At 40.3% G+C, this 288,358-nt stretch overlaps 4 protein-coding genes and 3 long non-coding RNA genes across 24 annotated transcripts; 4 read left to right on the top strand and 3 right to left on the bottom strand.

Annotated features, from left to right (window-relative positions):
* The first annotated feature begins 9,007 nt into the window (after positions 1–9,007).
* UBE2N (ubiquitin conjugating enzyme E2 N) lies at positions 9,008–24,554 on the top strand. The gene is made up of 4 exons (XM_052668577.1): positions 9,008–9,354; positions 22,702–22,948; positions 23,124–23,264; positions 23,877–24,554. The coding sequence occupies exons 1-4, from the start codon at positions 9,325–9,327 to the stop codon at positions 23,915–23,917; spliced, it is 459 nt and encodes a 152-aa protein (XP_052524537.1). The 5' UTR covers positions 9,008–9,324; the 3' UTR covers positions 23,918–24,554.
* A 4,070-nt stretch (positions 24,555–28,624) lies between these two features.
* NUDT4 (nudix hydrolase 4) lies at positions 28,625–51,224 on the bottom strand. 3 transcript variants are annotated; one of them, XM_052668016.1, is made up of 5 exons: positions 50,991–51,224; positions 39,518–39,628; positions 33,377–33,421; positions 32,753–32,840; positions 28,625–32,082 (listed from the first exon to the last, which is right to left on the bottom strand). In XM_052668016.1, exons 1-5 carry the CDS (start codon positions 51,087–51,089, stop codon positions 31,880–31,882), a joined length of 546 nt encoding a protein of 181 aa, XP_052523976.1. In that variant the 5' UTR covers positions 51,090–51,224; the 3' UTR covers positions 28,625–31,879. The 3 variants fall into 3 exon arrangements, with proteins under 3 accessions (XP_052523976.1, XP_052523977.1, XP_052523979.1); XM_052668017.1 differs by having other exon boundaries at positions 32,753–32,837; positions 50,991–51,219; XM_052668019.1 differs by lacking the exon at positions 50,991–51,224 and adding an exon at positions 40,465–41,947.
* A 333-nt stretch (positions 51,225–51,557) lies between these two features.
* Positions 51,558–160,219, top strand: LOC128073569 (uncharacterized). 12 transcript variants are annotated; one of them, XR_008202763.1, is made up of 7 exons: positions 51,559–52,567; positions 77,991–78,065; positions 91,210–91,406; positions 105,496–105,767; positions 118,227–118,349; positions 155,164–155,265; positions 156,133–160,219. It is a non-coding gene; the product is annotated as an uncharacterized LOC128073569 (long non-coding RNA). The 12 variants fall into 12 exon arrangements; XR_008202765.1 differs by lacking the exon at positions 105,496–105,767 and having other exon boundaries at positions 51,563–52,567; positions 156,133–159,386; positions 159,667–160,219; XR_008202766.1 differs by lacking the exon at positions 105,496–105,767 and having other exon boundaries at positions 51,563–52,567; positions 156,133–159,020; positions 159,233–160,219.
* On the bottom strand, positions 117,278–121,383 carry LOC128073571 (uncharacterized). Its single transcript, XR_008202774.1, has 3 exons — positions 121,076–121,383; positions 120,048–120,274; positions 117,278–119,944 (listed from the first exon to the last, which is right to left on the bottom strand). It is a non-coding gene; the product is annotated as an uncharacterized LOC128073571 (long non-coding RNA).
* Positions 128,229–144,049, top strand: LOC128073572 (uncharacterized). The gene is made up of 5 exons (XR_008202775.1): positions 128,229–130,046; positions 138,378–138,596; positions 139,109–140,277; positions 140,842–141,016; positions 141,178–144,049. It is a non-coding gene; the product is annotated as an uncharacterized LOC128073572 (long non-coding RNA).
* Positions 160,220–173,397: 13,178 nt separating the features above from the next.
* Positions 173,398–239,502, top strand: EEA1 (early endosome antigen 1). Of its 5 annotated transcripts, none has more exons than XM_052667887.1 (30): positions 173,398–173,521; positions 179,425–179,517; positions 182,378–182,500; positions 193,070–193,197; positions 197,170–197,224; positions 197,342–197,407; positions 198,241–198,280; positions 199,082–199,228; positions 199,316–199,437; positions 200,749–200,904; positions 205,093–205,209; positions 209,195–209,533; positions 213,996–214,145; positions 215,178–215,297; positions 215,528–215,731; positions 216,243–216,443; positions 217,821–217,934; positions 219,138–219,293; positions 220,969–221,108; positions 221,716–222,046; positions 223,166–223,267; positions 224,674–224,868; positions 225,674–225,856; positions 230,739–230,924; positions 231,388–231,519; positions 233,378–233,563; positions 233,850–234,088; positions 235,567–235,687; positions 235,994–236,092; positions 237,163–239,502. In XM_052667887.1, the coding sequence occupies exons 1-30, from the start codon at positions 173,498–173,500 to the stop codon at positions 237,283–237,285; spliced, it is 4,392 nt and encodes a 1,463-aa protein (XP_052523847.1). In that variant the 5' UTR covers positions 173,398–173,497; the 3' UTR covers positions 237,286–239,502. The 5 variants fall into 5 exon arrangements, with proteins under 5 accessions (XP_052523847.1, XP_052523848.1, XP_052523851.1 ...); XM_052667888.1 differs by having other exon boundaries at positions 199,121–199,228; XM_052667891.1 differs by lacking the exon at positions 182,378–182,500.
* A 6,988-nt stretch (positions 239,503–246,490) lies between these two features.
* PLEKHG7 (pleckstrin homology and RhoGEF domain containing G7) lies at positions 246,491–270,726 on the bottom strand. Its single transcript, XM_052667997.1, is given in 14 exon segments — positions 246,491–246,598; positions 249,409–249,506; positions 251,627–251,786; positions 252,697–252,776; positions 256,141–256,232; positions 257,012–257,126; positions 258,681–258,855; positions 260,127–260,240; positions 261,478–261,572; positions 264,480–264,582; positions 266,316–266,436; positions 267,295–267,398; positions 268,722–268,762; positions 270,570–270,726. Coding segments are annotated over 14 exon segments (1,563 nt in total).
* Positions 270,727–288,358: the final 17,632 nt, after the last annotated feature.

Raw genomic sequence — 288,358 nt, forward strand, 5'->3', positions numbered from 1 at the left:
GCACTCAAGCACTGAACAGAAGCAATGCAGCTCAGTGTATCTCCTGTGCCAACTCATTGTTCCCACAAGGAAGTTGTTGTGCTGGGATGAGGTCAGCTTTCAGATGAAGAACAATCTTTTGGGCTTAGTACAAGCAAGAGAGTGGTTGCACTGACAGACAAACAAAACATGTTGAGAATTTTAAGCTCAAGGATGGTGCTGACAAAAATAAGTGATTATAAACTGCCTGAAACAAATGTGATCTAGAAATGAAAAGAAAGAATTTAAACTGTTTTAAGAAATAACTTACGGAAAATCTTGTCTGTAGGTGGAGTGGAGACAAACTGGTCTACTTCAAACTGCATCTTGCCAAGTTTATGAGCAGGTTGTGACCAGGGGTGACAACTCAGGATTCTTACTAGGATTTTGCAGGTGGTGCAGCCTGCCCCCACAGTTGGCTAATTCCATCCATCATTTAGAAGTACATCACTTTTTACAGCAACAAAGCTGTCACTTTCTTGCCACCTTCATCTGACTGGCAGACTGTCCCATTTCAGCAAACATCAACTCAGATTTAGCTGGCCAAGTTACCCTTGCCTTTATCCTGAACTGCATCACTGTGATCCAGCACCAAGAAAATGCATCCTATGAGGCCCCTCAATGCAGAATATGATTAGGTGTGTGGTTCTGTGTGAAATTTTGACATAAGCACAGGAGGCCTTGTTCTAGTTTCCTGGAGAATATTCAGTAAAATTAAGTTATCTCTGACTTATCTTGAAGATGTTCATGACTTATTTGTCATAACTTCTTTAAAAATTTGCTGAATTCAATAATGATAACACCTGAAGTGCCTGACACCTCAGACGTTCAGATTCCTTCTCAAAGGATACTGTTCATTCATGCTGCAGATAAAATCCTTCTGTAGGCCAGTCTGAGACTGAAATAAACTCCCTTCACAGTTGGACACCACTGCAAATCTCACTGTTTTTTTTTCCCCCACTGTTAGACTTTTAATAATTATCTCCTCTTTATTGAGTAGTATCTGACTAATAAAAATTGTTAAGACATTCTCAGTAGCTCCTTAGAAATTTACCTTATCCATAAAAAATACTAGGTCTTAGTATACTCAATATACTTATTTATATTAGTAATCATCATATGTGCTGTCTGCTATCTAACAGATAGCATCATTGCTATCAGTTACATAGTACTAGCACATCTGCAGTGCTGTCACATCACTACAATGGCATATCACTTACAGGGTTAATTAGAAACTGGCAGCAATCTTCTGTGCTTTGTATAAACTTACTGGGAAGCAATCCTGTTGAATTTTGATTCACAAAATAGCCTCCAATAGGTTGGAGATTCTCTTATTTTATAACCTCATAGCATAATTAGTTTTAAATAAGAGGCAATCAGTAAGTATTTCTTATTCTGGAAACGTGTCCCTTTAAAAGATCAGTTCTAAAAGGTTGCAGTGGAAGACACAGCAAAATGTTATTTTTATTGTTACAAACTAAACCACGTTCCCTGATAAGTTTCCAGACTATTTTTAGACGGCTTCTGTTAAAAGATTTTAGGAGACAGTATATGAGGTCTGCCCCCTCTCTGACACTTAATGTTCTGAGAGTTTATTCTTGGAAGCATGTTCTGACAGATTACAGCTTTCTGGTAGCAAGACAGGAATTGCTTAAGGACACTCAGAAGCATGACTACACACTTCTCAAGTATGTCTGGAGATGGGGCTATTAATAACTGCCAACTGCCTTGCTTGCTTCAGCATATTGTGAATAACAAAATTGCTCACTCCATATTGGCTAAACAGAAAGTAGGGTTTTTTGTCCATTAACTACAGAGATACTGAGAAGGCACTAATGGTAATTCCATGAGCCACGGATCTCTGGGCCTCTGTGTTTCTGAAAACCTGGAAAGTGTGGTTTCTAAGTTGCTCTCCTGCTGAAGATAAAGCATCACCTGATCTCACCCAAGCAGTCACTTATGAATTTCTGATTGAACAACTGACTTACAGTTATGCAACAAATGGGATGTAGTAATGAGGACAGGAACGTGCCTGTTGGCTTTGCCAACAAATTCATAAATCAGAGCTGGTATCTGGATTTTTGTGGGGTTGTTGTTGAAGCTGTATTTTCCCTCTCTCCCCCGTCATCTTATGAGAAACAGAAAATTAGGCATTGGCTATTCTAGCTCTCTTGCATACTTATTCCTAAACATGCATATGACACATTTAGGAAATTGTTTCTTAGTAAATTAATTCAGGCACCTTATTAGCAAAAATGAATACAGTAAGTATTTTTCTTTTTCTTTTTTTTCTTTTTTTTTTCTCTCCATAGAAATCAATGCTTCAGAGTCCTCCAGGAATGAGCATTTGGTTTGCATGGGCTTGCTGTATTGCAAGGTGGCAGACAAGCCTTACTCCTGAAAGAAAGCGCCTTAGTCTTTGTGAGGTTATTCTCCAAATTTAGAGCACAGCAGTTGAGTGGAGGTGTTAATTCTCAAATCTTCTCAAGCTGCACTGTAGCCATGGGTGTTTCTATATTTTAAGTCATTCTGTAAACACACAGAATAAACTCCAACACTCATGTCAATAGACCATTTCATTCGTTAGTAAATTCCATGCCATCCTATCACCTGTTCATTGGGTTACCATTAAAGATTCAAGCTGCATCTTAATTGCCTGTAAGGTCCTATAAAACCTAAATAATTTGTGCTGATGTTGATTGTTGATTTTCAAGTAGGTAACATTATGCCTATATTCAAGCAGTTACTTAAATAAATAATAACAATCAAAAACATTTCCTACAGTTTTGGCTTCTACTTACAGCATCCCATTCTGATGTCTTATGCAGGTAAAGCATCCAAGTGGTGGCTCTTCTTGGTACTGTTTCAGCCAGTGGTGCCTGTTAGAATCATTCTGAATTTGCTCCATGACTGCTTTGACTACTGCTAAGTGCAAAACTGTACTTCTATACCTCAGTTTCCCCATTTGTGTGTAAGAACAACAATAGTTCTTTTAAAGTACCCTGGGCTTTATGGATAAATATTTCCAATGTAAAATCTAGATGTTACTGTGGGAATCCAATCAGTGTATATATATCTTTTTCCAGTATCCAGTTGAACAGACTCTGCAAGATGTTATAAAAATATAAAAATATCAAAATGTTCTTATGTAAAATAAAGAATCCAGGTTTTGAAAGTTTTGTAATTGCAGTAAGACTTATTATAAGATTGCAAAGAGGGTAGGAGGAGGAAGTAAGATTAATCAGCCACAGGCTCGGATGGTCTAGATCCACCCAGTGAGTAACTAGATGACAGCAAAAGCTGTCACAGGAAGATGGTAAGCAGCTGTGCTGCCTTGTGCTGGGACTATTAATTGTATGTATGACTGCAATTCTTTGCTAACATTTTCTATCTGCAGTAACACCACAGTTACACTTATTTAACCTTATTGTTAAATAAGGCGGTTGCTTAATTTTGTTCTCAGAACTGCTATAGGCCTAGAGGTGGTGTGACATGACTGTTATGGATCTGTGCACGAAAAATATGCTTCCCATCCTGGTTTTCATATAGGTGCAGTGGGACATGAGAGGCTAAGTCAACAGAATGGGTCACTGCTGCTGGAAGGTTTAATCTTACATTCACCACATCTTACTCTGTTTACTATTGTTTCTCTTGTGCCAGCTTAGATTTCCCAGTGAGCTGGTCAGAAGGGTAAACAAACCAAGAAAAACCCCTTGCTCCTCCCATTTCCTAAGCAGATAAGCAGCTATGGAAAGGGAGGGAGGTTCAAAAATAGATGGCAGAATGCAGGCAAAGGAAGTAGGAGTTTGGTGTTGCCTGCAGCTTCTCAAAAATGGTAAGAGACCAACGGTGGAATTGTTTTTTCTAACGAACACTAACAGTGAAAACTTCACTCTTATTCCTGTCGTGTACCTTTGGTTGTCTCTGGTGTGTGCTAGATCCTACTGTAAGCCAAATCAATTCACCCTTCCAAAAGAAAGCTGGAATACATGGCTGTGTTTCTGCCAAATTAGTGAACAGAATCTGTAAAAAGACAGTAGAATCTGGCAGGCCATAGAAGTGAACTGCAGGGGAGAAGCTGTGGATGAAAAAAGGGTAGGAGGAGTGAGGTGGGAAGAGGAAATAAGATCTCCTTTTGACAAGCTGACTCAGCTCTGTGATGTCATTTGACCCCAAAGCACAGTTTCACCCAATTCAGCCAACTACAGGCTGTTACCTTCTCATACCCTGAGGTGTTCCTGCCCCCTTTCTTGTGCCAGATCTACACAGATGCATGACTGCAAGTCATGTAAGCCCACTGATCACCCAGGAACTATTCATGAGCCCTCTGCGAGATCAGTGAGTTGAAGGAGCAGCAGCTTGTGGCAGAGGAAGGAGGGCAAGATTCTTCTCATCAGCAATGCAAATGCAAAGTAGTGTAACTCTGACAGGAAACAACACCCTAAATAACCACTGTTAAGGCAGGCCTTGGTAGAGTTGTGATGTAGGAATGAACTCTGATTTGAATGGGGACCAGAGATGACAACAGTCTTAACAAACACTGCACTTGAATTTGCTTTGAAATGCCTGCATTTGTAGCCCTTGATAAAAGCTGATCAACAGCAACAGTAGCTAGATTGCAAGCAAGCAAGATTGCTTTTCAAGAGTGAACCTTCAGCTTCAAGCAGCCTGAGTTCAGCAGCAAGGTAGCAGAAGCAGCACTGTTTCCTGCAGGCAGGTGAACAGGGAACTGAGGGCACTCCAGTGTGACCCCTCCAGTGGGAGGCAGTCCTACTGCTCCCAAAGCAGGTGAGCAGGGCAGTCTGATCACCACAGCAGACCCTATCAGTCATCCTGGGTTGATCTGTCCTGGCCTGAGGTCACTCCAGGAAATCCACCATCAGCTCAGCAGCAGGGGACAGGTCGGCAAGCTAGGGTGTAGCTCAGGAAGGGACTCGGTGTCCTGGTCCCTAGAGGATGAGGGTGGAGGCCCCAGATGAAACCCCAACACAGCAATTAAGGCTTATTTGTGCACCCGGGGCCTTGACAGTAAGCTGTGGAGTGAAAATACCATTTACCCAGTCTTTACTGATCTAAGGGCAGTACAATCATCACATTCTACCTATGTGGGGTTTATTTCAAGGATATTAGGAAAGCAAACAGTTAGCAATTGCTAAGAGATTATCAGACAGAACTCCAGGCAATGGTTCTAATGAAAAGTTTCAATCTAATTTAAACAAAAGTGTAAATCTAAATGTCTGCCTAACACATAACTTCTTTATCTTTCAATCTACCAAAAGAAAAATGCCAGGCTGAGACAGGGAAGGCAACTGTCTAAATGAAGATGCATGACTTCATTAACTATACTATTTGGGGTGAAAACAGAACTTTTGTTTTCCCTTGAACAAACTTTGATTTAAAAAAAAGAAAAAAACAAAAACAAAAAAAGGATTACTGAAACACTCTGCAGGCTTTTGACAAATTACATGTGTAGCGTTATGGAAACCTAGTTTTCCAGATCTACTTTTCCTTCTCTGTTTCTTCTCCCTGCTCCCCCTCGCATGCCCTTTAGAAACTTGTACATTTCTCCAGGTTGTTTTAATGATATTGCTATATGGTACTTTGAAAAAGGAATCTCTGAGCCATATTGCTCAAAATAAGAAGAGAATAAGAAAAATAAACACATTTTAGTGGCAACCTTGAACTGGGAGTAAGAGTCCTAAAGAGCTATTTGACCAATGGAAATGGAAAGCAGGACCATACTGGGCTGGTTCACCAGTGGCTCTTCTCAAAAAAGCCTTACAAGAGATACGCCAAAGGGAGGGTGAGCACACACTGCTGTGTAGGCTGTAGTCTAGAACTCAGCTGCAGTGGCAATAATTTCAGAATGCAAAATTCTAAAGTATTTTCCTTCCACAGTGGATACTGGAAGGTCATTGGGGGTGGGACAGCACCCAGAAATTGCCAGAACACCCAAAGGGTGGGGCTGGCTGAGATGACAAAGCTCCCTTGGCACTTAATTGTCTTGTTCCAGGTCTGATTCAGAGGATTAAGTTGCATTCTTTCGGAATTTTAGAATGCATAAAAGAACATTTTTCTCTATAGCTTCTACTGGAAGACGTCCCTTGTACAGATGCAGTTCAGAGAAGCAAACTATAAAGCTAAGATCCTTGAGTAGCCAGCATGAATGGCTTTCCCAGCACTCATATGGATGCTTAGGGATCTCAGCAGTAGTCCTTCGAAGAGGTAGTACGATTTAGAGGAACGACCTACATCTTTGTAGGTTGAGAACAGAAAACAATGTTTTTGTTCACTGCCCTTTGTGGAGCAAGTGGACTACAAAAGCCTCTTCCCAGAAGAAGCCAGAAAGGGAGGCATTGTGAAAAATGCAGTTTTCACAGGGTGTAGCAAGCCACTTGCTGAGCAATAAAAACAATTAAGATACAACAGCTTGCCATATGGACTTGCTGCAACCCTAGACAGAAGCGGGATTCTGTCTCTCGAACACTTGTAAGAACACTAAACACAGCATTAGCACTGAGTCAATCACACACTGCTGTTGTGCATCTAGCACATATGGGGCAAGGTTCACAGAGCAGAAGTTCCAGTGCTTTCAAGAAATTGTGGCCTCTTAATCACACTGAGCCTACAACATTCTTGGCTCATAGTTCCCTTCACTTAGATCAGTCCTTCAGTGGTCAGGATTTCAGAAGAAGGGTAAAAGAAAACAAATAAACAAACAAAGGAGAAGGCAGAAACAAGGAAAAAGAAGTAAGCAGTGCGTAAAAGAAGAATTTTGTTATAATTACTTAGAAGATAGGGCCCACTGAAGATGATTCTTTGATACTAGTTAATGCAGAAGTCATGGAGTCTTCCTCTCACTACCAACACTTCTCTATCTTTTGTCTGGTTTTTTTTTGTTTGTTTGTTTGTTTGTTTTTTGGTTAAAATTCATAAGGAATTGATGTCTTTAACCCCTCCTGCTACATCTTGACATTTGTTTGTTGCTGGCAAATGCTTACAGGGGTTACTGGCAGAGGACAGAAGAGTGATATGGGACCATTTGCTCCCTTAGCTATCTATCATATTATGTGAAATTTACACAACATGGAAAGAAGGTTACAAACAACAGAAACCTATGCATTCTGCATACTTGCTAATTCAAAATGAAGACTCCTAGTTATTACTGGGTGTCATAGCAACATGATTACAAATATGTGCAGTTATTCATGAAGCTGCAAGATTATATGAATGCTAATGCTCTCTTTTCACTAACCTGTCCTTGATTTTCTCTCCTGACTCCCTAAGCAAAGTTTGCTAAATCCCATTCATCAAAAGCAATTAAATGCTCTAACCCATTTTCTGGAGGTTTTCAAGAAAAGGGTAGATGTCATACTGAGTGACGTGGGTTAGAGGGCATGATGGAGACGGATTGATGGTTGGACTAGATGATCTTAGTTGTCTTTTGCAATCTTAGTGATTCTATGATTCTATGCTGCTCAGTGGTAAGCATTTAGTTATATACAGATCAGCCATACATAGTATCCACCACCTAATTGTGTTAATTCATTTACACCAAAACCATTCTTCCCCCAAGTGACAAAACAAACAAACGAGCAAACAAACAAAAATCAAAACCAACATCAGTAAGGTACTGTGTATACAAAAGCATATAGTTGGTCCTGTTTAGCATTAACAAGTTGTAATAATGAAGTAAAAAGGAAAATCCATTATTACAGAATAGGTGTAGGTCTAACTAGTATGACTAGGTTTTGCTGAAGGACCAGCTAAGCACAGTGATTTCACAAGCTCAATAATGAATGCAAATGAACTCATCCTTCACCGAGGCAAGATGAGAGAATGTTATTGATGAACCCTTTATGATCCAATTCTGCAAATGTTGTTTGATGCATTTTTCTTGCCACATGTCAATACATTGACTTAATCGACTTCCACATTATGAATGTTACATCCATAATGTTAGGAGAACAATTTAGTGCTTAAAGGGCCAAACGTATACAAGAATGCACAGAGATGGTGCTTTTCATGAATTTATATGAAAAGTTTGGAATTGCTGGTGTATTCAATAGCTAAGGAGATCAAGTAGTGTAGAACAATTATATGCCTTTCAGTAGCCTTCTCAAGAGACGGAGAAGGAAAATTTAATAAGTTTTTGGGAAGTACTGTGTGGAGGCTGAGGGGAGGCCTGATGGAGCTGCAGCTCCTCACAAGGAGCAGAGGGGCAGCACTAAGCTCTGCTCTATGGGTACCCGAGTGACAGGGCCCGAGGAACGGCGTGGAGCCATGTCAGGGGAGGGTCCAGTTGGGGGTTAGGAAGTTCTTCAACAGTGCGGTGGGCACTGGCACAAGAACATTTGGACTATATTTTCAGACACAGGGCTTGAATTTTGGGTGGTCTTGTGTGGAGCCAGCAGTTGATAATCCTTGTGTGTCCCTTCTGACTCAGAATATTCTGTTTCCTTGATGATAAGGAGGGAGACACACCACTTCTGACATGCCTCATGTTATCGTAGCCACCATCTGTTGACATGAATTTTTATATTTTAGGACACAAAACAAGCTTGTAGTATTTATGACAGGAGTGTGTCAGCAATTACACAGTCCAGATTTACCAGTTTCAGAACTTTCCATTCTACCAGTGTACAAAAATGGTGTAGCTGACCTAAAAGTCTTGTTTCTGAATCGGGAGGAAGCACTTGATGGGGAATTGCTCATGCAGGGTCTTGCTCCTGGCAGTGCTCTGGCAAACTGCTTCATCTTTCTGTGCTTTCATTTCCAATCTGTGCAGCAACAGTGCCGACGCAGAGGGCTGGATGCTACTCTCGCTACGTAGCTGCAGCAGGGAGCCATAGGATGCTGCAGAGATAACGATATCTATGTAAACGAGCTCATCATCTACAACATTTCCTGCCAAGAAGGCAGAGAACCGACCGATGAGACTTTAGCAGCACAAAGGTGAGATGTGCCGAGACGTCTCACTGACCGTTCGCCGACACACGTGTCGTACCATCGCCGTGCGTCAGACACGTTGATGAAACCAGAGCTCTGACAGCGCGGAGCGCTGCCCTCACGCCGATATTCGGGCAGGCCTCGCCCCCGCACGCAGCGGGCGCGCACGGCGGCAACTCGGCGTGCTGCCGCCCAGCAGCGGGAGGAGCGCGGAGGCCGGAGGGGCGGGCGCGGCCTACATTGCCCGACGTGCCGCGCCGAGGGCGGCACCACCGGAAGCGCGGAGCGGGCGACTTCCGGTTGTGCGCGAGCCCCGAGCGGAGGCGAGCCCGCGATCCTGCACCCCGACGAGACAAGATGGCCGGGCTGCCCCGCAGGATCATCAAGGTACCGACGCGCCGCGGCCCGCGGGGACGGGGGTGCGCCGGCCCGCTCCCGGTTCTCACGGCGGGCAGGGCCGGGCCGGCGCCGCTTCCGGTGCGCGGGACGCGGGGCCGCGCGGGGCAGGGCCGCTCCCGGGCCTCCCTCATCCCTCGGCTGGCGCGGAGCCGCCGCCGTGCACGGCCGCCGGGGGTTGAATGAGAGTGGGGCGCTGGGCCGGGCCCGGCCTTTCCCGCCGCTCCCTCCTTGGGCGGGCGGCCCGTGCGGGCGAAGGGGAAGCGACCGGGGCCTCCCGGTGGGCCGTGGGCGGCCGACGAGAGCGAGGCCGCTCCCGTCGCGGTCCCCGCCCGGGCGGCGTCCCGCGGCCATTCCCGCTTCGGGGCTCGGGCCGCGCCGAGCGCAGCCCCCTTCCACCGTACTGCCGGCTCCTCGCAGGAGCGGCCCGCGGAGCCCGCTGGAAAGACACGCGGTGTCCTGCCTGTGCGGGCTGCGCCAGTCCGAGACTGCTACGTGCGCCCCGAGCTGCCGGCTCGCGTAGCCTTGGTGTGCCGATGCTGGCTGCTCGGCGATGCGCTTCGAGTTCTGTCTGCCAAGCTCTGCTTTTGGCTTCGAGTGCTTCCAGCTACACCTCGGAGGGAATTGAAGCCAGGCTCGAACGCGTGGAGTCACTCGGCACAGGCGCAGGGAGCTGCGTTGCAATGCAGTTCGTCTTGCTGATGGTTTGGTCCTGTAGCCGGTGTGGATGCTTCCTGGGCTGGCATCCTCTCTTCTGCTCAGTTTGCAGTGATGTGGCTTGCAATCTCACAATCTCAAATCCATGGTCACTGACTGCTTTTGTGAAAGTTACTAAACGATTTTGGTAAGCTTCATTGCTAAGTTATGTGGTAGCACTTGTTTCGTTTCCACCTGAGTGCGTGTCACTATTTCTGATAACGCTGCAAAGCTCCTCTTGGTTGAGCATGCAAAGTTGGCAACCATTGTAAAACACAAAACCACATAATGTTAAATAGTTGATGCAAAAAATAAATCTGGATTTTTTTTTTTTTTGTAAGTCAGTACGTATCTATAACAGATGATAGAGGAGATGGGGTGAAAATTCAGGATTAGCGTTTTTTTTTGTGTATGAAAACAGCTGAACTATGATTGATGCTCTGAAATACAGGCAGTCAAAATAACGTGTAAATCTTACAGAAGTGAGTTTGCTCACCCTGTTGCCTTGGTGCAAAACATACAGTAGTGAATATATTTCAGGTCTGAGGAAATCTCATGATGTAGCAGAACTGGTATTTGTTGCAGAGATGTGGTGAGAGCTCAGTTGTGAAACTGATGTCCGTGTTAGATTTTGCTGTAGATTTTCTCAGTTCTCCTGAGGGCAGCCAAGAAGTGCACCCACTTATAAGCTAGTACATAAATTTCCTTCTTAGCACCCTTGTTCTTCTTTCTTAGCTTCTTTTAGGGAAAACATATAGCAGTGCACACAGCTTATTTCCAAGGTAGGGGATGGTATGAGAATGTTTTTTCTTGTCTCTGGGGATAGATAGATGGATACCCCAGCTAGAGTCCTAGAAGCTCTAGATTTTCTCCAGAGGAGTTTTGCTTGGAATATTTCAGAGTGCTGTATGTTACAGGGTGGTTTATATTGTGGGTTTTCTACTTTCAGGTATGCACTGTGGGCTGTCTACAGACAGTTTGGAGCATTTAAGTCTTGAACTGGTTGCACTGAATGACCGTTTCTGTAGCTCCTGTGCTGTGCATGCATCAGGTCATCAGCAGTATGTATGGTCTAAGACTTGAATTTGACTAGTATTACAATCTTTAATGTGGAAGGTAATACTTGAAAGTATCCCAGCTGCAGAGTTGCAGATGTAGGAGTGAGTGCTTCAGTCTTCAGGAGCCTTGAATGAGGGTTGTTTTGAGCTTGCTATTCAACTGATATTAATGTTGGAGTTAAGTATCCTACTGCTACTTGCCTTAGTTGGAGGGGAGAAAGTGAACTCTCTTGCTAGTGAGAATTTGAAAGATGAGGAAATAGAAGAGAGAAAGATACATCGGATGACAGAAAAGAGCTGTAGAAGGATGAAATAATTCTAGTAACAAGGCTCAAATTTGATAAAAAAGTGTTTTAGGCTGCTGCCTGGAGAAGACCTTTTCCCTTTGATCCGCGTGTGGCCTTCGTGTGGTCATCTGAGGGAAGCACAGCAGTAGTTGTTCGGGTATAGCAGCATACGGCGTATGCACCGTAATGAAATACAGAGTCTAGCTAAGGGCTCAAAATGCAGTTGGCGTTCCTCATCTTGATGGACTGCTGGCAGATGGCCTGGCTCTCAGGTTGACTAGCGGTCTGTGCTCTCCAGCTTGCTTCTTAGCTCTGTGCAAACTGTCATCCAGCCCAGCAGGAGAGCTCTGACTTTCCTTGTCTCAGCAGAGAGCTCTATTTATATTTTCAGTGCTTCTCCACACTCATTTAAAAGGTGTCAGTATAGATGTTGCAAAGCATTTTTTACAGGAGATAAAGGATTACTCCTGGCTCACCGTCCTCAGATTACTTCGAAGGACAGGCTTTAAGCAAGTGGGGTGAATGATCTGTAAGCTCAGGAGATGACTCGCTTTAGAAGTATGGCTTATGGTGTTAGCACATCACAGATGTTGAGTAGGAAATGTTATGGCTGTGAATCCTTAAATCAAATGTGTAATTGGAATTGGAGATATTTTTATCTCTGAATAGGGAGGAGCTGTTTTCATTCAGTAGCCTAACACCAGTGGTCCTCTGAGAGGCACTTTGTCAAGAAAATCTCTTAATGTAAGAAAATAAGAAGGCAGTATGGTACACTTGCATAGATTTGTGGTTTTGATACTGTGAACTCTTTTGCTACTGCACATATTTAAAAAGAGAATCTTCACAATGTACACAGTAAACCCAGATACTTTTATTTTCAAACGTTTGTTAAACCAATTATTTCCTGTGTTGCAAAGTCACGTAGCTCCAGGAGAGTAGGGAGTTGAATTGTATCTTTTTTTTTTTTTCTTTCCTTTGGCTGACATTCAAAACCACCTCATTGCTGTGTCAAATGCAGTGAATGTATCTGAATCGGGTAGGCAATGTTGCCTTGTGTTATCCTTTAGAGTTTGGGTTTTTTTTTTCCAGTTTTCATTGCTGCAGTGATCTCATCATTCATGGTTTGGTGTCCAGGTCTGTGTGTCAACTGTGTGACTCGTTGTTAATGGCACTTTTGTTATAATTGCTGCAGCTGCTCATCTCGTGAAACAAAACATCTGAAGCAGTGTATGAGATTCTTCAAACTTTTTGTGAATGAATTTATCAGTGTGAAGATATTAAGGCTCTGATTTTTGTAGTCGTTTGTACGGTCTTTTCTTTTAAAGGCTTTTTCTAGTATTTTTGGCTTTCTTTGAATGATGGTGAGGTGTAGAAGCTTTTGGTTTTGGTCAGTGCAGTTCCTTGGCATTGGTCAAAGGAACTGCATGTTTGCACTTTGTAATGTGTTGTTGTCCCATGTGTGCTGTTTGAATCTTGTGGATAGCTTCAGTAAGAAGCCTGTAAAATTAGACCAAGGAGCCAGTCTTGGAAGAAAGGCATGGAGTCTTAATGAAAGATCTCAGAGGACACTGATGGCTTTCCATGACCTCTTGCAGTAGACACCAGAATATAGAATTGGAAAAAGAAGAGCAAAGTAGTCCAGTAAGAGGCAAACATTTTGTTTGGAGTACCTTATGTAAGTGCACCACTGAAATCTGAACTTTCTTAATATCAATATATGACTTTGCACACAGTTGTTTTATATGCACTTGGCTGGTAGTGAAAGCCAGGAGAAACATCACCAATGTATTTTTGTTGTTATATGTGACTGGGGGGTTAGTAATGACAGTGAGTGGCAAATCTTGCTGCAAATGGCATTTGGACAAGAGCTCTACATTAATTATTTGCTTTAATCACACTTTGATAGTTGACTCTACAGTAGGTATTAACACAAGGCTCTAATGCAAACATGCTCCCTAATGTAACTGCAGGAATGGTTTATGCTGTTAGCTTACTGAATTTAGTCACACCTCACTTTTTATGGTGCATCTCCAGCTCTAATAAAGCTTGATCTGTGCTAGAACATAGATTATCCTCTAGGAATTTGCATAACATCTCAGCTTCACTATTTCAAAATCCTGTAATCTGCTATGGAAATTCTGAGAATGTGGTCATTCGCAGGGGAGAGCGATGCTGCCTTAAAAATGCCCTCTTCACATTGCTGCTGTTTGGTAACAAAGTCATCCCCCAAGTCTGTTTTCCTCTGTAAAAGCACTGTTACCTGGAGTGCGCTCGTCTTCATCTTGCTGTCAGTACTCTGCTGTTGTTGCAATTTGTGGTGTGGTGATGGGAGCTGGAGAGCTTGGAGTGCACAGGGGAGAACTGTGATGGATGCGGAATTCACCGTGCCCGTTCAGCAGAGCTCCAGATTGCTGGGTGTTTGTTCACAGATTGAAGTACTGTTGAATAGTTTCTACATCACCTGTACTGCTGATACGCTCTACAGGAGGTGCATTCGGCATGCTGATATGCTGAATGTTGTTCTGCTTTGGTTCTTTGGATTGGTGCAGTCAGGGTGATGAGGTATAGAAAGCTGCAGGCAGGAGGACTGCTGGAAGCCATTAATTAGCCCAGTAAGGATCCCAGGAAACAGGGGCATGCAGAATGCTCACACTCAGGGATTATATGGCAAGGAATCGAGGAATTGATGAGGCTGGCTACTGGAAACCACAAGTACAGCCTTCTGCTTATGATGTTTGACCTCTGCGTTAAAATTTAATGGACTTTATCGGTAATTCTTTTTTTCCCTCAAAGAAGATAGTATTTTGTGAAGACTTTCTCCAGTGTAGTCATTTTACAGTGATAAAGTTTTAATCCAAGCATTTTGAGATCTCACTGGCAACACAACGTTTGCTTGAGTAATGTTTATTTTCAGTAATGCTGATTCTAGTCAGATATTTTCTTTGTTGCAGCTAATGAAATGATAGGATCTGTGTCCTGGAAGAATCTGTGCTGGGATGTGGTATGCCATTATAGAAAGTTACTGGATGAAGTCTTTGTGGTTTTCTGATGCTGCTTTATCCATATATGAAGAAAAAGGTCTTGAATGTGCTTCAGTTTCTCCTACCGCCTTCATCTCAGAAATCAAAGCAAAAACATGCTTGCAGTTTACCTTCTTGTGTCTTGACGTATCAGTACTGAAAGTGTGATCTTCCTTGTCCCAAACTGACAGAACATGAAAGAATTGCCATTCAACAAGTAATTACAACTTGTCTGTGTGCCAGTATGCTGCTGAGTTCAGTCCTATGCAGCTAAAAAAGTTAGTTTCCATTTCATATTTAAAAAAAAAAAAATCCAAACTGCTCACAGTAGTTGGAACATATTGGTGCTGGTAGTTGGTGAGGATTTTCTATGATCAGAATAAAAATATGAAACAAACATATACTGTATGTGCTCCAAATCAACATGCTGAAGGTGTAGTTATAGTTCTACAGTTTCTGTAGATTACTGGCACCAGGTGGAGAAGTTGCCCCCTAGTTAAGTTGGATGAACCAGGGTTTGTCAAGGTGGTTAGCCTGTGGTCCATGCTGGCCAGCCTTACTGTGTAAACTGTTACAGCCTGGGCTGTGCTGCCACGGAGGACTTTATGCTGCTACAGTGAGCTTGGTCTGAGGGACTGGTTTGGCTCAGAACTCTGCAGTGAAGGTTATTTCTTAAGCCAGATCAGTTGTGATCTCACTTATTGTTGGACATTGTGGACACGATGAATGGGGTGCATGGAACTGTACAAATTAGCACTGCTACTGAGAAGCTGCAGTTTCCCTCGTGGACAAACCCTTGTATGGTGTGAGGTGGGCATGCAGTTGTAGACATGAGTTGAGTTGATCAAGAAGAACTAGAAGTCAGGCTGAAATAGTGGGGAGGTGGGCAGTTTGACTGCATTCTGAAGTCAGCATTTGGAGCTGATGAGAAACGAGGTGAAGGATTTGCACTGATTTCTAGTAATTAGAGCGAGACATAGGTCTAAATTTGAGAGGAGGAAAAACACACAAAACAAACTTGGCTTTTTGATGTTCAATTTTCATTTGCTTTAGAAACCTTTCTGTGGAACTTGGCAGCAAAGGTGCAATCTTCTGTGAAGCAAATACTGAAAATGACTGATCAGCAATCGTTTGAACTGAAAGTTATATTTTCTTCATCGTGTTGTCTTCTACATGATGTCTACCTGTTATGTGTAGTGCCCTCCAAGTGCTATCTCAGCTGTACCAGAAATGCAGCTAGTGGTTTGTTTTCCCTTTTTTTTTTCCACAGAATCACCAAGATTGGAAAAGACCCACAGGATCATCCAGTCCAACCATCCACCCATCACCAATAGTTCTCACTAAACCATGTCCCTCTTCACAAAATCCAAACATTCCTTGAACACCTGCAGGGTTGGTGACTCCACCACCTGCCTGTGCAGCCCATTCCACTGCCTGACCACTCTTTCAGAGAAGTAGTATTTCCTAATGTCCAGCCTAAATCTCCCCTGGCACAGCTTGAAGCCATTCCCTCTAGTTCTATCTATCTTTCCTTTTTTTTTTTTTTTTTTTTTTTTTTTTTTTTTTTTTTGCCTTGAAGAACTCAAATCCTACAGACGAGGCTGCAAGTTAAAATTCTGTCTCATATCCTCTCTAAAAATGCTTTTGGATGTCGAGGTTTAAGCAGGTTGCAGATCAGTAGTTGCTCTGTGACTTGTGTTGGACGTCTGCTGTGCTCTCCAGAGCTGCGTGGGGATGTCTCTTCCTCCTCTGACCTTGGCATTTGCAGTGGTTTTCCTCGTGCTTTTTTTCCCTTGCCCTTGCTGTTATCTTTATGTGGTGCTTTTTGTTTCCTAAATTGTCTTTCCCAGAGGGGCCCCCACCTTGGCTGCAGGACTGTTGGAACTTGGAGGAACCAGCCATGTCTGGCATGGGGCAGACCTGGCCTCATCTTGTGGGGGCTAAATACAAATTCTGTGTCCCAGAGAAGGGGAGGAGGCTGATATGCTTCTATTTCATTCCGTGTGCCTCTCTTGTTTATCAGTAACTTTCTTTAAAGCTAGTTTGAGGTGGTTCATGCAGTACTGCATGCCATTGGTCCTGCTGTACATGGCCAGTGCTATGGAGGAAGTTTGTAGCCAGCTATCTGGAGATTTTTGCTGGTAGAGGGCATATGGAGAGGCAGTCCATTAAGAGATGAGTGTAATGCCTGTACTTCATGCTGGTGGGAGGTTTATCTGCAGCCCCTAGTGCCAGCTGCTTGCTGGGGATTGCTGTCTTCTGCTAGAGGGCAGCAGAGTTTGTGTTGCCTAAAACTGGGGCTTAGAAATGTAGTTGAGAGAGCCCAGCTAAAATTTTCGGGATTGAGTTAGGCATGCTGGCAGGATTTCCTCCTGGGTGGGTTGGAGTGATGGCTGCCTCTGGCAAGGGGACAGCATTGGGCACTGGGAGTGAAAGGGGGCTGTGACAGGTGGCCTTTTGCTGTGACAGATAGTGATCCATCCCTGCTCTCTGATCTGATGAAGCCATTTTGGCTAGTTGAACTCACAGCTAAAGGTGGATATGAGCTAAAATACTTTACTGTCTGAAGCAGCTGAGGGCTCTTTTAGCTTCCCTTGGCCTGAAAAGTTTTTAGGGATGAAACCTCCATTGTAGCTGCTGGTGGTAGAGGTAAATTGCCTCACTGCTTTCGAGAGAGTTGTGTAGCAGTGATGACAGAGAGCTGATGACAGTATAGGAAAGAATAATTAATCTGAGACTTGGTGTCAGGGTGTGATATTATAGCATTGTAAAAGCTTGAGTGTTTAATAACTTTACTAATTACAGTGCTTTTTTTCTTTGGCTAAGAGAGGCCTTGTTAATGCTTTCAGTTCTGAAGTTTCAGTGTAACTTAATCACAGCTATGCTGAATCTGAGAGCTTAACCGTAGGTGCCAGCATAAAGCTGCTGGCCCTAAGGATTCTTTTTCGGTAGCAATCTCTGATAGTGCAGTTGCTGGATAACTGTTTATAACAAGTAAGAAGATGCAGAGTCTTCATCCATCTATGAAGCCTTAAATACCAAATACTTTAATTTAGCAATTCACCATCTGTTACTGAAATTAGCAGTCCTGGTAGTTAAGGCTCTTCCTTTGGAATGAGGAGGAAGCCTCTGCGCTTCCTTTTTAGGCTGCTTGCAGAGGGTGATCTGTTACACTCGCATCTTGCTGTGATGCTTGCCACAGCCTGAGCCCATAAAACAGCCCTTCTGTCAGAGCGGCTCTGTTCTCCCAGCACCCTGACAGCATGTTTGCCCTCTCCTTTTTGTCGGCACAGCTGTTTGCATGGGCATGTGGTGGGCTGGATCAAGGACTGTTTCACCGTGAGGTCAAAAGATCAGCACGCAGGCAGAAGTGCTGGTGCTGAAGTGGAAGGCCCCGCAGCCTTTCTTCCTTCCTTCCCCTCCTTCTGGCCTCTCACTTATCAACTGGTTCAGGCTCTTCAAAGCGTTGGGATTTCTCAAAATTCCCTTTGTTCTAATGCACTTTATGGATTTCACAGTTGATATTAGAGGACTGTGTAGAGGAAGAACTGTGGTAGATTGTGTCCAATGTGTATTCCTTCAGTTGTAACTGCTGAAGTTGCAGCTTCAAGACTAGAGTGTTTAGCTTGTGTGCTTGTTTTGGTTGGTGAGGTGAGCTGTGTAGCAGTAATAGTGGATGTGAAATAAGAAAAAGGAAAGCAAATTTGGCTGAAAGCACAGGGTTTGGATTTCTTCATAGTATCATAGAATCATTCAGGCTGGAAAAGACCTTAAAGGTCATCGAGTCCAACCATGACCTAACCACACTATCCTAACTCTGACAACCCTCTGCTAAATCCTGTCCCTGAGCACCACATCCCAACGGATTTCAAATACATCCAGGGATGGTGACTCAACCAGCTCCCTGGGAGCCCATTCCAGTGCTTAACCATCCTTAATGTAAAGAAGTTTTTCCTGATAACCAACCTAAACTTACCCTGGAGCAACTTGAGGCCATTTCCCCTCCTCCTGTCACGAATGAGAAGAGACCAACCCTGCTGTCATTGAGCTAGTTTGCTTGGCAAGTCAGCACAAACATCTTTTTTTTTTTTTTTTTTTTTTTTTTTTTTTTTACATTCTAGAAGTCTTCATACAACAGCCTTAAAGGTTACAAAGAAAGTTTAAAAATTGTGTAATCCCATGCAGTAATTTCTTCCTTCATTGCTGGTATGGTCTTTACCAGACAAGTGGAGCTTTAAAGATTTCAATTCAACTGCAGTGGCTGTGCTTTGTAATGAGTATTTTTTTCCCAAATGCCTGCATATGTGAACCTTCTGGTTATAATTATTTTCCAGTGTGCCATTGTTTGATATTGCCATAGTGTTGATAGCAAGTAAGGCTTCTGAAGTCTATTACGGTAGCTTTTGTTTTATGGAGTGGTGGAACACATGTTCTGTAGTAGTTGCTGTTTTGACTGAGGTGTTGGCAACTTGAGTCTTTTATAAAGACTATTGGAAGACTAGAACTGATTAAAATAAAGGTATATTTCTAGTGGACTCCTTCTTTATATTGCTATGTCCACGTATCTCCACATGCTCTGACAATTGATTTTTCATGCCTGTCTGTATGGAAGCATCCTCTCTTGTTCGTTTTGCTGCCCTAAAGAAGATCTCTATCATACACACAGAGCAAGAAGAAGTATCCTGGTGACTGTGTTTCAGTATTTATTTTTTCTTCCTCTGAAAGCAGCATAATAAAGCCAGGTGCTCAAAGACTGAAACACACCCCACTGGTAATTGATATTTGGCTTGTGAGACTTCTCTGCCTCGGCAGCCCGAACCATCCTTGCTCCCACCTCCTCTGCTGACCTCCTCTAAACATCACAGACTTTGTCCTCGGCTGCCTTGGCCTCACAGGTTGCCGTATGAACAGGTTGAAGGTTTTTCCCCCACAGGTAAAATTCATCTTCAAATGTCTTCATAAAAGAATAGCTACAGAGAATGTCAGCTGCGCCATATGTCCCTTCCGTATCATCTGTCACTCTGCTTCAGGCCACCTGTATTACTAAGAAAAGCTTTGGCTCATCAAAAAACATTCAACGCTTCTGTATTTCTTGTAACCACTTAATTAAAAACAAGAAAGGAAACGGTAGAGAGGTGTAACAAATTCTGAATGATAGCAGTGTGTTTCGGTGTTTTTTTTATTCCTTGAAGTATTGGCTGGCATGTATCTTCATTTGCTATCTAATCATTTTCATTAATTCATGAAAGCTGTGAAATTAGCTTGAAATTGAGGAAAAGTGAAGTCAAATGAGAAGGAAAAGAGTTCTCATTTTCTAAACTTGACGTGTGACAAATAGAAATAAAGTGCCTGTGGATGCAAAGGATGTAGCTCACTAAATGCTGTAGAGCTCAAAGTATGTCCTGAAGTGTTTCCTGTGAAACTCAGTTCAGTATGATAGAGGAAAGTAGTAAGAGACACCATGAAGTGTTTTTTGTGGTACAGGTTAGATTGAAATTAGTATTCCTGTGCAGACAAAATTAGTTACTGTGTAGTAAAGTGAAGTATTGCGTATGCTTGAGCTTCTTGAGTCATCTAATTTAATCTAGCAAGTTAAATTTAATTGGAAGGGATTTTCTTTGGTATCTTTTTCACTGGATAACTGTCCTCTGGGGAAGGTAATAGATAATTAGATTCACATATGAAAGGAAATTAAACACTTCCTTTTTGTAGATTGAGTCCACATCTACAGACTTCTTTTGTAGGTGCCTGTATTGCAGGGGATGGGAAGCGGGAATGGGTGCAACATATTTTTAAAAATTCTTACAGCAGGCTCAGCGTCGTGAGCTGGTGCTGTGTTGTCCTGTGTGCCAACAGCTGCTTGTCTCAAATGGAGCTTATTGCTCCCAGCCTCACGACAGGTGGAATGGATTTCAGGATCAGCGTGCCTTTAGCTGGCTGGCTGACTTTACAGTGGGGAAGCTGAGTTTCCGATTCTGCCTTGGTACTTACTGGCCTGCTTATGTTTAAGCATCTTGATATGCTGTGGCCTTAAAACACAACTTCTTGATTCATTTTCCCTTTCCTACTCCTTTTCATAGAATCACAGAATGGTTTGGGTTGGAAGGGACCAGTTAAGATCATGTAGTTCTGACCCTCCTGCTATGGACAGGGGCACCTCCCACTAGACCAGGGTTCTCTATCATACTGAACTTGCTCAGTGCCCCCTCCAGCCTGGCCTTGAATGCTTCCAGGGAGGGAGGGCGCATCCACAGCCACGCTGGGTGACTGTTCCAGTGTCTCATCATCCTTGCACTCCGTAGACGTATAGGTGTCCTGCCCAGGTTCTGAGGAGCCTGAGAAGCAATGTAACTGTATGTAACATTATATGCATTTTCTGGCTCTCATCTCTTTTGTTATTTTATAGCAGGATAAGTGTCTGTATAACACAGGGCATAGAGGTCTATGTGAACATGACATTCCAGCAGTGATAAAGCCCTCAATGTGATGATGCTGTACCTTATCAATAGAATGATTTTTCTTGTATGTAGGCTCGCCCATTGTTTACTGACAAATGGCTTTAGTGGCAGTATGTGCAGCTCCCAGCCTGACACTGCTCCCTTGGATGCACTGGCAGGTGGAAATGCTGATGCTGCTGCCATGGAACTGCTGATTCTGGATTGTTTTAAGCCAGGATTGGCTCTGTGATATGGGTACAGTCAGCACACTGGCATGGCTAGGGAGGCAGTGTTTGGGTCATCGGGACAGAGCTGGGGCTGGGAACGGTACAGAAATCCTGAATGTGTTGCAAATTCATTTGTGTCCTTTGAAATATATTTGCATGAGTGAGCGTAGGAAGCTTAGAGCAGATTGGATGTCCTTACGGTGTGGCATATAAATGGCACTGGCAGCCTGTGCAGATAAGTCCAACAAGAAGTTGGGCCACATAAATTTATTGTGGTGTGTTTATGAAGATAACGTCAGTATTATGATCTGTAGGAGCTTGATGCATTTGATATGAATGGTTGGATTGGAATGTTAATTACTATGGCTTCAATGCTTCAAATATTTCATTCACTTGCTAAAGTGAGATGTTAACTGCATCAAGGCAGTCATTCAACGCTGTGTGAGTTATTTTAATGAAGTGCCTGTATTGTAACAGCCCGGTTATATTTGAAGAACTTTAAGCCATGTGCAACTATTGTGTTTATATTACTGCTATTGTAGACACACAGAGTAAATATGCCATAAAACTAGGGTAATAAATTAATATGGCACCCACAGGTTACCACTTGCTGCAGTAGAAATAAAATTTCTCTTTGTGTAAGTCAACGCGGGAAGGTGGTGATAAAATTAACTGCAAGCAGTGAAAACAAGCAGGACGAAAAGCAGGAAATGAGGCTAAAATTACCTGAGGAAATGAGGCTTCTGCAGAACTCCTTGTCTCTGCCTAATGTCCTTTTTCCAGTGTCAGCCTCTTCTTTTTTTGGGGGTGGAATGGTGCCTACGGAGACTTGCGAAGGCTGGCAGTAGAGGAGAGAGAAGTCTGCGCGGAGCTCTAGCGGGATGGTGGCCAGAATGGGCAGCTCCTCAGTGTAGCCACCTCATGGTGCCTGGGGCAGGGTTACTGCTGGAGGAAGAGCAACAAATCTGGGTAGAAAAAGCAGGCTTCCCTAATTCTAATGTGTACAGAACAACTTGCTACTCTAAACAGAAGGAGACAAGCTTGAAGTGTACTTATTATGTAAGCTGGATGTGCTTGAGCAAAGGCTATTCACACATACAGATGTTTTATGTATTTATACATGCAGCAACATCTTTAACTGGGGCTGAGTAGTACTTTCAGTTCTTCAGAGTTGATTCTGATTCCAGGACAGACATTCGTTTTAAAACCTGTGCCCCATGTTAGAGTAAGTCTTCAATGCTTTCTGTGAGTGATCAGTTGTTTCGTTTTTCACTTGTGGACTTCTGTGCTTAAGGTAGAATGGGAAATGCTGATGTTATTACCGTGATACTCTTTAGATTGCTTCTGTTTTTACTGAATCAGAAGTAAAGTTATCCTTTACTTTACTAAATCTCTTAATTGTTAGCCAGTACCTTGTGCTGTGGAGGCACGTTATTATCATAGCAGCTGAGAGGTTTGGAAGGAGATCCATACCAGGTCACCACACGGTGTTCTTTGATACTCGTTTGGTGTTGTAGTTTCAGTGGGCGTAATCAATTAAAATAGTTTGTGCAGAGCTGCTTACGTTAAACAGTTTGTATTTATTACACTGCCTCTTCTCCTTCTCCTTCTAGGAAACCCAGCGCTTGCTGGCAGAGCCAGTCCCTGGGATAAAAGCAGAACCAGATGAAAGCAACGCACGTTATTTTCACGTGGTCATTGCAGGCCCACAGGATTCCCCCTTTGAGGGTGGGACATTTAAACTTGAACTATTCCTTCCAGAAGAATATCCAATGGCAGCTCCTAAAGTACGTTTCATGACCAAAATTTATCACCCTAATGTAGACAAGCTGGGAAGAATATGTTTAGATATTTTGAAAGGTAAGTGCAACCTTGTTTTCTTATTATCTTACCACATACAGAAGCTTGGAGATTCTCTCTGAAAGAGATTTCTTTATAAGGATATCTTATTTATCCTTTAATCTGGGAGTGGGAAACTTGTTATTTCAGTAGACTGTGAATGTGGTATTTCATGCTTTCATAAATGTCTCTTTAGATAAATGGTCCCCAGCTTTGCAGATTCGTACAGTTCTGCTATCAATCCAGGCTTTGTTAAGCGCTCCCAATCCAGATGATCCACTAGCAAATGATGTAGCTGAGCAATGGAAGACCAATGAAGCCCAAGCCATAGAAACAGGTGATGTATCTGATGCTTTTCTTCCAGTTTTAGGAAATATGATGAGCTGATGGCTAATTGGTTGGGGAATTGAAATCCCGGCCTCCTATATTGTGCCTGCAACTTGCAGAAGTAATTACTGCATGCAGTTGTTGTCCAGGTTTCCTGCATATGCCTGCAGTGGTCTACTCAAGTGTGTAAATGCAACCTGCTAGAAAGAAAACTTAGTGGTTTTCTCTTGAGCTTTTACATTCCTAAATCGCAGGGATGTCCGGTGTGGAGACGTGGTAAAATAGAAGTGTGTGCTTATGTTTTACCTGTGATGCTTAAGAAATGAGTTGTTTAGTTTCAGAAGATATTTCTTCCATAGCTGCTTTTGTTTCAGGTATGGAAAGAATTATTGCATTGTGTCACTTCTGGCCTCGCTGTGATTGGGCTGCTTCATCAGATCTCTGTTTTTGTGTATTACATATTGTGTATTATAGGAGGTCAAAATTGTGCTTGTTTCACAACTGATACATTTTGTGTCTTTGCAGCAGTGTAAAAGTAATGTTTAGAAAACAAAATAACTTGAATAAAGCTTGAGAAGTACTTTTTTTTTTTTTCTTAAATGTGCTTTTTTTTCCTTTACAGCCAGAGCATGGACTAGGCTATATGCCATGAATAATATTTAAATGCGCTTTGAACATCAAGTGTGCATCACTTCTCCTGTTCTGCCAAGACCTCTTCCTTTTTTGTTTGCATTTAATGGACACAGTCTTAGAAACATTACAGAATAAAAGCCCAGACATCTTCAGTCTTTTGGTGATTAAATGCACATTAGCAAATCTGTGTCTTGTCCTAATTCACTATTGTAACGCATGAGCAGAGGCTAGAAGTATCATCTGGATTGTTGTGAAACTGTTTAAAAGCAGCAGCACATCTCTGCTTTTAATCCCATCATGGTTTAAGCATAAGCACTGTGAATGAAGGTAGGCAGGGTTAGCTGCGGGGCTTTTCCTTTTAATTTTGTGGGCTCCTCCTCCCTTTTTATGGTGATGCTAATTGCATTGATAAAAGCAGCTAACCAGTTATACTTTAGAATATACCCTCTAGCCCAGTCTAACTTAGACGCTGTAGATGGACAAGCTTCATTGTTTGAACAAAAAAATGGGAACATTAAACATCCATCACCTTCACTAATAATATTGTGATTCTGCTGTCAAGTGTAGAAAAATCCCTCAGAGAAAAAGCTTGTGACCATTTTGTATGGCTTGTCTGGAAAATCTCCTGTAAATCTTATGTTTTAGTAAAATATTTTTTGTTATTCTACTTTGCCTTTGTACAGTTTATTTTGCTGTGTTTTCATTTCTCTAATGTGACAATCGTATTTAAAAGGAAAAAACAAAAAAACATGGAAACCAGAATTGACAATTTGTCTGCTAGTCTGACAGATTAAAAGAGTAAAGAGGTGGAATTTACAAGATGTTTTGCTTCTGTACGCTGACTTTTTTCATTAGCTTGTGTTATGTGGGTGACCTTACCTGTCCAATTTAATACAAAGTTACAGTTGGAGTGACTTGAGGGGAGAGGGAAAAAAATCTGTTACAATTATAATCATCATTTTGATAATGCGTTGATATGCGTTGTCACGGAGATGGAGTGTAATCAAGTAGGAGGCTGAGAGCAAAGGTAGCAGTAATTGTGAGTATCTGCATAACTTGTCTTTGATTATCATCAGTTGTTACACTCTTCTAACTCGAATTCCTGTCCTCTGTAACCGTGAGACATACAATGCACAGAAACAGTTGCAGCTAGCTTATATATCAACATGTTTGCTAACCACGTCTAGCTAGCACCTCTTGCCACTGGTTTTATCTACTGGCCTTATGCCTTATTAAGCTGTTTGCTTAAACAACCAGTCTGCGTCAATAGTAGCAATGCTTCTGACTTGGAGGGAAGGGAATTTCGGTGCGATGCTTCCTTCTTGTCCTTGTGTTTGATGCGTGTGTCGTGTCTGGGAATCCAGCAGCCTTTCTGGGAACCCATCTTATTACTTCCTATAACTTCTTGTATCTCTATTCTCTTCCCATGTTAGCTGCAACCTCCCAAATACAGTTGTAAAAGCTTTTGGTGAGGCTGACCTGAAGTCAGTTGCAGTGGGGAGTGCTGTTGTGCAATTTGGATTATGATCATATAGGCTATTCTCCTTCCTCTTTTTACCTCCTAACTCTAGTATCAGCTGAAATCTCTATAGAATGTGGTCTATTTACTGTGCTCCTAAGGGAGATTAAGAGTATCTATTAAAACTGCTTTTTTTCCAGACAGAATGCTTTCAGTGATTGGTAACTGGTCTTCTCCCTTGGAGTGCTCCAAGCGTGCTGAAGCTTGGCTCAGAATTCAACTTCATGATACGAAACAAACAAAACCCCTTAAAAGTAGTTTCTGTGTTGAACACAAGCCAAAGTTGCATTCAGGGCTTGTAACAGGTTGCTCTTAGAATGGAAGAGCTGTTAACCCTACCTTCATGTTACAAATGAGCATGTGCTTGGCTTCGGCTGCTGTGTGTCCCCTATATGCTATTAACACGGGCAGCTTTTGTGGCAGGCAGCTGAGAATGCGTGAGCTGTGTGTGCAGTAGGCTCTGCATTACCTTCACCTACCTCTTAAAGCTTGATATGGGCACTCCCCACTGGATAAGGCTTGCCTCAGCTCTCTGATGTAAGGAAGCACGGAGCTGCCGGGCGGTCAGAGCCCTGAGCATCCCCTGTGAATGTGGCTTTCTCCTCCTTTGGCAGAGAAGCAGGTTCTGAAGTGGTGTTTCACAGCATGTGGCTTAAAACTAGGTGGGCTGAATCCAGGGCATCGGGCAGACGGTTGGTGTTTGTAAGTGCATGGCTTAAACCTGGCTGTTGAGATGAGAATGTAATTAAAGCTGCGAGTAAGTTCTTGATGGAATATTGTTAATATATAAATAGAAATCCTCTGCCCCCATTTGTTAGTAACCAAATTAAGTGCATTATAGACCAGTTTGAATACACAGTAGCTGGTATGTGTCTGGGTTATTTATTTTTTTCTCTCTTTTACTGTTATTTTTAGTATCTCAACAAATTGGAGAATTACAGAAGTCCATACTGTCAGTTTGAATTTGTGAGTCAGTAGTAGTGGTGTATCTAATGGTATAAAAGGACAAGCGAGATACTGTATTTCAAAACTGTTTTGGATATTCTCAAGTGATAGTTGTGATGAAAGGAAACTGTAAACAGGCTTCCTAAAAACCGAAATTCCTGTTTGTTGTGGGATCTATTCAGGTATGTTTTAATCTTTCCAAATTTGGCATTTTATGTATGCGTGTATATATATATATGTAATATAAACCTGATTTAAGAGCTGTGTATAAAGTCAACCTGGAAATTTTATTCTATGTTGTGTTGAGGAATGTGAGTTTTAGACTGAAGTAGAATCGCAGAATGGTTTGAGTTGGAAGGGACCCTTGAAGGTCACCTAGCCCAACTCCCTGCAACAAACAGGGATTCTCTGAAGCCAGGTAGATGGGGCTTTGTCTTTTTCCCCTCAGCTTAGCAGGTGTGTATATTTACAGGCATTATCTGAACTTGAGGTTACTTCTGTCACGTGTACCTTTACAGCTGGTTAGCAAATGCTGCTCTCTCTTAGGGAGTGTTCGTTCTAGCTCCATTTCTAGTGGCTATTGGGTAAACTTACAGCAAATGTACAATAAGTGGGCTTCCTCTGCCATTACTGGTGCTATGTGTCGTGTCCTGGAATCCTCAGTGAGAGCACTGACATTGCATCTGGTCAGTTTCTGCATAGCGACTGCTTCTGTTGAGCCCGGATTATCAAATGGACTCTAAAACCATGCATACAGAACACGGCTGTGGCAATTTCCTTTAGCTCAAGAGGGAAAGGAGGCTTTGGGAGGCTTTTGTCTTTGCATAAACGTTCGGTGGTTGTCTCAACATTTGGCCGCGTGCTTTCATGGGTATGAAGTGTTTCATCACTGGGATCTGGCGTTTGTGCGGTAGCTGACTTTAGTTTAAAACCGGTGAAATGTTGCTTCTGTAGCTTTCGAGAAAGTGTATCTCCAACATGGAGAATATTGTGAACCATCTTAATGCATTAGTAGCATACGGAATTGTGACATCTCGATTTATGTACATTCTGTGGGGGTTTTTTTTCCTTTTGTTTCTTTTTTTTTTTTGTTTGTTTTTTGTTTTTTTTTTGAGGGTTACATTTAAAGTGAAATGTCTGGTAGGTTTTGTCAATAACATGTCTTGACTGTAATGTAATATGACACTGAAATAAAAGGAAGAGTGATTATTCATTACACAGACACTGAGCTTCATTTAACTGCAGCAGGCTGCCACCGCTGTGCAGTGCAACTTGCCAGTACTCATCATCTCTTAAAATAAGGAAACGTTAACTTCGCTCATCAGTCACTTGTAATTGTTTGTGTTTTTTTTCTCATTTCTAGGGGGAGGAAAGCTGTGGTGCACAAGCTCAGAGCTTTGCCTGCCTGTATCTGCCTTTTTTAGCCCAAGACTTTTACTGTAACACTGCACAATTTGGATACTACAGCCCAGTATAACTGGCAGGTTTATTAAGTGTTGCTAAGCCATGTTACAGCACTAGCATAGCTCATAATTACATCTGCCATAATGGAGTTCATTGCCACATATCAGCACCTTTCCTGTCAAAGCCTGCAGGAACAGCTTGGGGCATATAGCTGATGGCAGTGGAAACAGCTTGAACACTCCCCCGAGGATGAAGGGTGGCTGTAGTCTTACATTCCATGCAGCAAAGGCAGGTTCATCTTAACATGATACAGTGAACTGACCCTAGTAGTACTTTCAGTTGTTTGGTAATTCGCTATGTTCAAAGGTGAGTTTTGCTCAGGGCATACCCAGAATGCAGGCACAAAATCTTCAGAATTCAGATGAATGGCAGCTAAAAAGACCTTGGTAGGAAGCCTTTGTGGCTGTAGCAGAGGCTAGGCTACAGTGAGAGGGATGAGGTGCTATCTGTGCTTCTTAATACCGTCCACTAGAATGAACCATAACAGATACCTAGGGAAAGTTAATGGGAACCAGAGCTGACACTGAAAGCAGGGCAGTTGAGCATGGGGGATCAGGTAGAGAGCAGCTGATCATGGACCAGTCTCAGTGGCCTCTGCTCCTCAACTAGCTGCACAGGGCAGAGATAGGGCTCAGCTCCACCCCTCTCCATGCCACAGGCAGGGACATGGCAGCTGTTGCTGCAGTTCCAAGTTTTGTTGTTTTGAAGCATGAAAAAAAGATGAATCCCCCATTGTGCATTTTAAAGGAGATGCAAGTCTTGCACGGGGAGTGCGGATGCAGCATTTGAGATTGAATGACCACATCATCCACAGGACTAATTTAGATTTTATTTTGGTATTTCTCAAATATAAAAAGTCAAAATTCTTACATCAATCTTTAAAGAAAATCCATGCAAGCAGGTCAAAATGTTTACAACTTATTTTGCACCCCCCACCCCCCCTCAGTTTTCACTTCACAAACCATGGTGGTAAGTAAACCAAGAGTTTGCCTTCTCTTGTTTTGTTTTTCACAGCACATTGTTAGCAGACTACTGACAGGTTAACGCAGGGTGCAGTAAGCACCAAAATAAGATATTCCACTTCAGCAGCCTCTGTGCAGTCCTTCACTATTTCTTCTGTGTGCTTTTAAACTTTAAGGCAATTTCTCTTTGCTACCACTGTAATGACAGAACTTAATGCAGGAAGCAGTGGCATGAACTCAGCTTTCTGACAGTAGCACTTCTCTTTCCTCAGGAGAACCAAATCTGGGTGTGTCTTACAGAATGCATGGCATGAGGGCAGTCCCACGTCCATTCCCTATACAGCAGATTTGGACCATCTAAATAGAGATGTGCAGAAAATAAGAAGGCTTCACATTTTAATGGACAGGTACTAGAAAAACACCTGTAGCTTTCCAACTGATTCTTAAACAGACCCTTTCTGTTAAGCTTAGGGTCAGATTTCATTACAGCTGAAGCCAGACCACTGCTCCTTTACTAAAATGGTTTTCTTTCAGCACAACTGAAGTGCTTTCAATTTACCTGCAGTCAGGTTTGTCCAATTCACAGAACATTCATCTCTGAGAGGAAGTCAAACTAAGCATCACAGCGTTTCCTTCTGAAGGCTGCAGCACAGAGACTGAAGAGGTTTATACAATGAATGCTGCTTCAAAACCCATCTGGCATTGCTGAACAGCTCAAATGTGTGTGACCAAAAAAAATAACCAAAATATTTATAGGCAATCAACTCTGAGTTTGTTAGTAACAGCAATACTGTACATTTTTACATTATTATCAAATACATAATTTGAGAGTTACAAAATAAGATCATGCATTACCACTAAATCTCATACAAGCTTGGATTGGTTTCATTCCAAGAACTGGAAACTGAGACAGAAGCAGTCTTAGGAATAAGGACTTGAACTCTGGATTCTTGTTTTAGCTCTCACATCTTCTGTAGAATCTTGTTACAAGAAAGCCTGTACAAGTTTGCTCAATTTAAAGTATTCAAATGACTACTGAACAAAAAAAGTGAGCAAAAGGTAAGTGCCCAAAAAGCTGAATCTGTCACCCTTTTGAAGGTAACTGCAGAGCCAGAGGTACTTTCACACAACAGGGGCGCAGCTTTAACACACACTGAACGTATTAGAGAATGCTCAATTCCACCCCTTGCTATTTAGCTTAGCGTGCCTTGCTTTTGAAATCACCAAGTTCAGCCCTTCACCTTGTAACTGAAGGCAAGGGTCAGCTGTCTGCAGTACCTTCTATGCTAAGACACCTAACAGTTGTGTTCTTTCCCATTCTGGAAGTGATCTGGAATAGGACATACAGGGATGGACAGCCCTACCCAACATTTCACAAGTCTTCAGCTTTGTGGCTCACACCTCTTGTCAGTAGTATTTATGCCTCTTCAAAGAGAGCAGCATTAAGAGATCAGAACATCTGTCTCCCTAGTTCCCCTGCATTTACATATGGCACAAGGTTGGTTTTCTAAGGAGTAACTTGTGGCAACATTTTTTTTTCCTAAAAAAGTGTAACAGCACAAAAAAGTTTAATTTATAGCAGCATTTTACACAATTTGTGTTAAAAAAGTAGAAGTTAACCATTTGTGTATTGAGTAACAAAAGGTTTAAATTACATTTATTTTCCATTTTACACTCACTATTTACTATTTGGACTATTTACAAAGGTTCAAATGCTGTGTAGAGAATGAGCTATACCCAGAATAAACTTCACATGTGGGGTAATGCTTTACCTCAGCCTCTGCTTTGACTGGCTGGAGAGGACAGTTGGGTTTAGATCCTAGAAGAAATTCAGAATTAAGGTGTTCATATGAACTGGATTGTGTTCCTGTAAAAGAAAGCCACGTACACACATACACAGAAAGAGTAATCCTATGGTTGAAACATATTAAGACCTACAGTGGGTTTAGGTTTCATCTTGGCTGAAGAAGAGGAGAAAACAACAAAGCAGAGGGGAGCTGTCAGCAGTACCTCATTTATTCCAGGTGAGTTTCACCACGAGGCCAGCTGCTTATTACAAGATGCTACAGCAACTGATGTTAAAACAGTAAAACTCAAGTACTAAAGAGCTAACTTTAATACAGGGCTTTCAGCATGCCTTCTGAATAAGACAAAGGAATATTATTCCTCCACCAGCATATCAACCTACCTGTCTCCAAAGCCCAAAAGTACCACAACCAACTCCCACTGGGCACAACACTTGAGCACGTGCTTGCTAATGAACACCACTTAAAGTCCCATTTTCCTCCAAGCATTTTTAAATAACAGACTGCATGAAGACGATATAAGATGCTTGTCACTGGAGGTTAGCAGGCTTTGGATCCTGCCATTATAATTGCACTATGAACAAAATGTGCACCAAAATGCTGAAAGGAAAAAAAAAAAGGATGAGGGAGGGAACCACAACAACCTTCACATACATTTTCTGATGGTTGACCAAGTAACACAAGTATAGCAAATGGGTTTGGTAACTGCAAAACTGAAGTTATTGTCCCTGCTCTAGTCCTACGTTATGTGAAGGTTGCATAGGACAAGACAACTTTTTGGATGCCTGAGGCAAACAGTGCTTAGTGTTGGTATCCTTAGCTCTCAACAGCTCAACATGGGTCAGTGTGCTTCACTTCACATATCTGCCTCCACCTCCCCAAACAGTGCAGTCTTCAGTTCTTAGCACTTCACCTGCAGATACCCAATAAGAGTTCAGTATAAGACAAGCTGCTCACGCTTTTCTCTAAGCAAGTACTCTTGCAGAACTACTGACAAGTCTTAAATAAGCCAAACACCACTTAGATGCATACTTTATTTTAGCAGATATGGAAATTTATATACTCAAGTTTCCTCTCTTAAAAAATGGCCTACTAAGGCATCTTAAAAAAATCCATATATGGCTTTGGTTTGCTGAAATACTATTTTACATTGTTAAAAAGGAAAAATCATTCAAATAAACTCGACACGATGACACTTTCACATATTTCACTTAGAACTGACAGTTATACGGGTGCCTGCGTGTAATCAAAGATGTCTCCCCTTGCGACGGCGTGAATAAAAAGGTCATCCAAACGTTTATCTCACAGTAGAGGGCAACCCAGAAGTCTGTGCAGAAGTGACATACAGGGAGTTGTTATCTGGGAGAGGGGGAACCACAGAGTTTCCATTCGTAGGGGAACAGCTCAGTTTCAGTTTTTCCAAGTACTCTGCGTGAACAGGCTTGTGGCACTGAAGGACCTTGATTGCGTCTTCTACTTTAAACCATTCTCTTTTCCTTCCTGAAGGAGTACAATACACAAAGAAAAAAGATGTTTAACGGCACCACAGGTTGCCATCTGATCAATCACATCCCAGTTACTTCGGGAAGTTCAAGTCATCAGACAGCACACTAAGAAGACATGAAGAGAATGGATGAGCACGAGAGATTCACTTAAGCCTGCTGAAGCAGTTCATAATAAAGCAGACAGTGGGCAGGAGCTCACGGAACTGTTCATGTAGGCCTTACAGGAAGGGGTTGGTATTTAAGTGACTCAATACTGCCCTCTTACACTGTCAACCCTGGCAGTGCTCTGAAGAGCAGTGGATGGTTCCTGGGCCGAGCAGGAATGGAGCAGCACTGCCTTCATGATCCCTGCACACTGAGCTTGAGTAGCAGCAAAACCACCCCCGTATCGATCCTCTGAAGTAACAGACTATCAGTGTTGCTCTACAGGGAAGCTGGCATGCAATATATCTGCTCTACCTAAACAAACTGAGCACAGTTTTCAAGATACAGCTGTGTGCCACTCAGTGACATAGAAATGTTGTGAGTATATGGATGTTAGCATCACTTAAAGCACCATCACCTGAAAAAGGGCAAAGCATCAAAGAATCGTTTCAGAAAGTGAAATTATTTGCTAACTACAACATTTTAAGTGGAGCATGTGAGGAGAGAATGCATTTACCTACCTATATTTACAGAATCCTCCCAGTCTTCCAGTATTTCTGTGACAGTAAGAACATAAACGTACGTCCTATGCTTCCGATCCTGGTTCTGCTTGAATGTCAGAAGCAGAGGTTTTAATTCACAGCAAAAAAAAAAAGTTGCCCACATCACAGACATTCCACAACTGTAACATTCAAAGTTACTTACCCTAGGAAATACTTGCCAGCAAAACTGGCTCTTATTCTCACTGATAACAGTACGTACTCACGTATGGGAACCTGGCATTTGTTCTACTGGACTCAAAGAGATAGGCAGGTTTGAAGACTGTCAGTGCATGCAGTTTCACTTCCACTTTCTAGAAAGGCTCTAAGCCTCTCCTTACTCAAGCCTGCACACATCATGTGGCAGTTAAAGAACAACATCAGCCTCCTGTGTCTTCCAGCAGCAATTAAAGCTGCACTGCTACATTACAGACAAGTACAACAAGTCTGACTCTGTCAGGTGGAAGTTGCTTTCTGCAGGTTATCAACTCAAAACAAACAAACAAACAAACAAAAAACCCCAACAAACCCAACACCAACAAAAAACAAATAGTGGAACCAAGCCCAAACAAAAGCTGTCTTTGCAAATTGAAAGAAATAGCTCACCTCAAATATCCCGAGCAGTCTGCCTAGCTTTCCCTTTACGCCAGCCTACAAAACAGGCAGGAAAAGAAGCATTAACATGTGCTTTATAGTTTAAAAAGTCAAAATACTGTAACAATCAGGATAAATGATTTACTCTTTCTTATTAGGATTATTTAAGCAATTATTTAACATAGGTTTTAATTACAGTGCTGCACCTACAACCAATGATGAAAAAATAAGCATGAAAGTAAACAGGCCAAGAGAAAAATTCAAGGATAAGGGTCAATCTAGAGACAGAATCATTAGAATTCCATTACTATTTCTGATAGAAACTGAGGACTCCAAGTCCTCATAATTCAGCAATGAACTGAAGTACAGGTAACCACGTGGCTCTTAGAGCACAATCAATTTTCACAGGAAATGGTTTGGGGCCTTTAACCTTACAACCAAATTTATATTCCCAAACTCCACAGCATTACGAACTTCTACTTTCAGTATTGTTCCAAGATCTTAAATAAGCCCTTTGGACAGTGAATGCACCTGTCACAGTTTTTTTTTTGTGTATTGAAGGCAGTCATTATATCCCTGTGATGCTCCAGCCTTGGTTTCCACAGAAGTAATACACAATGCTTCCTCCAAGCTGTTATTTATGATCATCCACTCATACCAAACAAATCCGAGTGCGTTCCTCTGAGACATGAACATGCACAGCCTACTGGTAGATAAAGCCATATGTAGATGTTGCCTCCTTGTGTAACTGATATTTAAAACCGGGCTTCTTAGTGCTAAGATGACATTTTCTAGCCTTCAGTCTTGGTTTCCAGCTTTAACCAAAGTTACCAATGCCTTTATGTAAAAGGGCCATATGGATCTTATTTACATTCTGGTGTGCAGCTCTGACAGGCAACTGGGCAGGCTTCAGCACTAAGCCTAATCAGCATCTCGCAAGTGAATGCTCTGTGTCTTTCTTTTTAAAGGAAGCAGATGGCTAATGTTATTTATTAGGCAATTTTGATTAAAGTCTGCTCTCTGCATCTCAAGTCTTCTGCACATCTAGAGCAAGAACGAGACCTGAAGTTAGTGCACAGCTGTATACAACCTTAGAGCTTTCTTCACATGTTCAATTTCTCCCCATTTCTTAGTACCCCAGATTCAGTCTGAATTTGCCATCAATTTCACTACGGCCACGTGGAATCTGCTTGATTTTAACAGCTTCTCTGTTCTGCCTCCACTCAAATCAGTGGTTTAAACAGATACTCGAGTAATTCGGAATGAAAGAATGAAAGCTTTTGTGCAACCAGACGTCACCAGATGTGATTTCTCTCCCCCGTTCCAAATCACTCTCTAGGCAAAGAGACGTGCTTCCAAAATGGGGCATCATTTCTGCAGACAGGAGCAGCTTTCAAAACTTTTACTTCTAAAGTATAGGCAGTGGCTGAAGTCTTGTGGTTTTTCCTCTAAAAGCAAGATACTCTCACCTCAGCTGAAAACAGCAGCCACTATTTAAGAAGAGCCATTAGGTGAAGACTACTTGAAAACTCAAGTGCTTTCCTTAACCAAAACGTTTTCTCCAGGTTCTTAACATGGTACCTTCAAAATCTGTCAGAACTGAGACCTAGAGGAACTAGAAAAGGTCCAGCTTTTTCCTGCAATGTCCAATAAAGTTCTCACATTGCAAATTTTGAGCTCATAACCCAATGCAATAAGTTTCAGGGCGTAAACAATTTTGTCTTCTTTGGCCATTATGAGCCCAGAGCTGTTAAAACACAGCTGTTTAATAATCCAACAAAATCCAACAGCTGAGTGAGACACTTTAAGAGAAAACCTTAAGGTGTATTTCTTTTAGCTGACAAGCTGTTGTCAGTCTCTGAGCACTACACAGTAACTTCTCACATCTGAACTTTAGATATGCTGTAATTAAGTGGAGCCACAGGGAAGAATACAAACTACTTCATCCCATAACCCTCCTGGCCTGGAGGACTCACTGTTGGCAGATCCCAATCTTGCACTGCATCAGAGGTGCAATCAGGCTTGCCTTGTATTTCCTGTAGATGGAGCAAGAGTCCTGCTGGAAGTTTCAAACTAACATAGAAAACCGCTTAAAATCCACATCATTTAAGAGTCATTTCAACTGTGGGATCTGTTGGATGGTACTTGGATGGCCACAGTGCAAGGCTATTCCTGCTCTTTCTTGCACACTTTTAGAACTTAAAAGGGTTTCATTGTACCACTGTACAATCCCATTTAAGAGGGTTTTTTATTTTTAAATAAATCAATGTAGTATTAGCTACTAGCTGGAGCAGATCCTTTTGTTTCTTGTGAGAGGTCTTAGATAACATTACTGGCACTTCTATGGTCACTGCACATTATCCAGAATCAGCCTCCTCTTCTCAGAGAGCTGTATTGCCACAGGTCAGGGGGGAAACTGGATGTATTTCGGCTGACACCTCAATACACTAACCAGAAACAGAGCAAGAGTCTTTCTTTTTTGTGTGTGACAGAAGAAAAGGCAGTGGGAGGGTACTCCTTCCTTTTGAGAGGCCAGCCAACCATCTCATCCCCTTCAGTGTCAGATTTCCCTTTGAACACTGCATGTGCAAGCCCTTCCCATTTCCAGCCATCATGTCACCCGATTAAAGACTAAGCTCCAACTTGAGTAACAAAGCAGCTCTGCATTTAAGCAAGGTGTAGTACCCTTATGGGGCTGCTTGGCACTGTAACTTCATTCTGATATTCTATTTCAGGTTTGTAAAAGTTTGTATCTAAAGAATTGACAAGTGACTAACTACTGTAACCCACAAAATGACAGTTCAATTTATACCATTTAACCACAATACTGGATCAGAAAGGAAGAATAATTCATACTAAAATTTATTTACTGGAGGAAAAAAAAAAAAGCAACATTAGCATGAACAGAACTCAAAGACAAAAACCAAACCCAACAGGAACGACTCAGTCTGACTATGGAAGAACTGCAGTGCACGTAGCTCTGACTGCATTTGTCCTTTGGGTTTTAAAAACAAAGAGTTTTTAAATACACCACTTTTTGTGGGAAACCAAGGGATATACAGAGCCAGTGGGGTGAACACGCTGTGAGCTGTGAACACACTGCTCCTACCATTAAGAATGATCCTTACAACACCTGCTATCAGTGTCTCTTTAATAAATTAATGGATGCTGACGGTTAGTTTGTGCATGACCCAATACCAAAGGAACACGGTTCAAAGGAGTGCCACAGTGTGCCTGCTTTGAAGTTTATTCATTCACAAAACTCTTAACAGTTCACTTCACTGCACTGTAACCAGCTTGCCAGGTGACATTGACCTCAGTGTAAAAATAGAAAGGACATGCATCTCTAAAGTGGTTAATGTGAATTTCCATGGCTCAAGTAAAAACCCTGAAAAACCACAGTGTTCATTAAGAACAGTGCTTTACCTTGCAGTCTTACAGCAGCACACAAGATTCAGCCTGTAGCTTAATTGTATTTTGGTTTGGGTCATGAACTTTTAGTGTTCGTTATCAAATGGCCATCCAGCATGTGAAGGGAGCCTACAGAAAAACTGGGAAGGACTCGTATGAGGGCATGTAGTCTTTAAACTGGAAGAGAGTAGACTTAGGCCAGATATTAGGAAGAAACTCTTTACTGTGACTGGTGGTGAGACACTGGAACAGGCTGCCCACAGATGCTGTGGATGCCCCTTTCCTGAAGCATTCAAGGCCAGGCTGGATGGGGCTTTGAGCAACCTGATCTGATAGAAGGTGTTCCTGCCTATAGCAAGGGGTTGGAACTAGAGATCTTAATGGTCCTTCCAACCCAAACCATTCAATGATTCTACAAAATGCTGAAAATTCTCAAGCTGTTGAACAAGCATCGCCAAGTAATTTTTGCTCACTGAAGCCCCTGGCTTATGAAAAACCTTGATGTACTTAAAAGCACAGCAAAGAGCCAAATATGGCTACCAGGTCATACCTTACTCTGGAATAACATTAAAAAAAAGTGTAGCCACTGTCATAAGAATGAATAAAAGCTCATTTGCCTGTGAGCAAGATGCCCACAGCAGCACCTCTCAGGAGCTTTAGCTTCAGAAAGTTACTTTTGTGGTGTATGAACACAGATGATACTGTCATTTTTTCAGTCACTTACAACACACAGCTTTTCTATCATGAAGGGTCCTGCTGAGCATTTTGACTGCAGGAGTATTTCAGATGAGGATAAGTCAAATTTTATCAGGAACTTTATTTTTTTTTTTTAAATTCACACTTGAATCTGTACATTGCAGATGTGCTCAGCATTCTACACACAGTATCCTGGCTTTTTTTCCCCTGTGGATTTGCCTAGCAGATTGGAACTTCATTTTTATACGGCTCACTATCCATTCCACTTTTTCTACTAGGACAAGAATACACAGTGAAGAACCCACAGAACAATCATTTAAGAGTGATACAATTCCTGACCAGGACCACCACCATGGAATCATAAGATTGCAAAAGATCTCTGTGATCACCCAGCCCAACCATCAGCCCATCCCCACCATGCCCACTGACCATGTCCCCACAGTGCCACATCCACACAGTTCTTGAATACCTTCAGGGATGGTGACTCCACCACCTCCCTGGGCAGCCTGTGCCAGTGCCCAACCACTACTTCTGAGAAGAAATTCTTCCTAATATCCAACCTGAACCTCCACTGGTGCAACTTGAGGCCATACCCTCTTGTCCTGTCAGTTATTTGGGAGAAGAGGACAACCCCCACCACAACCTCCTTTCAAGTTGTTGTACCGAGTGATGTATAGGAAAGTCTTTGCTCTGACAAAGAAGGGGCAAGGACAAAACTCCGCTATGGAGGGATCACTTCATAGAACAGAGACAGCTTTTTTTTTTTTTTTTTTTTTTTTTTTTAACTATTTGCTCCATTTTTTTTTTTTCCCCTGCTGATCTGAAAGCAATTCCAGAAGGACACAAAATCAGGAGCAGTCAGATTTTTACTCTCTGTATGAAGCAGCCACAAAGTTTTCCATGTCTGGGCACTGTGTGCAGCCTGGCTGGGCCTCGGCCATATTTCACCCCTACTCCTTTGCTATCCCAGCCTCACTCTCCTAAACTTCACACCTCTTTTGAGGCAGCACTGCAGAAGTACTGAAGTACTCCTCAAAAATATTCTCAGAGCAGAAGCTCGCGTAGCAGAAAACTGAGTATCAGCCTCTGTGTCACAACTCACCACTACACTACTTTGCTATGGCATTAACCTGACAGCTCTACGCCTAGCACTGTCTGCACACAGAAGCCTAACCGCTGGTATTTCTGGTCAAGCCCCCAGACAACTTCTATGAGATAACAAGATATCACGATTTTCCCTAGAGGCTCTTCTACTGCCTCTCCTGCAGAGGAGCCTGGATCTTTGCCCCCTTCAAGTGGGGCTTGACTGCTTTGAAGCAGCCTCCTTCACTTTTATAAATACAGGAGCGCTTGTCTGAATTCATCTTGGGCTGCTCAAAACTGGCCCCTACAACAAAACTGAATACAGCAAGAAAATCTGGAATAATCTTCAATCAACAAGGCTTATTTATGTTTAAATCCTGCTGCATGAGGGTTGCTAAAGAGAACTGAATATCAAATTAGTCTGTTCCCCGCATAAGATGGGAAAAGAGTCAACAAATTAGAGCAAATAGAATTCATTCTGACACCAAAAGGCAAGGAAATTTCAGGCAAACTACATTTACATCAAGTCCCCATGCCTCCACAACAAAGCTAAGAGTCTTAAGGGCACGCAAGCTAAAGCACCAGGTAGCACAGCTACTCAGAAAAAGAGAAAAGCACTGAAAAAACACGTTATGCACGTTGACAATTAGCAACAACATTAATGTGCTCTGTCATACTGGGATTACAAAGCTGTTCAACATTGGATATTCTGTACTTCATTCTCTTTCTAGCACACTCCAGCTCTCTGCAAAACCTTGTACTTCCTGTACAATGCAACAGGTTGCCCAGTGAGACTGCACAAACCCCTCTCCTCAGAGATATTTAAGAGCCATCTGGACATGATCCTGGACAACAGGCTCTAGGTGGCTCTGCTTGAGCAAGGATTGGAGGTGACCTCCGGAGATCCTTTTCCTTTCCTACCTCAGCCATTTTGCAATGAAGTAGTTGGAATTTTTTTGTTACCTCTTCATACACTTCTCTGACAGCTGCTCCTCCAGGTTCCTCTTCTGGTTCCATTCCTCCACCTGGAACAATCCACTGATCTGGGTATCGGCTACTGCTTACTAACAGCACCTACAAATAATGCAAATGACTGTTAAATATAGCTTTCAACTCAGGAATCTTGGTACCATCTACTTTTTCCATAGCACACTTATTCACTTGGGCATATGGATTATAGACCTCAAAAACGAAACATAAGAAGTAACCAGGAGTTGTAAGAAGCACTTAAAACCACAATAAAAAACATTAACATCAGCTTTTTTGATACAAAGTCAAGACACAGTTGTTTCATAGACACGCTTTTTTCAGATGCTTGGATGTAATGTGCATAAGAATGAAGACATACAGCAAAACATCTAAATACCAACCCCTAAGATCACTAAGCAAGAGGTAAAAATCAAGAGATCATCATCATATATAAATTAATTTGTATGAAATGGGATATTTTGGCTAAAGAATTGGCCTTCTCAAAATATCTACAATTTTTAGCCTTAAACAAGCTTATTTTCATTAACAGAAGTGTGATATTAACACGGTAAGCTTTCAATATTGCATAACTAACTTAAAGAGCACTTCATTGGCTCTTGTTCAATTTCTAACACTTCTCTAAGAGGAAAAACTGGAACATACTGAATTTTAAATGACTCCTAAGTTTGTTAGCAGATTCTAAGTGACATTAAAATGTATATTTGTGTGCCAGCTGGTTGCACCATTGATACATACCAATTTACTAACCACTGCTCAGAGTTGACAGCATGTTCAGGTACCTGCACAACATACTAAGGGTGAGGATGCTTTGCTTCTAGATTAATCTACAGTAGAGAAATACAAAAGTGATATCTTGATTCAAGACTACACAAAAATGAATAGCACTGCTTCTAAGACATGCTCCATCATCATCAGTGTACCTAGATGAACACTGCACGTTCCAGGCAACACTTTGGCACCACACTGAAGTTATAGGACAGGTGTTCAAGGATCAATACTTGGGACCAGACCAATACTTGGGTCTTGAAAACCTGTGACAAGATTTGCAACAAGAACCTTCGTTGAAACGTTTACCTGTTGCCTGCTGGCAAATGACCCAAAGGACAGTTCTGCCCCCACTAACTGCCTCTGCCTCTGAATTCACCTCCTGTTCAATTAATTAAAAGGAACAACAGTTCTGTCACGAGTGCAACAGTAATATGCATGACAGCTACACTGTGTCCCTTCAGCACTCAAGAAATACAGTGTAGGTTCACCTACAGAAACTGGACAGTGTAATTATGACCATCTTAGGTACACATTGAAGCATACCAAGGTAAGCCCTGTGACAAATATCTGCTGACTGTAATATTAATTGCAAGAGCTGTTCAGCTCTTCAGGATTCTCTACTGTACCAGTTCATTTCTTTCTATGCTAAATCAGGAATACAACAGAGACCATCATTTAGTACAAAAGTCATTCTTAATACCTGATTTATATGCCTGGATTTTCAGTCAACTCAAATATTTTACTTGTTTACCTTATCTAGTAACAATCAGCTAAAGGAACATTGATCTCGATCTTGATCAGGTCTTTGTTGACTTGTATCCTGTGATACTAACAGGTACACAGCTCTGTTGCCTGTAGCTGTAAGCAGGTTCTCAAACACATAGGTGGAACGCTTATATCACTACAAAGAGGATGGTGACATTGCTTAAAGCCCAACTGTAAACGTTGAGTTTGTATACATCTATGGGATGCATACAAGCACTACATGTTATTTTCTGCTCATCAAACTCACGCTCACTGCAGTCATGTGAAAGCAACTGTGATGAACAAAAGGGTGATCATCTCATATTAAATCATTCCCTGCTCAATAGAATGGTTTTAATCAGCACTCGTTTAGTTTAAGCTAGACATAAAATTCTTAATTACTATTAAGGGATAAATCGGGTTGCTTATCCTGGCAGCACAGCATAAAGCCAGGAATGTTTTATGCCTTTATATGTAGTTGTTGACTACTGCTAACCCAATCAATAGTCTGTTGGGCTGGGTTTGTATACCTATTCACTTTAAATTACCCTTTTAAAAAAGCAGAAGCAAATGCATCTAGCATCTAATAACATTAAATACACCACTCTACTTGATAGGCTTCAGAGCTGTACATATACTCAGAAGTGCAACTGCCTAAGAGTACATTTTGGCAAATTCCCAACTCCCTACTAACCTTTCCACCATTGCTTCTGCACTTCCTGTTATCCCACTGCTTTTATGATCTTAATCTAAGGGACCACACTGAATTACATCCCTGAGACTTTGAAACACACAACTTCTCCTTCCCACCAGAAACACCCACCCTGGGGGACGCTAGCAACAACATACTCTGTGGTAGTGAGTTTCTACACATTGAGAGTTGCTTACTACCAATTTTAAGATTGAATGGTAAGGCTAAAAAGCACTCCATACCTCCTGCACTTACTAGCCTGGTTGGTTTTTGATTCCATATAGGGTTTAATTTTCAGGTATTTCAACCTGTAACTGGTCAAAGACAGACTCCGCAGTACTGGAAGGACTACACAGATCACTTAACGAATGCACCAGAAAGCTGCTTCAAAATGCACTCACTTGGCAGAAAAGGTGCAAGACTGGCAACAAAGAACCATCAATTAATTTTCCTTCAACGTAAGAGGTGCAAAACAGGGGAACAGATCCAGGTCACCTGAACATCCTGCCTCTTGAGTAGGATAATCTTCAGGCAGACAGCAATACTCTGCTGAAAATAAGGACTGCACAATCTAACACACCCTTATTTTTCCTTAGCCTGTGAACACCAAATTTTACCTTGTATGTACTACCAAGCACTTCCTATGCAGAGAAATCTGCATCCTGTATCTCTGAATACAAAGGAAGGCTCCTGTATCTCAAAGGATCGAGATTACTTTTTATCATATTACTTGCCAGCAATCACAGCCTCTCTCATGTCTCTCAAAGCTTTATTAGACGATTGTTTCTCTTCTTTAAAAGAGCAATGGCATCTGATCTGCTTGCCTGGTTATACCATTAGGGTTACCTTATACCAAAGACTAAGGTAAAACTATTGTTTTTTATCTGCCAAGTCAGACAGCAGAGCTGCAAAATTCAATGAAGAGAAGAAAAACGAAGGGTTCTTCCACTAGGTCTTACTAACTTAAGTTTTTACCTTGTTTTCAAGTCCAGGAATAGCAATGACCTTTGCGCATTGCAAGGAAGAGAAACTGCTTGCCAGCCTACTGGTAATAAGCAGCTATCAGTATGCTTAACCAAGAGATGGTTAACCAAAAAACCAAAGGTAACTACAGAGCATGTGGCATCGTGGGACTTGCCCACTATAAATGTTAAACTTCCAGATAAACAATTGCAAGTTTCCAGAAGATGACAAAGTTTTGGCCTGCTTAATGTCCTTGAGTCTGAAGAAACATGTGGAAGTTAGGAGCCATGTATATTCCATAAGATTAAAACAGCCAACTGCCCAGAGTAATACAGATGACAACCCCAAGCTATTTCTCCTTACATTTTTACTAAGTACCACGGCTTTGTGTCTTCTTTGACTGTGGAGCATTATAACTTACAGAAGTAATTGGATTAAAAATAGCTAACAGTAAAAACAATGAACCAAGGGTAAAGCTGAAGGTTTCTAGACATAACAAGCAAGCTATCACAGCTGGATTCCTTGACTTCAAAGCACAATTTCCGATGACTTGAAGTGATGGAAGAGGAAGTGGCAGAAGATAGTATAAACAGACCAGAAGATGCACATTTTTTGGATTTGTTGCAAGAAAGAAAAAACAAGAAACATACTTGCAGATGAAAGGGTTCCAGAGAAGCTGCCATGTCTTTGTAGGCTCTTTCCTTCCAGTCTAACCACGTCCGTTCTTCTCTTCCTCACTGCACACCCCATTTTCTCCCATTACTCACACCAAACCTGTATGTCCAACTTGTATTTCAATTGCCTGACAGAAACAGCTATGCTAGCCCTTTATTCACTCTATATGCAATAGAACTGACAGTTTAAAAGGAACAACTTTCAGGAGGGAAAAAACGAGTCAATCCCTTGACTCCAAACACACACTGAGCATGTGCAGCACCAGCCCAAAGCACACAGCTTGGGCTCACAGCCACAACCCATGGATAGCATGGATGAGGTAAGGATAAGGCAGACACATGGAAAAGGAACACAGATCATGAAGCTGAGTACACTCAAAAAACTGCAGAGGTTTTAAATTGATCAAGTAGAGGGAAAAACTGGAAGGACAAGAGGTATCTCTCAGGTACATAACAATTTCAAAATGCTCTTAGACGAAAGAGAGTAGGTTATGTTCTCAGAACTGCTGGAAATACATTTTTGAAGGAAAAGTTTCCAGTTCTATTGTAAGAAAACATCAGGACTCACTTTGTTAGAAATTAATATAATCTAACCTAGCATATGCATCATGGAAAAGTCCAGGCTATGGGGCCATTCTGCCAGCTGCAATTACTTGGAAGAGTCAAAGGTGACTGAAGCCAAATACAGCCATAAGGGTCAGCCAAACCCTATCATCTATTTAAATGTGGCCATTACCAGATGCTCGGGGTAGAAACAAACAGGAAATATTTGACTATTTTCCCCCAGAAACCTGACCTCCACTTGTTTTTTCACTCAAGAGCTTCCTCAGAGGTATGAGGGAGTGAATTTGAGTGCTCCAACACAAGAATGTTACTGAGAAGCAAGGAAAAGCATCTCTTACATATGCTATCGAACATTAAAATAGACACTTGTATCATACTTACAGGATTCTCCCTGCACGTAGAAAGTACACATTTCAAGCTAGAGAGCACATTTCAACCTGGTATTATAGCTAGAGACTTCCTTCATCTGATACTTTTTAATTATTTGAAGAATCCTTGCCTCGTTTCAGTAGCTCTGAAATAGTTTCTCAGTTCTTCTGAGGCTATGGTATCCTTATGGTAGGCTGCCATAGTATCCTTACCCCAGAATATCTCACTCTGGACTCCAGAAAGTTCAAAAAACGCAGCGGACCTTTGCAACCTGCTACAGATAGCAGATAACATTTAGTAAGTGATATACTTTTGCCTTCCTGACAGCATTCTCCATAGACTGCCTGCTTGTAATTCTCATCTTTACTGCAATCATTCCCCAAATTATTATATAGTAGTGGAAAAAACACTTGTCAGACTTTGTTCTTCCCCCTTTCCCTGGGGCACTGAGTTCAGGAAGCCGACGGCTATGCAATCATACAAAGGTCAACACAAACTGGGGCAGGAACACATGTCTCCAGCTACCCCATTTCAGATCAACTGAAATTCGAATACCTCTAATGAATTACTTTCCATAAAACTAAAAAGCAGCGTGCTCCATTATGTCTGGTTTAAAAAGATTTAGTTGAAATGAATAAAGTGGCAGAGAAGCAAAAAATGGCATAATAACTAGCAGTGTATTTACCTAAGGGATGGGGAACTTGAGCATAGCATCTTGAAAGCAACCTAGAAAACTGTGTTTTGCCCATACAACATTGAAGTCTGAAATGACACTCCTAACGTTATGCATGGATCACTGATCAAAGCACTGACGCAATATTAAGGTATCAGTCAGTGCAACTTCACTGGCATTCAAAAGATGAACAATGAATAAATAATATACGCATACATTTTACAATACTTCAAAGTCATTTCTGTAAGTGATGTTTGAGATCATACAATTTTAAGGTATATGGCAATAGGGAGATCAGCCTTTTTCAGGAAAGGTTTTGCCTTAACTCACAATTCAAATTCCATTATTCCACAAATTATCCCTTACATGAAATTCACATATTTAAGCAACTTCTTGTTATACTGATCAGAAGTCCTTTCCTCCAACTATTTCAAGTACTTTGTTCTGTTCTTAGCCTAAAGTGCTCATATCAGGCACGGCAGCCCCGTGCCACTGCAGCACTTTAGCAGTTACACATTTCCTCACGTCAACAAGCACTGGTGTCACCTGTAACTCTGCATCTCCTCCTGAGCTTTACTATGTTTCTGCAAAGCACATCTGACAGGACTTAGGTCCCATAAAGGGGTATATCTTGCACCCAGCTGAGTAACAAAGAAATATTCCTGGCCACAGAAAGCCCTGCAAACAATCCAGGAAACCACCCCAAAACGCCTATGGAAGTTAATTTCACTTCTCAGGCTCAGTCAGCTCCCAAACCCTTTTACAGACAGCCGTCCCCTCTTCTACTGTCAATGCAGACCAAGGACGACATGTCACCCGGAAGTGGTAGAATAGCCAGACTTCATCTTGCTGCCCACTGCTTTGTAACTTGAAACTCTGGCCTAATCTGGAGCAGCTGAACTCAGCTTTCCTGGTTACTCAGCAACATAATCCATCTGACCAAGGGATCAGCTTCCAAGCAATTTTCAAGAAGCAGGAGCTCCAAGCCTTTGAGAACCCACTCAGCTGTAGGTTAAGACATGACAAGGTTACTTCTCAACATGTACCAGTTAGCTTTCAGCCTTTGTCATATTTAAGATACTTTGAACTGCCCCTCCCATACAAATACAAAACCATACATCTTTGAGACAAAATTTATTTCAAAATATTTAATTCATAGGAGCAGTTCCAGTGAAGTGCTTTAGCACTAGATCAGGTTGTAGCGTTCCATGAAGTCAGTGCCTGGCCAAAGCCAACATCTTTTTTTAAGCTGGAATAAATGGAGAATGTCACTCCTCATTAAAATAAACTTTGAGAGCATTCTACAATGAGACAAAAAATACATATCATCATTTGTGTCATCACCAAACTCAAATCTATAAAAAATACTGAAAATATTGCTGAAAATCCCATCAAGAGATGTATGTGTATATAACATCTTTATGGACACACACATAGGTACGCATGAAGTTTCTGAAGATGCCTGCCACTCTATTATTTTGTAGAGAATGGCATCATTGAAATTTGCACACCACAGAACTAACCAAGTTTAGCCAGCAGTGTAAATCCTCAAAGTAAACCTTGGATGCTGCAAGTAAGCTAAAGAAGATAGTTTCTTGAGTGTCTAAACAACTGTTATTAATTCAGAAATTCAACTTTTAAACATGGCAACACAAACTAGGCTTTGTTCCACTTGTGTCTGGCAGGTACAGCTTTGTTTCCTTCTTCCCTCAACCCATCCACTTGTTAAGCACATTCATTCTGGTGCGGGCAAGTAATACCATGAGTACTGAAAACCTTACTCAAGGTTTTCTCTTAAGAAACAGCTCGTGGCTGACTGGTTTCAACATCTAAGGAGGCACGTGGGAAGACAGGAGCTTCCTCCCATGGCTGGCAGCTCAACTCCCAGAGCTTTGCACAGCTTTCAGGCTTCCACTGTTGGCAAGCTGCAGTTCAACAGGATGGATGGATCTCAATGTTAAGGCAAAGGGGATGTACACTATGGTTTCAGAAAACTGAAGAGCACTGCGCTATAGTTTTAAACACTTGAAGAGCACTATTTAAGTGACAAGACAGCTATCACAAGGACCAAGGCAAATTCAATGCCAGTTTCTTAAATCTTGATGTTCTACAGCCAAAGAAATAAAAGTCTATGAATTGGACCAATAAGGTTATACAATATCAGAACCCAAGTGTTTTCAAATGAAGTTGCAAGGCAATAATTAATAAGTACATCCCCTGCTACAGTACAAAAGTAAGTAAATCTACATTTCCCATATGTGACAATACTGTCTCAGAAGTGCAAGGAAACCATTCCCATCTATTTTCATCTCTTATACAATAATGACCAGCAAAACAAGAAAACTGAGAACTGGCCTTTTGTCTTCAATTTTTGCTAACAATACATACGAAGCTACTTTTTAGATCTGACACTAATAACTGCCAGCTGATCACTGAATTAGAGATTTCAGTATTATATTTAATTATGTAAATCACTGCTTGCAGATGCCAAAAATAATTAGAACACACTCAAGTTTTACATGCAAAGTATTTAAAAATAAATGCTCGTTTATTTCTATAACATGCAGTTGATAGAATAAAAATTAACTCATTCTGGTTCTTTAAGTGATTAGGAAAATGCATTTACTACTTGCCATCCTGGTCTCGTTCTCCACTCTAAGAGATGAGCATTTCCTCACCTATCCTCTGGCCCAACCCTAAGCCAGTAGCAGCACTTTGTGCAAAGCCAGCATTCAACAAAGAGGCAATTCCAACTTGGGAAGTCACCAGCCCTTGTGGCACTGCAAGAGACTCACCTGCTGCTCATCCTGAAGGCACCATCCATATCTAAGCCACACACAAGAGACTTGCATTTCTTCACAGACAAACTGCCAGCCCATCCCAGCCCGCTGAATACCAATCAGCCTTAAGCATACACCTACCAGCTTCTTGCTGCGCAAAGATGCCATGCACAGCCCCCACATTTCTCACCTTCAAAGTCTTGTTTCATTTTTCATGGGATTTCTCCTGCTTCATTTCCAGCATTTTTTTTTAATTCAAATTGCACAGTGCCTTCAATTACTGTTTCATTTTGATTACAAATGGCAGAAGGACTCAGTGCCTAATCTGATATCCAGCTATCGTGCTCAGCCCAAATGATGGCACCGAAGTAACCAAAACAGGCTTCACTTTAAAGACAGTAATCTAAGAGACGGTCTTTTAAAACACTTCAAGATCTCCAAAGCAACTGACAACATTTCTTGGCTATTTAGGTTTCCAGGGTGTTGTTTTTTTTTTTTTAAACAAGCAATATCACAGCATGATGTTTACAAAAATCTAAGATAAGCTGGCAATGCCAGCAAACTGACACACACACAGGGTCCTTTGAAAGATGATGCAAGAATGGAGGATTTTTGCAGTGGTGCAGCTATTTGGACACACATCAGCTACCCTGCAAGCACATACTTCATTCTGCAATGCCAGCTCTACAGACAAAGAAGCAGCATTTGATAGGTTACAGCCCCATTTCCAACCCCTAACACCAAATAAAAGTGACTTTTCTCAAACCTGGCAGCAAGGACTGTTGGTAGCTCTAACGGACAGTGCTGCAGCAGACAGCAGGAGCTCAGTGACTGCTCCCAGCTGTTTGCAAGGTTCACCAGACTCACCCTCACCTCACAGCTACCCTAGAACTCACCTATGTTTTGAATGAAGAAAGAGGAAAGTAATGCATTTCCCCTTCAATTTATTTATATGTTTATCATTCTTTGTTACCAGACTTTTTTCAACTATTATGCTCCTTTGTTACCCATAACAGCTGTAACATGGGCTTCAGTAAGACTACAAAGACAGCACAACAAGGTCAGAATAGATAAGGAACACATCAAAAAGCCATGAGCAGACTTTGCAGCAAGACTGATGACATATATTGTTTTATGCAGTAGATGCCTTCATTGAGGACAACCATGAAAAATCTATTACTGAAAATTTTAAGCCTGCTACTTTAAGCATCCATGAATCAGCAAAGTGCCCCTGTTGATAATCTGAAGTTACACCATTAAAATCGCAATTGTTTAAGAAGAATCTGTTGTGAATCCAGTATGCAGGAATAACTTTCTGCTCCAGCAGAAATATAACAAGTAGAAGGCAACCTGAGTATTTGATATCACTTCTAATCAAGGGATGAGTACACAAAAGTTCTGCAGTTATGATAAAGACAGGATCTATCGTATTTTTCCTCTGTGGTATGGAGACAGGTATTAGTAGCCATCTGCACAAAGCAGTGGGATTCCATTCAAAACAACCCTGTAGTCTACATTCAAGAAATAGTGGTATCAAACTAAAGTAGATGAAAAAAATGGAATAATGGAAAAAAAGGTGTTAGAAGAGGTGGTTCTAAGACTTCAAAGTCCATCAAAACATTGTTAGGGAACAGCTGCTGTCTACTGAAGAACCAAATCATAGTACTAGAAAGGAGAAATAAAAGTAGGTGAAGAACAGACATAACTGGACATGAAGCAGCCACACAGAGTCAAGGCAAAAATGAAGGATAATTCTTTGGTTTGTATGAGAAGACAGCAGCAGATCCCAGGTACCACTGCCTTTGTGGCTCCTCTGGAGCATAAGCTCCCCTACCTGGAGTGGCCTGGAGAGTCAGGTCAGGTGAAAACTGGTGGCACCATTTCCAGAGAATGGAAAAGGAAGCACAGAAGATGTAGCATTTCAAGCAGACTTACACTGAAGTGTATTTAGAGAACAGTGTTCAGGAACATCACAAGCATATCTCACTCATCCAGCTGAGGCACACAGCTGGTGATACAAACAGCAGCCACAATACACTGAGGCACAGGCTCTGCAGTGAGGTGGTAGAACTGGCACTAGGGAAACATCTGACCCAGGTTAGCACATGACCTCTGCTTTTCAGGAAGCAACACATCACAAGGCAAAGCTGTTACCACACGTTTGATGTATGCCCTGAACCCACCTTACCCCATCCTGCAACACATCTGCTCGGCAGTGCCAAGCCCAGCCTGCGACAGCTGTACAGGTGCTCCACCCGCAGCACCTCTGTGCTCAGCAGTGCCATTCTTACGAGCACAGCAGGAGCTGGCAAGATCTCTGCCGAGCACTCTTCTCTATTAGAACACCCAGCAAAGCCCGCTCAGATCGCTCCTGAGGCTGCACCGACAGCACACACGGGATAACACGAAGCAGAACGCCACTCGGGCTGATTCCCGGAGGCACTGCTCAGCGCTGGGAGGTGCGGCCTCTCCCCGCCGGGCGCTGAGGGCCCCGCAACACACGTGCCTCACTGACAGGAGGCACGGGGCGAGCGCTCCTCCCAGCCCACGGGGAAAGGAGAACAAACGCAAGCCGTAACCGGCGTATTTCAAGGCATTAAAAAAGAAAAGAACGAAAGCCAGGACAGGGTGTGCTTCCAGACAGTACGGAGACGCATTGTGCAACGCATCCATCAGCGAAGTTCGCAGATAACGGCCGGTGCCGTTGACCTTGGCTGGGATATAGGGCAGGGCTGTTGCCACCTCCCGATTCTGCCGCAACACCGCACCGCGCTGCCTCCGACGACCGAAAAATAACGATTAAAACCCGCAGAAGCCGACCGCGAGGCGGGACAGCGTTAAGATCATTCCCCCCCCCCGGGTAGGGCCGCGCCCCCCGCCCCACGGAACCCCACGGTCGGGCGCCATGCCCGCAGCCCGCGGTCCCGTCCCGCATCGGGCCGCCATTACGCGGGGCGCCGCCCGGGGCCCGGCGCGCACAAAGGAGGCGCCGCCGCCCCGCGCACGTGGGCCCGCGCCCCACAGCCCCAAGATGGTGGGCGAGAGCCGCGCCCGCCCCGCGCCGACACCGCCGCCGCCGCCTCCTCCGGGCGCGGGGACGGCCGTTCGTGGCGGTGCCCCCCGCGCCGAGACAAAGAGCCGCGGAGCCCCGCCCGGCTCACACTGCCCCGCTCTGCCCGGGTCTCGGCTCCCGCCCCCCTGCCCCACGTGCCGGGCTCACCTCGTCCTCCCGCTCGCTGCGGAAGCAGAGGCACGCCGCCCGCTTCTTGTAGCCCTCCCGGTCGTACGTCCGCGTCTGGTTCGGCTTAAATTTCATCATAGAGGCGGTGACCCGCCGGCAGCCCCCGGCCGCCACGGCTCCTCTCCGACCGCCCCGGGACGCCGCTCTCCGCCGCCGAGGGCCCCGCTAGGCGCCGGGGCGGGAGAAAGGCCGGCCCTCGGCCGCCCGTCACAGCCGCGCCGCACCGCTGCGACCGCCCCAGCGGCAGCGCCGCGCCATGGAGGCCCCGCTCCCCTCGCTCCGGCCCGGCCGAGAGCCGCCGCCGCCCCGCGCCCGAGCGCCGCGGCGGCCGCCCCTGCGCCCACTATTTAACTGGAACGCACATTCCTGCGCCCGCGCGCGCCGCGCGAACCGCGCAGGCGCAGCGAGGGGAGGGAGTGTGGAGGGGGGGCGGTCCGCGGCGGCGGGCGGGGCGCAGGGGCGGGAGGGAAGGTAGGGGGCCGGTCACGGCGGCGTGCTTAGTCACCCGCGGGGACTGAGGGGAGCGGCGGCGGCGGCGGCCCCGGAGTGGGCGGGGCCAGGGCGAGCCCTGCGCGCCGCGGGCTGGCGGCGAAGCGGCGGGGTGAGGGGTTCTCCGGTCGGAGCCCCGCTGGGATGTGGGGCTGCCGGGAGGGAGCGGCTCCGCCTCCTCGCATTGAGGTTGTGCTGTATTGGCCCTGCGGGGCGCACCTGCGGGCCTGGACGGCAGGCTTCGTGCATGCGACTGTGTGTATGTATGTGTGAAGAAAGCGCTTCAGGAGCTGAGGTAGACAGAAGGCCCAGCCTTTTGGTCTGCTGCTCGCATGCCTTCTTTACGATCTAGTCTTAGAATCATTAGGGCTGGGAAAAGCCACTAATCTTTTTGTCAGCCATCCCCACCGTGCCCGCTGACCGCGTCCCTCAGCGCCGCATCCACGAGTTCATCGGACACCTCCAGGGACAGCTGCCTCCACCCTCTCTCTGCGCAGCCTGTGTCAGTGCAGCTAAACTCTCAGAAATTTTTCCGGATATCCCACCCGCACCTCCACTGAGGCCCTGCTGCTTTCGCTGTGACCGTGGGATCCTGCAAAAACCCAGCCCAAAAGCAGAGCAGGGAGAGGAACCTTCCTGCAGTGCCCTGGTGGCACTGGGTGCAGGCAGCTCTCAGAACTCTCAGCTGCACTGACAGGTGGAAGGCAGCGATTGCTGCTGCTTATGGCAGTCACCCAACCGAGCTGCTCCACGAGTATTTTCCTTAACCTCAATCTTACTTGACATTCAGAATATGCAGAAAAACCTTAGCGCTTGCAGATTGGACCTAAGCCTCAATCCTACCTGCTTTGTTGCCCCAGAATCCAAATGCTTTTTCATCTTAAGGTTTGTTATTTTACGCTCTTTCTGACCTGTGACAGGTGGGACCTGTGTGCATTTTGAGACACGACTGTACCTCACCACTGCAGTCCCTTCTGGTTGTCATCAACACTTGGATCTTCTTCAGAGCTTACACTGAATGTGACAGTGCTTTGCAATGTCACAGTTGAAAACCATGGAATATAAAGGTGGGAAAACAATATTATATTGAATTATTCTATAAGTTATAAGCTGTAAAGTCAAGTGCCCAAAGGTTAAGAAACAACAAATTTAATTTGCTTTTTACACATTATTTTACTTGTATAGGTATATTTTATTCTAAAAAGCACCTAGCAATTAGCCTGGAAGGTTAGAGGTTTTCTTTGCCTTCTCATTCAGAGCAGATCCAGGTCTCGTGTGTCAGCAGTCACACCTCAGGCCGTGTATAGTCTTAGTAATGATTTAATGGTTCTCTAATCAGAATTGTTTATATATTTTTGCAAGGGAAGGACTGATACCCCATTAGTATTACAAATTAGTAGTTCATAGGTTACAGGGTTGAAACAGAAACCTCCAAGAACACTAAGGAAAAGACAAAAAGCACGTATGTAATGCTTATATTTGTAGACTTGTCTGTACTGCAGAAAACAGGGTGTGGTACAGTGCAATTAAATTAATACTGCAGTTAGTCTTTGTACCACTGTTTCTTAGATTTAACCTTGCCACCTACATCCACATAAATGGCAGAGATATGTATTCACGTAAGTCAGTAAAAATCACATCATTAAAAACACATTTGTCTGCTCTTTATTGTAGACCATTGTCACAAAACTCATCTTAATTTGGGGTGTTCTCTGAGCTGTTGTTTGAGGCTTACCTTTTTTACCTTTTACAACAAATAGGTTTTCAGTCCCTTCTGTGGCTCTTCTTGAGTTACTTTTTTTTTTTTTTAATTTAATATAAATCTGAGAGTCTTTCCCTGCCAGCACAGTTGGAGGAAGGTCAAAAGTAGAATTTATGCATAACGAGAACAGTGTCCAAAGATCAGATGAGCTGAGGCCAGGTTTTCTGCTTTTGTACAGCTTACTTCCCCACCCCCCAAAAACAAACAAAGTGTTGACTGCCAAATCAGAGCACAACATACAAGTCCTCCTTCTGTTGTGAAATGCCGTGGTTCTTCATCATGTATCACAGGGGTAGGAATCAAAGAGAGCTCTGCACGAAGGGCTGGTTAATACAAGATGTCATCTGGCTGCAGTTGTCTCTTCTCATCTGTGTATCTTCAAATGCAGTGACAGTTGCAGTGTTCCATAATTTTTGGGGGGCTCTCTTTGTTTTTCTAGAAGCAGTGACTTCTGCCTAGGTATAATTAGGCTTTTGTTTTACATAATGGATAAAACCAAGCAAACAATGAAAAACAACAATGCAAAAAACCCACAACCCTTTGTGAGTAAAAGCAAAGAGAATACATGACTTGAGACTTGAAGTGGTAGGGCATTCTGGTGATGGGGTCTCAGAGGATTGCTTAATGAGTTGCTTTTTTTTTTCCCCCCCTTCATTCTTTTAAAAGGGTTAATTGGGCCAGGAAATAAATGCCTGAAGTGGTATCTTTTTGGGTTTGTATGATTCCAAAAAAAATCAATAGACCTTGATTTTGGAATCTGCAAATGGTGTGAGTCCTCACATTTTCTTTGAACTATTCGGTCTTCTTGTAAGTAAGTCTGTTTAGACACAGGAGACAGCGACAACTATCTGTGAAACAGTTAAACCATCAGTAAATAATTAACATTTACAATGCTGTCACATATTCATATTAGCAGGAGCTCTGTAATAATGCATTGCCTCATACTTAGTTAACGCGCTGTATGAACACTAGGTATCACATTACAGTTATATGGGATGTTACCTAGAGGAACTGCTACAGTGGTGTACCAAAGGTCAGTTTTATTTAGAGATGGCTTCTTATTTATTTATTTTTTTCTTTTAAACGTGAAAGGTGTCTCTGGAATTTGCAGACCATAATGCTGGTTGTGAAATAACTAATGTTAACTTGAGAACAAGCACAAGCCAAAGCTGAGAAAACCATGCAAGACACAAAGACACTGTTAAAGGAAGTTCAAAAACCTTTTTGTGTTCAGACAGAAGTAACTCCCCATTTAGCTGGAGTTACATGTGGAGTGAAGTATGCATAAATGCAAGGGAACAATTTTCTTTTCCTTGAGAAGAAAGAAACAGGTTTAAAAATTTACAGAGTAATTAGATTTTCCAGTTCCCTTGACCTACATTTATCTCCCAGATTAGAAACTGCACTGTTCAATAACTATGTTCTAGCAAGTTTTATGTAACTCTTTTTCCCCACTCTCTTTTATTATAGTTAATAAAGTTGAAGTATTTGCTTTGATAGAACTTTCAGTCCTTAACATTTAGTCAAAAGAGAAATATATACTTTTTTTTTTCCCCTCACCTCTGCAAATAGCACATCAAATTAATGATATTAAGGAAACCAGTGCCCTTGGTTACCATTTCAGATGATCACTTGTTCTGTTGGAGTTATAGCATCTATTTGGTGTACAATTGTTAAGCCAGCACAAAAAACCTGAAGTTCAGGACTGAACAGTTTATTTAGAGGGTGCCCCTCCAGTGCTGCATTGTGTGGCTTTTTAGAACAGTAAATCCTCATTCAGCAGCACTGTAGCCCAGTGAAAGGATGCCTGCTGCTCTGGGTCCAGGCATCACATCAGTGGAACTTAACAATAACTGCAGCTTTGAGTCTGGCACGGTTACTCTGGCAGCCAGACAGATTAGCACCTTTCTGACACCTAGAATAAAATCAGATGTGTATTTGAATACATATAAGGGTTTGGTATAGCATTCACTGCATTAGTTCTCATTTGCAGTGATTCACCTTTAAAGATACAACAGAAGGGAACATTCTTCTGAGCTTTTATGCCACTCTGTGGTTAGCTATAAGGGAGTGCCAAGATACTTCCTGTAAACTGAAATTATCATCTTTCTAATGATCTAGCTGATAGGAAAATGCTTAAAACATCTTTGAATGGTAAAAAGCTTGCCCAATCAGATACACGCCTCTTCTAGTAAGTGTTGAGTACAAAGAACTAACTTTCAAATACAAAACACATTTCTAAATCATGCTTCTGCAAAAAGCAGCTTTTAGGCCTCACACTATGTTTTTCCTTAGAGAGAAGTCTTCTCTTAAATCTGTTTGGAAATGAACCTCTAAGATAATAAAAAATATACTCACTACAGTTAGGATTGCAATCCCTGTTCATGGGAGTCTCCTCTTTTCAGGTGAAATCTACAGCAGCAACATTATCACAGCTATCAATAAACACCTTCTTTGGTTTGCTCTAGTTAAGCAATTTAGCATAGATTATATCTGTTAATTTAGCTTTATAAGTTCATCATTTATGAAAAAGAATAGCATTGCTTTGATGCCTAGTAGGAGTAAACACCCCTCCCCAAGCCAGGTGTTTTCATTAAATACTTACCAAAGGGATTGATCAATTAAATACAGCTGTGTTTAATTGAAGGTACCTACCTAAGCATGCTCATTTTTATATGTTAAGAGCCCTGAATGTATTTGTGCCCATTTTATGGGTTCAGGAAAAATGAACTGTGATTGGTCTAAATTTGCTTAAAATTAAGCTGCTTTTAGTAAAACAGAAGGTAGAGTATTTTGCAGAACTATGCAGTATATTTTGTACTTATATGAAGAAGCCTGATTGACAATACCCTGCTAAAAGTACCTGAAGTGGACTTTTTTTTTTAACTGTTGTAAATATATATATTTATCTTTAATAGGGGCACCCTGAAATCCCAAAGTTTCTGCAAAACTTCATGAAACGTGGAAGTATGAGTTAAAGTCATTGTTGTGATTTCCTGAGACTGTTAGACTGTAAACTCAAGTTAAAGCTTCCGTCTGCGCGTAGTTGCTACTATGACATCCTTATGTTTAATAGTGTGTTTGTAAACATTGTTTCTATGCAAATGCATTTTACAATTGGTTTCTCAGTGTTTTCTTCTCTTTGTTATTGATTTATTGCTGTGATGATCTTGTTATTGCCATTTTGAGTTCAATCTGGTAGTAGACTATTTTTGTTCTGAGCAGTTGTGAGTTGTGCAGTTGTGAGGCCTCTCTGAACCACTGGATTTATTCTGTAGTAAAATTGCACCCTAGAGTGATTGTAGTGAATTTATTCTGTAGTAAAATTGCACCCTAGAGTGATTGTAGTGAAATCTTGCCTTATCTGTAGATACTTAGACTGTGCCAAACATCAGCTGTTCCAGAGCCTGGGTTTAGGATACAGAAGTCAGGCTGTGAATTGGGTTGCTGAGAGATGGTCACAAGTTCCATTTGGTTAGATCTACTGTGAAGTGTCACCTTCAGCAGTGGGATGAGTTAAAGAGCTGGTAGTAGGATTGCCTCAGAATCATGCAGTTCCTTCTGATGTAGCCTGTATGTTAGAGACCAGGTTTATTACATAATATCATATTCTATTGTTAGCAGCTGCATCAAAATGGATGGACAGACCTCTGTATAGGGAATCTTCCTAATCTAACAGGAATCTCCTTGGCTAGACTTGCTACTGAGAGCAGGTTATTTGTTTATTATATTTACTTAGGTATGTTTGTGTAGCCTAGTTACTGACTATTTGAGTCTACTTTTGATATGGCACTCTGGTAAATCCAGAGTAGTTTCTAGTATGATAATGCACATCTTTTTCTGTCTGTAAAAGATAAAAGTAGCCATTTGTGGCAGAAAAAAATACTGGAGGCTTGGCTAAACTATGCCTCAATGAGGAGTGTTCTAAACAGGAGGGAAGCTGTTTTGTGTAGGTTATGAGTTTAAGAAATCACTGAGGTGAATCCACTGACACTTAGTATTGAGATAGGCTTGTATATTGTGTAAGAGAATTTTTGTTGTACAATAATTCCCTCTTTTCTTTATTTTCCCCCATCTTGCTGCCTGTAGCTGGCTGCACCACAGAAATGCAGTGGTCTCTAAGGACAATGCTGTCATTATTTAACAGGGAATGCAATCTCCTTGTGAGAAGTAAACAGTGATTAAATTTTATTTTTGTATATCTAGGTGAATTTGAAAGGTAAATATTCATAGTAGAGCATACTAATTTCTTAGATGGTTGAATGATGCTTTGAGTGCTTTTATGTTGCAGGCTCCAAAAAAGCTGTTGGAAAAAGTGATTAATGCAAAGATGTGGTGGCAGTGAAATCAATAAAAAACCTAAGTGTCACTCTCTGCTGTTTTCATCTTAAAGATCATTCTAGAATGTTGACTTTTGACCCTGATGTGTTTGGTGAGACTTAACCTTTCTCTTATGAAGCAGCCTTTTAAAAAGTTCTGGTCTACAGGTCACTGTGGGTGGAGAAGGATTGTAATAAACACTCCACCAAGTTTTTTTAATCATTGTTAGTCATTATCGTAAAGATGATAAATGATTGTTTATTTTATGGGCTTATTGAAGACATTCAGACTTTAAGCTGATTGTCTAGTACATAAGCTGTGCATAGAGGCTCTGCTGGGATCAAAGCAGAGACACGCTTTCCTTTTGCATGTTGAAAATTATGCAAGTCTTGTTTGTGGGTAATCAGAAGACTTGCATGTGAACTTGTATGTTGATGGCAAGAGGAGCCTTTATGGTGGCTTTAGATTTTAGCCTAGCGATTTCCATGTGGTTGGAGTTCTTGATGCTCAGCTTCTGTGCAGATGGAGTATATTTTCCCTGTATGGTTACCATAAACGGACATTGATTCAGAGGATGGTGTCCAACAAAAATTTACTGGAGCTAGTTAGGTGTAGGGGAACTTTTTATTGAGGATTGTAAATGACCAATGAAAAACACTTTCTGACTTCTGCAAATCCAGTCACGCTTTTACTCCTCTTGTGGGCATGGTGTGACTACACCTATTTTGGCAGACTGTATCTGGGGAACTTTTCAGGTCCTCTGAGACAGATTTTGTACTTGAGGAAGATCATCAGACTGGATGGAATGTTAGAGTATTGAGACCCAGTGAAGCTCCTAATCAGTATGATTTGGAATGCTTGTGGGACAGCGCTCTGAATGAGTTGCTTTTCTTTATGGTGTAGTCCATATCTATTATTTATACTGCTTGTTTTGAGAGGTGTCTGTAGAAAGGTGTTTATTTTTTTTCTTCCCCTCCTATGACTAGTGTGAGTGGAATCCAGTACATGAATGCAAAGACATATACAGTCTTTGGAGTGCATTTACTAGTGCAGAAACTTTCATGATAGAAATTTAAAATGTCTCTATAAAGTTTTAGGTACATAAGTGGAAAAAAACTATGACTATAGAGAATAAAACCAAGCTTTCCTCCCACAGGTAATAAGTTGGGCGTTAGTTGTTGCATTATTACAACTGCTACTCATTTCCAATAGAGGCTGAATAAATGGTTATTGGACTATGTCCTGGGAGACAACGAATGTGGGCAATTTCAGCTCAAAGCCTAGGGGTGTTTGATTCTGAAATACAACTCCTTATTGAGAGGTGTTAACTGCTTCATTTCTTTCTGTTTAGTGGGATTCTGGTTCTACTATTCTTATGATGACAACTGTGAAAATGTTGATGGGAGTGGCGTTTACTGTCAGTGTGCTCTAAATTAATACCTTTTGCATTGTTAGTGCTTGTAGAGCTGAATCACAATAAGAGTTGGTTTGTCCATTGTTTTACTGAAGTTTGCCATTTTCTGAGTTTGGGAACAAGCCCAATAATTTCAGATTCCTTCATAGAGGGGGGGAAAATCCATTATGGTGATTAAGTCTTTCCTTGGGAATAGGAAAGTTTTATTGATTTAGGATCTGATCTCTGTGATTCATTGTTTATTGCACCTCCCTTCTGCCTTAACAGTGAGAACTTAAGGAGAGATTTAGGATTTAATGGATTAAACATGCACATGTAGATATTTCTAATAATAGCAGGAATAAAAAAAAAAAAGGCCTATTCAGGCAGCATTTCACTACAGGTTTCATCATTTGAGTTTTAATAGAAAGGAAGCTGAAGTAGGATTTAGAATTTGACTGAAGATGAATCAAGTTTAGATGGTTGGAAGGCAGAGGCTTCATAATTCAATTCCTGATTATCAAAATGCTTGAAGATCAGTTGTATTTGAAGCTGTAAATTTGTCACTATTCAAAGTGGTGACATGCCTTTTGAAATCATTTATTACAGTGGAGGTGCTTGTGGTTTGAACCAGACTTTGCAATGGAATAGTCAGTTTGCAGTTGGCTACTAGTTTTCCCCTGACAATAAGAACAACATGGTTGACATGAATGCAGGTAATTTCTAGAGATGCATCAGAATCCAGTAAGAAAAAAACAAACAACCCCCACACCTTAAAACAAACAGAAAAAACTGTGAACTCTTCTCCTTGATTTTCTGTTTTTTCTCCGATTGTCCCAATGACATCTGAACCTCAAAAAGATTGAAAAAAAGGTGTTATCCACTTTACATCAGTTTTTGTTTTTTTTTTTTTAATTTAGTTGTATTTGTTCCTGGGCTACTGCCAGGTGGACTTTTAACAAAGGTACAATTGTAGAATTGGGATGGTGCTTTTTTAAGAGTACTGTGAATGTGGTATGTAAGCATTGCCTCAACACTAGAGAACATAGAACTGTTTCATTCCAGAGCACTGTAAAATTGCAAACTAATTGTATTATGTGAACTCCAATTGTACGTTTTTCCTGTCCAACAACAGTGGAGCCATCCCATTTAACTATGAAGTAATGTCTGCCACTCTATTTGTCCTCAAATGAACTCAACGTACAGGCCTCTTATATAATAAAAAGGAATGAGCACAGAGAATGAATGTGTGGTTCCTGTACTGTACGTTATGTATTTCAAAGAAAGGTAAGTTATTTCATCAATTTGTCTGTTAAAGTGATTTTGATTCACATAGAAACTGCTTGAACTTGCCTCTGTCTCATTTCTAAGAGTAAATCTGCACTCGTGTTGGGGACCATATACTTCTACTGATGAAACAAAAGAGTATTGCTTTCTTTGCAGATACACAAAGTGATCTTACATGTATGACAATTTAGCATTTGCTACTTTACGAGCTATAACTTGATGCATGGTATATTTCCTCACTGTACTTCTGAGCAAATAGACTTTTAAAATACTGAATGCAGTTTCAAATGTAAAGTGATATAAATGTGCTTTCAGGTATTCTGAGTAATGTTTTGTTAAATATTTGGGAGAAAAGTAGGCAAAAATACATTCATGGCCCTGCAGCTGGAGTCCAGCATAAGCTAACAAGAAAAGTAGGATTTCAATGTGCATGAAGATAACTCACTAAGCTGTGAGCAAAATTTGCATCGTGATCAGCAGTCTTTTCCTACAGTGCTACCAGTGTTCTGCAAGCTAAATTTGCAGTATGTTTTCTGAGATGTGGGAGGAAAGGCTGACCTCTCTTTAAGTGCTTTTTTTTTTTTTCAGATGAGCAAGGAAATAGTCTTCTAAATTTATTTCACCTGAAGAGACAAGCTGGATGGAAATCCAGCCCTTTAGATTTTATTTCACTGAGAGAACACTATGGAGCCCCATTTGAATGTGAACATGAAGTGAACTCAGACAGGATGTTCTTTCTTATCTGTCTTTCCAGCTGAACCACTGGGTAATTCTACCTCATAGACCACTCAGTAATGCACACTTCTACTTCACCTTTTCTTTTTGCTGTCACAAACTTGCTGATTAATGCATTGAATTTCCATGCTGCTAAGTAAATTAGCAGCATACATGTTTAACAGAAGTTTGTAATTCTGGCCTTGAGAATAATACATTTATCCTTTTAAATGTTGAACGGTGGTAGAGGAAGAAGACAAATAGTATCTGAAGTTTAAAAAGAATATCCCTATATAGGCAGACTGCTATAGAATTTCTTGTGTCAGAGTTTTTATAACCTCCTCTTGAAAGATTTTTTTTTGACAAGCACTCATGGAAACAATAGAAGAGGAGGATCACTGGCATATCTGGTAGGGCTTTTATTAAATTTCTGTAAATGTAATGGCAATATTACATAGAGATGAGCTACAAATTGGCTGAAGTAATAAGGTAGACACTTATTTACCATGATAATGATTCTTCTGGTGAGGAAAATTTTCAAACATTTCTCACACAGTAAGCCAAGATGTACTGGCTTATGTAAATCCTATTGTTCTATATTACAGTAAAACTATCAATTTTTAACTTGTTTTGATTAAAAACAAAACAAAACAAAATTTAACTTTTTAAAAGGAAGTTCCCTGTCAGTTGTTCCAGCATCAGAAACATTTAAAATTTCCTACTGCTGTGCAAAGAAGGACTAGAAATATTTGTTAGGCAGCACTCTTTAAAGCTGTTGCTCCTGGGCAGTCTGCTAGAACAAACTGATTTGAGAAGAGTAGGTAGGCAGTGAGCTCTAGGCTGATCTGACGGCGAGGAGAATTGGAATTGTGGAAAGAACTTCTGAAGGCTATAATAACAAGAGTGGCTGATCATTGTTTTTTCCTTTTTTTTTCAGCAACAGGTAATAAAAGTAATATTTCCTTTATCTGTCTGGATTAAGATTTTAGTCTTTGTATCAGTGAAAGTTTATTTGTTGTTGCTGCCAGCTATCATTTTGAGAACTTTGTAGCCTTTGGTATTTGGGATATTTCCTCTTTAACAAAGAGCCAACATTTTGTTTTCACTGATGACTGAATAGGAGAACACCTTTGAAAATGTGCTTAACTTTTAAAAATGTTATATGCTCTGGGGCTTTTATTCCACAAAAGCCATTGGTGAAGCTGGAACAACAAAATAAAAATCTACTCAGAATCAAAACAAGTTCATTCTGCATGTTGTGCACGAATAAACTTAAACTCACATTGTCTTCAGGAAGAAAATGAAGCATCCAATTACTTAGGTCACATTTTTATCACCGGGTAGGATAAAAAAAAAAAAACACTGTTTATTAGTGAGGAAGGAATATTTGCTTACCTGCAGGCTGGACATGACAGCTAATGCATCTCATACCTGTATTTAGTATGATGCTTCTATAGAAAATGAATAAATATTTTCTGTGGTTTTTTATCAGAATATTGTTGTGATCTGCTCTGATTTATTTACAGTATTTTAAATTGCTGTAAGTCAATGGTAAGGCCTGCAGATATGGGTGTTTGTGCATTCAGGAACTTTTGTTCTAAAAACATCACTTCAGAAGCACAGTGCTGCAGCTTAAAATAACCTACCCCATATCAAAGCATGCGATTCAAGTGCAACTCCTACAGTTGCTCCCTATTTATTTATTTTTCAATAATCAGCTTGCAGGGTGGTGCTGTGATTTAACCCTGCTGGCACTGCACAGCTGCTTACTCATGTTCCTCAGGTGGGCTGGGGGAGAGAATCAGAAAGGGAAAAGTGCAGGAACTCATGGACTGAGATAAAGATAGCTGACTAGGTAGAGCAAAAGCTGCATGTATGAACACAGCAAAACAAGGAATTCATTTGCTGCTTCCCGTTGCCAGGAAAGTGTTCAGCCATTTGCAGAAGAGCAGGATTCATTGTGAGTAGTGGTTTCTTGGGAAGACAAATGCCACCACTCTGAACATCCCCACACAACCTTCCTCCGTTCCCCCAGCTTTTATTGCTGAGCACGATGACATGTAGTATGGAAATGTCTCTTTGGTGGGTTGGGGTCAGCTGTGCTGGTTCTGTCCCTTCCCAGCTGCTTGGCATCCCCAACCCCAGTCTGGCAGGGCAGCATGAGGAGCAGGAAAGTCCTTGGCTCTGTACATGCACTGCTTAGTAGCAATGAAAAAAATGGTGTATTATCACCACTACCTTAATAAAAAATCCAAAACACCACTATATGAGCCTCTGTGAAGATAGTTAATTCTATCCCAGACAAAACCATGACAGGTGGAAACCTGGAGAGTGGAAAATGTGTGAGAGTGGAAGATTTCGCTGATGTTTTCTAGTTACCAGATGTAGGCTATTTTAGATACAGAGTCAAAATGCCAAAATAAAGTATGAAACATTACAGTCCTGCCTCAGAGCACTGGATGACATTTTAAATCCTATGTTTTTGAGTCCTTGTTGTAGAAAGAAAGAACTTTTGTGATTCTTTGCCCTTGGGAATGGGGAAGTCCAACCAGTAGCTGTGTCTTATTTATACAAAAGAACATAAATTGTCAGTCAGCTGTCACTGCTGAAGGGCTTTGATGACAGTGTGGAATGCAAAAATAAGTGGTATCTATGGTTGTTTGTCCATAAGCCATTTACAAGTTTAAGGGCTGAAAGTATTATAACTACTGTTTATCATTTTGCACATTTCTTCCTGTTATGGAAACAGATAATTTCTATTCCAAATCAGAGTTTTTTTAAACTGAAACCTGTTTTTGGACTGTATTTCTGCTCATATACTGTAGAACAAGAGTCAGCATGTGGTGACATTCTCCAATTTCTTTGACCTTCATGATTTTTAGCACAGCCTTTTTATCTCAAAGAGTGTCAGATCTTCATAATGCCAGTGAGCGTATCCTGTTAGGCAAAAGGAAAAGAAAAAAGCCCAGATGGCACTCAGTGTAATTGATGTATCTTTAAGCTCTTTTTACCCTTAAAGTAACTTGAGTAGCATGCCAGGTTTCAGAGCAAGATGTGGTATGTTTGTATTTTGGTAATAGCTGCCATATACTATTTGTCTGTTCCCTCAATCATATCCTTTCATAACACTAACAGACCGTAACTCTGAAGAGAGTGTCACCTTAAATACAGTCCTGCAGCTTTCATTGTGTTATTACAAACTGATGAAAATGAACTGCTTGACAGCCACGGTAACTATACCTAAACATATCCTAATAACTTTTGCATATAAAATAGATGTTAAACATAAGACAAATCCAATTTTCAAAGATGTCTAAAGCAGAGAGAAAGAACTAGGAATTCTCTTAATATTTGGCTATGCTGTCAGAGTTTCTGAAAGAGTTACAATAATGTATTGGTAACCAACCAGTGCTGTCACACATTATTAGAGTCCACACATAGTGATATACCTTTTGATGTATCTTTTTCTGCTGGTTCTGTGTTTATTTCCTTGCAAAAAAGAACAGGAACCATGCCTAAGATGCACATGTATTATTTTTTTCTCCTGGAAATGTATTGAGGCAGTAATAGCATAGTACAAAAGACAGCGAAGCCTGGACTGAGAAATGCATTTAGAAGCCTGATTCTCACTGAAACCAATAGGAATTGAGTGCCCATGTGTGTTTGAAAATCTGGTTCTCACTTCTGTTGGGGCTGCTTAACAATGTTTTTGGGAACCACGGATGGATTGAGTCCTACTTCCATTCTCACGCTGGTCCTCCCCATTGTTTGAATAGCACTAGTCAGCCCTCAGACCACCAGCAGCGATGAGTTTGGCGACAGCGTGTTCTTTGTGATAGTCAAGTTGAGCTTTCCATTGACAGTAGCCAAGAGCAAAGACCCCTTGCTTTGTGTGCCATCTTTTCATGTTTTAATTCTTACACCAGCCACAGATGTCTCAGTGCATGATGTATGGTGTTTCTCATTTTTTACTTTAAAAGATAGTCCTTTCTGCAATCCATAGCATGCATTTCTTGTTAAGAAAAGGAAAGATTCTGTGGCTTGGAGAGTTGTTTGCTTGTTTTTTTTTTTTGCTTTTTTTTTTTCCTCCTTTTGCATTCAGTTGTGCCTTTTGTGTGCTTCTCTCTTATTTAAAAACAAAAACAAAACAAAAAAAACAAAACAAAAAAAGCTTTAATCTTGTATTTGTGCAGTAGTATATTTTGTAGAAATGTCATGAGATATTTTTGTGTTCCTTCCCTTCTCCTTTTTAATGAACTGTAGCAAAGGTACTCATCCATTTTTATACACTGATTTTCCAAAAAACATTACAGCACTGTGATCTTGCTTGCAAAGGAGTCTAGTGCTATTATGGCATTTTTTATTAGCCTTGTAGTGGAGATGGAATCCTGGCTGATGTTGGTCTAATTATTTAAGCTTAGTGGAAAAATGCCTTAGCCTTGATATAGTTGGGGGTTTTGTAATGTACAAATTCCCAATGCTTTTACTCCAGAAGTACTGGGAAGCAAAGTTGTTGCAAAGTTGGGATGACTCTAGGACTCCCTCTGTAATATGTGTCCCATCTTCTGTGTGCACTTAGTTTACACGTGCAAACCATGTTCACTAGTGTCATACAGTGTGCAAGCATAGCTATCAGTATCTTCTAAGCTGCAGTCAGCCTTGAAGGATTTTTTTTTTTTTTTTTTTTAACTGTTCTGGCCGTACAAGAGGTTCTGCAGATGGAAAATGTAGCTCAAGCTCCCATGCTTTGTCTTTTGTCCCAAGGGGGAAACTGAAGATAGGATTTGCTTATCGGCAGGAAAACATGACCCTTGAGAACAACTTGACTACACTTAAAACAAATGTTATACCAGTGTGAATGTATAAAGGATGATACAGAGGTAGTAGGTCTTCCAGTAATGTAGTTGTGCAGGGAATGCATCTTTGGGATAAGTTGATATGAAAGTAGCTCTCCTATTTGTTGAATCATAGAGAATGGCTTGGGTTGGAAAGAACTTCAGAGATCATCTAGTTCTCACCCCCTGTTGTGGGCAGGGTTGCCAACCATTAAATCGGATGCTAGATCAGGCTGCCTGAGGCTCCATCCAATCCAGCCTTGGACACCTCCAGGTTTGGGGCATCCACAGCCTCTTTGGGCAGCCTGTGCCTTGCCACCCTCTGAGTAAAGGATTTTCCCTAGATGTTTAAGTCTCCCCTCTTTTAGTTTGAAACTGTTCTCCCTTGTCCTATCACTATCTACAAGTGCTATAAGTTGATTTTCTAATGTTGATAAGCTTCCTTTAAGTATGGAAGACTGCAGTGATGTTTCCCAGAGCCTTACTTTCTCCAGGTTGAACAAGCCTAACTCCCATAGCCTTCTTCATAGGAGGGGTTCTCCATCCCTTTGAGCATCTTTGTGGCCCTCATCTGGATCCTTTTCAACAGCTCCACATCTTTCTTGAGCTGAGGGCCCCAGACCTGGATGTGTTTTTAAGTGAGTGTGTATGTGTTATACTTGATGTTTTAATCTGTTCTTTGGTTTGGTACCTGTGTTATGAGCCTGTCTGATGGGTTGATCAGGAGTTGTGCAGCAAGCACGATAGCCTGTGAAACATACATAGTTGTAGGCATGAACTGGGCCCTAGAAATGCTCAGCTTACCCAGGAGATTGGCAAGCAGAGTAGCTTGCCAATCTCTTGGCTCTCAGCTAACTTCACTGGTAAAAGTTTAAGCACCGATGACTTCTTGGGTGCCTGAGCTTTGAAAGCAAATTTATATTTATAAATACAAATATTACTCAGACCAGTTGGTACAAGGTAACAAGTTACTGTGCCTCGATATGTCTGTGTACTCTGTGCTCTTAATATGTGGCAGGCACAAGTAATTTGAGTGAGCGTACAACAGTGAAGGAGCTGAGCTGCTGTCAATCACGTTGCATTTTCTGTTAACTCGCAGAGCCAATTTCTGTAGGTCTGCTGAGTTGCAATGCTTTCTAGCTTCTAGCAAGTTATTTGAACCTTTGAGCCTCCAGACATCTAGGTATCTTTGGATGTGGTATTAGTTATGTAGAAGCAACTTATCTGAAGGTTCCTTAATCTGCTAGTTGATCAAGGAAGACACTTAAGCCTCCATTTGAATGAGAGGGGAGCAGCTGGCAGGGCATTTTTCCACACTGCTTTGGAACTTGCACTTCTCCCAACACCAAAATAGTTCTAGGACATGCTGCTGTGGCCCACTTGTTTTTCTTAGCAGTAAGGGGTTGGAGGATTCTGGTGGAAGACTGTAAATATATATTTTCAGCTGTTGGGCTATGTTTATTATCAAGTAAAAGGGAGCTACTTCTTTAGTATATCTTTAACTGACATGCTAAAAATATAATCTAAAGGGTAAGCATTCGTTTTTTACAGTGACTGAATACTTATGGAGTACTAATGAAAAATCATACGTGAGGAAGGAAGCAAAGCTGTTTTGCCGAGAACTAGAAAAATATGGCAGTATATATGCATGAGGATACTGAGGATAAGATTTGCTAATGGTGGCAAGTTTTCAGTGAATGAATAATTACCCTGTACCCTGTAATTTTAGTTACAGTAAGTCTACCTAATATTGGATTATCATTTGCTTCCTTCCCATGAATATGTGAGATAACTCTAAGTAGAAAAATATTTGAAGCATCGGGTATAAATGTGGTTAGAAGAGAAATATGGAGATTATTAATTCAACTTACTTCAGTTCTGTTGACTAATACTTTCAAAGAAAAGAATGTCACCTCCCAGACTGCTTTCCATAATGTATTCTCTCCAAGAAATGGAAGATTGTAGGAGTAATAGTAACAGGACTTCTGGTTCTAGTGGCATGAGAAATGTTAGAGGAGAAACAAAATCTTGCCTTAAACAGTGTTATTGCAATATGGCAAAAAGAGCATAAGAAAGCCAGTAGATTGCTCAAGATAAGGGAGTAAGTTCTCCTGCCTTGTTTTCTAATGACTGCCACGTCTCTCTCCTTCAAGAGATTAGCGAAGGGGAGCTAAAAAAAATGTGATACAACAAGGCTGTCCGAACTCTGTATGGAAGATGATGAGCTTGTATCTCATGAACAAATATATCCCAAGGTTCAAGATGCCATGGGATCATATTTCATTTACATCATAAGTTATAAGTGATCTCTGTATTAGCTTTTCTCCTCCTTCCATCACCTTCTAACTTCTAGAGTGATCCTAAATAGATTACATCTCTTTAGAGCTATTTTTATTTTGCTAATGGCTATTTTTGGCTTATCAAATTGCCCTGTCTACTGCTCAAGCTTTATTTCAGTGTCTTCTCTAATTTAGAAACATACTTACAGTGAAAACTTCAAAGTGCAAAGTCTTATTTTCGTAAGTAACGTAGGGGCCTAAGTAACTTCAACTACTTTTAAGCATTTTAACCCAGATGATACTGTTTTATATTCATGGAGTACCAGGTACGGGTAAATAACAAGTTTAAAAAAAAACAACCTTACATATCCAAGTTTAAAAATGCAGGTTTGCATAAAGAAAGCCCAACCCATTTAGTCTCTGAGTAGTTTGATGTGCTGGACTAACTTGAGTAAGGTCCTTCCATCGCTAAGATCTTCCTGCTGCTTGGGATGTCTTACAAAGGCTGATGAACATTTCCTGCAGAAAAGCTGTTTGCAACATCAAAAAATGTGTAAGGGTGGAAATGAAATTGTAATAAAGATTTCAGACGAATTTTGTCTGGAAGCTAGAATCTTAATGAAATGACTGCAACCAGCATGACTTAACTTCATGGTTGTGATGAGGATTCTTTGAATCCTTTGATGAGGATGCAGACAGGTGCCTCGTATCTACCACCCAGCCTGTAACCTTTAGCAATGTGAACTGTAAGCACAGTGCAGGTAAGGAACCTTGTTCTTTTATTGCATTATTTTCTGACAATTAGTCTGGCAGAAGTGATCAACTGCTCTATTACCTACAAAGAGTTACAAAAATGTTTACAGTAGGTGGAACAGAGCGGAAGGCATTAGTACCAATTTCTTGAGCAGTGATATATATCATTCTGCTCTTTTGTATTCACAAAGGATGAACTGTACTAATGAAGAACAGGTGCAGGGAAAGGCTATGAAGATAATCAGAAGAGTATCAGTGTTTTATAGGAGCCCATAAAAGCTTTGTTTTCATACAATAAATAAGCTTGCATATCTATAAATACACAGGAGGAGAAAATATACTTAGGCTGAAAAACAGTGTGGGGATAAAAACGTGGGTGTGAGCTAGTCGAGAATAAATTCAGGCTAAAATAAATTAAAGCAAGATTTCTAACTATCTATCCTTCAAGTAGGAGGTGTGAGAATGGGAGCCCTACCTTCATTTTGGACTGACTAATTTAAGTAAGCAGCGAAGAAAACATTGGAGGAAGACAACCTGGGCATTGAGATGATTTTTCTGTATTATCCTGGTTTCAGCTGAGACAGCTTGTAGCTCTTACAAACATAAAGAGCATCTTGAATATTAGCCATATTGCAGCTTTACAACTGGCAGTTAGTCAACCTGTTGAGGTTGGAAGGACCATCTAGTCAATTCTCTCTGCTCAAGCAGGAACAGTTGGAACAGATTGCTTAGAGCTGTGTCCTGTCATGTTTTGAATATGTTCAAGGATAGAGACTTGACAGCCGAGTCCACTGTATGATTACCTTCACAGAGTGGTTTAAAAAAAAAAAATTGTTTTTTTGTGTTCAGATGGATTTTGTTTTTGTCTGTGCCAATTGCCTCTTATCCTGTCTCTGGGCAATGCTGAGAAGTCTGGCTTCCACTTTTTTGTTGTTGTTTTGTTCCCTTATATCCAGTATCTACACACATTGATATCCCCTGAGCCTCTTCTTCAGGCTGAACAGTCCCATCTCAGAAGCCTCATAGAAGAGGTTGACTTACTGCAGTAAGTCTGTATTGTGAACTGGGGAGCCCAGAACTAGACCCAGCACTCCTGTTGTCTCACAAGCCCTGAGAAGAGGTGGAAGGATCACCTCTCTTGGTTACTGCCCAGTGCAGCAGCTTTGAATGCAGCTTAGGAGGCTGTTGGCCTTCTTTGCTGTGAGAGCATGTTATTTGCACATGGTCAACATGTGGAAGGACACCAGGGTCCTTCTCTGTCAAACTACTTTCTAGTCAGCTAGTTGCCAGCCTGTACTAGAGTGAGGGGTTATTTGTACCCAGCTGCAGCATCTGGTATTTCTCTTTGTTGAACTTCATGAGTATTTTCTCTTCCCATTTCACCAGCCTCTGTAGATCTCCCTAAATGACTGAGTGCCCATCTTTTATATTAGCCATGCAATTGAATTTTGTATAATCTGTGAATTTGCTGAGGGTGCATTCTGTCCCATCTTACAGGTGAGTCTTAGAGTCCTGGCTTCTGGGGTACACCACTCGTGACTTGCCTCCGACTGGACTTAATGTCATCATTTACAGCCCTCTCGTTTCCAGCTGGCTCTTCTGCTAGCTTTAAATCCCCCTTACTGTCCACTTCTGTAACACATACATCCTCAGCTAGTCTATGAGGATATTGAGAGAGTGTCAGAAGCATGACTAAAGTTGAGATTGCAAAGTTTCAATGAGTTGCCAATAAATGTTAACAGCACTTATACAAAGTGGAAAAAAATAAGGAAAGTAGTGAAAAGTGGTAGCCAGAAATAAAACCTTAATGAAGATTAAAGCTCCAATATGTTTTTTTAGCAAGAACTGAACAGACTGATTCCACAAACAACTATTTTTCACAATAGTTTGTGCACTGACAGCTGTTACCTTTAAAGTTGTAGGTATAGAATTTTATAGAATAGAACTCCATAACAAATAATATATTAGTTTCAACAAATTATTCTTAGTATGTACAAAAAGTTAATCGCTGCTCTTGGTATTGGGTTGCTACCAGCAGTTGAGTGTAATGCAAAATAAAAAATGAATGCTCTTCTCCCAGCTATTTATTGTATGCTGTCAATGCTGCCATTGGCACTGTAACAGAATGCTCTTATCTGTCCAGCGGATAAAGTTGACTTTTAGAAATTGGATTCCTGGGTATCTAAATTACAGGAAGAGAAATCGCATGAGTAGAGAGAATGGTTGTAGCGAGGTCAAAGGAAGTAGAACAACAGTGCAGATTTAATATTTGATTCTGCAGTTCTAAAACAGCCTTAGGATCTGTGTCCATTACCCATCTTAACTGTGAGGACTCTAAAGTTAAATTTCTAGGTTTAAGTGTGTAAGCATACTTCCGTGCCTGTAAAAAAAATCCTAATAATGATATTCTAAGAAAACACCAAGTAAAGCAGCATCTTAATTAAAGAGAGAGTAATTATTCTGCAATAAGCATATTTTATCCTTTTCTGTTATAAATGATATGGATCAAAGTTAGCAAATGATCCAAACTTTTTAAATTTTGCCAAAGGTTTTTAATTAAAAATCAAAATAAAGTTTGGCTCTTAAGAGGAGAAAAAAATTCCCTGTGGTTGAGAGCCTGAGTAATAGCAAAAGCAAAATGCAGCTCTTGTGAACTGTGATCAGACTCCTAAATAGTGGTAAGAAAACTTGTGAAGCTCTTGAAAGGCGCTTCCTCCATGAGTGAGGAATTCCAGTAAGGTCTTCTCTCTAACAAAGCAGTCACAGAAGATTCATTTACACTGAAGGCTAAGTATGCCATTTTGTGATTTGAAACACAAATATTTAGATCTTACGCGAATTTCAAAGTTTTAACTTGGAAAATTTAAGCAGCAGGATGGTTCTGCATAGCACACTAATAATGCTAGATGAGTTTGACAGAATTAAATTTAACCCAGTGCTGCCAGTTTCGAATGCCATACTCCAAGGCATGAACAGGTGTTAACAACTCTGTTCGTCTTCCCAAAGCCAAATTAAAGCATAGCTGTATGCAGTATGCTGTTTTAAAACAGAGGCTTTCTGTATCTGTTTCAATGTTTCAAATGTACTCCATAATATTTTGGGAAGAACAGCTTTTCAGATGGCTTTTAGTGTATATATATATATTTTTTAATGCATGCAGTCTTAGTGAAGTTTACACAGATGTTCTTTTTAAATCTAGAAAACAATTTTACCAGTTCTCAGACAAATTAGTCTATGCTTTAGTAAAATAAGTCCTTGTAATGAGGTATGTAGAGTTGGAAGAAAAGCCAGTCTTAAACTTTGCTTCTAAGCAATGAAGAAAAACTTCTTATAAAATCCAGTTCAGGCTGTTTACGTGCTCAAGCTATGTCATCCTGAGCCTGATGTCTTGTGGTCTGTAGGAAAAATGCTAAATCAGGGCATGAAGCAGTGATTGAGCACCTGGTGGGAAGGCAGGGCAACCAGGGAAGCTCAGAGAAGGTACATGCAGTGCACCTGAGTGACTGGAAGGAGTGGAGTCAGGATCCACCCCCTCCCAGACCTCATTGGCAGTGGAGGCAAGGGGATCTTGCTGGAGATCCCTCCTACCTGAGGCCTTCAAGGATAAGCAGCTTTTTTCCTTTGTTTCTGTGTCTACGGCTTCTGCATTTGGGCTTATTCTTACTTGCTGCAGCCTAGGACTTTGCCACTCTGCTATTACTGCTGTGTTTTCTATTGCATTTTATAGCATTACTTGGCTTAAGCGGGGTTTTAGCTGACAGAAATGCCAAAATGTATTATAATGTGCCTGTTCCCTGAACAGCTTACAGCAATAGAGGAAGTCTGTAGACTGAGAATGTCTGAAGACTGCGCTCGCAGAACTACACGCCAAGTTCAAATGACAAGCTGTCTGCTCAAGACAATGCGTGCTAATAGGCCTTAGAGTTTTTGCATGTGCTATTCAGCAAGAATTTAACACGCCTTCACTATACTCCCCCCTCAGGCCAAAAGCATGCTGAAGGAATATTGCACTAGTTGTCTCCATCTCATCTGAACCTGCACCTGCTTAGGATGTGCTCTGAATAATATTTCAGAGGAGGTGGAGCTTTACAGTAACGCTAACACCAAGAAGTTTTCCAAAATATCCTGTCATACATCCTACATTTTGTATTTGGAATTTAATGTTATAATAAGGAAACTTCCTGGAAAAGCACCAGCCTATCTTCAACTTGATATACTAGTCATTGCTAACATTTAAGTGGTAAAATGTTAATCTTTTTTGAGTGCTATGTACCACAGGAAGATTACAGATATGATCTGACTGAATTCTGCTGTGCTTAGTCATTCTGTTAACTCTCTGGTTTGAACAACCTGCTTTAGAGCAATAAACTCAGTTAACAATATCTGAATCATAATTGGATTAATGGTCATTCAGCTAGCATATAGCTAGACCTGAATTGCGTCACTTGCAAACTTGTTCTCATTTATCCTAAAGTTTGAAAAGGTGTCCCAGAAATACTGTTTGCAATTATGGTTTTCAGAACTGGCCTGTTGGTATACCCTAAAGACACTGTTGCAGAAGTTCAACAGAGCAGCAAGGCAGAGTTAGAGGCCGAGCAACAGACACGAACAGCAAGAGCTGTAGAAAGATCTGTTAGTAACAGTTGTTTGAAAATGTCTTTTCTGTGTTGTGGGCAGAGATCAGAAATACCTCCTCTGACTCCAACACAGTGGTGTTACGGTGGGAAAAATAAGGACGTGGGAAATATATCCATCTCCCTTGATCTAAACAGCATGAAAGTTGAATAGCTATGTTTTCTGAACAGAACTGCATCGCAGTTCAAAGAGCCAGACGGCTGGCTTAATTGCATTTCAAGGGTAATATTACATTCTTTGTATGACACTACAGTAGCGTTATTTTAAAGAAAAATTATTTCAGTGAAGTTATCATCATTAGTGAGTATGTAACAGATCCCTTAAAACACTGGTGTATTATCATTTGAGAGTCCCTAGTGCAAACCAGACAGCTTGGCTCTATGTAATCTTTATGTGTAGGGTACATGCCATGGATGAAGGGTCTGCGCCTAGCTTCAGTCTAGATCTCCTGGATTCTGTGGAAAAGTATCACATAGAAAGCTAATTGAATGTTACGTTCCAAGCCAGGTGCTCTTTGGAAAGGCTGGAAAGAGAAGGTGAGAGTCAGGCTGAAGGGCTTACGACATTTTCATAAGCTGTGGGGAAAATGGAAAATCAAATACCTTGTCCAAATCTTTGTGATTTGGCAGCAGATGTGCTGATGTTAATCTTTTTTTTTGAGATTTTTAAAAATCCTTAAAAACAAACAAACAAAAAACAACCATTCCTGTAAAGTTCCTTACTCATTGAATCATTGACAGCAAACAATAAAAAAATTTCAGACAACTCTCAAATACCTGAATCACCAGTCCGGTTTTCCAGCAAGATAGTATCATTGCTGTGACTGCAAAAGGCAAAATCCTAGTCTGAAATGCAGGCAGTGACTTATTGTTTCTGGTGGCACAGTATATTAGTCCTTTTGTTTTGTACTGATGCTCAGTCTGTACTGCTACTTCGGAACAGTGTCTGTTGCCTGTGCTTGCTGGAGTAGTAAGGCTGTAGTGTTTGTATCAGCATCCAAATCCTTGAAGACCCAAGGAAGCCCACCTACACTTATGGAGTTTAACATTCTTTCATTAGGTACTGCTAGATGTTTACAGCCTTGTGCTTATATTTTTTGGTGTGGAAAATGGTATAAATTGACATGTTGGCTAGCTTTGAGTAGTGACGAAAAACATCTGTGAGGATAACCAGTATCACCTTGTTGGCTGCACAATATCAATCCATCCATTTGATACTGGAATATGACAAAACTGAAAGAGTAGAAATTCAAGACCTTTTCTGCAGGAGGAGATGTAGCTGGCAAACAGTCTGTTGGCGTAGTGCAGCTCAAGAGTTCTTTTGGCAGAATACATTCACATTTGGCTGCTTCTGTTGGCAATATATTTCTTCATGGCTTCAGGTTGTATTGACAAAATATATGTAGCACTGTAAGAGGATCTCAGTAGCTGTGCCTGTAGTGCTTTGCAATGCTACTCTTGAAGCCAAATGTGCTAACTAGTCATTCTGCACTTGTTATAGCATCGTTAGAGCTGAACGTGGGGACGCATGGAAACAGTTGACTATCCAGCAGGAAGAATATTGGGTAGTGCTGGAGTTTTAAAGTTTATTCAAAAGTGTACTTACTCGGCTGTGTGGATAGGTTCTGTGCCTGGTTAATTAATTAGGTTCTGTGCCTGGTTAATTAATTAAGTAGTCTGTACAGATAAGTTGGTTCCTTGACCTTCCTTAGGCAGCTGTCGTTGCTTGCTGTTGTAAGACTCTGCAATGGTGGAGTGTCGATTACCAGTTTAGGAAAAATAGTTCAGGCTTCTTTAGATTCATTTCTTTTCTGTTTACCATGTAAACTATTCCACATGGGAAGTCATACCCTCCAGATCCCAGTCAGTCCACAGAGTTGGGTCTGGCAGCTTAGGAGTCATGGAGTAGCTTTGGGCATCCATGCCCTTATGGAGGGAGCTGGTTGCCCAGTAGTCTGGAAACAATGGAAACTCTAACAGCTACAACAAAAAGTCTCTGAGAGGAGTGAGTGTATGCCACAGGCTTACTGGGTGGGGTTCATCTTACCAAATGCAGACAATTCCTTTTCTGGTCTTCATTTATTGTGTATGGAGGAAAATAGGCATTTTTATGGCTTGGGTTTTTTTATTTTGCAGCACAATTTATCTCATCCCAATGTCACTAAAATAAACCAGATGAATCACTCCCTAAATGCCTGTTTTCTCCATTGGTTTTAAAGAAGGCCTTAGATGACTCTTGCAGCTCTAAAAGTTGTTCTGCAGCTGACTAACACTGGTTGTAATGGGTTGCCTTTTATTTTAATGGCTGTAGGCCAAGAGAGAACTTGCATTGCTAAGGGAAACTGTCCTAGCTTTTTGTCCCTGATTTTCTCAAGGGGACTGGAAATGGTGCAGGAATGCATAGAATTGTGCTAGCTAAAGGTTATTTTTCCTAGTGATTAATAATTATACAATAAAGAAGTGTTGTTCCAGAATGAAGTGTCAAATTCATCCATGCTTAAAGTCTTCAGCATTTTAACCTATACTCCTAGGTTGTCGGGTTTTTTTTTTAGCTTTTCTTAGGAAAATAGACTTTATGTGACCAGATATGCACAGTGGGTATTTCTGGAAAAGATGCTGCTGGTTGGTCATCTCTGCTTCCAGGATTTGAGCAGATACAGTGTGCCCTGGCCAACTTCCAAATTACTGGATTTTACGTCCTGGAGACATCTTGCATATTTACTTCTTTTTTCTTAGATAATTGCTGTAAGCTCTTCTCTTTTTGTGGGGGTGTTTGGTTGTTGGTTTTGTTTTTTTTTTTTACCTTTTATTTTTTATAAATGGAAGGCATCTGAGAATCAAGATGCTGGGGCCTATTCTATAGAGCTGGGGTATAGGAAACCAGATAAATAGGATGGATGAGGTATGGGAGGTAGCTATGGCAGAAGAGGAACAGATTCCACTTTTTTTTTTTTCCCCAATGAGATGTACCTGCTGAATTAATTTTCCTTGAGCTCTGTGTGACCATCCACAACACTGTACTCTATGGTGGGTTTCAGCATTTTACAACAAGCGTTACTCAATTCCTCCCATAGAAGCTGAGTGGATCAGGAAGAGAAGGGACCTGTTGTCAAAGAGTTTAGGAGAGAAAGGGATGTCTTCCAATTGCTGGTGGTAAAATATGGGGCTTTCTGTTATTCGACACAGTACTGCATAATTGAACTCTTAAAGCCATCAGCAGGTTTGTTACAATTGTGGAACAGACATTTTGAGACTTGTCAAAAATAATTTTTTGTGTTTTTGCATAATGTGTGCAGGACAACATTCTACCTACACATTTCCATTGCAGTGACTGGGTAGACTCCAGAAGAAACCTTCTATTGGAGAATAATAGAGGCAACGAAGTTCCTCTATTCCTCTACAGGAGCTGGAGAGATTGTGGAGTGTCCTTTTCTGGAGCTATTCAGACCCCACCTGGGTGCTTTCCTGTGTGACCTAATGTAGGGAACTTGCTTTAGCAGAGAGTTTGACTAGATGATCCCCAGAGGTTCCTTCCAGCCTCTATGATTCGATTCTTTTTCCAAGCAGAAGTCAGCAAGAATTAGCACTGTGCAATAGGATGGAACATTTATGACCAAATAAAGCCTTTTCTTCCCTGATAATGTATTGAGTTATTGTAACAATACAGGGAAATCTCTACAAGCAGGTTGCATAACAGACATTCAAGGACGTTTCTATGTGCATTTTGAAAACAGTATCTGAGTATAGGCACCCTGATTTGAGCTCTCTTTTATGAAAGTTACATCTTGTTTTGAGACATAAACATTAAAACTGTATGTTTCAACATTAAATTCTATACAGCATGCAGCCAAGAATTTGTCACTGAGACAAATCCCTTGAACTTGGTACCAGTTTGAAGTCTCATTAGTACTTAGAACTGGGTTTGATATTTGATACATGCCCATTTCAAGTCTTCTATTCTGCCAGATGGAGAAGTTTTATTACTTCTGCTCACTCTTTCTTTATCAACAGTGTAGCATTGGATATACTCATGAAAATGTATTTTTGGTGAAGCAAGGCCTAGATTAAAGGGATATTTCATGAAAAACAGTAACACTTTTCCTCACTCCTGTCAAGTCTTAATGCTTAGAAAATCCAGATTTGTATGAGCTAGTTAGCCTACCTATTGTTAAATCATTATATTACAACATGAACTCCTGGTTATTAAACATTCTTTTCCCATCTTTTCTATGCTGTTTGCTTTTTCTTCTGAATTCTTTATGTGAACTCTCTGTTGAAACAGTTGAAATTGATTTAAAAACTCTCTTTCAAAAATGTTTTCAATTCTTCATTCCCCCTCCCCCAAAACAGAATGTTAGTATTTCAATGCAAAATGTGATGACAGTGTCAGTGGTGGTCAACTTTTGAGTCAGTTGAAAGACTTGGTGAAAGGATCAAGAAACAAAAGAGCCTAAAAGAGTTGCATTTTTGAAATGACTGTATTTACAAGTGTTATCTTTGTTTTCTCTTTCAGTCCCTGGCTTGAGCTGAATAACCAGCCACTGTAAATTGATACTGTCTTATCTGTATCAGAGGATTCTGTCTGGAGGTAAGAAATTTGAATAACAGTAGTATAACAGTGACCTCTTGTATATATTTGAACTCAGTGGTCAGCTATTGCTTAACACCACTGCTTTCTGATGGTGAAGATCTGATGTCATTTTCCAAGTGACTTATGCAATCAGCAGTGCCAAGGGAACTGTAGCTGGCAGCAGACAGAAAAAATTTCTAACAATGGATCTTATGGATAAATAACTCTCCTGCAGGCTGCTGCTCTTTCATAGCCCTTAAAATTAGTTAACAAGGAGGTGAATATCTGTCACTAATGTTATTGCCATCCTTACTTCTGCTTAATTTTGAGTTACTGTTGATTTTCAGACTATGAAAATGGGAAAATGAATTTGGAAAGCAAAGTTGGCAAGAATCATCATCAAATGTACTGACATAGTTCATGTTTTGTGATTATGTGAATCTGGAATTTCATGGAAAGGAGACCAGTTTTATGTAAGAAAGTCCAAGTTTCAATTTGTATGACCTAAAATAGATGTTCCTGAACACTGAAATTAAATTTCAGCGAATCAATACCACTTACCCCAGTGGTTAGAAAAAGAAAACTGGGCTAAGTTTTGAGGTACATGTGTAGGACTGATGATTGCTGCAAAATGAATAAACTGTTAACTACACAACCGTGGCACTTGCTGACTTTCTTGCCATTAGCAATATGCTTTCTAAAGTGATCCGACTATTACATTTGTTGCCTTGGAATAGTGAACTTGTGTTCAGAAAGGAAGCACTAAATGAACATTATTGAAAAACTATTAACCTAAAGTTTAAGAGCTGCTTAAGGCACATGACTAATAGTCTAATTTGCAGGGATGACCTTATGAAATTGAAAAGTCTCTTGCTGACTTTTCTATTTAACCTTGTTCTCTGAACAGGGTTTTATCAGGTAACCAAAGAATTTTTGAGGATAACCCTAAGTAGTGTTGATAATCTCACACTGAACTATCACAAATGAAATGAACTAAAAATATTTATATTATGATACATCGTAAGATGCAAAAGATACTGTGTGCCATTAGTTTATGAGCCAGAACACTTGTAAATTGCTGTTTCAAAGGAAGCCCATAGCATCATAATGATACTGGAGCTGTTTATCTCAGATGTGGTACTCAATTTTACCACTTTACTTGGACCTATCAGTCACTTGAATCCAAGAGTTAATGATGTTTGTGACAGCAACATTTGGTTACTAAATATTTTCTTGAAGAAATTTAAGAGTTAAGACCCTGTATCATCTATACTCTAAAATCAAAAATGGAATATGGATGGAAGAGGTCCAGTACTCTATATGGGTGTTTGTTTCATCCAACTTAAAGTCTGTTATTTTCACTGAGCAACACAAAAAGAATGTAGAGTTAAGCTTTGGTCCCACTGTCCCCTCTAGCTGTGGACTTTTAGTAAGATCTCACCTGTGATATATTTCTGGCCGGGCTGAGCTTTCTTTTCTCCACAATTACACCCTGCTGTGGCTGTGGATTATTTGCTTTTGGTTTTGATTTTATTTATTTATTTTGAGAACAAGAGGAAGTAGTACCTTTTTATTTAGACCAATGAACCTGAATAGGGATTTTCTCTGATTAGACTTAAAGCGCTACTTGAGGTTGCTGCTGTAATAAGTAACAGTACAGTCTAACAACGTACCAGCCTACATTTATTTACTGCACCATGTTTCTCATGTGTGATTGGAATCTGGAGGCAGAAGGCAGCTGGAGGTGATTTGACATCACACCATCAAAGCTGTCATTCTGGCCTTACTTGGCCGCAGAACTAATTGAGCAGACACTGTTTTTCTTGCTGTTAATTCACTGAAGCTGTGAACACTTGGAAATTCTACAGAAGTTTGAAGGACCATTGTAAGTTAAAATTATGCTTCTGTTAGAATATATTGCTTGCCACTGTTAACTCTCTGGTGGGGGTTGGAGCATGTGGGCAAAGGTGGGAGTTACCAGTTGTTAAGTTGTTTGGGTATTTCACAGTGTTTTCATTATAAACAGGAAAAGGTGAAGAATTAATAATATAAAATAAAGTCTCATGTTTGGAAGCTGTGTTCTGCAGGCAGAGCTCTGTTGACTTAACCAGATGAAATTCCTGTGGAAAGCCTTCTCTTTTGCCAGTTGAGTAAGTCTAATAGCATTTCAAGCTAAAACAAACTTTGAAGGATTTGTAATAACAACTTCCTATGGTACGACAGAGACAACAACGTGTCCGTGACTTGAAACTAGTCATCTGACAGTGCCAGTTTGTCTCTGACCTACTTTCTGCTTGCACTTTGTAAAGAACCACGAGAAGCAAAATTGAGGATGAGGGAAGATGAGAAAGTTGGAGGGGCAGACAGGAGAGGCAGAATGTTGGGTGGCTTTCACTTGCCTTGAATCTCATAATTTTTAACCTAGGGAAAACAAGAGTTGTTGGGAATGATGAAAGAATACAACTTTCTGATGAAATAGAAGCCCAGAAGAATGATTTCTTTCTCCTGGCTATCAACAGGGGCTAATGTAGGGACTGCAGTGTCTGAATAGTTGCTGCAAGAATCTCCATGCTTTCTATCTAAGATGCTTGGAAAAAAAAATCTGTCTTCTCAGAATAGCCTAAGTCTCACATGTTCCTGTTCCCCTTGCCAAATGCTGCTGTACCTAGAACCAGGATGGCAGAATGTGTTAGCATGCTGGTCACCCCAGTGAGCAGCTGGTTCACAAGGTGGGTTTTGTTTGTCAGTCATGTGGTGTGGTGTGGTGAAGTGGAGCAGCTAAAGTATACAGTGCCATACTGGTCTGTGCTGCTGAGTCTTGCTTTTTTGGTGTCATTGATTCTGTAGCTGAAGCTTGAATGCATGCAGTGTGAACTAGTAAGCCACAATCTACAGCTGGCAGCTGGAACAAAATCTTACAACACGTGTATTTGGAACATATGGGATCTAACAGGAGCTGATTACTGGATTCTTGAAATCCCTGCCTTTTCTTACTGTGGAAAAAATGTCTATTCTACTCAATCAGGAAACCCTGGACAGTTGATTTTTCTTCTGAAAACTCGAGCCATTTTCACTTCATTGTGCCCATTTCCTGTGCTTTGCAATTACTTATGAGAAATACCCATGGCTACTTTTTAACTTGCTGCGAAAACTATTAAAAAATCCTACTGAGGCTGGGAAGTTTACTATTAATACTAAAGCAGCCTGGTTTACAGCTCTACCAACACAGTGTACATCCTGATCTGCCCTGGCTTCTGACATTCAGGAAAATGATTAACTTGTGAACTTGTATGGTTTTCCTCATGAATGAATTCTGCAAGAGATACATGTGTAAGTACAGCTTCAGTGCGTAATCAAGGCACATACGCAGACCTTTGAAAGAACCATTGTGTTCTCCAAAACATTTATAGGTTAGATGAATAAAATAATGAAAAATAATGAAGTCATTGAGAGTGTTCGGATTTGGTGCAGAACATGACCCCCAGTTATGAAATAATTAGGCAATAAGACACAGTGACCATTTGAACATGCTAATTAGTACACTCAGCAGTGCTGATGTGATGACTGACCTCTTGATCAATGTACCCAAGCTAAAATTGTGAGCTGTACCTGTCATCAAAGGCACAGAAGATCTAGAGCTGGAATAGCCCATGTTCTCTCTGAGTTTCACAGAGGAAATGTGGAGGCACTGAAGTTCTCAGCAGCTGTTCCTGTAACAATATAAAGCTTGGCTTACTGCAAGTCAAGTTTTAACAGGCATTGTTTTTCTTCAAAGCATATTCTTTCTTTGTTATTTCTATTGCTGTTGTACCTTCACAATATGAGGGGCGATAACCACAGCTTTGCTAGTTTTCATTGCTTGGACAATGAAGTGCTTCATTATGTGACAGCTATCATGAAATCTTAAAAAGCCTGAACTTGAGGCCAGGCCATAAGAAGTCTAAAGAGAGAAGAAGTGCAGTAGGACATGGCAAGCTGAGCAAAACCCTAAAAGCTGAAATAATCTGAGGCCATTAACATTTAAAGGTTTTTTGTAAAGCCTTTCTATAGTTGTTTCTCTTGGACTAGCCTATAGCTGTTATCCTGGGTTGATGTGCTAATTAGCAGTCTTGGGAGCCAAAGAATGTCTGGGTGTGGGGACAAGTGCTTCCTCCAGTAACTAGAGGTTCTCCAGGGCTGACCGCACTGCATGGGTGAAGTATTTAAAGAAACAGACACTGTGGTATTCTGCATTGTGGTATTCTGTATCTTTATGGTACCTTTGTGGTACCTTCAGGTCTCAAGCCCCCAGTGCAGGAAAGATGTGGAGCTGTTGGAGGATGAGGGCCCAGAGGAGGGCCACAAAGATGATCAGAGGGCTGGAGCACCTCCTCTATGATGAAGACAGGTTGAGGGAGCTGGGCTTGTCCAGCCTGAAGAAGGAAAGGCTGCAAGGAGACTTCACTGCAGCCTTCCAGTATTTAAAAGGGAATTATAAACAGGAAGAAGGGAATCAACTTTTTTTTTTTTTTTTTAACCAGGGTAGATAGTGACAGGACAAGGTGGAATGGTTTTAAGCTCATGGAGGGAAGGTTTAGATTAGATGTCAGGAGGAAGCTATTCATAGAGAGAATGGTGAGATGCTGGAACAGACTGCCCAGAGAGGCTGTGGATGCCCTATCTCTGGAGGTGTTCAAGACCAGGTTGGATATAGCGCTGGGCAGCCTGGTCTAGTACCAGATCTGGAGGTTGGTGGCCCTGCCTGTGGCAAGAGGTTGGAACTTGATGATCCTTGGGATCCCTTCCAACCCAAGCCGTTCTATGATTCTATGATTTATTATATGGGTCAAGATAAGTTGCTTTCATTAGGTGCCATCTTCTTGTATTCTTGATCAGTTCAGGCTTGACTGATGTGAATCGTGGACTAAGGCTTTCTATTCTGGTTACACTTTTTTGTGCGGCTAATCTACCTCAGACAGCTGACGGTAATACTGGCACTTCTACAGGGAGAAAGAGGACAGAGACAGAAGCTGATTCTGCTTCATTTGCACCTTTCCATTAAATGTCTTTGCATAGCAGATACCTCGCATCCTTTTTCATGACATTAACTCCACTATGAAGATGTGGAATCTCTGCCATGAGTAAGGAAGAAAATGTCTCCAAAGCTGTCCTACTTAAGCTTGAGTTAACAATTACATGCTGTAAGGATCTGATATTGTTTCTGCACTTTTCCAAAGTGGAACAGTGGCACTCTATACTCGCTTTTTGATGGCTGATATGTATAAGAAACTGATGCATTATATTTCTAGCAATCCTTTGGCCCTGGTCTTGTACAGGAAAGAGTGTTTTGTTTATTTTTCATTTGTATTTAAATTGTTATGCCTTGAATTCGTTCTAGTGCCTCAAGTCAATCCAGTAAACTCTTACTTGACAATGTTGGTGGTTTCTGAACTAGCAGGACTGTGCTAAAAGCATGTGGTCATTCACTTAGAGGCAATCTCTGCAGTCTCTCCAGGTGGGAATGGAAGCAGGGAGAGCCAAGTTAGAACATTTCTGAGTGTTGGTCTTTCCACTGACAGGTAGTGTGTGAGAGATACCTGGCAAAATCCCAAGAGGGAGAGCTTATAGACTCTTCTCATTTACCACATTCCTCCTTTCTTATGTAAGATTGAATAAGAAGGACCCAGGTTCTGACTCTGCCTTGCTTTTTCTCTTGGTGGTAGGAAGGCAATCAGTAGTAGCTGCTTAAATGGACCTTATTTCCCTAATGTCATCTTATAAACCAGTCTAACTCAAATCACAAAAGGAAACAGAGATGCTACCTGAAAAAAGTGACCGATATTGACTTTATACATAGGATATCTATACAGGTATTTCCCTATGTTTGCTGATTCATAAGAATGCTGTTCCACAGCCATGGAAATCTCACGCAATACTCCAAATGTGTTAACTAAGCAGGCAGTAGTTGGCCAGCTGAGCCTGATGTCCCATGCCAATCAGTAGGAGTTGGCTGCTAACCTGTCATTCGCAATGTTCCTTAGCGATAGTACTGAAGGTCATCATTTTGTGCAAACATGAGTGTTGGCAGAAAGACTGAACAATACAAAGAGTTGGCCTTGTCAGACTGAGATTAGCTTTTGCAAAAGGTCTTTTTATAAGACTTATCTAACGTATATGGTCTCTGTCATCAATGGGGTATTCCAAATGAACATTTTGATGAGGGTCTGGAAGAAAATGATCTGTAGTGAGCTCTTTAAGTGTATCATGGAGCCCACAGGGAGCCAGCTGTGTGTGATGTCCAGAAACTGCAGCCAAGGTTTAGTTGGCCTAATCTAAGAAAAAGATGCATTAGGTCGAACACTAGTGTTGCAGCACTGTAGAGCAAATACAAAGGCTTGGTGCAAGATGTTTTATGTGTGGTAGTTGTTTGTTTTTTTTTTTTTAAATAGAATTAAAAACAATTCCAAAATTTCCAATAAATATTGTAATAAAATACAGCACAATTGGAAAAAAAAAAAAAAAAAAAACAACAAAAAAAATCATTTCTTCACAGTAATAGGAAAATTTCAAGGCATACTTTAGAATCTAGTACTTCATGATGGTCTTGATTTAGAAACTGGTTTTCAGCAATACAGAATGCTTGATGACTGTGACATAACATGATGACATACAGTGTCCCTTCACTTGGCTCCTTTTGCTACAGATGGACCTTGTTCATCTTGACAGTGTGTGGATGAATGTGCACCAGGAGAGATGATTCACTGAATAAATTCCTTCATGCTTAAACTCTTTCACCGTGTAGATTCTCTACTGCCTTTTATGTCAGTAATTTAAGTCACATGATGATAAACTGGCTTAAAGCATGGGTACTTCACAACTCACAGTGTTTAAATGGGCTGCATGTATTGGTGGTGGCCAGGGAAGGAGCAGCAAAAAGCCTGTCAGTAAACAAACTTTATTAAAAGAAATCTTATCACAAATGTCAACATATAAAAGCAAATGTGATATTAAAATGTATGTGTGCTGATTTGCAAGGATTAAGTAAAACTTTTTATAGTTCTATCAGTATCAAATTTTGAGGAGGAGCAACAGCTAATAATGTTGCTTAGTTGTCATTTCCAACTATTTAAAATATGTTTCTGAAACAAAATGATTCACATGCTTGTTGCACAGACCATGAATGGCACATGCAACCACCTGCACTGTGCAGAACTGTCTCCATGCGCCATGGTTTCAGCTTGATAGGTCTCCTCTAAATATGTGGCCCTCACACTGATGCCATTGCCAGTTCTGTTTGTGGAGAACAAGGTTGGACTGGTTGGGCAGTGAGCTATGTGGGAGATTTGCTGCAGTTTTCTTTGATTCTGAGCTGGCCATTTAACCATGGAACTTCCATTGGCTTGTATCACAGCGGGTTACACACTGACTTCAGCTGTGTTTGTGCCTGCACTGTGCCTGAGTGGGCTGGACTACTGAGAAACATGAAGCTGAATTGACCCCTCACCCACTTCTTGAAGGCACTAGATAGCACTTTGCTAAGCCTGTGTGCATCTCTTATGCTGCCTAAAAACTCAGTCGCCTGCTTTTGCAGAGGGGTATATCTGAACTTGCTTGAGAAGTGCTTAGCAGCTGTACTATGATAAGAGCAGATGGGATAAATGTTGATGGCCAGCATGATCCACCATGCCCATATGGTCTGTACATGTGTACACGTGGACTTTTGTTAAAGGGCATGTAGATGTGAGCTTTCTTTATCCAGTTTTTCCTGTATCTACCTCATATATGTATCTGAGTTTGAAAATTAAACTAAAGCATACTTTTGAGGTCAAAATATTGAGTGGGTGTAATGTTTACACTGCTATTCGCCATCTTCAAAAATGGATGAAATAGAACATTGCTGTTATTCCACTCTTAATGTCAGTACCACTGCATATTAAAATGGAAGACTGAAGTACTTGATTACTCCAGGGGTCATAAAAGTATCATATGTGATTGTGTTGTAGTTTTGCTTCTTGTTTCTATAGCAACATGCAGCAAAGAATCTCAAGGCTCTTTACAAGAATCCATGAATTAAACCTATGAAGTAAGAGATGCTGATCATCCTTATATACAAGTAAAAAAATGCAGAGGTTAAACTACTTCATCAAGGTCACAACAAATCTGTATCCAAGCCAGAAATAAATGCCCTGTGTCATCTCTGGTTTAGCCACCAGACTGGTTTTCTCTATTGGAAATGCTGCACAGAACTGAGAGGAAAACCTTGTACGCAGTCTGACTACTTTGTTCAGAATGTACATTCCAGCTCAGATTGCCTCACTGAAGTGACCTTATATTTTTATCTGTTTGTCCATCTAAACTTTGCCCTTGTGGAAACATTGCTATCTTCAGTTAGAGCAGGAATAATGTGATTTTTGATAAGGTTTTTTGTGAATTTCTGACAAAGCAAAACTGAAGCTGGTTCAAAAAAAGTATGACCGCCTTTGCATGTATGGTGGCTAATCCTTCAATGTCATTTGAATAAACAGATCTAACATGTTCCTGGTATGGCAGTTTAATTTAGTGAGGGAAAGTCTTGTGAGAGCTGAGGATTGCACTTACAACGTTTTCAAATCTGATCAAAAAGTCCACAGAACTGCCCAGCAGAAAGGAGTTTTACTGGACAAATTTATTGCTTAACAAAGACAAAGGTGGGATGGGATAAGGACAGGAATGGATAGAATCAGCAGTACTGCCCTGAAAGGTAAGCACTTCTGGAGCTATATAGTTATGTATAGCTCAGAAATTTTCTCAAGTTTTGAGAAGACCCATTAAAATCACTGAAACACTGGAAGGATAAAATATAAGTGTCATGTAAGGTCTGATAATTGATCTGCATTTTGGTCACTGTGTTGAGTGACATCTTTACCTCAGCTGCTGCTTCTCCTTTGGAGCTTGGCTGGCACAGATGGAGGTGACTGAAGATCTTGCATGGTGTTAGTGTGTAGTGTTACTTCCCAAACTGTTTGTTTGTACTAGCCTTTATGTGAAAATTTTCAAGCAGTCAGACTTGCTTGAGAATTTTTATATAGCCAAACCACTCAGTTTTAGCATGCTTAGCCTGCATTACAAAGGATCATTTGAAAGTGCACTATCACTGTTAGGTGGGTACTGCGTCATACTTATCAGCTGATTTAGTTTAGCAGTGGATTTGGGCATATTTATATTTTGCAGCTCAAATAAAAAGTGATGAGAGAAATGTAGTAATAGAACTTAGATGAAGCTTTGACTTGCTGCTTGCCAATCTCAGGTCATACTTTTGTTCTTTTTTAAAAAAAATTATGGGTCTTTAGAGTTGGGGAAATAAAAATTTAAGTGGGAGTACTTCAAATAAATGAAATTACTGTTTTGGTATTTAAAGAATATAGTGATCTTTAAATGCATTGGACATTTTTTTATAGAGAAGATTGCTTCTTTATTTCCATGGATTAGAGATGCCACAACCCACTGTAAAGAGATCTAAAGGGAGTCTCACCTTTAGGTCTCTTCCTTGCTGTTCCACTGCTTATGAAGGAAGAAAATCCTTCCTGCCGTGGAACTCAGTGGAAGATGAACAGCTTAGGAATGTTAAGTAGAGGCATTTGTTTTTGCTGAACTTGCTGTGTCTGTGATCCACAGGGTGACTGGTTTCACCCTGGGAATGGAATTTTCCAGTATTTCTTAAACTAACGTAAAGTTTTTCTTAACATTGGGCAAGATTTAGTGGTGAAATAAAAGGAATCAAAGGAGCTCTTAGTTGCGTTTGGAAACAGACAAATACATGACAAAGGCAGAACACTAACAGTTAACTACATGTCAGTATCAAGTTGTGATCTGTGTCTAGCTGGTCCACAGAGTTTTTAAGTCCAGTGGAGAAAGAGGTTTCACTCACTGTACAGCTGGTGTCCTGGTAGCTGGCCTTTGAGGCATTCTCCTCAACATCAGCTGAGTAGCCACCCAAACTCAGCTGGCAGAAACTTCCCTTTCTGAACTAATGTAGTCACAGAAGATCCTAGTCAAGATAAATGGCTCCCGTTATTTTTCTGCAGTTTTGATGATCAACCTAATCACAGTAGTAAACTTAGCTCATATTTCATAATAGCAAGATATCACAACATAATGTTCTATCAGTCTCTTTTCTCAGGTGAGAAGTGATCAAATGTGAGGAAGTGGTCTCAAGCTGTGCAAGGGGATTTTTAGATTGGACATTGTGAAGAACTTCTTCACAGAGAGGGTGGTCAAGCAATGGAGTGAGCTTCTCAGGGATGTGCTAGAATCTCCATCTCTGGGGGTATTTAAGAAAGATGGGTTAGCAATGAGATGGTTGGACTTGATGATCCTGAAGGTGTTTTCCAAACTTAATAATTCCATAATTCTGTGATAGTTGAAAGTGTTTTTCTGAAATGTATCCCTGAAGCCAAATTTTTCTCAAGCAAGTGAAGGGGCTGGCTCATTGCCAAACTGAGTCCTTTCCTGCCGCTCAGATTTGCCTTTTTTTCTGGGATGATTTATGAAACTGTCTGAATTATCATAGCTTCTTTAGTGCAAAACTTTTACTCTATATCTGTAGAGAGTAGTTGTGAAACTTCAGTGATAGTAAGGAACAGAAGCTTACTTCAACGTTATGTAGAAACTAAACCTTAAAAGTGAAAAGACAAACTTGAGAACTGTGATTTTGAAATATATCACAAGCTTAGCTGCTCATCAATTGTAATGTTATTTTTTCTGTTCTGGTAGAGCAGAGTGTATAGTGGATTAATATAAACTTAACTACAAGATAAATGCACCAGATTCTTATCTTCCTTAGGCTGGTAACACCTCCACACTTAGTCTTCACTTAAATGAACATGGTAGACTTGCCTGAAGCAAAATACTGCTCAGGCTACATGTGGCCTTTAGAGAGAAACAAGCTGAAGAAATTCTACACTCAGGCTGTCATTCACTCAGTTGTTGACACAACTGTTTGGGGATTGTGAACTGAGTCAGGGAACCAGATAAGGTTAAAAATAATGCAAACAGAAAAGCAGGCAGGAGGAGGCACCACTTTACTTTTGGGGAAGGGGGAGGTCTTGCACCTAATCTGAGCTGTGCTTTGCTCATTCATTGGGTAGCGGCTTCAGTTTTGTCAGGCCCTTTTGAGAGCTGATATATCCTCCTAAACAGTACAGGAGAAAACTATCTAACCCTATCTCTCCCCCCTGCCATTTTGACGCAGTAAAATAGATCAAGGTAGGGTTTGGTGAGCAGCAGAGCTAGTAAGAGATAAACAGCAGAAGTGTGACAGCCTACTTGTAGCTTCAAGGACGTATTAGTTTTGCTCTAGGAACCCTATGCAATTAGCTGTGTCACTGGGTGGGAGGGATCTTCAGTGCTGACCAAAACAAGTGACTCTCAAAATGGGTAGAGAAAAATTCCACTGCCAAAATGTCATGAAACTGAGATGTAACAATGAAACAGAAAAGCATTTTTCTTTATGTATCAAGTAAAGGCATTATTCTTAATGAGATCAGTGTGCAAGGTGCTGTTTAAAACCAAGACAGTTTGTTAAAATGGTGTGGTTTTGTGGGAACGTCAGTCTTTCTTCTTACATCAGGTCCAGTCAGCCACTGACATTCATGGAGAGGTCTATACCAGTTTGCCTATGTGGGCTTGAAACTGTGCTCTGGTCATACTGATTGCTCAAATTCTTTATTGCTTACTTGGTTAAAAGCATTGGTCATCTTACTCCTAATTAACCTTCTCTAGCCCAGCAGATAATGTTGCTCCATGGTGGTTGATCAGGTTCTCTTTTCTTTTGAACTGATAGGATTCTGTTATAGTGCACAACTTTAATTAAGTATAGGGGGGCAAAAAAGTGCTGTGCTGATGAGATTTCAATAGTTATCCAAGTAAAACAAACTTGAGATGACACATCCCTGGAAAGATTCCAAGTGAAAACTGTCCTGGAAGGGCATATCCAGTGAACAAAATTACCCAGCGCAAGGCTTGTCAGTTACTGCCAACTGAGAAGAGGTGGCTTTGAAAAACATAAATTGAACTCTGCTGTAGGAAGGAAATGATGCCAGTGCATTCCGTGAGAGACTGAGCACATGATGAAGTCGAGGACACCCTCAAAGATGTGCTCCTCGGTGAAGCTACAATGGGTCACTGAGGACAGATGAATTTTAAAAGTCATAATTAATACTTGGTGTCTGTGATGTGTCCCGCAGCAATGGAACATTCAAATACTTTGCAATGCTATCGTTGTTAATTATAGGTCCCTTCAATCATTAACATCTAATAGATCATTGAACCTACATCTCCTGGCAATTTCAAGGTATCTCGTTTACCTCAGTATTTTCCATCTAATCTAATTTAAAACTTCCAGTTAACACAACAGCTGGGACCAGCAGCATGCTAATTACTGAACTTCCTGTAGTGTCAGAGGAGAGAAACCAATACTTCTTGAGAGGACTTGAAATTTTAGTGAGCTGAGTATGGATGTGTGCAGCCTCCCCATTTTCTGCCTCAAGTATACCAATCTTGTGCTCTTCTGTAATGATTTAAATACAGTTCTGTAGCACAGTCGAAGAAGTAGTCCAGATTAAGTCTTTCTCTTAAAGCAAGTGAAAATGCAGCCTCAAATTGGAAGTTATATAATTTTTAAACTCAGTGTAGTTTATTAGGCACCAAAGGGACTTTTCTACTAAACAATGCTGTTCTATTAGCTCTACCAAGGGGCAAAAACAGGTCTTAAGTAATACATGAGCTGCCCTTTTGCAAATATCATCACTATACCCAAACCCCTCAACTCTGCAGATGTGCCACAAAACAATCCAAACTCCCTGGCAACAGTGCTGGGAGGTTTTACCTTAAATTTCTTTTTTTTCTCCAAAGTAGATGACAAACAGCTTTAAATTTATGGATACTCTTGTGCTGCTGCATGCTGCAGTTCTGCTGGCTGCAAAGTTTTCATTACTTTTTTAACTGAGGAAGCATGTAAAGCTTGGTTAGTAAAATTTTGCTTAAAATTTCACTAAATAGAACATTACTTCATTGCAAGTATTCATTTTGGAATAGGTACAAACAATACATACATGGTATGTATTAATCCTTACTATGCTATGTTATTACTGTCTGCAAAAATCTGTAACAACTAGCAGAGAAACTTTCTCCCTTTCTCTTTCAGATGTTATGTAAAAGAAAATGATGACTTGTTACATGAGGCACATTATGGGAAGCATTCAGCCATGCTGTGAGGCTTCTTCTCCTTCCATTCCCAATGCACATTTTGGCCATTTCATTGTATTTACTTGGCATATAACCAGTTCACTGGAATTAGATCGCATTTACTGTGGTATTTGGGAAGGCTGCCAGTTTGTGGAGGTAAGTATATTATCCTAAGTTTTTCTATATGTGGTATTTGTAAGTTGTGAATGTGATGTTTCTCTTGGTGTCTAGAAAGTTGTCATTGGTTGGGCAGCATTCCAGAAAAGGTTTGATGGGAGGAGGGTGCCATCTGAGTTTGTCACAGAACCCATCAAGATGATTCCCAATTCAAGCCTGGATGGCAGTGCTACCTTTACATCTTAGAAATGACATAAATACAGTGGTATCTCTGAGTTCCTTCTTCAAGATAACTTCTGAAGAGGGTAGGTATCTTGTTGTCCTGAGATGTGTCTGCAGACTGAAGATGTTTATTTCAGATGCACATGCTTAGGCTGATGATTAAATGACTGGCATCTATTAAACATTTGAGTGAAAAGTTAGCTATTCTTATTTTTCTGAGGGTTAAGGGAGGCTGTGATGATATTGTCTATGAGATGTTGGCATATAGGCTGCTATCATTATGTTAAGGAGTTGGAAAGATGAGACAGCATGGATATAAGTTTATCTAGCTGTAAGAATTATAACTATTTGAAAAGTGATCACTAATTTGAAATCTATGTTCTGAAGACAGGTGTTTTAAAAAATTATATTCTTAAATAGTAATATATTGCATCTACTTTTGCTGTTTGTTTGCTTTAGTGAAGGGGTTGGAGGTTCATAAAAAGGAAGTTTAACTACAGAAGTACTTGGAATATACGTCTTGTTACCATTTTGCAAGGGCTTTATTTTGCATTGACCAAACTACAAGTTCTTGTTGATAATACATTATTTTTCCAGCTGCTTCCTACATGTTAACAAAGATATTTCTTTTACCAACATATCACGTGGATTATTATATGCCTTAACCCAAATGTAAGATCTGATTTACTTGGAAAATTAAGATCTTGGAGATACTTAAGTATGAAACCTCTTCAAGTATTTAGCTGTCAAGCTGTCCGTTTGCCTGCTGGAAAGTCAACAGTAGCCACCACAGGACTGTATTAAAATAATCGAAATCTCCTCTTTAGACATACGAGTCTCATAAACAAGCTGATTATGTATCTTGAAAAATGTCATTAGTGTTTATTCTTAATGTGATTCTTAGATACCGAAAACACTGAGAGTATTATCTGTTGTGCATAAACATTTTTGCAATTAGAACTACAAACCAAAGACAACAAGGACTACTCAATTATTTCCACACCATTTCATGAAAGCTTACCTAAATTAGGCCAGCATGCTAAAACAATGTATTTTTTGTGTTACAAGAAATTCCCTGTGTATTTGAAAGATTAGTTGATAAGGGTTTGGCAACCTGAGCTGGCACCCACATGTAGGCACACCGGTGAGCCAGCAGCAGCCTGGAACCTCTCTGGAGATCTTGAACTTTGTCTCTTGAAAATCTGCACTGAAGTTACTGCCCATGTGTGTATGGAAGATTGACAGTGATCTTAGCATTAGACTCAGTCCCTTTCAGTCTATAGGACTGTCTCTGCCCAGGAGTTCTGTGCTTGTAAGGAGTTGGAAACACGATACTAGGCTCAAGTGGGTCCACTGAAGCGTGGTGATCAGACCTCGTATTTGTACCAGCTAGCACAAGGGAATTGACTAATGTTAGCAGGTAGTGAATCAAATTATGTTACTAAAGGCTAAGATTTATTGGTTTTGTTGGCTTAGCTGATAAACTCTTGAATGTTGTGTTTGAGCCTTTATTAATCCAGCTAAACTGGATTGCACATCACAAGATTACTCTGGAAGATAATCTCCCCAAGGTCTGAACTGTAAGGGACCAAGTAACTTCTGTCTCACCCCAGCATCACCAACTCATCATCAGAAACAGTCATCCCATAAAATACGTGTCACTAGGGGAACCAAATTATGTCAGAACAGTACAAGGAAAACTCATGCATACATTTCTGCAGCCACCACAGTAAAGGCTCCCTTCTTTGAGCAGTGATATCTCTTATCTTTCATCACACCAAACGCTGTCCTACCTCAGTCCTTTGGCTGTATTCCCTAGCTGATCTGCTTGCTCCTATTATTTTTTACTGTGATATTACCAAATAGATTGACATAACTGGGAGAAATTCAGAGATTTTTGCCAAAGAGCTCTTGCATTAAGTCTGTGACTTGTTTTGAATCTGTAGAAAGATTTGCCTGCTTTTCTTGAGAGCAGCACTCACCCTAATGAAAGATCTCATCTTGTCCTTCCCAGCAGAAAATGACATCTTCCTTACTCTACTTGATTTGGATTAAGAAAACTAAGAAAAGTAGTTACAGATACTCTTTTTTCATGACAGCCCCACAACAGCCATGTTGGTTCCACTGAGGGCATGGGAACTGCAGTGCGGGATAACGGTAGCTGAGAGAAAGGATGAGGACTTCTTACAGCAACTGCTCCTTTTCATCCACTTATACCTCTCAGTAGTACCTGGGCAGATACACTGGCACCTAACTCCTTCAAATACACATGCCTTAATTTTATTGTCAGAGCACGTCTGCAGACGTCAGTGCTCAGATTGCTTTGTATTGTCATATATTCAAGAACATTTCCACAAAATAGAAACAAAAAAAAACAAAAAACAAGAAAGTTGGCTTTTTTTTTTTTTTTTCACTTTATAAGTCAAGCAGGATAAGTTATGTTTTTTTGGAAGGAATTGTACAATTTTTGATGATTTTAACATAAAGTCTGCCAATCTAGAGATGAAATAAGATACTTCTTTTTTTTTTTTTTTTTTTTCTTTTTGCCCATGTATAATGTGCCAGGTGAACCTAACAGGAATTTTTTGTTTATTTAGTGGGTTTTTGTTTTGTTTTGTTTTGTTTTGTTTTTAAGTAACTCAAAATCAGCAACTTCCCCAATTCTATAAACACAAAGGCTAAAAACATGGGAATATTATCACAGAATCACAGAATCACCCGGGTTGGAAGGGACCTCAAGGATCATGTAGTTCCAACCCCCCTGCCTAGCAGGGCCACCAAACGTACACATTCAGATCAGGTTGCCCAGGACCCCGTCCAACCTGGCCTTGAACACGTCCAAGGACGGGGCATCCACAACCTCCCTGGGCAGCCCGTTCCAGGGCCTAACTACTCTCCTTGTGAAGAACTTCCCCCTAACATCCAACCTAAATCTTCTCTCCTTCAACTTGGATCCATTTCCCCTAGTCCTGCTGTTGTCAGCCCTTCTGAAGAGTTTACTCTCCTCCTGGGTGTAGGTTCCCTTCAGGTATTGATAGGCTGCAATGAGGTCACCCCGCAGCCTTCTCTTCTCCAGGCTGAACAAGCCCAACTCCCTCAGCCTGTCCTCATAGGGGAGGTGCTCCAGCCCCCTGAATATTGAAGAAATGCAGTTCCACAGTTTCATAAGATGAGCAAATGGTTTGGTTTTCCCTATTGATATGTTCTAATCTCCTTTGTGCAGCTCTTATTTTGCTTGTTTTTGATAGTATGAATGTGAGTTCATGCTAATACATTCTTTTCAAATATATTTCACGCCATTGTGTCTGACTTTCCTTTGATGATGGCCTTCTGTGCAAAGAATGGGAAGGACCATCTGGAGAGTATTCTCATTCCCAGCATATGCTTAAGAGAATGAAAATAGAGTCAGACTGTGACTTCCTTTGCATCACGTGTATAAAAAGTCAGAATTGAACCTTCTTACTCCTATTATTTGCCTACAGCTTTACATTGAGAAAGCTCAGAAAAGTTTTTGATGGCTGAAGAATCAGCAAAGTGGTGTTTATACAGAGCAGAATGAGCTTTGAAGAAGGGTGGAAAATGTTTTTGCTCATAACATTTAAAATTCTGGTTTGTAACACTTGTATTTGATTAATTCACCCTCAATTATATAGCTCTGGTGAAGCTACAAAGAAGAATTTCAGCAAAAATATGGGATGTCAGAATTGACACTCTGGAACAATGTAAAAGAAAGGATAAACAAACAAAACCAGTTCCCATGTTTTTGAAGGAACGTTCTGTATTGTTATCAAGGGGAATGTCATGAAATGGCCTGAAAGAGTAAGCAGTATGAATTTCTGAATACTGTGGTTTTTTGTTTTTAATGTTGGATAATCTGTGTGCATGAATAAAAGAGTGGAGAGGGTATATCTTGAAAGAAAATTAAATGTCATTTTTTAAGAGAGTTAATCAGTAAAACATCTATGTGTGATGCAATCTAACCTAAAGGCTGTTGGTGCTCAGTTAAACTGAACACAATCTCCCAGGTCTCTCTACGCACAGTGAACTCTACTATCAATGCATTCTTCCAAAATGTGATTAAATATTACCAAGACACTGCTCTGCACTGCCCCAGAGTTCTTCTTTGCATCAACCAGATATAATTGTTGCCAGATAGTTCAAAGAATACATCTGCTTTTCTGCTTTCAAAGAATGGTAATTCTGCTGAAGCTTTTGGAGACAATTGAGACCACTACTGAAAGAGATCCTGATGGTGCTTTTATTAAAATTGTCCATATCTCAGCTTGCCTGTGCATGATATCAAGACTTTATATTGAGCTACAAAAAAATTACAGGGTGGATTCTCAAAAGCATTAAAAAATTTTAGACACTTAAATCCAACTTCCAAAATTGAGTTGAAAGAGGGATTTATACAATGAATTGTTGACATCCAGAAGTGAGGTATGTCTGAATTCAAGGCAGATAAATAAATACTTTTTAGGATATTTTGTTTCATCTTAAAGGTGATGTGCAAAATAAAATTTATCAGGTTTGTCTCCCTGTCCGTGGAGTGCAATGGGAATTTTAGCTGTCTGTCTCAGGTGCTTTCTTCAGGAACCTAATCCAGCATGATGATTTGTCCTCATGGTCATTCAGGGCTTTGTTTAGTTTTGCCTAAACTGTCTTTTGGCATCTCTTAGAGCCTAGATTTGTCTGGAAGGAAATATTATGCAAAAGACACAGACAATCTGTAAATTCTACAGCCTGTAGCTGTAGACCTAATTCTTGCTGGAAGTGTAAAGGACTGGGGTTCTCAGTTACTTTCAGAATGTTTACTTCCAGTGCTATTGGAAAAGACACAGCTTCACATAATAAAACTGCTCTTCAGCTTTGTGAAATAAAAGTCTTCATTACACTGACAGCTGAGATTTATGTTACATATTTCTGGGCCATCTTTTCACATCTGCTGCTGAACCCTTAAGACAAAAAAAAAAAAAGGTCAAGAAGGGAAGAATTCAATTCTGCTTTCAGGACTCATCTTTTTTTTTTTTTTTCCATCAGATGAAAAAGGTTAGAGGACTACAAGTGTGCTTTTTCTTTTCTTTTGTTTTTTTTTTGCCAATGGACATAAGAGGTCCATAAGAATTTCTGAAAATAGAAAATGTAATACAAATCATAAATGTAAATCAAAAAAGATCTCAATCTTCTTTATCTTGCAGATGAAACCACAAATTTACAATCCTTTATACACTGTTGAAAGTGGGTTTAAGACAACCTGTTGTCTGCCTATGATTTGAACAGCTGTTTGTAGGAAAGTTTTCCACATAGGTCACCACAGGAAAAAAAGTAAGGTGTTGACAGCCTGACAGATGAGTTTGGCTGGCATCGCACCCATCTGGTCGCACGGCTAACACTTTCATGTGTGCAGTAAATATTGCGCCTGTTCAGATTGCCTGTCAAATAGTAGCACATCTTCTAAGGTTATAAACTAAAACCAAAAGATTACCTGAGATCTGGGAGAGCCCACCATTCTTCCCCTAAATCTCTACTGAGAGGGAGTATAGTGGAAGTTCAAATCAAATTTATGAAAAGCTCTTCATGAGAAGTGTTGCAGCTGTTAATGTGTGGAAAGAATCTATGCACGGAGCTAAGATAAGCAGATGTCCCATTGTTATGTAGAATTACCCTGTAAGACACGTTTTGCTAAACTGTCACCCAGATGTGGTCACGCAGTCTAATTATTGTTTTAATTAGTCAATGTTAACTGGTATCTAAAACGCCAAGAAATCTCATCCTTTGGCTTTATGCATGAAAATTAGCATTGCTGAAATATAAATTAAAAAAATCTTCAAGCTGTATTTCATATGAAGGGAAAGAAGGATGTTTTTTTTCCCCCTAGTTCTTATCTCCCAAGTGATACAGAGCTATCTGCTTTTGCTAAACCTTTCCTTGACTCTTCCTTTGAAAAGAAAAATGGGTTACCGTCTCAGTCCAGCTGATGTCTCATCTGCTGACCAATCTCAGTTCATTAGAGTATGGAACTGAAAATAGATGTTTTAAGCCATGCTGCTAGGTTGCTCAGTGGCCACTTGCAAGTCATTTAACTTCCAGCAGGCACTCATGCACACTATGGGAGGGGCTGCCAGCTTGCTCATTTAACCTTAGGCTGGAAGGGAATTTGGAAAAGCTTTACTCTGATCTTTCCTGCCAATGACTTATGGAATAAACATAACTGAGCTCGTTAACTTCTCCATTCTCTTGTTGCCATATTTGTAAACTGACTGCTATATTTAGGGTTAACTTGCTGTTACAAACTACTGTGGGGTGTCTGAAAGGTGCATATGCTTCTGCAGGGTGCTTTCTCACTGTGGGCTGAACAACTCAAGCATGACTGATATCATTCTGGCAAATACAAAAGCAGTACAAGAGCTTCTTCCTCTCCTGTCCCTTTTTCCTATAGGTAGGATAGGCGTCTTTGTTATCCTAAATCTTTTAAAATGACGTATTATTTATCTGTATTTATATTTGAAATATATGCAGCAAGCCTTTGGGAGTCATGTTTCTTTTGATATCTGTATTTTGAATAAGAAATTGACAGGAATGATAGAAACTTCCGTAATAGAAGTTTTGTTGTGTTATAATTACGCAGCTCTGGCAAGCCTAATTTTAGTTTTTTTCTTCCTTGCTTAACTTATTCTTTCTAGAGTTTTTCTGGGAGTCCCTTCTGAACACTTGCTCTGTGGATGCTGCCACATTTTTCTACTTCTTCTGACTGTTAGAAAGTCTATACTGTGCTGTCAGTCTCTCCATCAGCTGCCTGGCTACTATGTTATCTACTTAGCCAGTTAATTAGGGGTGCTGTAGTGGACACAGTAAGGAGAGCGTATTTCCCTACAGGAGTTTCTCAGCTATTTCTACAGTTATTACAGTTATATTTTGGTCACAGCTGCCAGAAGAGCAGCAGGAGATAATAATGCTTTGTTTCAGTGCCCTACTTATAGACACACAAAATTTACAAATATAGCAGAAGTCCAACTTTTCTGAACAAACAGACAGGAAATACTGTCATGAAAATGATGTAGAAAGTGTGTCATAAGGTACAGATCTTTAATTACAAACCCTTCTTTCTGCAGTATGTATGGCTCAATGAATGGGCCAGACACAAAACCCTGGCTTTGCTTTAGCTTATGGTGATTAGCAACTAGAATTGTTTAAATGTGACTTAAGTCATTCCTGAGTCATCTGTGCCCCTCCAGACTTTTTTTTTCTGGCCCAACAAACTGCTCAAATGAAGCTGATGCTGTTTGCTGTGTACAGACAAAGCCCAAGGTTCAGCCCAAGGTTGCTAAGTCTTGTATGCAGTGAAACTAAATGTAAGCTTGAGTCAACAAAGAATGTGATGGGCTTTAAGCAAATGAGGCATGTTGCTGCACTTGCATTATTAATGCGTGTCCCTCTAAACTTCACCAGTACCTACAGAAAGCCTGTCAAATGTGAATCGAGAGTGGCTCATCAGGGCAGCTGGTGTTTCCACTGTTTTCTAATTGACAATAAACTACACTTGCAGGCCCCCACCTGCCTCCCTCCTTGACACAAATAGGTATAGCTTTTATCCCTGGTGGTGTGTTTTTAGATCATCTTCAAAGCTGTCTTCCTTCGTGACTCTGACTGTGGATAACAGGTTTAATCTTCCCAGTTGTACTGAAAGACCAGTTCAGCAAGTGTGCTGGTCAGAGCTTCTTGTTGGTGAATGTTTATGGAAAGGGAGCATGGTCTAAAGTAAAGCCGTACAGGCTGACAGATGGCAACTTCAGTAACAGAGCAGACATGCAGAGCCAAAATGCTGTGGATACTGTCTTAATTTTTTATTGAAACTTTTGTTTTTTAAATCTTCCTTTTATCAAGGGACAAAAATGCGATATAGGAAAGAGTACTCTCTTTAAATGTCTGTATAGTGATATGTATTAGACATACAGGATATTCAGGGAGTAGGAGACATCTTAGAGACTGCTGTCTACCAAAGATCTGCAGTATGAGTAACTTACATTGAATCTACTTTTGAATTAATTTGCTAATGAAAAAGCTACTGTGAAAGTGTTGGTGTGCTATAAACCAGGAGTATAATATAAACCTGATGTAGAGCTAAAGACATGGGTGAAGTTCCATGAATACATGTCCTGTAATAGAGGTCAGCTATTTTATGCGTACTGAGTAATAGTAACCAATCCCAAAACATGAGGAAACATCCAATTTAGACAATTTATCCCCTAAGATGTCGTCACTTGTCAGGTCAGATCCTTTTGATAAAGTTACAAGAACAGATCTATTTTTACCCAGCTCTGTTCAGATATCATTCACTAGGTCTGCTAGCATTTTGGTCCAAAGCCTGAATGAACAGGTGTAAGAACATTAGCTCACCAAATATGAACTCATATATTTTATATATTATACATGCTCACACTTTTATTTATAAAATGAATCCACTGTCCTTGGCATTTTGCTTCCACAGTTTCTATTTTGTCTGTTGAAATCTGAAATAAAAGTAGTTTTTGCCTACCAAAACTACACAGAGATTAAAGAAAGTTCTTATATTCTCTGTAATGTACCTTTTCAAGAGAAAGTAGAGCAAAAGCTGAATTAATTTTTGTGTTTTTAAGGATACTGTGGGATTTTATGTGCTTGTTTACTTTTCTACAAAGTTTGTGGAGAGAAATGCTTAAAACTTTATTGCTGTGCAGTCTGTAAAGATCTTTGCGCTTCATTTATAGTCTTTGTTTAATGAAAGTCTGTGAATACTTTGAGTCTGTATGCATATCTTGTTTTTCCTCATGTTCTGGGGTTCCTAGGGCCAATTAACTGATGGTTCTTGGTAATATACAAATAAATTACATGCAGAGAAAACCAAAAAGATGTCGTATTGGAAATGTCAGACCATGTGACTTTCAGGCATACTAAATTCAAATACCTGTTTTTAAATGTCTCCTTTTAAGATCCTCCCCTCCCTTCCCCTTCTTCTTTCAAGGATTTGATTGCATAGTGGTAGTACAACTTTGGAAGAAGTAATAACCCTGTTGTTATCTAGTTTTCTTGAAGCAGTGCAATATTAGTAGCCTAAAACTTGATACACATGCTCTGCTGTGTGTTTGGCGGTGGCTCTTAGGTACTGAATAGGTAAAAGTGGAAATTTTAGCAAACATTTTTAGCAAACATTTTTAGCAAACTCTGTGTTCTTCAAGCTGATCGTCCCCTTTATTTAACCAAGGCCAATATTTTTTTGCTGAAGCAAAGTTAAAATTAATGGAGGTGATGGATATTTACTCAAGTCAGTACTCCAAATGAAAGCACTATACCTGTATGTAATTAAGATTCCAAGGGGGGGTGGATAAGGCTGTATGTTAAGGCTTCACAGTATTGTTCCCCTGATATTCCTGTAACATGATGAGACTTTAGTACTTTATTTTCTGTAATAATTTAGGACTGGAGTTGATATTTCAATGCACTGTGTGTTTAGTATTGCAGATACTCAAAGTAAAGCATCCACATTGATCAACTGGAAGATGCCACTTGAGCTCTGATACAAATTAGAGCCAACAACCTCAACCACAGCTTTGGGATATGTGAAACATATAGATCAGAACAACTTTTCATCATAACAAGTAAACTTAGAGCCAAAGCTGCTTCAAAAAAGCAGTAGCAAACACAGAATTAGCTGTTATCATGCACTGATGACCCTGCAGCATGCACTGGAAGGAATTTGATCATTTATCTAGAAGGTACTTCCTCTGCAGTTGTTTTCCAGTCACTGAACTTTTGGGTGTGGATTTACCCTATCAGTGTGTTTTTATAGCAGATGCCACATTACATTTGTAAATGATGAACACGTGTATCCTTAGCAGGGCTGGGTGCTGCTTCACAGCCCTTCCCATCCTGATCTGTGATTCTTGCTGGTTTGTGTGAGTTAAGAAAGTCATCTCCCCTGAAAAGGACCATTAATAAAGACCACATTTTACATAAACAAGGAAACAAATAAACCCATATTCAGTAGAGGACAATGATATTTCTTTCTTTAGCTAATATTTTTACCTATTTGCAGTGGTGGAAGATAACAAGAAACACTGAACCGAACCTCGTTAATGTGTAATAAAATGGACCAGCTTGTTATCTCAGAGATACAGACCGTTCTATTCTGTAACAGAGAACAGCTGCAGAAAAGGGGAAGAGAAAAATGTCATGACTGTGGGAGTAGCGGTGTGTCTGCCATAACCACGTTGCTGTGAGGCGGCAGTGCCGTGCTTCCAGCCAGGGCAGCCACTGAGAGCTTTATGATAAAGGAAGGTGCGGCCCTTCCCCTGCCAGATAAGGGGCCATGTCTATGTCATGTTCTCAAAACCTACCTGCCTCACCTCCAGGTACATGTGAAATGAGTCACCTCACTGCATGTCCTGTTGCACTGCTGATCCCTTGATCGCAGCATGCTGTGTCCTCTGCCCCAGTGCATGCATGCTGGGAGGGCCTGCTTCAGGCTAGAGGGATGAACACTGCAAGGCAGAGAAAGAGCTGTGAGGCCCTACAAAGAGAAGCCCTCCCTCTGGAAGGTGCTGCAATGGGGCTGCAGGCTGGCTGGAGTGCAGGGCCTGCTACGTTCAGCTCATGAGCTCACCCCTGTGCTGCAAAGCTCTGACTCACTGCTAGGATTTCATCCATTAGTGTAATTAAAAAGTAAAAAGAAATGAAGCAAAACTAATGAGCCTTCTTTAATAATCTCAGCACATGTCTCTAGAACAGAAACAGAGGGATAATTTCATTTTATAATAATTAGACTTTAATTCATTGAAGTTTCAAAAGAAACTAGGTGTTGGAAGCATGAGAAGTTGGATCTGATCAAATTCCACATTCCAAGGCAGAGGTCACAGCCTGTTATCAAACACACGATGTCTCAACATTTTTACTCATGTTAGGAGTGCAAACAGATGTTGTGAGGGAGTAACAAGTATGAGATGTTTTGTAAGCAGGAGCCTGGAAGGGGAATACCTGCGTTTGTGCCTTCTGAGGAAGGAGGGCAGGCCAGGAGTTCAGGTTATCCTGAAATGGGGATTGTGAGCAGGAAAACCAAAGTATATATATGTTACTTCCATTGATTCTTCCTCTCCTACTATTCTTTTCTCAGTCTTGTGCTTGGATATGTCAGCAGCCTGATTTTCACTAACCTAACCCTCAAATCTGCCTTTGTTGTAATGCAACAGAGTTACAAACGTATCAAAACCCATAAGGCATTTGGGATTTGTGCTGGTATGTAGGTGCTGGACTCTCCCAATTTTATTATGTTGGGAAATAATATATAGAGTGCTAGGAAAGGCACGTTTAGCATGGCTTAGTATGAAGCCTCACCAGAAGGCAGGTTCAGCCTAGAAACCGAGTATCACCCAGAGTCAGGCATTAGCTAGGAATAGGTGCCTGCCCAGTGTCCCTGGAGTGGGATTTCTGAGAGTGGGGATCAGTGACATGCAGCTGCTCTTTTTTTTTTCTTTTTTTCCAGCTGTACCATGCCACTTCTTCCCTCATGCGGGCTCTGGTCCTAGCTGGCTTTATACTGATTCAACTCACTTGAAAGTAGGTTTTTTGCCATTGTTGTATGATTGAATTGGGTCACTGAGGAAAAGAACAAAGTGGAAAGCAAAGCACGTGCCTGAGGGTGGTGTGAAAAAGAGCTGGGACTCCATTTTGGTTGCCATAAGATGTTAAATACCCTCAGACTGCCTTGCTTTGGGAATTGCCTTAGAAGTATGGTTCTGTGACAACTACCCAAGTTAGTGCAAAACCTTTTAATTCCATTAATAAGGGTTAAGAATGGGATGTGAGTTGAACAGGGTTATTTTGCCTGAACTGTTTGCAAAGCACGTACAGCTGAGAAGGCAGGTGGGAATGGGAACCTCTGCCAGGGTTTGGAGAAGTGAGGGCAGGAACCTTTTAACAACCGCATGGGTTTTGATCAGAGCCCAAATTTTTGTAGACAAAGGTGATGTAATATTCCCAGGAGCTGGAAATTACCTCACCTTAAATACTCCTCTGAGTTTTCACAGAGAAAGTGACTGTAGGTGAAATATATTTTGAAAACGTCAGGAGGAAGGTTTCTATTTTTTATTCAAGAGCCATAAATGTAAAACTTACTTCTGGCACTTCACAAAATCAGTTGACTTCCATAATGTCATATTAGTGATGGAGAAGATTGCCTCTGGATAATTGTTCAGTAGAAATAAGCACAAGCAATAGAGACTAAAGATCACAGGCTCCTTTCCTAAAATACCCTTTTAGTAAGAGCTTGATAGGCATTGCTTTGTGATAGTTTTGAGGTTCTGCTACTGTAAAAGGTGAGGGATCCTTGTGTCAGCTGAGCCTGGGGACAGAGGGCTGCCCAGCAGGCTGGCTTCTCAGAGCTTGCTCTTTGCACAGTGCATGATGGCAGCTTGCCCTGGCAGGCAGGTCGTGTCCTGTGAGGGTGCTGTTCCCTTAGTCTACAGGATGACAGCAGTCAGTGACTAATACTCGCCATGAAGTGGCAAATAAGTCTTCCATTCATCTGAAGTTTTCAGTCCAGATGGGGGGGTGAGAAGTGATTTCTCCCCATTTAAAGTAGCAAGTAAATATAGTAAAAAGTGAAGTGGCTGAACGTTATCAATAATCTTCTCCACGGGTGTATTTCTTCATCCTTTTCTGCCAAAGTGGAAAGCAAGGCTGGTAAATGCAGCCAGTGCTAAGGCTATAATCTCTACTATGGAACATCTTAGAGGAAGGCAATGGAGCTGGCTGCAGCTCTGACAAATTCGCTTCCACTCTCTGGAAAGAATCACTAAAATCCCCTCTGTGTCTTTGGGATGGGAAGAAGTACCCAGAACAAAGGGATTAGAAACAGGTGGAGCCACTGTTATGTTAGGAATTGGACATCCAGTTTTTAAAGGGATTTAGAAAGCGGAATCAAACTTTTTTCAAGTTCATTGCACATGCAAGGTTGCAGTGTTATGTACAGCTGATGCACATAAGCCTTTCCCAGATACTATAGGCATTAACAACAGCTCTCCAATAACTGTAAGATGATACAAGTTTAGCAAGAATTTCAAGCATTTGTGGGAGCAGATAGTTTGAAAACATAACAGCTTTGCCTGGCCAGGTGGCTAAGTTTGCTTGATTGTGTTGACAGGAGGACAAAGCAGTTCATACAATGCATTGCATAGTTTCTTCCAGTTACCGGATGAGACTGGTTGGTGCTGGCTGAACAGACTAAGCTGCTATGGCAGCTTTCCTCTTGCCACCTTTTATCTTAATGCATTCCATTTTTCCTTTCATTACAAATTTCCAGGAATGGCTCTGTTAAAGAGCACCTTCCTACCTCTTGCTGTGCTCTGAAATACTGTGATCTTACAACAACTAAGGATCTACTGCATTATGGTGCAAGCTCTAGCATCTGTCACTAAAACTGTAACAGAGGAGCAGCAAGAACCTAGCAGCAGGAACAGGACATGTTAGTGAGACATAGAAGAACTGTCAGGCAGGACACGGATGCTCAAGGGAGCTCAAAGTGGGGGTGTTTGTCACACGAACCATTTCAGTGAAGTTGCTTACAATAGAAACAGAGTTTCTGCACTTTGGAAGAGTCAGGGAGAAAAAGATCTCAGGGCACAGGAAAGTAGGCAAGGAAGGTGTGGTCACTTTCTTGTCTGCACTCACAGCCCAGCTATTGTGCACGCAGAAGTCTGCAAAGTTTGTTCCCTTACTGAAGGTATCTAGGAAAGGAGTAGAGGTGCTGTGCCACTATCTGAAATGCTCTCTTATATGATGACATTATGCACTTTAATTGCTTTTGGAGGGCAAAACCTTTCTTACCTTCAGGCCTGCTAACCTGTTTCTCATTCATCCTCTGTCTGCGTGTAAGAGACAAAGCATGTAGGGTACTGCTGCTGAGCTTCTGGACTGACAGAGAGAGATGGTGCGGGGAGATGAGCTGGAGCAATGATGGCCACTGCCAAGATGTGGAGCATACTACCAGTGGAAGCTGAAGGTAGAAGTATTCACCCACCACAAATGAACTGGAGAAGACAGAGATGAACAGCAGAAAAAAAATGAGTCCAAGTGGCTGCCAAATAGGTCAGGTTTCTCTGAACTGTATCTTCTACACTGTAGTGCCTGAGTGCAGTGGACAATAAGGTATTGATATTACAACTTCTTTTTGACTTCTGGTAATCTCAGTATTTTCTCTCTATCAGAAGGATTTGTGTACCATGTCTAGCAGTGTGCTTGATAGCCAGTATTGTCCTTCATCTGCTCTAGATTCTTACTAATGAAGGTGATGATCCTTTGATGGTGTGTCAGCCATCCCTGGCACACTGATGATCAGTGCCACTGAACTGGGCCTTCTGCACTAGTGACTTGATTGGGCTGGATTCCTGTCTCTAAGTTTTTTGGTGGCTGTTTTTTTTTTTGTTTTGTTTTGTTTGCTTGTTTAATTGATTTTGAAATCAGTCTGGTTAAAGAACTTCAGAAAGTGCCTGCAGATCAGTCCTTACAGAGCATGGGTGTTCAGAGTACAGTGGGCAGCTCCTGAGTCCCAGTGATGTTGGACTGCGAGGAAGAAATCAAGCTTGTTTTCCTGTTGTGGGGGGAAGACAAAGACCATAATGTGTGTGTGAGGGGAGGAGGTTGTGGGGGGGAAGGGGACAAGACAACAGTTTAAGCAGCGTCTGCTGACTCTGAATTACTGGAAACATCTTGTTCATGTGGCACATGCATATGATGTGGTCTGTGCTTGCAAATGCAGTGACTACCTGTGCATATCAACTCAGTATAATCTTTTGTGGAGTTAATAGCAGTAAATGATCAACTTAGATTTTCCAGCTTGTCTGGAGGTTAAATTTCTTTAAATCCCTTTGGTGGAGGTGCAAGTGCACAGCTTGGGCTGCGTGCTGTGACCTGTAACAGGATCTCACTGGAATATGCTAGCAGTGGTGGCCTTCAGGAGGGAAGGCAGATATTTACTGATATAAGGGGAGTGCAAGGTGGAGTAAAAGGAAGTTTAAAAATTAACAGAAGTAAGACCTTTCAGCTGTGACTGTTGGTAAGAAAATGAAAAGCAGACATACCATAAACCAGATAAAAAGCACGTGGAGAGTAGTGAGACTCGAGCATCCTGAAGTCTGAACAAATAAGTCTGCATACATTTGCATATATTGCAGTGCATTTGTACTAATAAGAAACGTGAGGTGGGTGTAGCACAACAGTTGTTCAGCCCAGTGGGTGCATGGAGGGGGCTCTCACATGGGAATGGGACATCTCTGGGAGCAGTGTGGCTGGGCAGGTGAAGCAGCAGTTGGATGAAAAGAAAAAGCCATGCCCTGGCAGGACTGTCGGACGGGATTCCAATGGGGTTGTGCTGCAGATTAGGTGGGAGTGTAGTTGTGACTAACACAAATAGTCCAGCCCACAGTAAAACAACATGAGACATAAAATGAGTGTAGGTTGGCATGCGGTGACTGTAAGAATAGTTTGCTGGAATGTCTGTCCCAAGGTGTAGCATCTAGGTCTTGAGACCTAGCTGAGTTACGGCCTTGTTCTTACCTCTTCTGTTTCCTTCTCCATCATTTACAAGGATCTTTGTCTATCGAGTTTTAAGAAAAAGAACAAAACAGAAGACTGAAGGAGTGATTTGTCATGGAGAAGAACAAAGCATGCTGCAGGCACTGCTTTGATAAAGCTGACCTTTCAATTTTCCAGTTCAGTTTGTTACTCCCAGAAGTCTAGAGACGTCTGAAAAGCCTGATCAGTGGGGACTGTGAATATAGGTTATTGGTGTCTTGCATGTGGGTCCCTCAGTTCTGGAGCACAACTTGGCTTCTGAATGGCTTGCATGTCAGTGTGATGAGAGGTCAGAGTACCCTGCACTTTGAAGTGCTGTCTTCCAATCCCTTTGCTCTTGGCAGTGCTGGATCATTTCTCTTAACTGAAGAACTAGGATTGCATCTTGCTACTTCTTGCGTATGGGGACAGAAATGAAAAAACCTCACAGAATATCAGGAAATATATAGCACAGACTTCCTCAACAGGATAGCCAGGTAGTAGCTGTGGTCCAGCCAGCTCTCTCAGATTGTATAGTCTTGATGGGAAATCATCAAATCTTCCTTATTAAGATATTGATAGTTTGATATGAATAAACTTTGGTATAAGGACTAGCAATGCACTGTTGTGGCTGAACTGATGAGAAAGCTTGGCTGTGTCAGACTACCAGTCAATGCAGCTGCTAATTTTCAGCCTGACTGGCCTGACACAGCTTCTGAATTGCATTTGCTACGCAGGTAAGCTCTTAGACCATATGTCTCAAAACTCTCATGCTACTATGTATATAACTGCATGCTGCTATACTCCTGCAGCAACTTTCTGGACCTCTCATTAGGAGGTTTACTCCAAAGAGAAGTCAGATGAACACAGTGTTTCTGTGCAGCTGCTCACCTCTGCGCAATTGAGAAAATCGGTGCATGTCTTCAGGTTCTCTTGTCTTTCTTTCTTGGTGTGAGGCCCAGCTTTTGTCTTGAATGTTCAGCAAATGGATTCTGATAAATGGAGAATAAGATCAATACTTAAGAATCTGGTGATGTGGGCAGAGTAGCTGTGCCAGCCCTAGCCCTGCAGATCCAAGCAAGCACATCTGCTGACATTCACTGTCCTGGATCCCTGCCCAACACAGTGCCACCCAGCACCACCAGCTTCTTTCTGCTCCTTGGCCCCATGCAGGATCTCCATGTGAGTGTCACCTGGTTGCTGTGTTTGCCATGTGGGAGCAGCAGATGGAAAAGCCCATGTGATGCGCATCTCACAACCAGGGATGTGCATGCTCCTTGTTCATCAAGCGCTCCTCTCCTAAATAGCAATCCCTGATCCCTGGCCACCCTTTCCCAACTGCTGTCAGTACCTTGCATTCCCTCTTCTGCGCCTAGCAGCCCCTATAGCTCCTCCAGCAGCAGTGCTGTATGTCTCCTACTATCTTCTCTTTGGATACAGAAAAAACATCCATTCTCCCAGCCTGCAGTGCACCTTGGCTCTTCAAGGATGGACAAAGCTTGCAAAGCTGAGCTAGCAAGACAGGGTGAGATGGCGATGGAATTAGGGATGGAAGGTGTTAATGATTCCCTTGAAGAATACTGGACGTTCATAGTAATGTGAAAGTGCATGAAAAAAAAAACCACAAGAGCTCAGGTCAACAGATGTAGCCTCAGTTTTCTTGCTTTCTTTTCAAATTTTCATCTGGTAAGGGTAATATGTTCCTCAAAAATGTAAAGATTAATGAAAGAATTAAAGAAATGATGTCCAAAAACTACTGCTTCTTATACATACAGAGAATTGCTGTTGAGCAGAGTACTAGGTCGTGCTTTCCTTGGCCAAAGAAGTTTTGAGTTTTTCTCTGTGGCTGGCAGATGCTCTTTGCTTGCACTCTGATCTTAAAGTAACGCTGTCTTCTTTCCATCTTGCACATAACTCCTATTAATAAAAGCTTGGAAACAGAGTGGATCTGATACATCATGAAAAGCTGTACAAAAGCCTGTTTTTCTGGATAGGGAAACTGAGGTGCAGACAGGCTCAGTGCTAAACATTACAGTTAATTTATGATTTTGGATCTTCTGCTTTGCCTTTCAGCTCATACTGCTGTTTTGCAATGTCAATAACACCAGTGTGATGTTTTTGACTGTTTAGAGCAAGGTATTTGCATTTCAACCAGAAATATTTACCAAAGTTGAGTTGTTTGGACTGCTCATACCTCCTGCACAGGTTGATGTAATATTAGCATGATGACTGTTTTATAGGGTTTGTGTTCTGACACACGGACTTTTACAGCATGCTTTTTATTCATTTTATGGCTACAACTTTTTTTTTCAGGATCACTTAAATAAAGAGGTTTTCTGCAGCTAAGAACGTCAGAGGGAATCAGTGTTCTCAACAGAAAAGAGACGCCATCCAAACTAACTGTATGAAGCTAGGAGCACTAAGATTGAGAGATCTATATAAAAGAATTCGTCACATAAATTGAAACTATTTAATATGCATACACAGGTTGGATCCCTAGATAGAACATGTATTTCACTCAACCTAAATGCTGGCAAAAATACTCATCTTGATGATGTATCCTGTGCAGCACTCATACTTAATTTCAAATAGTTTTAATCTATATTTTTATTTCTGGAAAGGAAGTTTCATGTAGTGCTTTTACTACTGCTTTCCATCAAGTCCTGTAACTGTGATAACAATTCTGGTCATACGTATCAGGCAAAGGTAACCTGAGAGTTGTTAATTTTGAGTATAATTTTTTTCTCAAAATTTGGTTTTCTTGTTTTGTTACATCACAGAATCATTGAGTGGTTTGAGTTGGAAGGGACCTTTAAGATCAGATAGTTCCAACCCCCCTGCTATATGCAGGGACACTTCCCTCTAGACTAGGTTGCTCAGAGTCCCATCCAGCCTGGCTTTGAATGCTTCCAGGGAGGGGGGGACTAGATGAGTTTTCAGTTCTCCAAGTATACAGTGGTAGTGTGATGTCTGCGCTCTGGCACCACTGCGATATCATTCTGAACAGATGTTTGGAGTATATTTAGGCCAGCTTGGGTGTCAATTCATGCTGTAATTTAAATTCTACAAAAGGGTTATTTTGCAGGGTGTGGAAGCCAGATGTCTAAATCCCACTGACTTTCAGAAAAAGTTGTGAACATAACTTCCCTTTGTATTTTTTCACAAAAGCAAGTGTGGAGTTCATGTAGTTTTGCTTTCTTCCCCCCTTGCTCATGCAATCTCTTTCTGGTGTTAATCAGAACTATTGTTCTCATCTGGGCTGGTCCTGTAGAGTGGCGAGTTGTTAATCAAACAGTGCATGCCATCTGCTTGAAGCCACGTACAGTATGCTAGGGTAATCAAGGATAAGTGCTCTGTAGTCTGCTCTGGTTTCCTGTTATCCTCTCTATTTTGTGAAATGACAGCTTCCCAAGCTTGTTTAAATAAACAGAATTGAAAAAGGAAAATACTTGTTTTGATGGCTGGGTGTCAGGAGTGTATGTACGGCTTGTTTTTCTTTCCCTGGGCATGATGAAGCAGCACCTCGTAGCCACCTTATTTTGCTTGGCTGTGCTCTTTAGTTTCCCATTTTTTCTTATGTGGATGCAAAACAATATAAAAATGTAAGCCAGATAGTATTTGGGAGGTTCTCATTTAAAACAAGACTACATTGGTGCACAGATTTGCACCATACAGTCGAAAATATGAAGTACTACGACTGTAGCTATTTTGACACAAAGTTCTACAGGAAATAATTCTCTGACCAAGTTTTCCTTGAGGTGAACAACTCTTTTGAGATTCCTTTTCTTTCCAGCCTTTGTTTTACTCCTGTTGCTTATGCTGAACCAGTCTTCAGCTCAACTCAGAAGCAGCACGATCAGCACATGTGAGGAACATGCAAACAGCTGCAGGAGGGACAGGGCCTCCTCAGGTGGCTTAATGTGGGCCTGATGTGTTGTAGGGCTGTGGGGTCAAGGCTGGAGTACCCATATTGGTGTGGCTGTGTCAGGCTTTCTTATCCATTTGGTACTTCAACTGTTCTTCTGTGTATTCCATTAGCATCACTGCTAACTGCTCCCAGCTCCCATTCTTGTTGTTGCACTGCTCTTTCAACTGTGCTGTCCAGCCTGTTGGGGCAATTGTAGACCGAATGGATCTATCTACAGAGAACCACTTATTTTGCTGGGTTGTTTTAGAGGTGGATCAGCTCTCTGATCAGATTCACTGCATGCCTGTTCTAGCAGCTTGGCTGGCAGAGCAGAAAGAGAGGTAAGATGGAGAAGTTGTTCAAACCAGCTGGAACAGCACCACTGCCAGAGCCAAACTCCATCTGTTATTGCTCAGCCATAATGTGCTTGGACCAGGCATCCCTTTCTGTCCTTTTGCCTGGATCATTCAATCTTCCATAATGTTGAATGAGGAAAAGATCCTTGTTTATGTTCGTAAGAGTGCCATCATTTCATTTACTCCTCCAAAGAACCTCGAGGAGTTTTTACAGTCCCTTCAATGAATAGTTAAGTCATGCACAAGAAATTCAAACCAGATTCCTGAATTTGCTGTTAACAGTAGAATCCAGCCACAAGGATTAATCAGGGTTATAGGCAGAAGAACTATTAGATGGCATGGACAATTCTATGTGGATGCATGATCTGGATTTTGTGGCAAGAGATATCATGCTGAACGTTCATACCCTCTGTTATTCTTTTTCTCTTGTTGTTTTCACAGCAGGCAGAACTAAAGTCAATTCAGTAATGCTTTTTGGCACTGGAAAATGTTTAAAGTTGCAGTCCTGCTTTCCCTCTGACCCATAGACATCATTTGAATTGAAGAGCTTGTAGATTGAGATTACATTCTAACATCAGAAATCTGTCTAATCATTTGGTTGTGTGGTGAAGTGTTTAAGGATGTGATTGTTATTCAAAACTTAAGAAACTGAGTTATGGTAAGAGGAGATAATAAAAAATGCATTTCAGTAGTTTACAATAAATAGAATATTATGAAATAACAATATACTAATATATTGTACTTGACATAAAAACCTTGAATTTTTTTGTACATAAATTTTTAGACAAATTTATGTTTGATTGACTAAGAAAAAACATCTGCACAGGTAACACTGCTTCCCCTCTGCTTATTGCTTGACAATTAAATGAGATTTTCATACATTATTTTTGGAAGAGCTGGTCTTAAATGGCTTCATAAGACACATTTTTAACATCAGATACCTTTGCAGTTGCACCCACTACATCTGTTTATACTGCTATTGCATACACAGGTGTTTTGTACTCGTGGTAGAGGCTGACATTTGAGCTGTGAGAGTCCCATGCTGTGAAATTCCCCATATAATGCGCTGGCTTCTCAGAAACAAGCTGGTGAGCTAAAAAGGGAGATAACTGGTTCCTACACAAACTAGTAGATATAATTTCACTCCTGTTAATCCTGAAGCGGCCCCTTATGTTTATAATAGATTGTTTTTTAAGGAAATAGGTGAACTTTTCCTTTTTAAGTGATTCCAACTATTGCAGGTCTCTCTAGGAGCCTGTGTCAGAAGGCAGCTTTAAGAAAAATGGTGGATGCCTAGGATTATCCACACTGTTGAGGATGAACTTGCTACTGTTGTGGGGCTCTTCCTGTCATGGCAGTAGATCATTTCATGTTCAATTTGTGATTTCCTATACTCCCAGCTTTTATTTTGCAGAGTTTTTGCTCAGTCTTTCCTCACCTTGTATTTGTGCAGTGAATTATCCCCGAGCGTAGCACTTTGAACTTACTGAATTAGGTATTATGTATCTTGCAATTTTTCAAGGCCATTTTGTGTTTTGTTTGTTTCTACTTTGAGGCTTGCAACACCTTGCAGCTTGTTTTCCTTAGAAAAGGATCTGCACTACCTTGTCAGCCAAGACTGGCTGTCTTGGAATGAAAATACAGGATAATACCAATGCATCTCTGTGTAACACAAGGCTATCTAATACACTCTATAGAGCCATAAGGAAGCTTTGAAAATTACAATTTGAATACATTTTCCAATTTGTTTTGCATTTCTCATACAAAATCTGTAACTAGACTTTCCCACATTTGATCATGGGAATGTCGTGGGAGACAGTATCCAAAGTCCCGCCAAAGTGACAGCTGTATCATTTCTGTTGTATTTCCTACAGGTGCAAGGTAGTTTTCCTTCTAGCCATCCTAAAAAATGGGCTCTGCTTTTCCTTCTTCAGTCCAGTGGCTATTCACTGAAAATGGAAGTATTGACATAAGCAGGTTTTGCTAGAATGAACAAAATGTAAGTGTTCGTTCAAAGGGGCACGTCTTTATTTGCTTAAAATTTTAGGAACAGGCCAATTTGTTCAGTAAATAAAATACGCTTGTGACCTTCTGTACAACCTCTCCCTGCCCTCCAAACTGGTGGTGCTGCAAAATATAGATCTCTCCTGCAATTAAATACTTTGAGGTTTCTGAGAAGATAACACTGGTTGTTTCCTACCAAACTGGAAGGAAGTTACATCTTTAATGTATGTGTCTGGATTACAGGATGTAACCAGGCAAGTAATTACAAATTCCTGTTTCAGAGGCATCTTGGAAGGGCTCTGGATAAAGATTTTGTTTCCAGCAGCTACCAGAATTGCATTTCTCCTGTTGTTTTGTTTTTGAATTTTAGTTTGCAGAAGTAGCTGGTTGGTGTTTCTGTCAGGTAGCTATGTAAGGAGTTTTATGTATATTATGCAGCTTTATATCAAATGTATAGCCCTGTTATGTGAACCCATTGTATTCTGCAGTACACACTGAGCCATAAAATATCAACAGTAATATTTTATTCAGTAATGTGAGATGTGATCGTGGCTTCTTTCCACATGTGAGTAGGTTGATCTTTTTTTTAGCTTAGTGGAAACAGTAAATGACATGGTGGAAAACAATTCACTGGAAACATGCAAAGTCCGTTCATGGTGACAAGCTGTGTCATTTCCTACCTCAGCACAGATAGACTGACTTGGCCACCTTATTTCCTTCTATCTTTTTTTTTAAACACCACTTCAGACTCTTGTGGTAAGAAATTCATAGCTGGTTATTAACCTCACATCTTCATGGGTTCAAAGACATGTAAAACATTTTCATTTGCAGTATGTTAAAGGCATTAGACTCTTGTATCTCTCTCCTGGTAAAAGTCCTTTGCCTGGAAGCCTTGACTTGGTACTGCAGCAGCACAGCATTGTGGAGTTGCTGTTACAAAGCACAGGAAGATCTTTTTCACTGGGCAGTCCTGATTTCTACGCAGCTTATTTGGAAGTAAAATTAGAGGTTGTTTAAGGTTTTTACTCTGTTGGTGAAGCACACTGATATATCTGTTGCAACAGTTCCTTAGACTAAAGGTATTTTTCAGAACTATGGTCAACTTGAATGCAATAAAAATGATCAAAAGTCTGTGATAAAAGACTGAGAGGACTGGGTTTGTTCAGCTTGAAGAGGCTGAAGGGAGGTATGATAACAGTCTTCAAATACAAGAAAGGTCAAACTGCAAATAGGAAGAGGTGAAGCCTTTGCTTGTATCATACTTCTTGGCTTTTGAACCCAGCCCAGCAAGATTACCAGATCTGAGGTTTGTGTAATAACAGTACAGGTCATGAAGCTGTGAAGTTGTTGGTACTGTTATCAGTTCTAAGTCTGCAGAGCAGTTGTTTTTTTGCTGGCTGAAACTGAAATCTCATCTGCAGGCCATTGCTTCTAAGTGAGTGGCTGCAGGAACCGGTAGGTGCTACCTGGTAGGTCTCTGAAGGCAGGTTCTGCTCTTACCCTCTATTTATCTTTTCCTCTCATCACTCTCCTCTCTCACTTTGTTTTTGGAAACAGCTAGCATTAGTTGCAGCTGAGGCTTTTAATTTCATGGTCAGTTGTCCACTAGAATTTGGGCTGGGCTGTTTTGTCACAAAAATGGGCTAACTTTCAGTAAAAACTGAGAGGAGAAAGCAGTGTAGGAAACTACTGTGTCAGTGCCCGTAAGGAATAGGTGTGGATGCGGTTGACAGTTACCAGCTTGTACTAGAACTCAGTTGATGTGTTTCTGCATGGAGAGATTGCAAAACTGCCCATGTTTTAAACAGCTGATGGGTAGTAATCTTTTCTTTATTGCTAAAATAAAGAGTGACACAACAGAAGGGGACTGATAACCTCTGCTCTCGTGCACAGATGGGGAAAATCTCCCTGTTGAAAGGTGCACACTCATATTTATTTTTCCCCAGGTTCCAGGAGGCAGAGGTGCTGCCTCTCCTAAAGCCTTTTGGTCCTCATTCACCGTGCCCTGGCAGTTCTTATTCTGGTGAAGAATTCTGAGAGAGCAGGCTAACTGTAGAGTCCCATAGGACTCACACACTGGCTCCCTGTTTGCTGTTGTATCTCTTCACTAACCCCGATGGCTCCCAGGGCTCAGCAGCAGCAGTGTGTTTGGAGCTAACAGAATGGATATATATACGTATTTTTAAACTCAAATATTTTGAAAAAGATGTTTAGGGCCCTGAGAGAGCTTGAGCAAATTTTGTTCTTCCGCCCAGCGTTCTTTTCCACAGTGACCCCTCTCTGAAACTGGCGCTCACCGTCAGCTTGCTCACATATTTCCCTCAGTTGGGCTGTGGATTAATCAGTCATTTGGTAGGTGTCTGGAAGTACGCTCTTTCAGATCAGCAGGGTTTAGGACAGGAGAAGCATACCATTATTAGATATAATTACAGAAACAAGCAGCCTGCTGGTTTTTAAAACCCCAGATCATTTCCTTGCAGTGGAAGAGTAAGTTGCACTTATGTTGTAAATATGATTGGCCATTTTTGATGTTCAGACATCTGTTGTAGAGTCAGGTATGGCTTCACAGTCAGCTTAAGACCACATTGCTGTTGAAAATAGTGGTCATGCCATGAAGATGTATGGATGAGCCTTACTTTGGATCATCCACTTGTTACAATTGAGCCCCTGGCTGCACAAGTACTATTGCTGATGTGAAGGCAGAGCAGGGAGGGCAGGGCTGTATGGGGCACATAGAGCACGGCACAGCATCACGGCTGGCTATGAAGCCTCAGACTCACAGCCTGGTTTGGGTCAAGCAGCAGGCTCTGTACCAGCGCTGAGTGCTTTGTCCACTTATCTGCCCTGCAATGGCAGTGCTGTTTGTCCTGTTTGCCCAACACACAGAGAACTGTTTCTTTCCTAAGATCATGAAAAATTGTCCCTCTCATAATTTCAAATTCTCATTGCCTAGGCTAGATAAATGAGTGCCTTTTCTGTCTTTCTTCTCTTTGCTTTTGGACTGACTTCTCTATCAGCCATGAAGCATTGCATCCACTTTGCCCTTGCTAATTCTTGGTGCTTTGACATGCCAGGTTGATAGAAGAGCTCTCCTGAGTGGTCTTCTCTATCAGCATATTAGGAAATTTTCCCCTTCTTTCTAGATTTTAAAGAGATTGTAACAACAACAAAAAATAAATAAATAATAATAAAAAAAATGGCGGGTCATCCTCTTTGGCTTCATGCAAATTCTGTCTCCTTGAGGAAGCTGTTATAGCTGACTTGACTGGGTTAGCTGATCATCTTTGCTGACAGGAATCATATTAATTACAAGTGACCTTGAGAGATAAGGTTCCATAGGTGTCTGCTGTCAGAGTGGAAGATCACGTTAAGAAATCATCAAATTAAGTGGAGTAAACATGAGAGGTGGTTTATTTATTTGTAGGTTGCTACTTTGATCCATTGTGTTCTCGTTGCAGTACACAGTTACAGCAAAACAGTGGCTGTATGGCTATTGCTACAAAGAACAGCTTTAGGGCTCACAGGATTTTAATTCAGTGGCCATGTAAACTGGCTAAGTCAGACTCCAACGAAGCCACCCCTGTGGTTTCCTGTCCCTAGGCACTGGCATGTGTCCTCATGTTTGTACATGCAATAAGGGGGGGATACATCCCTCAAGAACTAACTTGAGCAAAACAAAGGCAAAATCTATTTTTCAGCTGGGCAAATTCCCCATTCCTGTCCATTGTAATGCTGTGAAAAAACATCTTTCTATGCCAAAAGGAAATGGAGACATGGGATGGGAAAAACCAGGTGAACCCATGATGTCAGGGACGACTTCTCTGGGAGACAGAGCCAGCTAATGTTTAAATAAAATGTTTATTGAGCATGAAGTAGGGCATTTGATGGCAGGGCTGTTTGAGCACTTTCTAGGCACCAGAAAGCCCCATCTTTCTGACAGTTTGAAGTCTCCCAATCTGCCATTTGTGGAGTTGAGGGGTGATCCATCTGGGAGAAAAAGCAGGGTTTAGGCGGGGACTGGGGGTGCAGTCAGTCCAAAACCTGTTCACTCCAGGACCTCACAAACATGCACTGTCATGAAGCAGAGAACAGGATCAAACTGGTGGTGGGTGAATTTTTTAAGCTGGCATTGCCATGACAGATCAGCAAACTAAGGGAGAAATATATTTGCTCACATGGGAAGGTTATTACTGATGGAAATACTCCACGCTTGGTCTTCTTTTTAAAACAACAACAATCAGCTTAAAACTGTATCTTGAAATAATTTATTTTTTTTCAGCGTGAAAGGTGAAGTGTTCATATATGCTGAGAATCTGTTTCATAGCTCCCATTTTTAGTCACCGAGTTTCTCTTTACTTTTTTTTATAATTTTCTTTCATAGCTGCTTTGCTTCTGATTCTCTTTACTAAGGCATAGATGAGTCTTCTATTTTTTTCCACTTCGTTTCATTCACTGAAATGTATGACTGTTATGTTTTGGGGTATTTTTTAAGTCTTTCATCCATGGACTAGAATGATTGAATTCTTTTAATCTTATGAGTTTTAAAAAAAAAAACAAAAAAATGCAAAAAAGGCCATGACTTGAAAGTGAGGTTTATGCTCTAATACTTTTTCTCTCACGTGTAAAATTCTCTTTGCTAGAGATGGGCTTATCCTGTAATGAAGAGAGTAGACTGAAATGGAGATAAGAGAAAAGAACAGTTCCCTAATTAGTGTTCTAAGTACTTCTCTGGAGTAGATACTCTATGCGTTTTCTTTTTCAGGTGAATGAGCTATCTTTGTTTTCCAGGAGGCTTTGCACGATGGTTTGTAATGACTTGCCATATGCCCTATCGCCTTGCAGTGCTCGAAAAGGAAGTAAAACTGAGAATTACTGGTCCCCAGCCCTTGATTTAAACTTCTCTATCTTCAGGTATGTTTCTGGGCTCTGTATTGGAGTTACACTGCTTACCTGTCAGTGCAGTTGGCTGCACTCCCATGACAGAGCTTTAATGGTAGAAACATGGGGGACGTTTACATACCAGCAGGATACTTGTGCATGGATCAGTGTGCTTGCATTTGCTACTCACAAAATAATTTTTCTTTTGACATCCCATGTGAGGGATTGATTTACAGAAACACCATAATTCTAATCAGCTGAGCAGTTTCTTCTAATGGTGCAGAAGCCAAAATTGTCACAATTTAATGTGGATCCATCCTGTAACACACTCTTACCTATCATGAGACCTATTGTGCAAAATAGGTATCTGGTGTAACTGTATACCAGCCTGCGCACAGCTGGTGTCACACTGAAGTCATCCATTATTTTCAGAAAGTTTTTCTCGTCTGGTCTCCCTAGCTTCTCAAAAATAGGTTTATATTAATAACTTTATGGTAGGCATTTTATGTTTAAATATGTTCCTACTATATTGGGATTTTAGTCCATCCAATAAACGTCCTCTGTGATAAACAATAGAACACAGCACTCACTAAATTTAGAGGGGAGATTCTTAGTCTTAAGTTATTTGCCAAACCCTCATTCATTTTGGCAGTGTCAGCTGGCTTTTAAGTAGTAAATGAATTGCTGAGTATGTCTAAAGAAGAGCCTGTCAAATGATTGGTATTTGAATTTGATAGCTTCATCATGAAAGAGATTCCAGCACAAAAGAAGGAAGTCTTTCTTTTTTCTCAGTCTCCACAATTGAAACTGAAGCAGCTACAAATTACATCTTTCCTCTGGTGGGAGCCACTCATGTGGATAAGCGTTTGTTACGCTGCGGTGCTCTCTCTGCTATTGATGGTTTTCCATGCTCACTTACTCAGACTTCCTGTGTTGCTGATTGTAATTCCTTATGGAAGTACAATGGCATAAGGAGTCATCTGTGCTGGTGTGGTGAGAAATCTAATGAATGGATCATGACAAAGTTTTATTTTTATAGGAACCAGAGAAGCTATGAAATTAGCAATTGATTGCCTCACTTTTCAGTTAGTCTGAACACTTGGACAGAAATATCACTGCTCCGCTGCTCTGCCTTGCTAATGAGGGAAGACTTAGCTACTGGGAGAGATTCAAGCATGATGTCCTTCCTTTGTTATGTGCTAATTCTGTATTTAACCTGGGTTTTACCCTTCTATATGGGATGCATTGTTGCACCTAAAGCAATTGACAGAGCCTCGCATGAAAGCACTGTTAAAAGCTACCTTGGGATGGTTTTTTATCAGCTGTTAGTGCCAGGTGGATATGGTGATTGTACTCACATAAAGGGATAATCAGTTTTGTAACACCGTCCCAGAGAAGTCTTCTGACACTCATTCCTACGTGCTGCTTACCTGTGCAGATTCTCTCTTTGCATCATTGGCCAAATATGGGAGACATAAAAGCTTTGCTTAGCATCTATTATCCCAACCTGCCTATAATCTCTTCATTTTCATTCTTCCCTATATTTTAAGCATCCCTCAGAAATCCAGAAGTCTGCATGCCTGTTGCTTGATTGCAGGAACACATCAGGTGCCCAGTGTTGGTCTGAGCTGCAGAGAGCAAAAAGAGAGGAAACATGCAGACAACCGTCTGTATTCCTAATTAAGAAAACAGTTTGAAATGTAAAGAATATTCGTAATCTTGTAAACTTACCTTGTTCGTTTCTCCTTTCTCCTTCCTTTGCTCTGATCCTACTGTTGAAAGGGTTTATTTCAGATACAAGGTGGCAGAAAAGATAAGTGGTTGTTAATTGTTGGGTTGGTTTTCCATATGACCACAGTTGGGGCTATAGGTTGGTAGAGTGACTCTCCAGGGTGTTTAAGCAATACTGTCTTCTATTTATTTCTGGAATCCCTTTTTCATTTGTGCACTTCAAGTATCTGGTAAATGGAGGAAAAAAAAAAAATAAAAGGAAATTAGCACTTCTTAGCAAGTAAATTACTTGTGGCTTATTTTTTTTTGAAAGTGAAAGCATTTATACACAGACTTAAAACATTGTTCACTTCTTGATCAAATCTAAATGGCCATGTGTTTGCATGCTGTCCCTTCCTGCTTGACTGTCTTGCTTATTTAGACAATATGTTGATAGTTTATCTCACACTAGACTATTGCAATAGATATTAGTTTCTTTGTGTAGAGGAAAAAGAGAATTTTTCACCTGCTAAGGCTTCTAGGCAGTAATTATTGTGTAAGATAAACATCCTGTCTGCTTCTGTGGTTTGCAGTCCTTACCAGCCACTCAATTAATTGAAGTCCTTCAATGTAAGACAGAGAAACATTTCCATGATACCAATGGAAGGTGTCACCTCATAGACTTCTTTCTTCTACTGTAATGTGTAAGAGGGCTCACAGCATGGCACATCTATTGTAAAGGTCACCACTATGTGAAAAAGCTAGTTTTTTCATTTCTCTTTCTACTCTTCCTCCCACCATGAGCTGCACAGTTCTTGCTTTGCACTTATCTTAATCTTGGTCATTTCAGTTCTCTGAGCTCACAAAAAACTGTTGCAGCTCAAGAAAGTGCATATTCTGAGTATCTAGTGAGTCAGATCAGCTTGGTTGTGCTGCCAAGCCATGCAAGGTATGGAGCAGCAAGACACAGAAAGGAATGGCGGAGGAGGCAGCCCACCCATTTTAGCAGCATGCTGTTAGATCAAGCCAGCTGCAGTGTGAAACCTTACCTGCGAGAGACACTGTGCTGAAAGCCTGCTGAAGTCTGGAAATGGCACAACAAAACTGCCACTGGTCTTTTCAGTCTTCTAGTACGTAACTGGACTACTCATCTCCTTTTGCTCAACAGCTGTTCTGAATAAGTTAAAATTATCTCCCATTTTCTTTCCTGGGAATAGGTCCCTCTAAAAAAAATTCTGAGCAGACAGAAGATTGATAGTAGAATGTACAAACAGGAGCCAATGGACCTCAGAAAGAATAAAGATGGGACTAACATGTCTTCTAATCCCTAGGAGTGGGTTCTTCTCTCTATTACATTTCATCTACCTTGACTAAATTAGGGCAGCTACTGTTTTTAGCATCAAAGATTTTAAGTGCACATGGAAAAGTACTGTTTATTTTTGTAAGAAGCACATGGGGATTGTATCTACATACAAAGCAACAACCCCAGTTCACCTTACTGAAGCTCAAGTGTGCCACTTCACCCTCCTTTCCTGGCACTATGAGAGTGCTGGAGAAATTGTATTCCTTGTCAGCTAAGTTGCCTGCTGTGACTACAAACAGCCTCAGGCTGGGCATAAAAGTATGCTGACATTGGGAGTGGGACTTCACTGTTAACACACATGGGTGAGCTCTGATTAATTACTTCTGGCAAAATATTATACAAGAAAGTTTTTGCTTTGCGCTTCATGCACTGTCCAGCATGGGTGTCGTTTCTCTGCCTGACAAGTGATGCTAGGAGGATGAGTTCATCAGTATTTGTGTAGTACTCTTAATACAGTTGCTGCATCCTGAACTGACTCACTCCTGAGGGTGAGCCACTAAAGGGATGCATATGGGCACAACCATCTTTCCATATAGCAGTAATTCCTCCAAACAGCGGCTGGATGAAGTGGTATGTTATTTGAAGGTGTTTGTACTGTCTCTGCCACGCTGCTGATGTCCTTGCCATTTCTGTGAATAAACAGACTTCAGAATATTTCTGTATCAAAACAGAACATGCTCATTTAACAGTTAAAAATAAACTGCATTTTACAGTCTTTACAGCGCAAGTCATCTATCGGCCTGATGCCTTTGGTAAATATTATTTTAGGTTCATTTTAACTACCAGCACTTCTCCTCTGGTAAATTCTCAGCAGACAGGGATTAGGATGTGGTACTTAGCTGAAGCGGTCCTGCTGACAGATTGCAGTGACCTTGCTGTGACTTCTGTTCTGATCTCACTGGCACTGCTGGAATTTGACACACTAGAACATGAGATACTGGCTCCATTATGCTACTAATTGGTATCCAGAGCATTGTGTTCCTGACTCCTTCACCATCTGATGTAGGTGGCAGATAGTTCTAATTTATCTTTGCCATGTGATTTAGAAGGCTCAAGTCTCTACTGCCAACCAGTTGATGTCTTTATCCTTGCATGTGGCTGTCTTTATCATATGCAGGTATATAGGTTGACACAGGCTTTTGTTGTAAGCACTACTGGTCATCTTATCTTCTTATTTCTGGGTGCTCCTCTGTAATGGAAGGAAATTTTTTGATCACTCAACATGGATAAGTGACTCTAAATAATTTTCATATGCAGCATTGGAGGTAAATCTTCAAATATTTTATTTTTCAAACATGCAGTTATATCTTTTATTTCTGTAAGGATATGTAATCTTTGGAATGCACAGATTGGCTTTAATTTTTGTCTATTGGTAGTCTGAAAAGTAACAGTAAGAAAATTCATGTTCTTAACCAAAGTATTTCAGAGTTTGCTTTGTATGACAGTATTTGTCTCTATAGTGATTTATTTTGGTCCAATAATCACAAAGCTAGACAAACAGATGAACAGCATGAACCAGAGTACAGCTGCATGTGGGATGATGTCTGTAGCATTTTTCCAAAGACAAAAACAGAAGTCAATACTTTTCCAAAGTCCAGTTTTGTCAGTCCTACATGTTGGAATTTCACGGTGTTAATTTAATCATTAGGAAAACTTATTACTCTGAACAATCTGACTTGCAAATGCCTTGATATCAAGAAGGAACAAATCTGACCCGAAGGGAGCACAGAGAGTAGCACTAAGCAGCAAATTTCCTAATACAATTAACAGAAAAATAACTTGTGGATTTATTACTGCAGCTTTGCCAGCTGAAAGTAATATAGTCATTTATTTCTGGCAGTGATTATACACTGATATCTACATCCACGGGGGGACTTCAGCACTATCAGAGTGGTGCTTACCTGGTAGAGTCCTGGCTGCCAGAGTGGAATTTACAGCCTGTTGCTTGGCCCCAGGCTCTGGCGTAATATGTGGAAAGGCACACAAAGGTGTCTCAGATTAAGATGCAAAGCGGTCTGCAGCTACCTAAAGCATCAAACATGAAGTGGTGAATTGCACAATGTGAAACCAAAGTTCTTTCTCCTTCACAGGAATGTGCCTAGACCAGATGAGAATCTCTATCCTCTTTGTAGATGCCTCAGTTCCCTTTAAAAGTGGTAAATAGCCATTGGTGTCTAGAAGTCAGAACACAAGTTGTGGGTAACTGGAGAAAACTCCCTACATGAGAGACTTTTTCTCATCCTTGATTCAAGCACTGTTCCTGCATTTCACGCTAATCTTCCCACAGCACTCTGTCACTCCATCTGAAGAGTCCTGTGTGGACACCAGAATTTCAAAAGTCTTAGAAACAGGGTCAGGGCCACTGATAGGAAAACTTGCAAGGCAAACCACAGAGCAATTGTAAACATAGATAGGAATGCAACTGACGTTGCAACCGTACCATATTTCTCCTTTCTCTGAACAAGGAAGGATTGGCAAGCTACAGAGGAAAACTTTTCTGATAAATTAACAAGGTGAATTAATGACTCATGAACTGATCTAATGAGACTGTTACAAAATGGAGCTTAAGCAGGAGTGTTCAGAACGAGTTTAATGCACAGGACATGTTCAGAACACAAGCTCTTTCTTTTATACTTTCATCTCCATGATTATTTTTCAGTGGCCTATAAACACTGATAGAATTGAACAAGCAGATACTCTTTATTAGGAATCACTGAAGATCAATTTCCCAGTTTTATCGATTGCGTTTTTGAGTACAGGTGGACACAATTAAAGTCAGATATATTTCCTCAATAAAGATATGAAAGAGATGGGCTGGTAAAAATCATCTCTTCTTCTTAACCTTAGTCAGAGGACATAAATTGGAGTCAGAAGATCCCATAGCAAATGTTAACCATCTGCTGAGTATAGCTGTTACAGTTCAGTGCATTTTTGTAATGATGATACCACTGAATTTAAGCTTTAGGCAACTATGATGAATAGTGATAGACCAACGCCTGGTAGTTTTGGGATGTAAGAAAGGACTGTATATGCAGTTTACTTACTTGTTTTTCCTAGATATTTGTATTTCATGTTATGGTTGAAGACTATGTTGGTCGTTAAGCTGACTTCCTTGAAGGAACACCAAGTTGCTTAACAAATTTTTGTCTGTAACCTAAGCTTACTTAGGTTTTTATGGTCCCCTTTCTTTTTGTGTTCAAGCTGCTCCTGATTTCTCCTCACAACTTCCTTGGCATTTCTCCCATCATCATAATTATTTGTAATTTAGAGCAAAGCTGTTCTTTTACATAAGGAAGAATCTTGATCAAGAGGCTGTTCTCATTACAAATTGGAGATGCTCTTTATGAGGCCTCTTGCTTCCGGACTTTCCTTCCCTTGAACATCACAGAACTATCCCCTCACTCAGCTAACACAGAAGTAATGAGCCAGATTGAGGAACTAATCCCTGTTAAAAAATGACTTTTAATTGGCATTGGCTCCTTGGTGGAAGTCACAGCAGGGCCTTAGAAGTCGTGGTGCGTGGCGTTTCACAGGGCGCCTGTGAAGGCTCTGCGCTGCCAATGGGAGTGAAAGGTGAAGCACTGGCATGGCATGTTCCTGCCAAAAATTTGTTACTGCGGAGCAAATTTTTGCAGTGTCAGATTTCTCATCTTGCTTAAAAAGAGCAGACCTACTTTTCTGCCTCAGTAGTACCTCCTTGGCTTCCCTTAAAGAGTCCTGATCCCCGCACAGCTATTTAGTCAATGCTTTTATTTTTTTCAGTAAGGCTGCCGTGAGAGCTTTCTAGGTTCACCTTGTGAGCATACAGATTGTTTTATTCCACTCTTGAGTACTTCAGTCTTGAAAGCACATTGATTATTTTCTACTTCCTATCTTCAGTTGTTGCTGAAGCAGTCGTTTTTATTGAATTGCTGAAGCATTGCGTGGTCAAAGGTTGGGGAAGCTATAAAACTACAGGTAGCTAAAAATTCTCCTACATAAATGCATGTTTGAAGAATGATAACCTATCATCAATACCTTTGCAAGTGGAATGACATACTCTGTTAATCATTGTGCATAGTCTGCTCTGAAGAGTTCAGATATTGTCACTAAGGAGTGGTCCAGTCCACCCCTTATTAGGGTGATGAAACTGCCCTACTTCAGAGGGCTGAGGCCAAACCCTCAAGGTACAACCAGTCAGCCTGCATTTCTGGAGTGTTGGCCCTTCCCTGCACCCTTGAGAGGAAAGCAAACCAAAGGTGGTGCTTGTAGAAAAGCAGAAGTTGCTCCACCAAGTGTAAGTTTCCACAGGCCAAATTGTAAGCCTGTAGTACAGGGGAAGACCTTCTTCTGTGAAGCATGAATTCTCCCAGGCCTTGGTGCTGAGACCAAGGCACTCCCAGGTCAGCCACCTCTGCAGACCTGAGCCAGGTGGTGGATGGACACAGAACTATTTTTCTGTTGAACGCAAGCTTGCTTGGATCTTGGTATTGCTTGTTCATTCAGACTTGATGGTGGCTATGCAAAGATGAACATAAAAAAAGTGTCAGATTAATCTATAAAATATGTTTTATTGCATTTGAGCCAGCAGAGTGAATTTGCCTAATGTCCAGTGGCTCTTTTGCATCCATTCTCTGTTGTCTTTGAGGAGAATTTACCATATTGTTGAAGATTTGTAGTCCAGAAAGAGTGGACCGGGTGAATTCAGGGTAAGGAGTACTGAGGGCAGTTCTCCGGTAGGAGGAAAGGAGTTATTTTTGGAGCTGATAATGAAGAAGCTTAATTAAAACTATGCTGTGAGAGACGCTAGGGAAGAGGGGATCTCTCTAGATTCAGAAAAGCAGCCTCGTATGAAAGCTTGTGAGAAAGTCTCGTATGGATGAAAAAAAGCAGAAAGTGGTTCTGTCTTTATTACAGAGTGAAGGCAGCACTTCACTGGTGTTGAGCAGACCTGTCCCAGAGTGACCCCTCCAAGGCATCCTGCTTAAAACATCCCACTTCACCACTTTTATCAGGTTGGGCAATGCAGCTCGTGCTGTTAGTGGAGGGATGTGTACACCAGTGTGTACAAACACAGGCAAGACCACATCACTGCTTGGGAAACTTAATATCTAAGAGTCTAGACAGACATGGTCTATACTTTGAAGGTTCAAATTTGAAGCATTACTAACAAAAAGCATTTAATTATCATCTTGGGGCCTGGCTCTCACCCAGCACTGCCTGGTATCAACAGCTATCTGTTGTCAGCCATTCTCTGCTCTCTAAAAATAGATGGAGATAAAGGCCATTATGCCTAGGGCATAAAAAGGCAATATTATTTCTTTTTCACCAAAAAATCAATAGATATGGGGACCTTTTCTTGCAACTCTGAGTCTGAACAGTAATGCTGTAGTCAGAGGGACTCCAGACAGGGCTGACAGTGGCAAAGGTGTGGCTTAAACTGCAGACAGAAGAGCAGAGAGTGAGGCATGTTTCCTGTGCAGGAAAACATTGAATGTTTACTCACGGCCTAGAGATTCACAGATATGTTTCTCTAGAAGAGGAAGGTGAACTAAAAAATAAAGTCAGGAATAACTGTAAGTAAATCGAGAATCACACGAAGTGACTCTGCCTGGAAAATGTTGCAATCCCTCTAAAGTGACTAAGGACTTACTGGCCCCTCCTGCTTGACAGGTGAATACTCTTGGGAGCCCTGATTTGGCCGGCTCCTTTGCTGGGTAAGCAAGGAGCGACTTGGCTGAGGAACTATTATTAATACTCTGTAACCTTGAGAAGGTCTCCACGGCAACAGAGGCTGCTGAATAGAGCTGTCCATGACATTTTGACAGAAGTTTTCCACTAGAAAATGCTGTTTTAATGAAAAAGTGTTGGAGAGAATGATCCTGTGTTGACAGTACTTTGGTCTGAAAAAAATAGGGGAAATCTGAAAAATATCTTGAAGAGTTTTTGTCATTTTTAAGCCCACTACCTTTCCTCTTGGGACCTTTCACATGAGGGAACAAGACTACCGTCTCTTCCTTTTTGGGAATAGTGGTTAAATTCCCAGTTAATCTCCTCTTTTTGCTTCCTTATTGTTGATGCTCTTCTGAGAAGGCTCTAAACAAAACAGGACATGGGAGAAGCTGTAAATCCTCAAACATCTGAAGTATTGTTTTTTTGGAAACTATTTTAGGAAAGAAAAACTCTGAAATAAGGGGAAAATAGTGCATTGGAAGAGTGTACTATAATTACTTGCCCATTCTGCTTTGAGTGGTTGATTTTATATGATATGGCCTAAGATCTCAGGTTTAAACTCAAGTTTTTTGTCTGCTTTGCTCTGCATGAGTTATCTTCATCTCTGCTCTCTAGTCCTAGGCACGAATTGCTGGATGTAGTAATGGCCAGAGATGTATAATTGCATATCATATCCTCCTGCTAGCATCACTCATTTCACTGAGCAAAGGCCTAGGGACCTGCAGGAGCCAATCCAGTGATTTGTCTCTTTCCCAGCGATAGCTTTTCTTCTTATGAAGCCAACAGAGAAAATGGTGTGGGTAACAAATGTTTCCATAGAGGCAGCTTTTGCGGTTTCTGCCTTGTGACTCCTTCCATGCTCATTTGGCATTTAAGAATCAAATAAAAAATGAAGCCATTAATTCTTTGCAGTCAGAAAAGACAGGGTAATACACAACTGCCTTCCTCACTATCTTCAGCAAGGTAGTTATTTTTAAGGGAGTCCCCTAGGGTTTTTGAAAATGGATTTGGCACTCAAGATGATCAGTCAAATTTCCCGATCATTCCAGTCACTTGACTGCCTGCTGTCACTAGCTGCCATTTATTTTTGTACCATCTTTTTCCACAGTGCTCTGCTTCCCAAATTGCAGTAACCTTCCCCTGTAGCTCGCCTCATCCTCCACACCTGCCTGATCTCTGGGAGAGTTATTTTTTCCATGGTTTCCCAGGTGCAGATGGAAGGTAGCTGTGCCACGCAGCACCAGGCAATGTCAAGACTCTGGGTTTACAAGACCTATGTGGTGGGATAGAGGAAGATCACTGCTGGAGACACTCACAGATCTTCTGGAGCAGCAGGATGTTCTACAAAAATGTTCCAGTGTAGCCAGCCTTCACAGACATCCTCACGCTGAAAGATGCTAGCAGTGCCACAGCTATGTTCAAATGGTACACACAATCAAACCCAGATCACTATCTTTATCCTGGAGAGGACTGGAAGCAAATTTCTCACAGTTGTCAGACACCCACATACTTCGTGCTGCACGTGACTGTTGGCCATCCCAGAGTCACAAACTGCCAAGGACCAGCACTACTCCCTTTCTAGGAGCCAGCCACCACTAAGCATGCACACTAGCATGGTGTGGCATTGTCTTATGTAAATTTGCCATTCAAGAGTATGCCAAGTCATCAGAGATGATTGTGCCACATACAGAATGCTGGAGATAGCAAACCAGGATTTGTCAAATATCAGGAGAACATGTTAGATATCTAACTGGAGTAGCAAAGATGAATAAAAGGATGGAGGTGAGCAGAGAGGCAAACAACTCAAGGTCACATGGCATGTTATTAGCACAGCTAATAACATCCCAATTAGTATCCTAATTAAGCAGGTCATTTTCCTATCACATAATCCACAGACTCTCTCCTGCTTTATGTTCAGAGAGCTTACATCTGCTTTGGATATGTTTTTCCTGGAAAACATCATCTCTGCTTACCTCAAACGACGTCACACCATAGGGTTTGCATTTGCTGTGGCCACTTAGCATATTGACTCTGGTGTTAAAACTGGCAAAGGGGCAAATGATATTCACTTTGTCAAGGCTGACTGATGGAAAAAGGAGCAAAGCCAACAGCAAATGCCATCTCTGATAGGAGACTGACGCAAAAGAGGCTGGGGAACCATATAGGACTTCTGCCCTGTTTATGTAACCTGGAATATTTTTTGTAAATGCTCAAACTGACGTGCATTGAGTTTTGGCATGTGTTTGTCAGTGCCCTTGTTTTATAGCCTTGCTGAAGACTCATTGACAGATGGCACTCAAGAGAATGCTTTTTATAGGTGCCAGTGTCCAACTCAGATACAGTTTCTGAAAGCAAAAGGTGTTTGGGGGTGGAGGGATTTGAAGTACTGCCAAAGCATTTTGTAGAAGGTGCTTTAGTGGTGCTGCAAAAACGGAAGGTATGTGGGAGATGATTGAGGAACATCGACTCTCATGGATGTTGAGTCACCATGTTCTATTAGAAAGCACACAGCATTTATGACATAGAAGAATACGAAAAAAAGATTATGAAGGACATAATCTGTATCCCAGAGCGGTGTCTATCTGACCTTATGTGCTGGGAATGATTTCTTGTTATAGCTTGACCTAGTTCTTTCCTGGAGACTACATGAATTACAAGTGAATGCAGACATTGGCTGCCTATTACTTCACAGCACCTTTCTTCTCGGTGCCAAGGAGCAGTGAAGCTCCCTGAAGGGGCTGGGGCTGACAGTGACTCCAGTGCCCTCACTGATGCATGCTGTCCCATGGAGGCTAAGCATACTGGGCAGAACTGGGTGCTGGCAACAGGCTCTAGCAGCAACTCAGGGTATGATAACCCAGGTCCAGAGTTGATGCAGGTGTTCATCCAATAGGAAAAGGAGACGGAGCCAGAGGCAGGACTGGAGATGAAGCTGCATTGTGGATGTGAGTACATGTGGGAGACAGGGCCAACAGGCTGTCACTCCTATGGCTTTGCTGATGAGGGGAATGATGGCTGAGCTGAAATAGTGGCCTGTGTCTTGGGAAAAACGTGGGCAGAAGCCCCAGGTGAGGTTCATCTGTAACGTCTTATGGCACTCATGGCACTGATGCTTTGGCAGAGAAAGGTGTGTTTATACTACAACATGGTTAGTGTGCAATAAGTATCCAGTTTTTCCAGCTGGAGGAAATGGAGGTGATTTTGGTTGTAGGGAAGATAAAGAGTACTTTGTATCTACTTATGGCTTTGCAGTTAGGTAGATAAAAGTAACTTGTGCATTTTATTAAAACCATTTACTCATTGGAAGAATCTGGATATCAGTGTAGCTCCCCTTCTTAGCTCTGGGGCTGAAGGATTGGCAGGCTCAGACTCCTTCCTGCAGTTTTGGGAGGTTGAATGTGGCAGTCCAGACATGATTCCCAGTGCTCTGGCTGCTGTGTGTTCTGCGTAGGAGGCATTCTGGCTCAGGTTTAGGTATTTGGGAGCAAAGTGGCAGCAGCCAGGCTGTGAGCATACATTTTCAAGGGGCTTATTAACCACAGGCACTTTGCTCTTCACATGTGCTAGGGAGTTATACCCATCCCTGAAGTAACACAAGTCCCTGAAGTACCTTTTGTGGAAGTCTGTGTCAGAGACAAATTTGGAATCCATTTATTTTTGAAAGTGCTCAGCTGCAGAATGGTCCTTTATCTTCTTGCAACTTCTGGAGAAAAAGAAAGAAGGCTGAAGAGCCAACAGTCTTCTCTTGTAGACATCTCTAAATTGGATCTTGTGTACACTGAATGAGGCACAGGATTATACTGCAGAGCAAATATTGTAAACCAGGGGAGATGAAATAAGGTAATACAAGCAGCTGTACCATTTCCTAATTCTTTTGTGCAGCATCTTATGTTTTTTTCTGTGATGGCTTTGTTCTGTGCCATTTCACAACACTTAGAAAAGCGAGTAGAAAACATTTCACAGTAAGAAGTCTATTTCATGTGATTTTTAGACACTAAGAAGAAATGTTACCGACATCGCAATGATATTGATGCCTGTGTAAGCTATTAGAATCCTTTAGATAACTGGACAAACTCATATCCTTCCTGAGAGGGTGTTTGTCTGTCTCTGCTTACTGCGCTAGAAGGGTGAGATGCCTTTTTTGAAGGAGACTACATCCTAGTAGAATTAGATCCCTATGCCCTTCGTAAACTTTTCTTTCCTATTCACCCTAACTTTTTCGCTCTAGCCCATCTGTCTTAGTTCTGTCTTAGTTCCAGAAATCAACCCTTCAGATTCCTGACTCAGCCTGCTCTCCTTCCCATCTCCTATTCTCCTGTGTACGTGAGAAAAGTCTCCTCTCATACCAGGATGCTCCCTGTTAAGCTTCAAACTACTCTCCCCAAATATGAGGATATGAAGTTTTTCAAAGGAAAAATTCATCTACATTTTCTAACACTATTAAAATGTAACCAAAGCTGGCCTTTCTTTAAATTCAGTCTTAGACACTTGCACCATTTAAATTGATACTTTCTTAAAGCAGATGTGCAGCTGGAATATTTAAGCCATAGTGATGCAGATCTGACAAAATAATCAGAACTAAAAAAACACCACGGAATAGGAATTGTCAGACAATGGTAATTATAGGTGTGGCAAGCAGCTGTAACAACCAACATGGCAATTTTTGCTGTCTCCCCTCCTGTTTTGCAATTTAATGCTCTTGCACTCTGTTGCCTAATTTTAGAGCAGATGCACATTAGCAATTTGCAACCAGGTAATGCTTGTAACCATCTGGAACAGAGATTATGTTAAAATGGGAAGTAGAGGAAACACTTTTCCATGTGTTTGTGACACTGCTTGTTCCTGACCTCTCTAATGACTGGCATTTAGGGAAAGCAATCATTAGAGGGAGGAGAGGAAGGAAAAGGGGTGGAGGGGAGGAAGGTGGAGCAGAACAGCGTGCCAGAGTGTCGGAGCCAACAGCCAGAGCCAATAGGTGCTCTGACAGAAGTAGGATGAGCGAGAAGCAGAGTCAGTGTGGGGATAAAGCCAGTGTCAGAGTGTGGGGAACATAGGAGGGGAGGAGAATGCAAAAGATGACTTTGAAGAAACAAGAATGACAAGAATGAGCAAGAGAAAATAAATAAGAGCTGAAAATGATCTGAGAATAAAAACCACCAGCGTACGTGGTGTTCCAGTCCTATTGAGAGAATGAGCTATCTGTCAGAAATTATGATGAGGAAAATCAGCTGGTACTTTTGAAATATAGTATTTTCTCTGAATAAAGAGCAGGCAGAGGAAGTCTACCCACAAAGTATTGGACTGAAATCTATGCTCTTCATATAAAAAGAAGAAAAATCATTTTTGTTTGGCCTTTACATGAATCCTGCTCGATGCTTTTACTCAACCCATTGTATCTCTCTACTCTTTCTGTATATGAAGTCCATAAGGAGCTTCTGCATGTTTCTTGGTGAAATGAGAGACTACAGGGCTCAAAGATCCTTTGTGTAGCAGCTCACAAATGCCTAACTATGCGAGTTTTAGGATGAAGCAGGAAGTATGTGTATAATTTAATTGTTCATTGTTTTTAATATAATCCTGTTATCAGAGCAATTCTATCACACTGACCAGCATGAACAATAAAGGCAGGTTAGGTTTCGATCTTTGAGGTCATTCGTTTTAAACTAAAAGAGGAGAAATTTAGATTAGACGTCAGGGGAAAATTTTTCACTGGAAGAGCAGTGAGGTGGTGAAACAGCAGAGAAGCTGTGAGCGCCCCATCCGTGGAGGTAATCAAGAGCAGGATGGACAGGGCCCTGGGCAGCCTCACCTGGTGGGTGGCAGCCCTGCCCATGGCAGGGGGTTGGAATTGGATGATCTTTGGGGTCCTTTCCAATCCAAGCCGTTTCTATGATTCTAAGATTTAAAACTCAATCCACTTCCAGATACTATAACAATAGCTTGCATTACATCTGAATACATAACAAGAAAAATTTGTGTGAGTGTGTTGTGTGACTGTCACTCTCAAAATGCTATCATAGCCTGTCACAGTAGTAAGGTAAGGCAATAGCATGGATTGGAGTGGTTTTAGGACAGCAAAGCAGAGGAGAGAAGAAAGGAAAGGGAAGGAAAGGGAAGGCAAAATTTAAAAAATAGGACAGTTATATTCATTTTAGGAGCTACATTGAATTCTGTAGATAATGTTTTGAGTGGAAGAAAATCACCATCTCTCTCTAAAATAGAGAAAATGGCCATGTTACTTAAAGGTGTTCATATTCCCAGCAGAAGCAGAAAAAAAGTTAGGCATGTGTGGGAACCTACCTGCAGTCACAGGCTCTAGTGAACTTTGACAGTCTGAAGCTGCCTCAAAAGTAATAGTGTTATATGTATAACAGCTTAGAACTGAAGTTTGTGTCTCTCCCATCATTAGAAGAGGATAAATTTAATCATAGTACAGAATTAAGTATTATAGCATTGCTTTTGAAATTTGTCAGAAAGGAAGGTCATTTAGATCTGAAAAAGTCCCAAATAATGGAAGTCTTAGAGAAGAGCAACATGCAACTGGTTTTGCTGTAGTTACACAAGAGAATCACACTGTTTGAGGCGTAATTCTCCTGTCTTGTGAAGTTCAACTCTGTTCAATACCCTACTTGCTCACAGCATCATCTTTCAGTCCCAGGAAAATAATTTAAATCAATTTTTATGATTCTGGAAAAAATCTGATATTTAGGTTGGCTGAGTAAATGGAGATATTTTTGAACTGTCTTCCATAACTTTCTGTAAGATAACAGTTGGCTTCTAGCATATAAAGCTGAGTAATTAGCAGTCATTACTAAAGTCAGAACTATATGGCTGAAGCATGTTATTTAATTAACATTCTCCCACATTTGGAACTGTCACGAGACAGTAAATAATTCTGAGTCTTCCTGAAATAAGCCTTCAAATGGTTGAATATCTTTGCAGTCCATTATGTAGCAACAGAGGTGCTGCTAGCATTACATTAGCAAATTTGGAGAGCTGACTTTGCCAGTCCTTTTTGGATTTTCTTGGGAACTTTTCATCTCAGGCATCTCAGGCATTTCCAGCTGTAAGCTTTGCTGATGGTTTAGCTCCCACACTCTGTTGGTAACTTTCATCTCAGTGGAGTCACTGAAATGAATTAAGTGTCGTTTTGAAGAGATGGGCCTTCTGTTCCTAGAATATTTTATTTTTTGCGGAGTTTTGGACAGATTGTCTACTATACTGAGGGAGTTTTTGACCTTTTTTCCTGCTTATGACTCTTACACAAGGAGCTTTCATTGCTGCTTTTACAACCCAAGATGCATAGTGCAAGGCATTTCTCAGCAAGCAAAGCCAGTGCCTTTTCTGTGGAGCATTCCTCTGATTTAAAGAGAACAAAGGTGCTTTGTGGCATAATTACCACTTTATCTATTTTAGATACTTTACATTTAAAATCCAAATCCAAACTAGCCTTCCTGGGCTTTCTTTGCAGTCAAAAGAGAGAGTTTGCCCTCCAGGGAGTAAGGAATATGACCTTAGGCATGTGCTGGGGAAAGCTGGCTTTGTCACGGGGAGGTTCTCGTTTATATTCACTGATTATATGCAGCCGAAAATGACCAATTTGGCATCTGAGTTTAAAACTCCTGGATTAGAATGGGGGAATTCTAACCTTCCCATTACAAACACCTTTTCATTCTTTTGTCGGGACATAAATATCTTGATGCTTCTTGTACTTGTTATTTTTCAATGAGAAAAATACAGGTTGCATGGAAGTCCCAAGTCTTGGCTGAGTTTGATAAGTGCATGGGATCTGTTTATCTGTATAACTGAAGTGCTGCATCATTCACTTTGGGCTAATGAAAGCATGAAAAATCATTCAGCTAGAATGAAAAGAAAGAATAGCCATATTTCACAAAGTTATGTGCTAAGAAAAAAAAGTTAAGTTATGGTGGATAAAGTATCTCAGAAATGTGAATAAAATGAAGTATTTGGTTTCTGGAGCAGGCAGTGGAACAGGGAGTATGGTATGACAAACAACAGAAGTTGAACGGTTTCCTGCTGAGAATGTGGGATTTTTCTTTTTTTACTCAGCTACTTATTCATTGCTTTTAACACTTTGAAAATGCAGTTTCTGTTTTGTGCTTTTATAAGCCATGTATAACTCAGGAAGACATAAGAGTGGGGAGGTGAAACACTGCAGGTCTCTGAGGCAAATGTCCAGCTCACTCTGTGGTCATCACAGCCTTTGTGGAGAAGCCTGGATTTGGCAGAGGGAAGAGATAACAGCCCATAGCAGGCTCCTTGCCACACTGAAACTGATTTCTGTTTAATTATCTAAGATCATCAATTTCTGTTTCCTGAGTGTTCCTGACAAGTGAAAGAAAAGTCAAGGGGCAGCTAGTGGCCCACTAGCCTTGAGAAAGGTGGAAGTGCCAGAGGGCTGTTGATTACCTGATCAGTTTGTGTTCTTGTGGAAATTGCTTGCTGAGCTGGAGTAGTGGAAAAAGAGAGCACTAGGAGGGCACTGGTCCAGGAAGAGGAGCTGGGAGCTGGACCTAGATGGGAGAGTTTGGAGATGGTCATCCCATGGCAGAAGTGGAAATGAAAAGGCTTTGTGAGAGACGTGGGATAAAGGTCTACTGGTAGAAAAACAATAAGAACACAACAAGAGACTAGATGCAGGAGCTACTTTTCACAAAGTAGCCCCTTCTCAGCCTAAGAAGAACCTAGACCTTCCTGCAGTGGTATTCCTTAGCTCAGGAATAGGTAACTTTGCTTTCTGGTTCTTAATGGGGAAAAAGGACTTGAAAGTGTTGAGAATACTACAGAAATGTATGCCTTGTAGGCTGAAAAAGTTGATATGTACAGACCGTGGCCAGAGAAGTGACAATGAGCCAGGTAGCCAAACCTGAGGAAGCTGCGTTCCTGCTAACTTGTGTGCAACAGCACCAATGCAGTTATGGTAGGGGTTTCACTTCAGGTTGGGAGAACCAGCCTGCTGTGTGAATACGTGCTGGGCCTTAGAGAGACTCTCCCCATAGCAGGAGGGGTGGCCCTGATCGCATCCTATTAATCACTGCACTCTAAGTAAACTTTTAGAGGAGCAGCCCAGTAGGTAGGCACAGGACTCTGACTATAAGCTTACTATTTTTTTAGCTACATCACCCTTTCCTCTCTGCTAATAAAGAAAGCTGTCTACACCCCACGTCTTTGCAGTACTTTGGTAAAACGCTAAAAGACGCTGTGGTAAGGTACAGTCCTTGTAGAAAACACTGAAGGACACCAATGAAAAAATGTGATAATTTAGAGAAAGAGAAGAAAAGAAGCTGGATCTAGCGAACTGACACAGAGGAGGACTTTGTCTTTTCTTTAATTTCTGTTACGTGCAAGCTACATCTGCTGGCTAAGTTATGGTGGATTGAGGCCATGTAAATTCTTTCTTTCAGATGATAAATTATTCACGATTGGGATTTAGAAAGTCCTGGGTATGGTATTTGCTTCCTTCTCCAGTGGCAGAGGCTGGCTACAAGCACTTTGAAATACCAGTGGGATTTTTTGGACTTTTTTTTTCAGAGCAGTGTACTTCTAAGCAGCCCAAATCCCAGTGGGATACAGTTATACTTAAATGGGAATGCTTATACTGGCATACCTTATTCTGGTCTGAGAATTAAAATAAACTCTCCCTGTGTAAAGCTCTTTGATGCTGTATATGGGGTCCATCTTCCCAAAAAGTCAAGTATCCTGGGCCTCATTTTAGTCCATGGAAGAAATAGCACCTTCAGTACACACATAAAATATCTGAGACAAATCAGAGAAAGCACCCTAGAGACTCTCTCTCCATTGGCTTTCTTAACACAAGTCACATTTAGATGTATAGCTTTCAAAAGATAAAAACTGAATGCATTAAATCCAAACATATGTATCCACAATGGAATTTGAATCACTGCAGCCACACTGGTGGAAAATCATGAAATCTTTCAATGGAGTTGCGTGGGGTATATTCTTTTGCCCCTAACATGAACAAAAGCCTCACCTAAGGCCCAAGACAGAGCTTTCATGCACTGTGGGTAGGGACTTTGCTATGCTGCAGGAACAGCAGGCAGAATACTTATGTAGGTGGGCTTACTAACTGTGTGGCAGACATATTACTGTGATAAGTACCTGGTTGCTTTTTAGCGCACATCCAAAATACAACATCTGATGACATGTTTTGAACTAGTGGTATAGAATTAGAAGCTGCTGAGATAATGCCGCTAATAATTAAGCTTGCCAAACATGTTCCTTTATAAAACCAGAAATGTGTTTCTTTCCAGTCTAAGTACTTTTCATTACTGACTTGAATGAAAATATTTCTTTTTTTACAGAACACAGAATTTAGAAAAAAAAAAAAAGCATGGACTTTCTAAAGAAACCTTTTACCATGTTCCCTCCTTAAATAACAAAGAGATGGTTTACAACAATATTCATCGCAAATTAGCTGGCTTTCAGAAAAGCCTAGGCTTGGCATTGGGGAAGTATGTTCGTTCCCTGCTTGTGGGAGGACCTTATAGTAAGATCTTTGTAGTGCTCTTGGGATTTGCAGCCTCACTTGATGGAAAAGGAGCAGCTTGGAACTAATGGATTTTGCCCATGGTGCAGGCAGCACAAGAGCTATGTGTTGAGGCAGACGTGCTGGCTGAGGGGGACAGTCCTGCACACTGTGTGGAGAATGCACTGTGTGGTTCTCAGCCAGGCTTCTGAGTGCCTGTGCTGCGTAAGATGGGGCTTAAGTGAGTGAGCCCTTCACCTTTGATACTAATGATCACAAATGCCATTTAAGATACATATCTTAAAGACATCCTCAGAATTTCTGCCTTATCAGCAGTCTAAAATTTTAAAATGAGATCTACAACTTTGTTGATGAAAGCTGGAGTGCCATTTTAACCCCAAAGTGAATGACATTATCCCTAAATTAGCAATATTTACATACTTGTGCATATCCTTTACATTCTCTGACTCTTAACCTAGCTTATCAATGGTTGCTTGCATGACTCAGGATGAACATTATTTGTGCCTGTCCTATATGGCTGGGTTACTGTGGCTTGAGAAGATGCCATCCATCTTTACTAACTGCTGGTAATTGCCCAGGTACACACAGTTAGCCCCCCACAGTGGTGAGATGATGTGACATTGCTTAAGCTTCTTAGATGTTTAAGTAGTTCTTGTTACCCTATATTAGGGATGGTGTGAAAGCATGCCCATGGACAGCTGATGTGTTAATCTGACAGGCCGAATCTTGTTTTTCCATTTATTTTCAGGTTTGCTGAGAGACTTAAATGGGAACAACTGCTAGACCACATTGTGTTAACCTGCCAATGATGCCTACATACATTGCCTTCCTATAGAAAATAGGGTTTATGGGGAAAAGAGATTAAAAAAATCTTGTACATTAATTTTCTTTGCAAACTGAAAGCCAGAAAGTGGCAAAAACATCCTCTGTGCCTTGATATGCCACAGATCAAGACAAGACATGCCAGGTATGTATATGTCTGCAAAATGCTACTGGTTCCCATGGCACAGACACAGCTTGAAAGAACGCTCTGAGCAGACTGCTGAAGTGGCATCAGGGCCAAGAGCAGCATATGTATCTGGACTGCATACAAGTAATCAAGGGCTGGGGAAATAAAAATAATTTTGCAGTGAGTGTGTTGTATTAGCAGAAACTGCTTCGGTTCCTTTCTTTTATCCACTTGGATCAAGCTATCTGAAAGTGTTTCATGTCTTCTGTTGAATCACATGAGGAGAAAAGATAAAGAAGATAAACGCTCAGCTCTTGCTCGCTGAATTTTTGTTGAGCTGACTGTGATTTGATGCAGAACTCTTTTTTTAGTGTATATAGACTCTAAAATGTGGAAGCAACGCTTCTACATTCCCAGTAAAAGGCTAGGCATATTTATTCTTTTTCCAATGTGTTGAGTAAGTGTACAAGTTTACTGACAGGTACCGTGTGGGCAAGATTTTAAACAAATGTTTAATTTTTACTTTTCAGGAATAGAAAGACTTAAAGGACAAAAGACTTTACATGAAGCAAAGTAAAAATTGGGACATTGTGAAGCATGTCCTGGTGTTGTTTCAGAATTAAATTGTGAAGTGCTATCGACATGGACTGGTGGAGGGCACCAGAGAAGCCTGTTGTGTAGTGTCCATGGAGTAAGAATCTTACTCTTCCTGGCAAGGCAGGCAACAACTGACTAAAACCCACAGCAATCCGCATTATCTAGTTCCTGATTGGAAATACTGGATATTGTTATTCATAACTACTCTTTGTAAAGCACATTATGATAATTGTCAGGTGCTATGATACTTCTTCTTATTAGGTAAATCTTGTATATGTGGATGAGGTATTATTTTTCCATGGGTATGTTTATATGAATTGCAGCCACTGCTTCTACCTAGAGAATTATGTCAATGTAATGCATGGTTATGTAAGTTTTGTTTAGGTCCTCATATGCAATGTGTTACACGGCCTGGAAGACTTCCAGGAGTGAAGTGATGGGATTGTTATCTGCTGCATGTGATTTTCTCTCTCCCCTTCTTTCCAAAGGTGAATTTTGTGCTCTTTTTGTTTTCAGTGTCCTTTAAAATAATTATTACATTTTCTGTACAGTGTTCTGTCTATATCTATGTGACTCATAGTCAGAGTAGAAGATGCTGAGCTTTGTGCTTGGGACAATTCCACTGGGATCTCATCCAAGTCTTTAAGCTGGCCTACCGAGAAAGCTCTTTTTTCTGCACAGCTTTTCTTGGGATATGGATAATCCATTGTGCCTGAGCAATGAAACTGCTGTCTATTCTTCCTTGCTCTGCCTCTCTCTGTAGGTGACCGTTCATATAGGTGTCTGGGGTCCCAAACTTCTGAGTGCCTTGGGAATAAGGACGCAACACTGAAATTAAAACTGAAGATTAAGCACAGGTCTTAGACCTGCACCTAGGCAGGTGAAGATGTGTAGTGCACATCTATAGTGCTCCTTCTCTGTTCTACAGGGTCACTGAGGAGAATAGAAGACCCAGGTTACAGTGCTCCCAGGAGGGTAGGAGTGCTGCTGTGGGACGTGTTCCTGCTATCCTTCATCGTTTTCAGCTTTTCGAGTTCGGAGTCTAGCACTGGTTCTTCAGATCCAGGTTTTAAAGCAGAATCACCCTCTATGCATTATACAAGTGATTACTTGAGTGGCACAAGTCCTTTTGACTGACTATTACTTCTGTGTCTTTTTGTCCTTGGGGTTTCTCCCAAACAGGATACTGTTTTCGAACTGAAATGATCTGCATGTCTCTTAAGAGCTAAGCTGTCTGGAAAACACTTTCATCAAATTCCAGTACAGTTTTTCTTAATGTGTTTCTTTTGCCTCTTGCTAGCTTATCCCTGATGCTGTTTATCCAAAACACCACCTGCTGTCAAGGGCAGTTCTGGCAATTTGAAATGTCTTTGTGTCCATGAAGCAGCCATACCTGTTAGGTTTAATTTCTGCAATGAATTAGCAAGTGTATTTTATTTAAAATTGATTCTTCTTCCCTGCCCTCCTACCACCAGCAGTCATCTCTTTTCATCTGTGAAAGCAATGATGGAATTAGGTTGCTAAGAACCTGGAAGGTTTGCTTTCTCTGTACCAAATTTAACATAATATATGCAAGAAGCAGGACAGTTTTTCTGGTTTTCTGCCATATCATATAACTCTGGTGTCTGTTTTCTTCATGACTAATAACATCAACTACTTATTTCAGTTCACTTGGAGAAGAGGGGAAAAAATGGGAGGTATAAACCTTGGAGGTATAACAATACAGAAGTGCAGTTCTCTAGTAAATATTTCAGAATTCCAAGAGAGTCTGGAACATGGGAATAAGACTCATGGACACCAGATTTGTATATGGAGTGGATGCCCAAGAAGTCTGATTCAAAGTGAATCTGAGAGTAGTTTTCATGATAGTGGTCTGCACTGTGTGTTTGGATCATGAAAAGAAGGAAGGAAAGAGAAACTGAACTATTTGAGAGTATATGTGGATCATAACATAATAATAGTTCCTGATTATTATTTTCTTTCAATTTCTTTTTTTATTCAGGAGAACCTTAAATATCATGGATTAATGGACAAGGGTCAACATAAGATTTGGACCTTTGCTGCCAGAAGGCTGCATGCATGGTGCTACCATCACATCCACTGAATGTGCTGGAGCTTTCCTATGAAGGTTTTAATTTCCTGCCACTGATTTTGTTTTTAAATTTTTTGAGACATTAGAAGATCTTTAGCCACTACTGTGTATCAGCAACTGAAAGGATTTGAATGTAACTATTTGCTCCAAAAAACCTACGTAGCTCTTTTCACTCCTTTTGGCAAGTATCCATGAACACATTCAAGTTACAGAGAGCCCTGGAGCAGTTCTTGCTGCAGTATTTGACCAATGCATTGTATGGACTGCTCTCCATTTGTAAGTTGAGAGCTTTTCTGTGCAGGCAGCCCAAGCACTGGAAGGTCAACAGTCTGATGCTGCCTTAAAAACCATGAGATTGATAAGTTAGAGGACAGCATTTTAAAGTTGAATTTCATAAGGTGTTTTCTGATCTGCTATGCTTATCGTTATCAACTGGTATTTTCCTCTTTTGTTCTTCTCTCCTTCCCCTCCCATTTCCTTGTATCTGTTGTCGACCAACTTTGACTATAATGGTAAAATTGCTTTTTGCAGAATTTTGTTGGAACAGAATGTTGGCTCTTGGAGTATTACTGATACAGCTCATAGTGAAGAGATTAAATATTGAATTCAGTGAGGCAATTCCAAGCAGGTTTTTACATTATTTGAGTAGAACCAAAGCCTGCTTACTCGGCTCCCCTGGAACAAAAGAAATTTCAGTATTTTCTGGGACTGTCAAGGATTGTTATATCAAAGTCAATGTCGAAGTCTATGGTACTCGCTCTGTCTTTGGAAATCTTTAGATCTGATATAAATAAACACCTCACAAAAATATATGTTGCATATTTGGCAGTGAAGAGATGCTGCAGTTCGGTGACAGAGCCACTCTTTGAAAAGAGACTCACCACGTGTTCCCAAGAGACACATCTCATTAAAATAAAATGCAAGGAAAACACGAACATATCGAGAATAGTGGTCAGTCTATTTCAAAGGCAACGAGCTATGCCAAGAAAAACATTGTAGTCGTGCTTCCAGCTTAAAACAACATCTGAGAAGCATACTGGAAAGCTTTTTACTTCAGTTTCAGTTGAGTGCCAGTGTAAGTTTTCAGGCTTAAGTACTTATCTGAGCACATTATGGAAAATACAGAATTAGGAAGAAGCTGTCCTAATACTGGACCACTTTTGTTATCTACTTTAGTTGAAAAATAGGTTGCTCTTCAAGAGAGAGCAGGAAGAAGGACCTAGAAAAGAGCTTTAAAAAAGAATTATTTTTATTTTTTAAAAAGAGGGAATCTAAATTGGAGAACCAAGTCAATCACATTTATATGCAATAATGAATAATGTATAATCCTTTCGGAAGTGATTGAAAACCTAAAAAAGAAATTCATTTTCCTTACAGTAGTAGTACAGTAGTAGCTAAATGGAAAACTGGTGGTGAAAACCCTTGTTTTAGGCATAACAGTCTTATCTGCAGAGTCTTTTTAATGACATTACACAGCAGTTTCTACTGGCTACATACTGTATGAAATCTGTTCTGCTAAATATTGCTTCTTTGAGAAATTATTAGCAGAATAAATATAGCACAGAATTGATTTTAAAAAGTCAAAATAAATGTTCTTTTAGTACACATTTCTATGGACAATTGGGGAAAACAGTACGAACTGGAAAGAAATGAACAAGAAGAGTTAAAAGGATGGTAGTGTCTGGCTTAGGTGACTTCTAGCAAAAGGTGACATCCAAAATGCCCTACACCAGGCAACTGAGAACACCTGAGGTAAGAGAATCCTTATCAGCTGGCAAAGGGGCCTCTTCCTTCTCTGGATCTTCTGGATATCTGGATATTTCTGGATAGGAGGCTTGCTTTAATGGGAAGTGGCTAAATTTGGGTGATGCTAATTATCCTTCATGTGCAAATTTTTAAACTAATAAATTACCTCAAGTCTTGTATGAAATATCACGGAGACACTTGATTTCTGTTGGTTTCATTTCCCAAGAATATTTTTATTTCTTTCACTCTCGTAAAACAGGCTTACCTCGTTTCCAAATCTCATTCCTTGCACAGCTACCTTATAATCACCAAAGCATTACTTCAAGGTTCGGCCTTATCACAGGAGAATCAGAGATGATATACAGTGAGAAATAGCGCTTACTAAATTTAAACATCAAGGCAAATTGTTATCTACATGCAAGACAGCTTTATTTTTATGATCATTTATTCATTGCTCGTCTAGTGTACCGGGAGCTGTGCAGCACATATTGCTAGGTATACTCTCTGCCCTTTGAATATTGATGTTTTGGAATTCTCCTGAGAATGAAAGGTGGATTGATCTACTCTTGAAGCTTGACAAGTGATATTCTTATTTATCTTTTTAGAATGAGGAAACAAAATGCAATCACCATTCTTTCTGAGCATTTGGAAAAATGTATATAGCAGATGTGAACAGTTGCAATTTTCATCCTCTTTTAAACACACTGGATAGGCATACTTACAGATTTTATGATCTAATTGCCTTCTTCATATATAATATAATAATGTATTTCACCGCCACAGATGGGGATAAATGCTGCTGGAAAACAGCTATGAAAGGTAAAATATACAGTATTCTTCGACGTGTCGCATTTATCTGTTTAATAAACCTGGTTCATGGTTTTAAAGAACTATAGCCAGCCACGAATAGCATAATTTGTCAGCCCAAAAGGGTCTGGTTGCAGAGCAATTAGGATGCCTAGCCTCAGAGAACAGTGAGCACTAGTTCTGCTTCATATATGTGCTGACAGAGGTTCCCAAGGGATCCTGCTGTAAGTGAAGCCTTAGTCATTCCGACTGACAGGTGGACAGTGGGCAGGGGTGATGCCAACAGCCCTTCCCTACTGTTTTCTGCAGAAGTCAGCATGCTGACTGAAGCACACTTACCCAGGTCTCCACCCGAGACGCAGGCAGATGGTGGATGTGTTTGGCAGACGCCTATTGCTGCCCTCTTATGGACAGAGCCAACAGTGATCAGGAATCTATAACCAGTCCCCTGCAGCAAGGTACAAGGTGGTGTGCTTCACGCCTAGAAAGCCTCTGTGGCTCAAGTAGTGGCAGCCTTTGACAGCGTTAAGATTATTGATGGCGTCAGTAACCAAGTAATCTATTTGCTGTGTTCTGCTGCACAGACTCAAGTCTTTGTCTTGCTGCAGATTGCTGCCTGGTACTTCCTTATTCAAAAAGGCAGACTGTCCGTGAAACTTGTTATAAGAGCAAAATGGATTAGGAAAAGGGCACTGCTTGCAAGCAAACTGAATAACAATGTCAAATCTGATGGGTTAGTCAATGAAAACCCAGACTTCACAACTTCTTTGATAAGAGAGAGATTATTAACTTTCAGTCTGCTGTTCACAAAAATAGAAGGAGTAAGCTGGGTAGGAGTGTCCTGCTTGCAGAATTTACTGAGAGCTCTCTAATAATCTACTTGTAAAATCTTCTATTAGCATGGTACAAAGGCAGAAAACAGCTCATATAACACTCTGAAAATAAAGTGTCACAGTAGAGCTGACAGCTTCTGAATTACGGCATATTTATTGCATTTAATATTAGCCTCAAATTCTACATAATTTTTGGTTGGCTGTGCTTTGCTCAATGAATGTAGTCTCTTCCACTTGCAGAGTGCATGCAAACAGACTGTGCCTTCCTTGTGTGTATTCTGTAAGTGTGTTTGCAGTATGGAATACTTGGTATCCACAATACAAGCTGTGCTATTTAGCTGTGATTAGTTACTTAAGTCATTTGTTATTATTTCCATTACCTAACTGGAGGAAAGGAATTTATAATTAGCCTGGTGAGCTTGGATTGCTGAATAAGGCAGTAATTTGTGGGATGAGATTCAGCAGTGAAGTAGAATTAGGACAGACATTTTTCCTTTTCTTAATTACATAGATCTTGTTCACAGAATTGATCCCTGAAAATTAAGTTACTCTTAAGACTTTAGGAAAGGGAACATATTAATTTTTAATACTGTATTCTATTGAAAAAGGAGGTGCAGCTGTGTTGTTAATACTAATTGTGAGCAATATTGTAGAGTTTGGTTTATGTAGGTCTGTAAGTATGGTTTGGTTTATGTGAGTCTGTACACACCTGAGATGTGTCTTTGATGTACTTAGATATCTTTGATCTATGGGCTATGGCTCTCCTCACCACCCTTAATTTGAGCCTTAAATCAGTGATGTAGCTGTAGGTTGAGGCTAACAGTTTGCTACTACAGGTTTTGAGTTAAAACTCTCCCTTGCTGTTATGGCATCTTTTCGGTGCAATCTTTGTAGAACTGCTGAAACATGTTAGGAATTTTGACAGTTAGGAGCCAGCTTATTCCTTCTTCCATGTTTAGTAGGACTGGAAGTTTTTCTAGGGATGTATTTAATGTATAAGTTAACTATAAGAGTAGGGTCTAATTGGGGACCTCATCTTCAGCTGAGTCTGTATGGGAATATTACACCTGCCTAAGGAGTGTTATCCTTAAGTATGTTCTTCAGTGTCGGTCTCGCAGTTCTAAGTATAAGCTCAAGACTCAGTATTGGGCTGATTTTAATAAGCAGTCTCTGGTACCTCAAGTTTTAGTTCAGTCTGTATTTGGCTTTCAATTTATGGTTTGAACTTCAGCCAGCAAAACGGAGAGACCGAGATTAGGCTCAAAAGTGACAGAGAAGTACATCTGGCCTCTCACTGGTCTGTGATGAGCACGAGGGTTTGAGCAGTGCTTTTAGAGCAGTCTTGACCTCTGTTGGGTTCATACAGAAATGCTACATTTCATGTCAGGATGAGTTATCTTCAGAGGGTGCCTATCACTCTTCACGGACTACTCAGAAAAGTAGTCTGACTGGGCTCCCAGCTCAGATGGCTGCACCAAATGCCTACTGCTGGGTGAGATGAATCAGGTCTGTTTTTGCACGTTGGCAGTAGTGCTTATGAAGATCAGCTGCATAAATGTTCAGCACATCAGTTGCAATCTAGTACTGCGCTGGATTTCTCTCAGAATATCTTGATCTGAGGTTGCTGTCCTTCTCAGTTATTCTGAATGAAATTTTGAGTCTTTTTGGCAAATATGGAAATACTGTAAAAGTAAGAAAGCTGGATCCAAAGTAGGTGAGTTCATTCTAGCCTTGTTCAGGCTTGATCTAGTTCTGAAGCAAGTGTCTTTCCACAAGATGCTGGGTGGGGACACCCTAGGTTCTGTAGCTCAGCCAGTCTGGCTATTTCAGTTGGAAAACTCTATTTCTTTTGTGCTTCTGTTCAGGCCAGCTTTATGCTGCTTCTCCTTTCAGACAGATGTGCAGATTCACCTGGCTCCTGCACCTTTGGTAGAGTTTTCCTCCTTGAGTTCCGTTGCTGTGAAAACAAAGAATAAGCAGTACTTACTGTGCCTTTCATCTTTATCTGCAGACTCTGCTAAGTCAGCCACCTTCTCCTTGTGGAGAAGAGGAAACTGTTGTTTTGAAAAGGCTTGACTGGGAGCTGAATCTTGCTTCTGTGAGGGTTGGGCTCGGCGCAGAATTCATTAATCTGATGCTCTGGTTTCAACAGGCATTTTTCCTTCCTCCTTCCTTCTCCTTTCCTTTCCTCTACTTGGCTGCTCATCCTTGTCTGGCTCTCCCCCCACCATGCTAGTTATGAACAGAAATGCTGAATAAATTGGACTGGGGAACAGTTCCAGCTAAAAAAAAGATTATTGTATTGGAGGTCCAGATTATATTTCAGCTGAATCACTTCCTTAGGAGACTGCACAAATGTTTGTGCTGGGAAGGCAGTGCAAGAAGCAGGATTGGATGTGAAGTAGGAATGGCTTCAGCTGACAAAAATATCATGACTGCCAAAACCTCAGTCCCAGCAAAGTGCTCTCAGACTGAGGGCGAGTGAGATTGAGATATCAGGTTGAGATCAAGTGACCTGGATAGATTGTTGGCAATGGACCTGCTTTGAGCAGGGAATTGGACTCGGCGACCTGCAGAGAAACCCTTCCAACCTGTATTATTCTGTGGTTCTATGATTCAAACTTAAATCCTGTTTCACACCTCCTTTGGCTTTATAAATTTTGCACTCTCATCCTTTAAATGCATCCATCATGCTGTTCTTCAAGAGCACAAACACAAAGCTAAGATCAATACTATTCAGTGGAGGCAGAGGCCCTTTGACCATTTGGTTTACTGAACATAGTAAAAGTCACATCCCATGCACCCCAGTTTTCCTTAGTAAGAGGAGTATAATTGTGACTTTATTTTTATTTGCTTTATCTTAAATAAGAATTGCAAATGTGGTGCTGAGTGAATACTGTTGTGTTTGGATTTGTTACAGCTTAATTGTAAACAATGAGAAAGCTGAAAAGTGTTGTCTAGGCAGAAGCAGTAGATAACCTCCTGGCTGTTCTATTGTCAAACTCTGCTACCTGTGCTTCTGAGCCTATTCCTGCATGGCGAGTGGCAAAGCAGGCAGTGTCTTTGTGGTGCAGGTCTACCCCTGGAAGCCATTGTTTCTCAGGATCACTTTCTCAGGGCCCCTGTATGCTGGTAGAGTGGATAGCATAGCTTTGTTGAATATATACCTCTATTTCCTCTTTTAAAAGAAATAAATAAATAAATAGTATGGACAAAAATGTATGTGGAAGGTCTAGTTCTAAACTTTTACAATGGTTTAAGTGAGAAGCAACTCTAACTATGCAAAGGCAACTGGAATGAATCATGTCCAAGATATTATGTATCCAAGTGGGTATTTGTAAGAAATGGCGTAAGCCAATACAGATTTACTTATTTGACATCTAGAACACTGATGGATTCAAAGAAGAGGAATAAATACTCTGTAATACATGACTCACCCCATTCTAGGATGGACATACAGATTAATTCAGATGAGTTGTACTTTAGAAGTGCCTCTCCATTGCACTAAAAATGTTATCTAGACAACTAGCTCAGTTTTGTTTGTTTACCTTAAAGACATCTGAAGTTTTAGTGAGATGAATATCACCCCCAGTTTTCTGCAGGCCTACCTGGTGTCTGGGTCTAACATGGGGAAGTGAGAGCCTCATCCTGGTACCAACATGAACGTGTTTAGGCCTTCTTGGATTTGATCCGTACTGAAGACAGGGGCTTGTGGTGAGAAAAGAAAGACAGAAGCATAGTGACATGCAGAGCCATGCTGGAGGGCATCAGCTGTGCAGGGTCCTCATGAAGGATATCATAACTTGGGGAACATACATCCAGGGTGACGTGCAAGAGATTGCTCATAGCTGGTGCTGCCCAGACAGAGGGCCTGTGAGTCCTTGAAAGGCAAAAAGAAGCACCGCAGTAAGATGCTCTGGAAGAGAGATACTCCCAAATCTTCTTACAGCAGCTCTGCCTGCATTTCTTGCCTGCCAGTAAGTACTGCCTCTGACAGAGAGTGGCACATAAGCTGCATTGCTCAGAAGCCGACAGCAAATTATTATCTGCAGCATGTAAGATATATTTTAGAGGAACTGTGTTTCAGAGAAGTATTGTGGAGGGCCAGGACCCTATCGGCAGCTCAGGAACATAGTCTGAACAGGAATTCCCTGGAAGCAGACCTGATCCCAGTTGAGATCTCCTGCCAGTTGGCTCCCTTCTCCCTGCCTGCACAGCTGTTCATATTGCTGCGTGAGAGACTGGGCTGGGAAACTGATGGCACAGAGGTATAACATGTTCTTTATTATTTTGCTGTGTTGTTTTCTGTCTTAAGTGGCTCTGCTGCCAGATGTCCATGATGCGGTTCAAACATCAACCCTTGCTCAGAGCTTATTTTTCAAGGCTCAGCACAGCCTATTGCAATGAATAGCTCTTGCATTGCTTAAAAGAAATTTGTCAGCATCATTTATACAAATAACATGCTTAGTGAATAGGAGATACCAGGAGATACCAAGCCTGCCAGGTATCTTGCATTTGTCCCCCCGAGCTTTCTGCTCGTGTCCTTTCAAAATCATTCCCCACGGCCACCCTTTTTCTGGCCCTCAGAAAATATACTATGCAACAATGAGCCCCTTCTCCTTTGAGTCCAGTGAGCTGAGAGACAGTCACAGCACCTTTGCTTACCATCAGTGACTTCTTGGAGAGATTGAAATCAATCCTCAAGGAGGACTTGCTCTTTTAAGGAAAGTCAGTAAGCTTTTGCTGTTTACTGGTTGGCATATGTATTGGTCATTTGAACCAGAGAAGGCAAAACCCCTTGGGCCTGTAGCCCAGGACTTTGTGAGTTTATTTGGGAATGGCAGACAGCTTGCTATCCCCAGCTCTGTGCTTCGTCCTGGACATGTAATGTGCCTCTGAATCAGCCACTGCATCACCTTGGTTTACATCATGGTTGCATTCTGTGATATAAGAAGGCTGATTCATGTTGATTCACCAGCAGCTCAAATGTCGATGTGGTTTGGGCAGGGCAGAAAGCAGGGGATCTTTCACCTTTTATTCCACCTAAGGAATGAGAATCTTCACTTGCATCCCTTAGCCAAATTTGAATATGGGAAGATTCACTGTTCTGCAGAGCTTTGCTGGCAGTCTTTATTGTTCTCTTCTTCCAGGGACTGTCTGAGATCTGTGATTGCAGGAACATGATGGGCTTGGGCTTGCTGGCAGCCTGTCCATGTCTGCAAGTAGACCATCCTCTGTATTTCTTGTTGGCTCATTGAGACTCATCCTTGAGGATTTTCCTTCCTTTGCCTTTCTTTTCCGCATCTTTAAAAGGGTTCTAACCCATTCCTGTCCCCTTTAACCACTCTCACTGGAGCTTGAGAGTGCTATGACACAACTTAAAAAACACTACAAAATATTCCTTCATTTTCTGCACAGAAGCTGTGGACAGAGTGCTGGGTTATTAGGTACTGCAGATAAAAATATTGCCCTTTGTGTGCAGGAGGCTTCCTAACAGCTGAAAAATCTGCTTTCTGACCTGCTGGCATCCTACTCTGGGCAGAGCTACGCCAAGCAGTTCTCAACGTCAATACACCACTCTCCTCCTTCTTCTGCCATTCATTTCCATCCCTGCTGCATCTCCCAGCTCTGTCTTTATGACAGTGTAAGAGGGGGAGGTCTAGAGAATTTGTTCTGAGAGGCCTAAGTGGATGGTGTGGCAGGGCAAAAAGAATGGCAAGAAAGGTGGACTTTGTGGGTCCAGGTAAATGCTGTTGGAATGGAGACAGAGGTAAGAGGAAGCTTTGTTTTGGAGCATATCAGGGAAGACTCACTGAAGGAACAAGTCATATCTTTTGTTAGATGCAGCTAAAAAGCTCAGATGTACTTCTAAGCACACCAACTTTCTTGTTGAATTGGAGGAAAAAATCAAAGGCAGCTCTTCCTCAAGGGTATGTTGAGAACAAGCCTTCCTTATGCAGTCTCTGCTCAGAAATAGGTTTGACATCCTCTTTAGTTCCTAGAGTTCAAACCAGTTTAACATCTTTAAACACTTGCCTGTTTGTTATATAGCCAAATCCTGCTCTGCTTTCTCCAAAATTAGCAGAGCTTCTGGAATAGTAGAGCTGACCAGGATCAGTCCCTTCCTGTTGTCTTTGTGCACAGTTTCCCCTGATGTTTACTGGATAAACTGCCTCAAGCTAAATATGTCCATCAGTGTATGCGTTAGGCTCTGTCCCAAGGCTTGCCATGGTGCAAGCACTGTGTGAAGGAAGTCTCGTAGCATATGATAACATACTACCTTCGTGTTTCTAGTTCACTGAAGGGTAATATGGGATATGATTTCAGGGCAGACTGCTGATTTGCAGCCTCTTCAGGAAACTGTAATGTTCACTTAGACACTATCCTTAGCCTGAATACATTAACTCACTGCTGAAAGGATAGCCACAATTTCAGTTAATTGTACAGTTGCTGGGAGCAATAAAAGAAGGAAAAGTTTCTCATTGTAGCTGGTCCTCCCACTCATGGGATCCGCTGGTCTCATATCCTTGCTGTCACACCACAAACCAATGGGGACAAAACAATATTTTTGGCTCTTGTTTGAGTTGGAGGAGGTGGGGGAAGGACTTCTTTGTATTCTGTACAGCTTTATTGAGCAGTATTGTTGTATTTTGCCACACTTTTCAAGTGTTTCCCAAAAGATTACCAAATCTATCCTGAGAAATATCTGTGGTTTATTTTGCTTTATTTTGAAAAAAGAAGTTGAGATAAAAAGAAGTGAAATTGAGAGAATTCATGCCAGGGTTTTCTGGCCTTGGGTTTTGGCTTAGCTTATTAGAATCTGTTAAATGGAAAGTGAGCTGTTGAAAAGTCTGTTTGGCAAAATGCAATCAAGTGGTAATGTTTCCAGGCTTTTTCCTCCAATTTACAATATAGGGCTGTAGAACAGGTAACCAGGAGGCATTATGCCACATCAGTCCTCAGATCTGGAGAGTGAGATAGAGAGAAATATGCTGTTTGCCTCTGAAATGCTAGCATTTGATTCCAAAGGATCCCTGAGCTCGTTGCTGATAGGAGGAAGCTCTTACTCAGATGTGAGGACACTGTCTTGGAGATCAGGGTCTTGGCCTCAAATTCAGGCAAGAATTAGATATCATTGTGCATAGAATTTTCCCCCAGGCATCTGTGAGGGGCTGGGAACCTCAATAGCTCTGTGCCTATTCACTTCTCTGATAAGGGGTTTCTCCAGGCTTTTGGGGCGGGGGGGGGGGGGGACGAATGCTGATGAAAGCAAATGCCAAAAATGTGGAAATAGATTAAGGCCAGCAAAGCTTAAAACAGGAGATTTTTCCCTCTTCCTCCTTGCAGTCAGCCATTCTTGTTCTTACAGAAAACAAGAATTTGTGTGACCTTGTGGCATACTAAATTGGAAAAATTGCTTTTTTTTTTTTTCTTTCTCCCATGGGCTGTTTTTCAGTTGGATCAGTTCTCTGATCTGCTTCACCATGTGGCTGCACAAATATTTATGATGGCACAGTACAACAGATGATCTGGGCTGGGAGATGATGTGGGAGTGGGAGAAAGCAGGAACTGCTTCACTGGAAATTTTGCACACATGAAAGAATACCAAATTGCAGCTGAAGGAAGAAAGGATTAGAAGTGGGAAGACACATAGGAGAAGAGAGTTGAAGAGTATACGTGATTCCCCAGAAAGGAAAACGTGGCTTAAAATGCCAAATGGTGCAACTACAGGAGGTGAAGATCATTTCCAAATAACTCAGTCTGCAGGTAGTTTAGTATTTCACCCAATCTGGAACTTCACCTGGAGGGAGCTGGGAAGCAGAAGATGGACTTCGTGGGCCAAAACAGCTGCAAAAGTAGTGGGTCTGCATGGACATGACCCCTGCACTTCCTAATGAGCTGCAAGATCTGAAGGGAGATCCTATGGGACAATATGACCCACAGATTTATTAAGCAATATTTTCCCTCTGGGTTGCTTGCAGTAGCCTTTTGGGCCCTTCATGCTGCAGTGGCACAGCACTGCAGTGGCCAGGCCCTCACAGCAAGATGATGTGCAGCCTTCTGCCCTGCCCATTGTCATTGTGCACCATGCTTTCTGTCACTGGGCATTTGGGCTTGTCTGGGTTAGGACAGGTGCCCTGTCTGTATCTGTCCATACTCCCCAAAATGGACTTGGCTGTAACTTTGGATGGCCTCTGGCAATTGCTTCAGTATATCTAGATTTTATGCCAAAGCATTCTATTTCCAAAGCATCCAGCTGGAAGAGAGAGAAATGGGGAACTTTTGTTTTCTGCTTTTTGAGGCTCTACTGTGTTTTTATAAAATGCTTTGAAGATATTTCTCAGTCCAAAAGGGAGCTCAAAGCACACTTCATTATTAAGCTAATGCCATTGCTGAGTCTATTCGAAGGATCACAGCAATATGTGTGCTGAAAGGCCTTGCTGGACAGGATGGACAAAATGCTGGGCTGCATCTCTGCTGCAGTCTCAAGCATCAGTTGATACTTGCTCTTTTTCTCCAATACCCAAGTAACAGTTCAGATACGTCCAACCTGATTTTGAACCTGCTAGCTCAGCAGTCCAGGTATAGGGAATAAAGAGTTCAGCAGAAATGTCCTGTCAGAACATTTGGATAATGTGAGCAGCACTGAGATACGTGGCACTGCAGGTTGATGGTTGCTTCTGCCCCAGAAGACCAATGTTTGGATCTTTTCACATTGTTGTAATGGACTGCACTTCTTACATACTACTGAGATAAGTTTTCCCTGTTTACAGCTGTCTGCCCCACTATTATGTACTGTCTCCCAGGTATAGATGAGACAAGGTGAGGGCATTTCTGCTCTGTGCTCAGTGTCACAGTCGGATGGATTGTGTGCAAATACTCTGAATCTGGACTAAATACCATATCTGATTTCGTACAGCAGTTCTTGTGTGCATGTTCCCAGGGACACATGAATAGATTCCTTTTAGAAACGAGGCTTATCCAAATGAGTTTTCATTTTTCACTGGCACTTATTTCAGAAAGTACAGTTTCAGTCAGTATCTCCCTATCTTTTCAGTGAATGATGTTATTATACCTCCACCTCTTGAGAGGCTCTCAGGATCTGTAGTGAGATCAAAGATGTCAAGTACTCTCTGATCTTCATTAAAAGGGAGAGGCAACAGGGATTGGGCTGGCTCATGCAGTGGAAAGATCTTTTAAAAATCTTGGTCTCTTCAAGCTTCAATAACAAAGCAATCATAGAATGACTTAGATTGGAAGGGACTCCAGAGATCATCCAGTTCCAACCCCTTGCTGTGGGCAGGGCTACCACCCACCAGCTCAGGCTGCCCAGGGCCCCATCCAACCTGGCCTTGAATGTCTCCAAGAGTGGGGCACCCACATCTTCTCTGGGCAGCTGTGCCAGTGCCTCACCACTGGAGCAATGACCCTAGTGTGGCTAAAGGACACAGAACAGTGCTGCAATCAGACACTTTAATTGTTTCTTTCTTTTGCATTTGGGGAGCAATAGAAATTCTGTGTTGCCCCTGTGCTGAGCAGGGTGGCAGGAAACCTGATGTTCCCATCAAGGAACATCCCAAGGAGTAGCCTTGGGAGCAAGTTTGTAGCTCTGTCTGCTGCAAGCTGAAGGGCAGCACCACTGGGCTTAAAAAGCAGTGGATGAATAAGAAGCAAAAATACCTCTGTAGCAGGAGGGGATGTTTAGTGCTCCAGTGCCCTGCTCTGGGCAGGGAGGTAGGATGAGCCCAGGCTGCAGGGCACTGCCCTGCCTGCCCATGGGAGCCCCATCCCAGGGCTGTCTGTGGGTCTTTTCCAGCTTGCACTCGGAGATGTGAATACATCTAAGCTGACTAAAAATATTCTTATCTATTATTCAATATCTCTTCATCTTTCACCTTGCTGCTGGGCTGCTTTGTAAAACTTTAACAATAAGCTCATTTGATTGAAGTGCAGATAAGGAGTCAGCTCCTGTGTGCAGATTTTTGCTGGAGAATGGTTCGTGAAACCCATTGGGTCTGTCTGCTAGCTTCAAGGCCTATAGACACTGCCATACTGCCAGGAGAGAAAGCTTTGTTTCCACAGAAGTTTCAAGTTCATGATATAAGACAAACATACTATTGAGCCTTTTTTTAAAAATATATTTTGCAAAAGCACTGAGCTAGACTCCAATACCCAGGAACACCAAATGAATGTTCACTCATCTGAAGCAATGTTCTAAACAAAGTGTTTTCATGACAATGGTTTTTTTTTTTTTTTCAATTGAATGATTCTTTTTCATCAGCATCAGAATGTTTGGTGAATGTATCTGACAGTGTTTTGTTGAGGAGTGCATAATAGCCACGTGTTTGAAGATGAGAAGAAACTGGGGAGTTACCTGATGTTAGAGGAGAGTGCTGGAACAACTCTCCCCACTGCCATACCAGTTTAGATATTATAACACAGTTCTGGTTTTGGAAACATGCAGATTTTTTTTTCTTTCTTCTTTTTTTTTTTTTTTTTTTTTTTGCAGGAAAAGGCAGTGCACTTTTCAACATGACCACAAAGAGGAGTTGCCATCTCTAGCCTTACTCAGCCTGAACGTGTGCTCCATGAGAACATCTGTCTCATGAAGGTGCTTATTCAGGAATGGTAGTGGAAGCCCCATTCCAATCCATGGTGGTAGTATTTATAGTCCAAAATGTCAATCCTACCCAAATTAAGTGATTTCACCACAAAGTATTTGACTGGATGCCCTAGTGTAGGTAGATGGATCTTGGGCACCTACTGCTGCTTTTGCCACTGTGGTGGTAGCTGTGGTTGTGGTGTGTTCTTCACTTGTACCAAAGAATTGCTTTTGCAGATCCTTCAGATCTACTGTGTAAACAGTATGGAAAAGTAAACCATTCGTATCATCTATGTTCTCCCTGAATCCTGATCCTAAAGGAAGTGATGTTAAAAAACATTGGGGGAAAAAAAAAAGTCTTCTTAATTAAAAATTAATTTGAAATCTTACTAAGCCTCTTTGGCCTTAGCTATACTGAGAAACAAACAAACAAACAAACAAAAAACAGCACTAGTTTTAAAACAGTTGTGTTTAATAACATGATAATTTGTCACAAATTTCTGCCCTTGCCCATTCCAAGGACAAAATGAAGTTTAACACTGAGATAGTTAGAAAACATTTTACCTCATACATTTTAACACTGCATTTTCCCAGTATAGTGCTGGGTTTAGGTATTCTAATTTTATCTTTGGTAATTGGTTCCTAATTTTATTGTTGTGGCTGTTGCTCCCTGAGGGCGTTTGGAAATGAGATTCAGCATTTAAAAAAGAAACCCTAGCTGAAACAGACTTTTAATAATGAAATCAATGAAAGAAGCATTCCTAACTATAAAACCTGAGCATAGATACATAAATAATTGTTACAATTTGTTTAGTGCTGATTTTCCACCCTGTTGCATTTAACCATTCTTATTGTCCTGTCTCTTATTCTGCGCAGATCTGCAAAACTCCATTCGGAATGGCTGATGGATGGCATTTTTTCAACCAAAGTGTTTTTCAGATGTGGTACAGTCCACAGGAAGCCTTTTGAAATAGAAGAGGACTGTGGAGGCCAGCACAGCATTATGGTGTTGTGACTAAGGAGCTGTTTTGAAGAATGAGAGATATTTCTTCTGATAGAGCAATAGATGATACTTATCCTTCTCTTCTGTGGGAAATCTGGTGGTTCCAAATGGGACGAGGTATGTCTGTGGGTCTCTGGGTTTCCCACTGGGATGGCCAGGTGCTCCCATCCCTGGGTGCCCTTCTCCACATCAGCAGAGAAGATCAACAGTGACGTCCGTGGGGATTGCATCTGCAGACCTCTCCATTCCCATGTCTGTAGATTACTCAGATAGGATAATGTGTTTAAAAAAGGATTATCTTGCTGGGTCTTGTTTGCCAAATATCAGCCTGGAGCCAGTTTTTACAGCTGAGTTACAATGACCTGATAGCAGCGTTTATGATAGAAATTGTGCCAACTACTTGATTCCAGCGGCGCGCTGGTCCTTTAGTCACTGGAAGACTTTGCTGTCAGAATCACTTTTTATTTTGCAGATGGGAATATGTGTGGTGAATAGTGCTTGGTGCCTCTCAGCACAGAGGCTCCATGCTGGTTAGTGGTTAGCCAGCCTCACAGGCAGTGCCTGCAAGCATCCCCACGCAGCGCTGCCAGGAACAACAGCGGCTGACGCTTGCACAGCACTTTTCCTCTTTGGGCTGATCACGGGACACACTGCACATGAGCTGTGGGTGCTGCAGAGCTGCCACTGTGGCTTTCTGGCAGCCCAGGGCAGGAGGGGTCATGGTGGTAAGCAGGACATGTGCTGCCCACCACTCCTGCATGTGCCCTTGAGTAGGGGACACAGGCACCATTGCTTCCTGGGGATCGCTACCAAACTGCCTGTCTGAAGACTGGACTCCTTTACCCTATGGACAGACATATCTTTATAGGGATAGTTTTAATTCACCTGGTATAGCACAACAGTTCCCTCAGCTCTTTTTACTACTTTTCATGTCACTGGGGCAGAGAGTGGGAGTTTGTTCCTTTAAGGCGAATAATTTTTAATTCTGATCTGATTCCCCACCCTTGAGGCACTTTTGGGTAAAGAATACCAAATATGCAAAATCATATCATGTTTTTACGGTGGAGTTACTAAGCCTCATTCACTCCTGTGTCCTCATGCCAAAAAAATTCTGATGAGGCAACCCCACGACAGGGGGGTTTGCTCTGGTGGAGCTGCAGAACAACCATTCTGTGGATATGCCCTTGGGATACTGAAAAGCAACAGCCTTGTGTGTTGGTATGGGCAAAGCTACCTAGAGTTTTGATGAAAAGGAAAATGTATTTGCTGAGCCACCCTGAGTAACACTGAGCAACTTCTGCAGTACTGTGGTTGTTGTCACTGGTTGGGTTTGAGCAGCTCGTAGTCACGTAAAAGAACATGAGAAATGACATTGTGATCTGAGACCTCTGAGCTTAAGTTGGTGATACATTGCCTGCTTTTGGTTAAGCCCAGTATGAAGGAAATTGCTGCTGGTTGTGTTTCATCAATGCACTGACAAAAAGGGTTGCATTTATGTTTTCCAGAAAGTTGCTGAATCACATCACTGTGTAGAATATATTCCTCAAATTGTCTCTCTCCAATTTCCAAAAAGGAAAAGGAGAAAAAAAAAAAAAAAAAAAAAAAAAAAAAAGAAGCAGAGCTGTATCAAAAGATGAAACATTATAGGGGTTAGTTAAGGAAAAGTAATTCTATCTTTTTAAAAAAAATCTCAAGCTGCAATGCCTAGGAACTGAGGGGCAGTGTTCCTTTTCTCTGTTACTGCTGCATGACCTGTGCTTAACTATAAGTATTGCAGTCTTAAAGCCTGCTCTTGCTCCCCAGGAGACGAATGCTACAGCATTCTTAGACCTTAGTGTGTGGGGGGAAGAGCTCTCAGTATAATTTCATGTATAAATATTGTATGCTCTGTGCCTGTTAAGTTTTTACAGAAATGGAAGTTAGCTGGTGCACACTCTGGTGGCCAGTCCTTCTACATGGAGAATTCACAGGGATGACACAGTAAATTACACTTGCGGATCTGCCATGCATTATGCACCATTTTCTCCTTTGCACATTTGTTATTTCTAAGATGAGAAAGCATAGGCCTCTCAGTTAAGCTTCTTACAAATGTCTTTACTCCCAAACCTACATCTTTCAGTTGCCAGCCTTTTGATCTTAAAGGCTGAATCTCCGTTTGTTTGGTAAGATCCACTTTCTGTTAATTTTTTCTGCTCACAGCTCCCTATCTGTTTCAAAAACGAAACAAGAAGTCCCATCATTCTGTCTTTCCTTGGGCTATAAAAACAAGGCAAGGTAAGGCTCTTGGCACAGGTTTGTATTACGCTTAGCAGAGGCACCCTAGGCTGGGCCTTCTGGGCTGAACCAATAACTACCAACTTTCTGTACCTATAATAAATGTATACATGGGTTGAAGGTTTTTATTTTTATTTTTATTTTTGTATGTATGTGTGTGTGAATTAGAATGGACGTAATGTTTGATTTGTTGAAATTTGGACATATAAACAGTAATCACAGTATCACAGTAACTGATATTTTGGTGTTTTCTGTCTTCTGAATGCAATTTTAATACTGATCCTGCTTCTCTAATGTTATCTGTGACATGCAGTTGTGCATTTTCTAGTTATTCTGATTGTTCAGCAGGCAGCATACTGCATTCTTGCCTTCTAGCTAGTGCTGTATTGCTTTGGCTGTAGGTGTCAGAAGATGAAATTCTGCTAAACTTTGAAGAAAGGAGGCTGAAGCATTAGGACATGCCAGCGACTACAGAAGAGAGAAAACAGTAAGTGATTCTTGATTTCTTGCAGGGCTCGGGTGTGAACTTGAACATAGGGCAAGGAGGAAAGGAAGGGAGACGTAGCTGCAATCCTCTTGCCCAGGCCTGGGCAGGTGGGTGCTGCTGCTGCTCCATTCCTTTGCAGGGTAACCTGATCAGGCCCTGGGATTGCTCCCTAAGACATGATCGTCCTCCACCTTTGGCTGTCCTTCCCTCAGGGCTGTTCCTTAAGGCTGAAAACCCGTCACAGAGAAAAAGCAGGCGGCCTGCTCCCTCTATAGGCTTTTCTGGTTGTTGCTGCCGGGAACTGGCTGCCTCAGACGATGAGAGCTGCATGCGTGTTTTGAAAGCTGACAAAAACTCTTACGTGAGGTGTATTCTGCATTTCTTTCACATGTTTGCGTGTTTACATGTGTAAATGTGTATATGCACGTGGATTCATGTTTGTGTATTTTTCATGTTGTTTAATGGCTGTACATGTAGTCATATACATGTAGCTACTTCCTCTGCTGAAGGAACATGTATGAAGCAGTTTTTACTGTTCAGTCTTGTTTCTTTTTGAACCAATGCATTATCCTTTTTGTTTGTGAGCTATCCGTTTGATGACTGTGTAACCATAACGCTCTTTCAATTGCATTCTACCTTTATTAAGGGAAGAGATGCTGTCTGAAGCATGGCACACTTCCTCTCCAGCGCCTGCTCTCCTGACTGCACCAGCACCGCAGTTCTTGATGCCATTCTGATAACAAAAGCAATCTGGATTCAGAGCATCCTCTTCGTTGTGTGGATCAGCCCAGGGAGCCGCCGTGCAGCCCCCTCCCAACAGAGCTGCGTGGAGGGAGGCAGGGTGGGAGGCAGGTGTCCTCAGGCAGCTATTGAAGCTGGGTGCCCCTTGCTGCAAGCGCAGCTCCCTGCCTGCTGCTGGCGTGGGTAGCAGAGGGGATTCCCCTGTGGTGTCTGAAACAGCGCTGCAGGGAAAGATCCAACACATCCGTGGGTTATGTATTAACAGTCAGTGATGACCTTCTGCAGGGTGGGGGAGTAACTGTCTCACTGAAGCACTGGTAGAGAAGTGGCAGTTTTTCTGCTATGCAGAGCACAGGTATTAGCACCTAGCAGAAGGCTGTCAGGCAATTTCCATGCAGTGATACTGTTATCAATTACTCCTTACTTTTAAAAATGTGAATAAATTGTTCTGAAGTCTATGGTACTAAATAAATGGCGGTAAGTTGTGGGGAACAGAAGGGAGACAACAGGAGAAGTTTTAACTAAAACACTGAAGGCACTTCCAAGGAAGCATTTGGAGAATAACACACGAGTTTTGCTTACAGAGAAAAACCTTAGCAGTCATTCCATGCTGTGCTCATTTTCCCTTCACCAGGTCTGACCTTGTTCTGTGTTGAATGCAGTCTGCTGCAGTGGGGGTTATGGACTTTTGTCACTTATAGCACAGACGATTTGCTTTAACTTAAGCTTAAAAGTAAAGCCATGGCAGGATGGCAAATCACACCATCAGTTGAATGAGTGACAGTTTATTTGTCTTTGGAGCTTCTGATGAACGCAGAAGTAGTAATGAAAGAAAAAATAAAGATAAGTTACATAAATATCTCATGTATGAAATCTATAATGGTCTTTTTATGTGGAATAAATTGCTTTCCAGTGGTTACATGCATAGTTATACTGAGGATGATTTCATCTGGTGTCCATTGTGCACTGTGCATAAATTCAGAAGACGTTTTGAGTAAAGATGATACTTTCACAGAAGAGCTTCCTTTTGGTATATATATTTCACTATTTAGTTAAAAGAAATCCTGGCCATGTTTTAATTCAATTATTTGGTCTCTGGTGTCATTTTTTGACCTTCAAATACAGATACACAAATCTTTGTTTTCACCAAAATATCATCTTTTTGATTTTTTTTTTTTTCCAAAGAGCTTCTCAAATGAGTTATTTTCATTAAATTGGATTGGATTAAATTATATTTGCATTAAATTGGATGATTGGAATTGTATTGTATGAAGTTTGTGTAGCCAAGGCTTTAAGTGCCCTTACATAATTAATATGAAACAAAATACCTGTGGTGTTTTTCTGTCAGGAACTCAGCTGGATGGACACCTGCTGAGACTCTTTTCCACTCTGTCAACATGGGAAGCGCACACTCTGTGTTCAGCAAGGTGAGATAAGAAGGGATTTGGCTAACTAAAGGCTTGTAATAAATATCAACCAGCACAGGAGATTGAAGGTGGACCATGATGAGGGCAGGGTAACAGCTATAATGTAGTCTGGGAAGGAAGTGCTAACATATAGGGAGATGAGGGCTGATATGGAGCTTGTCTGCCCCTTGGAGTTGCTACCACAGGCTGGTAGCAACTCATCCTCCCCAGACTGCTTCAAGGAAAAGAGAGGCATGAGTGGTGGAGAAGAGGATGAGTCATTTTGCATAAATAGCTGGCGCTGTGGCAGCCAAGGAGGAGAAGGGTGAAAGGCCAAGGGGAGCCAGGATGAGGTCAGAAGAAAGGATAAGTAAAAGCCAGGGATGAATGACACAGGGTATCTATTAAATTGGTGGAGTCCAGGATGTAAAGGTGGTTAGGGATAGTGTGGGGATTGTGTTTGGATGCAAGGGCACTCACTGTATGTATCCTTGCAGTGCAGACAGTGAATTCCAGAAGTCTGTCATTCATCGATCTTGGAACTGCTGCCAGTTTTCTGAGTACAGCATGTCCAAGCGATCATTACGTGACTGCAGTCAGAAGCATGCAGAACAAGCTGCCTTTAAGTCATATGTGGACAGGGGAAAGAGATCATCCGTGACAATTTTGATCAATGTTAAAAAAAAAAGCAAGCTTTGTACTTTGCTATAAATTAAACTTTTGTTGTGACGAAGAGGCAGCAGCATCAACTTCTGCTCGCTAGAATTGTCTTGCATGCAGGCTTTGACAATACCATTTCTTTTCAAAAGACATGAAGAAATTCTAGCATTAGCTCTCAGACGGTTGTGTCATCATGCTCCTCCATTGCACCACACTGTGTCGCAAAGAGTGCCTTGCACTGCCAAGCTACCCACTCTGGGAAAGGAAAGGCTTGGGAGTGGCAGATTATTATACACATGATGTCATTTCAAAAAGGGATAGAAGGATGAGAAAAGTTATTGTAAACTTATTTTCAGCAACAATATGGTTCAGATAAGAAGAAATCCATTATTGTTGTCCTCTTTACCAGTTCTACCTATAACTGTTCTCTTTTTGTTCAGAAGAGGCAACAGCACTGACATCAGAAGGCACAGACGTCCCGTGCAGCATCAGCCAGTGGTGCTGTGCAGATGGCATGGGGCTGCACGCAGGGGTGCCTGCGGCTCTGAGGCAGAGGAGGGAGCTGCAGCCGCTGCCAGCAGCCAGTTCTGGTGTCAGACTGTGCAAAGTGGGAATCAATGGCACTGCTGCAGACAGAATTCTCATTTGTTTCTTGCTTGAAGAGAAAAAGCACTGCAGATGCGGGGACAGGGACAAAAGTAGCCAGTATTTCCTCTCTTCTCTTTCTACATGCTAATCAGCCACACTAATGGGACATTGGCTAATCTCTCTGGCTTCTGAATTGAAAGAAGAAGATGCTCCTCTTCCAAGCAACTAATGAATCATCCCTTTTAGTGCATAGCATGCATGACTGCATTGTTAAAAGCAGTCTTAATCGCTCACTGAGAAAAATGATATCAATCGTTTCTCCCCTTTAGAGATGTTGTTAACTGTGTGCCTCAGGAGCTCTGACTCAGCCTGTGTGCTGTGGCAAGCCCAGAAACTACACTAAATTTTTAGCTGGTGATTGGAGCCCCCTGAGTCTTATCCCTTTTGCCTTCCTAATATGGCTATAGTTGAGGAATAGTGTAGATTTCTTGGTTTTGTACCTTTCTATCAATCTCTGGTCGGGTAGACTTAGGCTGGACTTGACACTGAAGTTCAAAGAAGAGAACGATTTTTGGTAGGCAACTTAGTCCTGGCCAGAGAACAGGGCCAAATAGTTTCTGAGCTGATAGAATCCCTCCATTTTGCCCTCAGTTCTGCTTGTCTGATGGACAAGCTGCACACAGCACTTTGTCCTGCTTTACAAGCATGAGATTGTTAATGGGACAGTGGAGTGAGGCGAAAGAAGTAATACAAGTACATTTAAAAGTGTTTGACAGCTTCTTGGAAAGAGGTTGAATGTGTCTGATGAGAGAAACACATTCACTTGTTGATATCAAGGAACTGCCAGTGGCAGAGCAAACAAAATGATCAGATAAAAAGTTTTCAACCTGATGGGGAAAAAACGTTATCTGCTGTTCTTTCAGATATAGTCAGCTGCACTGATAGAAACACCTGTGTATTCATTCCACAAAAAATAGTCTGATTGTTACCAGTGACAAATGGTCAAGCTTTTAGTTGTCGGGGAATGCAACAATTAAGATTGCCCACACCATCTTAAATCAGCCCTTCTGTATCTGTGCATTACAGACATGAGGGCATGATGTAGCTGAGCTATCTTATTACATCAGGTTATCTCTTGGGTCAGACTCTCAGCTTGTCAGTAGCTCCAGAAATGCAAAAGGAGCTCTGCGGCCTTCTTGGAGGAGATGTAAGGACAGCTCTGAGTGTCCATGACTGAAAGTATGCTTCTTGTTCCCAATACTTTCTGTTATTTCCTCTAGATAGCCCTCCTTGCTCAGTCCGTGGAGAGACCATCCAGAGACCATCCCCTTGCTGCTACAGTTCTGGTACAGCGACATGCTGCCATTCAGCTCATCCCCACCATTATACTGCTGCTGGGAAATGAGCTAACTTCTGCCTAGAGCACACCTTCAGGGGACAGTGGATGAGGGTTAAAAGGCACCCAGTGGTTGTGTGTGTAACCAAAAGAGCACTTGTTACAAGGCTTCAGTATGTTTGAATGCAGGGAGCAAAGGTGATGTCGAACAACTTGGTCATTTGTTGGGTGTTCAGCTGTCACAACGTCTTGTAGCAGACAAGTGTAGATGAGCTCTCCTGAAGTCTGCAGCAATGAGGGACCGAGCTTACTGCTCTGGCAGACAGCCTGCTCATCCCCCTGCAGGCCTTTTGGCAGCCCTAGCCCTGTGCTTTGAGAGAGGAGAGACAGCACAGAGCACAGAGTCCTTCCAGGACAGGTTAAATTGAAGATTAGGATTCACTTGTGCGCTGTCCCAAAGCAGCTGAGTACTCTTTGTTTGCTGCTGTGAAATATCTGCCATAAAAATATGTGTGGTCTGCTCATTAAATGCAAATTGCTAAGGACAGTGAGGATGAACAGGGAGAAATATATCCAGATAAATTGTATGCTCAGATGTTCTTCAGAAAGACTCTAGTAGTTATCATGTGAACTGCCCTTGGGGCTGTGCTGGTGGTGGTGGAGAGATGGGAGTGACCCAGAGATCTGGTGCTCTGGCAGGGACTCCTGGGACATATTTTCTCAATCTGTGATTGAGGTGATCATGGTTTTCTTTCAGCATCTTTGCCTGGCGTTGGCTGATTTAATTTCAGTTTCTTGGGCTGCCTTTGCTACAAGAAGTATTTGTATCAGCTGCAGGTCTGAGAAATATCCTTTGATATCTGGAAAGAAATGGGATTTATGTAGTGACAGTCTCATTCCCCTGCGGGTCTCTTGATGGACTTTGTCACTGGATGGAGGAATGCTGTCATGGGGAGCAGCCCCCTGGATCTGCCTTCTGACAGCTCAGCTCTTTCCCAGTGATATCACAAGGAAAGAAATGACAGAGGGGGGCTGTGCTGGGGATGCCCCTGGAGCAAGACACAGAATCCCAGATGCCTGCCTCAGTGGTCGTGGGCTGCCAGAGGCATTGCCAGGACTGATTGCCCTGTGTGTGGAGAGGAGTGCAACTGGCAGAGCTCCAAATCCCAGCCACCTTCTGCACGAAAGGATCGGTGAGAAATGGCAAACAGTAACTATACAAAATTCTAGTCTCTATATTGTTTTCTCTCAGTAGAAAATAACCTGGCCCTTGGCAAACAAAAATGGACCAGTCAGTTTCAATCATCTCTAAATGTTCTCATGATGCAGTGATAGTCACAGTAGCCAGCTCTTGTTCTTCATAAGTAGGGTAGCAGACTTCAGGAAACCAACTAACAATCTGCAATTTGATGTTTGAATTCCTGACTGCAGCTTCAGTTTCAAATCTCTGTAATACTCCTAAAATATGTTTCTGGTCATGCTGTTCATTCAGAGTCATAGTTTCTGCTCAGATCGGACTGTACCTTTTCATATTTGCTTTCTGTTATATTCACAGAATATATATATATATGTATTAAAAAATAGTAATTAAGTGGCAATGGTACTTTATAAACACAAGACTCTGGGATGATTTCAGTAAATCGCTCAGTACCACTAATTGCCCACCACTTCATAAACTCCATTTTTGTAGCAAGACCTTGTAATCCCCCAGGGAGACTGAGATAGCTCCCCATCTAGTATCCCAGTATTCCTAACTTGGCAAATTTGAGCTTTTTCCTCCTTTCTCCAATATATACCTGTAGGCAGGCATAGATCTCCTTGGAAGACCTTAGAACTGGGCCCTGGCTGTTTGCAGCCAGTGGGAACACTGATTCTCAACTCATCCAGATCCACTGCTGTGGCCTCGCACAGCTCTGTGACATGTACACATGCACGTTATTTGCCTTCATATGTCAACAGAGTCCTAAGGGATGTTCCTATGTAACAGGGACCCCAGTAGGATCAAAAGTCAGGTTGACCAGAGAAGGCCTGCTCAGTCATGAATCCTGTGTAATGGTTTTTCTCTTTCCTTCATATGAGCTGCAGTATTGATTTCAAGGTCTCGTAGAGGTCAGCAGTAAAACCCCTGTCTGCAAGGATGCCAGGAGTCCAGCCTTAAACATCTGACACTTACTAGAAGATTTATTTGAGTGTTCTGAAATGAAACACTGAATGCCTGCTCATTGCTTCTTATGCCTTGGACTGGGCTATAAAATGGGTCCTGTCTCAGCTGGCGGTGGACGTTGTATCGCTGGTCAGGCAGCAAATGGTGTAGCAGGAGATGACCCTCACCTTTCTCCTATGGACAAATGACATTTTAAACCTGTATTTTTGCAATTCTACTGTTACACTGTCAGGATTTGTGATTACAGTAGGCAGGCTTAAAATGAAGGATTTTTATACAATTAAGAATTGTTTTTTTAAGAATCTCAAACTGAAATTTCTACTAAAAAATTGGCTTCATTACATTTTATGGGAAATCTCTTTATTTGATCTGAAAGTGTAATATAAATAAAATACGCCAACTTCAAACTGTACATCTTCTTGCTCCTCCAAAGCACCTGGCAAACTCATCGAGAGGTTTTGGCATGCTGCACATATTCTAGCCAGCTTTTAAACCACCACTGTGACATTTTGCAAGTTGAATCCTTGTAATTGATTTTCTAATTTTAAAAAACATCTTGCTTTTTCTTGCTTATTTGGTCCATAAACTTTTCAAGGCAGAGACTGCCTGAGCTATAGACTGCTACAATACATAATATCCAGTTCTGTAAAAATCATTTTGGTATCATTACAATGCCAAGCAGTAATGAGTGAACACTTCCTTTCTGAACATCTCTCTGGCATTCCTGCAAGTGCTTTCAGGAGTCACCTCTTTCTCTTGCATTGTTCCTGCTATTGCAGCTACCTAACAACCATCCAAACAAGGGCAGGTATGGAGGCCAGGCTGTGGTTCCTTGGTTTGGTAAATCTGGCTTCATAGAATCACAGAATCATAGAATCGCTCAGGTTGGAAAAGACCTTAAAGATCATCAAGTCCAACCATGACCTAACCATACTAACAACCCTCTGTCCCTGAGCACCACATCCAAACAGTTTTTAAACACATTCAGGGTTGGTGACTCATCCACCTCCCTGGAAGGGATGGACTGGGAGCCCATTCCAATGCTTAACCACCTTTTCTGTAAAGAAGTGTTTCCTGATATCCAGCCTAAACCTCTCCTCGTGTAACTTGAGGCCATTTCCCCTCATCCTGTCTCCTGTCACAACGGAGTGACACCATGTTATTTTATACTGGATCAGAAAAACAAACAGCATGAACATTAAAAAATACAAGTCTGGTGCAAACTCATCATACCTATTAAAATTGTTTTAACATTATTTTAAACCTGTAACTTTTTTCCTGTCCAGCTTTATTATGGACATCATATTTTTTTGGCCTGCAATCAGTTTTGTAGGCCGTGGAAAGAATGAACTGCTTTAACATCATATCCCAAGTTAGGTCAGAAGAAACAGCAGAACAGTGGCACACGTATTTGATCCAGATTAAAATTGTATTGGCAGCTGACTCAGTAGTGCCTACAGCTGGCATTAGTGAAAGGGAAACCTCAGCTGTTGAAGAATTGATTCTTGAGAATGATGGAGCATTTTGTCATCCACAGGAAATGCATTTACTCTTACCCTCATTGATTCCCAGCTTGTCCTAGGCTTTGGTCAACACTTCATTCTTCATTTGTAATTTATTTTTTTCTTTGCAAACTTTATGTAATGTTCTAAGAAATTATGAATCTTACCGGCTCTACACCAGGAAAAACAGATTAAGGATGAAAGGTCCATTTCATTATTCTTTTACAGCAAACATTTGAACTTTTAAAAAATATTTAACTGAGAGGGATCTTCAATCCTTCTTTGCTTATTTTCATCATTCTTCTTCGCATCTACATCGTTACTGCAGTTGCCACACAGACAGGTTTGGCTTGTACTTCAGGAAAGTCAAGGCTTGGTCAGCAGGGCTTTTAGCTGTGTGATATTGTACAGCTTAAACAGCATTTTGGATCTTAGATGCAGCAAATTTCTCACATCAAAATACAAATGTGGAAGATGTAGAGAGGTTGAATTTGTAAGAAGAGATGCCATTAAGCCCTACGTGATTACTTTAAGCCTGCAGGAGTATTTGTTCACTGTTTCAAGAAACTTGGTAACCTCCCTTTGGAGCTAAATTTTGCCCTTTTTATTTATCAGCTTCTACTCTGACCATTTCAAAATATTTAACTGAATTGCTGATGCAATGCATGAACTCTGACTCCCAACAAAGCCAACACTTATTGCATCTGCTCACATACAAAGCCGTGAACAAATACAAATAGTGCATTAATTTGCAGAGAGAGTGAGGTGTGTTTGAATCAGTGCTGTATGGACCTTCATATAACTAGAAAGATTGGAAAAAAAAATTGATTTTAAAATTACATTTGAAATCAACTACAGACCTTCAACTTTTTTTTTTTTTTTTTTTTTTTTTTTTTTTACAATTACTCAGAAAAGTGATCACAACAGCGCACACAAGTATTATCACGATCTTTATCCATCATATTGAAAATCCATCTTTTGTTTCAGCTGTAACTAGAAGAGACTGAATAAGATTTATTTAAATGATCAGTAGTAGTGGCATCTCCTATAATCTACGTGGCTAAGGGCTGCCCTGATTGCTTCATTTGGAACTTTAAGTAATTTGCTGAAAAATCTTTGAAATGGCCTCAAAAGTGCCTAGAATAATGGAGAGAAGTTTTTGTCTGAGACCCAAAAAAAGAGAAATTATATATAAATATGTAAAAGCACATAACGAAAGTGAGCAGATAACCTCAAAATATACGTTCTTTGAAATATTTATGTTTTACTCTGCAATGGAACTCCACCAATCCCCTTTCTTTTTCTAATTTACCCATTTTCGTGCCACTTGAAACTGCCCAGGAAACGTGCCAGCATCTCCTTGAAGTGACGTGACCGGTGGTATCACTGCAGCTTTCTGGGGTGGAATTTGAAAGTCTTTGTTTTGTGGCATGCTTTCAGCTTGATGCAGAATAATTTCTTAGCTGAGGCATTTGGCAGAGCGTTCTGCATGACTCAGCAGCAGATCTTCTCCATCTCAGATTCTGGTTATATTAATATTGGGCTTATTTTTTACATGAACTCATATATAATTCTCACTTAAGCCAACGAAGCTACGTGGCGTAGTCCTCACTGTCTTGGGGAATGGGAAACGAAATCAACTACTGCTCTGGTTTTTTTTTTCTTCTGTATAGAGATTATTCTATTATTTATGACTTCAATTTGGGTTAACTGGGGATAGCTGTGCAAATCCAACAAGATTCAAGTTCTCTAACACCAGGTTCTAGGCATGAATTTGAGCTCCAGAATTTGGTATTAGTAGTGCAATCTTTATTAGTACACCCACTTGTTACTCATACGAGCGATTACACAATCTTGAAGGAGTCTCTCTTTTGCACAGGACCTGGCCTGTAGCTGTCATATCTTTGTTACAGACATCACTATAGATTCAGCCTGGCTCTGAAGCAGCTGAGGGAATGCACTCAGCCTGGCACAAGCAGGCTGAAGTACTGATGAGCTGCCAACTTCTTCAGTACCTGAAGTTAAGAACTGAAGAGCTGTTAATTTTCACTGGTGTGAGAAAGGAATGGGTCAGGAAAGATCAATGAACAGCTCAAACACAGATTATAACCACCCCATAGGTTTGGCCTAGCTCCTTGATGAGGCAGAGGTGACATCCTGTGACTTTCAACTCCCCACTATGCACCTTTGGAACCCATGGGGCAGTTTGAGTCTAAACTGAACGAGGGAGACATGTCTCAAAGTTGGTTACATTTTTTTGTTTGGTGACAAAAGTGATGACTAGGTAGAGGTAAGAGATACACACTTATACTACTGGAAAGATTAGCAAGTCAAGCTGATGTACAGGAGCTCCCGTGTGGTCTGACCACAGTGCAAATGTCTCATGTGTCACTGTTAAAATTACTTTTTGATGTACTGTGAGTCTTGTCAATGTCTTAGCCCAGCTGTCTAACACATTTCTCCACATCATGAGTTTCACCAAGGACTTCTCTTAGCTGTTTTCTGCCATTGGTCTCTTTAAGGGCATTGGTCATTTTTTCACTCAGAGAGTGGTGACTCACTGGAACAGGTTGCCCAGGGAGGCTGTGGATGCCCCATCCCTGGAGGCATTCAAGGCCAGGCTGGATGTGGCTCTGGGCAGCCTGGTCTGCTGGTTGGTGACCCTGCACACAGCAGGGGGTTGGAACTGGATGATCGTTGTGGTCCTTTTCAATCAAGGCCATTCTATGATTCTGTGATTCTATGATTGGTGCCAACTCCAGGAATGATGAGTTTTAAGTGCAGTTTCTCAGCAAAATGAAGGAAACATAAATTCAAACAGCACTCTGCATATTTTGTTTGTGAATATCTGTAGTGAAAGACTAGAGTATCAGTAGCTGAAAAGTTCTTTTTCAAGGTAGTTTTCTCCTTCCTAAATCTCCATTAGTCCATCCACGACTTTCTTAAATGGCAGTTCTCAGTAGGTGTTTTGCCAAAATGATTATTTGATTTAGGAACACACAAACCTCTATTGTATATGGAATATGTACTCCTGAACCATTTGGGGGAATCCGTAAATTCCTGATGCATGTTTTCTTGTGGTTTAAGCAACATTATAACCTACAATGTATTGTTTACCTATGACTTACAGTTCTGCACTTACTTAATCTTGAAGATAGATGGTTGGCAAGTTTTTAATACTCCTAATCTTTAATCTTATTATTTGCCTGTTCCATGGTTTTTGATGTGGATTCTTGACATATTACTTTCACCTGCTAGCCATCATGGTTTTCAACACACAAATCCTTTAAACCATCTGTTCTGTGTGTTCAATTCATAGAGTTCAACGCAGGAGAGCCTCAGAAAAAGATGCGGATAAATTTGCAAGACATTTGCCAAAAATAAATGAAGAACATAAAGTGACAGTCATAAATGTACAATTAAAGAGCTAGGAAGGAAAAAAAAAGACAAGAAACCAAAACAAAAAAACCCAACCAAACCCAAAACACAGAGACTTCTAATACCCTTTGTAAATAAGAAACCTAAAAGTAACAACTTGAAAAAAATGGGACAAAAAAACACAGAATCACAGAAATTGCAGAATAGGTTGGGTTGGAAGAGGCTTTAAAGGTCATTCAGTTCCAACATCTCTGCCATGGGCAGGGCTGCCAAGCACAGGATCAGGCTGCCCAGAACCTCACCTTGAACACCTACAGGGATGGGGCACCCACAGCTTCTCTGGGCAGCCTTTTGAAAACAATTATCCATACAAAAACTGATAACATGCAGGACATCAGTGCAGAATATTTGGAAATGTACAGGCCACAAGTCTATGTACATGCAATACTGACACACCACATATTATTTTCCCAGTCATTTTGTTTGAAGTGATGGTGACTCCTTAGAGCCCTCAGTGATGGCAGAAGATTACACAGGCACAGCTTTCTGTGAGCCACGGAGCAGGAATCATGTTTTTTATGGGCTTATATGTGCATAACAATGAGAAAAAAAAAAGGCAGTGCTCTGCTGGAAGGCCTGGGAGGTGCTGCTGCATGCTGGGCCATTTTGAATACTGCTTATTCAGTCCGAAGATTGATCTTGATTGTCTACTGAAATGCAGGTCTGCTGATTTCTGCAGCTAATGGTGTGTGAGAGGCTGCTATGGTTCAGACTGAGCCGGTGACTTATGTTCAGAGGACGAAGCACCCGCTTTCCAGATGGAATGCCCAAGAAAGTCTCTGCCATGATTTTAGTCCAAGACTGTCAGCAATAGGCTACACACAAAGGTGCCAAAGCCCTCACAAAGTTTACGAGGTTGGATGAAATGCAAATTTGCAACTCCCATGCCTGAAGGCATAAACCATATTTAAACAGCATGTGATTTCAATATTTGTGCTGCACATATGAACTCACAGACATTAACATACACATAATAATTAAAAGTAAGGAATTCCACTCAACATGGGACTGATGAAATCTTTTTTTCCTACATGTCTGCCCCAAAGGTGAATTCTTATGTTCATTCTTGGTGTTTAGCAAAGGTGATCACACTGCAGTCTTTCCTTTACAGGGGAATTCGAAAGGTTTCTCTCTCTTCCTGGGCACCTGCTTAAATCTGTAGGAGCTCACTGCCTCTGAGCCTCAATTGGCACAGTGATATTTGATGGAAATTGGCCAATGGATCCAGAAGTCACTGAGGAAATGATGGGGAACAGAGAGACAAGTGCATAAATCCACAGAAACATCCACAGAAATACAGCACTGTGCATTTCCTTACAGGACTTGTTTAAGAACATCCTCCTCTGATGTAAGACTTCTTACCAGAATCCTCAACATTACTGTAAGCACTCAGGAACTGCTAACCTGGGAGAGAGTACAAAGCATATTGCAAAGTACAGCAAGAAAACTCTCCTCCCATTGTTAATTCCATGCAGAAAATTCAAATACAGACCTTGCTAGTGCCACACAGTGCAGAGTATTTTAAAGCTGCTTCATATATGGACACAAAAATGGAAGTGATCTGATGGATGTGACCAAAGACGTCACCCCTCAACAGCTGAAGCCATGACCCTACATGGTGTGCGCTCTTATGTACCCTAACGGAGGAACAATCTCACAAAACACCAGGACCTGGAGCTGGGGAAACTCAGATGGGACACTTCATGTTGCTGTGCCTCACGTCTTGGCTGCTGCAGCTGAATCCTTCTCGTCATGTGCTCATAACTCACGCCAAATCCTTGGATTTTAGAGTGCTTAAAAACATCAGCTTCAGAGTGGAAATGTTTTCAATCATTGTAGCAGAGTGGCATCTAACGTCTGCTGTGCCCTGCACAGTAAGTCATCAAGCAGTCCATTATTTAATCATGACCCTCCGCCTTGCATTCAATAAATAAAAGCTGCAGCTTTAGAACCGGCAGGAAATGGCAGTGCACTCAGTTCTGCGTGCTGGAGGACATCAGTGTTCCTGCAGGTCTCCTGCCAAAAGCCTCATAGGAGTTTTGCCTCAGCACTGGACCCTTTCTGGACAGAACTGCTCGTTTTGGGGCTATTTTGTGTTTGACGGTTATGTGTGTGGGAGCACAATATTCTCTTCTGACATTTTAATGCGAATCTAAGCGGCTATGCCACAAGGTAGCTCTTCCTCCCCCTGGCTCTAAGGAAGCAATAAGGAATAAATTTCATTTCCAATAGGTTCGGCTTCCAGTTGACTATCCAAACCACGGCGCCCCTCGACATTCCCAACAACCGGCACGGCGGGCAGCGGGCGGGACGGAGAGCTCTGCGGGACGGGGCCTCCCGCCAGCAGCCGTCCCTTCCTCCGCTCCCCGCCGGCAGCGAAGGCTCAACAGGGCTGCGGCTCCATCCCCCGACGGCGTCTCCGACCTGGCCCGGCTCGGCCCGGCCCTCTCCGAGGCGGGGCGGGCGCTGCCCAGCGCGGCTCGGTCCCGCCCCGGCGGCTGCCCCGCCTCCCGGCCGCCGCGGCTGTCACGGGGCGAGCGGGCCGCGCCGGGCTCCTGCGGGGCGGGGGCGGCGCTGAGCGGGGCCCCGCGGTTTCCTTTCGGCGTGGCCGCGACCGCCCGGCGGCACCCGGCCCCGCCACCATGTTCAGGCGGATCCTGCAGCGGGTAAGGCGGCGCGCTGCGCTGCGGCGGGGCGGCTCCCCCGCTTCCTGGTGCCGGCCGGGCTCGGCGGCGGGGCGGGAGGCACCGGCCCGAGCTGCGGCGCTGCCCGGCCCCGCCGCGGGCACGGATTAGGCCGCGTGGGCGGCCCCGAGCCCCGCCGCCACGGGGTGGGCCCGGCTAGGGGCGGCGGGCGTGCAGAGCCGGGGGCTGCGCCCTCCTCGGGGGGCGGAGGGGTCCCCGCCGGCCGCCGGGCTGAGCTCGGAGCCGTGGGGCGCGCCTCCATCGCGGCGCTCCGGGGGCGAACGGGCTCGTAACGCCGGCCGCTACCCAGCCGCCTCTCGTCTGCTCGGAACCGGCTTTTCCTGCGGGCCCGGCTGGGTGGAAAGCCGGGCTGCGGCATCTGCCCGCTGAGACTCCTCGTTGCACGCGGCCGAGAGGGCCGGGTTTGCGAGAGCGTGGGTGGGGGATGCGTGTGGTGCGCTCCGAGCTTCGTGCTTCCGAGGGACGGAACGTGGTGGGAGGAGAGCTGCGAGCAGCGGGACTTCGGCGCTGCCCTCATTGAACGTGGTACCAGCGTTGGGCTGGGCGCTGACTGCTCTGAAAAGTCACAGGCCTTCAAGGAACGCTGAGATGGTGTACAAAACAGCCTGGGGGAGGTTCACCCCTGTGTGTGAGAAACCTGAGGTCATACAGAAGTTTTTGTGCATTGCAAGCGACCGCCTTCGCTGGTGATGTGGCTGTTCCTCACTGCTTCCCCAAAATGACAAAACTACAGCAGAGCACATTGATAATTGAGGTGCTCAGAAGTAAGCAGGGAAATGGCAAAACTTGTGCATGCATTTTGAGTGGTGTGAATAACTCTTCTTTTGGAAAGCTCCCCTCACAAAAAGCCTCGTGCCCTGTTGGTAGGAGCAGTGACTGTGTGTATAACTTCATGCATGTCTTTTGACCTACACCTTGCCATTGGCAAAGCATGGCAGTGACTTCTGATGTGCCTTGGTACAGAAAGTGAGCCTTTGGCTGCTGCTGCTGAATTTGCAGACAGAGTAAGTATTACAACTAGGGGCGGCATTAAGAATAATCAGAATTTTCTCATCACCGAGGCAGTGATTTGAGTGTCAACAGTCCTCCTTTTGGAACTTTCCTTGTGCATCATAAATGTAATTGGTTTAAAAACAAACAAAAAAGTAAAAACCAAACCAAACATGGTTTCTCATATATGTATATGTAGTTTATCATTTGCTGATGATAGGCAACAGGTGAACTCCTGCATTGCATGGCACTTCTGTTGGTCCAGGAGACTGGCTTCAGGCTGGGAAGGAGGAAGGCAGTAGTTACAAAGATGCTGTTTGTACTTCCAGACTCCTGAAATTCTGGTTCCTGAAGTTGTAAAACATCCGATGTTTCTTTTAATACCCTTCCTGTTCCTGATCACCCTTTTGTTTCCTCCACAGCTGTAATTTTTGCTTTTAAAAGAATACTCTGAGTAACTTTGCATGGCACATTTTAAAAATAGGAAGTATTACATGCTTGTTACTACAGAACATCACTCAGTGTTTGAAGTTGGTTTTTCCATGCTATCTTGACTGGGACCTCCTTTTAGGTCCTTTCCTTGCAAGCTGTTCCTAAATTTTACGTATGTTTTCAATGCAACATCTCAAAGATCCATCTGTTCTAAGTTTGCACTTAACTGGTTTGTGAAAAAAAAAAAAAAAAAAAAAAATTCATTGAGGCTTTTGCCACTTCTCAGTTTCACGGAGAAAAGGTGGCTTTTGCCAAAAGAGGTCTGTATTGCGTTCAGTTCTCAAGGGCCTTTGGTTCCAAGTGCACACCTGGGCTTCGCAGGCATTTCTGTAGCTGAAGTGGTACTGTGCTCAAAAACAGAGATATTTACTTGTCTGGGATGTGCTGCATCTTGTGCCATACCTATAATTTTCTTCTTTACGCCTGTGATTACAGGGCTGGCTAGGCAGCGTGCTTGCTTGGGTGCTCGTGCAGAACTGGTGTTGGCAGCAAGGGAAGGCTTCATGCCTGGGAACACCGCATCTTTGCATTTAATGGAGTTGTAAAGTAGCTGTCACGCTTCTAAAGAAGTAAACGGTGTTCTGTATCACAGCTTGCTCTGTTTCTGGCATACCTGTTAATTGCTGCTAAGTGACAGCCTTGTCAGGTGTGCTCAATTAGATTTACAGTGTTTCCAGAGTTGAAAGTTTTGTATGGAGGCTTTGAGAAAGTGTTGTCTCTGAAACATTGACTTGTTGTGTGAACATATAAACTGCAGTACAAAGTGCATCCTTTGCTCAAGAAGCTCCTGAAGAGAAAATTTTATTGGAATGTACTTGGGCCATCAAGTCTTTAAGGACTTTAAGGCGAGTAAAACAGAAGAATGGGAAAGGTGCTGGAGTTTGTTTGATGACAAGGGCTATGGCTGGCTTATTTTTCCATTCTTGTGCCTTGCTTTTTGGTTCAGAACCTTGATGTGTTTGGGCAGTAGTGCCTTATGTCATATTTCAACCTGCACTGGGAAAACTGTATAAACCCATATTTTTTTAAAGACATTCTCAAGGCTTAAAGTCTTCTTCAAAGATTTAATTTATTCTGAATTAAAACCACTGAAAAGAGTGTCACAAGTGAATGGAGTACAGACAGATAAATGACTGTGCAGAAACAACATGGGAGTGATCCATATTTATACCGTGTCACTTTTAATGCATTAGCTCAACTCATTCATTACATAATTTTCTATTCCTTTTCAGAAAACAAGCTGCAGTCGTTGCGCTTTCTGTTGTTAATGATGTTTCTTTATATTAGCTTGAAGTTTTGAGAAAACACAACCGAAAACATTACACAGTTTAGCATAATATTTCCACAGCTATAGAGCCGTAAGTAGAAATGTATGTTTCTCAGCTAAAGAAACAAATATAATTTCAGACAATTAGGAAGCAAATACCTTGGCTGAGAAACTAAGTTTTCATCAGCTCTATGTATGTCAAATGTTAGTTGTGTTAGAGTACAAATACAGAATCCTGTGTGAAGAATTACTCTTCCCATATGATTCATACATCATTCTTCTGCTCCCCCTCATTGCCCAGGGCTTTATTTAGTCAAGAATAAGAAAGGTAACTGAAAACAAAGAGCATCACTCTGGACCTTCCCTGAGTTCACCAGGCAAACCCATTTGTTATGCTGTTCAATGGGTTGTGATTTTTTTTTTTTAATGGAATGTGGCATAGCAGTGATGTGGGAGCCTTGTTTAAATATCTGTGAATATACTTTAATCATGGGATGCTCAGTAAAAGAAAAAAAATTCCAATGTCTCAGTCCCTCAATTTTTTGTCTGGTGAGGGATGTTTCAATTACAGCGCAACTTTAGAAGAGATGTTAGTTGCATTGATAGTCTTGGTCTCCATAACATCCTCCCAAATGTGTGCTCTGTTCTTTCTGATAGATTGTATCACTTTGCAAGTAGACGATTGGGTGTGTTTCTCCTGGTAGGTAACGACTTCTCTCTTTCCCACTCTTCGTCTTCATGTATGCTGCTCCCTGGAAAATGCCACCTGTTGTACCATCTACGGCTATGTTGAATGATACTCTGTTTTGAAGGAAGCACGTTGTTTTTTAAATCCCCTAAAAGGGTTTTATCAGGAACTGTTTGATAACTTCTTTGTTTCATGTAGTAAGATGTGCCACGTGGTGCATTTTAGTGTGATAATGGTATGTCTGAAGTGTTTTGTAAAGCAAGTACTTTAATCAACCATGTAATAATGATACTGTGCTTTACAGTAACAGCTTTCCTCCTGATGCTTGTACTGATCTCCAATTTGTAGTTTTAAACCAGCAGAATTTAACATGCAGATTTCACTGTGAAACAGTTCTGTCACACGATAGCTGATTATCAGTGCACTGTAGCGCTGTATGAGATGTTATAATGTAAAGTGAAGGAATGTTCTTGTGTCTTAGCAGTCACAGAAGGTTCTTGGTTTTGGGAAGAAGTGGTTCATTTACTGTGCAGCTGTCAGGTATGGTTGAAGTGGAGGTGTGCTCTGCTCGGTTCAGTAGACCGCCTGGCCATCTGCTGCTGTCGCTGCCCAGGCTGTCAGCTCCTGTGTGGTATCTCCCTTAAGATTATCATGGAATCCTTGGAGTTGGAAGGGACCTTCAGGGGCCATCTAGTCCAAGTTCCCTGCAATAAACAGGAAAACCACAGCTAGATCAGATTGCCCAGGGCCTTATCCAGCCTTGCCTTGGAAGTCTCCAGGGATGGGGCATCAAACATTCTGCTGTCCCAGACTGATTTCTTCAGATTTTGGAAATGAGGAGCGGAGCCAAAGGTATCCACTTGCTGTAAATGATTATTGAAGAAGCGTGTTGTCTGTTAAAGCTGACACTTTCTCCATTTCAAAGCATCCTTTCTACTTGTGGATGTAGGTATTAGAGCAGATAGGGTTCTGTTTTTCGGCCTTCTTGGGAACAGAATATCCTCCTTAGCTAGTTGTCATACAAATCCTTATCATCCTTAGATTTCTAAAGCTTTTTGAAAAATTCCTATCAATAAAATTGCTTCTTATGTCTTGAAGTTTCAGTTCCTTTGTGAGAGAAAACTTACTTCACATTCCCTTATGTAGATATGTGTATATATATCATAGAATCACCAAGGTTGGAAAAGACTTGGAAGATCATCCCATCCAGCAGTCCACCTATCACCTTTGGACTCTTTGCTCTCACATAAAACAGTGTGCACACAAACGCAGCCCAGCCTCCTGCTGATGACCCAGAAAAGACTGAAATGGGGAGAGATGTTCCCCTCTTACACTTGCTGTCACCAGCTCCTGATAGCTTGCTTCTGACACATTTACTTGCTTCGCCTTGGTTCATCTGTGGATCTGTCCTAAAATCAGCAACTGGTTGGGCATCAGTCCTTAATCAGTAAATTTGACCTTTTAATTACACGTTGTTTTTTTTTTTTTAATTTGATTACAAGACTGTAATCTACACGAGAGTTTGAAATAGAACACTCTGTACCAAACATGGCAGGGAAGAGTATTTCATTTTCAAAGTATGGAGAAGCTTGCATGTTGTAGGTATGTTATCAATCAGACTGATTGTTCTGAAAAGAAAGAATATGTGAAAGAAAATTCTCAAGCAAACTTTTGGAGGTACCAAGATTTAAAAATTAAAAATGTTTCCTTCTGCTCCCCTCTCTGTAAATTTCCATCTATATGTTTAAATTTCTGTATCTTTAATCCTCCTGTATTAGATCAGAAATCCCTGTACGATGCTATGAATATTTCTGGCTGGGCTGAAGCAGTGTTACTTCATCCCACTTTCAGTTGTCCTTGTGGAATTAGATAATGAACTTTTATTCTTTGTAGAATCTAGGATTGCATATCAGTACTGAGATAATTTATTTGCTGGAGTTTGCTTTGAGAATGGTAACTCTTCTGCCATTGGGCAGGCAGTGGAGTTCTGGAGACGAGTAAAAGCAGCAGCCACAGCTGCTGAAAATGTTCAGATTGTAACTTGTGATGTTTTCCTCTTGGATGAAGAGAGCTAATTTAACAGGAGGCTGAGTGGTAGAAGGGCAGACTTGAGTTTAAATCTTTGTTTTGTGTTGAGTGTTCGTAAGAGATTTTAAGATTTTAAACAGATTCTGTTTAAAATCCTGGCCTTTGCTTTTGCTGTCTGCTTGTTGTTTGATACTTTGAGTGCTTCGAGAGTCTCGGATAAAAGGTTTTGTTAAGTGTTGCACTGAAAATTACCTAACTAGTTGGTGAGCTGGTTCATTTTGTTACACTCACGGAAGAAATATCTGTGCTTTTGCAGAGAGGCCTTTGTAAAGGTTACGTACCATGCTCTATTAAATACAGACTGCAGACATTCATTTTGCCCCTCCCTTTCTCTTTCAGACTCCGGGCAGAGTTGGGTCTCAGAGCTCAGATTCCGATTCATCTGCCGCTCCAGGAAATGCCGTGGATGTGAACAATGAGGGCTCCTCTGAGGTACTGTGCACTGATTTGTGGGGCTGGAGTTGTGAACCTTGTGTCTGCTTGTCTCTGACCCACAGAGCTGTTGGGCATTCCTTCGAGTGCCGCTCCTAAATGGCAGCTGTTCTATGTAAATACTTACAAGTGCCACTGTCTAAAAATAGGTTCTAATTTAAATAGAAAAGTGAGAATAGACCGTATTTATGTGACTTTTGTTTGTTTATCTAAATGATGACAGGCAATCCTTCCTGTTATCGTAGACATGAATGATTAAAATGAAAAGCAATAAGATACAAGCTTAACAATCCTCATTTATAAATGTTTAATGAATTTTGAAAACTCACCTGTACTTCTTTTTCACCTTGCACGTGCTAGATATAATGTATTTTGGGAACCTTCTTCTCCAAGTGAAATATCAAATGTGTTGGTTTTTGTTTGGTCTGTGTACATAAAGCTGCCATTTGTAAGTCCTATCCATTTTCCTAAAGTGCTTTATGCCACGCTTAGCCAGCAGAGTAAGGTCTTATTCTTGCTTCTATCCTACGTTACAACGTCTTTGGATTTACAGTGTTGTCAAATATTAACTTTTAAAAATGCACGCTGACTTCACTGGCTGTTGAAGCTATTTTGTGCTAATGTAGCCTGATTACTGAGCTTGCGAATGTTTCAAGCTTAGCATACAAATGCAGTGCAAGGTTAATTACTCCTGTTACAGCATTAAAGGGAGCAAAGTGCCCTTTCTTACACTGAATGAAGTGTATGATGAGTCAAAAGCTCGTATGTCTGTTATGATAAGCGATAAGAGAACTTCTCCCTGTGCTGTTCAAAATTCTAATTGCCTTCCATCTGTGCATCTGCTTATGTCTTAGTTCTCAAGGCCATGTTACAATCAGTATGATCAGACATGGCTTAATTTATTGCTGTATCTTATACATGTCATGCATCTGTGAGTTTTGTATGCATGTTTACACTGTCCCTGACGTGAATAAATATTCTTAAAGCGTGTCTAAAATCTCGTCACTATTTCAGTTAACTACAGCATAGAAATAAGCAATGAGATGATTGCTTCTTTCCAAAGTTTGGCTAAAATGGAACAATTCTGTTATCATGATTGTAATATCGCTGGTGGGTGTCATGAAGTACCTTGATACTAATGTAGTGTTGTTTGTTGACATAAGCCATACTTTGAAAGTGCTGGTGTGCCTGCACTACTGCACCCTTAGTTCTTGCTGCCCTGCTGAAACTCAAGCCAGATCACTGTCTGTGTCACTTCTGGATGATGCTGTACACATATATAACATAAAAGTATCTTTAGTTATCAGTAATTCTGCCATCAGCTACAGTGCTTGCAGGTAGGGTGTTGCATGTGACTTCAAAATCTGATCAAATCTGAGTTCTGAAGCTGGTGATGGTTTGTTGCTCTCTGAGGTCCATGCATCACTGTGTGCAGCTTGAGCCTTTCTCTTGGTTGTGCTTTTCCTTTGCAGCTGGTCTGAGGTGTTTGCTTTCTGAGAACTCTTAAATCAAACCACTGTAGCCAGGCTTTGCAGAATGTTTGCTCTCGGTTATATAGTTATGATCCCACCTGGTTCACCAGTATTGCGTAAAACAAAAAAATAATCTAATTGACTTGCTCTCATTCCAGTTTATAGCTAGATTTTCTAATTTGTGTTGCTGTAAGATTCAAATGAATAATTACTAAATCTGAGTAGATTCTCATGTTTCATGCCTCCTTCAAACTAGGTTGAAATCAATCCTGAGTTTCGAAAATTACAGTATAAAACAAAAGGAATGAGGGAGGCTGATTAAATTAAAACTATTCATTGCTCAGCAAAAGAGATAGGCCTGTTTTAGTTTCTTCTGGGGCCACGTCACCACTACAGATCACGCATGGGCCTGCAGTCAACTCTCGATGTATCTTTTATTCACTGTGCAGCCTGACAGAAGGAAAAGTTCAGGCCTGTCCTTCCTTTGTATCTTAGATTCCAATGCAACTCCATGTGTGGTATAGGGTCACTAAATATTCCATGTTTGCAGGGTGTCCACCTGTGAGTTACACTTCTGTTATGGTGTCACATGGCTGCATTGGTGGGACAGTTCTGTCTCAAGACCCCATTTTGCAGGTGTGCCTCCAGGTGTGCAGGTGTCCCGCAGCCATAGCATGGATGGGCGCCCACAGCACGCTGTGCCACGTCTGCTTTTTCTGGGGGTTCAGCATGTCTAAAGCTGCTGTTCTTTAGAAACTCATTTAACTTTTGGCTTTAGTAAATCCCTGGTGAGCATGTTTAATCTACCTCTCCCATCTCCCTCCCCCCCCCCTTTTTTTTTTTTCTTCAATTCTGCCAAAATGGTGTTTCTATTTCCCTAAGTGACAATGCCAACTGACTGTGCAGTTGCACTTGCGCCTGTGCCTCTCATTCTACTGTAAATTTGCTTACCAATTTACAGAAGTATTTCTGCAGTCTCTGTGATGATTTTGGTCTCTTTCTGTTCTGGATCTGAAAATGCCTGTGGGAAACGGCCTGGTGGATCTGATGCGATGCCTTATAATGGTCCATTCATGACTTGCTATGCAGCACATTCCTCTGTCATATGAAGGGGGTCCCAAGGGTGTCTGGAAAAGACTTACTAGTATGCAATATGGTACTAGCTTTTAACATGTGGTTTAGATTTATTTTCACATTCTTAACTGTTCCTTTTTGTCTTCTTCATGGTATTGAGACGTGGTTTGCAAAAATTAAACATCCAAAAGGAAATAGCTGCAGACTTTGCTTTAGTGATTGTAAGACCTTTCTGCATAAGAATTTGAACACTATTTGATTCCAAAATCTTCTTGTTTTTATTGGTTTCTTAAAGACAAATATACATTTCACAGGGCTTCATCTGTCCACTCTGTATGAAAGTGTGTGTAACTCCTACTGATCTGTCTGAACATTACCAGAATGAACACATGGGGACAGAAGGAAGACAGGAGCTTCGTGACATTCCGGCTGTTACTGTGGGTCTTGTTTATTTTGTTTCAATAGCTTTGGTGATGGATTGTTTTAAATGAACATACCTGTTTTCTCGTGGCTTGGATATCAACTTTTAAAAAGTGTGTTTGTTTTGATTCCTCTTTAAAAAATAGTTGATCTCTTTGCAAGATTGAAAAGCATACATTCAGCAGAAGAATGCATTTATGTATATCTCTCTGGTTTGCAGTTATGTCTCACGTGAAGTATTCCCAATATTGGGAGACTTACATTCACTCTTGTATTCCTAATATTGAGAGACTTACATTCACTCTTGTATTCCTAATATTGAGAGACTTACATTCACTCTTTATTCCTAATATTGGGAGACTTTCATTCATTCATGTATTCCTATTGAACAGCTTTTACTCGTTTTTCTTGTAAGCTGAGCTTACATTATTTGATATATTCTCCTTCAGACACAGATTCCTGATAAATACAGTATTAGATCTGGTTTAAGATATTGTTAGCTAACATTTAAAGCAGATTTCTAGAGGGAGACTGATATACTGTGAAAGGATGGAGCTGAAGATAAAAATTTCAAATAGTTTTAAATTGTATTTTTTCCCTCGAACATTTTAGAGCTTTATAGGTTGGGGAAGAAAAAAACCACATACAAAAAAGGAAGAAAAATGCACAACATTTAATCAAAAATGTTTTATATCCTTGACAAAATACAAAGGCTGTTTCAGTTACTAGGCTTTAAGTACTAGTAGTGCACTTCTGAATTCTTACAGCTGTGGAATGTAGAATGTAAAATAACAGCCTTCAGCTGTCTGATTGGTTTTCTTGTTTTTTTTTTTTTTTTTTTCTCTCCCTCCATGGACCTTCAGATTTGACTTTTAGAAGCAGGTAGTCTCCTGTGCACTAAATGATCTTGAGTGGAGATAAAACTGTTTTACATTCTTTCTGCCAATGTTGCTTCCAAGTTTTGGAATGTTTGTTTGTAGCTGTATGACAGAGGAGAAAGATCTGAAGGTGCTGGTCAATAGGCAGCTGAACTTGAGCCAGCAGTGTGCCTAGGTGACCAAGAAGGCCAATGGCATGGTGGTTTTGTATCAGAAACTGTGCAGTCAGCAGGACCAGGGAGCTGATCTGTACTCTGTGGTGGTGAGTCTGCACCTCGAGCATTGTGTTCAGTTTTGGATTCCTCACTACAAGAAAGACATGGGGGCCCTGGAGTGTGTCCAGAGAAGGGTAACACAGCTGCATGGGGTCTGGAGCACGAGTCTGATGGGGAGCAGCTGAGGGAACTGGGATTGTTCAGTTTTGAGGAGGCTCAGGAGACATTATTGCCTTCTGAAATGACTTGAAAGGAGGTTTCAGTGAAGTGAGGGTTGGTCTCTTCTCCTGAGTAACAGTGATAAAATGAAGGGGTACCGGCCTCAAGTTGTGCCAGAGGAGGTTCAGGTTGAGTATCAGGAAGAATTTTTTCTCAGGAAGAGTGGTTCTGCACTGGCACAGGCTGCCCAGGGAGGTGGTGAGGTCAGTGTCACTGCAGGTGGTCAAGAGCCATGTGGATGTGGCACTGAGCAGCGTAGAGGTGTTGGGTTGACAGTTGGGCTTGGTGATTTTGGAGGTCTTTTCCAACCTTTATGATTCTGTGATTAACTAACTCATCACTGCCTCCTGTTGAAGCAAGGAGTGTCTATAGAGCTGTGTTTATAGTCGTGTTGCCTTTATTCTTTTGATTTTCTGGTCACTATGCAAGTGCCTTATGTGAATAAGCTAAAACTTTCTTATGGCTTATGGTGACAGATTGGGGCATTCCTGATGCACTGGTATCAATAAATACTGTGATGTGAGCCATTAGAGAGGTTTGGTTACCTGAAGGAATCACTCTTCTGTATAACCTGGGCTATTTTTAATACAGTTTTGTGGAGTTGACTGTAGCTTCTTGCCCACTTTTGATTTTCAATCATCAGGTACTTCTACTTGATAGTAGCACATTACAACTTTTTAATGTGATAGAACTTCTGTACTGAGCGTGGTATACGAAATACAAATTCTAACTGAAACATCTGAAGCTTTTTGGCTCAGAGATTCAGAAAAGAGATGAGAAAAAAGGCTTTATCTATTATATTAGAGTTCATGGAAGCTCTGAAAAAGTGGGGCATCTGCTAATCATTATCAGTGCTAGCATGTAAAATGTTAAATATTTGACTGCTGAGAAGCTGTTAGTTTGTACTTGTTGATGGGAAATGATAGTTTGTAGTTACAACAAGCACATCTTGATTCTGAAACAGCGATGCCTGTCACCCTTCACTGTGTCTTTGCCATTCCTGAGGCAGCACTGTAAGAAGAGTATAATCGGCTATCAGTGCCATCTGCTATTAGTGTCATCTTTTGCAGCAGACGTACAAAACATTACTGACTTCTGCTTACTTAGACTGATGTAGGGGTGTCTGTGACTTGCTGATGCTCCTGTGAAAAGCTGAAATACACTGTGCTGGAAACAGTGCTGAAGAAGCTCTGGAGTTCAGGTTCTTTTTTTTTTTTTGCCAGTGCATTGTCCTCAAGTGTGGAGAAAGGAAGCACTGCAAGGTCAGTGTTTATTCTCACGATGTGTGACCCAAAAAAATGTCTCTTCATTGACAAAAGCACTGCTGCCGTGCTTTTGAGTTTGCCTATTGCTTTCTTCCCTGACCCCTGACCTCTCTTTTGCTGATAGGTGCTCCCTGCTGATTAAAACTGAAGTAACTTAGGTCACTTATCGCCTTGTGATAAGCGTTCTCCTTGCCTATCCCTCCCTGTGTTGTCTTTGCAGGGAAGGATGGTGGCATTCTTCAGGCAAGGTGTTCCCTCCCAAAACTTCTGAGTATGTCTGATGGCCTGCTGCAAGAAAGCAGACACCACTCGCCTGGAGATTTGCAGCAGGCCATCTTTCTCTTAAATGACTCTCCTTGCAGTCCTTCTTTTTTAAACTAGGGATTGCACGATATGATAAGTGGTTAAAATAACAGTGAAGTATTTTTCCACGCTCCTCACACACTGAAGAAACTTCACCTTAAAAGTTGAGGCATATTTAGCTGCAAGAACAGGCACCATAATGTTAGCAATTGCCTTTGTCAGTGTATAGCCAACTTGACTGAACAAATTCCTTACGGAAGTTGAATGTATCACCACGTTCCCAGATAGAACATTGTTCCCCTTTTATACATATTATATAACTTTTTTTTTTAATATATATGACTTTCATATATAGAGCTGTCACTAACAACAGCTGTGTTGTTTGTTCTGTTTTTTTTTTTTTTTCTTCCCAAAAAGGAATGATGCATTTCTAATCCATTTCCCCCATTTCTTTGCTGTTTCTTTTGGACATTGATGATGATTAAACAGTAAGTTGGAGAGGCATAATTTCACACTTCCTGGTTTCACCAGAGCCATTCAGAATGCCACTGTGTGGTACTCCCGCAGTGTTCAGAATGTAGTGGCCATTAATGTCTATTGTTTTAGCTGCAGTGTGGCTAAACCTAAGGCAATATTTAACAGTTCATTTGGGTTATTTTTGTGACTTCACAGATGCTTAGTAAGTACACATTTCTTGGCTAATACAAACAAAATATAAAGCTGTTTTCTGAATAGGCTTTTTATAGCATGTTTGCCTAGAGTGTACTTTGGAATACTACGTATGCAGAAATGTTTTCTGTTTTTGTTTGAAAATACTCTGTTGTTCTTGATTATTTTTTTTTTCCCATATATTTTCCTCATATCTCAATTGATTATACCTTTTTTATGGATGTCCTTGGAATGTTGCAGACTGTTCCCCCACACCCCCCTGCTCCCTGCCCACGCAAAGCTTTAATGTCTATATAGTATTTTATGCATCCTTTTTGACTGGTCTTTGAGTTGCTTCTCCAATGAGATTGCAATTTACACCTTGGTGCTACTTGCCTGCTTTGCACAGGCACAAAAATCATTGGCTGAGCTACACTGGTACGTTAATTTTCTGCAGTTTGTCTGAACAATACTAAGAGAATGAAGAACTGGAGATACTGATCCGATTTGACTTGGATGTGTGCTGCCAGTTTCTTTTAAGAAGCAGGGAATCCACTGAATTAGAATTTCTAATTCGTGACAAAATTGTAGTGTTGTAGGTTGTGACAGAACTGTAGTCTTACTCATCAATAGTGATAGAAACAGAAGAGAACCAAACTAGAAATTATGTTGGCTCTATTCTTGTCAAGAAGAATCCAGCTTCTTTCCTGGAAATACATTGTCTGCGATGTGTTACAAAACAAACTGTAGCAAGGTACCCCTTTTCTTTTTGATCAGAAAGTTAAATACTTACTACAAAGTTGAGATGGACCGTGGGTCTTAAATATCAGAAATATGACATTTTAAGATACTTTTTTAATAATTAAATTAAATAGAGATGTCATCTCAGGAAGCTGCTGGCGTCTTATTGTGTATGTAAACATAGAGTGCTTTTTTCCTGGTAGAAGCACGGAAAAAAAGTCTGTCAACAGTATTTTCCTTTAAAGAATATGTAAAGCAAGTGACCTTATTTTTCTTTCACTTAAAGTATCCCAAAGATATATACTCAATCAATATGTAAGACCTCTGAAATAGATTACAGATGTGGTCTTGCCCTTGCTCTTGAGGAAGGCAATTGAATTTGCTTCTGAGAACGTCCTGAGGATTTAGTTAATTGCTTCAATGTGTGTTAAGGAAACAAAACCTAGAAATGACATGATACAGCGTTCAGCTCTGAGTCAGACTCTTTTTGTTCTCTGGCCCCAAGTATGTACGCTTCCCTAATCTGTCCTATGAAATATTTCAGCCTTTGCATCACCCTATAACTGAAGGATATCTGAGTTTTAGTTTCAGGTTATTATGTGAATGCTGGTGATGCCACGTATCTGGAAAGGTTGGGAAGGTTCAGCTTTGGTGGAAAAACACTAACAATGAATTTAGAATCTTTCCAAATAATTGTCACACTTAAAAACTAAAATCAGCTCCAGGAGGGTGATTATGCCTCTGAGCATGTGAACATGCTCTTGAACTTTCTCTTCTAAATGTGCTCAGTGTTGTTACAGCAAGGTGATGCTTTGAGCAATACACTTGTGAAAAGGTTATAAATGTTCCTCTGAATTCTGAGACACTTTCAAACATAGGTCATGATTGGAAATGTTACAGCTTTGGACTTGAATCTTAGCTGTCACTTTTTGTTCGTGTGATTCACTGTAAGCAGACTGTAAACTCGAGTGCTGGCACAGTATTTCTGGAAGGTCAAAGATGAGGCCAAGAAACTCAAATGTATGTTAACTTAGAGCCTGGTCATATAAATGACAATACTGAATTAGACTTTGCTGTCCCACGGTATGTATATAGTAAACTACTTTCTCAGCCTTTCTGTATGGTAAAAGCAACTATTATGCAGTGGTTCATTTTTTGTTGCTTATTTTTTGCTCAACGCAGTACTTAAATATTTTCTGAGAGGAGTGTTTATGGAACAAAATTGACTTCTCAGTGGAAAATAGCAAAGTTCCTTGGTTCTTTAAGCTTGACTCACGATGTAATTGCTGGGATAAAAATGCAAGATGTTGCAGAAGTTCTGCTTGCATTAGCAAATAAGCTCCATGCGTGCTGTTCATGTTATATGGCTCTGTACCACAGACAACTGTAGATCAGCAGTAATTTAGAGCAACCATTTGTTCAGTTCTATTCAGTATTAAAATGGGGTTGGAGAACAGAATAGGCAGTCATTCAGTTTTTAAACAAACGCTAAGGAAGCTGGGTAGTTATGTCTGTGACTTCCAAACTTGCCTAGGGTTCCTTCTCTTGTACTCCAACTCTATAGGCAAATCTGTATAAGCTGTTTTGCCCATGAGGCTGTCCCTAAAGAAGTGGTGGCCTCTTTTTACTAGCTAACTCCAGTTTTAATTTGTGAAAAAGAAGCCTAAAGTAATCTGCGTTTCACTCATTAATTACGTAAGACAAGATTTCATATTAGCTCTACAAAGACTATTTCAGTAAAGCTCTGGAAAATAGAACAGTTGGTAAGTGCTTAGATTTAGGTTTAAGGCGTGCTTCAAGCTCCAGTTCGCAGCAATGGAGTCTGATGGGGACCTCACTTGCTGACCCTACTTACATTATACACATTAGTTAGGTCAGCTGCAGAGTTGCTTGCTCCATTAGCTGTATCAATAGTTATCCACTGACAGCAATTGGAGAGTTAGACACCTACGTGGAGGTTTAAAAATAAAATAATTCAGGCTGCGTGCTGAAGCCTTCTTCTTGTTGAAGAAATATATGAAATGATTTGAAATCTTTAATTTTCTTTGCTAGTGAGTAGGGAAATTATTTCTGCTGTGAAGGTGTTGTCACAACACACAACTTGATGTTCACATCAGCTTTGTGCAGAATGATGAGGAAAAACATTTAAAAGAAAGGTAATATTCTGATAAAGCTGAAGTTTTCGTTGTATTTTTATTGTATTCCTTCATCAATCCTACAGAGTAATAATAGGAGAAGCCAGAGAAGCAGTCCTATACGTGAATTTCTCTATTTGTATAGTCTTTCTATATGCTTCTAAAATGACTGAGGATTAAGAGGACACTGTGGCAGGCTGCAGTCAGTCTGGTAGCACACAGTGTGCTGAGTCCATGCCCCAGCTCTTTCTGGGGAGTGTTTGTGGGTGGGAGGCCAAGGTTCTTTGAACAGTTAATATCCCTGTAAATTATATTGGTCCAGTAAAAAGAAATGTGGTAGCTCTTGTGCAAGAGTTTCCTTCCAGTGTTGCTTTTAGTATCCTGGCTTGCTTCCCAAAAGATGCTGTATTAATGATTTGTAAGAATATTAATGTTACCCGAAAGGAATCATTTACCTCATATGCCTTTTAGGAGAGGGAGCATTGAGAAACTAACTTTACCAGGTCTGAAAGTATATCTGAAGTATTAGAAGAATGTTTGTAGCCACTTTTTCCCCTCTACAGGCTTGCTCGTAAGACTTGATGAAAGGAAATAGAAAAGCCACTGGTACTTCCATGAAGTCCAAGATAATTGGCGAAATTTGTCATTCTAACTCAAACTGAGGCAAGACACCTTCCTATGCAGCTTCTACCTAGCAATGTCTGTTCTGCTTTGACTGAAACTCCTTTGTTTTGATGTCTGTGCTGAGAAAGTCCTCTTCCACAGAGGGCAATGTGGAGGTGCTGGGTGCTGAAGTGGGAAATCGGGGTTTGAAATTCCTGTCTCATTCTCTTTGGAGTACCTTGTCCAGTGGGTCAGACACTACTGTGAGCTGTAAATTGCATGTGGATTCCCAGTGGACTGTTTGTGTACATGTATGGTATTTTGGTTTGGGCTTATCTTGCTCTATCTTGCTTTGGAAGGTTGGTGGTGATCTTAAAAACACTTTCGCGATAAGAACTCATGCATGTGGTTGTTGTTTTTTTTTTATTTAATTGCCATTTCCTGTTGGAAGATCTCTGTATATGAGAACAAAAACCATCCTTCAACTTTTTGGGTGCTCTTTTCTCTTTAAATAAAGCAGAAGATTTTGCTCAATTACAAACATCTGCTGGGAAATTACAAGTTACAGTGCAGCACTGCAGGGGTCATAGGTGATAATCTTCATTTCATAAAAGCAAAGATATTAAATGCCTTTCACTTCTCTGTGGTTGTGCTGTGCTTTATGCAAAGTTACTTGTAAATGCGTTTTGAAATGAAATTTACCAAATATCTCTTGGCAAATACAGCCTTTTGAAAGGTGTAATTGTGCATGTTATGTATGGTAGCTTTCTTCTTTGAATACAAGAGCAGTGCTTGTTTGTTCTCCAAGTCTTTTAGTTAAGGAAGCCAAATGTAGACTTACTGGACTGGAGACCTCCCTGCCCTACCCCTGTTGGGGGGAGCATTACATCTCATGTAATAACTGTGCCATTTCCTCATTATTCAGAATGTTATCTTGATAGAGGACCGTGCATCTTGCACTTGATGTTATTCCTTGAAACAAAAATTGTTGCAAGATTTAAGTATGGGCCATCAGTTTTCCTTCTTTCTCCCCTTTTCGTATGTTCATCTTTAATACAATATACTTTTGCACATTTTCAAAACGCGTCTCAAGACAATGCTGAGAAATGGTTTCTCCTTAAAATGCAACTACAAAAAAAAAAAAAAAGTGAGACCCACCACCCCAAACGTGATTCTTCTGTGGGGCTAATAGCTGCAGGACAGCTGTATGCTTCTGTATGTTACCAGATGGGGCCTGGGGAGGTCCTGCTGGTTCTGTCCCCTTTCTGTAAGGAGACCTGGATTATTATTCAGCCATCAGCTCTGACTTCAACAGTGTTATCATGCTGTGAGAAGGATTCGGGCCTGGGTATGCAGACTTGGGAGCTGCTAGAGGAGCCGGTGTTCTTACCCACCCCACCTCTGCATGCAGCCGTAAGGGTGTTGCTTTCTGCAACAGAAAAGCCCCTTTGCAAAAGGGAAGCATCTCATGGGAGCTTGAGATTCGGACCTGTTGCAAATGCTGTGTCAGCATGAAGGGTGTGTGTGGGAGCTGTAACCCAGTGCTGACTCCAGCAGTGCCAGGTCCCTCTGAGTGAGGCTGCCTAGTCACGGCTGAGCAGGAGCTGGGGCTGGTGGTGATGCTCTGTGCCCTGCCCGTGTGGGAGGAAGTTGGTTTCTGTTAGGAGGAGTAGATATTGCTGTGCTTCCTCCCTTGCTAATGACAGCAAAGCTGCCTCCAGAGCAGGAGCTCCACCCCCCGGGTCTCAGTGGTAGCCTGGTGCCTTGCTGGCCAACTTGCCCCTCTGCTCCTTTGTCCTTGCCACCACTGTGGTGACTTTCTGGGGCATCTCAGGCTGGCTTTGCCTGATGGTGAGACAGGTGATTGATTGCTGTCCCCTTGGGCTAATTGCAAATGTAACCTGTTATTTCTTCTACTCCAGGGCCCCTCTTGCCATGGAGTAAAACCCAACCATGTATTAAAGAAAAAGAAAAAAAACCGCAAGCATAGAAGTCTCTGCTCTTTAAATGGGAAGAAATAAAGGGCGATAGGAAGGAGAGGACCAAGCAATTTTCTACAGTTTTTCAGATGCTCTTACTTGTGCAGTGAGGGATGTCTGCTTTTCTCTGTGCGCTGCAGACCTTCCTGTCACAGGGAAACCAAGCAGCAGGCTGGGAATCACTTGGCAGCATTTCATCCAGAGAGGGCTTCTGTTCCAGTGTGCCAAATGAGTCTGCCTGCTTTCAGCTGCTAGTTAAAATACACTCCTTGCTTTTTGACAGCTTCTATAGTTCACTGCCACTGCTATTTGCCAGGAATTGTCTGAAATTTCCCTCTGGTACTTTCAGTGCATTCAGATAAACATTATTGAGAACTTAGCAGTTCATTTGTCTTTCCGTACCCATGTTGTTATGTATGCTTGTATATGAGTTACTTGTTTTAATCTGAAATGAAACCATACAGTTTCATTTCCAGTTCTGGAAATAGGAAATGGTTGTTAAAGGTAAATGTCTGCTGTCTCTCGATGGAGTATACTGCTTTTTTAACAGAGTTATACTAAAATTAGTCTTCAACATGGTATGTGCTGGATTTAGCAAGCAACTGTATTTAATTATTGATTTCTTAAAACATTAAATAAATAACAGCTAGAAAGTTTCTGTTTGGTCCTTTGGAGCGTCTCCTTGCTTGAATTCTTGTACTTCACTTGGTTCTCTTGGACTGAATCCATGCAAATATTTGGTTATTTAAGTCTAAGCAGCCAAGCACAAGGTTCTCTTTACACAGTCTGGCATCATAAAGAGCCTTCAATGTGAGACTAAACTGTTTACTCTCACTCAAAAATTTCTTTGTCTTGCCACTGCAGTGTGTGTTGTCTATAGTTTAAATGATAATTAGGCTGGGAGCAGGCATGATAACCAAGTGAGTGAAGAACCATAATCAAATCTAGCCCGTGGAAACAGAATGCTAAATAAAATGAGATGGATGGCATTTCTGATAAGTGGCAGTTTGTACACTCCACAGATGTTTAGAGGTACATAATATTAAGTTTTCACTTGGCTGTGTGCTGGTGGGTTGAATGATGGTATTGCTCTGCTAAGTTTTTACTCTGGTAAGCTTTCAGTAAGTATTCTGGATTAAAAGAGGATGACTTCTTTAGGCTGTAAAGATATGACTTCCTTGAGATATAGTATTCTGTGAATTGCATGTACTGGTTAATTATATGCAAGGTAAAAAGTGTTGATTTCCTGGCCCTTAGTAAAATCAATAGCCTAAATGTGATAGTAACTGCAATGCAGTCCTTCGAAGATTTTTTCTAAATCAGTACTTTGTTACTCACATGTAATGCTGCTGGGGAAAAAAAAGCAACAAAGCAACACTGAATAATATGAATTTTACGGACATTTTCTAAATTTCTAAATGCTAGAGCTGTTATTAGATCAAGAAATTCTTACCGTGAATGTTTAAAGAATAGCTATTGTATCTCTTGCCTTTTAGATATGCAAAGATCATTTTGGTAGAGATAGAAAAAGTCAGATTTTACTTCTGACATCTCTTTATTTTTTTCTAATTTCTTTTTCCCTCTCTTCTCTTTATAATAGGGATTTATCTGTCCCTTGTGTATGAAGTCTCATGGATCAGCTGAGGAGCTGTTCAAGCACTATGAAGCAGTTCATAATTCTGGCATCGATTCAACTTGTGGAGGGGAAGGTCACCTGTCATCAGAAAGGTGGAACACTATTCATTTGTGCTTGTGCTCTTGTGTCAGTGTTGAGCTGCTTCTAATTACACTGAAGGCTGTATTAATTTGAGCACTTAATTATGTGGTGAAGTATTTAAATGTTCATATCCCATTTCCAACTACAATTAAAAAGCAGCTTGAAACTTATATTGACTAATATTGATATGGCAGTAAATGGAAGTCAGTTGTTTATGTTTGTATTGTTAACTCCAGCAGTTTCTCATGCTTTTGAGAATGTATTGTAACAAACTGGAAGATTTTTAAGCATGGAAGAAAAATATTGGTTCATTTTTATTTGCAGCACAGAGCTGAATTTTTTTCTTTTGAGCATGGGGAGGGACAACCCTAAAGAGAGAGGAGAGACATGATTTTGTCTCTTGGTGGTTAGGGTACCTACTGTGTAATTATAACATCAATTTTTGTCTGAATAGATTCCCTTATCACCTAGCTATTTCCAAATCTGGGAAGTCTCTGTGTCACTGTATCAGCTTTCTATGTTCCAGAAACTCCATCCTCATTTGTAGAAGTCTTCTCTAATTGATTTTAACTCTTCGGTCAAAAGCATTTTGTTAAGTGTGTTCCTGTGAAACACATCAGGTTGTTTTATTTCTGAGACCAGCTGCATGTAGCAGAAACTGATGAAATGAACTTGCTCTTGGTAGAACAGTTGAGAGTAATCTCTCTGAGTAACGCCTCGTGTTGGTTTGGCAAGCTTTTTCTTAGGGATGAAGTTTACACAGGGTCCTTTCTGCTGCCTGTTGGTTCTTTTTCTGATTAGTGTTTATTTTGGACAGTTGTAAATGACAGTCCACACTGCTGTTTGGTCACCTCTCCCTCAAACTCCTTTTTGTTTTGTACACAGTAGTGTCAAAGTGAGCAGCTGACTGTGGCCTTGGTCAGCAGACAAAGGTACAGGCTGCATAACCCTGCTGGTGTTCACTTAGTAATGGAGCTGCTTCTGCTACTGCAGGAAGTAAACCACTCAGGTGTTTGTGACTGGTAGATATATGACCCAAAAATGACCCCAGTGCTTACATTGATAAAATTAACGTATTTACTTAACTCACACAAGGCTTATACTTTAGTGAGAAGAGTGTGTGGAAGGTAACATATTTTGATTATTACCCGAATGAAGATCTCTGTTTCCCCAGTGCTGTGCAGACTGAGCCAGGAAGAGCCAACGTTATCAGACGTCTTGTCTGTATGGATGGACGGGAGCCCTTCCTTAGACATGCTGTCCTTTTCCAGATGCTGTAGGATTTTGGCTGAATATAACTAATGAGCAAAGCAAATACTATTGCTTTTTAAAGCAATACAATTGCCATTGCTTTATTTTGAGTGTGTTACAGTGTAACTGTTTGAGGGGAGTAGATTTTTCTTTTTTATCGTTTTTTTTCCCCTCCAATGGTGCTTTTTTTATGATCACTTTTATTCTGTGTTCTCCCGATCCATGAGGGATCAGCAGGAAGATAGTTTGAAAGAAAGGGAATTGTATAGCCAGGGGAGAAGTAAAGAAATTGAAATTCAGGCTTATATATGAAGAAATAATATCATAGTTGCAGGGTTATATTGGGTTTCCTGTGTACACATTTACTCAAGAGTAAGTATTTTTTTTCTCTGATTTAAACCTTTTCAGAGCAATGTAACTTAAACTTGAAATGGTAACTCGTAGTAGAACAATAGCATCCACATGGGGGAATTATTGGTCATAACTATATTGTGTATATAGTTTATGGAAGATTTATTTCTATGCCTGCAAGTTTCCAATGTCAACCAGATGTCGGCTGGTGCAATTTAATGTTTTTTTCTGCCTCTTGACAGTTTAAGGACAAGTGGTTTTGTTCTCTCTCCTGTAATTCAATAAGTGGACAAGGTCAGGGAGTTGGATGGAGCACGGGGAGTCTGGTCAGAGCTGTTGTGTAACACATGAGCTATTTCTTTCTGCTAGTGTGACATTTCTTTAATGTTTCTCAGTTGCACGCTACTCATATTCAATGTAAACACGTTTTTTTAATACTCAGAATACTGCATTAAAGTAATGCTCTGACCTGCAGCAGGGATGCACTCTGTTAGTGCTCTAGGGGTAAAGTTTGCATCTGATCCATATGACCAAGATTGGGCTGTGTAGTTCCTTATTTAGTCAGCAGGGAGGCTAGTTATGATGAATTACTTTGTCTGTTCAGCCCCCTTGCCATTAAACTACTGTTAATAGTGCCAAGAACAGATCATGCAACTCTCCCCAGTGCAGTTTAGCTGGACCACTGGTATGCAGTGCCTGGATGGAGGCATCAGTACTGAGGATTAGAGAGAAGCATGAGGAAAATGTAGCAGATATTGGCTGAATGGCGAGGTTCAGGAGTTAAAATGGAATTTGAACAGCACTAGGAGAAATGGAGATTGAGGGAGGGTTTGGGTGGCAGTAAGAAAGAAAACATGTACACTTCTAGAGTGATTCATTACTTTTTTCCTAATCATTCTTTGCTGGACAGGTAAGTCAAATTTAGGTTTTGTCTTAAAATTGTCAAGCAGAGCAATGTTGGTGAATACTGAAAAAACTGCAGTAGAATACTTTCATTTTTTCCCCATCTCATCCCCTTGTTCTTCCTCTCAATTACAAGTTACTTTTATGTAGCTCAAAAATGTACAATCTAGAGCGTAATAAATACTTTAGTACTGCTGATCTGGTGCATGTTCGGCCCTAGCTTCAGTTTTATTAACCGTGTTTCAGCTGCCTAAGATTTCATTTATAATCTAAGGCGTGAATGTTTGCTGGTTTACTTAATACTTGTGAGAAAGCTCAAACGGTACATGGGTTTGGAGTAGCAGTTATACCTGTCTCATTACAGTTTTATTTAGGAACCTCCAGTTTATCTCTCACAGGACAAATAATCTGTAAATAGCAGAAGATCTTCTGCAAAAATGACAGCATTCGTTTGGCCATTAAAATTGGTCAGCCTTGGAGTTCTTCATTGGTTCAAGTGTATGTGTTTCACTACATTCTTGATGACCCTGTGGTTAATGTGAAATGAAGGCTGAATTTTTTCTGTTGTGGTTTAGCTAAGGAATAGGTTGTTTTGTTTTTCTTCTAAGTATGAGACAGTTTTAAGGAACATCTGTGGAGGAGGGGATAATGCAGCACAGGAGCTATAAAACTGTTTGGTATAAAACAGAAAGAATATGTTGGTATTGACACCCACACACATACATGTTCTGTGTGCCTCTGTGCTGCTGCTGTATAAGCAATAGGAAGGGATGTGTTTGCATTTGGAGTGGCTGTATCTGAGTGATGAGTTATAACTCATCTGTATAGTTACACAATTCTTTAAGGAGACCTGAGATTTAGAAGGGTGCAGCTAGTAACAATTTTAGCCTCGAATCTTGTGTTCTTGAATGGCTCAATTTGAGAATTTAAAATCTCAAGGCCTTAAGTATTCAGACCATTCATTGAGTGCATATATGGGGCATACTGAATTGCTGTGTGGGTAAAAAAAATTATGTAGCTACATACTTCAAAAGGAGTAAAGTCACATGCTGTCTCTTAGCAGTGTTCCTCGTGATATGGGAAGTGAAGGACATTAGGCCTGTCCCTTCCACAAAAAGGCATACAGAATATTAAATGTGCCAATGCCCAGCTTTGCAATTTGACTTGTGGTTAAGTTGATGAACTGAATTAGATTTGCAGTTTATTTTCATGAGACTTTTTACATATCCATTTCTTTACTTATACTGTTAATGTTTTAGCGTTGTTCAGGTGATATCCAAAGGTAACTAATAAGTATCTATAATTCCACTTTCTTCCAATTTTCAAAAAATGGAAAATAACTATTACTTAAATTATGTTTATAGAATGTGTCTATTACTGTCTTCCAGTTATCTAATATAATTTAGAATTTCTATGTAATTGACAAAATATAACTACTGCATATTCATTTTCTCCACTCTGTGGATGTATTTATTCAGAGATGAAGTATCACTGCTCCGACAAGAAGTACAAGACTTGCAAGCTTCGCTGAAGGTTGGACATGTATTTTACTTGCATGTGGTTTTTTGTTTCAAATTGCAAAACATGCTGCTATCTCAAGCAACCAAATTTACAGTTCTCTTTTTCTCCATTTCTTTTTTTACTTTCTAGGAGGAAAGATGGTATTCAGAAGAGCTGAAGAAAGAACTAGAGAAATTGCAGGGGCAGCAGCAGCAAGTAATTGCTTTAAAATACTTGAAGCAGGTTTATCATCAGCATTGACATTGAAGATTAATACCTTTCTGTAAGGCACGTGGCCTGATTTAGTTAGTTCTGTGACTTGAATATTGACATGTTCTTGAAAACAAAGCTAGTTGTCTCTCCACATTAACCAGATAAATCTGAAGAAAAGTACTGGAGTGGGTAATGGTAGTGCTTACTATAAGTTCTGTTCAGATTTTTCTGTTGGGCTTATTCAGAACTCAGTTTGAATGTGATGTTTCACCTGCTTTGAGAAAGGGCAATAAGGTGTTAGTTGTAAAAACAAACAAACAAAAAACCCCAAGCCCTCAAAAAAGCAAACAAAAAAAAAGAGGGGAGAAGAACAGTAAGTAGTGTGACTTCACAATAAAGATGAACTGAACAAACAATTTAAGTCAACTTATAATATGTTGTCCTTAGGGAAACACTTCTTTTGTTACTATGAGCTTCTTAGACACTGGATTGTTCTAAACATTGGAAATTACATTCTGACAGAGTGCCTTTTCAGATGTATTTAATATAATGTCTGTGTTTTAAGTCAGATTTCAATATTGAGGAAAGTGAAGGGGAGGGGTTTGTTACTGGAGCCTTGCAAGCCTGAAAGTTAGACAGTGTAGTGATAAAGAAACGGAAAATTGTCTTGGCCTTTTTCAGTCTTCCAGATTCAACTGTTGGCAATTTGTACTACTGTGTGTTATGTGAGCAAAGAAGTCTTTACTTCTGTCTTTTCCAAAAGAGGGATGAACTTCTGAAGTAGTAGCTTTAATTCCTTCTGTCTAATGTTGCATTTGTCCTTCTGTTTTCTTAAGGATTCTAAGTCTGATGGATTGACAACATCTACATCTACAGGTGGCTAACCTTTTATTGTATTAAATCCTGCACTGTTTCGGGATCTCTGGAGTTTTGTTTAGGGTAGCTTTTAGACAAATGAAAAAGCACTTTTGATGAACTAAAGACCTACCAGGCTGTGAAAGCACTATTACTGGAAAAAAAAAAAAAGCTAATTGCAAGTGCTTAGGACAGCTATAGTGTGGAGAAATGTACGGAAGCTTGGGGTCTGTAATTTGTAGAAGTAAGAAAGGAGTTCTCACTGTAAAAGCAGTATCTATTAATAGTTTTGAGCAAGTTTTTAATAATTTCATATATTCAAGTGTTTAATTCGAGTCTTTTGCTGAGAAGGACCATGGTTGTTGACATTCAAAGTGTAGCATTTGTCAGTGCTTGTTTTATTCAGTGCTCTTTTGTATTAATTACTAGCAAGGAAGCTGATGAATTCTGTCACTTTTGTTTTCCGGGCCAATAATTTTTGCTTCATGTTTCATTTTCTCTAGGCACTCACAAGATAAGATTTTATGTGTCCAAAAAGGATCTGACTGATTGTGATTAAAGAACTTTTAATCACAGGTCAGGGTTTGGAATTCAGCAGAATGTTACAGTGCTCTCAAGGGCTATTAGTGACTGGTGAAAACCAATATCTACTTAATCCTGCATAGTACTCTGCCAGTGACAGGTTTCAGTATCATGCTTGTAGATTCTTCAGTGAAGTTGCTCACTTTACTAAGTTAATTGGATTAGCTAAGTGAACTTAAATTAATTTTTTATCTACTGTGGTTTGTTATTTATATAAGTAACTGTACAACCTTATCCTAGCTATTCCAGGAAGTAATACTGTTCTTTTTATGGAAATAGAATCATTAGAACGGCAACTAGAAGAGATCCAAGTAGAAAATTTTAATATTAAGCAAATGAAAGACTTATTTGAGCAAAAAGCAGCACAACTGGCCACTGAAATTGTGGGTGAGTATGTTAATATGTGGTCTGATTCTGTTCTCAACTTGTGCAACTTGTGCAAGTGATTATTTATTGAACTTCCTTCTTAATTAGATCTTAAAGCAAAGTATGATGAAGAAATCAGCCTTCGGGAAGGTGCAGAACAGAAAATGACAAACCTAACACAGGAACTACTGAAGGAGAGAAGTACCATAGAAGACTTAAAGACAGAGCTGGTATTCACATCACACTATAAATGTTTTTGTTATTTTCAGGCAATTGAGCATATGCCTTCCTAAACAATCACAGTTTAAAAGTAGCCTAACTGTTGATATTGGACGTCTGATTGTGGGTTGAAAAGAGATTTAGAATACCATATTTTTCAATATTTTTCCAGTGTACATTACCTTGTGTATTAACATTTACCATATGGTATTTTGTAATCTGCTCGTTTGATGCCCCACTTGAGGAAATTTGCAGAGTAATCCAGCTCTGGATGTGTTATGCAGTTGGTCCTGCACTTGGTGAATGCCATCGCTGACACCAGAAGCTGTCTTAAGATCACTCATTTTCCATGAGGTGTTATGCTATGCCTGTCCCTGGACAGCTGTGCTCGTAAGGACTGCCTGGAGTGGTGTTTTGTGGCATGGTGGCTAAAAGGCTGGCAGCTGTCATCACCATGCCTATGTTAATGTTTACTGTCATCTTCTTGGCTGATGATACTGACGTGTGTATTCCAGGATTTTGGCTCGTGGTGACTTGGCTCCAGGGAGTGATCTCAGTGACTCAGCAGTCATGCTACTTCCAGAGCTGTTGCTAAAGGACTTCCTAACTTCTTGTTTGTCTTCTACTGCACATGCTCTGGAACACAGCAGGAATGGCATTTATCTACCTTCTTCCCTGTAGTCAGCTGCTGGCAAATACTCATAAGTTCCTCTTGGTCCTGATCAGACACTGGACTTGTCTATTCCTCTACCTGTTTTGTTGGTTTCTTGTCTTCTTTTTTCCTTCTGCATTCCTACCTTTTGTTTTCCAGTACTTTTTCTCTAGCTGCCAACACTTACTTTTCTTTCTTCAGTGCCCAGTATTGCCTTCCTACTCCCTTTCTTCCATAGCTTTTCCGTTGGAAGGACTTTTTAGGACTTCAGATGTAATTACTAGTGGATTTACCTATATGTCTAATGTGAAGTATTTTGACAAGTCCTGAAAAATGTCTCCTTTTGGCCATTTTTCATCTGTTTGTGATGTTTTCAGAGACAGTATTGTTTTAAAAGTCTGTAGTCAATTATTTTATGTCTCTTTTTTGCCAGATTTGGTTGAAATGGGTCAACTTGTTCAATGTTTAATAGGCAAAAACTGACAACCAGACATTAAAAACCCATTTCCTTTAGAAATTGTACATTATTTGTTTGTTTTCTTGTTGTTCCAGCCGTAATACTGTCTATCTCATGTTGTCTGTAACTTAGTTTGAAAGATTTTTAGAAGTGAAATTGATGCTGGAAGTTTATCTATGAATATCATGTACCTCACTCTTTTCTGCTTTTCAGCTACAAAGGCCTGGTGTGGAAGATGTGGCTGTTCTTAAAAAGGAACTGGTCCAAGTTCAGACACTGATGGACAAAATGACTTTGGAATGTGAGAGAGAATCTGAAAAGCTGAAAGATGAGTGCAAGCACTTGCAGGCAGAGAAGGCAAACTCAGAGGTAATAGTCATACCATAAGATGTGTGTATTAACTTTGCTTTATTATTTTTTTCATTTGAAAATGGGAACTATTGATCACAATGACAAAGCTTTTTTCTTAACAGAATCTCTTCTAACTTACCTGAGAGACGTGTGTATTTATTACAGTAAATTGCATAGTTCTGTCAGTATTGACACTTGAAAAAGTCCCCAGGTGTTTTCTTGCAAAACCTTTTCTTGGCATGAGAAGTTACTACAGAGCTAAAGACCTTCTGGTAGAACTATTTCTGCTTAGAGAGAGAAGTAGAGCAGTGCTTGTGTGATTCAATATTTTTTTCTCTTTTAGAGCTTCATGTGGATAAAAACAGTTGTTAATCAGAATGATGATGTTAATCAGAATTACTGGGGGCCTGGTGAATCTGTACTTGCATAAGAATTCTGTTGTTGGGTGTTGCTGCCTCTCACTAGAATGTTGTTTGGTATATCTTTACTAAGAAACAATTTGACACTGAAAGGCTTTGTTACCCGTGTTCGAAACCTTTATACCTCCCTTCTCTGTTGTCCCACACGACTGCAAAGACAAGCAAAACAAGGCAGAACTATGGTTCCGAGTAAAATTGTTTCCATGCAGAATACCCCTTTTTACAGGAGGGCATGCTTAGAGTTCCTGTAGAACTTGTTGTATCCTCCATCCTGCTGATATTTCGGAATGTGAAGAAATTCTGGCATCTTGTTATCGTGGGCTTTCACGTGCCCTAGATTTCAGAACAGCAGTTTTATCTTCTGTTTCTTAATTTATACTGCAGAGCTTTAGAGAAGATCTGCCCTCTTTATTCTGAACTCCTTAGGGCTTTCCCTCCTGCCTTCCCCTGAACTCTCCAACAGATATGTGGAGCTCCAGGAATTGTACAAGACTACAATTTTGTACTAAACATGAATCTACAATTGTTTTCAAGTTAAAAGTATGTATGCCAAGAGCTTCATTTGACAAGAAAAAAGGAATATCACAGTTGGAATTATGAGTGTGATGTGGTTATGTGGCCATGTAAGTTGCTGCATAACTGTAATTTGGTTTTAACTTTGAGATCCCGCAACCGTGCTGCAGAATTTAAATTTTGTTTCAAAACACTGTCTTTGTAGTCCCTGTGGTTTTGGATATTGTATTTAGTTTTCACGTGAAGATAAAATGACACAGTGATGTAGGCATAACAAAAATCTACAATCTTGAAACACAGCAATGTAAATTGCTTCTGTTCACTCAAATAAGGTATATTTAAGCTTTGACATAACTAACCATATTAAAATTTCACTCTGAAGTGCAGCTTTTAACAGGAAAAAAATTACAAATGATGGTGTTTTTCATTTCTGGTGGAAGTAACAGCAGATTAGGAGAGAAGACCACGCAGCACTCCCAGCTGCTCCCAGAACAATCTAAGAAATCTTAGATGTGTGCAAAGTTTATAAATTACAGTGTAATTATGATAATATCAGATGTCTGTATACTATCCTCAGTGCACAGACTGAACCAGAGAGGGCTGAGTTGCTGCATGGTAGAATGCAGTGAGCAGTGGCAGATTGATTCTTAGAAGTGTTAGTCTTCTCCGCTTACTTCAACTTATGGCAGCAATAGTATAAGACATAGGTAGAAAGACATAGTCAAAATATAAGTTTTATTGTTGCTGCAAAGTGAAAGGTTAAACTTAAATTTACTTGAAGTCCTTGCGGTGAAAACGTCTTTACTTTAAAAAAACAAACAGAACAAAAGCACACTTGTGAAAAGTATTAGCCATAAGAAAACAAGAAATGGAAGTCTTGTCTTGTTAAAATTGTACAGTTCTGGACATAAAAGTTTGCTCGTTTCATTTCACTTTGCACTTTTAAGACCAAGAGTAAAGTGATTCCTAGGCCGTTACACTGGGGTGGCTGTGGCAATGTGTATTAATATTGGTTTCCACAGCAAAGCTTCTTTATAATGAGACTTCTGGAGAGTAACGATTGTCTTAACTCTGTATGAGTATCTTTAAATGCTACAGGAGAAAGAAACCATGCAAATAGTTGCATAGCTCTGCAGTTGTCACCTAAGTGTGTCCATTTTTGTCTTTTCCTTTTGTGGAGTATTATGCTTTATTTCAGATTTGCAGCTGAAAGTGTGGCGTTCAGTTATGTGAGATGAATGTTCGTTCTGAGATACTCATTTCACATTTGGTTTCTCACTGTAGGGAATTCTACATAGTGAGCAAATTATGAAAACAGCTGCACTGCTGCAGAGCTTGGTGTTTCTGCAGTTTGGGATTTGTTTCAGCATCTGATAAATGTTCCTACAGATTGCTATGTTCAGTGCCAGGAGTATTAAACCCTAGGCAAGATTAGTAGATTAAATTATGGATGAACTTGATAAAGCCAAGTCTGGGTTTTTTTTCTTTCTTTTTCTTCATTTTTATTTTTTTTCAAACAAAGCATAGGCAATATTTGACAACAATGTATGAATGAATGGCTTTGTCACTGCTCATTTCCATCTTTCATTCACCCCTTTTATTTTTTTCTGCTTTCTAATGGAGACACTTAAATGTGAGGTAAATTTTTTTTGAAAGCTTGCTATTGCTACATATTTCTATGTGTACAATTTCTATTGTATTAAGATAATGCTAAGAGGTTGATACATAGATGCTTTCCTATTTGGTTAGTTTCATTAATTGCATTAATAAATATCAACCAGGCAGTACTGGAATGAATATTCATCCATCATCCATTTAAGAGTGAAATATAGGTAAGGTCTTTGATTTGTGATTGAGAGAAATGCACATAAATTATGGTTCTAGTTTGAATTGTTGCAGTAGTAACCTTAGCAGGCTTCTGGATGTCTTCTGCACCGTATTCTCTCACTTGTGAAATATCCATGCTCTGTTTCTTAAGAACATCTTGGATTGCTTGTCCATCCCAGACAGATCCCAGGATATACTCTTACTAACAGCTTTGTAACAAAATAACCGTATAAAGAACAGCATTAAAAAATTTGAGTGTTAATAACAATATGTAGTCATACAAAAAATGCATTCATATCTTCTGTTTGGTCTATGTCTTTATGTAAAAAGGTTGTAAATGGGATATTTTTTGTCTGCTACTTCTGATCTTTGCTTCATTCTGGAATTTAGTATTTATTTCTTGCTGAAATCTGTTCTTTTGAAAACAGTGGGAGAAAACCTTCTTTGAAATGATTGTTATGAAATACTATAGTCAACATGAATGCATTCATACAGAACATTTTATTTTTTGTATTACAAATATGCAAGGAAACTATTCTTCCGTGTGTTTATCAAGAAGAAGCAGAGCATTAATAGCAAGTAGAAGTCCCAGAAGTACCTGTGCTTCTGAGTAGCATGCTACAAATACATTTTATTCAGATAACTCAGTATTCATTAACCTTCTGTTAAAAACAATTACCTTTGCTGTCCAGCATATGGATCAGTGTCTACATTTTTTAATTATATGTGGATAGATCAGACTTCAGAAATGTTTATTTTTTACTCTTTATTCTTAAAATTTTCTGAGAAGATATGAGAAGTCTGCAGGAGGAATGGTCACAGAGTGACTGGAATAATGATAATGTTTCTCATTAACTCCAGCACAGCGTGCTTTGGGGCAGTTGTTACCCAGGAGTGCTTTTCTGGTTTGCTTTCATTGCTGTGTACAAATACGATGTAGTCGTTAATCTCTTCTGTTGTGTACCAATCCTGTTTGAAGAGTTAGCATTTGTTACCCTGATTATACTCATAGGGTCAGTGTATCCAAAGGTTGCACACCAAGTTTGCATCACAGTCCACGCTTGGAACTTTTACTGCCTTTTCTAGTGCATTATTCTAGTATGTATAATCCCAATGACTTGGAATTGGGGAGGGCTTTACCTCAAGCTGAAACTGTGATAGTGGTTAATGGATAATAATGAATAATATGCTGTGATTTTTCATCGCCTGCGGGCCCAACCTGGCATTTTCTGCTGGGGAAATTCTAGTCTTGAATGAATCTCGGCTGGGAAATCATTGATGTTTCTGTAGCTGACAATACTCTGAGATGAGTTTGTGGATAGTTTTTTTTTTTGTTTGTTTAGTTTTTGTTTTTAATGCATGTAAGGGCATTTTTTTTTATTTTGCTATTTTGTTTGGGTTACGCAAAATTTTGTTTTAATTATGGATTTTCTGTCCATCTGTCTAGGCTACCATTAACCAGTTAAGAGCTGAACTTGCCAAGGGACCTCAGGAGGTAGCTGTATATGTTCAGGAGCTGCAAAAACTTCAAAGTTTAGTCAAAGAGCTAGAACAGAAAAACCAGGTGAGAATGCTGTTATTTCCTACATTTGTCATTTCACATTAAAATGGAAACATCACACATTGCCTTGGTACGTGCTGAAGACTGTAACAAAACACTTCTTTGTGTTGTAGAAGTTGAGAATTCCTATCCCCTTTTTGCTTGACTTGAAGAATTTTGTAATGTACAAGTGAACAATATTTTTAAGTGGTATTGGTACATTTCAGTGTAATTCCTAAGGGTTGTTAAGATTGCAGGTTTCTAATAGCTGCAGTTTAAAGATTTGTGAGCATTAATAGTTTTGCCTTCTCACTCATTAAAAGATTAAAGCAATATCCATCAAAATATTATGATAGTTCCCAGAAATTGTAATTCAGAAGATGAGATCTCTGTATTTGTCTTCCAATTCCTTCACTTTTAGATTGTATCAGTGTCATATTTTCATATTTTCTGGCCTTTTATCAGAAAAATGAACAATGGAAAACTAAGATAAACTCCAGAAGATTTTTAGCTGATAAGTATTCATTGAGAGCTTTAATTAAAGCCTTCTGAACTTGGTACAATTTTGTATTTTGTGTTTGTAAGAAATGAAAGGAAACAGAGAAAAATATGCATATTGGTTATTGTGTGCATGTATATATAACATTATGTTATTGTGAACATTACATATGTATTCAGCAGCAATCTTGCCAGTCAAGGGGGGGAATACTTAATAGCATTTACAAAGATATAATAGAGTGCAATTAAAATTTGATAGGATGATTCTTGATTTGACTTACAAAATTAATTGCAGGACTGAGCTAGTGAGCATTGTCATGCTGCTCTTTTACACAGATTAACAACATTTAATCAAGCTTTTGGCAAAATTATTGCTATAGAGAACAAAGAACTTGTCTGAATATGTTGCTGTTCAATTAACAACATGAAGTGAAACAGATTGATGAGTAAGGTACTCATACTTTTATGAGAGACTCCTCTGCTATGTCAGGTTAATGCCAAACACCAACTGGTGAATGCGATCAGAAATGGCACTGAACTACTTCCAGTTTCAGCAAATAAAAGCAATTTACATCCATCTCTTTATGCAGCTTATAATATGCTAACCAAGGAATCCTGGCATTGGGGAACTTGGATTTAGAATTGGAAAATGTGAGACTGGCTTTCCAAATAATAGAAATTGCTTCCCCTTTGAACAGGGCACGCTCCTTGAAGAAGCTGTCAGGAAGGCAGGACGTGCTACTGATACTGGACAGAGTACCTGGCGTTTTGCTGTGTACATCCTTTTGTAATTCACTGCAATGCAGGAAGATATCTCAGTACTTTGGTGCAGAGTTTTCCAAATCACATAAAACTTGAAGCAAGCAAGCAGGCTGTTTCTTTTATTTTTAGGAGCTATACTGAGAAGAGAGATGACAAATACATGAGATCAGTTTTATGAGACCATCAGGAACTGACTTCCCTTCACTTACAGAATACTGTAATTATGGGGCCTGGCTTGTTTTGCACAGCCAGACATTACTTTAGAGGCCAGAAGTGGCCCGGAGGAGGCCTAACATGAAAAAAGCAGTGTATGGTATACCTTGAAGTGTAAGACTTGCTGTAATTCCAAATGCATCAAATGTGGGTTCTTTTGTTTTCTTTTAGGAAGGTTGTGATGCATTATCTACATGGAAAAATGCTTGGTTTCCAACCTTCTACTGGTGTAACTGTTTTGAAATTCAGTCAGTCACCACAGTGTTTATTCTTTAAGGCCTATTCACTATGACTGCACACATATATGTTATGTTCTTTTTGCTTGTATCCATGGAGTAGCATGAAAAAAGGGATTGTTTCAGCTTGTATCTTGTGATATGAAGGCTCAGGGCTTTGTAGTGTGCTGGAAAACAAGCCTTGGGAAAGGGGCAACTGATGTGTGCCCATTATCTGGGATGCATTCAAACAGGAAATGCTACTGGGTCCACTGATACAAACTGAATGAGGCCACAGAGCTGCCAAAGTATGTGTTGTCAAGATTTCTTGTGTATTTCAGTCACATATGAAGGTAACTCAGCCTCTTGAGTATGTGGCAATGGCTGTGACTTTGTCAGCTATATAAGCTGTTAATCTTTCAGAGGTGGAAGCTCTGGGTTGTAGCCTGCTAACACAGCCCTGCAGATTTAAACATGATTGTTCCCTGTTGTATTGTTTAACCTACCAGGGAGGAAGAGAGTAGCACAGAATTCAGTGTCATCATCTTCAACTACATGTAGCTGCTGCTTTTGGCTGTCCTTTGAGTAACTTGTACTGAGAAGGTGAAGTAGCTCACATATCACAAATCTACGTGTGATCTATGGACCTAATAACGAAGTACTAGTAATGTTCATTGCTTATCTCTACCTTCTCCTGTTCTGATGAAAAAGGCACTGTGATGTGTTGGTTGGTATTTCAGGATCACCATTTAGTATAAATAGTTAGTCATCCTGGTATATATTTGGTATATCCTTAGTATATATTAGTTAGTCATCCTGGTTGGCCTTTCTTCTTTAATGAAAAGGGAACTTTATTTCAGATTCAAAGCAGTGTGAGCCTTGTCACTGACATGAGCAGGGTAAAGAGAGCACATGACTTATATGTTTAGATGTCCCTATACGAAAAACTTCTACGTACTGTAACAGCAACAAGTTGTTCTGCTTTTCAAGAAGCATTTTGAAATATACTGCCTGAGGGCTAAAATACAGTGACCAAACTTTAGTCTTAAGACAGAATTTTTGGCTGAGTTGTGTGCTTTAGAAAGTCTGCTTTTTTTACATGGACACTTAAGAGTATTAAATGTATTTGTTCTCACATGGATTAGTAGAATACCAGATTTGGCATTTCCAAGATAGTTTTCTAACCTCTATTTTTAAAAAGGTTCTTCTGTTTATCAGTAGTGTAAAATAAAAGTGCCAGTATGTTGTTTACAATGACCGAAATAGTTGTTATCTGTAAAAACTGTAAAGAGCAAAAGATCAGTTCAATTTACTTAATAATACTACAGCTTTTTCTTCTGGCAAAATTGATTTCATCCCAGGGTACTGTGTGAAAATGCACTTCTAAGGTGTCCAGCATAGCCAGAATTACAGCTCTCTCTTTTCTTGGAACAGTGCTGCTGCAAAGTTGCAGAGCTGTCTGAAGTCTTCACACATCAGAATGACCTCAGTGTTGTCATTTTTTTCAAGCTAATTTGTTGGAAAGGTTTTTTGGTTTCTGTGTTTTAATTTAAAGGGTCGCTAGAGAGAATACAGTAGTCTCTGAAACTGCAGGAAGAACAAGCTTTTTGATAGGTATTCATAGTAATGCTTCACTGGGACATTGCAGTATCTTACTGACACCTAAATGGAACTTCCTGGTACCCTTCAAGAAGAGAATGAGTAACCCAAGCTGGATGGTGACCAGGGCCTTCTTTCATCTGTATTTCTGTGCTTCAGCAAATGCCAATGGAAGACTGAAATGGTTTTTGTGGCTTCTTTGTCACTGTTTGAAATGCTAGTTAAGGCTGCAGCTAAGCTTGAGGAAAAACCTAAACATTCTTGAGGTATATCTTGTCAAATGAGATACTTAAATTCTATCAGAATACAGTTTTGCTTGGGTTATGAAAATTGGTTACAATTATGTAATAGCTGAAAGCTATTTGTAAGTAACTTCTTAAGTTGTCTGTGTGTGTGTCAGTGTGTGTTTTCCTCAAGCAAAGGCAATTATAACAACCTGGAATTTGAACTTTCAGGGAAAGCCAATTATTTTTCAGGATACACAAATAGATTTTGTGTGGTATTCTCATAAACAAGATTTTTGTGAGAATATGAAAACAGCATTTCCAGGTGTAACTGTGTGCTATATGGGCTCCATAATTAACTTATGTAACATGGTGTAGAGACCAACATTTCCTTTAATAATGCTGTGTTCTGCATCAGCACTTGGGAGACGTTTGAATATTGTGTTGAACAGATGTAAGCAGAATTGCAGTTAAATTGCAGTATAACTCTCTTTGTAGAATCTGACTGAGAAGCTGCTGAAGAAGGAGCAGGAGTACAGCCAGCTAGAAGAAAAACATAATGAGCTATCTGTGAGCAAAAAGCGTGTTCAGGCAAGCTTTCACCAGAAGGACCTGGATTGCCAACAGCTTCAGGCAAAGCTGTCTGCATCTGAAGCCTCGATACAGAGATTACAGACAGAGCTAGGTGAGAAGGGAGAAGCAAGCCAGAAGCTTAAAGAAGAATTGTCCGAAGTAGAGACAAAATACCAGCATCTTAAGGCAGAATGTAAACAGCTCCAGCAGCAGAGAGAGGAAAAAGAGCAGCATGGTTTGCAGCTCCAGAGCGAGCTCAGTCAGGTAAGAGTCCTTAAACCCCCCTAGACAATTCCTGTTGGTACCAGTCCTTAAACAGGCCCGTTAGGTTTTATTTAACTATGCCTTTTTTTGTTCAAGAGGAGTATGCAAGTAGATAACTCGTGTTTGAATAAATCTCTTCTTCCCCTTAAAGAAGTGAAAAAAGAATGGGCAAAAAGAAGTTGTGATAAGAGTGGTGGAAGTGTTTTTTTTTTTTCTTTTGGTTGTCCTGAACTCTCACTGGAAGCAAATGAACACATTCGTAACCCCAGAGGCATGACAACCAAACTCAGTGAGATCTACTAATCCAACCACTTTTCTACATTTTATTTCTGAGAATACTGATGTAACGTGTATCTATCTATGGTATAATCCCCCCTTCTCTGAAAGGGAAACTAGTCTTATGAATTCTGTTCTGGAACTGTTCTGTCGAATTATCTTTAAACGAATAGCTTTCCATTTTGAATATTAAAGATAAAAGAGTCCACCTAAGGTTTGTAGATGATTTCTTGTGTTATAGGAGTTTGCTGATTTTTTTTTTTTTTTTTTAATTATTTTGATATGTGAATAAATAAGGCTTTAGCTGATCTAAAAGAAATTGCTTGTCCACTCTCCTTCTGGTTATATGAACTTCTCCTTCATCCTCCAACTTTTCCCATCTCCTTTTTTTTTGTTTATGCAAAAGGTAAAAATTCACTGAAATAAAGAAAATATTGTCAAATGAGAATGCAATCACGAATACATGGCAAATATAGTAATGGACAACTACTGAGAAATCAGTAAAGTCATGTATTCTGATTTTGTAAGGTATCTGAATCTCTAATAAGTTGAGGCTATGGAAAACCAACGTAAGTCAAGAAGAATATTAGAGGAAGTGAGATTACTACTAGAAGTGAAAATATTCTGTAGGAAGCTTGAGAAAAGTGAAAGTTGTCTTTTTTTACAGTGGAACTGAACAATACTTGATTTGTTCACATTTGTTGAATGCAGAGAATATGTAGTGTGAAGAACAAGGATAATGTCATGTCTTAATGTTGCTTCTCTTGCATCTCTCCACAAAGACCTTCTCTTTATGTGGTCTACAGCCACAAAAACACCCAGAGCATAACACTTCCACCATCTGAATATTGTTCTGCTGTGTACAGTGAGTTATGGAAGCAAGACTTTCATACAACATTGAGCATACAGACATTCAAGACTGGCTTAACTCTGTCTTATCTCATGTCTTTGGAGAGTAATGTATTAAATTGGATAAATATTTGTGTACCAGGATTAGTGTCCAGTCCTAAGATGGAAAAAAATATATATTTATTTTAGGATGATGCACTTGATCTTAATATTTTCTCAGCTTTCAAGCATCTGAGCAAGTCAAAAACAGATTAAGTTGCAAGCCATGCATGCATGGCTTATCTTGGAAGAACAGTGACTTGGCAAAACTTTGTGTATTTATTACATCCTCAAAGTGTCTTTCCTTCTTCATTGAGTCTTTTTTGATGAGTGAAAGGAGAGATGTTAGTCATCTGCTTAGGAATCCTTGTTTAGTAAAACTGTTTCAGTCTGTCTAGGCAACACATATGCAAGCTTCAGAAGCAAAGCCAAGAACTAGAGCTGAAATCTGGGTTCAGATTGTAAGGGCTTTTTTGGGACACAGTTTTGAGGTAGGCAGACGGAGAAGGATCATGAAAAATGAGTTGCTGTGAAAGGAAATGCAGGCCTTGCATGTCCTCTAGGGATGTTGCTGGGAAGGAGATCAGTCTAAGTGAGAAAACCTAAACAAGCTGCTGCATCTTAGGGTGGGTTTTAGAATTGTGTTGTAATAGAATAGCTGGGAAAAGAAGTCATTCCACACGTGGTATAAAATTAGGAGTGAAATCAAGCAAATATTTCTTTTCCTCTCTCCTTCCCTGCAAACAAGAGTTCAGTAACTACTATCATGGTGAAAGCAAACTGCTCTTATTCATTAACAAGATACTTGAGTGAAGTTACCTTTTCCCACTTCTAGTTCAGTAGCTCATGTTGACATAATGTAATACTGCTTATGAAGACAGATACGAGGATTTTTAGTCAAACCACATTTTCAAAGAGTCTCCTCAAAATTCACACAGATGCAATCCTGGCAGTTATGTATTTCTTCAAAGTGCTGACCTGCCTGACTGCTATTATAGCCAGTAGCTGGGGTTCTCTAAATATTACCAGTTTTTATCCTACAGTCTTCAATGAGCAATTGACATTTTTGCATGCTTACTGTTGTAAGTAGTAGAAGGAAGCTTGTATTCAAGCAAAGCAGACCAGTATTTTACTTCTGCCCTAAATTTATTTCTGAAAATATGCAGTAGTTTTTCAGTTGCATGTGCTCCTCTCTGAGCACTGGTGAAGTTTGTATATTTTAGATTCTGAATGACCCAAAGGAAGTGATCTTCACAATGAAAGGAAGCCCTGATGATGGTATTGGTTCCAGCGCTGCAATGGGAATAGGAAAATAAGGACAGTCTTGTAGACATGTTAGCTGCTAATATATACTGTTACTCTTGTTTATTTTTACAAATATATTTTTTGTTAAACTAAGCTGGAATACCCTGTAGCATAGCTGCTTTTGCTTGAGTGTTTCACACGAACAAAGGCGGCAAGACTTTACCATGAGTTCTGTAGTGATCTCATTGCTCCTTTTCTTTGGTAGACTTTTTTCTTTGGCTCTTGTTTGTATTTCTAGTGAGGAAGTATTAATTATTCAGTGATTACCACAGAAAAAGACAAATTTTCTTGCTTTTTATGCTCTGTCCTTCCTCATTTTCTACCTCTCTCTTAGTTCTGCAGTCCAATTCAAATAGTTAGCATTTCAACCACATGCTTAACACCTTTTCATTTGCAGTGTTTGTGGTGGTGGACGTGATTTAGCCTGGTTTCCTAAGAAAATAAAGCATTTGATTCTCTGCCTCTGTCCCATGTAAATTTTGTGCTGTGTGATAACTTCAGTCAGTTTTGAAAGATGATTGAAAGGTTTTCAGTGTTGGGTTCTTCAGCATTACACTTTTGTGGAAGCAGAGAGTTGGGTAAAGGAGTCTTAGTCTGTTCATGCCTCACCCCCTCTGTGCCTGGGGGCGAGATTTAATGTTATCAAAGCCCTGTTCCTTGTTTCTGTCCTGCTAGGCTATCCTGGAGAAGGCTCAGGGGAGACCTCATTGCAGTCTTCCAGTACTTGAAGGGGATTTGTAATCAGGAGGGAAACAAAGTTTTTACATGAGTAGATAATGATAGGACAAGAAGAAGTGGTTTTTATCTAAGAGGAGAGATTTGCATTAGATGTTGGGGAAATTTTTCACTGAAAGAATGGTGAGGTGGTGGAACAGAGAAGTTATGGATGCCTCATCACTGGAAGTGTTTGTGGCCAGGCTTGCTAGACCCTGAGCAGCCTCATCTAGTGCATGATTTAGTTGTTGGCAACTCTGCATTGGAGGGAGTTTGAATTGGATGATCTTTGTCCCTTCCAACCCAAGCCTTTCTTCAATTCTGTGATATTAGAGGGAGGTCCTGAATGTACAGAGTGAATGATACGAATATCTTGGATGTAAGTTAATAAGAAAATGAGCATCATTAATGTCGATATTTGTGGAAATGGATTGCTGTGCTTCAATGACTGCATCACTCCCAGTTTTTGCATCAAATTGAACTTTCATTGTGTAGGCATAAAGTTGTTAATGTAGAAGTAGGCAGGAGGTAACTGAGAACCTTTGGAGGTAAACTGAAGGGAAGGAAAGTTGATTTTATAGAACAAGCTTTTCTCTGACAGTGAATTGTGCAGTACTGCTTTTGATAACCTCAAAAATTCCAAGTGAGGTTTACATCTGGCTGGATGAGCAAGTCTAAGTGCTGACTTAGGCTCTCCTGCTGGGATGTGCTGAAATGTAAGCCAGCAATGTTACTGCGTACACACTACAGCAGATTCATGCATGTCTTCTCAGCACTGAATGAATGCCTGGATCAAACTACCAACTCCTAGTTAGTAGTCTAGCAATGCAGAACAGTGTATTGTTGGAACCAGTGCAGTGGGTGAAGGTGTGTTGTTCTGGCCACTGAGTCTATGTGACTCAGATGTAAGGTGAGATCACTCTAAAGCTTTGCTCTTTTACACAGTAGTTCTTATGTCTTTCAAAGATTGCCCTATTTGTTTTTCAGGTAAAACTTTGAAACAGATATGGAAGGGTTTCTCTAGATAAATGAGGATATTTCTAGGCCCCTTCTACCTACTGCTTTGAATATTTACTTATCCTTGTGCAGTTGATGCTGTTCTTAGATGTGATTTTGTTTCTGCATTATATGGTGTATCTTCATGAACTCAGGAGCTTATGTTGTTGTTTTATTCCAAGTAATGAAACTCTTGGTCAGACATGGCAAAATTGAATCTAAATTGGCTAAAGACTGAAGGAATGGATAACTTTATTTATTTACTTTAAATTTTCTTTTGCAGCTGCATAGTAAGCTTCTGGAAACAGAGCGCCAGCTGGGGGAAGCACATGGGCGGCTTAAGGAGCAGAGGCAGCTCTCTAGTGAAAAGCTGATGGACAAAGAGCAGCAGGTGGCTGATCTTCAGTTGAAGCTTTCTCGTGCTGAGGAACAGGTAGGAGCATTTTCTGCAAACTTTTATTTATACCGTTTCTGATAATAGCCTGTATATAGTCATGGCCATTATTATAGCGACCTTAGAAGTTATTCCTAATGCACTCCATGCACTTTCATTGTGTAGGCATGCACTCCATGGCTGTAGTGTTGCAGTTGATAGATTTTTTTTCCTTATAGGAGTGTCATTTGGCGAATACTGTTGAAGTCTTACAATGAAATTGTCAAAATCTGCCTAAATGCCTTTTACATTACAGATTTTGTAAGTCTAAATGCTCATTTCATGCGTGTATGTTCATGGTACTTTGGAGATAAAAGAAAGATCTTCCTTTACATTGATGATCTTTGTGTAATAATTGTATAAAAGAAAGATGTAGGTGCACCTGAGCACACATAAGTAATGCTTTGTGTGTAGATACTGTTGTGGGATAAAACTCTCCATGGAAAACAATGTGAACGTGGCACAGCAGCTCACTGATAATTAGTGAATTTTATCTGGTGGATGGGTAGAAATTGCTTGCTTTTATTCATTTTCATTTATTTTAATGAGTGTCTTATATGTGTTGCTGGTTTTCTGCTACTTCTATGGGGATTGGCCAAATATCTGAGTGGTATGTTGTTAGAATTTGTAAAGCTACTACTATAAAAGAGGAGAGACTACTAAACTGAAGTTGCTACTAAAACTGCTACTACTAATAATGTTGTTTTACAGGTTACTTGCATTATCAGTCATGTTATATCTTAACAAGTGTTGAAAAAAAACCATACTAAAATCTCTTTTTATCTCTTATTTTTGAGAACTAAAATACATATGTCTGATAGTTATATAGTTTTCACTTATGATTCAGGATCTCATCTATTAATAAGAAATGCTTGAGTTAGATTTTTGTTCTTTAACTTAGATTCACACACTTCTATTTTTACACCAATTTTCATATATCCTTGTTTAGAATAAACTGCAGGCATTAGAATAAACACTGAATGCTATTGAAATAGTGAATGGTGCTTACTCACGAGTGTTTTTTTCTCTCAGCTGAAGGAAAAGGTGGCAAACTCCACAGAATTGCAACATCAGTTAGATAAGGCAAAACAACAGCACCAGGAACAGCAGACACTTCAACAAAACACGACATCAAAACTTCGAGAAGCCCAGGTAACTTACTTATATAGCCTCACATAAAGGCATATTTCAGATTTTCATTATTTTCAGTATGTATTCTCTGTAAAAGTGGCTTATGGGACTTCAAAATAGTTAGGTAGCTTGGTGGGTAAATCTCAAATAGAATATACAGAGGGTGCTTAATAAGTTTATCCAACATTTTATGCATTAGGAATAAGTCCTAAGGCGGCTATAATTAAGGAAGATGTTCTGCAATTTTCCAGAATGATTTGGAGCAAGTACTACGACAAATTGGAGATAAGGACCAAAAAATTCAAAATCTTGAGGCCTTGCTTCAAAAGAGTAAGGAAAATATCTCTCTGCTTGAAAAGGAAAGAGAGGATTTGTATGCGAAAATTCAAGCTGGTGAAGGAGAAACTGCAGTTCTTAACCAGCTACAGGAGAAAAATCATGCACTACAAATACAGGTAAGAATTCAGAAACCTGTTTCTCTGCTCTTTTTCATTATTGTGTCTTAACTACATTATTCCTCTCTCATTAAATATGACACTGATCTTTTCTAGACTTTGCTGTTTCTTTGTATGTATTTTGGTAACTTACCCGCTATCAGCAAAGAGAAGAGAATTCCTAGGTGTTTCCTACGTACGTACAGTAACAATATACTCTTAAAAAAGTGGATGCATATATTTCTTTTTCAAAAACAGGTTTATTTCCTGCTTTCCATACTAACATTCAGTCTACTCTGCATCTTTTGTTTTCTCAGTTATTGATTTTTGTCAGAGTAAGGCTAAATTGATGAGTCCCTTTTGTTTCCATTTTTAGCTGGTATCCTATTGAAACTCTGATATTGTACAATGTAGCTTTACTGTAATAGTTAGAGTTAGAAGTCTGGAGCTGTGATAAGATGCCCTAGAATTCCAAAGTTTTATGACTTTTTTGCTCCTCCTATTACAGTCTCTGTTTACCTCCTCAATACAGGTAACTCAACTGACAGAGAAGCTGAAGAATCAATCAGAAAGTCATAAACAAGCCCAAGAGAATTTGCATGAGCAAGTGCAGGAGCAGAAGGCACATCTAAGAGCTGCTCAAGACCGTGTGCTCTCTCTGGAAGCCAATATCACTGAGTTGAGCAGTCAGCTAAATGAAAGTAAAGAGAAAGTATCACAACTTGATGTACAGGTAATGGAACTCTATGCTGCCTGGCAATGATAAATCCAGTTCTGATTTCTGTATTCTCTCTGGAGAATGTACAAAGCAATCTGGGGAAAAAATTACGTGTTTGTACTTGCAGACAAAGTAAGATAAGGCAAATAAACATGCAGAACATGTAAGTGGTTTTAGAATAGGAATAGATAGCAAGGTTGATTTTTTTGTTTGTTTCTTTGTTGGATAGGTGATTTTTGGTGGTGGTAGTGGGAATTCATAATCAAGTTGGGAGAATTTGTCTTCAAGCATCTTTTGTTGTATTTGTAATGGTTAATCATCCACAGAACTGCTGTTATCACTCCTAGGTTCTGTGCATCAGAGTGAAAATCTGTCAAGTCGTTAAAGATGTTGCTGTTGCCTAGAAATTTCTTGTGCTGGTAGCTTTTACCTAAAACAAAACAAAAGTTGCCTTGTTATCAATTCAATTGAATTAAACAAGGCAATTCCCCACTATAGTCTCAGTGTGGACTTTCCTACAGTTAAGTACTGATTACACTAAAACCAGTAAATTCTGTTGAGGTATCACAAAGAATGAACAACACTTTGATCAGAAGTATAGCAGACATTGTTTTCTTAAATTAATACACTTGAAACACCTAGCACTGTTGTTTGATTAATACAGTGTGTTGCTAAGTAGTGTTACTCAATTTCTGAGCAGGTCTAATAACTTCTGTTGTTCTGTGATGTTTTTGCTGGGCTTTGCTATAAGATGTGGATTGTTCTTCAACAAGACTTCAGGGCTAAAACAGTAATTTATGGACTGTTGCATCTGCTTTTTAAGGCAATATGGGCTTTGCTACAACCTTTGAGAAGTAACATTTCTGTTACAGATAGAAAATAGCAAGCTGCAGTAGTCAGTGACCTGACAATTACCTCTATACACCAACACCATTCATAGCTGCTGTATAAATGTGGGTGGCTGGATATTTTGGAAGGAGTGAGGGGTTGCTCCCTGAAATGCCATTAGTAACAGTGAAAGACAGCATACACATAACAGCATATTTTAGTTATTTTTTAATTCCTTTTGCCTCTAAAAATTTTAGAGGATCTCAAACATTCATTTTGTGTGAAGTTATCAAGGTACGTGTGTGTGGATACATTGTCTATTCCTTTTTTTTTTTTTTTTTTTGCTTCTATGTAAAAATATTTCACTAGCGAAGAATATGAATAGGACTGTTCTTTAATTCTGCTTTTAGCTTGAAGAAGGAGCTAACTGTGTTTTAACACATTGATTTTTTTTTTTCTAAAACTTGAAAAAATTTCCCCTTTTATTTTTCCCATTAGTACATGAAAACTGCTAATGAAGTTACTCATAATAGATACTGTAATGAAGTACAACTTGTCTTTCAGGTAAAAGCAAAAACTGAATTGCTGCTTTCAGCAGAAGCATCAAAAGCTGCTCAAAGAGCAGACCTTCAGAATCATCTGGACACTGCCCAGCATGCACTGCAAGACAAGCAACAGGTTATGAGAAACACGCAAACATAAAGTTCCTGTGTTACCTAAAAATCTACTTACAAACCTAAGAATAGTCTGATTACAAACTACATAAATATGTGACTATGCATTTGGAAATAATCTTGTAGGATATTTTAACCATGTGATGTGTTTTCTGTTCTTTCTGCTGTAATCTGGACCATATGGGCATTTTGCAGTGTAAAGAACTGAACTTGGAAATCCAGTCCTTGCTGTATGTTTAGCCATGGTTTGTGGTCTGAGCTGTGGTATTTGAGTACAATTCTAACTTGTATGCTATGAAAAGTTTATATAATGCACTGGATTCAATTGAAAACTGTTAACTTTTATTACAGATTCAGATACATTCAAAATCAAAAAGTCTTTATTCAGAAATAATTATCTGCATGCCAGCTGACAAGAAGACATGAGGATTGTTAAAATTGCATGTTTTAGTTTGCATTAATCCAACTACAGCATTCCACCAGGTGCTGAATCAAATATTTGTGTTATTAGAATCCATGCTGTTGTCATCTTTTTTCAGCAGCTGAATATTCAGCACTTCCTAAGGGCACCAATTTTTAGGTGGGAATATAATTACTAGCCATAAACATAAGATGTCTTTTTGGAACTGTTCATTAAACACATAATTAACTAATAATTAAACATATCAGCTTGCTTGGAGAGTAAGAAGCTTGGATGTAGCTGTTCTCTTAGTGGTTACAAGGCAAACATCTTTGTGTCTCCTGTGGAAATCACACTGTTTTGTGTTGAACCAATGATCTGGAATTATCTTTGGTGTATTGAGTTTACTGTTCCCATACTGCAGGCTTTCCTCTTCGGCGGTGCTTCATTCCTGGGAGACATCGAGTTTTCTCTAAGGTTTTGTAGTGTTGCATTCTAATTATTGCTGTATTAACTCCAGGATTTTGAGCATTTATGACGTACAGTTCCTCATCTCTTTATAACTTCAAACACATTTTTTAAGCTCTAGCTCATAGCCTGTAAACTTTAGTGAGGGATGTGTTGAACAAAGAGAATTTATTTGTGTTTTTCCATCTCAATTTCCTGCCTCTCAGATTAAAAAGGAAGCATCATTTTCCTTTTTAATTTTAACATATTAGATCACTCAAAGCATATATTCAAAGGACATTACTCATTTCTAGAAGCTATTTAGAAGCTAACAACCCTCTTATTTTTATTTTACCTCAGGAGTTAAATAAGGTCAGTGTTCAGTTGGATCAGGTTACGGCTAAGCTGAATGACAAGCAGGAATACTGTGCTCAGCTGGAAGCCAATCTCAAAGACTACAAAGAGCAACATCTTTATTTAGAACAGAAAACCGAAGAGCTAGAGGGACAGCTTAAGGTTTGTATTGAACACAGTGTCTGAGCTTACTGAGACTGATGTTCACCGCTGCTTGGTGGTATTTGATAAAAGCTGGGCTCAGATTACAGGGAAGGATTTATATGAAGTATGACTTCTGTAGGTTTTCTTTCTCACCAGTGTTCACTGATACACCCTTTAATCATATTCTCTTCTCCTGGGCTCGCGTATCACACTAAGTTCCCTTATACTGCCGCTTTCCTTTAGTGTGCTTCTACCAACCTCTGTGCCTGGAAGGTGCTGTGAGGGGGAACATGATTACTTCCAGAAATTACAGTCTTCAGGTTTATACACATTTCAAGTGGCGCCAGGGAATGTGTCTTACATTGGTTAGCACAAGTTAATACTACCTTTTTGGTTTAATTTACTTCTATATATTTTTCTGCTAGTTTGATCTTGCATTTTGCATTCCATTCCTGGGCTTAGCTTTTCTCTTACATTGCCCGTCATTAAGTTTACAGAACCTTTAGACGTTTTCCTATACTAATGTTTTCAATTATTGGTATGAATTAGTCTGAATTATGAATTAAATTACTCCAGTGTTTTAAAACTTGAGGTTTACATTTTAACGTTGTTTCTTGTTAAACATTCTTGAGAGTCAAAATCGCAATGCATGAAATCATATAATAGAGAGATCTTAGGAGCAGTGCAGAATTTTTTTGTGGTGCTATGTTCTGGTTTTTGAAGGAGATTAGCAGTCTAGAGAGTGCTTTTCCTAGTTATGGGCTTTTCTACCTGCTTTCATTTGTGTTTTTGATACTTTTGCCAAAGTTTTGCGAGTAACCAATATACTCAAATGCTTAGGAGGAATACATTGTTTACTTGCACAAGATTTGATGAGGTCCCTGGTAGTGAAGTGTGAAACTGAGCAGGGTTGTTGATGCTTTCTACAGGAATGCAATTGTGTGTAAAAGTCTTCATGTCATCACCATTCTTTGTGTTATTCCAGTTGAATGAATGCATGGTATTTAAAAGGAGGAAAAAAACACATGACGAACAGCAGAAATCCTCAGGAATTTTCTCAGAGGAGCTTGATGATTTTGTATTGTGACCACTGCATAAAAGCAGAAGTGCCTATAAAACAGCTAACATGTTGAAGAGTCTAAGCAGTACCTGATTGCTGTACTGTTTATATTCCACATAAACAAATACCTTCAAAAATGAAACAAAATATACATTCTTTTAGATGAGAACAGTATTTCTTTATAGCTGTAGTTCATGTCTTTGTTGTTACCAAAGAATGTCAGAGTTGGGGCTATGTAAACCAGTAGTCATTTGAAACTGCTGAAACTGTTGGTAGCTAAGAACCTAGCTGAGAACCAAAGCCAAGCACTTCGCTTTTTAAATGGCTTTTTAAAGATGTCTGTGTTTTATTACTTCATTATTTATTACTTTGCAATAAAATAACTGCTTGTGTTTAATTTAAAGGTGATTTCAGAATGTTTTACCAAAACAGTTTGCTTTTAGGGGATTGAAAGAGTTGCAGGAACTAAATAATGAATGGCAAGTGGCCAACTAATGAAAGATATGGATAGTGTGTGATAATTGTCGCTGCTTTCTATAGTAAGGACTTTCCAGTAAATACTGCTGAATGACAGTACTTCTGTTTTATTGGTTGTTTTCCAATGGCTCTAACTTTTCTATTTTTCTATCTCAGAAACTTGAGGCTGACATTCTTGATGCTAAAGCAAGCAAAGACCAAGCTCTTCAGGAGTTACAGCAGCAGCGACAGCAATCTACAGAATTAGACCTCCGAATAGCAGAGCTGAGTAAACAACTTGAAGCAGAAAGAGAAGCGTATGTGTTCCCTGTGTTGTAGTAGTTTTTGAAGTCGGACATAGGGCTAGAGTGGTTTGGAGTACACTTGAAATTTTGTTCTTCCCTCCTGTAATTTCATAAAATCATAGATCAAAGTGATGTATTCCCTCTGCTATGAGATCTGAATTAGGTCCCAGTTGTTTTCTTGCACTTCACTTGCCATGCAGACTCCATCTGCCACATCATCTCATGTGAATCACTCACTGCTGTGATTCAGTGCATTCCAGTTTATTCACTGTGCTTGTCAGTTAAATATCTGAACAGTTTGAAGCGCTAAGATCCATCTTGATGTATCCACAGCTCTGTATCTTTCAAAGATTAATTTGCTGTTTTTGCATAAGAAGCAAAGGAGTAGTTCCTGTTCGCAGTATTTGAGGAAGGAAAAATCCATCTCAAAATAGTGTTTAGAGTTGCTGATATGTCTTCACTAGAGAGAAAAAATGCCCACATTCTAAAATAAAAAGGCATTCTTTGAGTTAGTTCTACAGTTAATATTCTTAAATAGAGTTGTTTAGTGATACAAAGAACCTGTGAAGAACAACTTAAAAAATCTTTTATTTTTCTCTCTTTGGTTTTGTATTTGCAGTATGTCTAGTGCTAAATTGGATTTACAGAAGAAATCTGAGACCCTTGAACAAGCAAAACAGCAAATCTCAAAGCAAGAGGAGGAAAACGCCAGCCTCAAAAAAAATCTTGAGAAATCAAGTCAAGATACAAGTAAACAACTCAAGGAATTAGACTGCAAAATGCAAGCAGCAACATCGGAGCTGCAACAGGTGAAATTAGAGAAGGATACTTTGCAAAAGGACCTTACAGCTACCAAAGAGAAACTCTCGAAAAGTTCTGAATCCTTCAAAAAAAGGAAGGAAGAATTAGAAAAAGAAATAGAAAAAGGAAAAGCAGCTGTAGCAGAAATGGTTAGTAGCTTTGTTCATTACACATGAAGTTTGAAGTATTTATTGTATGATATTAAAACAAGTTTATGCCTGAAAACACTATATATATGATAAGACTGAATGGAAGTTAATTAGTGCCACTGTATTGAAGAAAAATGAAGAGAGGCCATTTTAGTTTCCTTTCCATAGCCTTTTATGTAGAACCTTCCTGTGCACTTGCTCGAACGTCCTAGAAAGCTGCATACTGCAGCCAGAATAACATCATGTTGTTTTGGGAGATGCCTAACTTAAGAATACATATATGTATGAGCACATATATATGTATTATTTCAGTTTCAGAGAAGTCTAGTACATGGCAGTATAGTAACAAATACTTAACTCAAACAGTGTAGAATGGTAAGAAGAATGGACTCCTACTAGCCTTAAAATATACCTTTTTTTTCTTCCTCCTTTTGCTTTGCTGGAAATACAACTGATGACTGTATCAGTAAATATTCAAATATCTTGCATGTCCCCATTTCCCAGAACCAACATGTAGCTACTTTTATTCTACTCGATTAAAAAATAAATCTGCTCCTAGTTAAAAATAACACTTTTTCCTTTCCTCTTTCACCTTTTTAAGGTAAGCTTTTTTGCTTGCTTTAGTTGCTGCTATTTAAATATTTGTTTTTCCCAAACGCTTGAAGGTTTTTCTTCTGAGTTTAGACTTTCCAGTCTGATTCTGCTTCTAATCATTGGAAGTCTCGTCACTGACTTGTTGTTCACATAATAATCTTGCAATTGTATTTGCTCATGAGTTTTAGAACATGAAGAAATTTTGAATCCTGAGAGAGAAATGAGTGCTTGCTATAAGAAGAAGGCTGCCAATAGCGGCTTCCACGAAGGAGACTTCCTAATCAGAAAATCTTTTTGGCACACAGCTGCCTTAAATATGTGTTATCAGCAGTGGTGCACAGACTCACTGTTAGTGGCTGGAATTTTTAACTGAAAATGTTCACAACTGAGGAGGAAAGCATTTTCATTGGAAAAAGAAACAACCACAAATATTCTCTATAAAGGCTTTTGTAGCTCTTATGAAAATACCTGGCATTTGGTCTTAGAAGCTCCCAGAAATATTTGCTTGTGTCTTCTGTTTTATAGGAAAAATCTTACCAAGAAATAAAACAGCAGCTCCAGGTACAGACAGAGTCTGTAGCTAAAGAGAGGAATGAATTGAAAAACTCACTGGAAAAAAAGGAGGGGGTAAGCTGTCTGCTTATTTAGTATGAAAAAAATCAGAAGAGTAATAACATGTTGAAAAGATTGATTTTCAGTTTCTCATGCTGGGATTGTTGAGGGATAAGAAAAGTTGCACTTTTCAAATTGTAACCCATTTGGGACTTTAAAATAAGGTAATACTAAAAAATTCCTAGATGTATTTAAAATACTGGTTCTGCTCTTACTTATCTGTGCTCTGCATGTCAATTTGGCCCTGCAGTCTCTTTATTATGGAAGCAGTTATTTTTTATTACTGTGTCCTCATTTGCTTTCAAACTTATGATCTGTGAACAATGGAATTGTTTATTTTATATCCTTAGATCTGTTTTCAACTTGGGCATCACTGTGTTGCCTAATCCATATGTTCCACGTGTGGTTTACAGGAAACTTTCATTTATTCTTGTGGATTTGTTTGCTTTTGCAAACTTTTATAATTGCCTATGGCTACATACCAAGTAAAATTTTTAAAGATGAGCATTCAGACAAAATCATTTAGTTCAGCCAGTATTTTGAAGATCAAGTCCATTTTTATGAATTTCTTGACCTAAACTGTCACCTTTTCCTTAAAGGAACCAGAAAAGCATAATGAGCAGTGGGCACATTTTGAACTGTGGTGGATTCTTGCTGCCTGAAAGAGGGTTTGTGGATGTGCAGGTGTAATGCTTACAGACAGACCCTTCCTCTGTGTCTGCTTCTGTCTCCTCTCTTGTTCTGGCAGAAGCACTGCAGTGCTCTGTGGCAAGTGCAGGAGGATGAGTTTGGTATCTGCTACAGCTGGCAGCAGGAGAGCACAGATCACCACTGGCTGGAACAAAGCCACTTGCTTTTAATTTTGAATGGGGAAAAAAAGACCAGAGCTGACCTAAGGGTAGGAGCTTGAAAACAAGAGGTTATCTTTCTGGTATAGATATTCTTTATTATCTGAATCTGGTTGTCAGTGTTCTTTATTATCTTGCTCTGAAGAAGGAGTTAGCAGCAGTGACACTGGGGGATAGTCTGGTTCTGTATGCAGGAAACAGTGCATCCTTGGAAACTCTTCTACAGATAACCTGCAGATTATTTAAAAAATGTAAGAACAAGTATATTGACTCATGAGAAAGATATTGCCTGGTACAGAGCAAAGCAGCAGATGCACAGAGGGATATAGAAGAGGGCTTTGTAACCTTTCAAGTTACAACCAGGGGACGCTCCCCAACTTGTAGCAGTCTTTTGGATGAGCCAGAGACAATATCTTCAGCTTTAACAGCTTTGACAGGTTTTTCATTTGTGAATTGTCTGTTTGCAATTTGAACTGTACAGTTTGTAAAACGCACAGTTCAATAGGCAGTTACAGGTATAAATGGTGATTTAAATTAAAATTATATACAGTTATTTCGTATTTTTGAATATAGATCTCTAAGCAATTGTCAATAGAACTTGACTCAACACGGGCGCAAGTACTGGAAATTCAGGGTCTTCTGAAAGAGAAAGAGAACAGTGAGCAGCATCTTCAGGGAAAGCTGAGAGAGATAAAGGAATCTTTTGAGCAGAAGAAAAAGCATAGTGAAACGCTGCAAGCTGAATTAAAAACTGCCCTTTTAGAAAAGGTAAGGCTGGCGTCTCATACTCCTTTAAGAAAATTAATATACATTTATCTGATAAATGCTGCAACTTTTATGCCAAGGTCTTTGTGATAAACAGCTATTTACTGTAGTCTTGTTCAGAAGGATAAGGTCAGGATGTGGAATCAAGGTCTTCCAAGTTGATGCTGAAATATACAGATTATGTAGGACCTGAGTTTCAATACATTGGTTAAAAAAAAAAAAAAAAAAGGCTAGATTGAATATTTTTATGTTGCTTCGGGAAGATGCTATGAAACAAGAGCTGCTCTTTTCCTGTAAAGCAGTAGAAAGTTTTGCGAGAGCAGTTTAGACAAACTCTGCAGTGTTTTGGAATGTCCGTGGCAGTTTTAAACTCTTTTATTATACCAAAAGAATTTAACTGAGTGACAGTATGAAACCCATAAACCATAGTGGAAGGAGTTCAAATGTCTTCCAACATGAGAGAATGTTGTGTTGCGTGCCATGCACTGTTAAATATTGCTCCAGCTTTGGCTGCCCTGTGCTACGTGTTCCAACTTGTGTGTTAGTTGGACTATGGAAACTGTAGGACTTAAAATTTTACTTATGTTTTCAATGTTAGATCTTATTATGCTTAACTTAATCTTCTGATTTGAATTAAGTATTGTTAAATTACTTACAAAATATTGCTATAAAACTGTAAATATTAGATTACTAAATTGCTGTTTCGTAAGTGGAAAAAAAAATTAGTTTTGCAGTAGAAATGTGGTTTATTGAAATGGTTAAGATTACTGTCTAACTTTTACTGGCACTTTTTATGCTCATGTTTCAGGCAGAACTGGAGAATAAACTGCAACAGCAGACTATTTTGTCAGCTCAGGAGCTTAAAGCAGAGAAAGGAAAACTAGCAGACTTACAGAAGACCCATGAAAAAAATAAGGAAAACATGGAAAAGCTGCAGCTGGATCTGTACGGGAAAGAGTCTGAGCTGTTGGCAACCAGGCAAGACCTTAAGGTACTTAGAGACATTTTAATGTTATGTGTGACTTAACACATCTGTGAATATCCTTTCTGAATACAGAGAAACAGTGTGAGAATCGTATGGGGTAAGAAAAGAAGTCCCTTTCTATAAAAAGAATTTAGTGATGCTCAATCCCTTCTTGTGGGCCAGAGAACACAGTGAAATTTATTTCAAGCCTCGAGTATTTGCTAGTTTACCTGAGCTACCTTTCCATTTGTGCAATGGCAATATAAGCTGCAAAGTGAAAGCTGATTTTTTAAAAATTATTTTAAGAAATTGTCTTGTTTTTCTTGTAGCTTTCAACCAATTTAAATAGCATAGCTAATGAAAGCAAAGTTGCTGACAGAACATGAGTAACTGCTGCCTTCTAGATAATCTGACTAGAGTTTTAGTTTTTAGTCTGTTCCTATATCCTTGCCTCTTCCAGTTCTTCCTGGCTGATTGTAGACTTTCAGAGATGTCAATCTAATAGAAACAGTAGGCTTAGGGACCTGCCTGGAATGCAGATGTCTAATGTGGTCCTTCAAATTTTTGCGATTCTGAAGCAGAATTTACCTGATTTGGTATTAGGATTTAATGCCTTCCAAAAGATCTTGTTGTGAATTGAATCAGTAAAAAAAGGTGTTTGTTCTTTTCCTTTGTTCCTCCCTCCTCCATAGTGATAAACCAGTTAGTCTAAGGCCATGCTGTGCTGCAGAGATGTGTGGCTTTGGCTCCTTTCACTTGCAGAGTTGAGTGGGATTCATTGCCCATGTCTGACGCTGTTGATTTAGGCTTTGCTGAAGTTCTTGGAGAGCAGTAGGCACTTCTGCATAACTGGCCATCTCATCCATTTTAGATGTTGGCTTCTTTTTCTGTTTGATGACTGCTTAGATTGAGTAGCTCCTTTTCACCTGTCCCAGTACAGATGCTTCAGTCCTATCGTTGTAATACTTAAGAGCTTGGAGCCATTCTGGATAGCTCCATGTGAGCTGTGGAGGCCTAGCCAAATTCCAGATTTGGGGTTACTTTAACAAAAAGAACTATCTCCTTTATGCACCTGTCATTGAATCATCCACATGATGTATCATGTGGAATATCTGTGAAAGCTGGAGAGCCTGAGGAAGATTGGTATCCTCAGCACAGAGGTGATGTACCACTTTGGAGGCTGTTTGCTTGGTTATTTATGTATTTATGCATAATAATTAGGGCTAGTATGGTTTTCTTGGCACTGCTTCTGTTGTGTTTTTTTTTGTTTTGTTTTGGTTTTTTTTGCTGTAAAATTTAGAAGAGGGAAAAAAATGATGGAAATACATGTTTAATTGTGGCTGTGCTGTCTCACTGCAATATTAAATGAAAGTAGTAGTGATAACTTGTCTGCAAAGACTGCAAAGAAGGAAGCGTTCAGGAAGGTTTGTTTTGGGAGCTGAATATGTAAATATCGCTTAAGTCAGAAGAACCATATGGCAGAATTTCACAGTCTGGTTCCACATCAGTTATCTGTGATTTGTTTAGACTTAGAGGATTTGCTTAGTTAAGATTTGAGCCACAGCTAGGAATTTTTGGGTAGTTTAGAATGAATGCTGATAGGAGGCCCTAGGGTTCAGAGTGGACGTGATATTATTAGTAGGCAGTAGCTGAAGCTTTTAAAACCTGTTTATGAGGTAACTTTAGGTGACTTATGCAGGATTTTTGGTAGAGATATGAGCTCTCATAGTTCCACAGCTATGTTTAGTCAGCATAGTTTGAAGCCCAGTTTTGCCCAGGAATGGCTAGGCTGTTTTGGAAAATGCCAGCATTGCTAGGCTTGCTTTAGTTCAAAAAAAAAACAGAAGTCAAAGCTTAAATATTCTGAATTCGTGTAGCATCGTGCTGTTGGTGAGGCCAGAATTCCTGGATGTGAAGGTAGATCAAAAAAGGCTGTGAAGCACAGCAGGTGATGTGAGCTGGCTTCCAGGGAGGGGATGGCAGTAGCTGGCTGTACACAGAGCACCATCTGCTGGCTTGTGGCTTACATGTCACTGCAGGCTGGTGGCTGAGAGCTGCCCGGCTACCCTGTGGCAGAAAGTAGGAAACACTCATGTGAAGCTTTGCAGCTGGGGATGCAGCATGGCAGGAGAGTGCAGCTCCCATACAGCAGTCTATTCTGTGCATTCTGTCAGCACAGAATGAGGAACAACACCTTAAAACTGCAGTTTCTGATTGAAAGAAATAGAAAATAGTTTATGTAGTTTTAGGCAGATGCAAACTTTGGAGCTATTGGACAGAGAGAAAGTGAGAAATGTAGGAAATTCTACAATGAATGATGTTATGGATACTGTGTGTTGCAAGTTTAGTTTAGTTTAAATAAGGCATCTTTATAGCAGTAAATAAACTCGTGTTTTTGTCTCTGAAAAAAGAAATCAGGCATGATTATAGTGCCTGTAAAAGCTATGGTTTTTTAATATATCACTATTTATACTTTATGTTTATATATATGTGCATATATATATATATATATATATATAAATGGGATTCTATTTTCTTTTTTTTCTGGAAATGCCTATTTACAAGAGTTAAAGAAAATGCATAACTAGTACTTCTTCCTTTGTTTTGAGTTAGTGCAAACATACTCTGTTCTGCTCTCCTGAACTCTGCCAAATCTTCTCCAGTCTTGGCATCAGTGCTTTTTGTAGTTGATCCTGGTTTCTTCTGCCTTCTCAAAAGAATGCTTCTTTGCCTCCAATATTGGCATTGCTGCCTGTGTGTCTTCAGCGGATGTTCTGGGAGAGTATCTGTAGTGCCAAACCTCAGGTCTGTAAGTCAGGAGACGTTGCCTACAGTCAGTCTAATCCTACTGCTGAAGACATGAAGTAACATTAGGTTAACATCAGTGAGAAACTGCATGCCCCTTCTTTGGGTAGGGAGGGAGGAGAGGGGCACACAGACCAAACTGGCTCATCTGTGCACCTGTCTTGGGATGAATCCAGGTCATGGGACCCAGCTAGTTCTTGCAGTACAGCCCTAGTTGTACAAGATCAATCTGAGATGACTTTTTAGCTATACCAGCCAAACTGACATCTGTTTTTATTCACACTAATAAATGCAGGTTGCCTTTTGTTCTGTACATTTTCCTAGCATTTTGTTTTCTTTGTCCTACTAAAGAGCAATCTCATGACGTGTTGGAAGCACACCTGTTGTTTTCTGGAAATGATGCCAAAACTGAATAATGAAGGTGAATAGCATCAGATGTTGTGAGAAGTGATTTTACGTTAGAGATGTGAGCTCCTCAGCAGCCCAAAAGAATCAGGCTGAACTACAGTCTTGATGGAGACTGAACCAGGATAACTGGAATGATTAGCTGTATGTCAGATCTCTGCTTGTTTCCAAAGGGTGCTGTGAGGGGTTTTTGAGCAAAGCAGAAAGAATGGCACAGATAAATAGAAGATGAATTGACTGGTAAAGTTATATTAACTGGTGTCCCAGTTAAGCTCAGTAGTGTTATTACTAATCGTAGCACAATTAAAAGTCACTTGCTGTATGGGAGCTATAGTATGCTGTGTGCTTGAAATTTAGACTCTCTTATATTACAGACTACTGAATTACACAAACGTTTGTGTATAGTACCATGCAGAGTAGGCTGAATGCTGGCAGTGTTCCATCACTGTCTGATTTTTTCCAGCAAAATGCTTCAGACTCTGCAAATTAGGGTTAGGAAAGATCAGAAATCGATTTGTATTTAAATGAAGATGAGAGCTGCTAAAGCGGATGTATAATTAAGTCAAAGTTGTTTTAGTTCAGTGGTTTTTAAAAGGAACAATAAGTACAAGGAGTTTAATTAGGATTTAGAAAGAAGAGTATCAGCAAAAATAGGTAATTATGATAATTGAAATCCTTAGTGGTGCACTAAAGGTAATAAATGGCTTACTAATAATAAATTTCCCCACCTCACACTGTATCTTCACATCAAATATTTCCAGAAAGTAGCTAGATTTTAGTGGTGTAGAAGATGAGTTTTTAAATTTTATTTCTTATTGCTTTGTTTTGAAAGAACACGCTTCTGCGTGTTAGCTAACATATGCCTAAGCCAAAGGCTCAAAAAAACCCAAGAACAACACTTTGAGAATAGTAAATTAAGAGGAGCTCCTAAGTTTGACTTTGCTGTGAGTGAATAGAATGAGTCTTGGGAGCAAGTTTTAGGTTATTGCTTGAGTTTCTGTGACCAAAATATGGAGAGACATCCAAATTTGTTTTCTGTGTAATGGGGAGTACTGAATAATAAATGAGCAAATAAAATTACAGTCTGTAATAGATTTTGAATGGAAGATTACATTTTTTGTTTGAAATGCTGATGAAGCTGATACTACTAAGCATTTTGTTCCAATATTAGCACTTCTTGGGTTGTACATTGCACTTCAGGGTTCTAATAAAAATTTGTGGCTGTTTTAGTGCTAGCTTCCTTAAGGCACTGGAAAAAAGGAATACTGGATGACTTCTGAAAACTTCATGTTATGGCTTCAGTGCCACTTAGGTAACAGCTGTATAGAGTTACAATGTGGTTGATTTAGCCTGAGAGTAAACTCAGTTTGTGTAAACAAAGTCAAACTCATTCTCTTTTCATCAAACAATCACCCTTCCTTCTTTGCACTTTCATATGCTTTTGTGTTTTGTCTGTGGAAGGGTGCAAACTGGAATATGTATGGTAAGGTATTATTGATGGAAACGTTTCTGGGTAGTTTCTTTTTACCAGGGGTAACTCATGACCTAGAAGTTCCTGTAGTTATATTTTGTCAACCTTTGAAATGAAGCATTGCATGGTAGGTGACAGTTTTTCCCAGTGGAAAATGATTAGATGAGTGTCAAGTATCTGAAGCTCTTGTACATGCTGGGTAATCTGCAGAGCTGTCTTTGTAATTAGTCCACAGAAGAAAAACTGGCTCTTGCTCAGGAAGAATTAGTTTCCAGCAGAAATCGAATTGCCAGCAATAATCAGCAGATTCAGGAGCTGAAGAAAGCCAAGTCAACGCTGGAACAGGATGCATCAAAGAAGGAGCAGCAACTGGGCGAGAAGACCAAAATGCTACAGGATCTTCAGAATGAGAGGGTAAATGTCTCTGTCTTTTGAAGTCTTCTCACAGACACTCAGAGACTTCCCCTGCCATCTCCTTTCCATTAATTCCTGCTGGATTTCTAAACAAGGGTTATTCTGGGGGCATGGCACTGTTGCAGAGCATAGCAACAGCGATTTTACTGAATCTGTGGTGCAAAAACTGCTAACAGACAGTTGGAGTGAATTTGCTCTAAAATAAGCTGTTAATTTGAACTAAGTGGCTAGACATGCAGGAAAACATTATTAGTTTTAAACCTAAAACAGTAAATATGCTGCTAATTGTTTCCACTACTAATCGTGGATGGAGATACAGTTATGTGGCAATTGTTTTCCTACTTGGAGCTTTTGCAATCAATTGGTTTGGGTTCTGAACTATTTTTTTCTCTGAGTGAATTTGGAAATCGCTTCTTTAGTGCCTTTTTAATATTTTTTTATGTATTTATTATTTCTCTTCAAGATTTTGAAAGAAAAAGACTTAGCTAATGAAAAATGTAAAACAACAGAGCTCCAGGAAATAAGGAATAGACTTGAAAAAGAAAGTGCCAAGCTGAGCGAAGAGCTTAGAATCTGCAAGCAAGAATTTGAGAAGGTATATTGAGACAAACTGAGTCTTCATATGGTTGGTTATCTGATAAGAAATATGTGCCTACTCAGTAGATGTTATCTGGAATGGCTTTACAAAGATGGTAAGATTGCAGGTAAGGGAACCAAAGCAAAGATTTCACTGAGGTTCCTGAGCAATGCAGACTTGATTAGTGGTAATCCAGGAGCACTGGTGCCTGCTGTTCTTGGCCAGGTAGACACGAAACTTGTGTTAGTTTCAGGAATAGGCAGAATGTGCACATCTTGCCTTTTTTTCCAGTTCACTGTGGATTCATTGTGAATATCCTTGCTTGACAAGCTGAAGTGCAGAAAAGATGTCCAAAAGTATAATGAATATAAATTTTCCCAGATATTCTAGGCACATCTAATACTTCTCAAGTATGTGTGGTAGTGCTTCCAGCTCCCTTGATGTGATGTGGTTTTTAAATTTTCTTGAAGAGTCATACTGTGGAAGAAAAAACAATGTCAGGAGCCTCATTAAAGGCTGACTCATTTCCAAAATCAGGACAATCAAATGAGCAGTTTAAAGGGTAAAAACCTGGAGATATCAAATAAATAATTTTTAGTCTTGAGAAAAGCTGACTTATTGCTACGTTCTACTCATGTTAGTCTCTTTAGAAATGAAACTCCTAAAAGGTGTACTTTCCATGTGATACTGTAAGTAATTATATTAACATCTGTTAAACATACAGCATTTAAGTTGCTGCACGAGGACAGGAACTCCACCTGTATACTAATATAACGGAAGTAATGTGGTTAAATTTCATGAAAATTAACTTCATGAAATGAAGTTAAATTTCAGATGTTCTTTTGTTCTCTAGTGTTTAAAAAGTGGTCTTTTCAGTTTAGATAGAAATCTGTGATTTGTTACTGTCAAGCAGTCTATGCCCAGCAATTTCTTGGGTTTGGAGAATGCTTATTGTAATTGTCATCACTTCATGAAATCTGCTTTAAAAGAGAAAACTTATACATAATTGTGTACACCATTGTCAGCTTCATGTTTATCTCTTGATCTGTATTCTAGGAGTCAGACTAAAACAGAAATTGTTTCCTATAATCCCTTACTCTATTTTCCATCTCTTGCCAGGGAATGTATAGATGTATTTTTTATAGGACATCCACTTGTCCTCGGGTTATATTTTCTTGCTGTCTTTGGATTGATTTTAACTTGTGGTGGAAATTTTGATTTATTTCCATAATAAAGCTGACAGTCTCTATTAAGCTATTACTATCTGCGTGCTTGGCTGTGCAATTTTAAGGAAAAGGATTCCTGTAAATTCAACTATATATTCTACTTCTGGATTTATTTATTTTTTAATACAGAGAAACAAACTAATGTATAGAACCAGATTTATCATTATGCTTGCTTAAAACTTAGTGAATATGTTTACACGTTTAAGATGAAGACAAACCAGCTGTTTTCCATTGATGTTGGGTTTTTACCTTGTCATTCTTACATTTTTAAGGTGATCAGTGCAACCAAGGAACAATGTGAAGTAAATTTTACAACTGACTCTGGAAAATGACAAAGGGCATTTCTTTTCAATGAGTTTTAGAAAATAATCCAACACAGCTTCTGCTATTCTAGTAGAAAAAAATAATGCATTAAATTCATTTAAAATAATTGAGTGTTATTAATGTATGTGTAAGCTTAAAATCTTTCACCACGGACATCAAAAACTGACACAATCACTGACACTTGTGCCATAAAACCATCCTGTTTTCCAGTGATAAGATGAAAAAATGCTGCTGTGCTCTTACTGGAAAGCAGTTACTGCTTTTGAATTTAAGTAAACAGCATTTCAAATGTTGCCTCTCTAACTTTATGCTCTTCATCCCGACAGGAGGTGGCGAATCTCAAGGATGCGAAACAGCTGCTGATTCAACAGAAATTAGAGCTTCAGGGCAAGATAGATAATATGAATTCAACTCTGGAACAGGAGAAGAAAAACCAACAAGCTGTTAAAGATCAGCTGAAAAAGAGAGAAGAGGAACTGAAGAAAGAATGTGCTGAAGTTGAAGCCAAACTGGTTAGTATGGAGAGACTGTAAGACTGTTTTGTGAACGTGCCTTTGGATTGTTTTGGAGCTGAGAGGAAGCAGAGAGTTGTAACGCTAATTTTTAAATGACAAGATCAGAGATCTTCGAAGCATTTAATAGTGTGGGAAAATTCAGTAGGAGACAATCTTTTAATAAGTTTCATTGGATAAAAGTAACAATTCTAGTATGGTAAACATTTTTTTGCCTCAATTAAATGTATGGAATATGGAAAAATGCTTGGAAGGTTGTTTTTCATGTTTTTTGTGCCTTATTTAGCATTCAGAGGTGAAAGAGAAAGAAGAAGAAAACCGGAAACATGAGGAGAAGGAGACCAAGCTGACCATGCAGGTCACAGCTCTGAATGAAAACCTGGCTACCATGAAGAAAGAGTGGCAGAGCAGTCAGAGACGAGTTAGCGAACTGGAGAAACAGACAGATGATTTACGTGGGGACATTGCTGTCTTGGAAGCAACTGTGCAGAATAATCAGGATGAGAGAAGAGCATTGCTAGAGAGGTAAGGAGGGGGATCATGATGATGTGGAAGTGTAATTTAGGAAATGGTTAGCCTTACACCAAAGCTTCTTTCAGTTGATTCAGGATTCTGCATTTAAATCCGTAGTTGCTGCTTGTACCTGGGCTATTGGCTGTGGCTTTTGAGAGTGAAATCTTCTATTGTTCCTGCCAAAGCACAGCAAGCATTGTGAAAAAACTGTACTCTCTCTGTTTGACAGGATGATTATATTGCAGGAAATCAAGCAGGCTTATCAGATCCTTACTTCACCAGAGTACCATATTTGTGCCTGTGCTTAAAGATTTATGCCAATCCTCAGGAGCCTTCTAAATCTATTGGGTGCCTCTGAACTTTGAGGTGTGTAGGTTGTGGCTTCTTATCTCATCTGTTGCGTGACCCTCACAAAGGCTGGCAAGAACAAGCCTCTCTTAAATAAGAATCCTTCCCTTCTTCATCACTCTGAGGCTCCTCTGTTTTGAATGAATCAGAACAGATGCACTAGTAATAGTAGCAATGCACTAGTAATCTTGACAGCTAGACCCAGCTCCTTAGAACCTCCTATAACACAGAATATGCTTACATTTCTAGGTTTGTCTACTACTCATGTCAAAAGACTGAACATATAATGGGCTTAGACAGACTTTCTAGGATTAACACTAGTCATTACTTACTCCTGAAAAACTAAAATCTTCATTTCTCCAGTTATTTTTTAATTTCTTTCGTGCATTTATTAAGAACTATGCAAGCAGATCTGCTTTCCTTCAGACAGCAGGAGGCCTGCAAGGTAGCAGGAGTTATCTGAAAGCAGAGATTACAAGGGTTGCAACATCTGCAAGACTGTAAAACTTTTCCATCTATTTCCTGAGATGTTAGGTGAAGGCAGAATGGAAAAATTTCTCTCTCCTGTCAAGCTTGTTGATTGGCTTTTGAGCAGTAAGCTTTGGGGAAAAAAATGGAATCGGTTCAAATCAGATTCTTTTTCTTTGACAGTTCATACTATGCTGAGCTCATCCAGTTACCATTTTACAGCTTAGTAGAAAAACACGTTTTAAAATATAGCTTTCACCAATTAGGTGCATTTTAGCTGATAGGAAGTGGCCTTACTAAAAGAAAAGGTTACTTTTCTCCTCTGTTATTTGAGCTGATCTACTACAGATGCTTTGTGAGAGTGTCCTGTAGCACAGTGATGTTTATCGGAGGATGCTGATTGATGGGCTGCATTCAGTACTGTCTGTGGTGCTGGGAATAGCCTCAGGTATTTATAAGCCCCAGATATCTGGGAACAATGCCAGATAATCTGAAATTGGTTGTTGCAACAGAATATTTTTTCCAGCCAAGGCATCCAAGAACTTTTCACAGCAAGTATATTTTCAGATGGATTTTACAAGACTAACTATTCTTCTCAATCACGAGAACCTGCTTACAGGAGGCAGAGTACATCTCCTCATGCTTTGAATTGACTACTCACTGTTTATCCTTAGGTGTATAAAAAGTGAGGGAGAAATTGAAAAGCTTCAATCCAAACTTGTAGAAATGAAGAAAAAGCTGGACAACACTACTGCTGCAATGCAGGAGCTAGGCCGAGAAAACCAGTCGTTACAGGTATAGTTTGATTTTAAGCAATTAAACCTGTTGATTCTGTCTGTGGGGCTTGTGAGAAACGAAGGTTGTGTCACATTCATGGTGGGTGACCTTTCCACAGTGATTGAGGTGTTCCTGTGGTGCGCAAGAACAATACTGCTTTCTGTAGGTTAACTCTGCTCAAAGTTTTATTTTGGAGAAAGCATGAGCTGTCAGTGTTACGTCAGAACTGGTGTTTTTACTGCATAGTACGTGCAGTGAAATTGAGCAAATTAGGAGGCATTAGACATGCATTTTGATTTTTGTTATTTTTGTAAATTTAAATAGATCAAACACACCCAAGCTCTCAACAGGAAATGGGCAGAAGACAACGAGGTACAGAATTGTATGGCCTGTGGGAAAGGCTTTTCAGTGACAGTGAGAAGGGTAAGAGTGTTTTCCTGTGAGGATTTTCTTTTTTCTGTTGCTTTCAAGGTATTTTACATGTGATACACTTTAGAAAATGGCTTTAAAAGTGTTGTGATATTTGAGATGTCACGGAATACAGAGGCTTCTGATGCCTTAAATACTAAAGGTAATGTTTGTGGGGCTTACTGTATTCATGCTTGCTATTTTAAAAACATTTATTTATAAATAGCGTTAAAGATTTCAGGCCCCAAGCAAGCAAAATTGTACTGTTATGCGACTAGTTACAGTAAAACTTTCTTATAACCTGGACTGTAAACTTTCTTATATTCTGGACTAGACTTACAAGTGGAAAAAGTAAGGTGAATTTGTTGAAACTGGATATGTGTGAAAATATGAGACATTAACGTGAGCTTTGTGACTGTATCTTTTGTAAGCTCTAGCCAGACACAGAACAGAACAAACAACTGCCTGTGTTCTAGGTCTGTGAAACAGCTGTAGTCAGGTAAGGTGTTAGCACCCCTTCATTGTCAGGGTCCACTTTTCATCCAGAGATTATCGTTATATTCCTCCATCGAGTGACTTGGCAGTGAAGTAATTGAGGGATATTCATGAGGTTTATTTTGCAGTGCTTCCTGTCTTCTTGTTAGGTGGTTCTCCCTGTCCTGTGTTGTGTGTTGTCATATCTTCTGGGAAGACTTTGAACAAAGGCTGCTGGGTTGTTTTATTCAAGGGTACATCCCTAATGTGAAAACAGGAAGGAAGAACATGTTTTATGCAGCCAAAAAAAGTTAAAGAGGAGAAATTAATAAGGAGAATTAGTTGCAACCACTTCAGTTCTGAAACTAGCATAGACAGCACTCAGTGAAGTAGCACTTCTAATGATTTTACTCCTATATCCTTTAGAAAGGATTTATTCTGTGCTCTTCTATGTAGATATAAACTCAGGGTGCTGTGTAACTACTATTTAAAAATTCAAACTTCTGAGACATTAGAGAGTTGAGTTGACATGATAATGATCTTTCTTAACGATCTGTGTCCATAGAACTGTAATCAATATTCACAATATATGTTTGTTTTCTCTTTCACAGCATCACTGTAGACAGTGTGGAAATATCTTTTGTGCTGAATGCTCAGCAAAGAATGCCTTAACTCCTTCTTCTAAGAAGCCTGTCCGAGTCTGTGATACTTGCTTTAATGACTTGCAAGGATAACTGGTGTGAGTGACAAAGAAATGTTACACTAAAATTTATTATTTCTGTTGATGCACTTCATTCAGCACTCAGACTACTACTCAGTTTGGACAATGATTGTAACATTTGGCAAAATTTAGTATATTTTAAAATGTTTATTGATACCAAGTAAAACTATTGTATTTTTTGTGAGATATGGGCTCAGATCACTCAAGCTTATTGCTGTCTATCCTGGAAAGAGCTTCTATGTCTAGATTAGAAATACCCAGTTATTTGTAAATAAAGTTTAAACAGAGGAGTAACAATGTATTTTTTTATCTTTATTTTTTTTTTCAAGAAAAATGCGTTTATGTGATACTGCAGTTTATTCTTGTTTCCTTCAATGGAAAAGGAAGATGCAAAAACTTGTGAGGATTTTGTGTATCAAATGTTGCTGTAATAGCATAACTCATTGTTGCATTTGATTGTGTATCTGATGGTCTTTATAACTCCTTGTGGTTCTGTTTTCTTTCTTTCTGGTTTTAGTACTTTTCTCTTTAAAGTTTGAACTCCACAGTGAGGGTTAAATTGCTGGAATCAACTCTCAGTTTTATTTGCCTGCTCAGAAGTTGTAATATCAGCACCTGAGTTCTTACTAAACTACAGGACTTGGATACTGGAATGTCTTTATGCATACTGTACCGCATAGTTTGTGTGTGTATACGTGAACAAATGATGAGGCCAAGTTTAGTGGGCACTGTAGGAACATTACACGCAGCTCTCCCACATGGACTGATTTCACTTTTACATATTTGATGAATTGATTTTAATATTTCAGAAACCCTTTATATGCATGTTTTAAAAAACAAACAGTGCAGATAACCTGTAGTCCATTTGTCACCATACCCATACTCTAGAAGCTCCAGGAAGTCCTTGTGGTTCTGAGGCATATCCTGAAATTCCACACTAGAAATCCTACTAAGGAAAACTCTCTTCAGAGGGTGCTACAGTTAAGCTGAACTTTTCTCCTGTCTCTTCCTTCACCTTTGGTGGAAAAAGCTGAACTCCTGGTACTCTCAGCAGACCTCGTTTTTCCATTGTTCCATCTGTCCCCTGTTGCTGAGGGTTCTTAAATTGTATTCTAGTTCTATGATTTATTCTGCTTATGCAAATCTCCTGGTGCTGGCTTAGCTTTAAACCAAACAGCTCTAAATGAGCAGGTAGATATATACAGGTTTAGATCATAGATTCATTGAATTGCTTGGGTTGAAAGGGGCCTTTAAAGATAACTACTCCAACCCCCTTGCAATGGACAGGTTGCTCAAAGTCCCATTTGACCTGACTTTGAACATTCCCACTGATGGGGCAGCCACAGATTCTCTGGGCAATCTCTTCTGGTGTTTTACCACCCTTTGTTCAGATTTTACTTTTCTGTACTAGCAATGGAGGTTTCCTGATGTGTTCATGTAAATTCCAAATCTTTTTCTTGTGTTTTTCTCTACACTTGTGTTTTTTTCCTGCCTGTGTCTAACTGTGCCTCTCTTTGAAATAAGTATCTGACATTTGGCTTCAAAACTATTAATATTATTTCTTCTGAGCTAAGGTTTTCTCTTGTGATACTTAGATCCCCTTTGTCTTGAGTACTCTAATAAATTCCTTACAACCCAAGCCATTCTCTGTCTTAAAAATTTGTGCTGGCTATTTGGAGATAAGGAATAGGTCCTCAGTTCCTCTACTCCTTGCCTCCTGAGGTAAAGAAACAAATTCTGTTACCGTGGTGGACAGTTAGCCATCCTTAGGTAGGTTTGTTTAATTTTATGTACTCACAGTTCTGTATGTGAATGAAGAAGAGACTTTTGCGAAAAATGTCCAGTCCTGACTCTGAAATGAAAAGACTTCTTAATCCCTCTTCCCCAATAGTGATCTATATTTCTTATGTAGTTACCTAGTTCCGAATTTTCATCCTCAAGGATTCTTTCTCAACAAGTTTTATTATTTCCCAAAAGCCAGCTGAGTTATTTAACTGGTTCTCACAACTATAAAAGGGCTTGCAATAAAAGCATGATGACGTGAAATACTTACCAACTTTTCTAGTTTGAATTTGAGAGTTGCTTGCTTGAAAGAAACTGTTGCTGCAGTGACTCCATATGAACAGATCTTCTGGACTTGCTGCATCTCCTTGTTATTGCAACTGTTCAAAACAAGAATTGTTTGAATAGAAAGTAAGAGCAGAATTTTGCCTCTAATTCTTCTATTTATTTATTGAGTTAACTCTGTTAATTGAATCCAGAATGTTTGCTTTGAAGCCTTCCTTTTTGTGACAGGTGACTTCAGAAATCTGGCAAAGTTAAAGAGATTGGAGTCTTGCTCTAGTGTAGGTGTGGTTGTGAAACAGATGGAGCCTGGTGCTGCTTTCAGGGCAAAGGGCAAACACATTAAACTGAAGGGATTTTAAGAGTGAAGGGCAAAGCTTCCCACAGCTGCATGAAGGACAAAATGTATGTGGTAGATGAAGATGGAAATCTCTCAGGAGAGCAGGGGAAGTGGTTAAAAGACTCACTTGTGTTCAGATGTTTTACTTTTGTATGGGGACGTTTGAAACCTAAGGAGATGGCTCTACAGTAAGGAGAAAATAGTAGAAGTTCTAATAGAGTTGTTCTTGGTTTAACCTTTTGCAATTCTTTTGTATAAAGATGAGTGAAGTCACCTCACTCAGCTGGCTGCTGAAGCAGTGTGTTTGGTTGACCACAGGATAACTCTTGATGTGGAGCTCCTCATTTTTGGGGTGAAACCAGCTGTTTCTTTTTTATTTTGGTTGCTTTTTGATGACACAGTGACTTTTTGAGGGGACATAAATGTTTTTGAAATACATATTTGCAGAAAAATGAATTGTTAAAATCAGGAGGAACAGTGGGGCAGAAGCCTTCATGCTTTAGGACTGATCTACAGCAAAGTTGGGAGTTCTACAGCTATTCACTGGAGTACATTAGTGTCTTCATGCTAAATCTTATGCTCCTATGCTTTTGCTAAGTGCAGATCTGTAATCACTGATGAATTGATGGACCATATAATGCTGTCAGCCTGGCTTTCAGGTTGGAACCTGTGCTCAAGCTTGGGAAAATGACCTATGAGGATTATTATTATTATAAGGAAAACTGGAAGTTGAAAAGCTCTGTATTTGTAAATCTGCTCACAGGTTCTGTCACTTTGATGGATGTGTTTTCAGTAGGAATATGCTTTTTTTGTTATTATTGTTGCACTGCTTTAAAAATGAAATAATAGGAAAAAGCCTAGTAAAAAGACTGGTAAGTTTCACTGCACAGAGTTAAAGGACTCTGGACAAAGTAGTTGAGTGCACTGATTTTTCTAACTACAAAAACAGAAAAAAATTGGCAGAAGAAACTTGAACATGGGAACCAGAGGACATGGAGTGATTTGCTTTAGCCTTTAGCAAGAACCTCGTTGCTCGTATTCACTGAGGAGAAGCTATAGTGAAGCGAGATGCGGAGGGAAAAAATGGTAAAATATATGCTTGCAGAAGTAGGTATGTGGGATCCTCAAACTGCCTTTGATTGCCAGCTATTACTGTGGCATCAGGAATGTGACAGTGAGCTGTGGGATTTTGTTCCCTGAAACTGGATTAAGCCTCAGAATCTTTTGTGGGAGCAGAATGTGAAACACCAGCTGCTGCATGGGCTGAGGCAATCTGTGGAAACAATTGAAAAAGTATAAAGCATGGTGGTGTTAAGGATGGGGAAAGGTTCTTTTAACTTTTTAAAGGCACTGCATCTCTTTCTAATCAAACAGCCATGATCCCTTGGGGTTGTTGCCTCTAAAATACCAAATCATACTGTTTTTATTCCAGCCTTATGTCAGCAATACATGCTTCATATTTCTACACTGCAGTCCCTGTGGAGGCAGATTGCATTGTGAGGCTCGATTGCAGGCTTTTGATCTTAGCTGGATATGCTTCACTGTTGTTTCTTCTCCCTAGGTATTTCTTCCCTCCAGTGACCTTCCTCTTTCTACAGCAATTTAACAAAGAAAATAAAACAGAGTCACAGTAGGAAAACTTGCTGTCTGCAGATGAGGAGACGAAGGGAAATTTTGCTGCTGCTTCCAGCAGTGTTTTAGCTTAAAGTGCAGTTTTTTTTCTTCTGTTTTTGAAAGGTGTTAAGTAACCAAGTTGTTGTGGAGTGTGGAGCACTAGGCTTACAAGAGCAATGAATATTTTTGTTGGTTTTGGAACCATCAGGATTATTTGTGAATCCTCACTAGGGAGCTTTTCTTAGTGGAGGAAAAAGGGTATTTGGGAGAACAAAGTAACCTTGTTGTGTTTGTATTACATTAGCAAGAATAATTGAACCTCAGATTCTAGAGGTAAGAAAAATGACATTCCTGAAGAGGGGACCTGGAAAACTCAAGTATTTTTCTGGATTGTTAAATGCCAGTTAAATGGAAAGTTGTAGCAAATGTTTTTTTACAAAACTTAAAAATTTATGACCAATAGTCAGTGTCAGACAGAAAACTGCTGAAGTTCAAAGAGAGCATAAACTCTGCCAGGAAGGATGACACAGTAGTTTAAGAATGCTAAAACTGATAAATTACTCCTCCAGGGTACCACCTTTCCACACACATTCTTGTGGGACTAGGAAATAACACTGTCATTTGCACTATGCACTTTTGCTGTCTAACTGAATATAATCTGGAGTAAGTGGAATAGCACTGTTGGCATTGCATGTGTTAGCTGTAATCAGTGGACAGAAGGTTTATCTTCAGCTGGACTTTTCACTGGATTACATTTGGCCCCTTGCTATGTAAGGAGAATTGCACTCATAATTACTGTGTACCAAAAGCAAGATCATCTGAGAGCACATGTAACAAGAAAATTCGTGTAGTCACGCACACGTTGTCTTTGTAGAACTTCATTTTAAGATTATAAAATGAGAATACGTGAATTTTATATATTTTCAAGGTTTTTGCCAGTTGTTCAGTTCTTCATTTATGAAGTATTGACCTCACTGTCTCTTCTAGGATAAGTCTGAAATTATTGGCTAACAACAGCCCCTCTCAAAAAGCAGTAAATGGTGTACTTTGCAAAACCAGCAATAATTGGATAATGAAATCCCTCCACAGAAACTCAGTTTTTCACTTTTTATTTTTTGTTTTTAAGGGGCACTGAACAAAGAGCTTTGCATCTTTAGAGAGAGCATTAGATGCGTCTTATGATCACAATAACAAATAGGTACTAGTTAGTGTCATAAACTCTGCCTTTTGTCTGTAGTGTGCCACATACTATGGACTCACTGTGCAGCAGATACAGGAGTATCAGATCAATTGAAGATTACTGAAGCCCCACTAACTCACTTGGATGAGTGTTATGATGAAAGTAGAAGCCTGGTGGTTATGTTTTCCAACCTTGCATCCCCCTATGACCTAAACTAACTAACTAACTAAATCAGTTTTCTGCCTTTTTTGGGTAAAGAGGGCTTGGAGCAGGGCTTACTATTAGATGTGGCAGGCCCAGGCTCCTGCTGTTGGCTTCATGGCAAAGTGCTCTGTTGTATCACGCGGAGCCTTGATTCCTGGTACAAGAGGGGTGTTTAGGAGAACGTCTTGCTGAGTTAGCAAATACCAGAACTTTTTATATTTATGTGTCCAAAATGCTGCTTGTATAGGATTTGTCACTTTTGTAAGAAAAGAAGAAAAATCACAAAAAAAAGTCATAACCCCCCCCCATCCCCTATTACATAAGATTTCATTTGAACTACCTCTCAGCGTAAGATGCAAACATTAGGTAAGTTGAATGGGGTTTGCTCACTGTCACGTTACGTAAAAGTTATAGTGAATGCCAAAATTGCAAAAGTTTATCACCAAAAAATAATTTAAAAAGAAACCACGATGAAGTCTTTCTTTTTATGTGTTTGGAAGTATCCAGTAGTTTCAAGTTGCTGTAAACTCTGTTGTGTTCTTTTAACTTCTGTAGTTTTAGTCTTGCAAACTCTAGCTGCTGAACAGGAGGCAAATCATAACTACAAGCTTTCATAATCACTGTCTGCTGAGTAAAGACAATTTTGTGTGCAGCATTGTTGTTTGGCCATGGAAAGCCTCATTCACCAAATGTACCATTAATTGAGTATTTTTTTCTTCAGTACTTGAGATGTGAACTTGATGAATGTTTTCTGTAATGGATGCGTGCCACAAACTGCATTGTCTGGTTTGCCTCTTTCCTGAGTTTTAATGATCAGTTTATTGTTGCGGATGTGAATATGGCACATACAACTTATTTTCTGCATAATTGTATAAAATATAAATGGAAAAAAGTTTAAGATCTTACGCAGTATTTAGAGGTAATGTATTATAACAGCCTTATGATGCAGTTTTACTTACAGAGTACTGCACTTCTTTTAAACTGGATCATACCATCTTGGTAGGTGTAGATCAACTTTGCATGAGTGTGTTTGGGTTTTATTTCTTTTTCATTGAAGTTTAATTCTTAAGTTCTATTTCAGTGTTTGTGTTTACTACTTGTGATCATGTAGTTGTGCCTTACATTGTGAAAGAATTTAGTCCAGCGTGCACTGTAATTCCTAAACTCTGCAGTTTGAAAGGTGGCTGTGGATTTGGATGAGAAAATGACACCATGCATCAACCAACCAGTTCTGTATAAACTATGATGAAATGTTATTGAAATGTAATTTTTGTTTTCTAACCTGTTACAGGATTGATGAATGACAATAAAAGAAAAAATTAGACCTTTCTAATAGACCTTTCCATCATTTGCTTTAGACAGCAACCTGCTTGGAGAAGGGGGATATATCTGGTGGGAAGCCACACTTTTAAAAGCAAGCTATACACTCAAATTTCTTAGACTTGTGAAAAACTGCAGCAAAAACTTTCATGAGGAGACTGTAATCAAGCTAAATTCAAAGTTGTTTTTTCTTTTCCCAGTAATTGCACAAGGCTTTTGTCGGTCAGACATGGCATTCAGTGTGATCTGACAAAGGGTGTAACTGGAAGACTTAGGTGGGGTGCTTGTTCTAAGACTTCAGATTAAGGATGTGTTCAGCTGTTGGGCAAAAGCCGCATGAAGAGCAGAGGGAGAACCCAGGTGATCAGTGTATGTACAATCAGTCCCATGATGAAGTGGCAACTGAGTTGTGGAACATTCACAAGTACTACAGTTAGAAACTGAAGCAGATCTTCCTAAGATCTCTGCTTAGACAGTATAGAAAGTTTGAGAGAGGTCTTCTCTGAAAGGCAGTTCAAGTTGGGAAGTTCATTTCTGCCTCGATTGCTTTCTGGGGCATCTTTCTCCTCAGACCATGTAAGAGCCTGTTAAGTTTCTCTCCCTGAACACAATTAGGGTGTGAGTACTGCCTTCCCCCAGCATGTCCTCCTTTGGAGGTGGGCTGACCTCTAGAAAATGATCTCCAGCACTGCTTAGTTGCCTGGTAAACTAGACAGACCTGCCTTAATGGCCTTTCTGGCTAAAAGTACACAAGTGCAAAAACTCCCCCTTCGACAGCTCACAAAGCACAGGGCTTTATCTGACAGGCATGGCTTTTCTGGGCTTAAAAATCTTTCTTTGGAAACGGCTGCAAGATACTGTGAGGTTCTGGGGAGGCAGCAGGGATGTGAGGGTGTGACCAGGTGCAGCTGAGAATGGGATCAGTGCGGATTGAGCACAGCTGTTGAAGCCAAGCTGTGGCTAAGTGTTTGCAGCTTACATCCTGGAGTAGATCTGCTGTGTTTGCTTAGTTTTGCTCTCCTGTTCTCCACGTTTACCATTTGGTGTGAAGCCTGCATAGCTGCTCTTTTTTCGTTAAGCTGTGACAGAGACTTCTATCATGAGCATAATGGGGAGGAGCAGGAACGTGTACTGCATCTGAAAAATGGTGAATCAGGTAAGTCTGTATACAACCTCTGGTCTGGAATCTGTATGTATAGATGTGAACAAGCTCAGGTGGGTAAAACAGGCCACCACATGGGTGGAGCTGGATGAGGGGCAGTGGCTGAGCTCATGACTTTCACTTGATGTCAGAACAGGGATAAGGAGGTATGCTGATTTAACCATGAGTAATGCAAACAGTTGGAAGGGCACTCCTAAATTTTTCAGTCTAGTTCTCATCTGTGTAGTTTCCCTCGTTGGTTCCCCTGAAATCATTTTTGGTACTAGAAGTATTCTTTAAGAGTTGACTTCCCTGTTCAGGGAGATTATCCGCTTGGGCACGGCAAGTGGGAGATGTGGCAGACCATGTAGAGTGGCTCTAGGGAGTCTGCCTTCCTCTCTTAACTGGCTAATTTCAGGCACTTAGCCAAAAGTAGCCTAGTGAGAGCACCCTTCACCCTCAGTTGTAACCTGTGAAAGTGTTGTGGCAAGCAGATGCAAACTGTTCTGTGATTCTATTCATGGATCTCTTAAAAAAAAAAAAAAAACGTGATTAGCAAGTGTGTACTTCATGGATCACAGAACTGCAGTGATGTATTGAATGGTTTAATGAGAAGTTCACATTTTTAAAGGGAAGTTGAAAAGCCTTTGGAGTTCAGTTTTGCTGAGAGTAAATAATACATAATGACAAATCTGCTAATAATAACATTGTGAAAAAGTGTCAGGTAAAAAAAGGTTCCCATTATACATAGAACATCACTGCATTTTTGTTCTCTCTTTTTGTGCATTCTGTGGTTTATGCAGTATGCCTGGATGTTACATGTAAGAATGACCTTTTCAGAGAAACGGCATTAAACAGCCTCCTTGCAAAAACTAATGGAGAATTAAGGCAGTACATGCTTTTACTGATCTGGTCCCACGGTGTCAATGTGCAGTGTTACAGAAGAAAGGGAATAAGTACTGGAGCTGTGGCTAGAGAGTTAGCTACAGTTTGAAATCTGAAATTTGTGAATAGTTTGTATGAGCTTTAGACTTCTGGTGCACAAGTTCTCCTCACCAACATGGGTGTTTTCCTTGCCCTGCTTTCTAGGAAAGAACAGGCCATATTAACACTTACCTTGTTGGGAAGAGCCTTCCCCAAGCTGAAGCAAAGAGGCATCTGAGAGTGATGTATCTGTTGTGTGGCTCATTCTCCCCCTCCAATTTATTCCTACATCCTGTGATCAAAGCTCATCACTTCGATTTAGTTGAGTCAGAAGCCTGTTAGTTTCAGGAAGTTAATGCTCTGTGGAAGAAATAACGGTGCTGTTACCACAGTAGCCTTCTGTTGCATCTATCAGAGCTGTACTGGCATTATTAAATTTCAGCAAATTCAGCTATCGAGCAGAGGAGTGTGCTTTTCTTGGTTTCATATCACTTCATGTAATTGGAGATTGCTCTTTCTATCTGTGACATCCATGTTTTCTGTTACAAGAAAAATAATCTGTAAGCCTAGGCAGTCTGAGAAATTCTAGTAATTCAGAGAAATGAGCACCCATGAGCCTTCAGTTACATTTGCTGCTCTTCAGACTCAGGCTTTTAATTCCCCAAGTGAGCACAAGTTACCCAGAGCCCAGACCCAGTTACTAAGGCCACAGCACATCACTGTGTGCTGGGCCTGAGATGTCCATTGAGGGTTTCCTTTTTGGTATGAAGATGGGATTTTTATGCTCTGCTTCTTCATTTGCTGCTGGCTATTTCACCTCTTTTTGTTTAGTATTTATTCGTTTAATGCTGTCCCTGCAGCTTGCACTCTGTATTACGGTGGTTAAGACAGCTCCAGTGCTATCAACACCACAAATGGTTGACCCGTCTGAGGTCTGTCTCATGCGAATTTCATTTTCCTGCACCATGCTGACAGCATTCAGCTCTATATCCTGTTTATGAGGGTGGACAGTGATAGCACAAGGGGGAACGGTTTTAAACTGAGACAGGGGAGGTTTAGGTTAGATATTAGGATGAAGTTTTTCACACAGAGGGTGGTGACACACTGGAACAGGTTGCCCAAGGAGGCTGTGGATGCCCCATCCCTGGAGGCATTCAAGGCCAGGCTGGATGTGGCTCTGGGCAGCCTGGTCTGCTGGTTGGTGATCCTGCTCATGGTAGGGGGGTTGAAACTACTTGATCATTATGGTCCTCTTCAACTCAGGCCGTTCTGTGACTCTGTGATCCTCCATCATCCAGGTTTGAAGGCAGTAGATGATGGCTGCAGAGGGCTTTAAAATACTGAACTCCTCGCTGTAGTAGTTCACGTGATCTGGGTCACAGAAGCTGAGCTGTCAGAACTGTTGTGATCAAACATAGCGAATTGTTTGGCAGCATTACAAGCTGGAGGTCTGGCTGTGCATTTCCCACTGCAGGGGTTTTGTTTTGCTTAGTCAGTGGCTGCTCTTCCTGTTTTAATGTGCATCGAGTACTGAACTTAGATGCAGGAGTAGAAATATGAGGAAAGGCAGCCTGCTATACATCATGCTATGCTGGGATTCATAACTTTGGTTAGTGACCCTTCAGTTTGTTTCTATATGTGTGTGTCTATCCTGAATGAGATACATACATCATTGAAGGATAAATGGCTGGGGGTGGTTGCTCTGTCCTGCTGGTACTGCTGGTAGGGAGGAGGTGGTGTACAGTATGTTCTGGTCTGCCAGGGGTGGTCTCTTAGCAGATTTCTACTATCAGCTTTTTGTGGCTCAGGGAGTAGGGACAAGGAAGAAGAGAGCAGAAGGCAGGGCTGCTGCACAGATGGGCTGAGTGAGCAGTGCTTCAGTTCTGTGTTTTCTTACATCTGCCAAGTACTGTGGGTCTGATAGGCAGGTGGGGGAAGGTGTTCACCACATCTCTGATACATACTTGGCAAAAACCTGGAGCATGTGCTCCCCATGCAGTGGATGCAGAGTCATGCTGCAGTGAGGGGTGCATGTTGGGCTGGAAGGTCTGGACCTGGTGAGGGGAGCTGGTGGCTGGGGCAGGCCTATATCAGCAACAGGGATCCACAAGGTAGCCTGCAGTGCAGCTGCCCTCTGCTTGGGGTGAATCAATGGGAGTGTTGCCCTTTGGGCATCATTCAGTGTGGTCTCCCTTGTGACATGGCTTATCTACCTCAAACTCTTGGTCTGATGGCCCTCACAAGTTGGTCTTAGCAAGATCGTTGTCCTTCCTCCTTGCAGATTGTAATGGCCAAAGCCTTGAGGACATCTCGACTAGCTAAGTTTGTTTTAAAACAAGTAAGGTGTGGTGAGATTAGGTTTAGGAGCTGAAATACAGTAGTTTATTCAAAACAGCATTGGATAGGGTATAGCTTTCCTGGGGATCAGAGAGACTAAATTCTGCAAAATGCTATAGTATTACTGCATTCATGTGGAAGGAACCTTTTGGTGCTGGGTTTTCTTGGTAGTAAAATAAAACTGGAAGACACTGATAAGGTGGTTGCAACCTGGCATGAAGGCAGCTTGAAAATATCACCTTTACTTTTCAGTAACAGGTAACTACTTCTTGAGGACATAGCTATTCCAAGTATGAACCAGTGGCTTGGAGATGGAAAGAGTTCACTTATTGCTTTTCCCTGGAAATGACTCTCTACTGCGATTTATGTGGAGAATCGCTATCACTGGTAGTTATGTTTTCAGTGTAGGTATTAGAGAATGAATTTTAAATGATGGGGCAAAAAACAACTAAATGAAAGAGAACCAAACCACAGGTTTGCAAGGTTCCTACCAGAATTTCAAATGTTATAAACAGCACTGCTAGTAGAAATGTGATGTGTGAAGATGAGGGGTAAATTTATGTAACACTAGAATGAATCACGCTATCTGCTGAGTCTGAAATTGCAGGAGTGTACTATGCGTAGATGAGGTATCTGATTTGGGTACTGCAGATAGGAATGGGGGGTTGTTTTATCTTTGGTTTCTCTGGAGGGTCTATCCATCTTCCTTCCTGTTATGCATGGAATGGCAATTGTTTTAGCAATCAGAAATTATGTTTTTTTGACAGCTGAGACCTGCTATTAACCCTGATAAAAAACAAAACAAAAGCAGAACAAAACCAACAACCAAAAATAAACAACCAAATCAAGAAAACTGATATGTGTTCAGTAAAAATTCTGTAGCAAATAAAATGTGATCCACCACACCATTTTTTGGTTTGTTTGTTTGTTTTGGTCAAATGTCACAGCTGTGATTCTCCTCTAGGGAAAGTGTAGTTGTGTAATTACAGAGGAGAAAAGATGAGCTACTTACCTTGGCAGACTCTGTTTGTGCTTGTAGCAGGAAGACTGCCATGCACTGCCGATACCTATTTTCATGCTGTATTAGGAAAGCATTTCACAGGCTGAAAACTGGGGAGGGAAAAAGTGAAGAAATGATACTTGTACTCAGTTTCAATTACTTAATCACTGTGCAGCTAAGTTACTTTTAAGTCAGGCTGAAGGTCATTAAAAGAAGCTTCCATTCAAGTGGACTAAATTGTAATTGATGTTAGAGAAGAATAAACGTCAAACAAAAGGAGAATGACTTCCAAGTCAGAATGTATATTACTGGTTTCAGAGGTGGATTCCTGCTATAAGACATCTGAAGTTGCATCTCTTGAGCAAGGTCCTGGCATTCATTGAGAGCATGAGTGCAGTGTTGTGCCTCTTGTCTCTTCAATGCAATGTGGCAGGCTTTGGGCTAGTGTTATCCTGCCTGCTGCCAAAACTGCATCTCTACAATATTGCAACATGCATATATATTTCTAATCCCTGTACTGAGGTATGTTTCTTGCCAAAATACAATCAACCTTCAGCAAGCTAATGTATGTAGATAAAAAATGTGAGCTTTGATTTTTAATTGGCACAGGGGCTCAATCCCACACTGCCCTGCTCAAGTAGCTTCCTGAGAATAAGCTAACTGACTTTTCACTTCTAACATGACCTCACTCCCTGAGATGCAAATAAACTGGCAGCATTCCCCGAGGTCACACATTTCTGAGAATATATAATCCTTTCTTTTTTCTTTTATTTTTTTCCTTGCAAAGGAATATTTTTCCATTGATGCTGGCAGTTCTGCTTATTGCTTTATGCAAAATGGTGAAAATTTGAGCTGCAGGCTCCCTATAGTCATTTTAATCCCTGTTTTTATTGTATAACACTCCAGTGGATGCTGTATTAGGTTGAGGTTTCCAAGACATCGCAAAATGTGAGTAAGGAATGGAGACTACTCCCTCTAATTTTGTAAGGATACTGGTAGGAATATGTGGTGAAGAAGTCCAGCAATTTGGTGCAGAGCATGGGGAAGGGCTGTAGACAGAGGCTGGATCCTGGACTGATCTTCAGCAGTTGACTTCATCTACTGCCTGTGATTGTGTCACAGGGACTCTGGTTTGAACACAGCGAATACTGACTAGGGAAAAAAACAAAAATATTATTCCCATTAGCACTGTGGCTTTTATGCCCACTGTTGATGTGCAAAGTGGGGGGCTGCTGCCCTGTTCTCCCCAGCAGCCCAGAGCTGCCTCCCTGTTGGCTTGATTTATGCTGTGTTGGTTGTGAAGTTTGTCAGGCAGGCAGACAGCGTCTGGAGCACGGTTAAACAAAGGTTATTCTCCTCTGTGCTCATCTGCTTACCTCATATTTAGTCATTTGCCTTTTATTGCCTACCTCTATTTCCTATCAGCATTTTAACATTGATGCTGAATGCTAATTACTCTGGGTGAATGTGTTTCAAGGTTATCATAAATTTTACATGCTCTAGGTTTATTTTCCACATTTATTGATTTTCCACAGACTGCTCTAGCTTCCTGAGCTTTTCCTCCTAGTCCTTGGGATTAGGATGGCTGTCAGGCCCCGAAGCCTGGAGGTTTGTATTTCTTATTTCTCTTCTATATATGAATCTCCTGGGATTTGGTAGCATTAGACTGAGCTGTGTAAGCTTGTGGAGGTAGTTCAGATTAAAGAGAAGGCCTGACTGTTTTTGTGCCTGCTCCCCCACTCAACCTTGGATTTTGGAAACTGCCTTAGTTAACATCCACTTTTACAAGTCACTCTCTGTGAAGGCTGGTCCTCCTCCCCTCCGCACCCAAAGGCACGCCATACATTACTGGAAGTAGTTTCCCATGGTGGTGCATTTGGAGATCTAGGAGAAGGGAAGCATTGGCTTAGGAAGAATGATTTCCATTTGTGGTAAGAGAACAGTTGACTCACAACAGAACTCATTGGAGTCTTTATGCCACCTGTGGGGTGAATGGAACATACTTGAGAGTCACCCATGTGCATGTGAAAGTCCCTATTTCAGGCAGGGGAATATGGGCTGTCTATGTGGGTGTCTGAAGGTCATGGTAAGTGTGAAGGCAACTACTGCTGCGGCTTTTGTACTCCATGCAACTCAAGGTGGTTTGTGTGCAAATTATCCTTAAACCACTGCATAGATCATGCATGGAGAAAACTTTTTTGAAAGCATTCAGATGCACCCAGAGGTGTACCTGTTACATGGATGGCATCAACATTTTTCAGTATTAGTCTGTCCAGTGTGATGGGTTGGTCCAAGACTTGGCAAAAGCCACCTTCTCTTACAACTGACTGCAGCTCTGGAGCAAGGGAAGGACAGACAAGGGTTAAGCCTGTGTCTGAGCCCCCGTATTTCTGAGAATAGAAAATGAAGTTGATTAGTATGCTGTCTGCCATCTGCTCGTGAAGTACAGGCAATAAACAGCCCTAAATTATGTGCTGTGTCTCATCAAAGGTGTTCAGAGATTTATTTGCCAGAGCAACATCAGAAACTATTTCTCTGAAAAACTCATCAGTACCTGGAACTCTCTTGTCAAGGTCACATCTTGTATTGAAATGGCACAACAGAAACACAATAAAGGTCCTCAGGCAGAAAACAAAGATGTTCAAAGATCCTCTTTCACCTATCCTTTCAATATCAGATTTTCTCAATTTCTCGGAGATACATTTCCCTGTCTCCCCTCATGAATGTGCAGAAGACAGAATTGTTGGGTCTCCAGATGGGTAACAACCTCACTCAGAATACACACCAATACGTATATAGGCAAACCCTCAGTGAGATTTGCCAGCAGGCACCAAGCCCCTTGAATTTCTGTTCCTTTCATCTCTCTGCTGCTGTAGGATGGTGTTGTGCAATGAATGATTCTAGAGCAACATCTTCTGTATGTCCTATAAAAGCAGAGCAACTGCTTCTATTATTTTTTCTATTATTTTAATATCTCTAAATTCAACCTAAGCTTATTGATATTTAGTATAGGTCTGCTTAGCTTTGTAAACTTAACTAGCTAGGTACTTTTTTACATACTTGTATTTCTGGGTTGGACTGAATCATGAGAGGATCATTATAAACTTATATTCTTGAAACTTCTGAGCTCAAGGAATCCAGTGTGTAAGAACGGCATCAGGAAAATGTTTGGTCTAGTAATGCAAGTTCTGCCTGTGGCTCCCCTGTAACATACTGAATCTAGAAACAGGGTTCATTCATTTATCCAGATAAGAAAACATAGCAACAGATGCAATCACATACCTCTCAATCTGTTATTACCTTTTCGTTATGTTTAATTTTGGTGATTGATAGGAAATCATCAAATAGAAAGAGGTAGACATCAAGAAGTCTTGTGCTTTCTGAGGAATTAAGAAAAGTCAATGTGATGGCGTGATTATTTTAAGGAATTGCTGTTTCTACATTGAGGCACATCTAGGAATCACCGCATCTCATAGAACACTTAACAAGGAAATAATACAGTTTCCAATACAGTACACAACTACTAGTCTCCTAGTCTGCACTCTCAATCTTAAATGTGTTATACTTTTTCTTTTTTGGCTATTAATATTTGTAGTGGCTACCATGTTACGCAAAAACAACTGCCTGCCCATAGAAATGATGTGGATCACCTGCAGTGCCTCTAAATGCAACAGCTGGCATGCTACAAATTAGCAAATCCTGCATAGTAAATAAGTAACCTTCTGAAAATGTCAGAGATAAGGAAGCAGTGAAATGCCACTCTTTTCTGCTACCTCTGAATACCTGTCTGCAGCCTTCTGCACAAGCTATCACCTTGTTGAAATGTTAGTTGATGGTTTCACAAAGTCATTTCAAAAGCTACACAGAAGAGAGTTGGCTTCTCTTTTCTTCCTTGTTTGGAAGGTCATGAGGATGCCAGACATACAACAACAGGTGTCTGTGAGAACACTTCTAAGTCTTGAAGTTGTATCTCCATGCCTTGGTGAAAATTCCACTGTTATTGCTTAGAAATAATAGGGAATATTTTAATGGAAGGAAGAGCAATTTTTTAAGCAACTTCCTCTGGGAAATCTGGCATTTAGAGTCTCCAGAAAGCTCTCTACATGAATGAATTTGCAGTTTTGCCCTTTGATCTTTTCCTTGTTTACAGCTCCTCCTTATTCCTTTATGCCTGCTTGTCTTTCATTTCCCTGTTTTGCCTCAACTTGCTATCCTACTCAACCTCCAAAATCATTCTCTATGTGTGCTGCAGGCTTTATCCTTTATCAGTCCTTTGTCTAGTCTGTAAACTGGTAGAGCCTCTGGGGGCATGAAAAGCCCAGCTACTCTTCACTGCAAATAGGGATGCTCAGAGCTACTGGTTCCAGGCAATTTGCAGGATGATAAAATACTTTCTTGGTTGCTTTGTTCTGAAATGCTTTGTCTTGAAAGCCTATTTCATTAAGATTGTACAAAGCATCTTCAGTAACTACTGAAAAGGAAATGCCGTGAGGATCATCTTATGTGCCGATGGAGATTCAGAAGACTGTAAGCTGGGCTGTTGATGTGTATTTAAAAATACTCTTGTGTAAGTTTCTATGAAGTCAAAAACTTGGTAGGATGTTTTCTACAGCTTTGCTCATACAGTGTATGGCTTTTGTGAGCATTATACAGGAAAAAAATATATATTTGTTGCATACCCTACCACTGTTCTCTCAACCTCTTCTGATATCTCATGAATTTATCACATCTTTTGCATATCTGAAGTTAGGTTTTATTAATAGATCTCTTTACCTTGCGGTTAAGATCAGCAGAATTTCAAATAAACTTGACCAAAAAACAAACCTAAACAAAATGAGGAGGATGGTAACTTGTCTTCATTTTCTTGAAATAATATATATATATATATATATATATATGTATATATATATATATATACATATTTATTTAGAAGGGGAACAATTGGTAGCATTTTCAAAGATTTTCCATGGTGAATTTCGTATCTGTTGGCCACTTGAATTCTTATGTTCTTCCTGGGCATTTCATTCTCCAATTTAAAAACTTGTCTTCATGGACTTTCCCTGACTTTCACTTAGTAACACGACAGCCTGATCTTGATCTTTGACTGTACTTTCTCTTGACTCCCAGTCCCCCTAACCATCCATTTTTGATTGTGCTATTTTTAAATAGCAGCTGACAGCAGAAGGAGTATTTGCTCCTTGAACATTCTGATGAAGAACCTGCGTTTCTTGAAATAGAAACTTTCTAGCATTTCCTTCTGGATTCTAAGATTGCCAGAAAACATAAAACTGTGTTGCCAGTGGTTACAGTTTCATTCAAAGAAGCACAGTTCACTTTAACAATAGATATGTTTGAATCAGGGGTGTGACATTAGGATGTGCTTCTTTCTTTGTGCAGCATTACATTTCCGTTGTGTCTTGAAAGATATTTCATCCAGACAGATGGACAGATACCAGACACTTCAGTACTGCAGCTTGCAGCCAGCTGGCTTTCTTGGTGGGTAAGAGTTATGCTCATGCCTCTCCATTTTCTGATTACATATTGCAAAAAGAAATGTTGCTGCCTGATGTCCACCCTTACCTCACTGCATTTATGCTGGTGCCTTGTCAAGAGGGCAATGAGTGTGGGAAGAATGCTATCAGAAGTGTCTTTCTTCCTCCTCTGCCCTACCACCCCATACACACCAGCAGCAGTCTTTCCCTCTGATTCCCCTATGCCTGGTGCTGCACCTTCTCCTCTGCCACTGCAATCCTCCTCATGTGGGAAGAAAACCAAAAACACTGAAAAATGGGCTCTGTCCCTTCACTGTTCCTTTTATGAAACTAGTAGTAAGAGGCAGGAAGTATTGGGACCTCCCTGTCTGTACCTCTGCTTTTGTCGAGGTGGAGAAGGAGTTTTAAGGCAGTGGCTGGGCCAACTTCTGCTGCAGCCACCCTTGCGTGCTGCTTCCACTTTTCAGATGCTGCTCTTCTCCAAGTGATCCAACTACCCAGGCTCTTCTTGCTGTTCAGGCACAGAGGAAATGCTCCTCTCATTTGCAGGCAGCTGCTACCCAATAAGCAGCCTCGGCCCTGCTACAAAATGGTGCCTCTGAGTCTGGAGATCTCCCAGCTATTCCAAGGTGGTAGGTGGCTGTGAGCACACTGAAGTGGGACTGCTGTGCTCCGTGTGATGTTAGTGGCAGGCATGTTGGTGAGTGTGTTGCTGATGGAAAGGAATCCACTCAGCTTGCTATTGTTTACATATTACCTTCTTGTTCCAAGCTTTGCATCAAAACAGCAGTCTTAGCAGAGATGAATTACAAAATGGAAAAGGAAAATCTCTGGATTTTTCATTTTAAGTATAATGTGCAACATCATGGAATTCAAGTTCCAGAGGTGAGGCTTCCTGATATCAGTTCCCAGGCATGTGGGGCACTTTACGTAGGGCGGTCTAAACTTCCCAATGTCCTTTTGCCACATCCTTGAACCTGACAGTGTAACTCTCCCTCTGAGTGACAGGCACATGCGAGTCAATCTGATTTCCTGAGCACCTGGCAGATTGAATGTCCAGATGTGCTGATAAGCATTCATGGGCATTACTCATCCCTTTGGCATTCTGGCTATTTCTCAGGCTTTCTCTGACAAGATGTTTGCTGCTTCTTTCCTGCAGCTGCCCATACTATCTTAGAATTCATTCTGGACTGCCATAACAAAGTGTAATTTCGCTAAGCTGATTCCTAATACCAGGACATAGGGATGTTACCTGCCAGTGTCAGCCTCCTGTCGTGAAGAAGTCTGCTTGCTGAAGACAGAATGTTTTCACTGTTGTTCTCTCTCAAGCTTTGTTTCAAACACACCAAAAAGAGAAAGACAGTGAGAGAATGGGGAGTCTCACATATCCAATTCCAAACTGGGATGAATCCAGCAGTTAAATGGAGACAATGTTTACTGATTTATCAGGCTAAGTACACCACAGCGCTAATAATTGAGCATGACTGAGTTTCTTCAGCAGTGCTATTGCTTAAATCTGTTTAATCTTCTAAAATGTTAAGCTGGGTTTTTCTTTTCCAGAGTAAATGTAATGTTTTTTTTCAGCTCTGTGCATGAATAGACAAATCCTTGAGGTGAGACTCGCCTGATGATATTACCATAAAGCTGTTTAAAGTCTGTTTGTCTGGATAGGGAGCAACCACAAAAGAAAGGTGGACGTGTTCTCATGGATGCTGGGTAACTTTAAATGATATTTGAATAAGAAATAGGAAATTGGCTTACCATAAAGAGTAGAAGAAGCAAATATTTCCTATTTACTCTGCTGCTTAAAATAAATGTATTAATGGTTATATCTATCACATTTCACTCTGCCCCCCAAAAGCAAACAGTGGAGAGTCCTCCTGGCTCATCCTGTCATACTGTCTGGGATGTTAGCGGAAAGCAATTCATGCTGCCATCCTGGGGACTGTGCACAGTCTGATTGTTCACCAACAGCATTAGTGTGTTCAGGCTGTGGCTGCTCCTGTGAGGGCAAAGCCCACCACAGCAACCAAAATACAGACAATCGGTTGGCTTTAGACTGCATTATAGATTGGAAACTAAGCCTTCCCGAAGGAAAAACGCCCTTAAAAGTTCTGCTTACCTCTGGGACAAAGAATCTCTTGTAATGATCCCAGACTTCAGGCCAAATTATGACCTCATGGAGCTGCCTGAATTTCTGAAAGTTGTCCAAACACTTGACTTTACCTTCCAGATCCTCTGAAATATGTAAAGCATCAGTTACTGCCAAGGCTGGCAAAAAATAGGCTGCCTTTTTGAAGGTGATGAATACTGATTATCTCTGGTAGAAGCCAAAGGATGGGAGTCCTGGCCTAACTGGAGACAATGACTTAACTCTTTTTAGGTCAGCAAAGTACCAAACTATGCATTCAAAGAGGCCTAAATTCACTGCTGAATGCAAAAGTGCTATCCATTAATCTGACTTAGCAAGTGAGGGAATTGTATAAAACTCATTTAAACGATTGCCTTAAAAAGTTCTTGAAAAAATTCTGCCTTTCTGAACACTGTCTGAAGTGGTGAGAGGAAAATAATTTTCATTATGTACAGTTTGATCAAAAGGCCGTTGAAAATAATGAGAACATTTTAAGGAGAAGTAGTGCCAGACGTGGCTGAAGAATATAACTGGAATGAGTGTCTCAATACGTGAAAAATGGAGATTTCAGTCTTTGTTGATTGAGGGCCATTGCAGGAAAAACTTGAATGGACTTGCAGTTTAACTTCAAAGTTTTCATGTTGAATGATGTTGCAAAGAGTTGTTTCAGATAATGCACATATATATACCAGTGAAGAAATTCTGGAACTGATGCTATTCTTTATGTCACTGGCTTACTTGTCAACAAATTATGGCAAACATCTGTCAGGTCTGTGAGTAAAGAGGCCGACAGCTCCTGTCTTTGGTTTCCTTACCTTAGAGGTAACCTTAAGCGTAATGTAACCAAATCCTAAACACTGGAAGACCTTTGTTGTTGTTCCCTAGAAATCCCATAATGTTGTGGGCCCATATCCACATCTCCTTTCTCCCAGCAGAAGTCTACCATTTAGTGACAAAAGACCACCTTATCTTTCTGAAGCAAAGAGTGGAAAAAGCTTGTCTGTTTTCTTCTACAACCTTATCAAAAACAGGGATGAGCCCAAAGATCAGCAGTGGAGGTCATGCTGAGAGTCCCCAACTGGAGACACATACTGCACCCTGGCTGTGTACCTACTGAATTGACAAATTTCTTAGAGCAGAATCCAGAGGAAAATAAACAAACAAAAAGCTTCCTGGATCAATCCCTTCTTTTTCTATAACAACTAGGGAAAAGTTGTAGCTCTGATGGCTCATCTGCTGCTTTTCATGGTAGGACCCTGTCATTTAGCGAAAGGTCATTGGCACAATATTCCCCTTGTGAGTGGTATTTTATCCTATTAAGGATTAGCCCCAACAAATCCTCTTCATACATAAATCCAGCTCAAAGACTTCTTTGTTTGGGATTTTTCTTTATTTGTTCCAATTTGTGATCTGCTCTTAATTGTTTCCATGTCGCTGCGGATGACTCTGAGCCAACACAAGTGAGTCACTGCTGTGGGAGTCCTGTGACCTTGCTCAGAGGGCCCATGGGTGGCACCAATCATTTCCTACAAAAGGACTCAAGACTGTTGAAAGGCATGCACATTCTCCCATTCTGTGGGGAGACCAGCCTCGAGCACAAAAACATCATGTAACTTAGTAATTGTTAGTTGTATACTTTTGACTTAACCATAGCTACTTACGTATGGACTTTTCCACTTTCTCTTCAAGTGACCAGATAGAATCTTTCTCTGTTTTGTCAGTGCTCCTCTTCCAGATGTTGTTCAGGAGGAGGAGATAGCGGGTCAGGCGGTGCAGAGGAACCACCAGCAGCTCCGTCAGGTGCAGCCTCCTGCACTGCTCCTCCTGCTCACACCACTGCTGGAGACAAAGGACACCTCTCTTAGGCCTCTGCTCTCTGGCAGTGAGGTTGTATGCATCAGCTGTAATGAGATGGGCTAACTAAAGACAAATTTCTTACTGAGGGTAAGGCTGATGTAAAGGCTGTAGCTACCATGCATGCATTGCTGCTTTCAGGCAGAGACAGAACCTGTTCTGTTGTTTTTACTCTTCATAAATTCTGTCTCTGCAGTGGTTGCTTGCTCTTACATCCAGGATGCTGCTTCCTCTGTGAGGGAGTATGGATTAATGGATTCTCTTGTGTAAGCAAAGCAGACCAGCCTTCTTGCCACAGCCTGGCCAAAACCCACCCTTCTCCTTCACTGTAGGCTCTCAAGCCCTGTGAATGCACTGATGTGCTCCTGGCTTTCTGTCTCCTCTTTTTTTGCCTTGCATTATGTATTCCTTATGGAGAAACAAGTCATGATATTCTTCTCTGGCTGTGAGGTCGGTGTATATCGAGGAAGGGAAGATTTAAGTTGGATGTCAGGGGGAAGTTCTTTACTGTGAAAGTGGTGAGGTGCTGGAACAGGCTGCCCAGAGAGGCTGTGGATGCCTTGTCCTGGAGGTGTTCAAGGCCAGATTGGATGGGGCCTGAGCAGCCTGGTCTAGTATGGAATGGGGAAGTTGATGGCCCTGCATGTGGCAGGGGGGTTGGAGATTTACTATCCTTGAGACCCCTTCCAACCCTGGCCATTCTGTGATTCTGTGGTCACTGTTGATGTGAAGAAGGCGAGGCCATCCGTGGGTAACGAGTGCGATGACAGTGTTGCCAATTTCCATAAATCATCCTCAGCCCTGACCCTCCCAGCCCATCACTATGACTCTCTGCTTGTGTGATGCCACTGAACACTTACAGTGCTCCTGAGGTCCTTCAGCCCCTCACTGAGTTATGGGCTTACTTGGTTAAAATGTAGGTCAGTGTGTCAAGGAATTATGTGTGGAACACATGAATGCTTAAGGCTGACAGTACATATTATCTGCCTATAAAAATGCAGCCTCTTTTTTTTTTTTTTTTTTTTCCTTTTGGCTTTTTCCTACTCTTGCCTGTTCTAAATTGCAAATATGACTAAGGGAAAGTTATACTCTGAACGATGACTTCATATCCATGATTATTCACTGCAGTTCAGGTATTTACGTAAAATGCTGTCTACACAGTTCTGCTTCCAGTGAACTTTTCTGGTCTGATGATAAAATTCTGTCAAAAGACAGGAAGGCTGGAGATAATAAGAACAAAACCATTACTATACCTTCAGGTAGATGCCAAAATCTTCCCTCTGTCTCAGCTTTTCCAAGTAGAAGACAGTGGTGGTATGATTGAGGCAATAAATCTGGTGTGTCTGGCAGAGGTCACCCTGGAAAAACTGCAAAATAGGCTTGAAAGCTTGTCAAGAAAGGAAAATGTGATGACAAAAGGAGGAATTCTGATTTTAGTTTTGTAATGTGGCTTTTACCTGAGATTACCTTGTACTTAGGGTGAGAGTGGAAGAGGGAGAGTTTAAAAGAGTGAAGGGTGAGTTAGCAGTACTCAAATTGGTATAACACTTAAAAAAGAAAGGTGGGGAGGGGTTCAAACACTGAATGGGAGCCCAGTTCTAGCGGCTCTGCAGAGAAGCAGTTTTAGACTTTGTTCAAATTAAAAATAAACAACGTGAAACTGATATGGAAGCTGAAGATCAAAAACACTGCCTGAGCAAGAGATTTATGTGGCCTCGCATAATATGCCACTTTATTTCCAAGTATGTTAGCTCTTAGAAATACTGAATGACATCAGTGATAAAGCTCATTATTTCTGGGATTGAAACACTTGAAGTCGGAGGAAATTAGGGTAAGACTCTCTTTGCCTTTTTAAAACCCTAAGCACTCTGAGATAGGATCTTTCCTAGAAGCTTTCTATGGTCTCTACTGCTACAGAAAATTCAGGTTTGGCTATCACATGGTAAACTTGATGATTTCCTGTCTGCATTAATATTACCTGCTGTTTGGCCATAAGGAAGTTGTACAGGAAATAAAATGCTTGTGGGAGAACCCCTGAACATTGTTCTCACTCTCTTGAGTATCATGTTGATGACCTGGATGTCTTGGCAGCAGCAAGATAGCTGGGTCTGTTCCTGCTTCTCACTTAGCAGACACAGGCCAAAGTACATATGTATTTCACTGAGCTCTTATATACTCACTTAAATACATTTATGGGTCTGGTATGTGGAGTAAAGGAAGGATCTAGATGACGGACTGGAAGGAGGTAGGGTACAGCTGGAGTCTGGGCCAGTGTCTGGATTTAGGGAAACCTCCCCTGCAGACAGAGAAGCTTGGTTCTGTTGGTGACAAAGTCCTCTCAAGGTCTGGGCTGTGGTTCCCAAGGAAGGGAATATTTTTCCATGCTGTGTTCCATGTACAGAGCAACTTTCCATTACCACCTCAAACATGTCAATGAATAAAAATGTCCTACTGGTGGGAAGTACTTGACGCTAAGGCCAAACTACCTGTGACAGCTGGCATATCCTTGACTGACTTGACTGCTTTAAGGCACTGCATACTCTGATAAATGACCTGTTGCAAGGACCTAGTGAAGTTAAACAAGAATATTTCTAATTATGTTACCTTTCTGAGTGCGGAGATGAAGTTCATAGGTGATCCTGATTCACTGACATATTCCTTCACAGTTTCCAAAAATTTTCCACAGAGCTGAGGCTTATCTAAGTAAGGGGGAGAAAAAGAGAATTAGCATGACTGAACTTCCTCAGTTAAAAATAACTTTATTTCCCATTCCTGACCTCTTCACAGTCTTCAGGCCTAACACTTATCTCCATGATGTTGCCAGGATTATCTTCAGAAAATTACATCAAGTGTTTTAATTAGTCAGAAGATAAAATAAATCTATACAAATAGCCAGTTACATCATAGAATCATAGAATCACTAAGGTTGGAAAAGACCTTAACGATCATCAAGTCCAACCATGACCTAACCATACCTCACTAACCAAAAACCCTCTGCTAAATCATGTCCCTGAGCACCACATCCAAACAGTTTTTTAACATGTTCAGGGTTGGTGACTCATCCACCTCCCTGGGAGCCCATTCCAGTGCTTAACAACCCTTTCTGTAAATAAGCTTTTCCTGATATTGAATCTAAACCTCTCCTCGTGTAACTTGAGGCCATTTCCCCTTGTCCTGTCACCTGTCACCAGTGAGATGAGACCAACCCCGCTCTCACTGTAAGCACCTTTGAGATATTGGAAGAGAGCAATAAGGTCTCCCCTCAGACTCCTTTTCCCCAGACTAAACAGCCTCAGTTCCTTCAGTCTGTCCTCGTAGGCCATATTCTCCAAGCCCTTCACCAGCCTTGTTGCTCTTCTTTGGACCTGCTCCAACACCTCAATGTCCCTGCTGTACTGAGGTGCCCAAAACTGAACACAGTGCTCATGATAATACCACATGACAAAAGCTCTGGCAGAGGATTATGATTACTCTGTTTAAAATTACTTTATGGTAACAGCTGTACTGGACATGAATCAACATGGAGAATCACAATGGATGAATGATATCTACTGGAAAACATTGTGTGTGATGGCTGTGACAATTGAAGCCTTCACATTCATTTGAAGAAGAAATCATATTTCATAGTCTAAGTTTGTTTAGTACTCTAGGAGATGAGGGAAAATTCTGTAAAAAGCTTTAAAATGTAGAAACTGCATTTGAAAACCCCATATGCCCTGCAAGTTTTCCAAGGGTGCCTACACTGTCAATCAGATGTGGGTGAAAGCCTGTTCCTAACCTCTATGTGCCTCTCAGTGTTTGTTCCCAAATTCACAACCAGGCTAAGCCTCAGGCCAAAGTTTTGTTCAGTCATAAGGAAAGAATTGTATGGGTTCAGTGCACTGTCAGCGGCTCAAACTCTGTGTTGCCCATGGTTAGAACATACAGCAGTCCTGGCCAGATAAGGGCCATCACATGTGTTTGAAGGCTTTGTCAGGTCTTCATCAACCTTGTCATTTTCTCCAGGCATCTTTCTGAAAAACTTTCTTATGTCATTGTATTACCTAATATTTCCCTGTGATCAGAAGAAAACATCACCACCCTCTGTGATACTGCTATGAAGTGCTGTTGTGACTGCATGCATTGCCTTGTTTGGGAGCATGATTGCTTATGGGACAATGTGTCTTTCATTTTATTGAGGGCTCACTTTCACCTTTTACAGCATGCATTCTTTCATAGATTCAGCCTACTGTCAAGAAAAAATGCATGCAGTAAAGTGCATGAAAAAAGCCGTATTAAGCGCTGGGAGTAGATACTTTTTCCTACGTTTGCCCACTCTCATTTAAGCAAGTATGCACAGTAAATGATAATTTCTTGTTAATAATGAAAACAAAATGTGAAAAAAATGGAAAGTTTATTAAAGATCATTCTCTCAAGTCACAATGAAGCTCCAACCAAACACAAAGTATTATTTGTTTCCTAAATCACATGCAACAATAGACATCATTTCCTTCTTTAAGAATGAGAGGGATCAGAAATGACATATCATCTGAGTTCTAGTAGCTAGATGATTTTTATGATCTTAGCTCACAACAAGCATGAGGTGAAATTCATCAAATAAGATCTCTTTTCTTGTATTTCCAAGCATGTTCTCTTGGTCAACTACTGAGCAAAGATGAGTTCATGTGTTTGAGCACTGGTTAATTGTCTCTGCTCTGAAAAGCTTTTCTGCTCTTCTTGTTTTGCAAAAAAAAAAAAAAAAAGTGAGATGTTAATGGTTAAGGCAAGGGCATAACAAGAGACAGAACTTAAAGTAGGACATTTATTTAGGATGTGTGATATGGTCGTGAGTTCTTGTGAGAATGATTGACCATAGCCATTCAACTTACGAAGCTAAAGAGCCCCTTCCAAAATTCACTTTGCTATTAAGGGTATTTGTAGTCCCTTAAAGTAACTCTAAAGTCAAGGAAAACTTCTGTGTGACTTCTAAAGCTATGTGAAAAGTATTCTGGATTTATGGTCTGCTTTAACTTTCAGGAAATGACCTCCCAGCAAATTGCCAGAGCACACTGCAGCCAAGCCTCATCTTCACAGTCTTCCTGGAAGATTAGGGATGAGTAGCACATGGATGCAGAGCATTGGCTTCGTGCTGGGAATAGTCCTCCATCCATACAGGGGAAACCCAGGCTGCAGTGGGGTGGTTGTCATTTTGTTTTTCCTTGCTCTATCAAAGAGGCTTAATAGATATCAAAGTCCATTTATTTGAGAAGGGAAGCTTGTAATTGAAGTTATATTGCTGTTCTTAATTATGCAGTAAGGATTGTGTAGTTGGTGTCCACTTTCACAAATCTTTTTAAAAGGACTTTGTTTCTGAGAAACTAAAACTCCTGTTTGCTTCAGAAACAACTGTTGAATGAGCTATCTTTTGCTGGAGACTTTGCAGAAGTGAAACCAGTCACTCAAACTGAAATACTCAATAGAAATGTCAGAAGGACTAGTTATTTGAACTCATCTTCAATTGAATGTGTAGAATCTGAATAGAAACCTTAGTGTTGGCTCCTCATCTCCTTTTATTGGGCTGGCTGGTTTCTGATCTCAGTACAGGTTGCACTTTTTTAATTTTTTACTTTTTACCTTATTTAATTCCTCCAAGTTTGCAAAAAGTCTCCATAAGTCCATGTCCAAGAGAAATTCATTACTCTGGAGGTATTTTAGAGTCCTCATAAATATCTTTAAAAATAAAACAAAGTCATGTTACTCAATGATTGTGTTTATTTATATATATAAGGCAATTTTCATAAAAAGAATGTGCACCATAATTCTGAAATGATCTCATGATCAGAAGATGATGTTACGAGAAAATTTCCTGAACTATCTGACTGCAAAATACAGGGCTTTGTGCAATCGACGGGGTACAAATGATGGCTCTGGGCTCTCTGCAACTACTGCAGAAGTAGCAATGTTCTTGCTATGTTCTCTCTCTGAATGGAGCCACTGATCCAACTCGAGATATGTATGGAAAAAAAACCTCAGCATCAGAATTGAAGAGTTACAGATCTCTGTGCCTTTTCAGAACACTTACCCTCCTAACCCGTACTGCATAAGCTGTTGGGAGCCAGTACGAAGAAGAGAAAAGTTGTTGGAATAGCTTAAATAAAATGCTTGTGCAGTTTTTACATCTCTTTAGGTTGTTCTATTAACCTGTATTGAGTGAAAACTGCCTTTGTATTTATTGGCTGTTTAAGATGGTACATTATCTAAGCTCTTACAGGGATCTTGGACCTGTGCCGAATCTGACCTAGAGCTGAAAAAGGCTTAAGAAATGTAGATTACTAAGTGGAATTTTTACTGCATTAATGAAAAAAACCCCTTGTCACTCAGGTGCTGAGATTAAATTGCTGGTGAGTGTTTGGGCAGCCTTAGTTGCCAGGAGCAGTAGGCCTGAGAGCTTAAAAGGGATTTACTGTGATCCTGAAGTTCCATGCGGAGATTCATTAAAATCAGTGAAATAGCGTTTCTAACATTCACCTGCTTTATTTATTCATTTTATTTCTAGAACTCTTTTGACCTCTTTAAACTGAGTTGAGAAGGAAAGACACTTCCATCTTGCTGGAGCTGTTGATCCCTTTTCTGCCTATTTCTATTGTGAGTAGGAGAAGGAATTCAGCCCACTCTTCTCTTTATTCCCTTTACTTTGCAATTCTTCTTGTGTTGCCTAGACTACTTATTCAGCAACATGGAAAATGTTTCACTAACCTCATCTGTTTTTCCTTAAACTAATAATAAAATTGAGATAGTCTGTGCAGAATAAGAGAAAAAAGATAGGAAGAGTTATAGGGAAGCATCCATCCTTTAAAATAGTTGTACTAAGTTATGATGTGTGATTAACATAAATACTACACACTATTACTATTCTTAGTAATAGCTGTTCTTTTCTTGTCCATACTGAAAAGCTTTTAAAATTCACTAAGATCGAGCTAATCTGGAGTTTTGCGGAGGAGTGTTGTTGGTTTACTTGTTTTCTGATAAGATCAGAACTACAGATCTGCTGTTTTCATGCTCTACTGAGAAAAATCTAATCACAGATATGTATGAAGTTAAACCAAGAGTATTCTATAAACGTGTGATAGAGAAATACCCAGTAGTGTCAGTTGGAGGGTGATTTCAGTTCAGAGTTAGTGAGAGGAGTAGTGAAATATCATTCAGAATTAATGCAAGAATCCATAATCATAATGTATTTGTGGAACACTTAAAGCGATGTCCAGAGACAGAGATTCCATCAAGAAGATTAAGAAAAAACCAACAACCAAAGAGAAACTGGAAAAGCAGGGAAGATAAGTGGGGAAAAAAAGCAAGAGACCTGGAGACAGCAAATGTGAAGTTAAAGATGGCTTCACATCTCCTGTGCTACCAGCAGGGTAAATAATGTTTAATCGTTCTTGAGAGTTGAAATCTGAACTTACCATCTTGAGAACCAGTAAATGATCCAGAAAGTAAGTGCATTCACTTGTGAAAAGTTCCCACACTGCTTCTTCTTTTTTCACTTGCAGTTGGCTGTTCATGTTTTTGCTCAGTTTGTTGAGCCTTTATAAATTCATGCCAAGATTAACTCTGTTGAATAGTAAGAAGGAATAATCAACTTGCATCAACTGTTTCAGAACAAATGAGAAGAATCCATGATCTATTTGCTCATGTAAATAATTCTGCTGCCAGTGTAAGTCATTCTTATGCTGAAAGTTTAAAGCGTCCTTTAGAAAGATTAAAGAACTCCCTGAAATTCTCCTGCAAAATATTCATAACACGAACATGCAGAATTTAAAGGTGGCACAGAATGATACCTTATCTTTGTAGGATATTGTATTAAAAAAACAGTGGGCAGCCTGCAAATGTTAATGAATTTAATTTGTTATGGTGCTGGAAAGCATCAAAGGGATTTATGATGATCTCTAAGTTTTCAAATGATAAAGTCAATAGGTACCATTTAGCTTGGTCCTGGAGCAGCTACCATCAGTCGACTCACCTGCTCCTAGGTCAGAGGCTCACATATAAGTTAGGTGCCTACAGAAGTCCTCGACAAAGAAGTCTGTGGAGACCTGAGTATAATAGTTTGCTTTGAAAAGCAAAATGGTGAGGTGGTGAGTGGATTGTTGGCTTGTGAACAGGTTGTCTGCTGCTCTCATAGGAAGGTGCCTTCCCAAATCAGCAGCATGGCAAAATCTGAGTGGTTGTGAAGGTCATTGCCTGCCTTGTCTGACTCCCACATTGCTCCCCTTCTCTTTTTCAAACTATTCATTTATACCTCTGTTTATGCTTCAATTTTGCAGATGGGATTTGTATCCAGATTAATATGCTGAAAAATGTTGACTTAGGCATAAAACTTTTGTCTTATTTTCATCCTGAAGAGTTTAATAGATAGCTTTCTTGGTTCTGTATACTGAATACTCTGATAACTTGAAACAGCGAAAATCATATATGCCACAATCTACTGCCTTAATGGTTGAAAGAAAGTGTTCCAGATCAGATGCTTGCTTCTGATTGTCTTTACCCTGTTTAATGACAAACAAAACAAAACAAAACAAAACAAAACAAAAAAAACAACCAATGAAACAACAACAACCAAAAAAACCCCAAACAATAAAACAACACCAAAAGCCTAATTCATACGATGTTTAGAGTACTAATAAGAAGCTTACTCAGCTCAGTAACCTTGCCATGATCTGTAAGGTATGTGCCCTTAACCATGTGATTTTCTTATATCTCTGTGCTCTCCTACATAGAGACAAGATAGAGATGGTAGGTTTATTTGTAGCCATGAGTGGTGTGCGTAGATGCCTTAGAGGTGTGGGTGTGTATGGTCTTGTTTATGGAACAAAATGGTCTTTGGTGGGGCAAATTGGTATGGCAACAGACAATGGGCTACCACCACAGTGCAGAACAAACAACATTTCATTTCCTTCAGCACAGACAGAAGTGTGAAACAGCAAAACTCAAATTTGAAATCTTCCTTCTTCCATCTCAGTTGCATAAATACTGGGTGAATTTTATTATTATTGTTATTTATTTTGTTAATTTTGAACACTGATTTGAAAAACTCCTTTGGTCAGCTGCATAGTAACGTCTGGAAAAGGAGTTTTTATAGAGCTTAAGGAGCTAGAGTTGTGGTGTTTTTTTTTTTTTTTTTTTTTTTTTTGAGGGATAATGAAATCAAAACATTTGCTTTTGGTTTTGCTTTACTTTTCAGTCCAGCAGTGCCATGTAAAAAAGTTTAAGCAATATTTATGAACACAAATTTAGTGGTATGGATTGGCACGTGGAAAATACATGAAGGTGTTCTTGAAGCAAAGCTGTGACTGAATTACCAAGGCTCACTCTTGCTCTGAAAGCAGCCTCCTAGGGGTGCTTGGGTGGGTGAGATGCAGAGCCGTAGTCCCAGCTGGCACAACTTGCAGCACAGCCTGACAAAGACAGCTTGTGCTCCCTTATCACTGGGAGCTGCCTTGGGTGCCTGCAGATAAAGTCATCAAACAACATCTCCTGTGAGAAATGCACCTTTGTTGCCTGCCCTTCTCTGTTCCCCTGGTGCTTTGTAGTGGGAGCCTCTCCTCCTACCACCCTGCTGCGTTGGAAGGTAAGGGTGCTTGCTGGTTGTCTTACCGCATGCAGAGTCCTAGCTGTTGGAATCACCCTGTCTTCACTGCAGATGAATGACCAAGAGGGTGCTCGGTCCAGGGGGAGCTGAGACTTTCATGTTCAGCTCACCTGCTGGCTGCCTTTCTTCATGGGCAGTGACATAAATGAACTCTTTTTCACTGATAGTTGTGTGAGAAAGCAAAGTCAGTGCAAGGGAAAGAAAGTGGTGGAATACTCACAACTCCTCTTTTGGCAAAAGGCCACCTTGGCTTTTTGGAGTCTAATGAGTAAAACAAATGTGTTGTAAGCAAAGAGAAAAGTTGCTAAAATTAAAATTGTTATTTATTTATTCTCCCCTCCCCCCTCCCACTCTCTTGCGGTGAGTCTCACTATACCACATTTTACTTGGCTTAAATGTAATACTTATATTTTACCATGTTGTGCACTAGACTTTAAACCCATTATGGCTGTTAAGATATGTCTATCTGTGATGGGATCTTGGATGATGCTGAACACTCCCACTTTCTGCAGGTGATCTGTGTGTGATTGCCAATTCTTAACATGGGAAAATGCGTCATATCTCAGGTCAATTTTTAAAGATACCTATTGTTTTGAAGGAAGAATTAGCGTATATCCGCTCTTCAGAGATATTTTGGGTTTATGCAGGTACTTATGATACTTTCTATGAATCTAATGATATTGCTTTAATAGTAAAAATATCATTGTACAAATTAGTCTCTTCAGATTTAAGAATATCTCAGCAAAAACTCACGCCCATATGATAACAGCTGGAAGACCTCCTCACTGAGGACCTGGGAAAGCTGGAAATCCAAATCTAAGAATGCACTGGTGGGAGATTAGAGATGCCTAAGTATATTCAACAAGAAATATGGAAAGCTTTTCTGAATTCATGATGCCTTCAGGCTTGTGTTTGACTGGGAATTGCAGTTGAAACCATTTCCCTATAGATTTTGAAGACCTTGAGCATAGGCTTATTTTCTTTTGTGAAAGTGCTGTTTGTGATGTTACTTATTACATTTTATGTGGAAAATTTTGTCTCCAGTCACCATCATCTTCCAGTTTCTGGCAACCACACTGTACCCTACACTACATAAGTTGCTCTGAAAGTAATGCCCTTTATTTATTTCACGGAAACTACAGCAGAAACAAATAGCACAATAATACTACTTGATAGAACCAATTCCCAGCTACAAAATACTATTTTTCAACATAATAAACACCATTAGCTGTGCATTTTCACCAACAACAAACAAGAGCCTACATGCTGTTCTTGTAGAAATCTTCATCAGTGGAGGTGACCCACTGCTAAAATGTGCCACTCATTCCTCAGTGTGACATCTACTGTCTGGTTTCCATAAATGTTCAGCAAGTGTCAAGGGGTGCCATTTTTTTTTCCAATTCCATGACACACCTTTGCTTCCCATGCTCTTCCATGTCAGACGCCATTTTGTCAGACTGTTCCTTTGCTGCCATCCGTCACATCGCAACAACATGTAGTGGAATATTGGTAGGAAGACTCAACCTCTAATGCAAAACCACCATAATCTGCCTCTGATGTCACGGGCCAGCATAATAAAATAGAAGGCATTATTTTTCAGAGCAGCCCTCATTTATTACACAACAGGTATTTCAGGAAATTTCTTGCAGGTCTACATTTCAGTGTTGGAAGATCTCATGAATAACCTGTGGCTGTGAGTTGGGTCTGCTATCTTTGTAATTAAAGCACGGATAGAAAGGGTAGCATAAGCATATTCTCCTTCCTCTGCCTGAACCTGTCCAGGTAGGCAGTTGTAACTCAATTGATTATAGATGGAAATCCTGGCCTGGGCCCTGGTTGCTGCTGGGGTGTATGGAGACAACTGCCTAGCCTGCCTCAATTACTTCTTACATTTTGCATTCAACCATAAAATGAAGGAGAAACCCTAAACTGAGGGGAATTTTATAATGAGCACCGTAGTCTTTATTACAGTGATCTTTCCTCTGTCCCTCCTTCCCACCCCATGCACACACACACTTGCCATAAATACAAGGGGGTGTGGATGAGCTAAGCTCACCCTACGTCTGACCTGCGTTTAGCAGCAGGGCTGTGTGGGGCAGGTAGTCCAAGGCATTGTCTGACACCAGCAGGTCTCCAGGGTACACCTCAGGTCCTGGCAAGCTCACCACCACGGAGCTACGCCTGCGCTCAGCTGATCTGTGAGACCCAACAGCAATGCATGTCATGTCTCCTCATGTGATTGTGGAAGGAATTCCTGAAGTGCTCCTTACTGATATCAGAGGAAGCAAGCTAAAAACTGAATCACAGTGGCTATGGCATAAGGTGTTAAAGGAGAAATGAGAAGAAACTTCCAAAGCAGCAAATATCCTGTTGTCTTTTCAACTGCTCTGTGTTGCTAAGAATGAGGTTTTTACAGCTGTGGCTTACCTGAGGAGAGAGGTACCTGGGAATCTAAATACTGGAAATTTCTGGATTCTTCTAAGATTAAACAAAAAACAGGGCAAGATTTCAGAACAATTTTGGCATTTGAGTCCACAGAAACATTTAAACACTGTGGCCCTAGATGACACGTGTTGACTTTTGGACTACATGTAACTCAGGTAATATCAAGAGAAGACAGTATAGCAATGAAAAAGTTTATTTTTTGCAATATATTTAACCATTTTGCTAGTTTGTGTCATAGTCTTTCTAAATTTTTAAGAAGTTTTTTTTTTTTTTTTCCTGCTAATTCAAATACTTTTTATTTTGAATATAATGTGGCTTAGTCAGCCTGCTGATCTGAAACCAATGCCTCTTTCCAACTATTGTTGTTACCAACAGAGTTCATTGTCTAGGATGTAGATCCATCAAGAAGAAAGACAGAGGCATTCTGTATCCAGCAGTATGTTTGTGCCAGAGGCTGCTCACATTCAAACACAGAAATTATTGGTGCATATCTAAAACCTTCTTGGATTTATTAACTCATGTCAATACCTAATTAATGGTATTATCATACAGTTGCAAAGTGGCTGATGTCTGCAGCTACTGTTCTACTGTCTACCACTGAGTGATGCAAACTAACTGCTTTGGATTTCAGAGGGTCAGTCACTAAGCACCCAAGGAAAGAGCCTTAACTTTTGGTGATCTTTGTATTTAGATGGTTACAAAACCACTTATGATTCCACTAAGTAATCTCTCAGACAGCTAGATTATTATGCAAGCTAGATGCTGCAGTATAAGAGTATAATTTTAAAAGTTGTCAATTCTGTTATAGGAAATTCAGGCAGCTTTATTTCAGCTTGGATACACAAAAATTTTTTCCAATGTAATACTGATCTTTAAGGTATCTAGCATCAACTTCAGGATATATTTGAATTTATGCAAATGAATGATGGAAAGCATAGCTTCTTTGTGACTGATTCAGGAGTTATTTCCCTAGATCTAAAAGGCCTTGAGCTTCAGAGATGCATAAATGAAGCTTTCACGTAGGAATGCAAGCCTGAGAGGTGTGGGAGCACACTTGGATGTGTAACTACAATACACCCTTGCATTCTGGCATGCCTATGTGATTGATTACTTACATGCCTAAGTTATGTACTCATCCTTCACAGATGAAAGCACAGATACAAGTGTCTGTGATTGTCTGGCCCAATGCCTGTAGACATAATAGGTACACTAAATGTTTTCAGTAATTTTAGTAGAGAATTTAAACTACTGTGGTGCTATGTGATCCATACAGACTAAAACACTGCTAAATTGCAATGTTTTACCATCTTTTTCTACTTGCAGACCCTGTAGGTTTGTCAGTTTGTTTTTTTGTTTGTGCCTGATTTCCTTAATAAGAGCAGGGTGCTGAAGGGCATGACAAAAAAAAAAAAGTACTTTAGGGATGAACTCGATCAAAAGGGGAGATATAATTTGTGTGGTAACTCCTCTTTTAAATCTGCATGTTTTGTGCAGCAAGATATCGTCACAGGCTCACATTACAAAGGGATGAAAACATTTTAAAGACACTGAAGAAACTCATGGTCTGGAAAAATAAATGTCCTGGGTATGGTTGCTTCTAGGGCATTTCAGTTGATTTCTTTTTTAGAGATCTGTGTCATGCCATGTTACTAATGTGAGCCTAATGAAAGCTTTAGAAATCCCTGAGGACAGACATCTATGTAAATCACCATAAAGGAATACAACATAGCAGAGGTCCTCAAGGATGGAGATGCTCCCATCCTGGAAGCATTTAAGGCCAGGCTGGATGGGGCTTTGAGCAATCTGATCTAGTGGGAGGTGTCCCTGCCTGTAGCAGGGGAGTTGGAACTAGATGATTTTAAGGGCCCTTTCCAATCCAAACCATTCTATTCTAAGATGTCAACATTTTAGTGTGGCTGTTGTACTGAGATAGTTGTCAGGTGATGACACTACTAACCAAATGGCCTGGGGAGGGCATTTGGAATCTGCTTTAAAGAGTTTGCAATGTATTTTATGGGCATATGAGATATTGAAAGAGAAGTACTTCAAGATAGCTGAGCCCAGCTGTCTCAATTCATTGAAAATGAGCATCTTAGAGGGTTTTGAGAGGACTCTTCCCTAGCAGGGTGTCTGCAGGAATTGTACTGAACAGGGCATGGGGAAAATGAGCTCAGAAGAAATTCAAGGTTTTCTTTTATCAACATTTCTTCCCACTGTAGTGTTGACTTCAGCATCTCACCCTGTCTCCTCCATATACACTTCTGTCTGCTGCCCCTCTGGTTCTTTTGTTTATTTTGGCTGATTATTTTTAATCAGCACCAGTTCAGCATGATAACAGAAATATACAGTCATTAATGAAAGCTGTGTGAGGGAAGGTTGTCTAAAATGAGCACTTTTGCCTAAAGGATGGCTTTTGAAAGTACAGCCTGGGAGTGGGGAGAGGAGATTCATTAGTACTGGAGGGCAGCAGTAGGTTTTTTACCCTATATGTTATATAAGGTAGTGTTGGAGGAGGGTTGCCAGCTGTCACAAAGTTCTTCTAGACAGACAGAATAATCTGACATTTCAGCAGATTTCTTTTAAAAAAGAAGAAAAGAGCTAAAAACTGATTTTTTTGTTTTATGTTTTCACATACTCCAATATAGGTCAGAATGAGAAACAGAAATCATAGTACACCATCCAAACTCTTTTCTTCCCCCCCATTCTTTCCTGCTAGTGGCCCTGGAACAAAGAGTACAATGTTCCCTGCGTGATTTCTTTGCTTTTAAAATGTCTGGATGGAAGCCCAGAGGCAATATCCTTGCTGACACATATTGGGTTCCCTCTGAAGCTGCCAGGCAAGTGGCTCCACAAGAAAGTATGTGCATTAAAGATTTAGTATCCTTCTGGTTTTAGTCATTTGCAATTTATATTCTTCATATTGCCACCTAGCTTGATACAAATCACACACAGATTCTCACCCCATCAGTGAGCTATGCTTTTATGTATTATTTTTGAGTGGGATCAGAGCAGGCTATTCCTGTAATAGGTCAGAAAGCCTACAGAGACATAAAGATTTCTTCTCCCCCTTCCCTCTCCTTCTCCTCTTCTCTACTGTAAATTCAAAAGGCTGAAGAGTAGGTTGGAAACTACAATTCAGAAAATTGAGGAGACCTCTTCCTCAGTGAACATGTTATTATGTGTGCACTCACACATCTGTTAAACTTTGTCTGGAGAACTGCACTGCATATTGATTCACGGATTGTATGTACCTTTTTCCAACCCTCCCAGTATCAAACACAAATATACTTGGAACAAAGACCTGTTGGCAAACTACTAGCATTAAATGAGATTTTAACCTCAAAAATGAGTAAATACTGGGACAAAGAGGAGATGTAGCTCAATTGTTGATATCTGCTGCCTTAGGAAGAGAAACCCATCATGGCACAGTCACAAAAAGCACTTCTATTCTGTACTTCTATTTGTCGTGAGGCTTATCTTCTGCAAGCCTTGCTCATGAGTACCAGTGCTTTTAACATACCTGACTCATCTGCATGCCATGTCTGAAATCTCCAAGGGAATCAAGTAATAAATGAACCACCAGTTGGAAAGATGTTGCTATTAACGGTGGTGCTACCTTCTAATTTCTTTTCTTTTGGAGAGAAAATAAATTTGGTTTCCTTTCTGTAACTGATCATCTTAAGGAAAAAAAAAAAAACATGGCTGAATCATGGCTGACTTTTAATCAAGGTTTTACTTTCTGATAATAGATGTAAGATCTTAATGCAATTCACACACCACCTTAACTCGGCAGAAAATGCCTAGACTAATCTATAAAATTTGGGTATTCTCATTTTGTAGGATGAACAATCCCTTTGTCCAGCAGCCACCCTCAATTTGCCTTGCCAATGTCTGAGAACAATATTGAGCTATTTTGCTGGCTTCTTTGCTCCCGCTTCCCTCCCACAATGTTATGAAGAATGCCACTCAAGATTATGAGATATTTCACATTCTTCAAGTTGAAATTTGACACAGCTAATCCAAGCAGCCGGGCCTTTTGGCAGCTAGTTCCTAGTGCAGTGCTCTCGGATGATCCAACCAAAATATGGTGTAAAATACTGCTTAATGTGATAGGGAGGGGGCTGCCTGTGAAAGAAAATCTCATTAAAATGTGTAGTTTAACAACCCAGTGACACACATTTCTTGAAGTAAACCTACACATTAAAGTTGAGTTGTGCATATATGCCTCACTGTTCAGTTCTTCTTAGTGAAGTAGATTCATAAAAGTATGTGGAAGTGAAGCCTGGAGTAAGATGAAACAAATGTATTCATACCTTTGTGTAGGCAGTCCACTCTTCTGAAAGAGAGATGTTTTTGTTAGTTGGTCAGAAAGCAAATAATCTGATGTGAAGAAAGCTACTGATTTCTTAAGAGAAATGTACTAGAAAAACTTCGTAGCTAATTATTTCCACTGTTGTGGAAAAAAGAGCAGGACTCACTTGATATTCAGAATGTTTTCAATATTTGATGGGGGGAAAAATAGCTTTAGTATGTGGCACAAAACTAACAAGTTAGTAAAGAGTGCTACATCAATTTGACACCATCCACGTTCGGTGAAACATGTAGATGCTTTCTGTAAGGCTGGAGTCAAACGTGTTTTAATTTAATTGCTTGTGGAAGTAATGCGTGTTCTTTGAGAGTAGATCTGGCGGGAAAGCTGGCCTATGCATTCCCTTCCCTGTTTTCAGAGCTATAGGGCATAGCTGAACAGCAGGAAGGCTCCTCCCTTGCTTTTTTCCCATTACTGACTCTAGCACTCACTGCACCAGTGTTTATTTCTTCAGAAAAGATTATACAATTGGCTGCTTGCTTTTGCAGCTGAATATACCAATGGAGGGTGGCAATGAATGACAGAACTGGGTAAGTGGAAGTAATGAAAAGGAATGGCATCTTTCTTAAACCTTAAGATTTGTTTTAGTAGTAGCAATCCTTAAGTTCAACTGTTTTGAGTGACTTCATTCTTGGTTGTTATGGGGCTACTAATGCTATATTCTAAAAAAAGTACAGAACTACATTGGCTTAGGAATAATGCTGCTGATGGAGCCAGGAAGGAAAATAACTTCCTAAAGCCCAAGTAGACCCTGTTTAAATTATCTATTCTTGTTCTTTCATAGCCCCACAAGCAGTTATAGTGACCATCAGAGTGAATGGACAGAGGTCCATTCATTGGAGTTGGGCAAGGCCAACTTAGTCACTGATAGCTGTAACTGTGTTTTCTTTCTGCTGTTATAGCAGTAAAACATGGGCTGGTTTGCAATTTAGATTAAGAATTAGGCCATAGTGAATCAACACTGACTACATGAGCTTGCAAAAGAAGGCTGTCATCCTATCATCCCATTGTGCTTACCTGGATATCCTCCTGTGACACATAGCTGAAGTGGGGGAATCTCAGTGTAGCAGAGTTGGCTTGCCAAGAATTTTGGAGCATCTCTTGGAGAGTGTCATTGCTGAGAGGATTCTCTTGGCTTGGTAACTTGAATTTTGGTAACTTGAATTTACCAGACTCTGGGTCTACTAAAGTTGTCTTTGTCTTTGCTGTGGAAGACAGTAATTTCATGTAGACACAAGAAGGCAACGACAGCAAGGAAGACTTAGTGCACAGGAGTGGAGTTTTACAAATATAGTGGAGAGAGCCTGTGTATTCCATTTGATTCCCCAGCTTAGCTGTGTCAGGGGAGTCCTGATATGTCAGTGCCTGCAAAGCAGAGGCTATCCTTAAACACCCTAAGGTTGGAGAAATGGAAATTCTGGCCAGAGCATGCCGATCAAACTGGAAAGCTGTGTGATGGCTCCCAGTGCACTTTTCTGTTGGAAGCTTCAGAAGTGAAGACTCAATGTAGCCTCGTCTTTGAATGCAGTCACCTGTTGTTGTAGTGCTGTCCATATAAACTGATACTGGCTCTGTTTCACAGGGACTGAAGGTGTCTTCTGGATTGCTTTGAGACAAAGCAGCATTTCCTTTATGAAGCTCACTTTCCTTGTTTAGAAGTTCCACGTTGATGCAGGTTTCTTTCACCAGTTCTAGAGAATGATCAGAACTTTGTTGTTGCATCTTTCTTGATGAGCATGAACATTTGTATCTGTGCACGCAAAGGAAACATTATCAGAAAAGGTTCTTAGAATCTTGTTGTATGAATTTTTATATAAGAGAAGATGTCAGTTGAAGTCTAAACAAAATAACATAGATATATGCTGTAGTAGAGAAACTATCACCTGCAGTCTGAATCTCGATTAAATGGGATTAGTGAACAGCTTTAGGACTTTAGTATTTCAGCTAATCACAAGTGTGCAAGTGGTGTCAGCATCACTCAGCAGAACTAATTACATGGTAAAGACCAGCTGTGTATTTGGGAACTGTGTTCATCTAGTGCTGCAGCCATTTGATTTCCTGTTGCTACTCGCCCATGAATAAACAGTAACTCTGCTGTACATGGAATAAAACTGAAGTCACTGGCTCTCTGGAATCGACTGGTTGCTAAGTAGTTTACATACAAACAGTAATTACTCATTGAAAGCTTATTCAAGTACAATTTAACATTGATGTAAGGTGAGTCTAATTGTTCTTCTCATCAGGAAAAGTATTTTCTTGTAAATACATGTAATTCAATTAATGAAGAAAACATTTTATCAAAGTACCTTGTCTCTTGGTTGATGTTTAAATAATGTTCTATGATTCACAAGGCTCTATTTTAAGATGTTTTGATGACTAGTCTCTCTAAAATTGGACTAGCATTTCAATTTGTAACCGGTGACTATTAAGCCTCTTCAAATTCTGTAATTTGTCTGAACAAAGCTGTTCACAATTTCTGGCTTGTTTGGGCACTTTTATTTATTAGAATGAGTTTATTCACATGTATGTTAGCTTTTTGCTTGAGCTACAGGTTGAGTTTTGAGTGCTTACGTAGTCCCATAAGACTCATTTTTTGAAGTGATAAGAAACAAATGCTCTCATCAGGTTATCTGGCTCAAAATGCTGCTTTTTACAACTCTTTAGTAGGTAGAAGACAGTCTTTCAAATGATTGCATGAAACAGTACTATATCTTTATTATGGAATTGTCTTCATTCATAGCTGCAGTGAATAGCCACAAATACATAAGCACCTATATATTCTTTTTTTGGTTAAAAAAAAAAAAAGGTTATTTTCACCTTACGCTCATTAAAATGGACATAAAAATCACATTCTCCGTATACAATCAATGACAATAATAAAAAAACAGCTACTATTTTTCAATTCTGAGCAAGATATGATTGCATACCATAGCTGTGAGATTTGTTATTATTGCTTTATGATTCTTAAAGGTTTGTTTTGTGAAGTGCAATCACATCTAGGTTGTATAACAAAGGAAAATGACTGATCATTGTTTGGACAGGCAGTCTCTTTGCTTTTTTTATTAAATAGCCACTTCTTCCCCATGGAGAATTTTGTAACTAGATGCAGAATTTCCAGATGCTCATGTGAACAGAATTCTGTTGTAGAGCTAGAAAAGATTAAAGAGGTATTTAAACTAAAAAGAAAAAAAAAAAAAAAAAAAAAAAAAAAGTCCTAAAAGATAGAAGTAAAAATGTAATAAAAATATTTCTTAAGGAAGTTAAATAGTAATTTCTCTGCATTTCCAAAAATGAATGGGAAAAAAGCCTCTTTCCATTTAGTAATCAGTGACACTGAAGATTTAACTAATAGCCAAAAGGGATAAATGTCAGAAGGAGAGCAGAACAGTTAATTTCTCAAACGTTTCTTCTTTTCTGTTGGAAACCAGTTCATTTGTTTTGCAGTAACCTGTAGGTACTTGTACTAGGATAAGGTCATGTAAAATAATAATGAAGGAACAGCTGTGTTTGGTGCTGAAGTAGAAATGGAAATGATTTAACTGATTTGACAAAACTTCACTCTACCTAAATTTGATATGGGCCTAGTCAAGGATTGATTTGGATATGTGTGAGACCTGAAAGTTAGGTCTCTTCCAAAGCTGAAACACTTCCATTTGTAGTTTCTTCCAAAGAGCATACTCAAAAGAAAACGTTTGTTGAACACTGTTACTGTTGTAATACTCTGATATTAGCTGTGCAGAGTTAACTCACCCTCTTCACAACTTTTTTAATCTGTAGGACATATCTGTTCACTTTTCGAATATACAGATAATGGATCATTCTTTTTACTAGTGGCATTTGAATCATTAAAAGGTGATGTTCATGTGCTAGCAAACAAATGCATGTGAAATGTGTTTATAACAGAGGTATAAAGTACACAGCCAGCAGTGAGCCTTGAACATGCGTAAGATTGAGTGTTCAAATGATAATAGTCACTTCTGCTGAGCAAATTATTGCAAGTGACCTGAGTAGACTTGGCTGAAATTTGTTCTGTTTAATTGTTTGATTTAGCCAAATGTGGTGTTACCTACATACAATGTGCCTGTCTATCTATAAAACTGGAAATCATTGCTTTGAGAATTTGACATGAATTTAATTTGTACTTTTTGTTAACACTATCTATCTATCTGTCTATCTATTTAAATGATGGAAGTGAATCAATGTTACTGATGATCTTCTTGTTAATGATAGAAAATTAATCTCTACTGTAAATTCACAAGAGAATTCATCAGTGAATAGCAATGACTACACCAGAAAAATGGTCTATTTCTTTTAGTTTTAGTTTAAGGAGACAAGATAAAGTAAGAAAATAGTGTTTCTTATAATGAAAATAGAGGTAAATGTAGAATAGCTGTGGTATTTTGTCTTTCTGCCACATAACAATATTTTTATCATGCTTTTGTAGCCACCTGAAAGCACCTGGGAATTTACTACATACAACTGACTTCAGTGTTCATTTTGGTGTTGACAGTCTGTAGACAGCTATTAGAATATTAGTTCTCCAGTGACTGAAACGACAACTTTTTTACGTTCATCATCGACATAAAGCAAAGCACTTTTTGAGTAACCCACTAAAAAAGCCTTGTTCATTGACAGCATGAACACAGTACTGTGTGACTAATTTAAAAATCTGTGATCAGAACCTGTGTGTCCTGTAGAACAAATCCAGAGATGCCAATGACTATCTAAGAACATCACAAAACCAGGCAGTAATTTCCCTAGATTGGAAATGCTTCCTTGGTTTTCCTCATCACTGTGCCTTTGAGATGTTAGAAGGAGTTAACTATTTTCCACTACAGTGAAAAAAGCCTACAGATTCATTATCTCTATGGGATATTTGCATAAATGTCTGAATTTTAGATTGTTTGATAGTGCACTATGTTGATGCAGTCACCACTACAAAATACCATGAATAGCAGTTGCCATGAACTTGGTGTCACCAATTTTAGTAAGCAATATATCTAAGTCATTTATACATCCCTCTCAGGGATAAAGCTTGGAATTTAATTGTGTTACTTAGAACACAATTGCACCCACCCTCTCACACATATCTTAATCTAACAGAGGGGTTAATGTAGTCACAATTTAAAGATTAATACAGTTGCAATTATTCTTTCTTCCCTTGCAGAAAAAAACGTCAAAATATTTTGGTGTATAATTTTCTAAAAGTTAAAAGAACAGTGTAAAGCGTTGAGTTCGCTTTTGCTCCGGATTTTCTTTTCTGGAAAAGTTATGAAAGTTACAAAATGTATTCCAGTGCCCTTTAGTGAAGATCAGAGTTTTCCAGCCAGGCTCAGGTTAAGACAAAACAAAATACCTACTTGGAAAAGTTGTCCAAAGAAATCAGCAAAACAACACAGTTACAGGTGGGTATGTTCCCCACTGCTAGACATCAGGCAGTAATAAAGACAACAGTTTTTATAAAGATTAATGAGTAATGTCAATAAACAAACTTGAAATCAATTATCAAAATAGTAAATAGAACTCAGTTGATATCCACAGCTGCGAAGTATTTATCCTTAACAGCGGACAGCTGTGATACTGTGAAAGAAATGTTACCTTTGTTTTAAGATGGAGTTTTTTGTATCTGCTCCAAACGGGGAAAAAGCAAAATTCACAGTATGGGTGAATTATAGGCTTGCTGCAAGAGGAACAAAAAAAAAAAAAAAGAAAGAATAAGAATTGGACTCCTTTTAAAATTTAAAAAACTGAGATATTTTGAGCAATTAATTGGATGTTTATTGAGTCATATATATTTGAAATATTGGTAAATCAACAATGGTCTCACAGACTATTTTCACCTACACAAAAAAAAAAAGTGACTGCTTTTCCTGAGATAAGAGATGAAATACTTATTTTTGTAATGGTGGCAGCGGTCTTGCCATTAACATCAGTGAGCTTTGAGATTTTAGGCTCACAATAAGACCTAAGAATGAAACTTCAGTGTAATATATTTTTTAAATGTTCTGGATGGTGTTCACTCCATCTATTTGCTAAATAAGACCTCTTGGGACCCTGTCAGTCCTTGCTTCTGAAAGACTGCTTTGTTCTAGGGATGCAGTATGGATCTGGGGCTAATGAGGGATTACTAATGACTCCCTTCTGGGATTTTCTGCTTTCAGCACCAGATATTGGCTGGATTTGCATGATCTGAAAGAGTCTGGACCTCGTATTTTGTTTCTGAGGGGAGAACGAGTGTGGATCTGTGGAGCTGCCAGGTTGGAAGCTCCATAGTCCAACTTAATGTGAGTTTATGAGGCATTAGTTTCTTATGACTGTGTCTTCAAAGCACTACATCTTTCAACTTTCAGTTCTACCGCATTTATTTTATACTTCGTTCCTTCATTAAATTAGCTTTTAACACATAATGTCAACTGATAAACATTTTGGCCAAATGAAATTAATTTTTATGCATAGGACTGAATTTGAAATTTTGAGAAATACCTTTAAGAGCCTTAAATTTTCAAAGGCTGGAAGCAATCTGGCCAATCACACAAAAACTGGTGGAAAGGTGCTTGAAAGCTGAGTGAAATCTTTGAAATCCCTTGATCAGATTGCCTATAGTAGACCCCAGCCACCAGATATCCTTTGTTAGTTTAGTCCCTCTCATGACTATTTCTCAGAAGCAGTTCTTCACAGTCCATCCATTTCTTAACATCCTTTAATAAAAGGCAACACCCCCACTTCTCCTCTTTTGCCTATTCCTTCTAAAATCTTATGGCCATCAATCATGGTATTTGAGATGTGTGGGTCATCATATTGTGGTTTTTGTTTTTGTTGTGTGATAGCAATAGAATCATAGTTTTCTAATTGCATAATGGCTTCCAATTTTTCCTGCTTATTTCCCATGCTGCGTGCGTTGGTATAGAGGCACTTCAGCTGGTCTTCTGGCTTCAAAACCTCCTTGGAGAGGCCCTCCTAAAAACCTCTGGGAAAAAATCTGAGGTTTTCCCTTGCTGTATCCTAAAGCAGCATTGTTCACTTACTCTTCCTCAGCAGTTCCCTTCCCTTCCCTTCCCTTCCCTTCCCTTCCCTTCCCTTCCCTTCCCTTCCCTTCCCTTCCCTTCCCTTCCCTTCCCTTCCCTTCCCTTCCCTTCCCTTCCCTTCCCTTCCCTTCCCTTCCCAAATTTAATTAACACTCCTATTATTCCTCATTTTTAGAGACCCTAGCTAAATACTTTACCATCTGATACCCCACTGGAATTTTCTTTGAAAAGGCAATTGGCTTGAAATATTTAGAGATATTGGTTCAGCTGGATGGGGTAAAAAGTACCCATGTATTTACAACTTCAATAACACATTATTTTTAAGATCTACAAAGTCTAGCAATTAAATATTATAACTGGTATGGTAGTTGTCCTCCTCTCCTACTGGCAAGGCATTGTGTTTTTCAAAGAAAATCAGGTTTTAATTGTCTAAAATATTTACACTTGGAAGGCATGTCACTAGCAAAAAAAAAAAAAGTTATTATTTTGAAACAAGTGTTGTGTACTTGCACTGTATAAACCAAACTTCCTGAACTCTAAGAAAATTACAAACTGGATGAGACATAATAAAAAAAAAAAAAATTATGGAAATCCCTGGTAACAAATGATGGAATTCACAATTCAATTATATATTACTTTAAAGGCAGCTTGGTTCCAGTGAAGTGAAATAAAATGATAGGATTGGAATAATGTCTAGTCAAACACCAATGACTTTTGCATGGTTGCTCTGTAACTATTATCTGAATAGCATAGCTTGGAAGCAGTAGGATTAGCCATTTGAAATGTTATCCTCAAAGGAAAAGCAGAAACAAACAACAAATCCACGTGGAATTAAATAGAAAAGTTGACATTAGCTCAACAGTACATTTCCACAGTTAACCACTAAATGTCAGGAAATAGCAGAGGTTGGTCTGGTTGCGTAACTGTGCTGCTGCTGCCTCTTTGTGTGCATTATCTCACTGGCTGATTACATGGGTGCCTGAAGTCCCTCAGACAGAATCTATCAGATATAATGGCCCCATTAGGATACAAACCTATGCAAAGGATACAAACCTATGCATGCAGTCAGTATTTATCGTAGGTTTGTGAGGTACCAGTAGCAAATTTGTGAATGCAAAGTGGCTGTAGGAAAGTATTCTAGTGATGACCAAGAGGAAACAAAATCCTGTAAATTAGAAATCAAAGCTCTGTCACCTCAAGCACTGCAAAGACCTCTGTAAGGGTATCTCTAGATTGATCTGGACTGTAACATGAGAGTAACGTTAAGGGATATAAAAAACTCTCTGGAGATTGCAAATTAATGGTTTGCATTCCTTGAAAATTGAAGTCAGATGTTAATATGACATTCAGAAGTGAGGTCTTACCTCAAAGGCCAGCTAGCTGAGGCATTGGAGGTGGCCTCCAGCTGAGATCACATATGAGATCTGCATGTAATGTTCACACGTGACACTGGTCTGTGTATCTCCTCTTGCAACAATCATCACCACCTCCTTCTATGTCAGTTTGTATTTGATTTTGGCAGGCTGCAGAAAGTTTACCAACCTGAATCTCTCACCTGCATTCCCCTGAAAATCCTTTCTACTTTCACCTGACTAGGATGAGAAATTCATGTGTGGTTGTGAAAACTAGAACAGAGAAAAAGACGTCTCCTACTGCCTTGTAATGAAAGTCACATGCTTACAGCTCTCCTCAGCTTTGTTGCTCAGAGCTAATCTGCAGTGAAGCATGTGTGAGGAGGGACAGGCTGAAAGCACATGCAACAGCACCTGAGACATTTTGCAAAGCAACTGTGAGAAGGCAGGGGACTGGAAACCTGGGAGATTGTAATAATGATTTGTCTGGGAAGCAGGACAGAACAGGAACTGGGAGGAAAAGTAGCTGTGGTCATCATCCTTGTTCTGAAGCACACGGCTGCAGAAAAATCTGTCAATTTCCCTTCTTTTCTGTATTTCTTTCTTTTCAGACTGTTGTTGACAGAGCGTTCAATGTATATAGCAGCAATCCTACAGGGTGGTGTAAAGAAATCTGATATATCATCTTTCTCTTTTTCTAACGTGGTCGTTCTGTTCAGATGGCAAAAAACTGCACAGCTTAATTTAGTATGCTGTGACTTCTCACCAGACACCTTGTCAGACATAATGCATTGTTTGTCATCGTTCTCTGTATATGGTACCACAGCCAGAATGATCATTCATGTAACTGACCGCATTGTAAGATAATGTGAATGAACAGCTGGGCAAGACTTCCCAAGGCAGAACAGAAGTACTTAGTGCTGTTTGGATGGAAGCTTTCTGGCACAGTTTATTCCTGGCTTCCATCTACTTCCAGTACAAAGTTATTGATTGATACACGTTCTACCTGACTGTGAGGGATTCTGGGTGCTCAGAATAAAATGCTGGATTTGCAGAAGAGATGACGTATCATGCACACAGGCTTCTCATTTAATGGGAAAGTCATGACACCCATTTGGAGGAATTTCAGGAATTACTGGACAGGCAGGTCAGTTTCCTTCACTTTTCTTCCTTTCACAATTTAACATTGATGATTTCCTAGAAAGTTGGTTTTGACCACAGTTACCTGGACTGCCAGCTGAATTGCCACTCTCCTGTCAGGCAGATTTTACATGAAATCCTCATGTCTGCATTTTATAGAAGGTCAGTCATGTTTAGTAAGACTCTTGCTAGAAATAATACTGAATATCTAGTTAATACAAGCAGTATGAAAATACTGTCAAAATCTGGAGGCTTTCCTGGACTGGTTGCTGCAAATGAGAACTGTGTTCCATCATGGGTGGAGACAGTGCACTCAGAAATATCAGAGCAAGGACATGATCCTCCATTGCTCTAATGCATCACCACCATATTTGATGGTAAGAAGTCTTCAGCATCTTTGTTCTTGCTCCTGGGCAGACTGGGATAATGTTCTTTCCTCTTAACAATAACGGATCTACCTATCCATAGAAGATTTATCTAGCAGTTTGCCTTCTAGGCATAGAACTGAGTACATATGAGCTTTTGTGTCAGTTGATGCTTTTACCAGCAAGTCAGGAACCATGAGATTGAAGGGCAAATAAACAATCAGGGAAGAAAGGGGAATAAGCCACTTCAGGAAAAGTACTGAGCAAAGGATGTGCTAGGCCCACAGGGACTGTTTTTTATTTTATCTGCATAAGCCAGAGGGAAATGCTCATTCAAACATGTTAAAATTCATTAGAGCTTGGGAGAGGAAATCAAGGCCTGGATAGATAGATATTTGAATGGGGCAACTGCTTACTAGCTGTTACAGAATGGGACAGGAAGTGGCAATCTGGTCGGAATAAAATAATATGACTCTTTTTCTGCCTTTCTGTGTCGTACACTCCTGTGGCTGCATGCTTGTTCCTCAGAGATATCAAACCATTGGCCACAGCAGTTAGAGATGTGGTTTAAACAGCTGTCATTTTGAATCCTGCTTGATGCTTGGCTTGCCTTTATCCTTTGTCACAGATGGGGGTTCTCCTTCCATTAGTGATTTACTTGCACGTTTCCTCTGCTGGAAGCACTGCTTGTCCTTCAAGGACTAGAACTGAGCAAGTTCTTCCTTGGTGTTGTGTAAGACAGAAAACAAACCAGCTTCCCCAGCAGCAACTAAATTTATTGACAAATATTTGTTGATGTTTGCTTATTGTTAAATACTGGCAGCTGAGCAGCCATTGTCCAAGATACTGTGGATAAATCTACAGAGCACAATGGGTTTCTGTATGAACATATATTTTTTCCTTGTTTTTTCTTTATCATGGGTAACTTAAAACAATATAGAGCCATTTCAGCCACAAATGCTGGGCAAGAAATTAAGAATTTTAACAATGAAATCCTTCAAACTCATAAGAAAATGTAACTGAAACACATTCTCATAATGAAATGAATGACTTTTAACCTTCTGGTTTTACAGACTGAATTAGTAGAAAATACTAGTCTGCTAAAAGTCAACAATGGCTGCCATAAAACAAGCCTGGCCACCAAAAGCATAAATCATATGCAAGGGCTTGCACTTGGGTTTTTCCAGGAGCAGTAGCAGGAGGACTTAAGTGAACTCTTTCAAGGCAGTCAAGAGTTTGCTGGGATCAGACACCAAAAGTTAGATTTGTTTTGAGTATTGATGGGCATTTTACCTGCAAGTATAGGTAAGTCTTCTCAGTTGGCTGTGGAAGAAAGGAACATTTTCAGTTTTAAGCTGCTATTTTTTTCATTAAGTTTTGTGTACACTCACATCTTACCAGTAGAAAGTGCAGCAGCCAGATGAGCACTAGTAACTTGACAGTGCTGCAAGAGAAGAGACTCTTTTTAATTACATCTCTTGTGCTCTTCAGTGTAAAGATTTCTACACTTTGCTGCTATTTGGCCTTGCAATACAATAAAAGTGTACTTTTTGAAGGATCCAGAACAAGACTGTGAGATATATTTTTGCAGATATCTACACGGAACAAAGTACACTAACTGGTCTTATAGATTTGTTATATTATGTACTTAGGAGTCCTACAATTGAGCAAGATTGGCTCAATCATTAGCCACCTGGCTAACGACAGGTGGAAGTCTGTTAAAGACAATGAAGTCTGAGAAACTCTCCTGCTACTGTCTTCTTTATGGCTTATGGCCAAGACAGTCCTTTGATTTAACCTGCTTTGAATAGTTTTGAGGCTAAAAAAAGGAATGTGTTTGTCCTGCTTATTCTTGTGATTAAAAAATGGGAGGTAAAGGGTAGAGAGGAATAAGAAAAGGAAATGGAAGTAAGCGAGAACAGTAACAAAGCGCTGATGAGTGCAACCTTCTAGCATCTCCTTGACCAGCAGAAGTGAGGCAGGATTACTTGTCTCTGTCCCAAAACTTTAGGGACTAGTGAGAAAACAGAGATGGGTGAAAAGAAAAGGGAGTTTAAAGCTTTGGAAGTTGTTCTACTGTTGTGAAATGTGGTAGGAGACCAATATAGGTACTCTAAGTGATCATTCAAGACTGTGGTCCTATTGTTTGAAAATTTCTCTCTTAGTACAGTTGTTAGCAGGAGGATCTGGGGTGCAAATAATATCTTCGCCTCTTTTATGATTTTCTCATTTGTATTTCTATCTTAAAGATCTTTTTCTTAAAGCTTTTCTATTCAGCAATCATAGACAGTGTGACTTGAATTTCTCACTTTGATATAAAGCAACTCCTTGACTTGGGCAACTCTAGCTGCACCAGAATATCTTCCTTGCTACTCCAAATTTAGACCTTGCTAATAAATTACCCATGACTGCTTAAACCACAGCTTTTCCTAGTTAGAAATAATAATATTAGATAATAGTTTATTATAATGAGAAGTCAATATGAGAGTGGGAATGTATTCTAGTTACAGACATCAAAACTCGAGTGGTAATTCATACTACACATACTTAGTTATTATAGTTCTATTTTAATTTTCTATTGCTTGAGAAACACTTTCATTAGCCCTTCAAATAATGCCTTGAGGACAGACTCTGTAGTAACTGAAGTTCATGAACCCTCAGCAGACAGTGCTGTGCCTCCATCAAATACATTAAACAAGCCCATTTTTATGACTTGTGCTAAGCAATTGTCATAAATGACTGAAAAGAGTCTTTACCATCCAAACAAAATTAAGTAACTAGTTCATCCATTTATCATACCAAATGAAGCTACAGAATTTCTGCTTTGCTTGTTTGTTTGTTGTCTTATTTATGTAATGCCAGGACTCAGGGTGTCACAGGCGTGTGGATGTTACATTCATTTCAAGTGTTTGATGGTGACAGAATTTCTGATCCACTTATCACTAATTAATACTGCCACTCAAAGATTCTTTCTGATTTACTGGATACTTTTACAATAACCACATTATATACCATACAAGCAAAATCTATGGCCATGGCCATTTTGAAAATACTGTAGCTGGTACCTGACATGGTTATAAGCAGTAAAGCAGATACTGGACTTCTAGTGATTTTGGTAAGCTTGGAGATAAAAATGATTTGTGTTTGTGGCCTCCAAAGTT

The sequence above is a fragment of the Tympanuchus pallidicinctus genome, unplaced genomic scaffold (assembly GCF_026119805.1).
Source record: "Tympanuchus pallidicinctus isolate F22 unplaced genomic scaffold, pur_lepc_1.0 scaffold8, whole genome shotgun sequence".
NCBI classification, from domain to species: domain Eukaryota; kingdom Metazoa; phylum Chordata; class Aves; order Galliformes; family Phasianidae; genus Tympanuchus; species Tympanuchus pallidicinctus.

Excerpts from the sequence above, each read along its gene's own strand:
- NUDT4 (XM_052668016.1), bottom strand. The coding sequence starts at position 51,089 with ATGATGAAATTTAAGCCGAACCAGACGCGGACGTACGACCGGGAGGGC. Across the intron at positions 33,422-39,517 it reads TCAGAGAAGTGTATGAAGAG|GCTGGCGTAAAGGGAAAGCT; the intron begins GTAACAAAAAAA and ends CCTGTTTTGTAG. Across the intron at positions 32,841-33,376 it reads GACTGCTCGGGATATTTGAG|CAGAACCAGGATCGGAAGCA; the intron begins GTGAGCTATTTC and ends CTGACATTCAAG.
- UBE2N (XM_052668577.1), top strand. The coding sequence starts at position 9,325 with ATGGCCGGGCTGCCCCGCAGGATCATCAAG. Across the intron at positions 22,949-23,123 it reads ATGTTTAGATATTTTGAAAG|ATAAATGGTCCCCAGCTTTG; the intron begins GTAAGTGCAACC and ends ATGTCTCTTTAG. Across the intron at positions 23,265-23,876 it reads AGCCCAAGCCATAGAAACAG|CCAGAGCATGGACTAGGCTA; the intron begins GTGATGTATCTG and ends TTTCCTTTACAG.
- EEA1 (XM_052667887.1), top strand. The coding sequence starts at position 173,498 with ATGTTCAGGCGGATCCTGCAGCGG. Across the intron at positions 173,522-179,424 it reads TCAGGCGGATCCTGCAGCGG|ACTCCGGGCAGAGTTGGGTC; the intron begins GTAAGGCGGCGC and ends TTTCTCTTTCAG. Across the intron at positions 205,210-209,194 it reads AGCTAGAACAGAAAAACCAG|AATCTGACTGAGAAGCTGCT; the intron begins GTGAGAATGCTG and ends CTCTCTTTGTAG.